Source organism: Hirundo rustica, chromosome 14 (assembly GCF_015227805.2).
Source record: "Hirundo rustica isolate bHirRus1 chromosome 14, bHirRus1.pri.v3, whole genome shotgun sequence".
Classification (NCBI taxonomy): domain Eukaryota; kingdom Metazoa; phylum Chordata; class Aves; order Passeriformes; family Hirundinidae; genus Hirundo; species Hirundo rustica.
In genome coordinates this window covers 17,064,927-17,317,094 of record NC_053463.1, presented here as the reverse complement: position 1 = coordinate 17,317,094, position 252,168 = coordinate 17,064,927, and the positions used below count along the sequence as shown (strand labels likewise).

The window sequence follows — 252,168 nt, the reverse complement described above, 5'->3', positions numbered from 1 at the left end:
CAGCCCCGCAGGCATCTCTCTACCGGTGAGGGTTGCAAGTGATACTTGCTCAGCCCAGAGGACAAACAGACTTCAAGCAAATCGAGTCATTCAGAATCGCCCAGCATCCCCAGCCGGAAGGCAAGCCCAGCACCGAGCCAGTTCCTGGGAAGAAAGGAGCCCTCTCCCAGCAGGAACACTCTGACAGCTCCTTGGGGGAATCCTAATTTATTTAACACCTATGGTGGAAGGCCCCTCCTACGCCTGTGACCACCTGCCTGGCCTGCGGGGCCGTCTCGGGGCAGCCTCCTGGAGACCACGCAACTGCCATGGTCTCCTGGGCACCGTCTGTGCCACCGAGCTGGGGCTCTTCCTGCCTGAGTCAGGCACAGCATCCTGGGAGCCCTGCGCTGGACCCTGGTGGCTGCAGGATATTTGTGGCTCTGCCACCTGCTCCTGGGAATGCTTCTCTGTCTCCAGCTGGGCTCCTTTTCTGCTTCCGGCTTTCCCTGGCCGTCTCAGTGGCCTGGGACAGCCGGGACTCTCGATGGGCATGGGATGCTGTTGATCTTGAAGGGAGCAGGAGGAGCTGTCAAGCGCTTCCTCAGGGTGCGCAGGCTCAGAGGCTTTCGTGAGAGGCCGGGAGGGCTGCAGGCCTCCAGGAGGGAATGTGTGGCAGGGAGGCAGGAACTGGGAGCGAAGCACGGGTCTTGGCAGGCGCAGGATCTTGAAGGGCTGGGGGGCTCTCAGCAGGGATGGAGGCTGTGGCAAGCTGCTGGGAGGGAGGCGGCGTCTCAGCGCCGGGGAGGTTCTGCGAGGGAGGGAGGCGCTGGAGAGCAAGGAGGGACTTGCAGGGTTGGAGGCTGTCAGAGGCGGTGGAGGCTCCCGGAAGGCTGGATCTGGGCCGGCCTGAGCTTCTCAGAGGGACGGTTGGTGTCCAAGGCAATCTCCTGGATGGGCTGGAGGCTGTGCCAGGAAATGGCCCCCTCTGCGTTGGAGGACCTGCCAAAGGGTCGGAAGCACCCGGAAGCAGCGGGACGAGGCACAGGCAGGGCAGGTGGCCTCTGCTTGCCCAGCTGCTGCAGCTGCGCCCACAGCACCGCCACATTGGCAGGATGAAGCGGAGCCCATGTCCCACGGTGAGCCCGGAGCAGCAGCATCAGCCCCTGCAGCTCCTTGGCCACGCTGAGGCAGGGGCCGCAGCTGCAGGGCCCCTTGGAGGAAGTGGCGGGAGCATTGGGCTGCTTCCGAGGGGTTGCAGCAGGCCTGGAGGCTCTGGCAGCCACAGGGGCTCCTGAGCTCTGCGTGGGCCCCTGGCCCGCCCCCGGGGTGCTGCGCGGCCTCCGAGTCCTGGCCTGCTGGCCTGCGCTGCCTGGTGGCCAATGACCCACCAGACAGCCAGGGTGGCCAGCAGAGGGCAAGTGAGCCAGCAGGACACTGACGTCGCTCACGGCTCCGACACGTGCCATCGCAACTGCACTGGCAAATGTAGGGCCGGCCAGGATTATATAGGGATGGCCCGGTGACCTCACAGTGCTGGGGCCACCACACGGCGTGACATCACAGCCCAGCCTCACGCCGCTGTCACGCCATTTGTGAACCTCACAGCACCGCCTGCCTCAGGGCCTGCAAGACCCACTCAGGCACCAGGGCGCTGATGGCCAGGAAAGGCCTGGCATTGAAAATGGGAGCCCAGGCCATGGCAGCCAAGCGCTCCCAGGAGCAAGGGGCACATCAGGAAGAGGCCAGGTGCCACCAGTGCCCAGCCCATGGCTCCCCCCAAGGCTGTGGACGTGCCAGCTGGGAACAGCCTCTGCCTATGCCTGAGAAGATCCTGCAGACACCAAGGCGGCTGGAGTTCCCCATGCCCAGGCAGCTCTCGCCACCTGCCTGCCAGCTCCAACCCCTTCTCCTATCACTAGAATTGCTGTCGCACAATGCCTCTGCAGCTCCCTTGCACCTCCTGGCAGACACTGCAAGGCACTGGGAGGTCTCCCCACAACCTTCTCTTCTCCAGGCTGAGCAGCTCCAACTCTCTCTCAACCTGTCTCCACAGGAGTGCTGCTCACCTTAGCAACCTGGTGGCCTCCTCTGCACTTGCTCCAACACTTGCATGGCCTGATGTGCTGGCCATACCAGAAGTGGAATCCCTGCTCCAGCTCTGGCCCTGCCTGAGCAGCTTCATTGCACAGGGTCGCGATCCATGTCTGGCCGCTCAGTCCCCGCTGCTGTAATTGGGCAGGATTAGTGCTGCAGCAGGATCACCAGAGAGATCGCCACGGCTCGCATCGGCCCAGCCCCATCCCTTGGGCATCTGTGCCGACGTAAACCCGAGTCCTGCGTGGGCCACCTGCAGTCTGGCAAGAGGCTGCCCGTGCCAGCCTCTGCCGTCGCCAGGCAGGGGCAGCAGCCAGCCGTGCTAGCGCTGCTTCCAGCCTGCTGCGAATCACACACCGGGAGAGGGACAGCTTGGCTCTGGGCACTGGTAGCTCCCAACCATGGCTGCAAGGCAGCCATCAATGCGCACGCACCCTGGGAAGCGGCTCCGGGAGCTGTGCTGTCCTTCCCCTCGAGGGAGTAGGGATGGCGTGCCCTCAGAGCCCTGGCTGTAATGGGAACAGCTCACACAGCTGCCCACGGAGCAACAGGCACATGTTCTTCGCATGCATGAGGAGGTCTGCGTGTCTTTGTTCCCCCGTTGCTTCACGTGCCCAGGTTGCCGGTCCCTCTGAGCCACCGGGCAAAAGGCCAGCACACACCTTGAGCCCCCACTCCTGACGCGCAACAAGTTCTTCTGTTCTCTTTGGGGCTTTAGGCTGTCCTCAGCTGTTGCTTTCAAACTGCCCCACTTGCAACGTCCTGTGCCCCTGCACTCTGCGCCGTCTTCCCACACATGCTAGCCCTTCAGTGGAGGCCTGCCTTGTGTCCCCTCTGCTCCCCAAAGTGTGCTCCACAGCCCACCGGTGCCGGCAAAGCAGCCGCCGTAGCTCTTGGTGAGAGGTGGGGGGGGTCACACTCCCAGCGCCCCTGCACGAGCCCCAGAGCTGCCACTCGCTGCCTTCAGGTGAGCCAGAGGACACTCTGCAGTGGGCAGCATCAGCTCCTGAGCCTGCACTTCCCTGCCCTTCAGCCTCCCTGGGCAAAGGGGAAATCTGGCAGGGACAGGAGTGCAGGGAGAGGCGATGGGATACCTCTTGGGCAATCCACAGCCAGCACCAGGCAGCCCCTGCCTGCAGCATGGCGCAGGCACGGCCACACGGGCATGGCCACACAGGCTCGGCCCTGTGGCGACCCAAGAAATTTCCTCCCCAGGAACTGCTGCCAGGCACGAAGCTGCTGGGAAGCGCTGGAGAGGCTGCTCTTGCAGCGGGGCTGCCCTGGGCAGGTGCAAAGTCACCGTTTCAGGTGCTTGCCCCATCCCTGCTTGTGGTGGTTCTTTTGAGAGACCCAGATGACCGTCGATGGCAAAAGGCACAGAGCTTGCCCTCTGTCCTGGGGCATATCACGGCTTTATTCTGGGGTCCTGCCCCCGCCGGCTGCAGCTCTTACTTAGCTCCTTCCCCGTCCCTGCCGGTACCAGAGAGACAGAGCTCCCGGCAGTGGCAGGGCTTTTGCCCAGGGGGGAAGGGCCTAGAGGCAGGAACAAGCCACTCCCCAATCAGGGAGAAGGTGGGAGTGGAACAGAGTTGGGTTCCATCCCAGCCTGGGGGATGGGTGCAGCCAAGCAGGGACAAACAATGTGATCCACTTGCCAAGGGGAACAGGGAAGAAAACATTCCAAACACCCAGATCAAAATGAAACACAATAGACACCAAATGAACACACTCTAACACCTGCTCCCACAAGGATCGGCAGCAGAGCGTTTGTAGAAGCAGAGTGGGGCCATAAGTGTGTCCCTCCAAAGCCTCCAAGCACTGGTCAGCCCCGCAGGCATCTCTCTCAGAAGGATGTCAGTGGAAATGACAAAAACACCGGAGAGGGTTGCAAGTGATTCTTGCTCAGCCCCAGAGGACAAACAGGACTTTCAAGCAAATCGAGTCATTCGGAATCGCCCAGCATCCCCAGCCGGAAGGCAAGCCCAGCACCGAGCCAGTTCCTGGGAAGAAAGGAGCCCTCTCCCAGCAGGAACACTCTGACAGCTCTTTGGGGGAATCCTAATTTATTTAACACCTATGGTGGAAGGCCCCTCCTACGCCTGTGACCACCTGCCTGGCCTGCGGGGGCCGTCTCGGGGCAGCCACCTGGAGACCACGCAACTGCCATGGTCTCCTGGGCACCGTCTGTGCCACCGAGCTGGGGCTCTTCCTGACTGAGTCAGGCACAGCATCCTGGGAGCCCTGCGCTGGACCCTGGTGGCTGCAGGATATTTGTGGCTCTGCCACCTGCTCCTGGGAATGCTTCTCTGTCTCCAGCTAGGCTCCTGTTTCTGCTTCCCGGCTTTCCCTGGCCGTCTCAGTGGCCTGGGACACGCCGGGGCTCTCGATGGGCATGGGATGCTGTTGATCTTGAAGGGAGCAGGAGGAGCTGTCAAGCGCTTCCTCAGGGTGTGCAGGCTCGGAGGCTTTCGTGAGAGGCCGGGAGGGCTGCAGGCCTCCAGGAGGGAATGTGTGGGAGGGAGGCAGGAACTGGGAGCGAAGGACGGGTCTTGGCAGGCGCAGGATCTTGAAGGGCTGGGGGCTCTCAGCAGGGATGGAGGCTGTGGCAAGCTGCTGGGAGGGAGGCGGCGTCTCAGCGCTGGGGAGGTTCTGCGAGGGAGGGAGGCGGTTGAGAGCAAGGAGGGACTTGCAGGTTTGGAGGACGTCAGAGGTGGTGGAGGCTCCCGGAAGGCTGGATCTGGGCCGGCCTGAGCTTCTCAGAGGGACGGTTGGTGGCCAAGGCAATCTCCTGGATGGGCTGGAGGCTGTGCCAGGAATGGCCCCTCTGGGTGGGACGAGCCTGCCGAAGGGTCGGAAGCGCCCGGAGCAGCGGGACGAGGCACAGCAGGGCAGGTGGCCTCGCTTGCCCAGCTGCTGCAGCTGCGCCCACAGCACCCGCCACATGGCAGGATGAAGCAGAGCCCATGTACCACGGTGAGCCCAGAGCAGCAGCATCAGCCCCTGCAGCTCCTTGGCCACGCTGAGGCAGGGGCCGCAGCTGCAGGGCCCCTTGGAGGAAGTGGCGGGAGCATTGGGATGCTTCCGAGGGGTTGCAGCAGGCCTGGAGGCTCTGGCAGCCACAGGGGCTCCTGAGCTCCTGCGTGGGCCCCTGGCCCGGCCCCCGGGGTGCTTGCGCAGCCTCCGAGTCCTGGCCTGCTGGCCCTGCGCTGCCTGGTGGCCAATGACCCACCAGACAGCCAGGGTGGCCAGCAGCAGGGCAAGTGCAGCCAGCAGGACACTGACGTCGCTCACGGCTCCGACACGTGCCATCGCAACTGCACTGGCAAATGTAGGGCCGGCCAGGATTATATAGGGATGGCCCGGTGACCTCACAGTGCTGGGGCCACCACACGGCGTGACATCACAGCCCAGCCTCACGCCGCTGTCACGCCATTTGTGACCTCACAGCACCGCCTGCCTCAGGGCCTGCAAGACCCACTCAGGCACCAGGGCGCTGATGGCCAGGAAAGGCCTGGCATTGAAAATGGGAGCCCAGGCCATGGCAGCCAAGCGCTCCCAGGAGCAAGGGGCACATCAGGAAGAGGCCAGGTGCCACCAGTGCCCAGCCCATGGCTCCCCCAAGGCTGTGGCCGTGCCAGCTGGGAACAGCCTCTGCCCTATGCCTGAGAAGATCCTGCAGACACCAAGGCGGCTGGAGTTCCCCATGCCCAGGCAGCTCTCGCCACCTGCCTGCCAGCTCCAACCCCTTCTCCTATCACTAGAATTGCTGTCGCACAATGCCTCTGCAGCTCCCTTGCACCTCCTGGCAGACACTGCAAGGCACTGGGAGGTCTCCCCACAACCTTCTCTTCTCCAGGCTGAGCAGCTCCAACTCTCTCTCAACCTGTCTCCACAGGAGTGCTGCTCACCTTAGCAACCTGGTGGCCTCCTCTGCACTTGCTCCAACACTTGCATGGCCTGATGTGCTGGCCATACCAGAAGTGGAATCCCTGCTCCAGCTCTGGCCCTGCCTGAGCAGCTTCATTGCACAGGGTCGGGATCCATGTCCGGCCGCTCAGTCCCCGCTGCTGTAATTGGGCAGGATTAGTGCTGCAGCAGGATCACCAGAGAGATCGCCACGGCTTGCATCGGCCCAGCCCCATCCCTTGGGCATCTGTGCCGACGTAAACCCGAGTCCTGCGTGGGCCACCTGCAGTCTGGCAAGAGGCTGCCCGTGCCAGCCTCTGCCGTTGCCAGGCAGGGGCAGCAGCCAGCCGTGCTAGCGCTGCTTCCAGCCTGCTGCGAATCACACACCGGGAGAGGGACAGCTTGGCTCTGGGCACTGGTAGCTCCCAACCCATGGCTGCAAGGCAGCCATCAATGCGCACGCACCCTGGGAAGCGGCTCCGGGAGCTGTGCTGTCCTTCCCCTCGAGGGAGTAGGGATGGCGTGCCCTCAGAGCCCCTGGCTGTAATGGGAACAGCTCACACAGCTGCCCACGGAGCAACAGGCACATGTTCTTCGCATGCATGAGGAGGTCTGCGTGTCTTTGTTCCCCGTTGCTTCACGTGCCCAGGTTGCCGGTCCCTCTGAGCCACCGGCAAAAGGCCAGCACACACCTTGAGCCCCCACTCCTGATGCGCAACAAGTTCTTCTGCTCTCTTTGGGCTTTAGGCTGTCCTCAGCTGTTGCTTTCAACTGCCCCACTTGCAACGTCCTGTGCCCCTGCACTCTGCGCCGTCTTCCCACACATGCTAGCCCTTCAGTGGAGGCCTGCCTTGTGTCCCCTCTGCTCCCCAAAGTGTGCTCCACAGCCCACCGTGCCTGCAAAGCAGCCGCCGTAGCTCTTGGTGAGAGTGGGGGGGGTCACACTCCCAGCGCCCCTGCACGAGCCCCAGAGCTGCCACTCGCTGCCTTCAGGTGAGCCAGAGGACACTCTGCAGTGGGCAGCATCAGCTCCTGAGCCTGCACTTCCCTGCCCTTGAGCCTCCCTGGGCAAAGGGGAAATCTGGCAGGGACAGGAGTGCAGGGAGAGGCGATGGGATACCTCTTGGGCAATCCACAGCCAGGACCAGGCAGCCCCTGCCTGCAGCATGGCGCAGGCACGGCCACACGGGCATGGCCACACAGGCTCGGCCCTGTGGCGACCCAAGAAATTTCCTCCCCAGGAACTGCTGCCAGGCACGAAGCTGCTGGGAAGCGCTGGAGAGGCTGCTCTTGCAGCGGGGCTGCCCTGGGCAGGTGCAAAGTCACCGTTTCAGGTGCTTGCCCCATCCCTGCTTGTGGTGGTTCTTTTGAGAGACCCAGATGACCGTCGATGGCAAAAGGCACAGAGCTTGCCCTCTGTCCTGGGGCATATTACGGCTTTATTCTGGGGTCCTGCCCCCGCCGGCTGCAGCTCTTACTTAGCTCCTTCCCCGTCCCTGCCGGTACCAGAGAGACAGAGCTCCCGGCAGTGGCAGGGCTTTTGCCCAGGGGGGAAGGGCCTAGAGGCACGAACAAGCCACTCCCCAATCAGGGAGAAGGTGGGAGTGGAACAGAGTTGGGTTCCATCCCAGCCTGGGGGATGGGTGCAGCAAAGCAGGGACAAACAATGTGATCCACTTGCCAAGGGGAACAGGGAAGAAAACATTCCAAACACCCAGATCAAAATGAAACACAATAGACACCAAATGAACACACTCTAACACCTGCTCCCACAAGGATCGGCAGCAGAGCGTTTGTAGAAGCAGAGTGGGGCCATAAGTGTGTCCCTCCAAAGCCTCCAAGCACTGGTCAGCCCCGCAGGCATCTCTCTCAGAAGGATGTCAGTGGAAATGACAAAAACACCGGAGAGGGTTGCAAGTGATTCTTGCTCAGCCCCAGAGGACAAACCGGACTTTCAAGCAAATCGAGTCATTCGGAATCGCCCAGCATCCCCAGCCAGAAGGCAAGCCCAGCACCGAGCCAGTTCCTGGGAAGAAAGGAGCCCTCTCCCAGCAGGAACACTCTGACAGCTCTTTGGGGGAATCCTAATTTATTTAACACCTATGGTGGAAGGCCCCTCCTATGCCTGTGACCACCTGCCTGGCCTGCGGGGGCCGTCTCGGGGCAGCCTCCTGGAGACCACGCAACTGCCATGGTCTCCTGGGCACCGTCTGTGTCACCGAGCTGGGGCTCTTCCTGCCTGAGTCAGGCACAGCATCCTGGGAGCCCTGCGCTGGACCCTGGTGGCTGCAGGATGTTTGTGGCTCTGCCACCTGCTCCTGGGAATGCTTCTCTGTCTCCAGCTGGGCTCCTGTTTCTGCTTCCCGGCTTTCCCTGGCCATCTCAGTGGCCTGGGACACGCCGGGGCTCTCGATGGGCATGGGATGCTGTTGATCTTGAAGGGAGCAGGAGGAGCTGTCAAGCGCTTCCTCAGGGTGCGCAGGCTCGGAGGCTTTCGTGAGAGGCCGGGAGGGCTGCAGGCCTCCAGGAGGGAATGTGTGGGAGGGAGGCAGGAACTGGGAGCGAAGGACGGGTCTTGGCAGGCGCAGGATCTTGAAGGGCTGGGGGCTCTCAGCAGGGATGGAGGCTGTGGCAAGCTGCTGGGAGGGAGGCGGCGTCTCAGCGCCGGGGAGGTTCTGCGAGGGAGGGAGGCGCTGGAGAGCAAGGAGGGACTTGCAGGGTTGGAGGCTGTCAGAGGTGGTGGAGGCTCCCGGAAGGCTGGATCTGGGCCGGCCTGAGCTTCTCAGAGGGACGGTTGGTGGCCAAGGCAATCTCCTGGATGGGCTGGAGGCTGTGCCAGGAATGGCCCCTCTGGGTTGGAGGAGCCTGCCAAAGGGTCGGAAGCGCCCGGAGCAGCGGGACGAGGCACAGCAGGGCAGGTGGCCTCGCTTGCCCAGCTGCTGCAGCTGCGCCCACAGCACCCGCCACATGACAGGATGAAGCGGAGCCCATGTCCCACGGTGAGCCTGGAGCAGCAGCCTCAGCCCCTGCAGCTCCTTGGCCACGCTGAGGCAGGGGCCGCAGCTGCAGGGCCCCTTGGAGGAAGTGGCGGGAGCATTGGGATGCTTCCGAGGGGTTGCAGCAGGCCTGGAGGCTCTGGCAGCCACAGGGGCTCCTGAGCTCCTGCGTGGGCCCCTGGCCCGGCCCCCGGGGTGCTTGCGCAGCCTCCGAGTCCTGGCCTGCCGGCCCTGCGCTGCCCGGTGGCCAATGACCCACCGGACAGCCACGGTGGCCAGCAGTAGGACAAGTGCAGCCAGCAGGACACTGACGTCGCTCATGGCTCCGACACGTGCCATCGCAACTGCACTGGCAACTGTAGGGCCGGCCAGGCTTATATAGGGATGGCCCGGTGACCTCACAGTGCTGGGGCCACCACACGGCGTGACATCACAGCCCAGCCTCACGCCACTGTCACGCCATTTGTGACCTCACAGCACCGCCTGCCTCAGGGCCTGCAAGACCCACTCAGGCACCAGGGCGCTGATGGCCAGGAAAGGCCTGGCACTGAAAATGGGAGTCCAGGCCATGGCAGCCAAGCGCTCCCAGGAGCAAGGGGCACATCATGAAGAGGCCAGGTGCCACCAGTGCCCAGCCCATGGCTCCCCCAAGCCTGTGGCCATGCCAGCTGGGAACAGCCTCTGCCCTGTGCCTGAGAAGATCCTGCAGACACCAAGGCGGCTGGAGTTCCCCAGGCCCAGGCAGCTCTCGCCGCCTGCCTGCCAGCTCCAACCCCTTCTCCTATCACTAGAATTGCTGTCGCCAATGCCTCTGCAGCTCCCTTGCAGCTCCTGGCAGACACTGCAAGGCACTGGGAGGTCTCCCCACAACCTTCTCTTCTTCAGGCTGAGCAGCTCCAACTCTCTCTCAACCTGTCTCCACAGGAGAGCTGCTCACCTTAGCAACCTGGTGGCCTCCTCTGCACTTGCTCCAACACTTGCATGGCCTGATGTGCTGGCCATACCAGAAGTGGAATCCCTGCTCCAGCTCTGGCCCTGCCTGAGCAGCTTCATTGCACAGGGTCGGGATCCATGTCCGGCCGCTCAGTCCCCGCTGCTGTAATTGGGCAGGATTAGTGCTGCAGCAGGATCACCAGAGAGATCGCCACGGCTTGCATCGGCCCAGCCCCATCCCTTGGGCATCTGTGCCGACGTAAACCCGAGTCCTGCGTGGGCCACCTGCAGTCTGGCAAGAGGCTGCCCGTGCCAGCCTCTGCCGTCGCCAGGCAGGGGCAGCAGCCGGCCGTGCTAGCGCTGCTTCCAGCCTGCTGCGAATCACACACCGGGAGAGGGACAGCTTGGCTCTGGGCACTGGCAGCTCCCAACCCATGGCTGCAAGGCAGCGATGAAATCGCACGCACCCTGGGAAGCGGCTCCGGGAGCTGTGCTGTCCTTTCCCTCGAGGGAGTAGGGATGGCGTGCCCTCAGAGCCCCTGGCTGTAATGGGAGCAGCTCACACAGCTGCCCACGGAGCAACAGGCACATGTTCTTCGCATGCATGAGGAGGTCTGCGTGTCTTTGTTCCCCGTTGCTTCACGTGCCCAGGTTGCCGGTCCCTCTGAGCCACCGGCAAAAGGCCAGCACACACCTTCAGCCCCCACTCCTGATGCGCAACAAGTTCTTCTGCTCTCTTTGGGCTTTAGGCTGTCCTCAGCTGTTGCTTTCAACTGCCCCACTTGCAACGTCCTGTGCCCCTGCACTCTGCGCCGTCTTCCCACACATGCTAGCCCTTCAGTGGAGGCCTGCCTTGTGTCCCCTCTGCTCCCCAAAGTGTGCTCCACAGCCCACCGTGCCGGCAAAGCAGCCGCAGTAGCCCTTGGTGAGAGTGGGGGGGGTCACACTCCCAGCGCCCCTGCACGAGCCCCAGAGCTGCCACTCGCTGCCTTCAGGCGAGCCAGAGGACACTCTGCAGTGGGCAGCATCAGCTCCTGAGCCTGCACTTCCCTGCCCTTGAGCCTCCCTGGGCAAAGGGGAAATCTGGCAGGGACCGGAGTGCAGGGAGAAGTGATGGGATACCTCTTGGGCAATCTGCAGCCAGGACCAGGCAGCCCCTGCCTGCAGCATGGTGCAGGCAACGGCCACACGGGCATGGCCACACAGGCTCGGCCCTGTGGCGACCCAAGAAATTTCCTCCCCAGGAACTGCTGCCAGGCACGAGGCTGCTATGAAGCGCTGGAGAGACTGCTCTTGCAGCGGGGCTGCCCTGGGCAGGTGCAAAGTCACTGTTCCACGTGCTTGCCCATTCCCTGCTCCCACAAGGATCGGCAGCAGAGCTTTTGTAGAAGCAGAGTGGGGCCATAAGTGTGTCCCTCCACAGCCTCCAATCACTGGTATATTGGTCAGCCCTGCAGGCATCTCTCTCAGAAGCATGTCACTGGAAATGACAAAAATAGAAGGGGTTTGCCCCCCTTTTCCATGTAAGCAGCTCATCAGAGGCATCTGGCAGCACCAATACAGTCCTGGGCTGCTAGCAATGCTGCAAGGTCTGTGGGGAGCTTCACATTAACTTCTCCACCTTCCTTGTTCACCATGGTCATGGATTTGAGAGCAGCTCCTACTCTGTGTCCCCAGTTGCACTGAAGTTAATCTCGGTGTTGCCGGCTTGGCTTCAGGTTACCAGGTGTGAAAAGGCTTGTCAACGCAACTTCCGAAACATCTCCACTTCATTTGCTTTCTTACTCACTGGGTGGAAAGAAATGCGAAAAGCAGTGATGGATCAAGCACAGAATGACATCAGGCTTCACATTGAGTCAGGCTGAATCACACCACCCCACATGCTCTGTGTGCAAGAGGGAAAGCATCTTTGGGATCCAGGGTTATCGTCCAGTCTTAGTGAGCACTGGCTGAGGGAGAGGGGCTGCAAAGGACAGGAGTGGTGGGAAAGGGCAGGGGGCAGAAATAAACCCATTACAGGGGTGGGAGGGATGCAGGTGTTTGATTCAGGTATTTAATTACTCCAGTGGTGCAGTGAAGGATCAGTCAGATCCTCGGCTAAGTAATCATCTCAGGGGAATCTCAGCACAAGTATGAGGACTTGTGGTGGGCATTCAGCACCGATCTGGTCACCCTCCAGCATCTTTCCAGGCTTCCCTGGTTTCACCCTCATGACCCCAGTGGGGCTGGAAACAAACATCAGCCTGGAGAGCGTCACAACATAAATCAGAAAGCAACCCTGAGGCAGCAAGGCAGCTAGAAGGCAGCTGGGAACTGCCTGTGCCTGCCAGCAGCTCACCAGACCTTCCGACAGGACAAGTGGCAGAGCCCTGTCACTCAGCAAGGATGCAGGAGACCAAGAGGGAGCACAAACCACATCTCACCCCTCCATGACTGCAGCTGCCTTAACAAGGACCCGAGGTGCCTTCAGGAACCATAATAATGAGGGCAATTCATACAGTACAAACAAAAATTTCAAAGTACTGCACTCTGCAGATATTATACCCTGATCTGAAGCAGCTGAAGTATAAAACCTGTGGTTTTGGGAAGGCTCTGAAGGCTAGTCCCAGCCCTGTTGAGGGGACAGGCTGGTTTAAATGTCACCAAGCTGCACCACAGTGGGAAGGCTGACAGGTCCCAGCCTCTCAGGCAGGGGAAGGGAAGGCCCTTGGGACCCCTGTGTCAAGGGGTTGTGTACTGACACAAGTCCCTCTCTGCTCCCTGCTGGCCTGGACCCATTTTCCCTGGCCCATGGAGGGGTTTTCCAGCATAGCCCAGCACTCTGCTCTGGAGTCTCAGACTCATCCACTCTCCCACATACCCTGCAGCACCCCAGCATGAGCCCCACACATGTCCCATTTCCTGCTTCCCCAACTTTTCCCTTGTCAAGTGGCTTTGGAAGGCTCCCGTGCCACTGTCGCACAAATCTCTCCCTCCCTGCTGGCCCTCCTGTCCTCCCCATTCTGGTATTTGCAGAATATCATGGGTTGGCACAGTTTTGTTTTCTGGTTATAGAGAAATGTGAAATGTTTTTTCCCTGCCAGGACCATAGAGTGGTTTTGGGGGGGGAGGACAGGGACCTAGCCAAGATATTGGCATCTAGTTTGACCAATAAGGATGCCAATGCGACTTTGGGAAGGACATTTAAAACTCTCATCTTCAGCAGATCACGCTCTTGCTTCAGAATCAGCCATGCGGTAACATCGTGTGCGGCGGGCGGGCCCGGGTCAGGCCCTGCTGCGCTCTGGGAGGCCGGGCCGGGCCCAGCCGGGCCTCCAGAAGCCGCTGCCCACACAGGGAGGGCCTGGGCCGGCTCAGCCCCCTTTTCCCCGGCTGCCAGCGGGGGAGAGGGGCGGCTGCAGCTCGGCAGTGCTGGCCACATGCTCGAGCCATGGCAGAGGGGCCAAAACATGGCCCAGCTTAATCGACGCTGGCAGCAGAGAAAGAAAGCCTGCGGCTCCATAAAAACTCCGAGCCTCGCTGCCCTGGATGAGACCGAGGGGTGGAAAAAAGGACATCTACCAGCTTCCTCCATCAGCACAGCTTTGCATTTTCTTCAGCCCCTGCAGCCTGGGGCCTGCACATGGCCCTTGCAGGCCCGGGCAGATTTAACCCTTTCCTGGCAATATGGAGCTTCTAAAGCACAATTCTTCCTTGAGAGAAAGAAGAAAGAGAACAGAGGGTACGTAGAACAGACACCACATGAAGTCAGTGGATTAGAAATGAAAGAACAAACAATACTGGAATAGGATTGAAGAAGTGGACATTTTAAAATGGACTTCTCTAGGGTAAACTATGGAGAAATAAACTGTTCTTTGTAGCATCTTAGTGTTGTTGGGGAGAATGCTAATTCTGATCAAAATTGAGGTCTGATGTAATTGAGATTTAACTGAGAACTTTAAAGCCCCCCGCTCCTGAGTTAAAAGGAGGTCTCAGCCTTTGAGACAAAGATGATTTTAGACTAAAAGAGTTATTCACAAACAGTATCCCAGATACACTGAGAGGCCTTGATAATAGAACACCACAGTCTGTAAAAACTCCAGGCAGTTGCAGATGTGTACCCTTTGGGGGCCACTGGAATATTTTGTCTTGTAGCAAGCGTCTTCATGAAAACCCTAGAGAGATTCTTTTCCTAAAGTAATGAATGATTATGTCTAAATAGTAGAACTGATGGAAAATCACAAGTTGTGTCTTTCTATGTTGCTTAATAAGAAAGTTAATAGTTTGTAGGGAGAGAGAAGAGTGTTTTAAAGTTTCATTCTGTTTTAGTTTTTCTCTTTTTTTTCTCAATTTTTTTTTTCATTCTTTTAGTGTGTGTTAATAAAACTATTTTTGTTCATTTTTAAGCTTAAGCCTGCTTTACTTTTTTCTCCTAATCTCTCCCTCCCACAGAAAAAGAACACAGAGTCACCAAATTATCAGCTGTGGGAACTCTGAGCACTCCTTGCTCCCTCCTCCAGGCCACCACAAAGGTGTGTCATTGTGTCCCCACACCCTCCTCTCTGAGCTGGCTCCTCATTCCCGCTGTCCTCTCACCTGTACTGGTATCAGCTGCTCTCTGAGGTTCTGCCACCAGCAAGAGCCAGCACTTTCCATTCCAAACACAGCTCAGAGGATGCAAAACTCCCCAGCCAGCGTCTTTGTCTTTGGAGGAAGAGCACAGCTTTTTGTCCTGGAAACAATGAGAACCACTCCTCTGATCCATACCTGCTCTTCCTTTTGTTATTCTTCAGTACCTGTCCTTCCCTGTGGAAACCTCAGAGCCCAGGAGCCTCATCAGCTACTCCGTGCAAAAATACTTTGCTTTGTGCTGGCTGCCTGAACACAGAGCCAGGAGAGAGAGGCCAGGAGCTCCTGTTGGATCAGCTGTTGCCAACACATGTGGCCTAGGTAGAGCCTGTGATTCATTTAATATGTACAGTTACAATAAATTCATTTTGGAATCAGCCTCATGAGACAGGTTTGAACAAAAGAGTAACATTTGGAGGAGAAGAATTCCTTATTTGTGCTCAGACAGAAGAAATTCTCCTTCTCTGCTACCTTGGCAATGACACAATGAGGGAGGAAAACAAAATCATTCACGTTCCCAACTCCCTCCTCTCCAGTAGCACCAACATATATTTTGAAGAGCTTCAGTGCAGGTTTTTACTGCAGAAAATAAACAATGAATTGTGTCCCCCCCAAACAGCAGCACGAGAAACATCCTGACTGCCTCCAGCCTCGGCTGCTCACCTCCTGCTGAGCTTTCTGGCTTGACCAAGGCACAGCACAAACACATTTGGCACCAGCCAACCCCTTCATTGCTGAATGAGGATGCATCCAAGACCTCCACATCTTAAATTCCAGGAGCTCCTGTAGTCCCTGCTTAGCTGGGGCCAGAGGGTGCTTTGCTGGGCTGGGATCGCTGGAATCTCCCTACCCCAAGGCAGTTCCCTGCACTGCCAAAGGCAGCCCAGGGTGGGCATGAGCAGCCAGAGCAGGCATGGAGGCAGCTTTTAATTTAGATAGAGCTGCAGCCAATTACAGACCCAAAGGCCTCACACATGTTTTTCTTCTGCAGGAGAAGCCAAAGCCCCTGGGTGTCATTAGCAAATGGCTGCAGGGCTGAGGGACAGCTCAGGGGCTGTGTCTGAAATGCTGCTCCTGGGCCTCTCCATTCCCTCAGCAGGAGCTGGCCCTGGTTTGGCTGTGGGAAAGGAGCTGCCTGGCAGGGTCACACCCCCACATGAGGCTGCTCTGCTGGGTGACAGCCTGATGACCCTGCTGCACCCATTGTCCTGCCTGTGACACCCAGCCAGGTCCAGGAGCAACCTGGGGTTGGTGGGGCACCTTGGCCCCAAGCAGTGATGTCTCCATGGAGAACCAGCCCCTCCATGAGCTTGGGGACAGCACGTACACCCCTGTCCAGCCTGTGGGAGCCTCGCTCAAGCCAGCCAAAGAGGAGGTGTCCGTGTGTTCTTGTGCCCTGGGCATGAAGGGGAAGCCCTGGGCTGGAATTTTCCTGCTCTCACCACTCTCCAGAGAGCTTCAGGGCCCCTGGAGAGCCCCCCCCAGCACTGCCCATCCAACTGCACCAGCAGCTGCTGTCTGGGTGTATTGTTAAGCAAATGAAGGACACACAAACCACAATTCACTCAAACTCATGCAGTAGATTGGGGTGAATACTGCCCTGCGGTGTTTTCTCCTTGGATCATGTCACTCATTTTTCAGTCCATTAGCCCTGTGTGTTTTGCAGCATTTCAAACCCTCCCCTGACCCACAGCAAGGGAATCCAGCTGTACCCAGGGATGCTTCACTCCTTACTGGGGGCCATGAGCTCCATCTCTAACCTGAACCACCGTCTGGCCTCTTCCAGACCAAAACTCTCCCCTCCTTCAAGTCAGAAACCTGTGTCCTTGGGTAAGGAGGATCGGGAAAGGACAAAATGGAGAAAAATATGAGCGGTGAGCTCAGCGCCAAGTGTGTGATTTCCATGGAGGCCCCTCAGATGCTTCCAATCCTGGTGTTTTTTGGAGGGAGGGCATATTTTCAAGTATTGATTCAAATGACCTCCACCATTAATCTTTGCAAGGGATTTTTTTATTCCTCCTAGAGAACAGGCAATTTTAGCCGCAGCATCATCCTGGGGGGAGGGAGAGGGACATGGACAGCTTTGAAGGCACCCAGCTCAAAGCCCGAGTTATTCTCCCTGGGTTTTTTTTCACCACCTCAGCAGCAAGAACACATAAATTGTGTGTCATAGCTGCCTTTTCATCTGTCCCAGGAGTTATAGACTGCACACATAAGACAATTCGTGTTCCTCTGCATAATGAGGTGAGTTTTATAAACCATAAATCTTCACTTAATATGCAGGTGGTGTTTGCTGCCAGGTTTAGGAAAACTGATGTAGTTGCCAAGTTCATGAATGTCATAAATCATTCATGCTAAGGTAGTCTGCAATTGCTCAGTCCTTTGAGACAGACCAATTTCAAGGTGGTTGTTTAACACACAAACATGATCTTCATTGATTGTTTATACAAATATATATTTTCATTACGTTTTTCCCTCTCCATTTTTTTTGCCTTCTTTAGGTGCTGAGAGCAACGCCCCAAAGAGTCCCCACTAGTGGCTTCTCTCCAGTTTCAAAATTCCATCAGAAATCCATTACCAAATGCATAAAAATCCATGGATTTGTAATAAAATGAGCCTCCTAAAGCTCAGAAAACAACCTGGATGTCTCCATAAATCCTGATGCATGTGATTAAAGAAAACAGAGTGCGAGAGCACACCTCAGTTCATCACAGGGTCATTTTGGACATCCACTATTTTCTGCAAAATTGACATTAATTAAAGTTTTGCTGATCCCAGCAGGGTTTTCATCACTGCTCCAACTGTAGCTACTGTGTGCACAGGAGCAGGTAATGCACTTCCCATGGGGAATACTCTGTGTGCTCCTGGATTTAGCTGAGTCTACACACCCTGGAGCTTGATCGGTGTTCTGCAGCCCCCTGGGATATGCAGGATTCCATGGGAAGTCTCATGAGAAAGCAGTTTTCCCGGGAGTTCTGCCATTTTTAGTGGGGTAGAAAATTAGAGCTGTGTAAATCCGGCAGGTACCTGGCAAGAGCCTTCCCCCAGTGCCAGTCCTGAGGAGCTGAGCATGGACAGACCTGCCCAGGGCTTGGGGAGGGTCACCAAGCTGAGCTCTGGTGGGAGATGTTCCTCTTGGCCTCACATCTCCCAGTCCCAAATGTCACCAGGAGCTCTCAGCTCATGGCCTTTGTGCCTTATCTTCTCCTCCCAACACCTCCTGGGCTTTGCCCTTTGCTTTCTAGTTTTCTATGACCATGTTATTTCTCAGCTGGTCTAACAAAGTGAAAGCTCTGTCCTGTCTTGCAGCGTTCAGGGTCATCCAGGGAGGGCTGTCACCTTCTACACAGAAGCAGAGGTTGGGTTATCAGAGCCTTTCACTTCCCACCTTATTTACATCTTGGAGACATACAAAAAACCAAGGCGCAGTACTACTGGACAGAGTAGTAAATCAAAAAATGATCAGGCTCAGACACCCAGAACTTGAGAGGGTCTGATATTGAAATCCACATTAATTTTGAGTGGATCTGAGAAAACTGCGTAGGTGGGAAAAGGCAGAGAATTTTGACTGCTGTTCTGTCTTCCATCATCCTTTTCCAGCGTAATTAACTCATCACAAATAATTCAAGCACTGAGTTCTTCCTCTTAATTTTCCCTGTGATCAGCCAACAAGTGCTGAAGCTCCTCGAGTTTATTCCTTGTTTCAATCTACTCACTGAATCATTGTTGCTGATAAGTCCCCAAAGGGAGGAGGAGCATCTCACTGCGTGTGCCAGCCAGAGCTGGAGATATGGGACAGACTGATTTGTTCTGGGTCAAATCTGGAGTTTCCTCCTTTGATTTGATGAGCATGAAACCTAGAAATGACTTTTAGGGGAAAAGATGACTTCAAATTTGACTTGCCACTAATGTGGCATTGTATTTAGTCCCAGCCTGCCCTGAGATTTCTGTGATTTCAGTGTTAATCTCCCTAATTCTCCTCTGATCTCGTGGTTCTCAGGCTGGTGTAACATCCTGGTTTCCTTGCACTCTTGCCTGCAGACCACTTCTCCAGGATATGATTGAGAACTCAGCCCTGGACATCAGCACGGCCAAAGGGAACAACCCCCTCCATTCCAGCAGCTCCAAGGTTTCCACCTCCTTGTTGCGAGGTGCCCTTCAGAGAAGCATCATTCTCGCTGGAGTGGCAGCTGATGCTTCCCACTAACTCAGAGCTGAGATAAAACCTCAGAGAATTTCCAGAGCTGCAGGATCCTCACGGCCATAACTCTTCCCTCTGGGAGTATTTATATTCTCGAGACTGATTAAGCTGGGCTTGAGCCATAGCTCACACTCCTTAAGGTGCTCTCCTCTCCACCCTGCAGAGGGTGACATCTCCTGGGAGCAGCAGTCAGGGATCCGGGATGTCAGGGAGTGAAAGCTGAGAGCCCACCAGGAGTGATTTGAGGTGAAATTTTGCAAGCAAAAATCTGAACTCGCCAAAATCCAGCAAAGTTATTCCCACCCCATCTGCAAAAGGAAGGAGCTTTTGGGGTGGTTTCCCTAAGGATATGGAGTGGGGACTCAAATCTTCCTTTGATTGTTCCTTCTGGTCATAAACTAAGGACAGGGAAGATATATCTGTGGAAAACACCACCATTGCATGTGTCACCTCTCGCTTGGGACGTCCCCTTGGGACAGGACAGGGCAACAACAAAATGCAACAAGAATTGGGGAAAAGGAGAGGAAAGAGAGGAAGTTAAGAAAGTCAATGGAAAACAGGGATAAGAAGAGCTGCAGGGTCCTGCTCCCTTGGGTCCCTGCTGCCAAGGCAGCGTCCAGGGAGGCACAACAAACTGGCTGGGGTTGCCACATGGGATGTGATTAACAGGAAACCGCATTTCCCCTTAGTATTTTGAGTTAAAGGGGAAGCCTTCCCATTGCCTGGAGAGCTGCTCACACTTGGAGGGGTATGTGGGGCTTCCCTGGGTGGTGGCTGGGGTGGGAGGCTCTGAGGAGCGCTGCTGTGCCCAGAGGAATGGTGGTGCCAGGGATGGGCCAGCCCTGGGAGCCAGGCTGTGTCAGCCACAGGCAGCAGCGCTTCTCCCTTCCCTCTCATCCCTCTGTACATGTCCTATTTCTTCAACGCTCCTGACCACCCCAGCTCCCAATTTCTATCTCCTTTCTCCAAAGTGTGACATTCCCACCATCTGTAAGGCTGCCAAACAAGTGACTTTGCATTTCCCTGCAGGGCTGTGCTTCAATTAAAAGCTTTTCTTGATGTTTTAACTTTCACCTCACTTAATTGAGGTTCCCTTTCCCAGCCTCCTCTTTCTTTTTAATGAGAGGCTAAAATTCTGGTTAATGGTGTTTTTGCAATGGGCAGCACTGACCATGCTTCAGAGGGCGAAGGCTGCTCCTGGCCTGGCCGAGAGCCATGGAGTCTGGAGCAAAAGCCACTGGAAAAATATAGGATCCAGGCCACATAGCCAGTGAACCTGCCCTTTTACCAGCTCCTGGGCTTCCTCACTCAGCACTTCAGCAGCACCAGTGCTCCTTTCCCTTGGAAAAGCAAGGATTCAAGTGATGGAGCCCAGATGGGCACAGCCAGGTGTTGCTCAGTCCAGATTTCCCTTTCTGGAGTACCACTGTAGCACTACCACCCCCCAATATTTCAGAAGTGTGAGCTGGGTTAAATGTAGTGAAATTAAAAAAAAATAATAATAATTCTTTTTTAAGTAATAAAAACCCCTGTACAACCTCTTTAATTTGCCTGTTAATTTATGAGCAAGTTAAGCTGCTCCCCTGACAAGCTTTTCTTAAAAAAAAAAAAAAAAAAAGGTTAGCAAAACTTCATTAAAAATATTGAGTACTTCAGAAATTCTACAAGCTCTTGTGCAGGGGTGGGGATGATTTTTTACTGAATTACTAATTTCTTAAAAAAGATAATATGTGAAACAAAGCACACCATTATTCTATGGGCAGTCTAGGCAGGGTTCAGGCAGCTCCCATTAGATAGCCCCAGAGCTGCTCACTGGTGAAACCCACTCTTCTGAGGAAAGAAGGGATTGAAAGCTTCCGGGGAATTTCCCTCATGCTGTGGGGAGCTGGGGAGGATGACAGAGCTCTCTAGGCTGGTCCCTCCCCATCCCTCTCCTGGCCCAGCCCTGCTGGTTCCTGCCAGTGGCCCCAGGTTGCTGGGAATGGAGCAGCTCTGGACTGGGAGGCACGGGAGCTTTTGGGGTGCATTGTAAAGGGTTTCCTTGCTCCAAGGCTGATCCCAGCTGTAGGCACAGCCCCATCTTCCTACAGAAGGTCCCCCAACTCCTCACCGGAGTGGCTGCGCTTGCTGAGCCACTCCCATCCAGGTGTTGCCACGTCCTTGAAATGCTGCCAAGGGAAGGGACAAATGTCTGTGAAATCACTCATCTCTCACTGTCCTGACCATTTTATTTCTTCCCTTATGCTTGTAAAATCTGGGACCCCTCTCGCCAGCCCTGCAGCAGTTTGAAACCCAAGCTGCTGTGCTGGAACACTTCCAGAACTTCAGGTGCAGCTTTTATTTCTGGCCTTGGAACAATGTAAGAATTTCCAATCGTGGGTGCTTGGTCATCTGTAAAAATCATTCATTTGCAGCATTGCATTGCCTCACGGCGCCGTGTGTGGGATTTGGGAGGGAAGAGCAGGAGCTGGAGCAGAAGGGCGGCTCGGAGCCCATGCCAGAGCCTTGCAGATGGACGAGCAGATGCTGCCATGGGGGAGCCATGGGCTGGCGGTGAGGGAAGTGGGGCCAGCAGGGCCAGGGGAGCGCAGAGCTGCAGCCAGGAGCAGGATTTCCCAGCCCCGAGGGCTGGGCACTGCCCACAGGGAGCCAGCACAGGCAGCTCTTCCGTGCAAACGCAAAGCCAGGGACGAGCTGGCTGGAGGAACCCAGCCCTGCCTCATCCGGGGCATGGGGATGTAAATGCACAGCTTCAGTTTTGGGTAAATTCTGGAGGAGGTGCACGCATATTTTTGTAGACAATAATTCAGGTTAACACAGACAAAGTCGGTTTTATTTGGGCTTTTAGGAGGATGTCTGCCAGCATGAATAAATGAGTGCACTCACCCATCTCTGGGGGCAGGCTGGCGATGAGTCTGAGGGCAAAACCTCAGTGGGCTCAATGGACCACATACCCACCACCCTCTGCTCCGTGGGGACTCGAAGTCTGGCCATCACCACAGCCACTGAGAAAAATGCTGTTTTACCTTTTACAGATCATTTAACTCTCTAATGAGATGCCTTAAAAATACAAACGAGCCACCTGATACAGCGGGATGCAAAACTGTCTCCATGGCAGTGATTTTCCTGAAGATGCTTTTCATCTCTGGCTGCTGGAAGCTTCGACGTAAAAATTTATCGTGCGCCCTCCCCTAATAAAATCTGATGGTTTTACTGTATTTTTTATATAAATGTACATTTACTTGTGAATTATACCAAGAGGCGGGTGCTGGCTGTGGTCGAGCCTGTGACATGTGGCATAAATCACAGCTCCCTCGCAGCTTCCCAGGACCGGGGACTTGTGTCTAAGGGTGTGAGTAACTTCTATTGACTTCAGTGAAAGTTTCTGGTGTGCTGCCGTGAGCGAATAGGCCCCTGGAGGCTCATTTGGTGTTGATGAAAAGCAGGAGACTGATAGCACCGGGCACACGGTGCAGCCCAGCTCTGCCACTGCCCCCGTGCCGCTGTCTCGCCTTGGAGCCCAGCCCTGCTGCTCCTGGGAGCCCCAGAGCTCTCTGAAATGCATCTTGCTTCCGACCCAGAAAGTCAGAAAGTGCTTGTTTCAGCTGGAACAGCTTCACAAATGCCCCGTGTCACCTCAGTGTCACCCCGGCTGCCCTGTGCTGGGCCGGTCCCCGCGTGCTCACCAAAGGCTGCCCATTCTCGCTGCCTTCCCGGGACTATCCCACCCTCCGCATGACTTCCAAAAGCCTCTGGGACTGCCTCGGCAGCTGTGCAAGGCACGGAGAGAGGGGACAGTGGCTTAGGGGGTCGCAGCTCCCACTGCCCACACGGCAGCCCCAGCCTGGCTATTCGTTTCTAGGCCAGCGGGTCCTGGGGAGGTGGGGTCTCAGCAGAGCCCCCGAGCCCGTGGCTGGCCGTCAAGTGATGGAGCAGCTGCCTTTGCTGTGATGGAGCTTAACGAGCAGCGCGGGAGCTCGAGAGCTGCACCATCGGCACCATCGGAGCTCTCCGGGGAAAGGGCTGGCCCGGGAGATGGGGAGGCGACTGGTGATGGAGGAGTAGCAGATGGTGTCTCTCAAGGAGAACGCTGGGACAGTAATTACAAGAGAGAAGAGGAGAGCTGCTGGCTCATGCGCAAGGATTTGTCCAACCAATCATGGGAAGCACAAGTCTCTCCAGAGAGCGCCATGGGGAGGGAAGAGTTTTGCCAGCAGCTCTCAGTGCTGCTGCCAGGGCCCCCACAGCTCTCCAAGGGGGCACGGATGTGTCTGTGCCTCCCTCTCCCTACAACAGCCGTGGGTTTCTGTGCTTCAAACTTGCTTTTGCTTCCTCGTCCACAGGGCATCCCAAACACCATCCTGCCCGTCCCAGCTTCCCAACAGGTCTGAGGCAAAGACGTTCCTTTGGTTCTTGTGTGGGATGAGCTGTGCCAGGAGGGATGCGCTGGGAGCAGCTTTTCTCAGCCCCACTCAGGGAAGAAAAAGCAGAGCAGAGCTCACAGCATGCAAGTGCTTTCTCTCCTTCTTTTACCCAGCGGTGATTTTACGCCTTATTGCCCCTCTACCCCGTGCCCTCATTTTTTCTACTCTGCCATGACTCCCGATTCCCCTTGGAGAAGTTCCCTGCCAGCCAGAGGGCTTCGGGAGGAGTTTAATTAGCGCTTCTGTCCCTCGCTGTCCCTCCCCGCGCCCGCCCGTGTCCCTGTCCCGGGAAGAGGAGGGTGAGGAGGGCTGTGCCAGCCCGGTCCGCTGTCACCTGGAGGGATCCCCCGCCCGAACGTTCTCATTGATGCTTTATCTCTGCAATGCAGCCCGAGCAGGAGCTGAGACCTGCAGGTGACAAGGAAATCGAGGCTAATTAGAACCGCTAATTAGATCTCTGCTGAAAGCCCGCCTCTGCCGTGTGCCCGTGGGCTGTGCTCTGGGACGGGCGCCTCTGCCGGTGCCACCCCGTCGGCAGCGCACACGCTGCACACGCAGGAGCCAAAAAAGAATAATAATTTGTAAAAAAGACACTTGGCAAGACTGTAGGGTTTCACGTCATGCTGCCACTGACTTGGGAGAGCCGCAGCCCCGGCACCGAGGGCATGGAGCCAGGAATATACACGGGAGATCTATTGCACCTCCCATTGATTCAGCTCAGGACGTAGCTCCCGGTGCTTGGAATGACTCCGAGCCGGGTGGGGAGAGCCCAGCGATCCCCTCCTCCAGCACCTGCCGAAGGGGGGCCAACAGTGCTCGGGAGGGAGCCCCTGCTAGGGCACCCTCACCCGTGGGTTTTGCAGGGAGCAGAGGCGTGGTTTCTTTTCCAAAGGACTCTGCAGCAGCCTGCCCGGCTCGGGTATCAAAACCTTTCCCATCTCCTCCGTGGCAGAGGAACAGCAGTGCCTGTGTCCCGGGAACAGCTCCTGGCCCGGGGCAGCCGGCAGTGCTGGTTCCAGCGTTGTGCTCAGCTTCCCTGTCCTGTCCCCGCAGCAGCAAACCTTCAGACCATCCCCTGCCATGGAAGGGCACTCATCACCCACATCCATCCCCTCCTGGCAGGGGGGGACTCCCTCCCTCCCTCCTCTTATAGCGGGGTTTAAATGAAATCCCCAGGACTCCAAAGCGCAGCCCCATGCCCAGCAGCGCTCTGGGGTGTGTGGATGTGGATCTGCTGAGGACAGGGTGGGAGCCACACACACTTTTGGTTTGTTGCTGTCCCCACCAGGGCTGACCTCAGTCCCCAAACCAGACACTCCCCAAGACAATTTCTGCGGTGATGAGGAGCCGTGCGTGCAGTTGGAGCTGTCAGGCGCAGTCACAGGATGGAGGGAAGGGGTGTCAGAGATGGGACCATGCAAACTTCAAAGCAACACAGCAAAGGGAAAGGTCCTGGGTGAGAGCAATCCCAAACGCCTACAGGGGACATCTCCTGTGACACTGGGTGTCTGATCAGTTTTTCCCACTTGGCTCCCTCCATGCATCACCATCTCCTTTGTTTTTCTGATTGAGGGTAAACTCTGCACGTGTACTCCACCTGCAGAGCTGCCCCAGCCCCGGGGCCCAGCACAGGAAGGAGCTGGAGCTGCTGGAGCCAGGCCAGAGGAGGCACCAGGATGAGCAGAGGATTAGAACACCTTTTCTTCCAAAGACAGGCTGAGAAAGGTGGGGAAGAAAAGATTGTGTGGAAACCTCACAGCATTTCCTAGAGTCTGAAGGGGCTGCAGGGAAACCAGAGGGGCACTCTGCATCAGGAACTGGAGTGACAGAACAAGGTAGAATGGGTTAAAACTTAAGGAAATTTAGATTAGATGTTTGGAAGAAATCCCTCTCTGGGAGGGTGGGGAGGCCCTGGCACAGGGTGCCCAGAGAAGCTGTGGCTGCCCCTGGATCCCTGGCAGTGTCCAAGGCCAGGTTGGACATTGGGGCTTGGAGCAGCCTGGGATAGTGGAAATGTGCCTGCCCATGGCAGGAGGTGGAATGAGACGGTCTTCAAGGTGCTTTTCAAGGCAAACCATTCCATAATTCTAACACCATTTGCTATTTCCATCAGCAGCCCCCACCAGCAGGACCAGGGCAGGCAGCACAGCCCTGATTTACTGCCACACTTAAACCTGTGCCTAACTTTAAGTGCACAAGTAGATCCATTGACTTCAGTGGTTTAAGGTTCGACATTTGTAAGTAAGTTGCAGAACAAGGACCTACATTATTCATCTGAAACCCCAGGTAATGCATTCTTAGGAAATAACTACCAAACTCCACAAATCCCTGCTGAAAGGACGTCCTAAAGCTCTGCCTGGATGGAGAGATTAGGTGGGATTTCTTTGTAAGCACACGCATACATACACACAGATATATGTATTTCTCTATCAGGCAGTGAAATTCAGCCTTGTCCCAATCCCAGCTCTGCCAGGAGGAGACAGGACAGGGGCCAAAGCAGCCAGCAAAGCAGCAGAGCCCAGACCAACCCTCTCCACAACGCAGCCAGAGAGGGGATGATGCAATTAAGCAAACTAATTGAAGTACAAATGTAGGTGCTTATAGTACAGACTGCCAGACAGCATGGCCATAACCACAGCCACAGCTCAGCTCTCTATTGCAGTATCAAGATGATATAAAGCCATGTCGAGTTAAGACACAGGTATAAAATGCTGCAAGCAGAGCTTTTGATGTCCTTTATTCTGCTCCAGGAACCCCCAGAGCCAGCCCTCGAGTGCAGAGCTAGGTACCTGGTGAAGCGAGCAGAGTCATCCCTGCTACAGCCCAGCAAAGGCTGAATCTGGGCACCCTGGCCACAGAGGCACAAAGCCAGGAGCCCAGCTTAAATCCCTGAAATCTCTTATCCTCTTAGGATGAGTGGGAGATCCTCAATGAGGCTGCTCTCACCTCCTGAGCACCCCCTGCCCCAGCAGCAGCAGCCCTGGGCATGGCTGTGCCACCTCAGGACATGCATTAAACCCCCCTCTTGCCCCAGGATGGGGAATTTATTCCCTCCAGGATGGATTTCATGTAGCTGGGAGGGAAAGCAGCCATGCCATAGCTGGATGCACCCCATTTGTGAAGAACAGAGCAGGGCACCCCTGTTTGCAAGGACAGGCTGGAAGCACCCGAGGTTTTCCAGGTTGACAGGAGCCACCCAAGGTTTTCCAGCTGTGGGGAGCAGCCTGGCATGGGCAGGGCCAGCACCACGCATGCCTCGCTGCCAGCGGCCAGGAGCTGCCTGGCAAAATGAGCTGAAACAACCCGGGTTTGAGCCATTTCATAAAATGTAATCGAGAATTATATCCCTGTTGTGCAATTCCAGCTGAGAGTGGGAAAAATAAAAAACCAGAGCTCTGTCGAAAGGATCTCATTCTGCATTCAGCCTGATGAGCAGCAGGAGAAATCCCTGCCGCAGCCACACGTGTTCATGGCATCCCATGGGATGTGCCATGCACCGTGCACCTCTCCCATGCACTGTGACCTCTCCCATGCACTGTGACCTCTCCCATGCACCATGCACCTCTCCCATGCACCGTGTCCCTCTCCCATGCACCATGCACCTCTCCCATGCACCTTGTACCTCTCCCATGCACTGTGACCTCTCCCATGCACCGTGACCTCTCCCATGCACCGTGCACCTCTCCCATGCACCGTGTACCTCTCCCATGCACCATGCACCTCTCCCATGCACCGTGACCTCTCCCATGCACCATGCACCTCTCCCATGCACTGTGACCTCTCCCATGCACCGTGCACCTCTCCCATGCACCGTGTACCACTCCCATGCACCGCGCACCTCTCCCATGCACCGTGCACCTCTCCCATGCACTGTGACCTCTCCCATGCACCGCGCACCTCTCCCATGCACCGTGCACCTCTCCCAAGCACTGTGCACCTCTCCCATGCACCGTGCACCTCTCCCATGCACTGTGTACCTTTCCCAAGCACTGTGCACCTCTCCCATGCACCGTGCCATGTCTCTGCATGTGCGTGGCCCAGAGGTGCACAGATGGGTGCCTGTCCCTGTCCCTGTGCCTGTCCCCGCCAAAAACTGGGAGCAGGTGGAAGAAGGACGCAAGTGGGATGGATCCATCTTCCTTGCCATGCTTCTGCTGGTGAGATTCCAACAGTGGGAAGCAGGGAAGCCAAATGTTATGGATCCCTCAACCACTGTTATTTGTCCCCTTGTGAATGGCTGGTATTTTGCATTAAAATAGATGTTGTTAAATTTATGCCTTAATATATATATATATATATATATATATATATATATATATATATATGTGTGTGTGTGTGTAATATGGCTGAGTTACAGTTGCTGTGGGAACTATAACTTTCTTTTCCAAGGGTCTGTTATATGTCTTATTATGCTGTATCATCTGGAGGGTGGCTGGGAACAAGATTGCTGCTGTTAATCCTTCAGCACGGAGGGTGATTAGAGGCAGCAGAGCCGAGCTGTGAGCAGGGCTGTGCCTGCAGGTGGGCAGCACCACACACCGGGTGACTCCACTCCTCTGGGCCGGGGGATCTGGGCAACAGCACGGTGTGAAGTGGGTGTAAATCAGCTCTGTGAGCTGCTTTCCTGTTCCCTGGGAACTCTGCTGGGCTCTGGGCTGGGGACAAGTGCAGCTGGGCTTGGACTGAGAGCAGCCACATTTGCTGCCACCTCTCCCAGGTGACAAACAGCATCAAGCTCCTGCTTTCTGCACAGCAGGAGCTTGGCAGGGTTTGGATGGGGCCCGTCCCTGCCAGACTGAGCCATCACTCTCCAATGGGAACTGGGAACAAGGAGAAAGACAGATCCCACACCCCTCCTGCTCCTGCCCGATCTCCATCCCGACCAGTTGGCATCGGTGGGACATATCCAAGCCCTGCTCCCAGGAGGCACAGGGAGGGAAATGTCCACGGACAGCAGGGAAGGCACCCAAAGGCCAAAGACCCAAATCAGGAGAGTGCTGTCTGCCCTGGTCCTGCTGGTAGGGGGTGCTGATGGAAATGGCAAATGGTGTTAGAGTTATGGAATGGTTTGCTTTGAAAAGCACCTTGAAGAATCATCTAATTCCACCCCCTGCCATGGGCAGGCACTTCCACTATCCCAGGTTGCTCCAAGCCCCTGCTGCCTGCCCTCCCCGTGCCTCAGTTTCCCCATCTGCAGGGGCAGTGGCTGAGCTCCCTTGGGTACCTGCAGTGAGGTGGGGGCTGTGTTTGGCACCCCTTGCTAAAGCACATCCCAAGCCTTGTCCTGGGACTCACAGTACCCAGGGCATGCAGCGAGCCAGGTCACTCTCCCCAGCACTCAGCCCATCCTTGGCATGCATCCTTTCTCCTCCAGAGCTGCGTTTGCAGGAGCCCTGGCTGTACCAGCAGGGCTTGGCTCTGCACTTCACCTGCTGCTCCTCAGGTGAGTTTCTCCTGCCCTTGAGTCCTGTTTGGTGTGAGGGTCTCCCAGCCTGTCGTCCATCCTCACAGCTCCATGTCTGCCTGGTCCTGCCCCACATCACCTACCATCTCCCGTGGCATATTTTTCCATGGACACTGGCTGGGTTTGGGGTTTGGACCAACTGGTTTGATGCCACTTGCCTCTGACCCTTTCCTGCATTTCTTCTGCCTGTTCCATCAGTTCTTCTCTCCTCTCGCCCTTCCCCCATGTTATTTGTTGGAATTTGGTTTTCTGGCATTCTGCTGGGTTTTATTTTTCTTGGCATCGCATCTTCGGGGATTTCACTCACATCATTTCAGCCCAAATTCGTGTTGACATCATTATGATTCTCCTCTTCACGCTGCTCACTCTCCCTGCGGAGCCAGTGCTGTCCCGATGCTCCCTGACAGGGGCTGGGGCAGCGCTCCCTACCCTCATTCCAGGGTTTGCCTCCCTGGCGTGTCGCTCCTCACGAGCACAGCTTGGCCTTGGGCTGTCTCAGCAGAGCCTGGTTCAGTGTTCCAGGACTGAGATGAGGAAACATTCCTGAGCCTTCAACAGGAGTGGCTGCGGGGACTGGGGCTGGCTGGAACAGGGAACTGTCCCTGACCTTGCCCCAACATATTCAGCACCTCCTTTCTGCCCCGTTTTCCTGGCCACAGGAATTCTGCTCCAGCACCAGAGGAGGGGAAGGAGCAGGATCCCACCTGCAGAGCTGCCCACGGGAAGGCACAGGAAGGAGCTGGAGCTGCTGGAGCCAGGCCAGAGGAGGCACCAGGATGAGCAGAGGGATGGAGCAGCTCTGCTGGGAGGAAAGGCTGGGAGAGCTGGGATTGTTCAGCTGCACAGGAGAAGCTTGGGGGTGACTTAATTGCAGCTTTCCAGTGCCTGAAAGGGCCAACAAGAAAGATGGAGAGAGACTGTTTACAAAAGCATTATTTACTGCTGGTATCTCCTTCCCATTCTGGTTTGTCACATCCCTGCATGTCCCTGCCCAGACCATTTGTGCTGTGTTTATCTGGGGTGTTTTCCCAGGGCTGGATGTTAGTGTTGGCAAGGAAGGTGCCAAGGAGCTCCTCAGGCTGCTGAAGCACATGCAGAAGATGAGGAGCAGGACAAACACTCTGTCTGTGGGAACACTACAGCCAGCTTCTCTCTAAAGAAGTGTCACACGGGAATCTGGATCTGTCCTTGTGATGGCAGCAACTGTTCATGTCCATGGCAGTGAACTTCAGAGTTACCAGTCAAAGATTCATAGAATCACAGCATGGCCTGGGTTGAAAGAGACCTTAAAACCATCCAGTGCCACCCCCTGCCATGGACAGGGACACCTTCCACCAGTCCAGGCTGCTCCAAATCTGTCCAGTCTGGCCTTGGACACTTCCAGGGATGGGGCAGCCACAGCTTCTCTGGGTGCCAGTTCCTGGATTCTCTCCAGCAGCTCCAGCTCCTTCCTGTGCTGGGCCCGGGGCTGGGGCAGCTCTGCAGGTGGGCTCTCACCTCAGCACAGGGACAGAATCCTCCTCTCCTGGTGCCCACTCTGGGGCTCAGCCCGGGGCTGGGGGTTCTGGGTCAGGGCAGGTCCAGCTCTCACCCCCAGCAACCCCAGGTCCCTCTCCCAGGGCTGCTCCAGCTGCTCATCGCAGCCTGGACTGGCCTCGGGGTTTTCCCTAATCCCTCTTGCCGAGCACATCCTGCCAGCCTGAGCCCCCTGCAAGTCCCCACATCCCAGCACTTGTGAGCTTGGCTGGAGACACCAGATTTTACCCTCAGTCAGAAAAAAATAGAGATGAAGGATACATGGAGGGAGCCAAGAGGGAAAACATGGTGAGACACCCAGTGCCACAGGAGGAGCTCCAGCATGGCATGTCTGAGCAGAACAGCACATCCCTGTCACACCCCATGTGCTGCAGCCAGCACTGAGGAGCACAGGGATCTGGGCATGGCACCTAACGGGGAACTGCGAGTCCCCACTTCCTCCAGCACAGCCCAGATCCACATTTAGACTCTCTGCAAAATGCTGGCTGAAAGGAGGCTGGCACGAAATTTCCATTTGCAGTCACAGGGGTTTGGGGAAATCAATCTCTTTAGAGTCCTTTGGAAACCTCAGTCTGGTGGCTTTAAATATTTACTGTACTCCTGCACACCAGATGCCAAAATTGCAGGGTCTATTCTCTCAGGCAGCCCATTGGTGCAGGCACTGGGAGGCTCCAAACCAGCCTGTGCAGGTGCTGATGAAAAACACTCCTTAATATGATTGTGATTTGCAGCTGAAAATCTCTGAAGTGCTTTTAAATTTTGGGGGGAAAAGAAATCAGAAATAGTTTTTGTGCCTGCAGAGCATTAGAGTCCTTCATGGTGGGATGAGGGCAGCCCACGCCTCGCCAGCTGTCCCCACCACCTCCTGCTGCACAGAGCAGCAACAGGAGTGCCCATCTGGGATCATCCCCTGGTGCTCCTCTGGCTCTGGAAGACTCAGCTGAGGAAGCTGGGAGGTGATGCTTGTCCTGCTGTGTGGGTAATGGCAGTGCCACTCAGAGGCTCTAACGTGGCCAGAGGGAGCAGGAGGAGCGTCTGGGATCCATCATTTTTTCTCATAACATAGCAGCAGGTGACATCTATTTTTCCCCTTTTGAAGATGCCTCTGGTGTCCCTGTCTGCTTCAGGGAGTGCCTTTATTCAAACCCTAAAAATTCAACATGAGAGCCCCTGAAAACCCAGGCAGGACTCAGGGCAGAAAACCCTGCTGAGTATTGCTAGGGATGGACAAATCTCATCTGGGGCTAGGGATGGGGCTGGGTTTTGGCTCTGCAGGGAGCAGGGTCTTGCTTCAGGTGTCCCTCAGGTGTGGTCAGAGCCAGGTGTGCTGTAGGGACACTGCTGGGGACACAGGGACACTGCTGGGGGACACAGGGACACTGCTGGGGACACAGGGACACTGCTGTGGGACACAGGGACACTGCTGGGGACATGGGGACACTGTTGCAGGGTATGGAGACACTGCTGTGGACACAAGGACACTGCTATGGGACACAGGGACACTGCTATGGACATGGGGACACTGTTGCAGGGTACAGGGACACTGCTGTGAGACACAGGGACACTGCTGGGGACACAGGGACACTCTAGAGGGTTCCAACAGGGTGGGTGGGTTTGTGCTGAGCCTGCAGCCAGGGCTTGGCTTGGCTGGGCCAGCGCAGCCTCAGCTGCTGCCTGAGCAAACAGCCTGGGAATATCCATCGAGGAACAGGTCTGGGAATATCCCCTGAAGGGACAGGGCTGGGAATATCCCCTGAGGGGACAGGGCTGGGAATATCCCCTGAGGGGACAGGGCTGGGAATACCCACTGAGGGGATAAGGCTGGGAATATCCCCTGAGGAACAGGGCTGGGAATATCTCCTGAGGGACAGGGCTGGGAATATCTCCTGAGGGACAGGGCTGGGAATATCCCCTGAGGGGATAGGGCTGGGAATATCCCCCTGAGGGGACAGGGCTGGGAATATCCCCTGAGGAACAGGGCTGGGAATATCCACCCAGGGACAGGGCTGGGAATATCCCCTGAGGAACAGGGCTGGGAATATCCCCTGAGGGGACAGGGCTGGGAATATCCCCTGAGGAACAGGGCTGGGAATATCTCCTGAGGGGACAGGGCTGGGAATATCCCCTGAGGAACAGGGCTGGGAATATCCCCCTGAGGGGACAGGGCTGGGAATATCTCCTGAGGGGACAGGGCTGGGAATATCCCCTGAGGAACAGGGCTGGGAATATCTCCTGAGGGACAGGGCTGGGAATATCCCCTGAGGGGACAGGGCTGGGAATATCCCCTGAGGAACAGGGCTGGGAATATCCCCTGAGGGGATAGGGCTGGGAATATCCCCTGAGGAACAGGGCTGGGAATATCCCCTGAGGGGACAGGGCTGGGAATATCCCCTGAGGGGATCGGGCTGGGAATATCCCCTGAGGAACAGGGCTGGGAATATCTCCTGAGGGGACAGGGCTGGGAATATCCCCTGAGGGGACAGGGCTGGGAATATCCCCTGAGGAACAGGGCTGGGAATATCTCCTGAGGGGACAGGGCTGGGAATATCCCCTGAGGGGACAGGGCTGGGAATATCCCCTGAGGGGACAGGGCTGGGAATATCCCCTGAGGGGATAGGGCTGGGAATATCCCCTGAGGAACAGGGCTGGGAATATCCCCTGAGGAACAGGGCTGGGAATATCCCCTGAGGGGATAGGGCTGGGAATATCTCCTGAGGGACAGGGCTGGGAATATCCCCCTGAGGGGACAGGGCTGGGAATATCCCCTGAGGAACAGGGCTGGGAATATCCCCTGAGGGGATAGGGCTGGGAATATCTCCTGAGGGACAGGGCTGGGAATATCCCCTGAGGAACAGGGCTGGGAATATCCCCTGAGGGGATAGGGCTGGGAATATCCCCTGAGGAACAGGGCTGGGAATATCCACCCAGGGACAGGGCTGGGAATATCCCCTGAGGGGACAGGGCTGGGAATATCCCCTGAGGAACAGGGCTGGGAATATCTCCTGAGGGACAGGGCTGGGAATATCCCCTGAGGGACAGGGCTGGGAATATCCCCTGAGGGGATAGGGCTGGGAATATCCCCTGAGGAACAGGGCTGGGAATATCCCCTGAGGGGATAGGGCTGGGAATATCTCCCAAGGGACAGGGCTGGGAATACCCCCTGAGGGGACAGGACTGTCACGTCCTGTGGCTCACGCTGGCTTTTCTGTGGAATGTTTATTGCTGGCCATTGGAAATCTGCTGTGGTGCTGCTCAGCAGCTCCTCAGCACGGCTGGGAACAGCCAGCAGCTCCACCCCAGAGGCAGCTCTCCAAAGCCACACCCTGTGTCCCTGTGCCCCAAACCACAGGTTCCCAGCCCCGTTCTGCAGCCCCCCAGAGGCACCAGCATGGGCACTCGCAGTGGGGCCGTAGGCCAGTGGCTGCTGTGCCACCCTGCAGTCACTCACACCAGCACAGCTCAGGGGTAACTCGCCCCCCTTTGCCCACGGGAGAGCACAAGAACAGCATCCCTGGCCAGCCCAGCCCTGCCAGCCGTCCCGGGGCTTTTGGTCGCAGTGCCTGAGTCCAGATGTTCAGTGCTGACCAGCCAGCTGCCCCCAGAAATGTGGCTCCCAGATATCAGCAGATTGAAGCTTAAAGAAATGCCAGGTCTCATTCAGCAACCCTGGACTCCAGCAGGGTCACCCAGCCAAGATTTCCCACTTCAACTCATGGATAAATAGTGTTCTGCACATTTTTTTCTCCAGTGCCAACTGAGACCCACAAAGGTTCATTGTTGCTCTCCATGGTATAATTTACAGGAGATGCATATGGAAAATACCAGAGCCATGAAATCACAGAATCACAGAGTGGTTTGTGTTGCAAGGGTCATAAAGTTCATCTCATTCCACCCCCTGCCATGGGCAGGGACACCTTCCATGAGCCCAGGTTGCTCCAAGCCCCATCCAGCCTTGGAGACTCCCAGGGACGGGGCAGCCACAGCTTCTCTGAGCAATAAATCCACAGCAAACCCACCGTGGATGCTGCTGTTCTTATCTCCAACAGGTTTGCTAGCTGGAAAAGAAGGAAGGACCAGAACATAAACAGCTGGAGTGTGACACCGTGCCGGGTGAATCCAGAGAGATGAGGGCTCAGTGACACAAACACAGGACTGTGCAAGGCTGTGACAGCTCCCACAGTCACCAAGATGCCCAAAAGCACCATCTGGGCAACTCACTGACTGTTTCAAAGCCATTTTGCTGATAAAGAGGGAAAAGGAAGATTAAAAATCCCCCAGCAGTAAAACCCCAGACTTGCTCAGCCTGGGTCTTCCAGCAGCACTGAAGGAAGGGAGATGCTGTAGACCCAGAGCTCTGCTGGAGCCCTGCCCATCCGCAAACCAGCTCCTCACCACTTTCCCAGCTCTGCTCCCAGCACCAGCAATCCCGGCCTGAAAGCCAGAGCTCCAAGCAAGGGGCAGAGTAAGAACCAGATTGGCACAGAAAGTGGAAACACCGGGGATGTGTTTGAGCAGTTTTTGCCTCCAGAGATCTCCTGTGCCTTAGCTGTGCCCTGGTGCAGGGAAGGGCACACAGTGCTCCTGGCACAGCCATGGGGATCCTGCAGGCTCATGCAGGGATTTGGGAGGGCAGCACGGACCCAGGAACCTGCACCATGAGCTTCTGCAGTGTGGGGACAGGACCTGAGGCTGTGCCCCTGCAGCCCCAGCAAAGGCAGAGCTTTTGTAGGGAGGATAGGAGTGAGCCCTGCTCTTCAGTCAGGGCCCTTGGGTCCAGGAAAAAAAACAGGAAAAAAAAAGAACAGCCTTATAAAAGACTAATTAGGGACAATCCTAGCTCCTCTATAGCAAATAAGTTTTGCTATTAGCTATTATCAAGGCTAGATTTTACCCGAGGAGATTTCCTGTTAGAAAACAGCTTAATTAAAGATGGTAGAAAGCCATTGTAGGTCCCCCTACTCTCACACCAGCACCCCAGGCAGGCAAGCTCCAAACACTCTGCCTTACAGACCTGAAACAGGGATCAAGGGGAGATAAAAGGGACAGGGAGACCCCAGGGGCTCAGCTTACACATGAGGAGGGAGATGGCCCCTTCCCACAGAGCTCAGCATCCTCCCCAGCCCAACATCCCAACCCATTCCTTTACAAACATCCCCTGCTCTTCCACATCCTGTCCTTGCTCTCCTCCAGCCCATCACCAGCTGCCCTCCCTCAGCAGCCCTGCATTTCTTTCTCTGATGTCTCCTTCTGCAGATATTTTAAGCCTCTGTGGTACCCAGCTCCTTGCAGCCGGATGGAGGCAGGAGGCTCCTCTCTCATCTGTCAGGATAGATGCAAACCAGAGCCAGCAGGGTACAGGCCAGGCAAACTGGGAGAGAGCTTTATATAAACTGGGAGAGAGCTTTATATAACTGGAATGAAAGAGCCAAATTCATCCTGGCCCTGCCACAGACTGGAGGGTTGGGATGTGCCAGGAACTCTGCCTGTGCTGTGGTGGCCTGGCTAGCAGCAGCCTGGGGGTTTGGGCTGGGGGTGCAGAGTTTCCTGCAGACCAGAGGAAACTGTGTTTCACCTCCATCCAGGAAAAGCAGGAGCTCCTTTGGTGTCACCACACACCTGCAAAGCTCCAGTTAGTTCGTTTGAATTCAGATTCGGAGGAGAGATTTTGTGTTAATCAAACATAGAAGGTATTTTCTGTTAAAATGTCTGCAAGGGATGCTGACCAAGGGCTCAGTGTGACATGGGCAACATGGTCTGGTCCCAGAGGGCTCGGGAAGCAGTGGAGCTGTCCCCAGATGTGAGCTCCATGCCCCCACTGGGGCAGAGCCTGGATCAAGTGCTGAATTATCCACGGGTCTGGAAACAACAATTCTTCCAACTTTGTTCTGAAGGAGAGAAGGAAGGGAGCACTGCTTTGCAGGAGCGTGAAATCCATTGTACGACATGGAGCTATCTCATACAAAGATACAGGAATAACGAATCCAATTTCACATAAACTCGGCATTTTTCTTGTCGCTTGCACAGAGGAGTTTTCCCTGCCAAATTTCCCAGTGCCATGCAGTTGGGCTGCTCGGACTCACACTGCAGAATGCAATAAATAAGGGAGGGCTTGAATCGGGGGCTGAGCTGCTTAGTGCAGAAAGGGCAACCAGGTGTTTTAGAGAGGTGTGAGAGGCAGGCTTGGGGGAATCCAGCAGTTTGTTTGGGATGAGCATCACACAGGACAGGAGTTTGGCTGCTCCTGTGAGGAAAAGCAGGGACATGGCGAGAGCAAGGGCTTCTTGTAGCAGTGATGGCTCTTTCCAGGAAATAGCCAGAAAACACCATTTCGTACGCTGGGCTGGGAGCTCAGACAGACTTGAAAATACAAATTAATTGCTGGAAAGGAATGTGAAAATGACAGCTCTTTTTCTGCCTGGTGTTACACTTCACCGCTCTTCTCCCTCCTTTTGTTAATTCCTGTGATTTCATATATTTGAGGAAAGCTCCCATTAGTCACAGTTGCTTTCTCACTCATCCTTGGTGCCTTTCAGCAATAAGCCCAGGCTAACTAGTGCCCATGTAAAATAGATTTCATGATGGCAAGAACTTCCCTGAGTCTAACTATGATCTGAGCCTCGTTATATCTGAGTAGTGTTACCTCTCTCTGAGAGTCACTGTCAGAATGCAGAACCTAATGATTTGGGACAGATACTTAATATCAAATAAATCCTTGCTCCAACTCCAGCATCTTCAGCTGCCAGTGAAGAGCACCAGGCCAGGAACGAGCACTGTCAGCAGAATGATCCCTTCCAATTAGCTGGAGCTGATCTGGCAGGGGATATTGGTGCACTGGGGACCTGAAGTCACCCCCAAAGGAGCATCAGCTGTCTCTGCCGCCCCTTCTGAGCTCCAGACTGCCCCAGCTGTGGGCAAGAGGCTGGCAGCCTCTTGTGGGCACAACGAGCCTGGCAGCTTCCCCGCCTTTTGAAAGGTCAAGAGTTCCCTACTTGCATCCTGTGCAGGCCACACTTAATTCCAGAGCCCACAGGAGAGTTTGATGTCTCCTTTCCCCTTTCCCAGGCATGAAAAACTCCTGGTGAAAGTGAACACTAAAGCACAGGCAGCTCAGCATTGGGAAATGAGGAGGGAAAAAGCACCAAGAACATCTGAGGAGCCAGCTCTTGTCAAAGCCTGCCTGAGAAACGGCTCCAGTGAGTCAGTGCCTGTCCTTGATCTGGGCACTGCCATTTCCCCTGCCCAGCTCCACAGGGCAGCTGGACAGAGGAGTGGCCCATGGTGGTACCAGGGGACAGAGCCATGAGGCAGAGCCATGGGGCATTGACATGGGACAGTGACATGGGGCAGTGCAATGGGACAGTGACATGGGACAGTGCCAACATGGGGCAGTGACATGGGGCAGTGACATGGGACAGAGCCATGGGACAGTGACATGGGACAGTGACATGGGACAGTGACACGGGACAGTGCCATGGGACAGTGACATGGGACAGTGCCATGGGACAGTGACATGGGACAGTGCCGACATGGGGCAGTGACATGGGACAGTGCCGACATGGGGCAGTGCCATGGGACAGTGACATGGGACAGAGCCATGGGACAGTGACATGGGGCAGTGACATGGGACAGTGCCGACATGGGGCAGTGACATGGGACAGAGCCATGGGACAGTGCCATGGGACAGAGCCATGGTACAGTGACATGGGGCAGTGACACGGGACAGTGCCATGGGGCAGTGCCATGGGACAGTGCCATGGGACAGAGCCATGGGACAGTGATATGGGGCAGTGACATAGGACAGTGACACGGGACAGTGACATGGGGCAGTGCCATGGGGCAGTGACATGGGACAGTGCCATGGGACAGTGATATGGGGCAGTGACATGGGACAGTGACACAGGACAGTGACACGGGACAGTGCCATGGGACAGAGCCATGGGGCAGTGCCATGGGACAGTGCAATGGTACAGTGACATGGGGCAGTGACACAGGACAGTGCCATGGGGCAGTGCCATGGGACAGTGACATGGGACAGAGCCATGGGACAGTGACATGGGGCAGTGACATGGGACAGTGCCGACATGGGGCAGTGCCATGGGACAGAGCCATGGGGCATTGACACAGGACAGTGACATGGGACAGTGCCATGGGGCAGTGACATGGGACAGAGCCATGGGACAGTGATATGGGGCAGTGATATGGGACAGTGACATGGGACAGTGCCATGGGACAGTGACACAGGACAGTGCCATGGGACAGTGCCGACATGGGGCAGTGCCATGGGACAGTGCCATGGAACAGTGATATGGGGCAGTGACATGGGACAGTGACACAGGACAGTGACACGGGACAGTGACACAGGACAGTGCCATGGGACAGTGCCGACATGGGGCAGTGCCATGGGACAGTGACATGGGACAGTGCCATGGGACAGTGATATGGGGCAGTGCCATGGGACAGTGACATGGGACAGTGCCATGGGACAGAGCCATGGGACAGTGCCATGGGACAGTGCAATGGTACAGTGACATGGGGCAGTGACACAGGACAGTGCCATGGGGCAGTGCCATGGGACAGTGACCTGGGGCAGTGCCATGGGACAGTGACATGGGACAGAGCCATGGGACAGAGCCATGGGACAGTGCCACAGGGCAGTGCCATGGGACAGTGCCATGGGACAGTGACATGGGGCAGAGCCACGGGACAGTGCCATGGGGCAGGGACATGGGGCAGTGACATGGGGCAGAGCCGTGGGGGCAGTGCTCGGAGCCTCCCCAGCTGCCAGCCCTGCAGCAGAGGCAGCTGCCCGAGGCTGGCACTGCGGGCACACAGGAGGATGTGCTGGTCCCCAGTGTGGCGCTGGCTGTCCTGCCGCTCGTCCTGCTGGCACCCAGCGCTGCGCTGGTGTCACCACCCGGCACATGGGCAGCGTGGGGCGTTAGGGCAGGAATTATGTTCAGGAATGTTAAAGCAGCAGCTCCCGCAGCGTCCCGACCCCCCGGAGGAGCCGAGCTGCTGGGTGCGGGGCAGGGCGAGCACTGGCAGCGCCCCTTTTGCCACCATCTCCGCAGTCCCGGCCCTCTGCTACAGGAATCACTGCCCCAAGTCTTGTAGCTCCTGCCAAAGAGCTCAGCCCTCCTCTGGAATCAGCCAGAGGCGCTCCCAAGGCTTCCACGAGCAGGGAACGTGAGCATCCTTCCCTGCTCCAGATGAGTTTGCTGCAGGCGGCTGCAGCTCCCTCTGACGCTGTGCAGAACATGCCTCAGCTGCTGCCAGTGCTGCAGCTGCTGCATCGGAGGGCTGACCCCAAAATAACAACAGGGACGCGCTGTGAAATTCCGAGATAAAACAACAATAAAAACCATCTTTATTGCTATCACTAAAAGCACTAACAGCAGCACTTCGTTCAAGCTGAGCTCTAAAGCGGGGTTTTAAAGCCTGCCCAGGGGGATACGTGCCAGCAGCACATAGCACCACCGCTTCCTCAGGCTCCTTCCTAAATATTGCACCCAGCATCCCCAACACTTTGTGTCCTTCTGCGTGCTCTGTGTCAGCCCTGATTTATGCAGAAAAAAAACGATGGGTTTCGAGTCCCTTCGTGCCAATGTAGGGTTATTGGATTCCTGCAAAACGGGGTAAACAAACACCGGGATGTCACAAACAAATGAAACCGGCACCAAAGCTCTGAGGTGGTGCTTGCCCCCACTCCCTGCCCGTTTTCTGTGCCCATTTGACCACGTTGTTTGGTGAGTGGCAAGTGAAAATCTGCTGACAAGTCACACCAGAATCTCACTGGCAGGGAAGAGTGGCACAGAGGCTTCACTGAGCGTCGGCACTTCAGCTGGAATCTGTCCCGTGTCTCCCAGAGCTGTGCTGTCCTTGCCAGAGCTCTGCCAGTCCATGTACCCACATCCTGGCTGCTTTCTTGCCAGCTGACTTTGGCCAGTGCAGAGCTGTCCCCTGCCTTTCTGTGCCATTGCTCCTCCTAACTCCTGAAAACACCAGTGCTAATCTCATCCTGAGAGTTGTACCGGAAAAAGGCATTTTCCCTTCCCCGGGGAGCCACGGCCAAGTGGCACAATACCCTAAATTATTTGTACCTGGTTTTTGTTTCCTGGACCACACGCCCCACCATGTCTGTGTCACATCCCTTCTTCAGGTGCTTTCCACGTTTCTGAAGGAAAAGCCATGAACACCTCACACAGCATGTCCACGACTCTCTCCAAATATACGCAAATAAAATGAAGTTTTAATCCAAATTTCCCTGGTTCACTCTGTGCCTGCATGGATGGTTTTCAGTTTCCCAGGCTGAGTTTGAGGTCTTGTGGTGCACCAGGGACTGGTTGGCAGATCTGCAGCAGCTCAGAGGGGAGCTCTGTAGGGGAAGGAAAGGGGCAGGGGCCGAGGTGGGTGGATCCTCTCCAGTTTCTCTTTTGTTACCAATAGGGAAGGCTTTATAAAGCCTTACCTATCACTAACACTCCTTGGAACTGTGCATTCCATCCCACTTCCCTGGGCCTCTTCTGGGAGAACAGAACAAGCTCCCAGTGCTGGGGTGAGTTAAGAGAAGAGCTGGGAGAACAGGTGAGGAGAAGAAGCCCAGCACAGCAATGCTCTGGACAATCCCAGATCTTTTCTCATGAGAAGAACGAGAGGCATTTGCCACCTCTGCCAAAGATCTGTGCAGTGCAGTGAACGAGGCAGGGGAATGAAATGTGTCCTGGTTTTCACTTTTGCTGTGAGGACAAGCAAGAGGAGTGGCAGCGCCATGCAGAGGGAGAAAAGCTGTCCCTGATGACTCTGCACAATTCAGGTCTCAGCTTTGCTCCTGTGCTTCAGCTTTGCTGATGCCTTCAGCCCCTAAATTTCATGCACTGTTACCCCAGGAGATGGAGGGGCAGAGGCAGCCCAAAGGGCAGGTCAGCTCTCAAAGATTACACATGACTGATTAAAGGAAAAATCTTATTTCTTCCTGTCACAGTAGCTTGGAATTCAAATTGTGCCACAGAGCCTGCACTGGGATCATCCTTCAGCCAGGAATTCCTGCAGAGGCAGCAAAGCTCCCAAGAATGAGGAACTGGAATGAGCATTAGCTTTGAGGTGGATGGAAACAAGAAGCTTCTGGAATCACCGTGCTCCCTGCCAGCTGGGTCCAAACGTCTCTGGACTGGTCCTTTCATGCCTGCAGGACATAAACACGCTGCACACCCTCAGCACTGAAGACCCAATAGGCCACAACCCTCAAAGAGTATAACCAGGGGACCTCCTCACCTTCTAGGAAGCCACCAGCAGCAGCACTCGCTGTCATTCCCAGTGGAGATGGCTGGGGGGGGGGTCTGACTGTTCCATGGAACATTTCCCAGGATGGCCCAGCCCTCTCTCCCTATCTGGCCACCATGATGCAAAATTCCAGGTGCTTTTCCCAGGTCTGTGAGCAGTCCCTGTCACAGCTCCCACTCTCTGTGGATTTTACAGCTGCAGGTTCTGCTTTGGGGCCTCACACGGTGCTGGACTTGTGTCTGCTCTGGAGGCACCGCTTGGGGAAGGCTGCTGAGCTCAGGTCTCTTGGGTTTATTACATGGCCAGGCTCATAAAACAGGCTCTAAACTCAGGTGCCTTAATTCAGCCCTTCCATTTGTCAGGGGCTTAAATCCATGCTGAGCTCAGGGTCTGACACCCTGGAACAGTGCAGTCAGCCCTGCTGGGGAGCCTGGAGTGGAGGGAGACTCTCATACCTGCAGTGCTTAATGGCCTTCCTCAATCAAAATCCTCCTCCTCAACATACCTGGAAAGCCCTTGTGGCAGGCAGTGAGTACTTACACAGGAAAAATCCTCCAGGATAGGGAGTCCCCAAGCAGTGAGAACAGCTGGGTACACTGAGACCTCAGGTGCAAGCACAGGGAAGATTCAGCCCTGGGAGATATAATTTTGCCATTAGATATCCTCATTTCAAGCTGGTGGCTCTGCAGTTTGTGTCATTGTGGTCTGACCCCGTGTCTCTGCCATGCCCCAGGCAGAGCTGGCACACATCGTGCTGTGCCCCTGACACCCAGAGCCTGCAGGCGTCCTCAGAAATCAGGCTTGGGACCTCTCAGGTCTTGTCTACAATATATTCTAGCTTAAACAATAATTGATTTAGCTTTAATAATTTTGCTGAAAGTTATTTAAGGAACTTTTCTGTGCCTGCAGCTTTCTCCGGGGCCAGATGCCTCACACAGCTTGTCTGAGTTGTGATGGCACCGAGATAACTCTTGTTTATCCTTCTTGGTTTGGGGTTATTTTATTTCTATTATTCCCTACTCTTCTTAGCTCCAGTTTTGCTTAGCTTTGTGCAATCGCATGACTTTCCCCTCCATTAAGAAACCTCACAGTACAGAGAGAAGTTCAAACAAACCTAAATAATCACAGCACAACAAACACACAGCCCAGCAGAAGAGGGGAGAGTGTCATCCAACAGCAGGTATTGACTAAGAATTTATTAAAATCACCCTGAATGAACCCAAAATTGGAGGGGGTTTGCTCCCACTGTGCTTCTCCAGGAAGCTCCTGTGGGAACCTCGCTGTGATGCCACGAGGAAGGGTGAGAATTAACACAGGGAAAGGGATGGGGATGTGGCACTGCTGTTTCATTACCATTTTTCCACTCTGTGCCCCCAAAGCAGCAGAGTTGTCACTGCCAGGAGAGCAGCTTGGTGGGGGACAGTTTGCAGTAGTCTTCATCCATGCCAGAGTTTAATCATTTTCATTTCTTTGTGCCTAAAATTAGGAGCAAAAGTGGCCAAACCCCATCAGTTTGGGGAAAAACCACCCACACCCACCCAAGCAGATGGGTCTGTTTTTAGTTTATAATTAAACTCGCCCTCGTGGCAGGGAGGGAGAGCGGCTTTTGAAGAGGGGAGGGAGCAGGAAATCCTCTCCAGGCTGTTTTCCTGCAAGGGGGAGTCTCGTTCTGCTGAAGGGGAGCGGGATGACGAAGCCGTGAGCAACCAGGGAGGGATTTGCTGCCGTCCCTGCACGCTCCATTATCCCGACAGCTGGAATGGCCTCATTTTAAACGCGTTCAGCTTTCTGTCCCGAGGAGCACAAATCTCTGATGATGGTGCCACCTGTCCCTCCGAGCAGGGCCGTGGTGATGTCCCTGCCACCAACCCGAGTGGGGACAGCCCTGAACAGCAAGGAATATTCCCAGATCCCAGATTTTCTCAGGACAGAGCGAGACGACCATCACTGGTGCACAAGGCCGGCTGGATGAGCTGTGCTGGCCTCTCCCAGGAAAGGGAATATCCTCGGGAATGGGGCACAGCCAGAGGGGCTGCAGAGCCTGGCTCTGCGTGCATGGAAAGTGCTGCCAGCGGGGATGGGCAGGCAGCAGAACGGCAAGGAAAGGGGAAAACGGGAGCAGGGAGAAGGAAAAAGGGAGAAGGGAAAAAGAAAAGGGGGAAGGGAAAAGAGAAGATGAAAAAGGGAGAAGGGAAAAAGAAAAGGGGGAAGGGAAAAGAAAAGGGAGAAGGCAAAATGGAAAAGGAAAAAAGGGGAAAAGGGAAATTTAAAAAAAAAAATCCAAACCCCAAATAAATTCTATTAAATTAAAGGTCCAGCAAGGCCAGCTGAGCTGATCAGTATCTATCTCCCCCAGTCTCTAACAAAGCCAGGGCTAAGGGGTTGTTGCCTGTGGGATGTGGCCCCCTGAGAGACCCTGCCCAGGCCTCGGTGCTCAGCCGCCTCCAGCCTGGTTTGGCATGAGCACTGCTGCCCAGGGCACACCAGGCAGGGATGGCCTTTGGGAGGTGAGCCCGGGGCACACAGGACATGCCAGCCTGGTCCCTGCTGGGTGACACTGCCGTGTCCTAGGGAGCAACACTCCCTAGAGTGCTGTAGAGTGAAAATTGTACTCTAGGAACCAAAAATTCCCGAAGGAGAGCAAGAAAATCAGATTTCCGTCCTGGCTACAAAGTCTCAGCCATTGATTCTCCTTCCCAAGACTTGCTTGGAAACCCAGGGGGACAAGAGTGCCTTTGGCAAGAAATGTGTGAAGGGCTTTTCTCTAAATTATCGCCATGTTGGTTTGCTTTTTAGTTTTTTTCTTTTGTTGTTGTTGTTGTTTTGTTTTGTTTTTTAACTTCTAAGCAAAACATCCTAAGTCTCCTTCCACCTCATGAACCTTGCTCTGCTGGCATGACTTTTAAGTCAAATATTTCTCCTGGAAAATGCACTTGGGTTAAAACAACTGAATTATTGAGATGCACAAGTGTCCTTCTGCTTCTGGATGAGCAGCACCCACAGTGCCCCAAATCCCTGGCACCCGTTGCAGTGGTGAGACATGAAAATTCATCCCACCTCGTCATTCCCACACCTTCCCCGTCCCGGTGCCTTCTCCCGCGGGGGAAGGGCTGAGGCGGAGCGTCCCTCCGGCAATTACAGCCAGGAGATAACACCTCGTTTGCAACGTTGCCTTAAATTGACAACTACGTGTGAAACAAGATAACAGCTCGTACTAATGAAGGTGTAATTTGTAAACTGACGGGGCTGACAGGGCTTTAAACGCGGCAGAAAAGGCCGAGAAAGGCCGATTAGGGCTCCGTGTACCTGATCCCCGTCAGAGCCGCCCCCAGCGCCAGAACCCGCCTGGCTCCCGTCACCGCCGCTGCTCCTGCTCTGAAATGACTGTAACTGATCAGTTTAAGACAATCTCTGAATTTCTAACGAGGTGATTAGCTGCAGAAAGGATTTCCTTGCAGAACACTTCATTGCTGTTTTGCTCACTGTCAGAATAAAGACCCACACTTGCATATTAATAGCAGCATTAGGTGCTAGTGAAGCTGCTTTATCAGGGATGTTATCACACTCCTGAAATAATTGACGTGGAAAAGCCCCACAGTTTAATATTGCATGAAATAAAACGTTTCAATTCCCCAAGTTTTGTTTTCAAAACTTGAAGAGGTTTATCATTTCTGGAATGCAGAATAACAACAGAACAATTTCCCTTAAATCAAAACCTGTATCTCTTCCAAGTAATTTAACTTCCAATATTTTGAATTCCTCTAAAAAAAAAAAAATAAAAATTAAAGCGATTCAGTCTGAGCACTTCTAAGGAGAATATCACAATTATACTTAGATTGCCACACGGGATTTCTCCTTACAGCAGCTTGATTCGTGGGGGAAATTAACTTGTATAAAAGTAACAGTTTTTAATAGAAATGGCCTGCTGACTCTTCTCCTTGCATTCGAGCTGGAATCTGCTTTGGCACGGCAGGTCCTGAGGCTGGGATGAGCTCCCTGCTCCACACCTGCATCATTCCAGCAAGTGGATCCTGCCCACAGCCTGTTGCAGCAACACAACTCATACCAAGAAGGCCCCTCTAATTGTTAAAAGGAAAAAAAAAAAAAAAAAAAAAAAGCTACTTAAAGTCTTGAAAACTTCCAAAGTCAGCACTTGAAGAAATATGAAATGCAATGAATAAACGAGAAAGAGAGAATGAATCATTAAAACTGCATCGCCACGGTGTGTTCCTGATCGCATCTCCCCTAATGCTCTCACAGTCTGAACAATTGATTAAGAAAAACACCACTACACGCTAAAAATTGGAAACGGTTAAAAAGAAACAGGATTAGCAAAGTCTTACAGGAAAGGTCAATTATTTCTCCCAATTTCTTGCTAACCTGACATCTGTAAACAAATCACTGGGGGAACTCCCCGAAGACTGCGCTGTGTCCAACAAGACATCCTAATTAATGAGGATGCGCCATGAAAACACAAACACGGGAACAGAGATAATACCTAAACCCAGCCCTTAAAAGATGCTGTGGAAAGGTTTTCCTGGGAGGTTGAGGGAGATCAGTGAAGGGGAAGAAGGTTCAGGAGAGCTGGAATTTGCCATGGGGTAAAGGCGAATAATCTTTGCGGTTATCAGAGCTAAGATGGCGAAACGAATTAAATGAGTTTAGAGAGGGCTTAGTGAGACTGGCTTAAAAGTGAGAGAGAATTGGCTTAAAAATGACAGAGGGCTGCGATCATCCCTCGTGCTCCATGGTGGCAGAGGCTGAGCCAGGATTTTCTGTGCCCAGCCTGGCTTTAGATGCTCTTGGAATCAAGCAGAGCCTCGCTGACCTTCAGTGTCTCTGGAGGCCAAGCCGTCGAGCTTGGAGAGCTCTCCAAGAAGGTCCCGGATCCCACCATTGTTCCAGCCAAGCTCCCAGACCCAAAGGTCAGGTTTTTGTCCTCTCTGGCTGCCAGTTTACAGCCATGCACTTTGGTGGTATCCCTTGCACTGGCCAAAACTGCTGGCAGCCGGGCACAGTGCCTCCCCCAGAGCCCTCGGCAAGCAAAGCTGGATGGAGGCAGCTCATATTAAAGATTCCTCTTCATCAGCATCCCAATGATTAAATATGTATAGAGGCATCTGAGATCCAATTTATTTCTTTTGTGTTGTAAATTCCTTTTCTTGTTGGCTTTTTTTTTTTTTTTTTTTTTTTTTTTTTCCTCTTCTCCCCTGCTTATAATTAAGACCTTCAGACAGAGCTCAGCAGGGCTGGAAAGCAGCCATGCTCCTGTTTTATCCCACCCTTTGCAAGTACATTCCCCTCTCTTAGTCAACCAAAAGATTCTTCTTTATTCAGCCTGGTAATGACTTGATTTCCTTCTTTCTTAATGAACGCAGTGACACTGCATTGAGTCACTCAAGTACAACTTCGTGTTTTATCCCTCCCTTTGGAAGGCTTTCAAAATATTTATAAATTTTAAAAGGCGCGGAGAAAGAAAGAAAGAAAATAAAGTTGCATTGTGTTTATCTGGCTGGTGCTGCCCCTTCTCTCTCTCATCTGCAAAAGCTGCAATTGATGCCACAGGCTGCCATGGGGCTGCCAGAGGAGTGGCAGTGTCCCCTGTCCCCTCTGTTCATCCCTCCTGCCAACCAGCACTGCCAGGGGCCAGGCAGGGCTGCAGGAAGTGCAGGTAAGGATTGTCAGACAGAGGTAAAGTTGCTAGAAACAGGTGAGGACTGACAGACACAGGTGAGGATGGTCAGACACAGGTGAGGATGGTCAGACACAGGTGAGGACTGACAGACACAGGTGAGGACTGACAGACACAGGTGAGGACTGACAGACACAGGTGAGGATGGTCAGACACAGGTGAGGATGGTCAGACACAGGTGAGGACTGACAGACACAGGTGAGGATGGTCAGACACAGGTGAGGACTGACAGACACAGGTGAGGATGGTCAGACACAGGTGAGGACTGACAGACACAGGTGAGGACTGACAGACACAGGTGAGGACTGACAGACACAGGTGAGGACTGACAGACACAGGTGAGGATGGTCAGACACAGGTGAGGACTGATAGACACAGGTGAGGACTGACAGACACAGGTGAGGACTGACAGACACAGGTGAGGATGGTCAGACACAGGTGAGTACTGACAGACACAGGTGAGGACTGACAGACACAGGTGAGGATGGTCAGACACAGGTGAGGATGGTCAGACACAGGTGAGTACTGACAGACACAGGTGAGGACTGACAGACACAGGTGAGGATGGTCAGACACAGGTGAGGACTGACAGACACAGGTGAGGATGGTCAGACACAGGTGAGGACTGACAGACACAGGTGAGGATTGTCAGACATAGGTGAGGACTGACAGACACAGGTGAGGACTGACAGACACAGGTGAGGACTGACAGACACAGGTGAGGACTGACAGACACAGGTGAGGATTGTCAGACATAGGTGAGGACTGACAGACACAGGTGAGGATTGTCAGACATAGGTGAGGACTGACAGACACAGGTGAGGACTGACAGACACAGGTGAGGACTGACAGACACAGGTGAGGACTGACAGACACAGGTGAGGATGGTCTGACACAGGTGAGGATGGTCAGACACAGGTGAGGACTGATAGACACAGGTGAGGACTGACAGACACAGGTGAGGACTGACAGACTCAGGTGAGGATGGTCAGACTCAGGTGAGGATGGTCAGACACAGGTGAGGACTGACAGACACAGGTGAGGACTGACAGACACAGGTGAGGATGGTCAGACACAGGTGAGGATGGTCAGACACAGGTGAGGACTGACAGACACAGGTGAGGATGGTCAGACACAGGTGAGGACTGACAGACACAGGTGAGGACTGACAGACACAGGTGAGGATGGTCAGACACAGGTGAGGATGGTCAGACACAGGTGAGGACTGATAGACACAGGTGAGGACTGACAGACACAGGTGAGGACTGACAGACACAGGTGAGGATGGTCAGACACAGGTGAGGACTGACAGACACAGGTGAGGACTGACAGACACAGGTGACGACTGACAGACACAGGTGAGGACTGACAGACACAGGTGAGGACTGACAGACACAGGTGAGGACTGACAGACACAGGTGAGGATGGTGCCTGTAAGGAGGAGACTCCACAGGAAGCATTTAAAGGAGAAGGAATTTCCTGCAAGTTCAGAGCCGATTTACTAGGGACTGCTGCAAAGTTCTGGGAGGGAGAAGTCTTTGGCTGAATCATGCTCCGTGGGTGAGGATGGACTGGATGGACCTCCAGGTCTGATCCAGCCCTTCCCTCATGCCATGGGACACTCAGCACCCAGAGCAGACCTGAACCCTCAACCCCCAGCTGCAAAGCCCAGGTCTCCAGCATGGCTGTGGCACTGGGGCAGCGTGACCCTCACATGAATGGGGTCCCTGGCATGGTGTCAGCCTATGGACACCCCTCCCTCGGCAAGGCGGTTCCCCTCTCTGCTCACACCCAGGTCTAGCACTGAGGGGCTGTTCCCATTCCCTGTGCCCCACTCTGGGGGGGAAGGGGCAGCCTGACACACCCCATGGCTCCCAGAAAACCAGGTCACTCCAAAGCCCAGCATCTTCCACCTCCTGGGACCAGGGGGTATTCCAGGGCTCTTGGCTCCTATCCAGCAAGGGCTTCCAGCTCCCTCCGTGCCAACCCCTGCAAAATCTGCCAGCAGAGGCATCGCTCCCGCTCCCTCCCACAGCCCTGCAGCGAGGAGTGACTCCCTCCAGATGGCTGTAAAGGTTAACAAGGAATTTATTCAGAGTTACATACAAATCAGATTGTCTTTTTTTTTTTCTTTTTTTTTTTTTTTTTCCAGAAGGGAACAAAACCAACCACAATTTCAAGCCCACACAGGCAGTGCAGCCTTCCAAGCTGGTTCAGTTGCCATAGACGACCGCGGGCAGCCGCGCTGTGATGAGCCCGTGGGGACCCGCTGTGAGTCAGGGGCTGAGGGTGAGCCACGCTTCCTTCCTCCACTGGCACCCGCTCCAGCCTCATCCTCTTCCTCCTCTGGGATGAGCTGAGGGCCCAGGTGCCCTCCCACAGCATTTTGGAACAGCAGTGTCTGGCCCCATGTGGCCGTGGCTGGTGGAGATGGGTGGCCCAGGTGGCATCTGATGGGGGAGCTCCTCCCCAGGGTGCTGAAGAATGATGGAGCTGGAGATTTAGGGCAGAATCTGAAATCTGATGGTGGTTTCACTGTCCATCATTGACACTCAGCTTGCAGCTGCTCTGTCCCTGTTGCTCTGCTCCATATTCCTCCGGTCCACACAGGAAATCATCATCCCACCTTACAAAACCTTGCCATGGCCAATCAAAGGGTTTCTTGGAGTGGCCTCACCACCCCACTGGCCAATGGCTTGTCCATCACTTCTAGGGGACCAGAACCACCAAACTCACTGGGTTTAGTCTGTAAATCAGCCATCACATCTCTGGGCTCTAAGTGGAAAGGGATTTTTTTTGTTGCCCTTCAAGGCAGGGTCTCTGGTGCTGCAGAGAACCCTGGTGGACACTGCTATGGATCTGGGAAAAAGGGAAATATTTGTGCGTGAAAGCTCCAGGAGAAACACTGCATGTCCTATGAGAACCAGCTGTATAATAACGCCAGGACACGACCCCAGCAAGGACGCTGGGAAGCCGAAAGGATCTGTTTGCAGGAGACCTGGGTGTGGATGAACAGCTCACCGGCAAGGACCAGCAGCTGCAGCAGCACCAGGTCTCTGAGGAATGGTGCTACAGCAGCTCTTGGGGGCTTTCCTGACAGTGACAGATCATCTGCATTCCAGGCAGAGACATCTCAGCTCCCCCAGGGCTGGGACATCAATTGGAGATGTGGATGGAGTTGTTTTACTAGCCTGGTAAACTTCCCCAACATCTTTAATCAACCAAGTTTTTGGAAGTTTCAGGTAGAATTGATGTCAGATATGGAAAGGTCACTGTGAATATTACCAGCCACAAAGAAAATGTTACGCTTAAATGAGACCAGCACTGTCATAAATCACAGCAAACCCCCTCTGCTCGGCTCAGGTAAGACCCCCACCACAGAGCTGCCTCCAGCTCTGGGATGTCCAGCAGCAGAAGGAGCTGGAGCTGCTGGATGAGTCCAGAGGAGGACACAGACATGCTCCAAGGACTGGAGGCTCTCTGCTCTGCAGCCAGGCTGGGAGAGCTGGGGGTGCTCACCTGGAGAGGAGAAGGCTCCAGGGAGAGCTCAGAGCCCCTGCCAGGGCCTAAAGAGGCTCCAGGAGAGCTGGAGAGGGACTGGGGACAAGGGCTGGAGGGACAGGACACAGGGAATGGCTCCCACTGCCAGAGGGCAGGGATGGATGGGAGATTGGGCAGGAATTGTTCCCTGGCAGGGTGGGCAGGGCCTGGCACAGGGTGCCCAGAGCAGCTGTGGCTGCCCCTGGATCCCTGGCAGTGCCCAAGGCCAGGTTGGACACTGGGGCTTGGAGCAGCCTGGAACAGTGGGAGGTGTCCCTGCCATGGCTGGGGTGGATGGTCCTTAAGGTTCCCGTTTTGTGATAAAAGGTGTTGGGATGCTGGCAAGTGTCAGTCACTGTGTTCTGCTGCTGTCCCAGCAGATGCAGCACTAGAGGGGGCTCAGAGGTGCAGAAGTTCCCCATTTTTTGCCCAGGTTGTTCTGCAGGTCTGGCTGAGGTGGCTGTTGGAGCAGTGACGCTCCCTTGTCACTTTTACACAGACAGAAATGTGGAGAGCACAGAAGCTAGACTGTGGCTTAGGGAGAGGAAGATGAAGAACAGTTCTTCCTCTCCTCCCAGAGAAAAGTTGATTTATTACCAGATTCCCAGGGATTCCCCTGGGCTTAGAAGTGAGATAAAGAGGAATTGAGAGGTTTGATTGTGGTTTGCAGTAGGAAAACACGATCCCAGCTCTACGGGGGCTTGAGGCATCATCTGACCTTTTTAAGAGAAGTAATTCTGGTTGGATTGAATCCTGCCATTCTTGCTACACGGCCTCACTGGTCAAATAAAGCCGATGCCAGAGCTACTTGGATGGAATGTGCCTCTCCAGCCCTCCCTTTTAGGTGCCAATATAGGAAATAAATGGATGCATCCCACCCTGGACACAACTGCTCTGCACTGTAAACCTTGTGAGTTGGAGGCAGACCCTCAAAACAGCCAATAGATGATCACCTGGAAATTTCTAAAGCTGTTTAACAGCATCCGGATCCCATGTTTTCCGTGGCTAAGCAGGGAAAAGCAGGAGGAGGAGCTGCAGTTAGCTATTATCAATAATAGGAACGAGCACACCACGTGCCACATTAGGCATGTGCCTACAAAATGTGTTCCTGGGCTGTGCATTCACAACATGTGTGGCTTCCTTTTTAGCATCGATGTGCAACAGAATCCAAAATCTGTGTGGTTTTTTCCCCCCCAAGCCTGTCCTGTTACCCAAATTGCTTTGGCTTCAAACATTGGTTCCCTTGGGCGTCTGTTATTCGCAGCCTTCCCAGTGCCAACTGAACAGCTTCCAGGAGCTCTGATGTCTCTCTTTTTATTTTATTTTTTTAATACTGTGAATCACTTTATTCCATCCACCTTCTGGAACAATTCCCTGGAGAGTACCAATTCTGACGAGCATCTGCTCAAGCAGGAAAGCTACGGCCATCCCTCCACTGGAATTTTTCACTCTTTATGGTCATTAAAGGCTCTTCAATCCCATTTACCGATGAATCTTGGGGGTAATGTATCAAAACAAGTTGTCCCTGCAGATATCTGCTACTTGGGTTGCCTGGAGCCTGTCCCCACTTCTCCCAGATGCTGATGCCCATCAGGACCATAGACAGCCACAGGGGTTCCTCTCTCCCATCCCTTTCCATGGGTCACAGTTTTTCTGTGGGTCCATGAGTTTCCCCAAAATTTCTCCTAGACCCTGTGTGGAAGCTCCTTGGGAGAGGGAGGGAGTGGAGAGTGAAATGAGAGCTTTTTGTTAATGCTTCCAAATTATTTAGGATATTAAGGACAAGGAGTGACCATGAGGAACTGCAGAAGGACCTTGAAGTGAGTGACCGGCCAAGGAAGTGGCAGGAGAAATTCAGTGTGGATAAATAGAGGTGCACGTGGGAGAAGCCATTCCCAACTTTGGAAATAAATGATGGGCTCCGAGCTGACTATAAGCTCTCAGGAACAAGATCTCAGGGTTATAATAGTTCTCTGAAAACATCAGCTCATTGCTCAGCAGAGATAAAAGAAAAAACGCATCTCGAATGTTAGGGATTACTCAGAGAAGAACAGAGCAAAACAGCCCCAGTCACGCTGCCACTGGATAAATACCCCATGCACCCACACACCAAGCACTGCACAGGTGGAAAGGGATGTAGTAAAGCTGGGAAGGCTTCATAGAAAGGTGGGAAGGATGATTAAACACGCTGCCTGCATTTAGGAGAGGCAATGAGGATGCAGGTGGCGAGCTCCAAGGCTTCCACCCATGGTGATGAGCCTTTCCCACCCACTGGGAGACAGCAGTGACCTCAGCTCCTCTCCTGGTGCAGCAGCTCCTCGTCAGAGGGTGATCCAAACCCACACAGGTGCTTCCCCTGGGGTTTGGGTTGGTGTTTCTGCCACCCCCTCCTCTTGCAGGGAATCGATGGCCACCACTCCTGTCACTGCTGGCACTGCGTGTCCCCCATGCTGGGCAGGCAGCGTGGGCACAAAGAGGAATTGGAGCAGTTTGGCAAAAAGCAGGCAATGGATGCCAAAATAAAATTTTAAAAAAGGGGGAGAAAGATCTAGCTTTACCTTCTGTTCTTGTGATTCTTCTATGCAAGCAAATCTGGTGGGAGGAGGAAAAGGAAAAAAGGCAGAAATCCATCCCAGTGATGGAGGCAGGAATGTTGCACTGGAAGGAAATAAAACCCCAAGACAGTTTGGAGCTAAAGCCAGCCACTCTCATTTGAAATGCCTAAGTCCAAATCCCCCTTCCAGCCCTGACTCTTGGGTCTACCAGACACTGGGGAATTTTCATCTTTCTAGAGGGGGAGGATGTGCCCCAACACCAAACAGCTCCTGGCATTTGGGATGGGGCAGCAGGGGCTGAGAAGAGAGGGGGGAAAAAGAGAAGGAGGAGAGTGAGGGAACACTTGTGCAAAGGGAACACTTGTGCAAAGCAGCACTAAGGAGCCCTGTACACCCGGGGTCCTGTCCCCAGGCAGGTGTCTGGGCCCTGAAGCACTGCCTGCAAACCCACTGCAGGTGCCAGCACACAGTATCAGTGAACACAGGTTCCCTTTGCCAAGGGAGAAATGGGGACTGAGCACAAACATGTGTATGAGGGGACAGCTGAAAGCAGAATTTTTGCAGGACTGGGTTTCTCTGCTACCAGCAGGTTGGTGCTGCCCTCAGGAAGGAGTGGGATTGCCAAGAAGTAGGAACTGGAGGCCTCCAAAGAGTCCACCCTTCTGCTGAGTGTGACACGAGGGACGAGACACCCCTCATCAACTGCTGTGCACAGCTAGAGAAAGCAGGTGGTGGAGAGAGAAAAAGAGATGCAGGAGTGAGAGCCATGCCCTAGAACACCCCTCTGATCAGTGGCAAGGACAGTCCCAGTTTGGCACTCTGCTGTTCCCTGGCCTTTGAACAAAGCATCCCCAGGGTCCCCCTTTCTGAGCTCAGGCACCAGCGGGGTCCCTCTGCTGAGGACAGAAGAGTTCTGTGGATCACTGGTGACATTCCCAGCTCTGGAGGGCTGGGTAGAACACACATCTTCATTTGGTATGCACGGGGCAGCCAAGGATATTTATTGCTGGGGCACTGTCTGGTCCCAGCAGAGAGCCCATGTGCTCACGGGGCAGCGGGACAAGGGCTGCTCGCTCTGCCCTTCACAGGGGCATCTTCATCCATTCCCATGATTCCTTCCTCAGATCTCTTCCGGAATCCCTGTGGCTGCCGAGCAGGAATCACAGCTAACAAGAAATTACGGCGAAGTCACTTTGTCCCCGTATAAATTATTAATTTTCATCACATGAAGGAATAATAGACTCCTCTGCACAGAGCCTTGGCCCATCAGACAGAGTGTCCTTGTGGATGCAGCAATTTGATTCACTTCCTTGGAGATATTTCCAGCATTTCACCATATTCTGGAGCAGGGCAGAAACTCCCACCCACTGCTGGCTCTGTCTAACTTCCTACCAAAAAACATTTCTTGTGTGTGGAGTGAAGTACCCCCCCTTGGCCTCCTCCTGCCAGAGTCCTGCCCTGAAATGGAGGAAGGGCCTTTGGGAGAATATGCTCCTAGCTGTGCAGAGCCCTGTGAGGACACAGGGACATTTGCAGTCTCCCCCTGCCCCATGCCCCCTCCGTGGGAGCAGTGCCCTGCTGGACACTCCAGTGGCAGCAGGGAGGAGCTGGGCTAATGGAACTGGGCTGCAGGACTGCTGTGTGGATGGAGGCAGGCAGGGCCTGTGGGGCTACAGCTCGTTCGAGGCACTTCAGCTGGAACCCCCAAACTGAAATTAAGCGGCTAAACCCACCCTGTAAAAAGCCCTCACTGCCCTCATCCCCAGAGCAAGCCGGGCTATCAGTTCACGATTTCCGGCTCACTTGCAGGATTTATGGCTTTAATCAGATCTGTGGTGTGAGCACGGGGTGAGCAGCAGCTCTCCCTGGTTCATGTCTGGAGTGTGGCAGGAGGGAGGAATCGCAGCCCTGCTCAGCATGACGAGGACGAGGGAAAATCCAGACATCCTCTTCCAAGGTGTGCTGCCACAGGGCCAGAGGCAGAGAAGGACCCAGGATCGTCCTCACTCCCCCTCCTTCGACAATATTCCTTTAATTACCAGGGTCCATTCACAGAATCGTCTCACTTCACCCCTGTGTCTCTCCACCTCCCCATTTTTTCTGTTTCTTGGGGGTTTCACAGGCATGAATATGGGATTAGGAGTGAAACATTGTGAGCTGAACTGAATGTGTTACTTAATGAACTGTATGAAATTTTAAGCCATGCCTGATATGAAGCCCAGTGAATTCTGTAAGAAAGAATATATTACACTTGGGAAGGACTGAAGATAATCAAATCTAATGAATGGATTTAGAATCAGGACACAGCGAGCTTAGAGGAGTTAAGTTTGGTTCATTGTGAGGCTGAATCGCGTGTGACGGCCGTTCAGGGCAGGTTCTGCTGCTGCGTGTTTTCTCCTGTTGTGAATGACATTATTGTATTTTTCCATTTAACATAAATCTATTTTTTGGAAGGCTGCTTCCACCCGAATGGCATCAGCAGATCCCATTAATCACGGTGCTCTCAATCACTCAGAATTATTTAAAACCTCTTTTGTATGTTTCTGGCACTTTCCCCATTTATGATTAATCTTAAACTAAACCAACTAAATAAATAAAACTGCAAGGATCCAAAGAGCATCCCTGTGAAAATCTTATTTAAGCAAGACATGTTGACAGCTTAGGAGGTTGGGAAGTTTCTGCTCCTGGAAGTTTCAGGAGGAGGAAAGAAGGTTTTTAGTCCAAAGTAGGAAGATGAGCTTGGAAAGGAGCTGAAGTCCTGAACTCAGTGGGACCTTTTATATTTTGGGATTGATTCCCTCGACCCCAGCCCATTCCATTTGGTCCTGAACCTCTTCTGCACCTGCAGAAGACACCTGATGGGCCATGGTGGCCCTCTGCTGTGGGTGGCTTGTGCCAAAGATGGGGCATGGAGCAAGGGCTACTTCTGGGCTCTGCTCTGGGTTTCCTCACCAGGGCTGGATGCCAAACTCAGCCAACCCACTCAGGTAAAAAGAGACACCACCACTGCTCTGGCATGTCTGTGCCTCTCTGTTTCTCAGGTGACAATTGCTATGGCAATGCCACCCCCTGCCACCTGCGAGGAGCCAGCTACGCCCCAGCAGACCCACCCCTCCAGGTGCTTCTCCAAAAAAATCCAGGAAAGCTCCAGCTGGATTCCTGGATGTGCAACAGCACTGCTGATTCTGCAGGCAGAGCAGTGACAGTGAAAGGAGAGGGAATTTAAAGCTGGAATGGGCTGTGCACCAGGCTGAGCCAAAATCCTACCAGGAGCCTCCTGGCAGAGGCACACCTGGAGCTGGAGAGAATTGGAAAGAGTCACTGAATTCCCAGTGTCACGGCCAGGGCATGCTGCAGTGAGCAAGATGAACATGTGCACGTTAGAGAGCCATTTCCTGGTGGAAATCCCAGGGTGTTTGATGAAGCATGCCAGCAGCACATATCCATACTTTAACCCCAATCCTACATCTTTGTATTAGCTGGTGATAAATTTTTATTGCTGTTATCCACATTTGTATTTGGGGCTTAGAAATATCACTTATGTGAGTCACAGCCACCAAGGCTCTGAGTTTCCTGTTCCCCCCAGCACATTTCCCATCCCCTGCAGAACGTAGGGATGCCGTGTGCTCCTGCAGAGCTGCCCAAGGAGCCAGCTCAGCCTTGGCAAACTGCAGATTAAATCATGTACTCGGCAGGTCTGGGGAACCAGGGCTAAAACAATGATGTGGTGTAGGCCAAACCCACAAGGATTGCTTTAAACGTGCAGCGTGGAGCGAGCTCTGAGGAAGGGCAGCTGCTCTGCCTCCTTTCCCAGGGTGCAGTGTCCCTCTGCTGCTCAGCTGGCTTTGGCTCTCACTAATAAACTAATTGATTCAGCTTGGCTGTCCAGAGGTCTGAGTAATTTCAATATTGAAGCTCAGCTGTAATTAATTCAGTCAATACAGTCAATACAATCATGGCAGAGCAGGGACAGCGATGCTTGAGTCCCTCATCTGGGCAGAGCACAGAGAGTGAGACACTGCACAGCTCCAAGGTGGAGAGAATACCCCAGAGAAGCTTGGCCATGACACCAGGGACCCCTATCTACCAAAAAAACATCCAGAGGACCCCAAAGAGCAGAGACACCCCTGAAGCCCAGCTTGAACAATGAGCACATGCTCTGTTTGTAGTGGTAATTCTAGAGTTTGGAGGCAAAATAATTTAAAATTCAACAACTTAATAGCCCGGAAATGGGGGCAAAAGGCAAGTGCTCTTGTGAAGGCCCTGCCCAGGTAGACCCTGATTGCCACATTTTCTCCTGCCAGGTGCAGGGAATTGTCCCAGGAGAATGAGGCCACCCTGGGCATCCAGAAAGACAGGGCAGGAGCTGAACGAGTGCCTGTCATCTCTGGAGTACAGGTCCTGAGCCAGGAGATGGATTTCCTGGAGGCTGGTGAAGCCCTGGATGCTGGGCCTGTGGAACACCAGCATCACATCTCGGAGCAGCTCAGCCTGGGGAGGAGGAAGGACTTTTGCCAGGAGACATAAAGGCAGCTAATAAATAATGGAGGGTAGTGTTATTACTTTTTTATCTTAGGAAGTCAGACCAGCTTATGAAAGCCAGGCTGGTGCAGAATGCTAATGGGGCAGCCTTGGCAGGGTGGAGTTATGGTTCCAGCCCCACAGGAGAGCGATCTCTCTCCCACGGTGTGCAGAGCCTGTCTCTGCAGAGACTGCTCCTGCCCCACAGCAAGCCTGGCCACTGGGTAGAACCTCTTCCCAGCTCCTTCCCTGGTTATCACTCCTCTGATAAATACCAAGGACAAGCAGGAGCCTCGAGAGTCCAGGACAGGTAGCTGGGACTGAGGGTGACTTGTGCTGAGTAAGAAGTGGCCTGTCCTGCCACGTGAAATCACCATGGGAATGGCCAACACGGACTGGGAACCCCTCTGTCTGTCACCTCACCCTGCTCATTTCTCTGGGTCTCATTAGACAGGGCAGGGGGTTTCTGGAGGCCAAGGGCGGTGCCCACAATGGCAGGAGGTGGTGGTGCCTGGCCCCAGCCTGGCTGGGCTAACTTGTGCTGGGCCCAGCCCGGTGCTGGGGTGCCAGCTCTGAGAGATCCCCAAAATCCCTGCCAAGGGCAATGTACTTCAGTGATTAAAGCTTCTTTCTGGCTTAGATGAAGAGGAGCAACTGCAACAACAGAGGAAGTGCAATGGAGGAGCTGAGAGGAGGTATTGGGGAGGCTGGGAAGCAGAAGAAAGCAAACATTCAGGTGTTTGGCATGAGAATGTTCCAAAGTTCCATGAACCAAAGGTAAAACATCAAAACATCAAAGGCTGACTTGTAAAAGCCTCCCCATCAGTTTGTCAGTCCCCTGCAAAGCTGTGGGTGACAACCCTCGCTGTGCCTGGCACTGGAACATCAGCACTTCGGGGGTGTTTTGCTCTGTCTGGGCAGCAGAACAACAGGAAAGGACAGCAAATGTGTTCTGACGTCAGTGCTGCTGTTATTCCCCAGCTCCCTGCCTCCCGTGCAGGATGGGGCCCTCAACTCGGAGCCTTTCATCACACAGGCTGACTTCAGATAATTCCCCAGACCTGCTTTTGACAAACTACTCTTCCAGTGTGCCATTTACTGGGGTAAAAGGAACTACACTAGGAACCTGCAGAGAGAAAAACACTGTTTATCCACACAGGAGGCACAGCTGATCCTCAGCACATCACCATGGCCCTGTGCTGGCGCTGGCTGAGGTGACACTCCTGTCACTGCAGGACCAGCCTGGCCCTGCTCAGAGCCACAGCATCAGCTTTTCCATGGCAGCATCTCCCCACGGGTGCAAACTGGAGCTGTGGGTGGTGCTGGCAGGGACGAGGTCACACGGGGGTTTGCAGTGTCACCCTGGCACTAAGGTACCCCACACCCACAGCAGGGTGCTGGCTCCTGTCTGTGACAGTCCCCATCCCACAGGAGCCCTTCCCTGGCCCCAGGGATGTCCCAGGCTCCTGGCACTGATGCTCTCTGCTCTCTCCCTCGGGACAAGGGCTAATGCCAGCTGCAGGGACACTTGTCTGTCAGCCCAGAGGGATTGAAGGGCTGCTGTGGAAGCAACGTCCCCCCTCCCAGGGATTTTTCCTCCTTCCTTTGTATGCACAGCGCACACAAATCAGCAGGGCTGTTTTTCTAATTATTAGATTTCATTGGAAATCAATAAGCAAATAAGATGACTTTTTGGTCCTAATGCCTCCATAGCTCTTCTTGCAAGGCCCAGGTATTGCCAAGCCCACTCTGAGACTCTTCCAGGATGGTGATGGATAGTCCCTGCCTAATTCTGCTTGGGATGTTTGCTGGCATGTAGGGGTGGATTAAAGAGTGAGGGGTTAACCCTGATGTGCAGATGAAGCCCAAGATAACTATCCCCTGAGTTCTGCAGGGATTGGGGTGCTGGGTTCTCTACCAGCCCCACTGCCTGCTCAGAAGGACTCACGGACATCTCTCACTCTGAGCGCCACCTCAATTGCCTCTTAATTTGAGCCCTGTCAACACAAGAGCTAAATGAAGGGTCATTTCTGTGAGAAGGAATACTGAGAGAGACGTGGATCCTCAGGTGGCTCACTGGTGGGGCCAGTGAGCTCTGCCACGGATGCTGCATCCGTGGGCTCCAGCTCAGCACATCCCAGCACCTCTCAGCGCACCTGGGGCAGGAAACAGAGGCCAAAACTCTCTCCTCCAACAGAGATGCTTTTCTATGTCTTGGACCTACTGGAGATCAATAAGTGCACTGGGTAATTCCTCATCTTATTGTATTGGAGAACAATAACGGTACTTCAAATCTTCACAATTTATCAGTGGAAATAATAAATAAATAAATAAATACTATATTAATGCTGCAAGTTTAAAAAGTCTAGCTATCTCTTTGCTGAAGCAGTAGAAGAAAACACTGAAATAGAAGTAATTAGGGCAGGAGGGATTCATGGGCAGCCTCAGCACAGCAAAACCCACAAGAAGGTGCTTGCCCCACTGTTCCAGTCCCCTGGAGCTTGCTCTTGCTCACCCGGGCTACCTAGGGAATGCCAAGTCCTTGGATTAGGAACACGATTTACAAAGACACCCCATGGAAAGGAAAAAAAAGAAAAGAAGGAAAAAAAGGCTGGGCTGATTTAAAGAAACCTGGAGTGAATAAATTAGTGGGGGAGCGGAAACGAGAAGATGGAATTACATGGGAGCGTTACATAAAAGCAGCTGACGTCTGACTCTTGCAATTAATTCAAATTGGGCTGAGCCTGGGCTTTGGGGAGGAATAACAGGTGGGTGGTGGTGAAAGGCAGAATGAGCAGTCGTGCACCAAGCTGAGGGTGCTGCACGGCTCTGCTCCCTGCTAGGCCTGGGTTTAATGAACAGTCGTGCTTGGGATCTGTAAGGACATACCAGGGAATCTCCTCAGTGCTAGGGGGGCTGGAGGGATAAAGAGAGGGGCATGGGCAGAGCAGAAACATGGAGAGGGACAGGTGCTGGCTCTCTGTCGGCTGCTTGGCTCACAGGCAGCCTTTGTGCTGTTCCCCCAAAACCTGGAACAGGCAGTGCCTGAGGGTGAGCTCAAGGTGTGACCTGGGGCTGGAATGACCTCCTGGGTCACCCAGCCCCTGCCCTGCTCCTGCAGCCCTGGCACCCCACAGGCATCGCCAGGGTCAGAGGCTCCTCCTGGGAAAGGAGCCCAGTGGTCATGGCTCTGCCGGCCAGGGCCATGCTCCCAGCCAGCAGCACGGGGACACGAGAACAGGGAGCGACCCTCAGCTGCAACTCCTCTAACCTGGAAAGAGCCGTGGGAAAGGGGGCTGGGGCAGTGACGTCATTGCACGGTGCAGCTCACAGACAGGGGCACTGATAATTCCCAAGGAGCCTTGTCACCTCTGAGCAACAACAGCTCTGATGGCCTCATTCCTCCTTAGCTCCGGGGATCTGGGGAGGGGCACAGGGGCACAGCAGGCTCCTCTGACATGCAGAAGCATCCCCTGGATCTCAGGGACTCAGGGATTCCCCTACTCCAGCAGGTTTCCTTTGGTGACTGATCCACACCCATGGGATGACTCCCACTGAACCTAACACTGCCAATCCTGCTCATTCCTGTTCCCAAAGTGTCCAGTTTCATCCCAATCTCCAGTCCTCCAAGTGCTCTAACCTTTGGGTGTCCTGTACTCCCCTGGGGCAGAGCTATACCCCAAATCTGCCTATTCCCATGAGCTGCAGATAGAAACAGGCACCAGATGATTCTGATACCGAGAACATTTGTGCGGGGACAGCTGAATTTGGGGTGAACCCAAAGCTTGTGAGTGAAGCCCCGGGGACTCCAGCAGCCCCTGGGCTGGTGCTCCAGCCCAGCTCTGAATTCAGAACGGCACTCCTGCGATTGGAGCAATCTTCTGCAGTCTTTGTGTTTGATAATCTGAGGTCTGTGGGAGTCTCTACTTCATAATCCATATATCTTGTGACCCTCTGGAAGCCTGACAACTATTTCATGCTCAGATGGCTCCTTGCTCATCTTCGTCTGTGCAAGAAGAGCGTGTCCTGACTGGCACAGGAGTAGCTCATATTTCCATCACGTCCAGACAGTGATTAAATGTCTTCAGCCAAGCACAGGGCAACTTTAACTGGATTTATTCTCTGGGGACTGGGAGGGCTGGGAATGAGACCAGAGGAAGGTGCAGGAGACCCCAGGCCAGGCAGGAGCTGGAAAACAATGCTTAGAGATAGATCTGGCACCTCCAGCAAATCTCACCAAAGCCTGCTGGGAAACTGAGCTTGTGTGAAAATCGGGATTGTCCCAGGTGGCCCAGGTCCCCTGGGCTGGCAGGGTCCCTTCTGGATGGCCAAGCCAGAGCAAGAGGTGTCTGAGCCTCTCGCACCCCTCCTCAACCTGCGATACCTCTTGGGGAGGGTTAATCAGGATGGGGAGGGAAACTGAGGCACGGCTGAATCCATTTGCTTTCCTTGAGCTATTCCTGGCCTGACTGTGCAATGCAAAGCCCCCATGGCTCCACCCTGCTCCTGACACTGTACCCTGGCAGAATTCCCATTCCCACCACCCAGCACCACCTCACCAGGTCCAGCAGCTCTCCAGGCTCAGCAGGACTTGGAGCAGCGCCCAGGCAGGAGCCAAGACAGGTTTGGCTCTGCAGGTACAAAGCTCTGGACGCAGATAAAACCCACTAACAGAAAAATGGTACAAAGGAAGCCAGGCTCTTGGGGCCAGGCTGGGAGTGAGAGCAGTAAATTGGAGGATAAAGCAGTGGCTGCTGGTCAGCCTCGATTTCACCCTTTCAAGCTGCAGTAAAGAGGAAATGCGTTTTTTCCCAGATTCGTGCTATCATCACTAAACCCTGTGTATGTAGAGAGTGTATTTCATGTTCTCAGGGGCTTTGCAGTCAATTGAATTCTTCTAATGCTCTCCCTCCCTGCTTTCCTTGCTCTGGATGCTAAAGCACACTCTTCCCTGGGATCAGGAGCCAGGCACACTGCCTGGGCATCCGAGCAGGCACCAAAGGCTGTGGGAATCAAGCATTTAAAGTGAAATTATGGGTCTGGGCCCCCTTTTACTCCTGATTTCCCAATGTTTTCCAGGGTATTTGTACTTCAGGGACTGTCAGCACCCTGAGGCACAGCCTCAGGTATCAGGCACAGCCCAAGAGGGGAGACCCCAGCGTTCCCCCAGGACGATGGCACAGGGTGCAGAGAAACCTCAGCACGTCACATGGAAGCATCCAGGAACATTTTTGCTAGCAGGATGTTCTGTAAACACAGCCTGGGAATGGCAGTGCAGCACCAGCAGATGAAAACAGATCATACTTCAATGTTTTCGCATTTCAAGGCAGCCCCAGCTTGGCTGGTGGGGGATCGAACAAGGGTCGCAGAAAATCACAGCAACAGCCCAGCAGGAAAAATTCATTTTCCCATCAAGTGATAATAGCCCAAGCCTGGATTTGTGGGAGTAGGCATGAACACACCCCAAACTCTGCTGCCACAGCCCCAGCCCTGTGGCCTGGCTCTGGATGGATTTGCAAAGACAGAGGGAATCAGGGGAGAGGAATGCCAGGAATACATTCATTCAGGAATTAAAGAGAGACCTGTCTCTTTTTCCCACCTGCCAGCCCAGCTCTGAAATTCTCTTTGGTAGCTCAATGTTTTCCTTGTTTTTATGAGAACAACATGGTGAAGTTCAATCTGAGGTGCCCCCTGAGGGCTCCCACGCCCTTGGGTGTCCACAAGCACCTGGAATCTCTTTTTGTAGGGAGGTCTGATGCTGTGGGAAATGGAGATGAGACTCCAAAGAACTCACTGATCCACATTTCTCCATCCACCTCTTCCATCCAGACCTTCCCAACCTCCATCCAGACCCTCCCAGCCTTCTTTCCAGTCTCCATCCAGACCTTCCCTGCCTCTTTCTGAACCTTCATCCAAATTTTCCATCCTCCACCCAGACCTTTCCGCTGTCCTCCCCAGAGGTCAGAGTTTGTCCAAGGACTTTGGTGTTGGTCGCTGACCTTGGAGGAGCTGTTTTCCTGGGAAAATGAAGCATCACGTTGGCTTCATACGTACATCTGGTAGAACCATGAAATATTGCAGAAGATTGAGATTTATCAGTTTGGACAGATTGGCCTCTTTTGCTGGGCGTATAAAAGCTCTGAATGATGCCATCCATCATGGGCTGGACAGCAGCAGCTCTGACTGAGGACCAGGCAATTTTGCATTGCTGGGGCCAAGTGCCAATTCCTTAAGTAATCCCAGGTTTCATTACAGAGGCAGCCGGAGGAGGGCAAAGCTTTGAATTTTTTTTTTTTAAAGTCAGCTGCAGGACACTTGCAAGTTACAACGGAATTGATGGTGGATGACTTGTTATAATTAATTATAGCCATAATTAGGAATATTCAGGAAGAAAACTGCAGGAAAATGATCCGTGGAAGAATATATTTGATAGTAATATTTTAAAATGCAGCAAAAATTTGCAGCTGCTTTATTGATTTTGATAATAAGCCTTGTATTTTTCTTACATGGCTTCAGATGGTTTCTAATGGAGGGGGCTGCTAGATGAGGCATTTCAGAGAAAATCAAATAACCTCATAAATAAATGAGTTTTTTTTTTTTTTTTTTTTTTTTTTTTTTTTTTTTTTTTTTTTTTTTTTTTTTTTCCGGGGCATAGTTGTATTTATTACAATATTCATAGAACATCACATTATGGGGGAAAAGAGGCAGGAGGAGCCTCCAGGCTGCTCCTGCATCCTAAGGACAAACTTGTCCTTCTAAGGAGCTGCCAGGTCCTCACCATGACCTCATCCTGCCTGTCCCTGCATCAGGGCAGCTCCTGCAGAACCCTGCCCTTGGACACGGGACATGGGAACACCCCCAGAGCCTCCACACCAAGAGGTTCAGGAATTGTAGCTGTAGTTGGATTTTTCACTGGTGGATTTTCTACAGAAAGAACCCTGCTTTTCTATTCTGCACATTCCTCTAACTCAACAGCCCAATTTCCTCCTAACAAAGAAATTCATTAGGAAACTTTCAAGTCGATCCCAACCATGGCAGTAAGTTGAAATTGCTCAAATCATCTCCAGAAAACCTTCTTACAATACATCCATCTCCGTCTGCCTTTGCATCCCCTGGTAACTGAGTCAAACTCGTAATGACCCACGAGCCTTCTGCCTGTTCAGTCCAGCTCAGGCACTCCCCATACCTGTCACAGCAGAAATATATTTCCCCAAATTTATTTCCAGGCAATATTTCTGTCCTCAGGTTGTTTCTCTCAGCCACTCTCTTTCATGTGATAATTGTACGAGAATTTGCAAAGATGAAGAAACCTTTCCCCGAGATTCCTGTTCCTGTGCAAAGCAGGCAGGTGGAGGGAAGGAGGAATTGGAGCAGAGCATCCACTGCTTTGGAGGATCAGGTGGTGTCCTGCAGGATGTGGAGAAGCAGATCCAGCACAGCCGTGAGGATGAGGAGCTGGAGCTGGCCTTGCTCAAACTGTGCTCCCCAAGGGGCTGCGCTGTGGCTCATTAGCCAAAGAGGAAAGAGCTAATTTTAGACGGGATGGCAATTAAAAAGCATTGTATTATCCTCCTGTGCTAAACCAGCAGTCACAATCTTTGGGTAAACCAGCAGTTAAATGAGGGGCTGACGGGGAGTTATAATAAGGAAAGACAATGGCATCATTATATTGGGATTTATCTTCCTGAGACAGGATTGTCCTCATTATTCAGGAGCGGTGTACCCAAAAGCCACTAATAAGGCTCCCTCCCAGCACAGAGATAAATCCCAAACCTTTCAGAGACTTTTGAATGTAAATGCTCCATGGCATCCAAAGTGCCCTTTGATTCCAGCAGGCTCATCCCTCTTGCCAGCACCGCCGGTCCTGCTGGGGGCTAAATGGGCTTTGGGCTCTTCGTGGGCCGGGACAGGGATGGAGGTTTTGCCGGGACAAGGGGCCCTGGCTCCTACAGCACAGAGACATTTGGGTCAGCTCGAGAGGGAGCTACAAAGTCCCGCCCGGATGGGACCCAGGCACTCACGATGCCGTGGCTGCGGTGCCACAGCTGGGATCAAACACCCGCGGGAAACCGGATCATCTCGGTTTGATGCAGATCAAGGGTAATTGGCAAACTGTTTTCTCAAATGCGGCAAGGAAGGAGTTGGAGACCTTCGAGCAGGGCAGAGAAGTTTGTAGGATGATAAAGGGGCCAGTGTGCCCCATTCTCTGCAGCGAGCCGAGGGCGGCGGGAGGCCGGGGATGGCAGCTCCGCTCTTTGGTGTTTTGTGGCACAATTAAATTGCATCGACCAAAAGAACTCCTTCCCTTCCACCGTGCAGGAAACTCTGTGCTTCAAAAATACGCCAGACGCTTTCTTTTTTAATGCTACAAAATAACAGGGTAAGCGTAATATCCATCCGTGGATGGGAAGGCCACCTTGTTTCAATTGCTGTGCTCTCACCTTTAGCCGGCTCGAATAAAGAAAAATTCTTCAGAAAAGCCATAAGTGTTGGGATAGATTTGGAAAGACAAATCAGCTCAGCAGCAAGGTGGGAAACACAAATTTCTGATCTGCATTTAAAAGGGCTCAGGATGCACAAGCAGCCTGGGGCTGGTTCCTGGTGTTCCTACCCCAACACCAGGCAGTTTTCTGTGGGTCAGTAAGACCGGGGTGTAACTCAGCAGAAAGGATGGGGTGCCCACTTCCCAACCTCCTGCTGCAAACCCAATTCCCTTAACAGCACCAAAGTTGTCAAACCCCAGTGCTGTGGCACAGCCCATTTCAGCCACCCAGAGCTGCTGGTACGGGACAGCTGGAGGAGAGCAGCCCAGAAGGGTCTTTCTTAAAGTGAAACCATGAAAGACCTTTTAATGCAGGGGCTGGAGAGCTCACAAATGGGGGAGTCCTGCCCTGCCATCTGGAAGGCAAACCAGAGCATGCACAGGGTGAGAAATGCTGGCAAATCTCTCATCGAGCTGAGATCAGGGTGGTTTTTAATAAGAAAAAGACATTTACTGAGGGCTTTAGGATGACCATTGTGATAGACCCGCAGGAGGCACAGGGGCGAGGTGGGAGATGAGCTGCCTAATATTGATGAGATTGTTTTTACTGCTGGAGTCTTTGTGGAGAGCAGCACTGCTCAAGCAGCCCCATACTGATGAAGGGATTTGTATTTGGTAGCTGGGGCATTTTTCTGGGCTTTGAGAGTCCAGAGTGCCACAAATTTGATGACAAAACCTCCCTAACCAGTATCCCTGCTGCTTTCTCCCATGGCAAACAGCCCTGGCAAATCGTGGCTGTCAGACTGCCAGTGCTGAGTGCTAGGTGCCCATGTCACAGCTCCTTTGGGCTCTGCATCACCCACATTCATGTACTAATTAAAGCCCATGGTTAATTTATCCAATGCTGCCTTGGGATCTCCCCTGGAGCAGCAGTGAAGCAAACAGCAACCAGCCCCAGCCTTTACACCCCAGCCCCCTGGGCTAGGCAGCACTGCGCTCTCTCCTCTAAACTGTCTATCTTAACAAACCTATTTAATGATTGCTGGCTTCTATTTCACCATTCAGGAATGAAAACCTCTTCAATAAATACTTAATGACTCCTATTGGGTGCAGGGATGGAAATGGGGCTGGTAGGCACAGGGAGCCACGCACCCGCAGATAAAACCTCTGGCAAAACAAGGGCTCTTGTTTTATTGTGCCTGATGTTATAAAGATTGACTCTGCTATTAGAGCTTCCTGGAGGATTTCTCTGGGATAAAATCTCCACCTAGCAGAATTTAATCAGTCAGGGATGAGAAATAGATTTCAGGTGGCACCAGCTTTTAAATAGGTGTAATGTTGTTTCTGCAAACAGGGTGCCTGCTCTGCTAATAAAGCACCCTGCAGGCACCACCTGCTAGTCCTGACCGTGCACGGTGGGCACAGAGCGCTTTGGTGCCCACCTGAGGGGCCGTGAGTGTGCTGGTCCATCCTCCATTCCCTATGGGCCTCAGGGAAGTGCTCCATCCCAGGGACAGCAGAGCAAATTAACCAGGAACTAATTAACAGGAGGCCGGCACTGTGTGGGCTTCAGGTACAGCATGTTTGGACAGGAGAAAAGCTTTATTTAAGGGTAAAACCATGGGGGCTGGGCTTTTGTGGTTTGCTCTATCCTCAGCTCTGGGATTTGAAAGGGCACAACCTTCACCTGCCCACACTGCCAGAGAGAGAGGTTTTGGATATTGTGTGATCCCAAAAGCACAACCCAAAAAAGGGAAGGGAAGACAGAGGCTGGCAGGGCATATAGCCCCAGCCACAGCAGATGTTCCTGTGGGTTGGGAACTTGTTTTAGCTGCTGGCCTCTGATGAGAGCAGCTTTGAGTTAATGGCCCTGGCGGTCTCCTGTGAGGAAGAGAGGCTCCATCTGCCCCAGGCCAGGCTGGGGACCCTCGTGGGGGCAGGACTGGGTGGCTCTGCACAGCTGGGTGCTGGGGTGTTCTCCTCCTACTCTCCTCTCATCCCTGCCTTGACCAAGTGAAGTTCAGCTGTTACACAGTGTCAGGAGATGAATTACATGAAATTATAATTACATCCCCTTTGCCTGCTCTGGGCAAAATGCAAAAGGTCATCCTTTCCCTTGCTGTTGAGCTTTAATATGTTGGACCACTTACAGACAGTGGTTACACAGGGCCAGGCAGAGAGGATGCACAGGCACTCACCAGTTTCTCCTCTTCTGAAGGACAGGCTTTGCTGGAGAGCTCAGCACCCCTGGTACAGAGAGGCCAGACAAGTGATCCATTCCCAAAACTGAGGGCCTGCAGGTGTTTTTGGGGGGTGCCACACCAGCACAGCAGCTTTCTCATCTCCCAGCCTTGAAACTGTAATGACTTCAGAAGCAGCAGTGCCTGGGGTGTTGGTAGTACAGGAGAGCCCAGAACCACACAGAACATGGGGCTGTGCATCTCACAGGCCTCTGGGGAGGCTTTCCCCACTCTTCCAGCCTCCCAAAGTGAATCCCTGATGATAACTGCACTGCCAAAAGCCTTTAGGTACCTTTCAAAGACACGTGTGAGCACATACTGTGGTTACTAACATGTGTTCTGGGAGGAGATGCAGCACTGACCACCTGAAGAAATTTGCTGCCACGTTGCCTTGAGCCAGCACTGGAGGTTGCTTTAGGCACACCTCTGAGACCTGAAACCTGGTGGCAGGGACCAGGAAGAGCCACAGGGCTGGGGACAGGGGCAGACTGCAGGGCTGGGTCCCTCAGGGCAGATTCAGCCCCCTCATAAGGTGAGAAGCCAATTTCCTGCTTTTCACAGCAATTTTCTTCAACACCAGTGGCTACTAGCTGCTCTACTGATTGTAAATAAATACAAAGGGAGCTTGGCCTAAAATAGGAAGCAGAGGAACCTCCCTAGCTCAACAAACAATAATGAGACCTTGCAGGCAGAGAAGCTGTAATTTGCAGGGCCAACTCTCTCCATGGGATGCAGGCTTGGCCAGGCTCTGGCTGGCATCCATCCACTGAGGTCCAGGAAGGGGGAGCCTGGCCCAAGGACCCTCTCTAGGTCTGTCCTGCTCCTCTCCCTGCTGCTGCTCACAGGCTGGTCCCTCAGGATGTGGCTGAGCCCTACCACACCCTGGGGGCTCCCCCCTTGGTGCCCTGCCCTAAGCCAAGGTACATCAATTTACAGTTCCCCACAGCAGATGTGCTCACACAGCCCTTGCAGAGGGCACAGTCACAGCTGGTTTCATCCTAAAACACCATAAAACCCCTCAATCCAGGTGGGATGGCTGCCTGCCAGCACATCCCTTCTCCCTCACCCCATTCTGCCAGGTCCTCTGAGGCCACGGCTCCTCCTATGCCTCCTACCAGACCCATGGGGCTGCCACCAGCAGGGAGACACCAGCACTGTCCCATCGCAGGCTCTGGAGTGACAAACATGAGCTGGGGAGCAGCTCCTCCCTCACAGGTGACCCACAGACCAGTGTCCCGCCTGGGGCTCCAGGCACAGCTCCACAAGAGCCCCCCAGCACCACACAATGCCACACAGGAACATCTGCCTGGCCTCTCCCTGCTCTCAGTCCTCATCACATCCAGGGGGTGCCACAGCCTTTCATCTTCTGTGGCTCTCTGTGATCCTGACGTGCTTCCAGGAGATCCTGTGGCCCCACCAGCCTGGGACCAGCGAGGCCACCGTGCCCTGTGGCCACTGGCAGCTCTGTGCTGGCCTGGCAGGGAATTTTCAGCTGTTTGACTGTAGTGAATTCCTTTGAGTTTGTGGCTTGCTGTTGTTGCTCTCCTTTAATAACCTCTAATAGGTTTTTCTCCTTAAGATAAGACCTCAGTAGCAGCGGTTTGGCATCGTATCAACAGTATCAGGCATTCTCCTCTGCTGTAGGTACACTGAGATAAAGATTTCGGAGTCCTTTGAGCTATGGCGTAGACCTTTCCACAACAGTAAATGGTGATATTTCCATTCAGTAATGTATTTATATCTTCCCAGTGAGGTCAATAACAGAGTATCCCTTGAGCTGGGAAAAAATGATGAGTGATGTCTAGTAATTACAAAGACCATAAGGCATCCGTGAATCTAATTTTGACATTAAAAACCACGACAAGCACCTCCAATTGCCTATTTAATTTGCTGGCTTTGGACAGTGAGGTCCAGTGCTGTGGAGGAAGGGGTGTCTGCACACAGGGCACGTTTTGGGGTTGTTGGAATCTAAAGCAATTAACTGCTCTTGCCTCTCCCGCTTTCCTGGCGTCGCGCCTGACCTTGCATACGATTCATCTTCCTCATTCCTGTTGGATGTTTGCAAGTCATCTTGCTTTGAGCAATGTGGGCTGCAGTGGGGATTGGAATATGTGGCACTGCCATCCTCGCCCCGGTGCTCAGCCCGAGCCAGGCGGTGCTGGGCTGGGGCTGCGTGTCGCAAACAGGCACTAAGAGCTCACGCTGAAGATGAATTGCATGGAACAACTCTCCAACGAGGTGCAGTTTGCATTTCAAACACCATCGCTCCAAATGCCCAGCTGTCTTTGCCAGAGGAACTGATGGAAAAAAAAAATAAATTCATTCCCACTTCATATAAATGCCCTTGTTCATATTTCTATTTCAGAAATCCAATGCTTTTTCACAGCAGTGAGACCTCCCCAAGCCAGGCTTTCCTAAGGCAGGGTGGAGGAAACCAGCAAGAGCTCCAGTTGCTCCTGGAAGCCAGGCCACTCAATTTACAATACTTGTTTGCAAATCCGGGTTAATATACCGAGATTTTGGTAAACAAAATGCAGTGCTTTTTTATCAAAGTCATCACGTATTTCCAGATTTTTGTGGTACTTTTCATACTTTCCCCTAAAAGAGATGTGATGCTGCTTTTGGAATGACGCAGAACCAGAGAAAATAGGGCTGGGAGGGACCTCAGTGTTGGCCCTGCCCCAGGGTAGGGTCAGCTGCCCATTAATCCCAGGAGATGTTTCTCCAAACTCTTCTTAAACACTTCTAATGACAGAAACTCCAGAGCCCTCCCCAGGCAAAACAACCCAGTGCTTAATTGTCCTTTCTGCTCCACGGCTGGAAATCGTCTTCTCTGCAATTGCAGCACTAATTCCCATCCTGAAGCTCTGCAGCCTGAGCAGCGAATATTCCATCATTTGGATTGTTAGGGAGAACACTGACTCGTATTAGACTGAGGATGGATTCCTGCAGAAAGTCACTCAATCCATCCTTTTATTTGACAGCCAGTTATTGATTTCTCTTGTCTGGTTTCCAGCCATGTTTTGCACCTCTCCCACAGCAGTTGCGTGGAGACCTGCTCACCAACCTTGCTAAAAGGAATGTCATGGGAAACGCAGCAAATTCCTAGCAAAGCCAAGGCATCCAGCATCCCTGGCTTCTTCTCAGTCCAGAATACTTAATCTCATCACACAGGGAAATCAGATCCTTTCCCTTTGGGGAAGGATATTTTTTAAATTTTTGTTAAGAAATATAATTTAGAAATTATATTTTTCTGGGACCCGAGTTTAAAGAAGTCAGATTAGAATGTTAATTCTCCAAGCCGCCTTCTTTCTCCCCTATGTAAATACAGATTTTACCTTTGCCTCTGCCAATCTCCTGGAGTGCTGTAACAGCCCAGATGGCTTCTGCCCATTCCTTGACTAACCAAGGATAAAATTTTGGTTTTGGCCACTTCCAAAATGCTTTACTTATCTGCAACTGATCTTTATTGCCCTTCGTAGTCCCTGCTGATTGCACAGCATCTCATACCCTGAACTGCCTGGTTCCATCCCTTCCTGCTCACACCTTGGGAATGTGACCTGGATTTCAGTCCTTGCAGAATTTCCTCCTCCCCCAAAGGTCAGTGACGAGCTGAGGGTGAACAGACACAGCCCCTGCTCCAGCTCTTGTCCTGTCACCTCAGGGTTGGATGGTTCTATTTGCACACCTTTGGATTTTAGGAAAAAAATTCTTCACCAAAAAGGCTGTCCCAGCTGCCCAGGGCAGTGGTGGAGTCCCCATGCCTGGAGGGATTCAAAAGCCGTGTGGATGTGCACTTGGGGACACAGTTTAGAGATGGCCTTGGCAGTGCTGGGAGCATGGTTGGACTCGATGATCCCAGAGGTTTTTCCATCCTAAGCATAATTAAACACAGGTAAGCAGCCTCACAGTGTGAAATACTCACCCATCACCCCCAGTTTTCCAGTAGGTCCCACATCCCCTTGTTCTCTAGAGCTCATGGCAAGCATGGCTATTCCTAACACGGAGCAAAACCATCTCCCTCTTCATCTGTTTCTTTTTCTCTCTCTTCTGACACCATCCCAGGCACATGAATCTCTTGGCCTCAGCCAAAGCTTCCCAACTGTGCTATCCAAGAGCTCTCCTGGAGATCACTTTGTCAGTGCTTGTCTGGCTGCTCCTTCAAAATCTCTACCAAGGTGGACTGGCTGCACTTCCCCAGTCCTACAGGGGAAAGGTTAAACCTGAAAAAAGAGCTGGCCAAATCCAAGAGCACAACCCCACAGTCCTCATTTCCTCAGGCTCCTCTGCCTCAGGAGCGCTGGTCACAGTCTCAACACAAGGATTTAGATTGTAACCTCCTTTTTCACTTCTTGCCAGGCAAAAAATGATGGAAGCAGCTCAGTTGCTGTGGTTTGTCCTCTGCCATGTCAGTCAAACCTACAAATCACCGTCAAACATTTCTTCCTCACCGGCTGGTCACATTGACACGTGCAGAAGATATTAATTCCAAGCAGCTCATCATCCATTTCTGTCAGGAGAGATCCTGACAGGGTTTGCTGTGGGAGGTCCATGGCTGTGACAGGATTTTACTGGGTGAGCTCAGGATAGGAGCCCCTGGGATGGGGAGAGAAGGGAGAGAGCTGAAATCCAAGGGCTCGGTGCAGCTGCACAGGGAATCCAGCACGTCCAGGGGACAGGGACAGCTGGGACGTGGCACCAGGAGTGTATATCACAGCTGGTAACATGACAAACAACTAAAGGACAATTGCCCTGACACTTTTTATGGCATATATCATTCTTTTTAATAAGCATTTCTTTTATAATTGCATCTGTTCCCCAAAGGATTTACTGTGGATTAGGGATCCCATGCGAACATGGGGAAGCAAACTGTGATTAATTATGCTCAGCTTGCTCAAGGTGTGCCGTGGGTAGACACACAGAGGATGAATATGAAAAAAGAAAAGCAAAACAGTAACTGGGCTGGTTTTTTTCAGCAATGAAAATCTGAGAAGAGGGAAAGCCTTGAAAATTGCAGAGTTTCCAGGCAGTTTGGATAACCGTGTGGGCTTCCCAGCCTGCAGCAGTCAAAAACACCTGGCTGGAACAGAGCAGCCAGGCTCAAGAGCACTGCTCCCTGCTTAAACCCAGCTTTTGAATGCTCTGCTGGAGCTGGGCTTAGATGGGGGACACAGGAACGAGAAGCATGGGAAAGCTGAGACCTGACTGCCAGAAAACCACCCAGGAAGATGGGAAGATGGTCTTGCTGCACAGTGGGGATTGTCACCGGGAGCCCCTGGAAGCCAGGGGACAGTGAAACCCTGCTTAGCTCCAGAAGGGAGCAGAGAAAGGAGCAGGATGAGCTCCCCAAGCCCCTGTCTCTGTTCTGCAGGACCCAGGGCACGGGAAGGAGAGGCCAGGCTGGGCCAGGTGCTGCCTGCCCGGCAGAGAGCAGCTGCAGGACAGGCTCCGGTCGCTAGCAGCGCGGTCCCCACGGGCACCTCTGCCAGCTAATCAATAAACCATTTTTCTACTCAGCCCAGAGCTGTTTGTCACCGACACACCGACAAATACCCTGCTCCTTGGGAGATGGTGCCCCTGTCACCAGGAACTGCCAGAGAGCACCAGGATTTCTGAGGTCTCCTGTCCTGCCCATGGCCCCACCCTCCTCCTTTGGGCAGCACTCGCTTCTCTCCCTCTCCTTCCCACAGAAGACAGGAAGCAGATTCTGGTTCCCAGAACAGATGGTACACTTTACCAGGAAACAGGGGGGACCCCTCCTTCGGGGTCCTGGGAGCTCTGAACCATTGTGCAATTACCAGCACATGGAGAAGGAGCTGTGAACAGTTCTGCAACCACCTCGACGCTGAGGTCCATGAAAGCCCAGAAGTACTTCCCAGCCGCCCTGCAGAGTCCCCTTAGTTGGGCTGGGATGCCCATCTGCGTCCCCAGCTGAGCCCAGAGTGTCTGTGGGCACATGACAATGCCCACAACTTGATGGTCATCACTGGGCCAGGGGCAGATCTCTGCTCTTTGGGGAGAAAGATGCTTGTCCCCGTGGCTTCCTAATCTTGAAAAGAAGGCACAGCTTTTTCTAAAACTGCTCCAGCTTTGTTTTCTGAGCACTGCTGAGGCTGCTTGCTGCATTCCAGGTGTCCTCTCCTCTGAAAGGAGCACTCTGCCCTGCATGGTATGGGATAAAAGAGCACATGGAAAGCGACAAAAGGGTTAAACACAAAGCTGGAGTTCAAAAGCTATTTGATCCAAGCAAGAACATAATTTCGGGATGGGGAATTTCTCTCTCTGATAAATATATATGGCAAGGAAAAGCTGCTGCCAGTAGAATTACTCATAATGTTATAAATGAAAATGGATTTGGGGATGCTGGGCTTTTGCAGAGCAAGAAAGACTTTTAGACCATTTAACAAGAAACATTCATATTTTATTTCTGTGCACACAGCACAAAACAAGGATCTCAGACCCCTTGGATCTGAATGCCCATGAAGTGGGCACAGTGCTTGGTTTGAGCAAATCAGGAGGGACACAGTTTTACATTAAATAAAATTCAATAGAATGAAGAAATAGAGAGAGACCCTCACTCCCTGGTGGTTGCATTTCACGTGGGATCATTTGTCAGGGCTCAGCTGGGACACACCTGCGGGAGAGGCTGAAGTGCCTGGGAGATGATGCCCACCCTGTGTCCAAGGCACAAAAGATTGCAATTATTGCTGATAAATAACAACAGTGGATGCTGGTTGCCCCACTGGTTTTCAGTCATGGAGAACCAGTGCTCGCTAGGGCTAAGAACTCAGAGACGCCATCAGGCAGGTAGAAAATGCAAAAATAGAAATGAAAACCCATGAGGAGCACATTTACCCCTGGCAGGGCGGCCGGGGGCAGCAGGACAGGCACTGCTGGAAGGATGGAGGCCTGGATGCTGTTTGCAAGATCTGTCAGCCTGGCACCGAATTCCAGCAGGGAAAGAAAAAACAATGGAAGAGCAAGGCAAACAGTTTAAATGAGCCCAGGAGGCACATCTGAGCTTCAGAGCAGGCAAGGGACAGGCATTCCAGAGACTGCGTTGCAAACACTGAGCAATAAAAACCACGTCGAAATTCCCCGGGTGCCGTGTAAGCACAGAGTGTGAGCGAGCAGGGAGGAGGTGGCTGCCGGCCAAAATGTTCTGCACCGAGCTCCCACACAGCAACACCTGCAGGGGAAAGCCGGGGCTGGCTGCTGGCAGTGCCACTGGAGGGGAAGAGGGATCAGACCGGGAGAGGGACCGGGGCAGAGTTGTCATCCATGATTTGGAGCTGGAGAGGTGCCTGGGGGCGGGCACAGGTGAGACTCTGCTGGTGAGCACGGTGGGGTCCAAAATTCTCCCCTTGCCCAGCAGAGCTGCCTTTGCCAGAAGCTTTGGAACAATGGGCACCTGAGAGGCAGGAGGGAGCTGGGAAGTGTCAGGAGGAGCTGGGAGAGGCAGGAGGAGCTGGGAGAGGCTGTAGCAGAGGTGGCTCCGTGGTTGTCTCACTGTGGTGACAGCAGCCTGGGGCCGAGGCAGTGGGAGACAGGGTGGCGGTGAAGTGGTCTAGGACCCTCCCAGCCACCACAGGAGATATGGAAAAGCCCAGGAGAGATTCAGTGGTAGAACCAGTCCGAGTTCCTCTGAAGCCTTTCCCCAAATTTCATTCTGAAGCTGCTTTCTGAATGTGACCACATCATTTAGAAAAGCACCCGATCTTAATTTTAAAATCGCAGGTGAAGGGGAATCCATCAGGAGTCCTGGCAAATGGCTCCAACCGCTGATCACCCATCCCTGTTCCTCTGGATTTGTCTAACTTCACATTTCAACCATCAGATCTTCGCATGCTAAATTGAAAAGCCCTCTGTCAACAATTTGCATCCTTTAACCTTCCCCTGGAGAGCTGCAGTCACTGCAGCGTGAGGAGTTTGCTTTAACCTTGGAAGTGCCTCTGAAATGACAACACAAAGAAACTCAGCAGAAGTTAAGGAGGACAAGCAGGAGATTTGGGTCTTAATGGAAAAACAAACACTAAAAACTGATGTGGAAAAAGGCTTTCTGAAAGAAACCTTTCCTTGGACATGAAGCCTGGGGACACAGCGCAGACACTAGCAGCTCCTGGTTGTGGTACAGAACAGGGCTCCTGACAGGGAAGATGTCCTTCCTTTCCACCCCAAAACGCTGTGGGAGGCATCAGGAAACCAGGTTTCTAAAATGTTGAAAACAGACAGGGTGTGAACCCCTGATGGAGGTGGGGGTCACACCATCCCCATGGCCCTTCTGCCCTGGCAGAGCTGTGCACAGTTTTCCTTTACTCCATCTCCACTTGCTAAATCGAGGCAAAACAGCTCAAAGCCAAACTCAGTTTCTGCCAGGCATTGCCTTCCCCATGAGCCCAGCTGGGGACAGGCAGCGCTCCCCACCCATCCCTGCCTCTGTCACCCTCACAGGGACAGGGGCTGCTGGCCCCTCCACTGGCTGACAGTGGGCTCCTCTACCCTTGAAGGAGGTTTTGTGGGGTTTCACCTCCCAGGGGCTGCAGATGACCCAAAGAGGTTGGGTTTGCCCCTCTGCTGAGGCTCTGAGGTTGGCTGGTGGCACAGCAGGCTCCTGGGTCTGGCAATGGCTGCAGGGACCCAGCCACATCCCTCTGGGAACGCAGCTCTGGCAGTGACAGTGCAGCCCAGGCTGCAGCCCAGGCAGGGCTTCCTTTGCTGCTTTCTCTGCTCCTCAGCGTGGCCAAAGCTGGCTCTGGGTCCCCTCTGTGGTCAGCACTCCGGGCTGGACCTAGAGGGGAGAGATGACGTGGTGTTGGGGGTCACTGGCAGCTCCCAGCCCATGCTCAGGTGAGCTGTCCACAGCAAGGTGACACGCTGAGGTCCCCATCCTTCCTTGCTTGTCCCTTGGCACTTCCAGGAAACCACTGAGCTCCTTTCCAGGTTAGTCTGACCTGACCCTGAGTCATCCCTCTGCAGGCAGCCTGTGCTGGTGCTTTTTGGGGATGGTTTGTGTTGTTCACCACCAGCTCCTCGTTTCCATGACGATGACTAACACAGGCTGACATCAGGACCGGCCCAGCGGGGTGGCAGCATCTGCCAGCACCTCGCAGGCGTTCCCTTCCCTCGAGTGGGGTGAGCACCACCCACGGGAGGGATGCAGCAGGTGCCACCCAGCTTCCACACCGGAACTGAGCTCAAAAAGATCCTGAACTACAGGTGAGGTCCCAGCCCTCTGCCATCCCATAACACGAGTGCTGTGCAAGTTTCATGACTGTACCGCAGATGTTTGTACGACACCTTCCAGGCCACAGGACAGAGGCAGAGAGCACAGCAGGATGGAGCCAGACAAACCAACGTGCAGCTGTTGGATCAGGAGGAATTAAATGGGGCAGGAAAAGCAAAATGATCCTGGTCCAGCTCAAGGCACAGCCCTTGCAGCACCCACCCCTGCATGCCCAGGCAGCCCCGAGACCCCAGGTACCTGCCACAGAGCTCAGGTGGGGCTGAGAGAGAGCTCAGGTGCCAGGTAGATGAACCAGGAAGGCAGGTATTCCCTTTTAGTACCTTTATTAGGTAGGAAATGAGATTTACAATCTCCCACCCCACGCAGAGGTCCCCATGCCTGGTACCTCACTCCCTGCCAACTCCACCATCTCCTCTTTGCCAGAGATCCTGGGATATGAGCTCCATGTAGGCACCAGGGTGGATGTTTGAAGGACAGGAAAAGAGTCTCTGCCTTGGTGAGGCTGCCACTGGGGCTCCAGGACACCCCAAAAGCCCCGTGAGCCTGTGCAGAGCTTTCTGCCAAGGCTGACATCTCAGCAGAGCTTAAAGGCATCCCCAGGGGAGGTGGCTCTGAGGGCCAGCAGCAGTCACTGTGCTTGGGGACGTGATTGAGCTGCTGCTGGCCCTGCTGGTGGCTGTGGACAGGATGCTCAGGGACCCTAGGAGATGTGCCAGGGAGGCACTGACATGTTGGAGCAAGGGCAGGAGAACAGCGCGTGGTGGGCTGTCACCCAGCCGCAGTGAGGGTGACAGCCAGGCTTGCCTGGAAGGAGGTCTGACAGTGCAAACCCCTCCTGGCTGCTGTTGGATGCAGAGGCTGGAGAAGGCCTGCCACAGGCTGAAGCCCCCAGTGCTGCCAGCTCAGCCACTGTGATGGGAAGGACCAGCATTCCAGTGGAAATTGCTTAAACAGAGATGCCAGGTGATGATGAGTGGCACTGGGATCATCTGTCAGTGCTCAGCTGGGACGCACCAGGGACAAGGCCATGTGAGAAACCCAGTGGCGGGTCCTGTCATGACCCCAAGGCTCTGCCCTCATCCCTCATCCCTCATCCCTCATCCCTCATCCCTCATCCCTCATCCCTCATCCCTCATCCCTCATCCCTCACCCCCTCCCACGGGGCAGGCAGGAGGGGATGCTCTGCCCTGGGCATTTCCAGCTGCTCCACTCAAGCCTTGCCCAGGCTGCCCATGGGCAGGGGATGGCTGTGTGGGGTGACCCCAAGCAAACCATGGTTTGGGTTCTCTGGGCTCCATCCCCGACTGCCACACTGGGATTGCCCTCTGGGGGACCTCTGTGGTGCCCTGGCTGTGCTTTCTGCTGCACTGACTCACTGCCAGCTCGGTTGTTAATTCACGTTAGGGCCGATGTGAACGCTGGCGTGATATTTTCCGGGATGATTTCAGACTGTTTACTGCTCCGTGTTCCCATGGTGATTAATGCAGTGCCACTCCATGCACCAGTGCTATTAAACACCCACACACAGGGCTGTTTGCACCAGGGATGAGCTCCCCAAGCCCTCAGGAGCCTGTGCCCAGCTCCTTTGGCTACAGCTTTCCCCTGTGCCCCGTGCTCATCCACATCCCCTCCAACTGATCTCCTGCCCCTGGAGAGCCCCACAGCCACTACTGGAGGGACTTGTTTTACTTTACCATGATTTGACATCCACAGGGAGATTCCCCAAAGTTCCTGGAGCACACAGGGCTGGCAGGAGGGTGAACACAGGTCAGAGCCAGCCCTGTGTGCTGATCCTCACTGGTGAGAGGAGTTGGGCTGCTCACAGTCTTCAGGCCAGCAGCCAGCTGTTCCAAACTCACCTTGGCGCTGTGAAACACCTCGGTGCAGCTCCAGGGTGGCCATGGCAGGGCCTGGTGCAGCCCTGGCTGTGGGGCTGCCCCCTGGGATGCCGCACTGCCTCACTGTACACCAGCCTGGTACGCTGTACCCCTGCCACGGCACACACACAGCATTTTGGGATCGGCTCCCCCCCAGCAGCCCTGATTTAGTATTTCTGAGGCTGCTGCTGCTCCCTGCTCCCAGCGCTGGGTGGTTCCTGAGGGATGAGGAGGCAGGAGGGGCCTGCACACAGCAGGCAGGATTGCTCCTGGAGCGAGCCTGTGGGCATCTGTCAGCAGGGAATGGCTGGGGCTGTGTGCAGCCCACAGGAGGAAGGGCTGTGTAGGCCAGGGCAGCTCCTCACCTCCCATTCCCAGCCTGAATACACTGAGTTTCCAGCCCCCGGGGCAAATGGCTCTCGAGGGCTCATAGGAGCAGCCCAGGGAGTTGTTACTGTGAGGATGACCCACCCACAGCAGGGTTTTCCTATGAGAGGAACAGAGCCAGGAGAACAAAACCAGCTTTTTCCCCAGGAAAGCAGCCTCTCTGTGAGCATTCCCCGAGCGAGCAGGGAGGGGACTCTGCCCTGCTGCTCTTTACCCCACTCCTCACAACCACTCCCAGTTTCAAGCAGGGCACCCACAGCCCTGGCCAGGCTCTGCAGAGATGCCTGGGGCAGTGCAGGAGCTGCAGCAGATCTGTTTTCCAACCTCTGGGAGATCTCCTGCAAGAGCTGTCTGTGCAGGAGGCCTGACCACGAAGGTGGGTGCTGCTCCCTACTCTGTGTTTTTGGAACACACCAAGGGAACTGCTGCTCTTCCTTCTGCAGCCTGGACTTGCTCCCAACTTGGCAAACCCTGAACATCCCAATCTACACACCCCAAAGAGAGGATTTTACAGCAGACGTGAAACCCAACTGCACAGCACCCCAGAGATGAGGCACAGCTGAGCCCTGCTGTCCTGGAGGGATGGCAAAGGCCATGGAATCATGGAATCATTCAGGTTAGAAATGGACTTTAGGGTAATCAAGTCCAACCATTAACCCAGCACTGCCAAGCCCACCACTCACCTGTGTCCCTCAGGCCGTGTCCATCTCCTCTGCCTGCCCTGGCCAAGCAAAGGTGGAGCCTTGCTCAGGGGATCAGCCCCTTCCTGCAGGCTGAGCCCTGGCACCCTGCCTGGCACAGCTGGCCAAGGCACAGCCCTCCTGGGGACACCCCAGCCTCGTGAATACTGATGTGCATCCCAAGGAGACATCTATTTCATCTCCAGCTATTGTGTTTTTCTGACATATTTATGAGTGCCCTGTCTCATTAATCTGGTGAGCATTCCTGAGACTCCCCTTTCATGCTAGAACAGCTAAGGGCAAAAGCTTCTATTTATCTACTCAGTGTCAAGGAACTTCCTCAGGAGTCAATTGGATGAAAGGTTTACACCTTTTAAAATCCTTAATAGAGGTCTTCCAGCAATATGCCTGGCGTGGTTTAGGTAAAAGTCAGCTTTCTCTTTACGGCACACCTGGGGTTCAGTTCTTTTATCACCCTGACAGAATAACATTCCCTTCCTCTCCCAATGCCTGCTTTTCTTCCCCAGCCCACATCACCCTCACAACATTCCAGCTGAATAGGGATCTGTCATGAAAACAGCCTTCTGGGAGAGCCTTTCAGCTGAGAACCCAAAACAGAGCACGCCACAAAAGAAGCCTGGAGTGGCTTCATGCTCAAATCCCCTGGGCAGGACTAACCTGGGTGCTCTGCCCTCAGAGGCCCCATCCTGAGCTCCACGGGCTGGCACCCTGTGTGCTCAGCCTAAGCCAAGGCTTCACCAAGCCTTCCTTGGGCTGATTTGGGGTGGGAGTGCTGCTCTAGGTGTGCAGAGGAGGAGGAGGGACACCTTTGTCCTCATCGTGGGCCAGGGCAGAGCTGGGTGAGCAGGGCAGGCGCTGTCTGCAGTGCTGGGCACAGGCCTGGCTGCGTTATTGATGGAACCAGCCTTGCCCATCCATAACTCTCCATGCCAGCCTGGCCAAGTGCTCCTTCCCAGGGCCCTATAAATTATAATAACTGCTGAGGTCTGGGCTGATTCCCCATGTGAGGCTCCTTTCCATTAAAGCACTCTCCAGTAATTGCTTTTCATTTACCTTTTTTTCAGGGGTCTTCTTAGCATTGTATCTAAATCAATATTGTAGTTAAAACAAAAATATTTCACAAAAGCCACAGAGCAGTAAAAACAGGGAAGCAATTACAGGAAACCTTCGAGCATTAGCGCTGAAAAGGAAATAAAAGAATAAAAGCTTTCAAACACCCATTTGAAACATTTACAAAAACGTTCCAGTGCAGTAAATGAGTTTTTGGAGTGATCCCCTCTGGGTGGGCCACAGAGTTTGTGTTTCACAGTTTCAGTGGATTCTGGGCTGAGGCACATCAGGCACCGAGCTCTGCTCCTGGGACAGGGACAGCACCCAGGGATCAGCTGGGCTGGGCCAGGGCAGACTCAGGCTGGATTTTAGGAGAAGTTTCTTCCCCCAGAGCATGCTGGCACTGCCCAGGCTCCCCAGGGAATGGGCACGGCCCTGAGGCTGCCAGAGCTCCAGGAACCTTTGGACAGCGCTCCAGGGATGCACAGGGTGGGATTGTTGGGATGTCTGGGCACGGCAGGGAGCTGGATTTCAATGGTCCTTGTGGATCCCTTCCAGTTCAGGATATTCCATGATTCTGCAATTATTTCTTCCTTCTTTCTGCCCTCACTGTGTCCCTCCACACACAACCATGCTCAGGTGTGCCCATACACAGAGTTTTGGGCTCACACCTTCTTTCAGCAGGATTCAGACTGAGCCCAACCACATCCTTGGCATCATTTGCCTGTTTATGTCTCACCTCAGCTCAAACCCAGGAGCCCACACCAGCCATCCCTGGTATTGGCCACCTTCAGTGTGACTCCACAGCCAGCCTCAGTCAGAGTTTCAGAACCACATTTCCCCTCCTGGCACACCACAAAGGCCCAAACCAAGGCGAGCACCTCTCGGTGAAGCCCTACCCAATTATCTGATCAAGCAAAGAGAGGGAGCAAACACACAGGGAACAGATGGGGCTGGCGATGGCTTGAGAAGTCAGTCTGTTTGTCTACTAATTATTTAATGTATGAGACAATTTCAATACTTAACCCCCTTGATCCTGGGAGTTGCTTTGCTGTTAAGTATGGCAGTCAGGCAACGCACTGCTCATTAGCATTGAGCACCCGGAGCCTGGGATTAGCTGGCGTTGAAGTTGGGAATTAAAAATGAACAGGAGTCAGACAGCGTATTCATCATCCTCGAGGAAGATGTCAGCTTTGGATACCCCAGCCATTATCATAATTGCCAGCGATCTCCAGCCACAAGTGCTCCTCCTGCCCCAGAGGTTGGCTCTGCTGCCTGCCCCTTCCCTGGACAAGGTCATGGCTCTTTCAGGGAAGGCCTGATGGAGATGTCATCCCTTTCCTGGACAAGGTCACGGCTCTTTCAGGGAAGGCCTGATGGAGATGTCATCCCTTTCCTGGACAAGGTCATGGCTCTTTCAGGGAAGGCCTGGTGCAGGTGTCACCCCTTCCCTGGACAAGGACATGGCTCTTTCAGGGAAGGCCTGATGGAGATGTCATCCCTTTCCTGGACAAGGTCATGGCTCTTTCAGGGAAGGCCTGGTGCAGATGTCACCCCTTCCCTGGACAAGGTCATGGCTCTTTCAGGGAAGGCCTGATGGAGACGTCATCCCTTTCCTGGACAAGGACATGGCTCTTTCAGGGAAGGCCTGGTGCAGATGTCACCCCTTCCCTGGACAAGGTCATGGCTCTTTCAGGGAAGGCCTGGTGCAGATGTCACCCCTTCCCTGGACAAGGTCATGGCTCTTTCAGGGAAGGCCTGGTGCAGATGTCACCCTGATGCACAGCACTGATGGCCATGGGCAGGACCCTGACGTTCCCTGCACGGATGATCACAGCCAATGTGTGCCCAGACAGGCACAGAGAGAAAGGGGTTGTTGGCTCCACAGGTGATCACAGGATCATGGGAGGTTCAAAAAGCCCTCTAGGCTCATCATATCCAGCTATTCCTCCAGCACTGCCATGGTCACCACTAAACCACGTCCCCAAGTGCCATACCCACTCAGGGGTGGTGACAGCCCTGGGCAGCCTGTTCAGTGCCTGATCACCGTCTTGGTGAAGAAATTGCTCTAATATTTAATCTAGATCTCGCCCAGTGCAACCCAGCATCAGCCGGCGTGTGTGACGAGCCCACTCACAGGGGACAGAGGTCCCGGGTTCAGTGAGAGAGCACGGTGTGGGATCGGGGAATAAGCAGGACACGCTGTAAGTTAGAGCTGCTCCCTCCGAAGGATGCAAGCGAGATGCGACAGAAGCAGCCGCGGTGGGAATTGTGCCGTCCCACACCCGGCCCCTTTCTCTGCTCCTTCTCCAGAGCTGTCTCCCCACCCCTCTAACAGGCACCAGTTTGGCCACAAATCCTCCTCCAGCACCTCGCAGCCGGGAGGAGGCTCATCCCCTCTCGGCAGCATCCTTCCCTGCCCGGAGCTTGGCAGCACTGTGGTGGGGAGGGGGCTGCTTTTATGATTCCCCATGATTTCTGAATGGCCTAGAGCTAATTCCTCCCCTTCACTTTACAGCCAGGGGGTCATGTAGATCTCCAGTTCATTGCTCATCAGCCGCTGGCCCCGGCAGCCCTGCAGCCTGCCATGGCAGCAGGATGTGCTGGGCACCACAGGGAGAGATCCAACACTCCGGCTGCACCCAGGGCTGGGAGCCACAACACTAACGGGCCTTACTGGGAGTCAGGGCAGGCACACAGACATCCCAGGGATTCTTTCCCATTTCCTTGCCTCTCTGAGCAGACATGCTGACAGTGTCATTAAAGCATCTCGGGCTCTTGTATCCCAGCTGAATTCCCTGCTCCTGGAGTCCAGGGATGGTCAAAGCACACCGCGAATTGAAACAAAAAAATGTTTCTGCTGTGTGTAGACGCTGCTGGAAACACCAACCCAGCTCCCATCTCCTCACACCCAGAAGAGCAGTAGGAAGGCAGCATCACCACACCCTGTGCAGCAGGGCTGGGGCAGCATTGCATCCTCCCAGTGCCCAGAGGGTCCCAGCTCTCCCTGGGTTTGGAGGCACAGATTAGGCTCCTGGATGGCAGCATATATGAAACCATCAGTTCCTTTCTCTGTTTTATTAAAGTCAGCATGTGGTTTTTATGAGAAGAGATAATTGCAGAAGAAAAGGTCACTGTTATCTGTGCCGTGCTGTCAGGGATCACCAGAGCTCTTTATTGCATCGTGCCTCGGCTAATCCAAAGCCAGCAGCCCAGGGAGCAGCTCAGGGCTGCTGCGGGCACAGACACTGCCCGAGGCTCTGCTCACACTCCTCACAAGTGTTTTATCCCTGCAGTTCCCAAAGACATCCTGCCAGAGCAGCATTGCAATGTCCTGGGCACCGAGTTGCCTTTGCCAAGGAGAGGAGTGAGACCCTCCAATGGTTCTTGGCTAGTGCCCACAGGGGCTTTTTGATCTTCTTGTTCTAACTTTAGAAGCTAAATGAAAAACAAAAATCTCATTTCTTGCATTTATGACCCCCAAACTCGGTGGGGTCCCCAGCAAATCCCCTTGGGCCAAGCTTGCTAGAGGGGAAGGAAATGTCCCAGAGCATCTTATTATGCCTTGGAATTTGTCAGTGATGGCACCTCAGCCTGATGGGTCTGAGGAAGCGAAGGGTCAGAATGGACCCACCCAGAGCAGCCTGGTGTCCGCCCTGGGCCTCCACCACAGCCTGGGACAGGGCAGGTTTGTGGGGGCTGTCTCCCCACACAGCACGAGGATCTTCTGTCACCACTGCCCTGCAGCAGCTCCTGTCTGCCGAGAGCTGGGGACTCCATCCCCACGGCTGTGACTCCACATGGTCACAGCTCTCCATCTCCCAGGGCAGCAGCAGGGGAAACCATTCCCAGCACAACTTGGGGGAGCTTTTGGGAGAGAACTGCTCCTGCAGCCAGAGCAGGTGTGGTACCACACTCGTGGGGAGAAGGCAGAAATGCCAAGAGCCCGTCCTCATCCCAAGAGCACCTGAATCCCAAAGTCAGGCTGATTGCTTTCTCATCCCGTGTTCCTGGGCTACAGCTGGCCTTGCCCTATAATGTCCCACGTGTCCCATGGACTGTGCCACTCCACAGCAGCCTTTGCTTTCCCAGAAAGGAGTGGCTCAGTGTACAGGAGCAAGGCTCAGGATTTGGGTATCACTGCAGGGGGAAGGGAGTGAAGGGCTGCAGGTGTCCCCTGCTCCTGGCAGCACCTCTCACCCCCTGCACATTCCCAGTGTGCCACAGATGCTGTCCCCAGCCCCACAGATGTCCACGCCAAGGGGTGAGAAGGTGCTTCCACGGAGGTGCTGTGCAGTAGGTGTGTGTCCAACAGCCCCTCTCTGGGGCAGTACCCTCACTCAGTGATATTTTTGAGGCCAGCCGTGGGCTCCTAGGGAACATCAAGCAATCTCAGCTGCCACCCACCAGCCAAGTGCTCCAGAGAGGTCATATTTTGGCCACCTTTCCTGCCTTTCCCATGGGATCATGCTCTGATGTGATGCAGTAAGGGGCACTTGTTCTTTCCTGGCCGCACTTTTCTCCTGTAGCTCAGTGGCTGGGGTTTCATGCCAGCACTTCTCTTCCCTCTCTCCCTCCCCATCTCTGGCTGTTCCCCTTTCCTGCCTCCCCATGCAGGGCTGCAGCCCAGTCCCGAGGGCTGGCTGGTGTAGGGAGGCTCTTCCCTCCTCCCTGTCTCCCCTGCACGCTCCCTTTTCTCCTCCAAGCCGGCAGCACAGGCTGCAGACAGGTGAAAATTGATTTGCAGTGAACCGGTGCCCTGCCAACGCCTGACTCATCCATTCATTGCACACACATCCCCTCTGCGCTCATAAACTACCCTGCTCCGAGGCTGGAATTCCGGCAGGGCTGAGGAAACGCTGCCGCCATCCCCGGCCCCGCGGCAGGGCTGGCAGGAGTCACAGCAGCGGGAGCAGCCGGGAGCCACACAGCACGAGGGGAAAACAGGGAACACAAACCCAGCAAGCAAGAGAAGTGTTGGGAGTGAGGAAAAGGCGCTCTACAGATCCACACCACGGAAAGGTGGAAAACTCCAGCCATGGGAGTTCATGCTCCAGCTCCCAGTTTGTGGGATTTAACAGCTCTGTTACTGGCACTGATGGATGTGGCGTTGCTGGAAGTCACCAAGGGGCATCCCAGAATTTATCACAGAACGGTTTGGGTGGGAAGGGGCCTTAAAGCCCATCCCACCCCTGCCATGGCAGGGACACCTCCCACTGTCCCAGGCTGCTCCCAGCCCCAGTGTCCAACCTGGCCTTGGGCACTGCCAGGGATCCAGGGGCAGTCACAGCTGCTCTGGGGCACCCTGTGCCAGGCCCTGCCCACCCTGCCAGGGAACAATTCCTGCCCAATCTCCCATCCAGCCCTGCCCTCTGGCAGAGGGAGCCATTCCCTGTGTCCTGTCCCTCCATCCTTTGTCCCAAGTCTCTCTTCAGCTCCCCTATAGTCCCTGGAGGCACTGGAAAAATCTCTGAGTTCTCCCTGGAGCTTTATCCCAATATTCCCGCCCATCCATTCCTACCCACTGACCACTCCTCCTCCAGAGCCACACTCACCCACCCTCCCTCGAGCTCAGTGGGGACACCCCAAATCTAATGGGTATTAAAGCACTCTCAGAGCCAGCACAAGGGTGCAAGATCCACTGGGCTTTCACCTAGAGCATCCCTTGGCTGTGAGGGTGGGAGCTGGAGCCCAGAAACTGGAGAGGATGAGACTCAAGGACAAGACGGAGAATAATGCTCTGGAGGGAGGCAAGAGATGGGAACCCAATAATACATCACAGAACAGCTCCTCCAGCCCACTTGGAGGATGCAGCAGCCCCATCTCTACTGCCTGGCTCTCCATCAGGGCAGACCAGCTCTATTTCATGTGAATCTTAGATAATTAATGTAAAGCAAAAAAATGTGCCTCTGATTAGTTAATATACCCACACTGCTCTGCAAAAGGGAAAAAAAAAATGCAGTCCCTCAACAGGCCTGTTCCAAATAATAATTCAAGTTCTTTCAAAAGCAGGTCAGCAGCGCTGAGTAATAAGTTCATTATAATCTAATAAAGTTCATTAGTCCTTGAGAAGTCTAAAATGCAAGAGCAATACTACCAACAAAATCATCCTCTGGCAGGATCATTTCTGGGTGGGGAACAAAAGGATTTGAGATAAAAAGAAGTAAAAATAGGCAGGAAGAATTTGAACGAGGAGAAGACATTGCTGGGAGAATTGGAAACACCTGAAGTACATCCAAAGAGCTGCAATAAAAGCGCTGGGCCTCACACATGAAAGGTAAAAGCAGCTATTAATAGTGGGGCAGTCGGGATGGCAGCGCTCGGCCGTGGTCGCACAGGCACAGGCAAAGAAAAATCCCTGCACAAGTGATAATAAAAGCCCTTAATTCAATGTCAGCGGGGGCCGGGTTTGAAGAAAAAAATAGGAGAGGCGTGATTCAGCTGCCAGCCACACGGGGACATCTGTATGCGGGTCCCTTCGTGCGCGTATTGCTCCTGCAAAGTCAACAGGAGGAACGAAGGAAAGCAAACAAATACCTGGGAGCCCGAGGCGCTGCCGGCGCGGCCAGCCCGGCTCTCGGCCGGGGATAACCTTGGGCATGTGGCACCTGCGGGAAACCATCCCATGGATGTGCCCGCCGGACCGGGCCTGCAGGTGCCTGAGCTTTGGGGAAGCTCCTCTGCAGGGAAATAATGCCCCAGGAAAGCTGGAAATGACAATGACAGCGCCGGGGGCAGGAGAGGCCGTGGGCACTGCGGGGTCACACCCAGCGCAGCTAAGTGCGGCTTGTTGTCCTGCTTTTCCTGCGTCCAAACCAAGCAGGGAACGGGGATTGGGCCGCAGAGGTGATTTCTTGCCCGGCTGGGAAGCAGCTGTGAGGCAGGGAGAGCAGGGATGCTGGGACGGGCAGAGGCAATAGAGCCACTGCGAAGGACAGGGGCAGCACGGGCTGCTCACAGCCCAGGCAGGCATCCCGCAGGATCTGCAGGAATAAATCCCCACTAATGAGAGCCAGGGACAGTGCAGACGCAAATAAGAGGGCCGGGAGGATGTGTCCTTTACTGCAGGTTTTGTGGTTGGTCCACTGGGACTTTGCACTCTGCAGAAAAATGACTGGTTTGTCCAAATTCTGACATTTCAGCAGAGGCAGACTGGGGAGTGAAGCTGTCCCCATGGATGGAGAGAGGGCGCTGGGGGCAGGGGCCTGTCCTGGGGGGCAGTGCCCCAGTGCCCAAATGTTTCCTAAATCCTTCCTGGGTGTATGGAGCCCCAGGGTAGAAGCTGGTGCTGCTGCCTCCCCATGAGGAGTGGGAACAGGGGCTCTCAAAGCTGCAAAGACACGGTTCTTTCTCCTGTTCTGCCTTGTTCTGGTCTTTGTCCTCAGGGAAACGGGATCAGACATTGAGAAGAAGAACAGCACCAATTTCTCCAGCACATATTGGCTAATTTTTTCTCTGTCCGCCACCAAAACAGCAGCTATTGCTGCCCTCAAGGCCACCCAGACTGTGGCCAAACGAGGTTATGAAAGCTCACTTTGCTTGAAGGGAGAAGGGATAAGGGGGTGGTGTTAAAACTGATATTTCACTTGGGACTTCATGTTTCAAGCCCTTAAAATGTTTTTCCTTCTTTTTCTAGCGGAAGGCAAACACACATTAAAGAAATAATTGTTTGTGGTTATGGACAGCTTTTCATTGGTGTTTAACTTGACCTGTGGTTTCATCGCTCACCTGCTGCCACAACCGTCGGGCATGAGGCGCTCCTGGTCCCCAGGACAAACCAAAGGACTGATGAAAAGCCACGATTCCAGCAATGAGCCTGGCTCTATCAGCAGGAAAATCCAACCAACACCCACGGGGCAGCAGCACCAGGCTCCGCTGCCACCTCTCGGGCAGGACGGAGCTGCTGTGAGTGAGGAGCAAGGAGATTCCTGGGGGTGGGACAGGTACAGTCAAATGTCATGCCCAAACAGTTGGTCTGAGCCCTAATAAATGCAAACCCTCTGAATAGCTGACACCTGGAGTTATTGAGGAGCGTGTGTGAGTGCAGGCAGAGCCCCGTGCAGCGCTAGTGCCCGCGGGGGATGTTGAGGATGCTGAGGCACTAAGAAAAGCCTCAGCTTTGACAGCGGGTGTCAGGAGGTGATTTATGGGCAGCGCCAGGCGGGAGGACCGGCCAGAGACAGCCCCTCTCGCCGTGCAGCCACGATTCTGTACTGTACCAGGCTGCCCTTGCTGTGCACTGAAGGGCAAGAGAGGACGAGGAGCTGTGTCCTGTTTTCCTGGCATTGCTCGTCTCTCCCCCCGCCCGAGGCCGCAGCAGCCCCACGAACACCTGGAACCGGGAGGAGAGTTCTGCACCCACCCTGGGCACACCCCGGCTCACAGCTGCACAAACACCAACTCCTTCACAGAACTGCAATGAAAAACCCCATGAGACTAGGGAGAGAAGGCTTCATGGGGACCCCAGAGCTCTCGCAGTGCCTCCAGGGGCTCCAGCAGAGTTGGAGAGGGGCTTGGGACAAGGGCTGGAGGGACAGGACACAGGGAATGGCTCCCACTGCCAGAGGGCAGGGCTGGATGGGAGATTGGGCAGGAATTGTTCCCTGGCAGGGTGGGCAGCCCTGGCACAGGGTGCCCAGAGCAGCTGTGGCTGCCCCTGGATCCCTGGCAGTGCCCAAGGCCAGGTTGGACACTGGGACTTGGAGCAGCCTGGGACAGTGGGAGGTGTCCCTGACATGGCAGGGCTTGGAACAAGGTGAGTTTCAGGTCCCTTCCAACCCAAAGCATTCTGAGATCTGATGAATGTCACCACCAGAGACTTCAGGGACCAAGGTTTCTCTGATGGGGCCACTCTGCACCTGCTGGAGCCAGTGCTGGGATGTTCTGTGCCAAGGATGCAGCATCAGCCTCATGTTCCTCACCCATGGTAATTTGTCTCAATCAGCCACAGCAGAGAAAAATAAAGATCTGAAGGAAGAACACCACAATCTATCCAAACTACAGGAGAACATATCGGGAAAGAGCTTGAGGTAATAAACTTGGAGATTGATTCTCTTAACCAGCTCTCTGATGGGCTGCAAATTAAAGCCAGAGAGAAGGGGAAAGGCTGGAATTATCAGAATTTTGTGAAGCTGAGTGAAAGCATGAAGCAGCAGAGAAAAACTTAATGATAATTAAGGATAATGTTTGTGATTCTGATTTCAGGACACTATGTAAATTCAAAATTACTCCAGAGGAACAAGCTGTATTTCCTCAGAGGCAGCCCAGCATCCCTGGCTCATGCACAGTTGTCTTTGGGTCCCAAGGGAGAAGGAAGAATGCATTTCTTGTTTCCTCTAGTCTAGATACATTACCAGGAGTCAGGAAAATTCAGAGCTAAACAGTTTTCTGGTAGAAATAAGTGATTTGTCAAAACTGGGAAGGTCCACAGGGATTTTGATCAGTTAAGCTGGAAATCAGGCAGGGTAAGGACTGCCCTTGGAAGAGATCCCCCAGATTCCAACAGCCCACAGAGCCAGGGCAGAACTTTATGCCCCTCAAGGGAGTGAAATGGGGTTTTTTTCCAAGTTGGAACAAACATAAACTCTAGAAATAAAAAGCCTGGAGGGCACAGATTCCTTCAGAGACTCCTGCCCTAGAGCAGCTCCAGAGACAGCGCACCTGACCCGGCACAGCCATGGGACACAGCCGCTTGACAAGTGATGCAAAACCCAGCTCCAAATTGCTCAGCAAATGATGTTAGGGGGCAAACACAGCTTATTCCAACCCAAATATAGCTCCAGACTGCACAAATCAAGTCGAGTTAAAAGAGAAGGACATCTAAAGGTCCAGGAGGAGGAGGGGATGGGAGATACAGGCTCAGTGGGAAACCATCCCGCCTTTGAAGGCAACAGGAGTTTAGTCTTTGACTGCAGCAGGGTGAGGACTTCACAGGTGTCTATAAACAGATCTGAGGCAGCTCCTCAGGGAGTGTGGACAGCACAGGCTCAATCCTGATCTGGCCCCAGGGAGCTGGGGCAGTGTTTGAGGGGCAGCAGAAGCAGCCCCTGTACCCCATCCTGCTGCAGGGCAGTGCAGTTGCTGCCCACTGCCCACTTGGGCTGTTTCTGGTGCTTTGCCATGACCAAGTTTTGCCATGTTTAAGGTGCCAATTTTCTGTTCCCATTTGCCAGCAGGGATCACAGAATGGTTTGGACTGGAGGGACAAGGATGGCACCACCAGATCAGCACACGGCTCCACCCCACCTTGGAGGGATCCCATAACCACGTTACACCTCTCAGCCCAGGGACGCCCCACAGGCAACACCTGCCCCAGGATGGGGAACCCTCCCTGATTTGCTCAGCACTGGGCTGGCAGAGCTGAAATTGCTCAGCCAGGAGATACAGATGGACCAAGACCAGAGCAGAACTGGGGACCAAACAGCCCAGGGCTCTGAGGTATTGCTGTGGGGAGGAGATGCCTTGTCTGGGCTGCCCAGCCACATTTGAGAATGGATTCAAGGGGTTTTCAAGGCTGGAATGTGTTCCTGCCCCAGCAACTGCAGGTGAAATAGGTGTCTTTGTAGGCTTTGAGGAAGAGCACATTCAAATTTTGCATCGATCCTTCAAGCTGGAGAGGTTTGGCCAAGTCCCCATAAGGATCATTTGCTACTCCAGTAATAAGAGGTATGTATGCAGAAGCAGATTTCCATGTGACATTACAATACTGGCAGAAATCCTTATGCATTTAGAGCAGAAAAAAGTGTTTCCAGTTGATATCTTGGAGAGAACTGGCACGAGCCCTGCAACAAAAGCACCTCCAGCTGGTGTGAGGCGGCTGTGCCAGGAGGACTTGCAGGTCCTGTTCTACCTTGTCTAGCAGGGGCCATGCCTGCCCTGTGAGCAGGGCAGATGTGACAGTCACATCAGATCAGCACGGAGCTCAGAGCACTCACACCAGCCCTGACTCAAACAAAACTGAACACGAGGCTCTCAGCAGTGGGAGCCATCCCAGCAATGGACAGGGACAGCAACCGTAACACCCAAGTGCTTCTCCTCCAAGAGCCACCACGGGGATACCGCTCTTCCCAGGGGCTCCAGGTCTGCCTCCTTCATTTATTTGCTGTTCAAAGCCAGTATGAGGGTTGAGAGCAGCAGCTTTTCCAGCACATTTGTCACTGGGATTTTCCTCTCCTGTCAGGGGGCAGGAGTGGCTCTGCTGTGCACCAGGCAGAAAGAGCAGGACTATCCTGGGCCATCGGGAAATCCAAGCAGATGCCACTTGCCAAATCTGAACGCGAAGGACAGAGAGAGGAGGAAAAGAAGCTGGTCCCACCATGGGGACCCCGTCTTGCTCGAAGGACACAAGGCAAGTAAGGTCCTGGATCCCTGCAAGGTCAGGGATGTTGTTCAGGCAGCGAGTTCCTCCTCACACAGCACTGTATGGAAAAATCCCTTGCTTTATAACTCCTGGCACAGAGGTAACACTTGGCCTCAGATTCCCTTTTGAATCCCTCATACTCTTTGATTTTCTGCTTTCTGTGTCCAGGGCCAAAATTGACCTCATGCATCACAGCCCTCTGGTTTGTGCTGCTGAGCAGCACCTTCCCTGCTCCCTGCTGCACCTGGCTGGAGCTACTTAGCATATTTCTTTTGATGTGGGTTTTTCAAAGAGCAGTGCAGGTTCTTCAAATCCTAGCACCGATTCAAGACCAACAGAGCACTATTTGAAGCAGACAGGCTGTTGTATGAATCACAGAAACACAGAATGGTTTGGGATGGAAGGGACCTTGCAGATCACCTCATTCCAGCCCCTGCCATGCGCAGGACACCACAATGGGCTCCTGCAATGGACAGCAGGGCTTTGCTGGCACTGGGTAACACCACAGCCAGTTGCTGGCACTCCAGTTGTCCACTGTCTGTGCTGGTCTCACAGGGGGGTGAGGTTTGTGCTGCCTGGGCAGAGCCTGGGGCTAGGGACAGGAGTCCTGCCTTGCCATACGTTGTGCTGACCACTTGTCCTGGAGCCTGTGGCAGAAGGTGCCTGGGGAGACTCGAGGCCGACCACTGGGATTCTGGAGCCGAAGCTACAGAGGGTCCGAAGCCAACTACACTCCCACAGAGAAGGAAATCTTGGCCGCCTATGAAGGAGTTCAAGCTGCCTCAGAGGTGATTGGCACAGAAGCACAACTCCTCCTGGCACCCCGACTACCGGTGCTGGGGTGGATGTTTAAAGGAAAGGTTCCCTCCACCCATCATGCCACCGATGCCACATGGAGCAAATGGATTGCCCTCATCACTCAGCGCGCCCGCATTGGAAACCCAAATCGCCCTGGGATTTTGGAGATAATTACAAACTGGCCGGAAGGTGAAAGCTTTGGTCTCATGGATGAAGAGGAGCAGGAACAAGTGACACGTGCTGAAGAAGCTCCACCATACAACCAACTGCCAGCAGAAGAAACACGCTATGCTCTTTTCACTGACGGTTCCTGCCGCGTCGTAGGGATGAACCGGAAGTGGAAAGCAGCTGTATGGAGCCCCACACGACAGGTTGCACAAGCCACTGAAGGAGAAGGTGGGTCAAGCCAACTTGCTGAACTCAAAGCTGTTCAACTGGCCCTGGACATTGCTGAAAGAGAGAAGTGGCCAAAGCTCTACCTCTACACTGATTCGTGGATGGTGGCCAATGCTCTGTGGGGTTGGCTGGACAGGTGGAAAAAGGCCAATTGGCAGCGTAGGGGAAAACCAATCTGGGCTGCAGATGAGTGGAAGGACATTGCCACTCGGGTAGAGAAGCTACCTGTCAAAGTCCGTCATGTAGATGCCCATGTCCCCAAGAGTCGGGCTAATGAGGAGCACCGAAACAACGAGCAGGTAGATCAAGCTGCCAAGATAGAGGTGTCAAAGATAGACTTAGACTGGCAACACAAGGGAGAGTTGTTCCTAGCTCGATGGGCCCATGATGCCTCAGGTCACCAGGGTAGAGATGCCACCTATAAGTGGGCACAAGACCGAGGGGTGGATCTAACCATGGATAGTATTTCTCAGGTTATCCATGACTGTGAGACGTGTGCTGCCATCAAGCAGGCCAAGCGGGTGAAGCCCCTGTGGTATGGCGGGCGATGGTCCAAGTATAAGTACGGGGAAGCCTGGCAGATTGACTACATCACCCTTCCCCAAACCCGCCAAGGCAAGCGCTATGTGCTGACCATGGTGGAAGCCACCACTGGATGGCTGGAGACCTACCCTGTGCCCCACGCTACTGCCCGGAACACCATCCTGGGCCTTGAAAAGCAAATCCTGTGGAGACATGGTACCCCTGAGAGGATTGAGTCTGACAACGGGACTCATTTCAAGAACAGCCTTATAAACACCTGGGCTGGAGAACATGGCATTGAGTGGGTGTACCATATCCCCTATCATGCGCCAGCAGCCGGGAAGGTTGAACGATGCAATGGCCTGCTTAAAACCACTTTGAAGGCACTGGGTGCGGGGACTTTTAAGAACTGGGAGAATAACTTAGCAAAGGCCACCTGGTTAGTGAACACTCGAGGTTCCACCAACCGAGCAGGCCCCGCCCAATCTGAGCCCCTGGGAACAAGAGATGGAGATAAAGTTCCTGTAGTACATATGAGAGGAATGCTGGGAAAAACTGTTTGGATTAATTCTGCCTCCAGCAAAGACAATCCCGCTCCTGGGGTTGTTTTTGCTCAGGGACCTGGCTGCACATGGTGGGTGATGCAAAAGGATGGAGAGACCCGCTGCATACCTCAAGGGGACCTTGTTTTTCGGTGAACACTGTGACTGTGTCTGTATTTATATTCACATGTATATATATGTATATTATTTAAAGATTTAAATTCAATATAATATGTTGGTGTGGGAAAAAAATTCGGGGTGGATAATGTTGGGGTTTAAGTCTCTGTGGAATTTTTTCCCCCCTCCCAAGTTGCTAGGAGACTAAGTGCTGAGTGCTTAACCTGGACAAAAGAACTGATAACTTAGTTTTGGGGGAGGGAAAAAAGCTCCCGGAGAGAGCGGAGGGTGGGGGGATCTCGCGGTTTTTTTTCTCTTCTTCTTCCGGGGGGGAGAACCGAGCGGGCCACGGTTGTTGGAATCCACAGTTAACGAAGGAGTCTGGTCCTGGGAATTCTATCATCTGTTGGAGTATCCAGGAATTCGGAGTTTCTTCGCTATCCTGCTGGATTTTGGGTGAGACCGGGTCCCGCCGCCGCGGCTTCTCCGGCACTGCCACCTCTGCCTGCCGAGGACACCCCGTGCCTGCGGAGGACAGTCCACCGCGCCCGGCTTCCAGCCATCAGCGCCGGAGCTTCCACCGTGTGCCCTCGGGGTTCTTGGTTCTGTTCTACTATTGTTATAATTACTGTTGTTTTTTTGTCTGTCCTGTTATATTTACTAGTAAAGGACTGTTATTCCTTTTACCCATAGCTCTGACTGAAAAGTTTTATTTTTGATTTTCCAAATTATAATAACACGGAGGGAAGGATTCAAATTCCTCATTTCCTAGAGAGGCCTGCCTCTCCTTAGCAGACACCTGTCTTTTCAAAACCAAGACACCACTAAACCCTGTGGTCTGCATCACATCTGTCCCTGCCCTCAGTTTATCACCCTCTACATCCTGAATTACACTCAGCATTTTCCAGAGTTGAAAACAGTGAAAAAAACCACAGCTCTGAAAGCAGGAGTGAGTGTGGGAGTTGGATTTGAAGTTGGGGATGGTGTCAGCGCTTGCAGCTCTGCAGTGACTGAAGCAGAACAAGGTCCCCTCTGAAGGGCAGATGTCCCTCAGCCCTGTGTGTCCCTGTCTGTCTGTCCCTGTGTGTAGGGAGGGCAGAGCAGGCCCAGGCTCTGCTCCAGGCCCAGCAATGGCACCAGAGCCCCGGGCAGGGACTGAGCCCAGGAACTGCCCTGCACAGGAGGCACAGCTTCTGCCCTGGCAGTGCCCAGCCCTGAGCAGATCGTGCACAGAGGCTGTGGAGTGTCCCTCCCTGGGGATATCCCAGATATTCCTGTGCCCTGAGCTCTGGGATGGCCCTGCTGGAGCAGGGAGGTGGCACCAGGTGAGCTCCTGTGGGCCCTTCAGCCTCACCCAGTCTGGGATTCGATGATTCAGAGGGATGGCACTGGCTTGGCCATGGCTGTGCTCTGGAGGCACAGAGACTTCCCCAGGACTTCCCCTGCAGGAGAGGACACAGCGCAGGTGTCCACACCACCCACAGCATGAGCTCTCCAATGCGATTGATCAGCCTCAGCTCCAGAGTTTGTTTCCCCAATGGAAAATGCCATGTGGAAGTAGATTGACTTTCCTTAATCCCTACTAAAAACAGTGAAACTGGGCACTGAGTCACCTGGAAGGTGCACACCAGGGACACTCCCCAGCTCCTCTGGGACACTGTGTGTGGCCAGGACACCGAGCCTCGGCCTTGGGTTGCAGGGAAAAGGACACTCGTGCCCACAGGCTCCTGCCCCAGTCCTGACAGCCCCAGTCCAAGGGAACCTGCTTGCCCTTCCCTGACGCACAGCACTGTTGTTTTGTTATGAAAAAAGCGTTAAAAATAACTTGGCTACCAGGATGGAGTATTGGGATGGATGCAGAGCAATCCCATTGGTTTTGTGCTCTCCCCAGCACCGTGTCCTGTGTGGGATGCCAGCTCCACCACCTCATGGATGAGCTCCCTATGCCGTGTCCAGCCCTTGTTCCCGAATTCACCTCCCTGCCCAGCAGTCCCATAAACTCCTGAAGCGTGGCTTGGCAGAAGTGCTTTTGCAGACACAAGGCAGAGTGGGAGCAGGAGGCAGATCGGTGCTGCAGGGCTGTGCCAGCGCTGTCACCAGCTCTCTGCAGTGTGGTGACAGGGCTGCACCTCCCACACCACCTCCCCAGCTCCGCGCTGGGGCTGCACGTGCTGTGTGTGGAGAGAGATTCGTGGGAAGCCACGAGCTCCATTACCCCCCTGCAAACACAGGGCTTTGCAGAGGCTCCTTTGCAGTAAACCAAACACGGCTGAGGCTGAAGGGATACGGGGCAGCAGTGCTGGCCCTACTCGTGGCCACAGCAGCATGCTCAGCTCCTCTGAGCAGACAGAGACAGGAGGGACCAGATCAGCAGCTGTGAACACGCACTGAGAACCCAGTGAACCTGCTCATGTCAAGCCTGGCAACTCGAGATCATATTAGGAGATAATAATTCCAGTTGGCATTGTCTGGAGGCAAACAGAGCCAAGATTCTGCAGAGGCTGTGACAATGTGAGCACCAGAGGCAGGATTTTCCAAAGCACCCAGGAGACGTAGGGATAAACTTGCCGTGACTTTTCAGGGTACCCCTGATCCCCAGCCAGATGCACAAACAATCATCTGGCACACCAAGCCACAGACTCCCAGCTCCTGCTGCAGAAGCCCTTTCCCCAGCCCTGCTCCATCCCCGGGCTCAGCCAGACCCCCAAACTCCTCATTTTCTCCCTAACATTCACCTGCCCCACATTCCTGAGACACATGCCTGGGAACTCAGGACATGGCAGAGGACACAGTGCTGGTGACAGGCCGAGGGGAGGCTGCCAGGCATGCACACAGAACCCAGCCTGTATTCACCTCTGCTCCCTCTGGAGCCTCCTCCACACCTGAATCCTAATCCGGGACCCAACACTCCTCAGAGAGGCTTCACCCTCCTCAGAGGGGCTTCTCTGAGCCACAAAGACACTGCCTCAGATGACAGGGGAGCAGGTTTGTTGCTAAATGTGAGCGTTTTGACTGCAACACACCAAGAGAAGGAGCCAGAAGCTGTCACAAGTATCAAGGGGCAGAAATGAGGCCAGGGCACAGGAACCAGCACTGCTCCATCCCTTTGCCTGCTGAGTGTGCTGCCGTGGCAGGGACAGAGAAGCAGCTGCTGGTGTCCCTTGGGATATCCCACGGGCTCACACTGTCCTGGCCACCCTTCATTCTCCCTTTCTGATCAAAAAGTGATTGGAAGCTTTCAGCAGATGCCTGAAGCAAGCCAAGTGCTGTTCTCAAAGCAAAAAGAACCTCCACAGCCTTCTCCCCTGGCAAAAGGACAGGTTTGCTTTGAATAGAATGGAATTGCACTTTGGAGTTTCTTCTTTGTCATGTTTTATGTTTTCCCAGCACTGCATAGGATTAGCTGGTTAATTAATACTTAGTATTATCCTCACAGATGGAGAGAGCTTCTAAGAACTCAAGGTAAAATATTTTAGCAATACAGATTTGTGCCAACCTAAATTTATAGTCTTAAACATAATGAGATTAGTAACAAGGGGGAAAAGAAACCAAGATGAGAGTAATAAAATACAGATCCTTTCTATGCACACACTGGTCTCTCTGCCTTTGGAAATCCCATCCTCACCATACACAGCAAGAAGGCTTAAACACATTCATTTATTTTTAATGAAGCCCATGTCTTCTACAAATCTGCAGGATTTGTGGCCACTTGTGCCATGGTCCCCAACCAGTCACGGCCACAGCTCCCCAAAAGGCTCAGCACAGTCCAGGCATCCCATGTGGGAGGGAGAACGAAGCTGGCTCAGCCACAACCCATTCCCACCTCCACATCTGAAGATCTTACAAAATTTTCCTGCTCAAAACCAGATAGAAAAATGAAAATCACTGAAAGGATCCAGGGGGGTTCAGTAAACATTTCATTTGGAAACGTTTCTTTCCGTGCCAACCTTTTCAGCTACTTTCAGCAGAAGTTTGAGTCGAACCATTTTGACAGAGATTTTGAAGGTTGCATAAAGATGAAATTTTTCATCAGATTTGCACTAAAAATGTGAAAATAAGGTATAGAATCAAAGCTGGATTCAGCTCAGGTTGAGTTTGCTTTTGGCAGGAGGGCAGAACAGATGATCCCCACAACTCCTTCTGGCCTGAGCTTTTCTATGTTTCCACACAAACTATTTTAAAACACTTTCAAATATTTTGTCAGGAAGAGCCTTCTCAAAAAATATCCTTTTCATCAACAGTTAATCTTAGCAGTAAAAGAGCACTTCACCTGAGAAATGCCACTGAGCTCAGGGGGCTCAGTAACTGAGTAATCTGCTCACGGCTGCCTGAGTCAAGCTCAGCTTCCCTTGGAATTGCACAGCCCTCTGCTCAGGCCGCTTAGAGAGGGAAAATCCCAAGTAATCAGACAGGGATGGATTTTATCCCATGTCCCAAGTGCAGCTTGCCCAGCACGGGCTAGAAGAGCCAATATAATGGGGATGGCAGCACACTGAGCAGCTTTAGTGTCTGGCTGAGCCCCTGGCGGTGCTGCCCACAGCCTGCTGCGCTCTCTGGAGAATCAGCCCTGTTATTTTCCCTTCCCTAGAGCACCATCCTGTCCCTCTGCAGGCGAGGCTATGCCCACAGTGCCAGTGCCACTCACCAGGCCCACTCATGGCCACCAGGGCCATTTGCACCCCAGGAATGTCACTCACAGGGCTGGTGGGGTCTGGGGGCAGAGCTAAGAGCGGGTGTGGGGAGGCAGAGCTGCACAGCAGAGAGCACACCTGGAGCCAGGGCTGGCATTGCTCCTGCCTCCCTGGTGTCCTGATGGCAAACAGCAATTGTGGCAGACTGGTGAGAGAAACACCCCCACAACCCCACCGCTCCCTGTGGACTTGCCTGAGGAATTAGGAATAACTGAAGGCAGTAGAAGGTCTCCTTATTGAGGCACCACTCTCCATCCTCAGGGAAGAGCAGTCCTGGAGCAGCCCATGGGAGGGCTCCTTTTCCTATCACAGAATGGTTTGGATTAGATGGGACCTCTAAAGATCATCCTGTCCAGCTGCCCTGCCATGGGCAGGGACAACTTTCACCTGACCAGGCTGAGCAGAGCTCCACCCAACCTGGTTTTTAATGTCACCAGGGATGGGGCATCTGCTCCTCTATCATGGGAGGACAAGGAGCATTCCCAGACCACTTCAGGGATGACAAAAATTCCAGTTTCTCTATAGGGGAGGGAAATTCCCTGCCTAGGCCAGGGGACAGCAATGCTGCTCCCTGCTGAGGACAGCCCAGCCAGGGTGACGGGGCCCTTCCTGAGGTGCTCCCAAAGACTGGCTGCTCCTTTGATTCTGGTCAAGGAAAGGTGATCATCGAGCAGGAGCTTCCTACAGCCTTCCCTGCTGGGCAGGACTATCATCTCAGTTACACCTAAAATAGAGCAGAGCATTCGCCTCTTTCACTTTGTGTGGAGACAGCGATAGTTAGAACAAAGAGGAGCCTGAACTTTGCAGTGATGGGAACTTCAGTGGGGAGGAATTACACTGACAGGAAAATCAATCCTCTGCAAAAAGGGAAAAGAAAAAAAACCCAACCCATGAGGCCAGAGTTTTTCAATGAGACTAACAGCGTGTTCAGCCGAATTTGGGGCCCCCAATTAGACAGCTCAGATTAAACAAAGACTGGCAGAAGATCTGCCTGGAAAAAAAGAAGTCTGACCTAAATAAGATATTTTCAAAGATGAGATCAGCATGGAGAGCAGCTGTGTCCCACACATCCCCTCTCAGCTGGGTCTAGGTCTGCACCAAGCGGCTCCATCCTGCTCTGACTGGCCACAGCAGCTCTGGGACCGGTGGCAGGAGGGCCAGGCCTGCAAGGGAGGCACAGCCATCAGGTGAGACATCCCAGAGGGAATTACTGCAGCAAACACTGCAGGAATATTAATTCAGCCCACTTGTTTGTAATCCCAAGGATTTAATTTTAGAAATCACAGCTCATTGGGAGTTACTCACTGAACCTGGAAACAACAGGCTGGAAGGAAGAAATACAAGTGCTCCTGCCAGCCACTGCTCAAAACCAGCAGGAGACAGGAGCCAGCATGGAGAGGGAGCAGAGCCACCACCTTCAGGGCCACTGGACCCGGGCCAGCACTGCAGGACAGCCTGGAAAACTCTGGCAGCACCAGGAGAGCCGATGCAAAGTGCTGAGGAGGTGACAGAGAACGTCCCAGCAGAGGGGGGTCACCGCTGCCAGCCCTGCTCACCTGCCCCATGGCTGGGGTCTCTGCTGCAGGTGAGGCATCCCAGGGGCTGCTCTGCTCTCCTGCTTCAGCAGAATGAAGCCTCCACCTGCCCACATGGCACGAGAGCCTGAGCCAGGCACAGCACCCCCAAACCCCTGCAGTAAACCCAGCCCCTCAGTGACGGACACCTTTGGGAATCAGCACAGGATACTGCGTGGCTTGGGGTCTGTGGTGGGTCTTTTTCTGTTCCCCAGCACCACAGAGGGCTTGGACAGCACAGCCCATCACCCTCTGACCCTCAAATCCTTCTGCCAGAGTCGGGAGCTCTGAGAATTCACCTGCAGCTCGCTGGGAATGAGAGCATGACGAGAGGCTGTGTAAGCACCGCTCAGGCTCCTGCTGCACCGGTGCCCCAGGATCTGAGGCCCAACCCCCTTCTGGGCCAGATCCAGATCTCGGTGCAGGCCAGCAGCGTCCTCACAGCTTGCAGGAGAGCTCTGCCCGGGCAGGGAGCCCGCAAAACCCTGCCAGGGGCAATGCAGCTCGCCCGGTGCTTGCAAGTTGGGAGAGAGCTTCTGTGGGAGAGAAGTCACTGCCCGTGGAGCTGGGGGGCTGCAGAGGCTCAGGGATGTGTTTAGGGTGCCCTACTTATCTCATGGGGTGCACTGCTGTGCATCCCCTACATCTGGGATGTAGGATCCCCCGGATCCTGCTGGGCTCCGCCAGGGATGAAGACCCAGCAGTGTTGTCACCTCCGGACCCCTGGGATCACCTGTGGGAAGGGGGCCTGGGTGGGCTCGTGGAGGGGACCAGGGCGGGGACAGGGACCCTGCCAGGACTGCGAACTCGCTGCCGCAGCTGCCACACACAGGTTTGTACCGCGCCTGCAGGGCCCGGCAGTGGAGAGCCTCTTGTTTGTGGAAATGCATCATTGGGTTTCATAATGGATTTTGTAGACTATTAAATCCATCTGAGGTGCTTGGGGAGGACAGAAGTTCTCCCAGCTCCGCAGCCCACCTGGAGCTGGCCAGCATCACCCCGGGCACGCTCCATCCTCCTTCCTGCCGCCGGCATCCTCAGGAAATTACACAGCCTTACTGAACAACCTTGCTCTGACCCAGCCGTCCGACCCGGAGGCAAGGATAGCCAGACACACACCAGTCACCCGAACAAATCATTCCTCTGTCCCACAGCATCGCCTCCAGCCCCGCGGGGAGCCCGGAGCCCCCCACCCCAAAGGAGCAGCACAGCCCCCCCCCAGCCCCACGGGCTGCAGCCCACGCTCCCGATCTGAAATTCAATTAAGACAAACATTATTTTGCTGTTGCCCAGTCAGGAAGCGTTACAGCACCCCGCGCATCACGTGCGGGTGGAGGTAAAACAATTCCCCTCCAGCGGGGGGAACGCTCGCTCCCGGTGACACCAGATCGCGGCAGCTTTCGAGGCAGCGCTCAGGTTAAACCTGGGGCGTTGGGGAAATCATCAGCGGAATGGCACTGCTCAGCCTCCAGGCCTCCGAGGTGAACACAACTGGAGAGGGGAGGAGAGGAAGGGACCCTGCTGGTGCTGGGGACCAGCCCAGGACCACTGGGATGCTCAGCTCCTGCTGCTGGGAGTGGGCACAGCACAGGGCAACTCCACAGAAGCTGAACCAACTCCCCCTCCCTCACCTCCAACCTGCAGCAGAAATTACACTCTAATTTCCTCAAAAACGATAAGTTTAATTTGAAAGGGCATAATTCTTAATTTATGTGTTGTCATGAACAAAGACAGCAAAAGTAGGTCATTTCATTATCTGCCGCCTGAGTATTTTGCCAAGGAGCCAAGGCATAAAGCTAAACAAAATCATCACCCAAGGTTTGGGATTTGTTTGTGGAAAAAAAAAAATATTACGGTTATTTTTCTACTTGCTTGATTTGCACATCTTGGATTGCAGAGCATATTTAGCTTGGCTTTAAAGCATGCATTTATTGTGACTGTCATATTTGATAGTGCTGCCTATAGTCAAAGAGCAATCTTTCATGGATACACTGTCTCAATTTATAATTCAATATCACAGCTTTGAGAACTCGTACAATAAGTCAGCCAATGACAAAAAGCCTAAAATGTCTGTATGCAAATAAACATGTCAGTGCATGAATGAGCACCTTCCAGGAAGGGCCTGCCAGCTCTCTCCTTGCTGCAACCCTCCCAGCCAGCTGAAGGACGGGAGACATGAGCAGCCCAGCAGCCATGCCCAGGTCCTGCTGGCCTCCCTGAACATTTGGGGTGATGCTTCCAGGGCAGGGAGAACAGCTCCCTGGCCAGGGACTGCACCACCTGTGCTGTGGCTGCCCCAGGGAACCCTCACTCATCACAGCAGACACCTCAGTCCCTCTGAGCAGCACCCAGGGTCACCTCGGTCACCCTGAGACCCACCAAGGTTTGGCTTTTCCTCAGAGCACAGAGGAAGGACCAGCATCACCCTCGGGACAGGTGGGGATGCCTGGGTGAGCAGCAGTGGCTCAGGGAGAGCATTTAGGAACTAAATCCTACTGCTCTCTGTGTGCACCACCTCCTCCCAGCCCTCTGCCCACGGGTGGGAGCTCCCTGAAGCCCAAAGCCCCAGAGCTGTGGGATTGTCCCAGGTTACTGCCTGACCACCTGGGCACTGCAGCCCCGTGCTGTGCTGGCTTGAAGGCAAAACCAGCAAGAGACTCCAAGTCAGAAAAAACAGCTTAATAGGAGAGAGAGGAAAAAAAAAAAAAAAAAAGTAAAATAAAATAAAACACATGCAATAGTACAAAAGATCACTGACAGAGTCAGAATACAACCTGGCACCGTGGTGGTAGCAGTCCAGATGAAGTGGTCTTGTTGAAGCAGTGTTCTTGCAGAAAGGTCTGGTAGCTCTTGTCCTCTGGGAATCCAGTGGGTAAAACTGCCTGTGCTGTCCCAAATCCCAGATTATAGCCAGGTGGGAATGCTTGGCTCCTCCCCCTGGGCGGAGCATCTCACAGTGGGCTGATATCATTTTATCAGTCTTGCAATGGGTCCTTGATTGCCCATTAAGCAGAGATAGCCCCCAGAGGGAGTTATCTATGAGTCATGTAGCAGGGCATTGATGGGCCATTAACAGAAGATAGTCTGGAGGGAGGGGGCAAGGGAAACAGTGCCCAACCTAGCTTCAACAGCTCATGCAGATGGTGATAGAATACATCCTTTGGGCACATCTTACATTGTAACCTAGGACACTCACCTCCTGCGTGCTTCCACACCGCTGCTGCAGCCTGGCCTCCCGCTCTTCCCAGTGGTACTGCACAGTGCTGCTGATAAATAAACCTGCGGATGGCACCGCTCTGCTCAGCCCCATGGAACAGCTCCTGTGATGGGGAGGAGCTGATCCCCACGGAGCATCCCAACCCCTACCACTGCCTGGGAAGTGGCTCGGATGAGAGGGAACAGCCAGAGCTTACCTATCCTGTGCCCAGATGCAGCCGAATTTGGGCTGGTTGGGGGCTGTGTTCAGATATGCTGAGCTGACAACTCTGCTGTCACAAAACCTATGCTTTTCCAGGGCAGCACATTCTGGGAGTGATCATCCAGAGTGAATGAAGGAGAGGACCCCAAAACTGCAAGGGGTGAATCTCAGCTGCCCCAAGAGCACAGAGCTGGCTCAGCTGCTTGCAGGTGAGACAGACCCTCCTCATCCCTATGCCAGGGTTGGGCAGTGGATCTGCTACTCAGCCTCTCACCGAGGGCTGCCCTTGGGAAATTCCCTGCGGACGCAGGTGGCTGCAAGATCCTCACCTGGCTCAGGAACCACCAGCAGGGCCTTGAGAGTAAAGCTGTGCCATTGGCATGAGCATCCACTGCTCATTCTGCCTCCAGAGCATGGCTGCTCCAGCAGATTGTGGCAGATTGTTTGCAATCAGTCAACAAAGAGGGGAGAAAATCCAAAGTCTTGAGAATTCCAGCTCCTGATCACAGCCGAGGAAATTGCGCCATTGTCAGACAAGAAGAGGCTCAGTGACTTGAAGATTCTGTGAACTACTGCCTTAGTCTGTGCAGGGAAACTGCCTGGCCACCTCCTGCCGTCCCAGGGGATGATTCCTGCTGGACCCTGTGGTTTTTCCTCCTTCAGCACTTGGTGGTGGAAAAGTCCTCATCAGCTTTGAAGCTCTGCTTCACCTGCCTTTTATTGCCCAGATTTAGGAGCTCCCTGAGCAGGCACAACATGACCCAGCTCACCCCAAGGAGCTCCAGAGATAATCAGTGCCTTCCACCTGGGTCTTCATTAGACCTGTATTCCCTAATTCCCCTGAGAGGAGGTTTGGAGGAGGTTTCACAGACCTTGACCCAAGTCCACTCTTTTCAATCCAGGGTGATGATCTGGCAGAGCAGAGACTCAATTGCACAGAGCCCAAAGGATGTCCTGTGGTAATTCTGCCTCCTCTAAGGCATGGATTTCATTTTCTGAGGGCTGCATCCTGATGGCTGCTGAGCGCCTGCATTTTTTCACAGCAGACAGCCCGACCTATAAGCATTAAATAAGAGTGAACAGTTTTCCTTTTGCCCACTGACGTATAAAATGGGTTTGTGTGAGGATTAGGGAGCAGAGGTGGGAAATGTCTTTATCTGCTAATGATCCTGTGAATTATACATGTTTAGTATTCAAGCATCTGAAGGAGAGGCAAACATAGCCATTTTCTATGGAATGACCTTTACCAGCAGCCAATACATTTACATTTAATTTAGAATTACAATTACTGGGTCAACTTGGGAGCAAGTGGAACTTAGATTAATGGAGAAGAGACAAAAATTGGTCTTTCTGCCTTCACGGGCAAAACACAGATTTTTCTCTAAAACAACCCCCTCAAACCTGATGTCCAGCAGGAACCTGGAGCATCCCCAGTGCATTTGAGCAGCAGCACTTGCGTATTTTGGCTGGGTGAAATCTGTGAGTTTGGTCCATTGCCCATCAGAGCGTGGCTCAGGCTTTGGCCAGCCAGGACCAAGGAGGTTCCATCGCCCACTGCTCCATGTGGGAAGAAGCCAAGGCAGGACCCGAGGGGCAGCATCTCTGTTTGGACACTGGGAAATAGCCTTGGCTCTGGCCTGGCCTTCTGGAGTGGAGCAGCTGCCCCTCAGCCTGTAAAGGCAGTGATTACTCCAGGGCCAGCTCCTGTGTGTGCACTGAGGGCTTGGTTTGGGGTTGTCACCAACGGGAGGGGGTGGCCCTGGCTGGAGGGGACCCAGCAGGACCTTTCCTCTATGACCTTTCCTCTACGTCCAGACAGGCTTGTCCCGCTCACAGCTTGTTCAGGTAACCACCTAAAAGGGTTCTGAGGTGCCTGTAATAATAATAATAATAATAATAATAATAATAATAATAATAATAATAATAGTAATAGTAATAGTAATAGTAATAGTAATACACTGTATCTTGGCTGGGTCTGGGATCTGGTGGCACCTGGGCACCCCTAGGTGTTTGGGAATGGTGTTCTCATCACCGTTTCACAGCCTTCTGCAAAATTAGGAGAAGCGGGGAGGTGCAGCTCTAGCAAGGGGCTTCCCGGAGGGCAGGGGGAAAAGAGCAACACCCTGTGCCAGGCAATAACTCAGCACCCCCGGCCCCAAACCAGCAAATTCAGCTGATGTTTCATTCACACACAAAGAGCACAAAGCCCAGCACAGCGTGGGAGCCCATGGGACAAACCCCCTGCACATGAATAGCCCCTCCTGTGCCACAAGAGCCGTCTCCTGTATTTATCCCCGGGCCCTGCGAGGTGCCAGGAGAGAGTACCATGCTGCAGCTCGGTAAGCACCGAGCCGTGCACGCGTAAGGAGCGATTTCCCGTCCCAGTGCCCAGCTGTGCCGTGGATGGGAGCGCAGGAGCAGCTCCGGGCGGGTGGCTCAGCCGCGTCCTGGCCCTGGCACCACCAGCTCTGCCAGTGCTTGTGGTGCTCAGCAGGCGGCACAGCCTCGGGGATCCATCCCGCAGAGATCCATCCTTCAGGGATCCATCCTGCAGGGATCCATCCTTCAGGGATCCTTCCTGCAGGGATCCATCCTGCAGGGATCCATCCTGCAGGGATCCTTCCTGCAGGGATCTGTCCTTCAGGGATCCATCCCACAGGGATCCTTCCTTCAGGGATCCTTCCTTCAGGAATCCATCCTGCAGGGATCCATCCTTCAGGGATCCATCCTTCAGAGATCCTTCCTGCAGGGATCCATCCCACAGGGATGCGATGCAGGGGGAAAGGAAGGGCCACTGTGCCCGATTGCTGTCCCGGGGCAGGCTTGTGAGAGCAGCATCACCCCTCTGCCGGTGCCCAAAGCCCCACGGTGCCCATGGGACACCCGGCACCCTGGCCAGGCTGGAAAAAGGCCCTCTGGCATTGCTGCTGTCCTGGAACCATGCAGCTGGCACAGGGCCAGACAGCCCCTCAGCTGGGCCGTGCACTGGCCATGGCCAACATCTGCCTTGTGGCCACCAAGGGAAAGTGGGACAGCCCACAATGGCCCTGCTTCCACAATGGCCCTGCTCCCACAATGTCCCTGCTCCCACAATGTCCCTGCACCCAAAATGTCCCTGTCCCCACAGTGTCCCTGCTCCTACAGTGTCCCTGCTCCCACAATGTCCCTGCTCTCACAGTGTCCCTGCTCCCACAATGTCCCTGCTCTCACAGTGTCCCTGCTCCCACAGTGTCCCTGCTCCCACAATGTCCCTGCTCTCACAGTGTCCCTGCTCCCACAATGTCCCTGCACCCACAATGTCCCTGCTCCCACAGTGTCCCTGCTCCCACAATGTCCCTGCTCCCACAGTGTCCCTGCTCCCACAGTGTCCCTGCTCCCACAATGTCCCTGCTCTCACAGTGTCCCTGTTCCCACAATGTCCCTGCTCCCACAATGTCCCTGCTCTCACAGTGTCCCTGCTCCCACAATGTCCCTGCTCCCACAGTGTCCCTGCTCCCACAATGTCCCTGCTCTCACAGTGTCCCTGCTCCCACAATGTCCCTGCACCCACAATGTCCCTGCTCCCACAATGTCCCTGCTCTCACAGTGTCCCTGCTCCCACAATGACCCTGCTCCTACAATGTCCCTGCTCCCACAATGTCCCTGCTCTCACAGTGTCCCTGTTCCCAGAAGATGCCCACTGGGGTAGGGAGGGATGAAGGACAGGGATGGTGAGGATGGGCTGGATGTCAGCCCCCCAAAAGCCCTGACCCCAAGAACCCTAGTAATGGCTCTGGGCCTGTGGGAAGCCCAGAGTGGGCAGCAGGAGCAGGCACAGCATGTGTGTGTTCCTGGAGCTGCAGCTGCTGCTGGAAGGGTGGCAAAGGTTGAAGGCACATCGTGGTGAGTTACAGGGTTTCCCTCTATATCTGGATTATATAGAAATATAATCTTTTTTTTTAATATAGAAATAGACGTGCCTATTGTTACATATTTATATAGAAATATATAGATTATATAGGAATAGATATCCATCTCTAGTTCTTCCCTGTGAGGATGGGCAGGCCCTGGCATAGGGTGCCCAGAGAAGCTGTGGCTGCCTCTGGATCTCTGGAAATACCCAAGACCAGGCTGGATGGGGCTTAGAGCACTCTGTGACAGTGGGAGGTGTCACTGCCACAGCAGGGGTGGAATGAGCTGAGCTTTAGGATCCCTTCCAACCCAAACCAGTCTGTGATTCTATGACATAATGCCTCTATAATCTAGAAATACATAAAAAATACTCTATTTTTCGATGAGTTTCTGTGCTGGTATGTGGACTAGCAGTGAACATGCACAGCTCACATCAAGGGGAACGGGGAACCCGGGCACTGGCCAGGGCTCCATGAGAGTCCCGGGGAGCTCCCCCTGTGTCCCCAGCGCACCTGGCACACAGTCAGGGCCTTTCATCCTGGCTCTCTCATTCCCAGCACGGCAGGAGAAGCCGATCCTGAGCCAGAGGTAATTGGAAGCCACACCAGAGCATGAGTCAGGGGGCTGACACAGCACGGCACTGCTTCACCATGCTGCTGGACAAAGGCACACTCCTCTACATCCATTACTGGAGTTTTATTTTCAAGCCTGTCATGCAGCTGAAAAGGCTGTGAAGCTGTTTGGACACTGCCCTGCAGGGGAATTTATCTGAAGAGCTGCTTTCTCTACAGCAGCACCTTCATCTCCCATCTCTGATCAGATCAGCGCTGAGGCTCAAAATTCACGGTCATGTCACCAAAAGACACCTCAGAGGACACAGGAGCACTGCTGACATCTGCCTCCATGAGGGGGATGGTGGCTGTTCCCACCACGTGCAGCCAGCTCCATGCAGGAACCCCCTGGGCACTGCTGAAGGAGGCTCTCCCCATCAAACTCAACCTTGCTCTTGTTCACACGGGTCTAAGTTCAGAGCCTGCACAGATTTTGGCCCCATGTTAACGTGTAAGTACAGCTCCAAAATTCACCTTTTCCATATGATGTTTGGAGAGGTGATTTCTCCAAGCAAATGCCCACTCTCTCCTGAAAAGCTCAGGCATGTTGCTGGCAGTGCTCTGTGCCTCAGTCCCCCCAAGGCCATCGTGGGGGCAGAGCTCAGAGCTGCCGGCTCCATTCAAGTGATCAATAAAGGAGCTGCCCTGAGCTGCTCGGGGAACAAGGAGTCATTGCAGGAGGAAAGAGGTCTGGGCAAGATCAGAGGAGTGGGAATGGCAGCCTGCAGCCTGGGATCAGGCATCTGGGCTGCTGAGAGGCTTTTCTCCGGCTGAGAGTGAAGGAACCTCTCCAGCTCCAAGAGGAGCTGCTGGCATTTGAATAACCTCCCGATGTGTGTCGGACCCGGCGGAATGTCCCACAACTCGTGGACTGGCCTGGCTGAGGCAGTACTCAAATGAAAAGGCTGATAACCACTCTGGGTCACTGGCAGTGCTGCTCCCTCCCTCGGGCGGAGGCACAGAGCTGCTGGGAAGCCACAGCAGAGTCTCAAAGCCTCTTACGGGGCCCTGAGTCCCACTCCAAGCGTGCACAGAGGGTGACAAGCTGGTCGGTCTCTGCCCGGCAGGGGCAGTCATTCCCTGGGGACAAACACAGCCAGGAGCTGGTGGCTTTTCCAGCGTTGTGCATCACACACTGCTCAGAGTGAGCCCTCTGCCAGATCCATTTCAGCATCTTCTGGACTTCTCCCACCCAAGCATGAACCCATCTCCTTCACCGTGGCAGGGACAGGGACAACAGGAAAACAGCACAGATCTATTTAAAAGCATTTAAAGCCTGAGCTAAGCCCCAAACTATCCATTTCCTTAAACAGACTGCTTGGAAGAGCTCCAGCTGGGCCATTAGCTCAGGTAAGGTAAGTTCTCCACCATCCAGCCATGTCACTTTTCTGCTTCACTAAAAAAAAAAAAAAAAAAAATTTCTGTATTTGCTCCTGAAATTGGCTTCAGCAGCACTGAGCATCCCTGGAGTGATGAGTTTCGCTCCACACACCCAGCTGCTTTCTGTGAAAAAGCTTATTTTGAGTCAAGATAATAAACTGAGCAGGGTTAACCCTTGCATCCCACAGCACGGCTGGCACCAGCAGCACAGGGAACATCCTGAGTGCATCCAGCCCTGGCTTGGCTGTGAGGATGTCCCCATTGAAGCCACGTGCTCTATTACCTAAAAGGATTTCTTCAGTCACATAGACAACATAGCCAAGCTACAAAACACCCAGGTGAGGTGAGATCCAGCCTTTCCTGCACGCTGCTCTGCCTGAATGCCACAGGGACCGGCCCTAAGTGAAGGGTGCAGGGTAGTGAGCATCACTTCATGCCCGGGTTTGCACTGCTCAGCAGAGCCCAGGGTATTGATTTCCACCTGGACTGCCCCATGGCACTCAGCATTGCTCTCTGAGGTGCCTCTCAAACAGCCCATCTATTTTCCCAGCTCCTTGGCCACATTCCAAGGTCCTTTCGTCACTGTTTCACATGTGGGACATCGAGGCAGGGCGAGCACAGCCGCTCGCTCCCAATGGCCCATTGGAGTCTCTCGAGGACGTGGGACCTGCGGAGGCTCCAGGGTGCAAAGCAAAGCTCCAGCTCTTGCTGGACCTGCTTGCTGGGCTCCAGGGCCATTTTCACCCCACTGAGGGGAGATGCAGTGCTGGAAGCCACTGGTATCTTTTTGAGCCAGCAACATAAATGGCAGCTCCCAAGGGGCACTGGCAGGGTTGCCATGGACAGGGCTCTCCCAGGGTGATGTGGGGCTGGTGGCTTCACTGTCACCCTGGGCTGGAAGAGGTTTGCAGCCAGGGCTGAGGTACAGATCCTCCTCGATGACTCCTGCTCTGGTCATCCATGAAACAGGGCCTCTCCTCACCCTGAGGAGGACCCAGGGCCAGGGAGCATCACCCAGGGCTTCACCTGCTCACTGAGAGCACCGAGAGCATGGCTTGAGGCACAGCTAGGGGAATGATAGCTCTGGGTCTGACACACAGTGTGTGCACATGGGGACCGTGCACAGAGCAGCCTGGGCTGCAGGAGCGGCTTTCTCCTCTCCCACCTCCCCTTGTAGCAGCTGTATCAGTCCCTGAACCTCTGTGAGGACCCTGCATCCCCCAGGAGCAGGTTTTGCTGGGATGGATCCCCCTGGGGCTGTAGCATGGTGGGCACGAGGCTTCTCAGTGCTGCTCCCTCCAGTCTGAGCACTGAGCTGGCAGCACCTCACAGAGTTCCAGGGATTTCCAGGAGAGGCAGTTTCATGGAGCCTGGCATCATTTCAGCACTTTTCAAACAAGTGGCAGAAATCTTCCAGGGAGCCTGGGAACATGAGAGATGCTCATCGGCCCAGCAAGGCTGAGATCTGATAAAGGCGAGAGTTCAGACTGATAAACCCCAAGTTAATTGGTGAAAAAGATGTGATTAGTGACTGATTGTGTGGAGGCAAAGAGCCCAGTGCCCAAGAGAAATAACCTGCTTACGAGGGGAGTGTCACCACCATTTTCAGCTTCCTGAGAGCAGCTGGACAGTCCGAGGAGATTTGCTCTGGCAAGGCTGATTTTGGCTCAGTGCCTTAGCTGGGAGGAGAGGTTTCTGCTCTAGGGGGATGGCTGCAGTGTCCCCTCACTCTGCTCTGGCTCCCACCCTGCCCTGTCTGCTGCAGAGGAACCAGCAAGAGCCCATTCCCAACAAAATGAGAGCCCAGGGAGCAGCAGTGACTCATGCTGGGGATGACTCATGAAATCACACTGAGCCACAGATTTTTTTGGCTTGAGGACAGAGGCCAAGGCCATCTCTGCCCTTGGAGGGGCTCATGGCCCTTCCCAGTGTAGTACCCTGGGACAGCCTTTCCCAGTCTGGGCACTACTGCCCTCTCTAGCAGGGACACCCAAAACTGAGCTTTCCCTTATTGTCATGGTTATGAGATGAACATTTTCCCCAGAAAATTAGTTTTTAAAGGGTGTAAATAACATGGTCAGCATGACAGGGATAGTGTAAGGGGTTAACTTTGGTTTTGGTTTTTTTCCTTTCCCTATAGAATTTTTTCCCCCCCATAAGTTGCTAAGAGACTAAATACTTAATACTTGACCCACACAAAAGTGGGCGTTAAATCACTTAGCTGGGGGGGGAGGGAAAGGCTGGGTGGGGGGCGTGCTCTGAGAGCTGAGGGTGGTTTCTTTCTGCTCTCAGTTTCAGAGAAGACGGTCGGGTGATGGCTAGCTGCGTGAGGAGTCCACTGTTAATGGAGGGTCCTGTCCTGGGAATTCTACCACCATCCATCATCTGGATGCTGGAGTGCCCAGGAATTCAGAGTTCCTCACCTGCCCTGCTGGAGCTGGGCCAGCCCTGCCCAGCCATCGTGGCTTCTTCAGCACTGCTCACTTTGCCAGGACACCCCCCTGCCTGCCGGGACATTCTCCCTTTTCCTGCCGGGACATTCCCCCTTTTCCTGCCGGGACATTGTCCCTTTTCCTGCCGGGACATTCCCCCTTTTCCTGCTGGGACATTCCCCCCTTTTCCTGCCGGGACATTCCCCCTTTTCCTGCCGGGACATTGTCCCTTTTCCTGCCGGGACATTCTCCCTTTTCCTGCCGGGACATTCCCCCTTTTCCTGCCGGGACATTCCCCCTTTTCCTGCCGGGACATTTCCCCTTTTCCTGCCGGGACATTCCTCCTTTCCTGCCGGGACATTCCCCCCTTTTCCTGCTGGGACATTCCTCCTTTCCTGCCGGGACATTTCCCCCCTTTTCCTGCTGGGACATTCTCCCTTTTCCTGCTGGGACATTCTCCCTTTTCCTGCCGGGACATTCCCCCTTTTCCTGCCGGGACATTTCCCCTTTTCCTGCCGGGACACCCCCCTGCCTGCTGGGGACCCTCGCCATTCCAGCCACCAGCCTGGGAGTTTCCACCATTCCAGCTCGGTGCTCTCGGGATCCCAAGGGATCAGACTGCCCCGGGCTTTGTGAAACAAAGCCCCTCGAGGTTCCTGGTTCTGTTTATTATTAATGCTGTGGTTGTTGTTGGTTGTTTGCCTTGTTATACTTACTAGTAAAGAACAGTTATTCCTTTCCCCATAGCTCCACCTGAAAAAGCCTTTTTAATCTTCTAAATTATAATAACTTGGAGGGAAGGGATTGGAATTCCCCATTCCTAGAGAGGCCTGCGTCTCTCTAGAAGATACCTGTCTTTCAAACCAAGACACGTGGTTGCAAGTGTTCATGACAACTCCTGGGCCATTGAGGCAGGCAGTTGGCTCACAGCATCCCCTTTTCTCTTGCACAGATGCTGGAAGGAGAGACCATTTCAGTGGAGGAAACATGGGCAGTTAAATATCCCTGTCCTCCAAATCAAGGAGGAGTTGGAGCAGATTTCTGCTGCTGGTGGAAAAGAACAGGAAACAAAGCAAGATCAAACATTCAGGCCCCATGCAGCTGTGGGGATCCTGAGGGCTGCAGAGATCAGCTCTGTCCCCGTGGAGGCTGTCCCCAACCTTTGTGTGGTGACACAGCCAGAGACACTGACCTGGAGGGACACCAGGTGGAAGGGACACCGAGCAGCAGCAGCACCCTCTGGTACCATCACACAGCTGTGCCATCACAGCCGTCACTGGTGGCTCTCTGCAGCCAAGCCCCAGCCTGGATAAACAGTGATGGAACTATGAAGGGTTTCTCACTTTGTGGCAGATTTTCCCCACCCTTTCCCAGGAGAGACTTCATTGCCAGTTTGAAAATATTATTTATAACCAAGAAACTCTTCATTTTGCCTTTGGGCATGAATTTTTCCTCCTGCCTCACTCAGCCCACTGAGCACCCAGGGTTATTTCATGGCCTCTCCTGGTGGCACTGTGAATAATTTGCTTCCAAGGGCTCGACAGGACAGGCTTCATGTGAGCTTTTCCTCCACTTCCCTTTGCACAATGGATCATCTTCTAGAAATGTGGAGAGCGATGATGAATTCCTGGCAGGACAGAGGGATTAGTCTGGGGGAGACCGTGATGAAGCAGTTGAGGAGCTTCCTGAACAGAGAAACTGCAGCTGCACTGGAGAATAATGAGAGCATCCACTTGTTCAGAAGAGGTGTTAAGATCTTTTGCCCTGTGTTTAGTCAGAGAGCTGCACTGTGGATTAAGCAAAGACATTTGCACCTTTCATTTAATAAGGGCATATCTGAGCATCTGGCTCTCCATTATTAAATACCAGGGTCTTATTAGAAGCAAAAAAAGGAAAAGTGGTTTATTTTCTTTTATTTTAGCATTTATTTCCTTCTCTCCTGGGTACTCCTGCTCTGATATCAGGATTTGCTGGAGGACACATGATGTGGGAACATCTTCATCCAGTGCCACCGAAGGACCATAACGCAAGAAACTCCTCTTTCACAAACGGCAAATTTATAATTTTGCCACAAAATTCATCACAAAATCACCCATATCCCCTAAAAGACTGTGAAACCTTGTGAAAGAAAAGACAAGCTTGTTCAGAAGCAGCTGCTCTTGCCAGCACTGTCCCCAGGGTATGTCCCTGGGGTCCGGGAGGGGTTTGCAGACCCCAGCCAGCAGGGACGGTTCTCCCCCTCATCCTCATCCCAAAACTGCACCACTCTTTTCCTGGCTGCTCTCTTGGTTGCATTTTGCTTTGAGCTGGAAGCAGCTCCAGTTGTGCCATCTGAAGCCAGGGCCCGACTCGGTGGGACACGGCCAGGCTGCTGAGCCCATGTCCCCAGCCACCCACGGGGCTCATGCCACTGTCCCCTCCCGTGCAGCCGTGTGAAAAGCGCTGGGCCAGCGTTGCTATTCAGCGCTGCCTATTTATATCCCGAGAGGGAGATGAGGACCAGCCGTGCAGCTGAGCCAGCCCCTGCGAGCGGGGGATATTTTTAAGCTCTGCTTTTGAAAAGGTTAGTAATGAACCCACAGCTTTGCTCAGCAGCAGCTGCACCCACTCCCCAGCCTCTGCCCCGGCCTCTGCACCTTCTCCGGGGTCAGGACCCCCTTCCTGGCCTGGGGGATGCTCCAGGAGAGCTGCCTTCATGCTGGGCTCTGAGCAGGGGGGTCAGGGCACAGCTCGGCGCTGGCACAGCCCTGGTGGCTGCAAACCCAGAGGCTGGCCCAGTGCCGGGCTCTCTGAGCTGGGTTTATCCTCCCGACAGCCCGAGAGGTTACAGACAGCAATTAAAGCCCACGGCTAATTGTACACACATTACCGGCTGCCATTTGGGCACAGCAAGCAGGTCCAGCAGCTCTGCTGTGACAGCTCTCCAATTGCAGATCCTGCTGGTCCCTGCTTCCCGCCCAGCCTCTGGGCCAGGGTGGCCTTGGAGATCACTGTCCCCTTTGGGGGACCCCCATTGCCCTTGGGAACATCCCAGCTGTGCCAGCTGCTTCTCAAGGAGCCCTGTGCTGTCCCGGATGAGGGTCCTCACCGGCAAAGGAGGGAAGGGGATGCTGAGTGTCTGCAAGTCTGAACCCATCCCTCGCACTTGGGGAACCTCCTGGAGAGGAATGGGACAGGGAGCAGCACCCCAAACGTGCCAGACCTCCGCTGCTTCGTGTCCCCATGCTTTTGTACATCCACAGTCCGGGGCTAATCCAGCTGGAACTGAGACCAACAGAAAAACTCCTGTTGGTCCCAGCCAAGCAGGTTGGGAGCTCAGGCAGGGTTCTGGTGGAGAGCAAGCTGGAGCCCTGTTTGGCTGGCAGAGCGAGAAGGAGACCCACCAAAGCCGAGCCTTCTCCCCAGCCAGACACTTTGCCACCCGTATGATTTGTTTCAATTTTCCTGACTTTTTTCTTTGAAGCCAGGTGGGTGTGAGCCTCTGGGCCGGGGAATAGCTGGGGGCCGCCGCAGCTCTTCTCTCTCCATTACCTTTCTTATTGAGTTGTCTCTCACGCTGCTCACGGCAGCAAAACACGCTACAGGCGTATTAAGGATTCTCCATGCAAAACTGATAAGCTGAAGCCTCATTATTATCACGCCAAGTGATTATCTTTCCTTGACGAAGCCTCATATTTGCCCAATTTCAGATGGAAACCTTCCCCTTTTCAATTTGAGACTAATTCATTTCTTGACTCGTGGTTACAGTGCAAGATATCACAAACACTCCCTGGCTCTGATTTATATCGTTAAGAATCATTTACTTGCAATTAAAATGAGCCTTCAGGGCTTTTGCAAACAAGGCAGATTAGCCAACGGTAAAACATTTGCTTTTTGTAAACAGCAGCTCCAGGCTATGGAACAGTCTGGGAGGGGAGGGAACCAGCCAGAACTGCCCCAGGCTGCGGGTGGAGGAGAACCCAAGGGGACCTTTCCAATTTCCCCCAGTCCATCAGGAATCCCCTGGGGTGCTGGGATCAGCTCCAGGGAGTCCTGGCACAATGGTGTCCCCAGCACACTCAGCATCCCCATCTCCCACCTCTTTCCCTCCTGCTTTGGGAAGTTTTTTGGGTGATGGAGCTCTCCGTGCACCTCTCAGGGCTTGTTCCCTGCTGCTTGTGAGCCCCAGAGAGGGTCTGGATGAGTCTCCGTGTTCAGATCCCAGGGATTCAGGACCTGAACGCTGCAGCATGAGCCTCCAGTGGAGATGCCACCTAGCAGCGTACTCATAATTAAGATAATTAACAATAGGATCATGTAATTGTCAAACTCTCCTGCTCTTACAGGCTCTGAACAACAAGAGAAACAACCCTCTTAAAACATTGACTTTGCCAAATCCTAGGCATTGAGGATGGAAATAGCCAAACCCCAGCATGGAGAGCAGCACCCTGGGCATTTCAGGAGCTAATGAGGCGCTGAGGCAGGCTCAGGGAGGTGCTGGGCAGTCTCTCCATCCCCGTCAGCTGGGTACCCAAGGGCCTGGCATCAGCTGGTGGAGGATGTCAGAGCTCAACCACTAGGAGAGCACCCAGAAAGAGGGTCTTAAACCACCTAGTGTAAATATAGCACAAACCAAATGATGAGCTCCTCAAAAAGCTTCATCCCTGCTACCATCCCTGGAGGTAACCCATGGCAAGACACCACTCTGGTGATGGGTGGTGGCTGTTGCCCCGATTACTGGGGAGGTGGGGACTGAGGGGCTCTCACCCATCCTGAATCCATTCACTTCCCTAGAAGGAGGCAGCCTGGAATAGACACTGTAGCCTCAGGGAAAGGTCTCCTGGGGAGCAGGGTCAGCACATAACCTGGGTGAGCTGAGGTCACTGTTCCAAAGGCAGCTCTTGTCTCCTGAAGACCTCTGAGTAAGACACAAATTCCCTCAAGTTATCAGCTGCGGCTCCCTCTGATTATAAGGAGAATTTATTGGGTGACTGGATAATTTGAACCTTTAGAGTTATTAATTATGACCTTAATCTGATCATCGCTTTGTTCCATTTTTAATTAGCTTAGTAAAACTGTAGTCATTTAACTTGGTAATATACTTGCTTAAGTGCACGTCTGATTGCATATCCTTTTTATATCCATCAGAAGCACTTGGGACCGCTTCACTCCATCTAACTGCAACCTGGGGCATGAACTCTGAGCAAACCTCAAGTGATATTAAGTTTACAAGCGGGCTGCTCTGCTCCTGAGTGGGCTGAGTGCTCCCCTGTACCCGCATTAGAGCTGGGGGAGGGCATGGATAAAGTGCCCCAGCCCCAGGCAAAAAATGGGAATTTGAGCTCCAGGGGCTGTGCAATCAAGACTCGGCCGTTTTGTGGTCAGTACACGGGGCAGCTTCATGCAGCAGGAGGCTTTGGAGAGCACAAAGGCAGGTGTTTCAGAGCCCCTGCGGGGAGAGGCCTCTGCCTGTGCCCTGTGCCCTGGGCCTGCCTGCAGACAGATGGATGGCTTGGTGTTATCTGCTCTCAGCGATCTTAGCGGTGCTCACGGGAAACTTCTATCCTTGCATGGGAAAAGAGTGAAGCAGAGGACACGGGGCTGGGCAGTGTGAACTGCTTGTCAGACACGTGGGGCTGGGCAGTGTGAACAGCTTGTCAGACCTGCCAGCACCGAGACATCCCCAGCTGCCCCAGCAGGGCTCAGGTTTTACTGCCTTTGGTGCTGACATCTCAGGACTCACGGTCCAGGGACTGAGATTTCTCTGATCTGGGATCTTGCTGCATTCCCAGCACTTCTGGGTTACACAAGACAAACCATTTCCTTGGTTTTCTCGTCTGTAAGGAGGGGATAATGGGGCTGGCTGCCACTGCACTTTAAGAGCCATGGATATGAAGTGCTCTCACAGGAAGGTCTTTACTACCGGTCCTTCCAACTTCCCTACTTGCAGACTTCCACAGGATTTTTGGGTAGCTTCTGCAAACGTATGGAGGTACTGTGGGAATCTCCCTGTCCTAAAAGTATATGCTGCTGCCCTGCACCACAAGGTACCTGTTGCACCATTCCCCAGGGATCAGCCACAGTGGTCAGAGGAGGTGCTGGGGGCCAAAGTGTGGCACAGATGGGATTTTTATACAGAATATCAGCACAAGGAAGTGGCAGTAGTTCAGTGGAGAGCTCTGTTTTCCCCTGTTTCTCCCTCCTGATGGTATTGCTAGTCCTTGCACTAGCACCTCTCCCTGGCTCTGGCCGAGGGCCAGGTGTGCCCAGGGTCCCAAAATCACATTGCAATCACACCTGCACCCGGCAGAGGTGCCAGCACTGTCAGGCACAAGGATGTAAATGAAATAGAACCACTGCCCTGCTATGTTTTCTACTTTTTCCCACTTTATTACTTAATTCACAGCAGGGCAGTTCCACACCCATCCTCCCGGGACTGGATGTAATCAGAACTGTATTTAATCACCTCTCTCATTAATCCCTAACATTCTGTGTGCCAGCCTCGCTAACGGGGCTGTGCAGGAAGGTAGCGCTGAGGTGGGAAGGAATTAAACAGCTTTATCCTAATTGAAGGCCAAGCCACCAGTTCCCCAGCAGCCAAATGCTGTAACTTTTACTGGTTTCACTGCATGATGTGGCCCAAAATCTCCTGTGTGCCTGAAAGAAGGAACAGAGGCCTTAGAGACAGGCGATGCTCCCAGGACCAGGCCAAAGCTTGTCTCAGAGCTTGAGCAAAAGGGCCTTTCATACAGGTCCTCTTATGGCACCCTTGTCCTTAACCCCTGGGAGAAGTTGGCACCTGGCTGGTGAGCCAGGTGGTGGTGACCAGCTGCAAGTTATCAGGAGTTGTTTCCTCCAGACTGAAAGTATCCTTTACCCCTGAACAATACAGGTGGCAGGACCAGCTCCTGCTTGCTACAGGGCAAGGTCCTCCAGGTGCTCTAGCCAGGGCTGCAGGGGGAAGGATGCAGCAGCAGAGCATTGCCATGGTTACAGGCACTTTCCTCATCCTTCCACAGGTTTTTAACCACTGCTCAGTGCAGCACACCATGAAGCAGCTGAGTGCAAGGCACTGGGATTTCAGACCCCTCCTGATGCCCATGTTCTCCAGGACAGGGAGAATGGAGTCTGCTCCCCAGGAAGGAGCAGGGAGAAGGGGTGGTGGTTCTCTCCTTCTGGACAAAATCACACAAATGAGGGTACTTAACTGGGCTCCAAATCATCCCTTTTCACCTCACTGTCCCCATGCTCCTGCCTGTCCATGAACACTGGGCTCCAGTGAGGAACTCAGTAAGGGAGAAAGGCTCTACACATCTGTAATGATTCAATTCTGTTCTAAATGGAAAATTCTTCCAATCCCCATCCAGAAGCCATGTGACACTTGACGTCTTTACATCCTCCGGTCTCTCATCTTTGCTTTCCTTTTCCTGTCCTCTTGCTGCTCTTCCTGTCATGCGTGGCTGCAGGTTCTGGTGTTCCGCTTCACCAGGCAGAGACCCACGGTGCCCACTCCCCATGCCAGGTCCTTGGCAAGCAGCAGCTCTTCCAAAACACTGGAAGAGAAAAACAAAAGCATGTTTAGGCAGACAGTCCTCCTCTGGAGGAAATCCCACAGGTTCCCACCTGAAAGCTGTTAATTCTCCAAAGCATGCCTTTGACACAGCATCTGTGGGTCTACAAAAACCTGTCCTTTCCCCCTGGTCTGCCAGGAGGAGCCTGTACTTGAGGAACCACCCACCCCACCTGGTGGGTGATAATAACCCAGGCATGAAAGCACACTTGGGACACCTCAGGCTTGTCATCATTTGGGTATGACCATGTCCCTGAGGGAACTGGCTTTGCTTTGGGGTGCTGGCACTCTTTCAGGCACTACTTGCTCCTTGATCCTCACCCCCCTATCCAGATCTCATGACTCTCTGGCACTGTGCAAGCAGTGGGTGATGGGCACCACGCTCTGCTCCAGCACGACAAATGAGGTTATTTTTTTTTCCCGGCATTTCAACTATAAATAATTGAGCATTTTAAAACTCCTTTTCTGCCACAAGACTCTGGAGGGAAGGTTGAGATTTGGTATACAGATATATTTTTAAGCAGTGAGAGATTGATTTGTGCTGCTCCTGCCTGGCTGACACCTGCATTCGGTCACCTAGGAAAGGCTCAGCCTGCTCCTGCAAAGAGGAAAAATTGCTGGTTCCTGAGCAGCCCTGCTGCAATACCTGTGTATGGGGAGACAGAGGTGTTCCAGCCCTGCCAGTGGCACTTGGGGGATGCTGCTCTGGGGCAGCTGCAGGATTGTCTGCCCAGGGCATTCCAGAGCAGAGGAAATGCCCAGGGCAGCCACGGGTGGGGTGGGGAAGGAGCCCTCTGTGGAGTCTGCCCATGGGAATGGGCTCACGTGCCCCAGGAACAGGCCCACACCCCCGTGGTGGGCACGGAGCAGCCCCCACACACAGTTCAGGATTTTTCTGTGTATTACGTGGCAGGTTTCCAGGGAGGAATAACAGCTCTGAGCCTCAAGGCCTTTTAACTGGCTCTTCCTGTTATTGCTTTCTGAAAATAACAATAGTGGGAGGTTTATATTCCTTCTCCTTTTTTCTTAATTCCATCCTTTCAGTGATGTTACAATTGCTTAAGTGGAGCTTTCCCTGATGTGATTTCAGAGTAACTGTGTGGCAGAATTACAGCCAGCTGAATTAGCGCTGTGTTTTGGGCTGCTCTTGAGCATGTGCAACAATTATTAGATTTCCAGTACCTACGTGGGTAGAGTGAAATCCTTCCACCAGCTCCCAACTCTCCAGTTGTCTCCTGCTCTGGATAGCACCAAGACCTGTCCAAGGTGCAGCACGAGCTCTTGGGGTGACCTGAAGATCCTGACATGGTGTCTGCAGTGCCCTACCCACAGCAATGTCACCTTTGGGTACTGCCAACAAGCTGGAGAGCAGGAGTATGCTAAAATTGCCCATACACTCCTAGAAAGATCCAGAAATACCTTCCTTCTTTTTATCTAATGTGGCCATATACACAAGATGAGTGGGAGCCTTTATTTCTGGGAAGCCAAGTCTCTCTGTTCTGCCCATGCCTTGAAACCATGTAAATAAGCTGAGGCAGTTCCTCATCCCCAAACCAGAACTTCCTTGAATTTGCTTAAACCATTGGACGGAATGGGTTAAGCAGAGAAGGGACAGGAGAAGACACATTTATAATCTTGAAAGAGAAAGCCAGGCTACTGCTCTCCTCATTGTCATCCACACAGGGGCTGGATGGATCCTGACAGAGAGGTGAGGTGCATTTTCACATTTCTGCCTCTGTGTCAAGTGTGCAGAAATAAATCCTCCGGAGAGCTGAGGGCAATTGCTCAGAGGCCGGGGAAAGCCCCGGACACACCATGTAGGAGACTTCTGAACCCAGCAGGATGCTTCATAAGTCAGAGTTCTCTCTTCCTCCCTCACATAAGAAAGAGCAGAGATCAGCATAAAAAAATGGCTGGGTGTGATGTTCCTGCTGTTGGTACAATACCACAGGAGGCGGGATTTTATCCTGGTTAAAAGGGATCCTGGTGAAAGGATTTATTCGGGTCTTGTTAGAAAACGCCGCCCCATCCTTCCCCTGCCCCAGGGTACAGACACGAAGAGTGGCCACTTGTCCATGTGGATAAGCTCAAAGATGGAGAGGAAAAGTGGTTTTTCCTTGATGACTTTCCTCCCAGTAATCTCAGTAATCTGTAAGGGCAGCAGATACCACAGCCTCAGACAAAAGTCTGCTTTTCAGGCAATGATGTCCCTTTTTATAATAAATGCTGCCTACTCCCAGAAGTGATAGCTCACAAACAATCAGGGAGAGGACAACGGGAATGCTCTTTGAGGTGCTGTGCAGAATAGATCATCCACTGTACAGCAACAAATCAAATTTAGGGAGAAAGAATTTGGAAACAAATTACCAGCAACGTATTTCAAGCTGACAGCAATTTGGAGCAACTTAGGTCTGTCTGTAAGAAGTGTATTCCTTTTATTTCCCTATCAATAGCAGCTACCTTATAAGATTGGTTTCTTGTTGATAATTCTGTCTGGAACAGAAACTCCTGAGTACACTTAAGTTGATAACTCTCTCTTTGATCACATTTCAGTAGCAATGCTTTTCACCTTGACGACAGAATTTCTCCCTTTGGATGAGGTTTCCATGCCTAAAAAGCCACGTGGGTGTAGGATTTCCAGGCTCAGGGAACTCTGGTGCACTGCAGACAGTGCTTGGACTCAGGGCTGGAAATGGCAGGGAGAAGAGCTTGGGGCCGGAGCTGCAGGGATTGGAGCGCTCATCTGATCTGCCTCAGTTTCCCTGATCCTACAACAGTATAGAAACTGCTTGTAGGTGTTTGTCTTTATGGGAGAGGGATAATTAGTATCTGCTATGATACCTCTTTGTAAACGCTGAAATGTGAAGGATTAAGGGTGTTTCTCCACACAGCTTTGTGTGCCTGGAGGAGCAGCGTGGAGCTCTGTGTGGCATGTGCGAGTTCAGGGGCACACAGGGAAGGGAACACCGGGAACCGAGCAGCCACAGGTTCCGTGTGCCCCCACTGCCCTGCCCTCACCCTGGCATAGGGGCAGGGGCAGCTCAGGTGCCAAGGGGCACACTGGGGTGAAGGGGGAGTCGGGTTTGATCCCACCCTGCACACAGAGTTTTTCCAGCACTGGCACAGCACTGCGGACTCGTCTTGTGCTGACAGCGGTGCTCAATGTGTTAATTACGGAGGGAGGTCATTAATGTCCATCAGCCGGCGGGGAGGGGACAGGACTCGGAGGGAGGAATGCGTTGGGGGTAGACTGGAATGCAGCAGCGCTGACATGCCCGGAGCAGGAGAAACATAAAAAGACTGCGCTAGCCTGTAATTTGCCTGCAATTTCTCCTCGGGAAGTAATGAAAGTTTACGACTAGTCGTGGCAATGCCCGTGTCTCTCTTCCAGAAAGAGGTAGATTAAAATAGTTCAGAATCACACTGAGAAAAAGAGAAATTTGACATTCCTTTGAAAACTCTTTGTGGTCAAGTGCTCCCAGCCCACTTTGGCCAAGTACTTAGTAGGAGGGATGCCAGCTGTGGCTGACAGTCCTTTCCGTTGCCCTCATGCAAGCCAGGCCCTGCTCATCTGCTGAGCGGAATGATTGGACTTGTTTAATCTTTCGAAATAAAAATGAAGGGATTTGTGCTGGTTCAGCAAAGCCCTGGCTCCCCTCGGGGGCTGTCAGCCTTAGCACAGGAGGGCTCTTTCCTCCTGGTTTTCTCCATTGCCCCACTTGCTGCTTGGGGCTAGTTTTGACCCTGCTGGAGCCTCACATGATCCTGCTGAGCTTTCAGGGAATGTGCGAGGGTTCGGTGTTCTGGATGCAGGGTAAGGGTGCTGTCAGTGTGGGACTTGTTTCCTCCACTGCCTTCTGCTTTGCGTCTAACATTTGGAAATGAATTATCGAGAGGCAAGAAAGCCTTGATCCAATGATGGTTTAAATTTGTAGCTTAAGTTGTGACCCTTTAACATCCCAAATTAAAATCACCCAGTACTTGTTTTGCACTGCATCCTCCCTGGTTAACAAAAGCAATCTACAATGTTATTTACTCAAGCGGTGCCTTAGAAACGAAAATCTTTTTGTCTGTTCTCCACAGATACGAAATACTCAGTGACGTAACGGGATGCATTTAAAATTAAGAACCTTTTTCCCCTGTGCCCTTGGCTAAACTCTCACAGTCACACCTCTACAGGAACCACATTTCAATGGTGCTGTACACCCCTTAGTCTTTGCAGCATTTTTGGATCTTTCCAGATGGAAAGGGCCATAGAAATGTAAAACCTTATTAATTAAAGGCTGAAATAGATGCAGTGTGTGGAGGTCAGTGACTCATGCAGGAGGATTCTCAGGCTTCTGCTATGCATCGCCTCGGGGCGCTTTTTTGAATGTTCCCTTCTCCGAGGCTATGACAGTTTATTACACAAAGGCGGTGCGAACCTGGAGGTGAATGCAAACTACTCGAGCTAGGAACAGCAACCAGTGAACCCAGTTCATGCTGAGCCTTTTGGGATGGCATAATTTCCCCTCATTACAGTTTCTGCCTGGTTTTTTTGGGCAGCACAGGCACGCTGTAGTGTGCGTGCAGGGGGATGCTGTTCCGTGCGCAGCCCCTCTTCTCCTGGCCACGCTGGCGCTATAGATTGCTTCTCTTCCTGGAGGGCCCAGGAGCATTTGATAGTGCGGGAAGAGAATGTTTCACTTACGATTCAGTGGCTTCTTGATTATGAACCGGTGCATGTTTCTAGAAGACAGTTTTCCTTGGGGAGGGTGGCAGTGACGGGGAGCACAGCCCTGGCACTGGGAGCACCGTGGCTGCAGCTCTCAGAGAACCAGTGCTGACCCCAGAGGCATTGCAGCATAAACCAGTCTGATCCCCGTGCTGCCAACGGTGCCAGGGAGCCCCAGTGTAGCTGCAGGTGTGCTGGGAAATCCCTTCTCCTCCTGACAGAGGCTTACTTCACCAAGGTGGATGTTGTAGTCACAGCTAAGGCTCTGTACCTGCAGTCCCCCCAGAAGCACCACCTACCAGCATTTCCAGAGTCCTGAGCCATGCATCACCCCAGGACACTGGAGATTGATTTCTGGCTGTGCACATGTTCATTCCTAGCTGGATACTGGGAGAAAATCTTAGTTCTTTATGTATCCAAGCCCTTAGTTCTTTATGTATCTGAAAAGGAATACATAAAGAAGGAAGCTGCATGGAACGCTGAGATTAACACTGAAGAGCCCCCAGGAGTTGGTGCCATAGCACACATGAGATATTAGTGCCAGATCCTCATTTTGTCCCTTTGCTACATTGCTGACTTCATCAGAGCCCCCAGTCCTCGAGGGAGGCTTCATTTTGGGGTGACCCCTACAGCAAAGCTCACTGGCTGCGAGTCCCTGCCCTGCTGCTGGCAGCCCAGGGACAGGATGTGGCAGGGCTGTGCCCGGTGACCGCTGCTCGCTCGCAGTCACACAGCTGGTGGCACAGCACGGCTGCCCTGGGGCTGTCCCCAACACCCAGCATGACATCACCCTGCTGAGAGCCTCAACCGGCTGCTATTTGAACCTGCAGATTCCTTTGGAGTATTTGGAGTTTTTCCTCTCTCTTGGTTCCTGCTGCCCATTCGGCCCCTCTGGCAGGATGTTCAGCTTGCCATTACAACATCCTATATCTTTTCCTCATTCTTTTTTATTTCCCTCCTTCTCTCATCCCTCTCAATCCCCTCACCATCTCCTGCCCCAGCGGTCCTGTCTTTGAAACTGACGTGAGAGGTGCAATGTTTACTTCTGGCAAATAGCAAAATAAAACCACTTAAAAAGCCCCTCAAAACAAAACACAAACTACGGAGACCAAACAAATATTTTGAAATGGAGCACAAATGGATTCATGGAGCAACCATTTCCCTTCAGCAACGTTGTTACAGAAATAGAAAATCCAGTTCCAGGTGAGGTACATCATTTAGACCCTGTGTACACCGGGACTGGCAGAGAGTGGAGCTCCAGCAGGTGCTATATAAACAAGTCCCTTCCAACATGGACCCAGCCCAGAATTTACAGGAAAATGCAGCTCCTCTGAGGTGGCTACACCCATATGGTGTCTCCAGGTGGCTCTGGCCAGGGATTGCCCTTGTGCACACACCTGCCAGGAGTGCGCAGCCGCCAGCCCCGCTCTTCTCTGCTCCACCTTGGATTGTCCTCACCAGGTGAGACCAGGAGCTTTTGTTGATTTTATGCAAACAACCTCCCCACAGTATCAGTGTAGCCACCTCGCCTCCCTCTCCCTGCCCTCTCCCCTGGCTTACCCTGCATTTTCACCCAGTGAAAAAGGGCAAGAAAAACATTTTAAAAACCACCAGGAAAATGGGATTACAAAACCACAAACCCTGTTACAGGAAGATTTGAGGTCAAGCAGCAGACTTGTAACTCATTTCAGAAAATGCATTCGATTTCAAGCTGCCAATGACATGGACTGGATGGGAGGTGTGAGCTACTGTTGCTGGGTGCTTGTCTGAACACCCCCTGCATTTTAGTCTTGTTGACAGCGCCCAGTGCTGTGATTCAGAGAGAGCTGTTAATTAAGAGACAAAGTCCAATCTCAAGCTAGCTGGCGCTATTTTTATATAATTTTATATTTTGTTTGCTGAGCCTTTCAACTCACTCCATGAACCAACAGAGCTGCCAGCTGATCTCCTACTTCTCCCTTGACTTTTCAGTGGTGCAATGCAGAACATGTGATTCCCTACAACTCCAGGCCTTCTACTTCTGAATCTGTAGGTTTTAAAAGGATTTTTTTTTTTTTTAATCTGACATTTTGTCCTGAAAGGATGTGAGGCACACAGAACTGTCAAATGTGGAAGCCACCACAGGAGGCCAAGACATGATATTAAAAGGAGTAATGAAAGAAAGCAAGCTACTGAAGTGTAAACTCCATTATTACTGATAGTATGCTACACTCAGAAATGAGTAGTTTGGATCTCTGGTGCAATTGACACCAAATATTAATGGTTTGGTATAAGCAGGAAATACAATTAAGTTAAAAAAAATCTGTTTTCCAAGTGTTTCCATAGGAGAGTCTGTTTGTTGAGGCACTTAGAACCTGTATTTTTTTTGGATAACCTGTATCTCAGTCAGTTTCATAATTACAGATCTCACGTTCTTTAGACTAATTTCACTCATGAACAAGGCTGGGCTCTTGATCTCTACTTTCTTTCTGGATTATAAAACAACGGTACTCTGCTTACTTCCTTGTCTTGGATCCCTTTCTTGGATTAAACCTGCAGGAAGGAACAATGCATTCTAATTCACTGCAGGACACAGTGTTCCTGCACGAAAGGCTTGAAGGAATATGGCAAAGATGGGAAACACAGCCCTGCAAATCCCATTGAACCAGTATCTGGAGGAAAATCCTAGTCCTGACCATGGTGTGGTCATCTGTGCTGTGACACTGACCTCGGGCCAGTCCCCTCACTCAGTTACATACCTTGAATTAATCTTCCTTTTAGGTTACTCAATCTCTCTATTTTTTCACTTAAAAACAAAGGACAGAGTGTATAGATTCAGGTATCTCAGAAGTGCTGGCAAATGAGTCATGAAATGTATTACATTTATTCAGTTGTCTTTACAATCCAGTACACATGTAAGTTCTGAGAGATTTGTATTAAAAACTATCTCAAAACACCACAGAAGGTCCCAGAGTAATTTGTTGCAGGGTGAAAACAATCGCTCTTCCTCACAACAAGCTCACTGAGACTTTTCAAAGAAAACTTTGAAACAAATAACCACACAAAGACAAGTTTCTCCACCTGAAGACCTGCCTCTGCAGGTCAAGGTTGGGTTCCCAAAACCTTCCTCTCTTCTTAGAGGGGTTCCTGTGGCCCTGTTTGTACCCCAGGATTTCTTCTCACCTGTAGTCTTGTTATTAGAGTAATTTGGACAAAAACAAGGCTTTTCATAAAAACAGCAGGTCTCACGAGGGTGAAAATATCTGGGTTTTCAAAACAAAACACCAATTCACAAACGCAGTGGGGACCCAGCTACAACTTTGCTTCTGTTTGCTTCAAATCCCTGCATCCATCACCTGCCCTCTCTCCAAAGACCCTCGGTATGCTGCACTTAGGAGGGCAAGGCCAGAATTTGACCTGGAATTTGTTGATTCTATCTCAAAAGTGGCGTCCTAAGAGCCTGGGCTGGGGGTGGCCAGTGGAGGGCTGGAAAGGGTGGCTGCTAGTTGGCCAACAGAGTGAGGGGGACAGGGAGCTGTGCCAGGCTCCGCTGCGGGGCCTGGGTGGTTTTAGGGTGTGCTGTCCGGGGTGAGGGGGTCCCGTGGGTCCCTGTCCGGGGTGAGGGGATTGGGTTCTGCCCGGGGTGAGAGGGTCCCGTCTTGTCCTGTTCGGGGTGAGGGGGTCCGGCCCTTTCCTGCCCAGGTTGAGGGGGTCTGGCCCTGTCCTGCCCGGGGTGAGGGGGTCCGGCCCTGTCCTGCCCGGGGTGAAGGGGTCCGGCCCTGTCCTGTCCTGCCCGGGGTGAGGGGGTCTGGCCCTGTCCTGTCCTGCCCAGGTTGAGGGGGTCTGGCCCTGTCCTGCCCGGGGTGAAGGGGTCCGGCCCTTTCCTGTCCTGCCCGGGGTGAGGGGTCCGGCCCTGTCCTGCCCGGCCCGGGGTGAGGGGTCCGGCCCTGTCCTGCCCTGCCCGGGGTGAAGGGGTCCAGCCCTGTCCTGTCCTGCCCGGGGTGAGGGGTCCGGCCCTGTCCTGTCCTGCCCAGGTTGAGGGGGTCTGGCCCTGTCCTGCCCGGGGTGAAGGGGTCTGGCCCTGTCCTGCCCGGGGTGAAGGGGTCCGGCCCTGTCCTGCCCGGCCCGGGGTGAGGGGTCCGGCCCTGTCCTGCCCTGCCCGGGGTGAAGGGGTCCGGCCCTGTCCTGCCCGGCCCGGGGTGAGGGGTCCGGCCCTGTCCTGCCCTGCCCGGGGTGAGGGGTCCGGCCCTGTCCTGCCCTGCCCGGGGTGAGGGGTCCGGCCCTGTCCTGCCCTGCCCGGGGTGAAGGGGTCCGGCCCTGTCCTGTCCTGCCCGGGGTGAGGGGTCCAGCCTTTTCCTGTCCTGCCCGGGGTGAGGGGTCCGGCCCTTTCCTGCCCTGCCCGGGGTGAGGGGGTCCGGCCCTGCCCTGTCCCCTCCCTGCCCCGCCGTCCCTCACCTGCGGGCGGGCGGCGCCGGCAGGGCGCGGGGGCGGCGCGGCGGGCGGTGCCGGGAAGAGCGGCCGGGCCGGGCGGGGAGGCGCCGGAAGAGCCCATTTCCTCCGCGGGACGGGACAAAGCGGCGGGGCCGAGCGCAGCCGGAGCGGCCGCCACCAGCCCAGCCCAGCCCCGGTAAAGTTTGCGGCTCTCGCGCTTGGAAACTTTTGGGGGCCGGGCCCTGCTGCCGCGGGGTTGGAGCGGGGGGCGGAGGGTGGGAGCGGAGCGGGCCGCGCGTGGGAAGGGAGCCGGGCCCGGCTGGGGAGGCTGCGCCGCGCCGGAGCGGTGGGGCCCGCGTGGGAGCGGGGCGGGCTCGCGGTGGTCGGGGCTGCCGAGCGCGTTCTGCCGGGGGAGAAGCGCGGCCGGGCCGCTCCCGGCGAAGTTTCGGTGCGGCGGGGCGGTGTCCGGGCCCCTCCCCTCGCGGCCGAGGCCGCCCCGGCGCCGCTCCCCGGCTGCGGGCAGGGCCGGGCAGGGCCGGGAGCCCTCCGGGAGCGCTCCGTGCATTTCGGACCCGCAGTCTGCCCGGCAGGCGCAGCCGGAACCGGAGCGAGCCCTCCTCCAGCCCTGGCTGTGCCGCTGATCCCATACACGAAGAGCCGGGAACACCCCGTGGCCCCGCCTGGCTCCGCCACGTTTTCTGACACCCACCGCTAATCCCCTCCTGTGCTGGAAGGCGAGAGCCTCTCCTTCGCTGACAGAAAGTTTCGTGCTACTTTTCCCAAACAAAAAGCGGGGAGAGCGCATCCGCTCCTGGGTTATGTGTGGCCCCTGTGTCTGCTGCCTGTGGCTGTGGGGTTCCTGGGCAGCGTGGGCCACCCACCTGTTATTCATTGCTCATACCTGTTCAAAACGTCTAAAATCTTTCAGGCCGAAAGTTTTCAGGAAAGTGCGTGTTCCAGTTATGTTTAGTGAAGAATCGGATGCGATCAAGGCACGGTTCCCTGCCTGTCTGTCCTTGGCTCGCCAGCCCTGCCCAGGAGGTGCCTTCTGGCGAGGGCCATCGATCATGGGCCACCCTTGCCCAGCCGTGCTGCGAGCCCCGTGACCGTGTCCTCAGCCCAGCTTTCGGAGTTATGACTTCAGGCGTGTCTGGACTGTCTGTATTGAACTAGTCTGGGAGCTCTCTGCTGCCCTTCCCCCTTTGTTTGGCTTTGTCTGTTGGGTTTTTTGGGGATGGGAGTTGTACAGAAGGTGTTTTCTGCATGCTTCAGTCACTTGTGCTCTAGTTACTGGTTTCCTGTGTTTTTCCTGCACTGGGACTGGGGAGGTGGAAGAGGCTGCACTCCTCAGTCCTGCTGGGAACACCAGGCTCTGGGGTTGTTTATATCAGTTCCTGGGTTGCTTTGTAGGCAGGATTGTGTTGATGTGAAGGTGAAAGCCTGGCTCATTTTACGCTAGGTGCAGTCTTTGCTCTATCTTGGGGCACCAAGGCCACATTAAGTGTTTTGTTGTACTTACTTCCTCCTTCTGAATCGAAACACGTTGTTTAAAAGGACATACTTCGATGTTGAGTCACTGTTCATCATTTTCAAAGAAACAGTTTCTAAAACATCACAGCAATGTTTTGACTTTTCTCAGCGGAAACAGACGCAGGTTTAGTCGGTTTTGTTTTTAGAAAGGCTTTACCCTAACCTTTTCCATAACAAACAATGTGCCTTCAGTCTTTAGCATTTTTTTCAGCCAGCTCTAATAATAGGCCTCTGCATCGGAGATTTAAAGTTTACACAAGGTAGCCAGGGGGAGCGCAGTGGGCAGAGATTAGAAATCCTGTGCTCAAATTGATGCTTTATAATACAAGTGTAATACTTTCCTCACAATGAATTTTCAGGCTTTGAAACATCAGCATTTCTGTGCTGACGTGTGTAAGGACAGACATTAATGTGCAGCTTCTTCACAGGGCTTCTGTTGGTCTGATAAAGTTAACTGGGAGATGTAATAGAAAAGTATGTAATAGAAAAGTAATTTGTGTTTTTTCAGCAGCATGAATACATTCCTTCTGCAGCTATAAGATGGAGAAACTGATCTTGCAAGGGAATCCACATTAAGTAGAAATGTTGATGAGCTGGAAATACACTTTAGTGGGACTTCAGACCTGCCGTGAATTTACATCTGCTGTTACTGTTTGGTTTCTGAATGACCTTTCTTATGCGGAGAATTAGTTAAGATCACAGGAATACTCAGTGGCTAAACCAGCCTGCTCCTCGTAGGTGGGCAGTGGGGCTAGTCTGGAGCGAGGGCCCACGTGGCCATGGTGCTTCTGTTCAGGACTTGCTGGGTTCTGTTTTTCTGTTCTGTCTCTTAGCTTTGCTGGACACTAAAGGAAACATGATGAATAAAAGAGGACTGAATGTAATTTTGTTAGGCACAGTCACTCTGCATAATGATGAATCAGAGACTGGTTTGGGTTGAAAGGGACCTTAAAGCTCATCTGGTTCCAGTCCGCTGCCATGGGCAGGGACACCTTCCTGCCCAAGCCCTGCACCTGCTCCCAGCTCTGCTCACCCTGGCCTTGAATGCTTCCTGGGATGGGTCTTCCTGCTCTTGTGCCTTAACTGACTCAAAATCTTGTGCTGTCGAACTTCAGTGTTGAAAATATGACCTTGAGGAATGGGATCCGTTACTGCTTTGGGAATTCACCCGAACTGTTCTATAGCTAATCTGGAATAGCTCCATTCAGTGAGTTTATAGCTCATGCGTTGGTTAAACAGCATTGCAGCTTTAGAGAAAGTGCAGATGTTTGATAATTACTACTTTTAACTCCATACTATTTTAATCCCGCAAATGAGATTTAAAATAGAGCTACCACAAAATTGTGTGCTAGCACCCTGACTGGATGAGCTCCTCTGGAAAGACAAGCACATAGAGCGGCCTGCTGTGTCACGAAGCAGAGCTGGGTGCAGATGGATTTATTGAGGTGAAGGAGTTGCGGGAGGAATGTGGTCGCTGCAACTGGAAGTGGGATCGTTCTCCTCAAGTGACTGGGACTCCTTATCTGCTAGTCAGGGTGAGAATGGGTGTAACTGTGATTTCTGGTTTGCAGAAGGTTAGTCCAGACTCTTCTACTGATAAACCTGATACTTAAATATGATTCATAATTCCTTGTGACTGATGGATTTAAAGAGCCAGCTACCTTTTCTCTCAATATGATTACATATTTTTGCTTGTTAATCCCAGATGTACTACAGAAAACATCTGTTAGTACTTTGATATGTGTTTATAAATATCTCTGGTGGAATTAGAGGAGTAACCTTTTTTTCCACATGCTTTGTGAAGTGATAGAAATTATTCAATACACAGATCTAAACTAACACAGTTTGCAAATCAAAATTCTCCCCGAGTCTGACATTCCCTTCTGTTATAATTTCTCTAATTTACAAGACAGCTACTTGTTAATCAGTTAGACTCCTAAGAGCCTCTTCTGAAAGGCTTTAAATGCAGGGATCAATGCCTGTATCCTGGGCTTATCCAAAGCACTGAGGGCAGGGATTCTCCACCTCCTCTCAGGTCAGACCCCACCTGCAGAGCTGCCCCAGCCCTGGGCCCAGCACAGCAAGGAGCTGGAGCTGCTGGAGCCAGGCCAGAGGAGGCACTAGGGTGAGCAGAGGGATGGAGCAGCTCTGCTGGGAGAGCTGGGATTGTTCACCTGGAGAGGAGAGGGCTCTCTGGAGACCTTAGAGCCCCTTCTAGTGCCCAAAGAGGCACCAGGAGAGCTGGAGAGGGACTTGGGACAAAGAATGGAGGGACAGGACACAAGGAGGGGCTTCCCACTGCCAGAGGGCAGGTATAGATGGGATATTGGGAAACATTCTTGTCTATGAGGGTGGACAGGCCCTGGCACAGGGTGCCCAGGGGAGCTGTGGCTGCCCCTGATCCCTGGAATTGTCCAAGGCCAGGAGGGACAGGGCTTGGAGCTGGTGGAAACTGTTCCTGCCCATGGCAGGGTATGGAATGAGATGGGCTTTAAGGTCCCTCCCAGCCCAAACCATTCTGTGATAAACTCAGGGATAGAAAAAGCAAACATGAGTCCAGCTAAAGGAATAACCATTACCAAGGCAGAGAGTGGAAAGTGTCCATGAGGCAAGCTGGAGACCACCTGGTTCTCTGGCAGCTCTGTTTTAGTGCCATGAGTGGCACAAGGAAGAGGAGTGTTTATGTTACAGCCTAAGAGTGAGTGAAACTCCTGGCAGTGAGGGGCTTGAGAGCAAAACAGACAGGAGCTGGCACCAGTGCGGCAGGTAGGATTGCGCTGGGCGTAATGTGAGATGTTCAGCTTGTGGTGTGCTGTTTTTCCCAAAGAACACCCAGTTTCTCAGCAATCAGTACCCTATTATGGAGTAGATCTGCATATGACTGTATATGCTTTAAGGAGAATTTCTGTGTGGAGCTGATGTTGAGCAGAGGAGTTGATGTGGAGCAAATGAGATTGTGGTGCAAATTAGGGTAGAAGAGAACATTGGTGCACCCTGTTCTAAAGTAGCCTTCAATAGCGGGTTTAAGGAAGAGGCTGAAAGTAATGAGCTTGGTAGATGGGTAGGTGCTGAAGGGTCGGGAGAAGAAAAAATTCTTTTACTTAGAGGTTAACTGAGGCGAGATTGTAGGCCCCAGAGTTCTGTCATTGCCATTGTTCAGCAGAAGGTCAAGAGGACATTTAGGTAAATACTAAACTTGTGGCTTTTCATTTAAGTCAGTAAGGGTCAGTGCTATCAGGAACATGTGGCCTTGATGGCTTGTGTGGTTTTCCGTGCTCCGCTTTCCACTTCTGTTCCCACTTCCCCAAGGCCTCAGGGTTTTCATTCAGTTTATCCTGGTCACATTTGGAGGTGATATCTATGCAGATATAGGGTTCTGGGGGGGGAGATTTCTTTTTCTATATCTTTCTCTGGTTGATACAACCTGAGCACAGAAGATCCCTTCAAATAAATGGTCTGCGCAAGGGCTACACTAGCAATGTAGCTTTACAGAGCCACAAAGGTCAGTTGAATTTTTCATGTAAACAAGGCTGAGCTGTGTGCCTATAAAACACTGTTTAACCTGTGTAACACTGAGCAGGTCAGTATTCATCTTAGCAAAATGCTCTTGAGATCTCCAGCTGAAGCTGTAGGTGGGTAAATGTTTTTTTTTAATTGACTGGAATATTGGATTCAGAGCCAGCCTTGTTGAACAGCAGAGGACAGAGCTGTGGTATACTCAGAAGCAAGAAGGTGAAAGTGGGTGTGAGTGCAGCTAATCAAGATGTACAAGCTGCCGGTTTTTGCCCTCTTTCTTGCAAGTATGTCCTTGTAATGTATACTTGTAAAAGTAATCTCTTTTAGCATGACTTAAAGACCTAGAGAGTCTTGCTGCTCAATGCTGAAGGGTTGCTCCTGGTCGTGGATAAGTCATGATGGGCTGTGGATGTGTGTGCAAGTGGCACATCTCATAACTTCACTTGCAAACCATGCAGTTCATTCCAGCCAGTATCTGATGTCCAGGTGTTTTGGAGTCTAAGCATTCTGAAGCTTCAATTATTTATTAATTTCAAAGGTGAGAAGTTGAACAATGAACTGTAAGTGGTGTGCAGAGGGCTTGATGTGTTCTGATTACTGTAGCTGAGAGGTCTGTCCTGGTGTGACCCTCAGGAGGTTTTGGTTGTACTGGTCCCATCAACTTACTAGTCTAGCCCTCGTCTGAGGCCCTAAGTTACAAGCCCTTCACCTGGTCTTGGCTGAGCTGACTGTTACCAACAACTGAGGGAATAAAGCAGGAGCTCTGCTTGTTGTACTGTTGAGCAGTATCCTCTGGCTCTTTGATGCCTTTGTGGAGTGATGAATGCTCTAGGATGGGGTTTGGTGTCTCCTTCTGGTTCTCCAGTCATAATTACCAACCCCTGCCACTTTTCTTTATACTGATCCCTACAATCATGTATCATCATTTATCTTCCCTCCCTCATATCCCCCCCCTCTTTTTTCCTGGGTGGTGGCAGTGTGTCAAGCCGTCCCTAAAAGGGAAAGCAACAGGCAGGCAGTAAAACAAGCAATAAAACCATGAGAGAAGAGCAAACAAGTAGCATTGCTCCCCTGAGGTTCTCTGCCAAGGTCCAGCAGCTTAGGGGCTTCCTGAGGCAGGAGCTGGAGCCTGGATTGTCTGTTTTGCAGATGTGCCTGTTGGCCACAGTGGCCAATGCTGGCAGGAGCCCAAATGGCCTCTGGCTCTGACAATCCTGGCTGCAGGTGCAGACCAGCTCTCGCGTCATCATGTTCGGCTGATGACTTCATGGCTTTTAAATTTAGAAACCTTGTGAGTCAAATGACTTCATACAAGCTACAAGTAAAATGAAAGATATGGAATATTTTTTGAGTGAAAAGCAGGAATCTGGTTTGGCTCTATGAGAGGTTCTGGGGTGCTTTAAATTTTGGTACAAAGTATGGCTTTGTAGTTCCTGCCACTTCCACTCTTGGGGAGATGTGTTTAATTAGAAGCCACTGCCCTTGCAGCTGGAAACACATTTCCTAGGTAACATTAAACAGTGCATCCTGAAAGTGGAGATGTGGGGAAGGCTTTCTGGGCACTGAGCACAGCCTGTGTTTGTTCTTGGTGACACTTCACTGCTGGTGGAATCCTTAGTCACACCCCTCTGACTTTGTAGGGATACAGAGAAGAGTGCAGTATGATTGTGAGAGTGGGGTTTTCCCCCTCTCTTCTAGCTGGGGGTTAGGGATTAAAAATTACATAAAATTCAATAAGAGTAGCACAAAGAATAAAAAAGCTAGAGGGTTTATTTGTAGCAAAACAAAATAAAGCAGATTAGTTGTGCAAGGCTCAAAGCTTATAACCTCAAGGAGAAAAAGTTAATTTCTGGTCTTTATGCATCGGTACTTTAGTGTCAGGTGTTCTAAGCTAGTTTACTTAGTTTACAGAATTGGTTAAGACAATTTGAATATGATTATTTGATTAACAGAGTATTATTGTGGGCTTAGGGAAAAGTCGATGGCTGTCAGTGAAAGATGCAGTGTTAGCAGAACTAGAGGTAAAGCACTGGTGCAAAACCAATGGAACAGGATTTTTTAGCTTGTCTGGTTTTTGTTCTCTAGGTTTGTCATGTTTCCTGTTCCTGGGGGTGAAAAGAAGGGGTGGAGAGAGAAAAATGTGTCTTTAATCAGATGTGAGTTAGTTTCTACTTAGTAAATGGCTGTGTTACTATATTAAAATCTTTATTTTCTTTTTCCCAGCAAGACCATCCAAGCAGGGACTTCTTTTTCTCAAACCTGGTTCCTTCATGTTGCTTTTATGGAATGTGGGTGGGACAGTGACTTTTATTTTTTTTTTTAACAGAAGTTGCTTTAATTGGTCATCTATGTGCGAAGGCAGTGACTCGAATGGATTCCTGCCCAGGCAGGTCGTTGTTAGCTCTGACTCCCATGCACTGTGGGGCACCCTTAGCGAGTTTGTACTTGACAAAAGGTGGTTATGGCTCTGCAGGAACTCTGGGAAGCATCCAAAAATCCATCACACCACTGTGTTTTTACCATTACTCGCTTTGCGCTTCTGGAGAAGCTCTGCAGTTCTCATCAGTCAGTGCCCCAGTGTTCCAATGTCTGCAGCCTTGAGGAGATGGGGTGTCAGAACATCCTGCTTTAGTGCAGGCCCTGAGTGGTGCTTCACTCCTCCAAACCATGCTTGTGCAGCCCATTCATATTCACTCTTTCTTCTGGGGTTTGTTTTTGTGAATTGCCCCCTTCCCCCTCCCAAACTCACGGCAATGTGTTGGTGGAGCTGCAAGTTGAGAGTTGTCTGAGGGCGTGTGGTGATGGTGCAGTTCTTCCTGTAAGAGGAACTCATTGTTTATAGCTGAGAGATGATGCTGAAGGTTGCCCTGAGCATAAAGTGAAAATCTCAGCCTCATCACCTGTGGGATTGGTTAATTTTTTCTTTAAAAAAACTGCTTTGTAATTTTTAGCTAAGACTGAGAGATTGTTCCTGAATCAAAGTGGAGGATTGCAAAAGGACTTCTGAAGGAGTTCTCGTAGGAAAATTAGAAAACATTTTACTTTGAAGAGTCTTCACACTCATCCTCCTTTTGCTTCAGTGGGTGCTCCTAGTAGGTTTTGCAAAAGGAGAAAACTGGAAAGCTTTTTCTGTTCTTAAAACACAGAAGTTTTTGTTACATAGTTGCTGCTATGCTGGGCATACAACTGAGAAAGAATATGATATTTAGTCTCTGGTAATATAAGACTGTCCCATTTGTTCCATGTTTAAGTAAATTTTCATCAACCCCATAATTTTAGGGAGTCTTTTTTTTTTTTTTTTTTCCCAAAACATGTGTCAGCTCCAACAGCTCCGGTATTTGTGGATTCCTGACAGTTTTAAATTGCTAATGAAGGGCTGGATTTCAAAGATGTGGTCAGCTAAAAGCACTGAAGGGTATTGCATAACAACATATCAATTTAGGAATGAAAATGCAGTTTGAGTGGGGTCAGATTCTGGTTATTTCTGACTCTTTAGCATAAACAGCACTTTTTATTGCAGGTTGAGTGCTGAAGAAGATCAGAACAAAAATCCCCAGGTTTTCTTTGCCCTTTATTACCAGCCATCAGTGAGGTTTTGCAGGCTAAGCAAGAATCAATTTTGCAGCCGTGGCGAATTCTTCTGCCAACTGATAAAGTGGACTAATTTATAACAACCTTTTTCTTATTTAACATATAGTTGTGGCAAAAATTATCTTGTTAAAAGGTTGCCCCTTCTTGTATTCATTGTTAACTTAAGGTTAGTAAATGGAACCTGTGCTGGCATAGTTTGGGGTTTGAGGGGCCATGCCCTGAAGCCACAGCCTAGTGGCATTATATCTGCACTGACTGTGTGTCCCTAGGGTCTGAAATGTGTGCTGTGGTTCAGCGAGTGCCAGAATGCTGTTCTTTAATTCTTTCTCAATGATTTTAGGGAAGTTTCACAGAGTTTTCTGCCTAGAGAGTGGAAAGAGGCACTGAGGGGCTCTTTGGAAGGGCTCGTGGTAGCTGAATTCAAGTGGTCCAGCAGATGCCCTAGACCCTCCTGGGTTTCTGAAATCCTGTCTTCTGGCTGAGCCCCCTTGTTGTGTTTGAGTGTGAACCTAATGTTTGAGCCTACACCTTCAGTGTGAGAGATGGGCTTGGGTTAGTGAGGTTGAAGTTGCTTGCCATCACTGCGTGGATAAGCTCATGAGAGATGTTGCTGTTTGCTTAAAATTCAGGTGTGGTGTCTTTCTGCATGGCCAGAGCCTCACAGTTCTGACCCACAGAGCAGCCAAATACAGCAGTTACAGATCTGGTAGTTACTTGTTCTTATTTGGGAAGTTATCTTTCATGGTATTAGTGCAAGTTTTCAGCATAAAATGTACAAACATCCACATGAAGGCAAAGTGAGTGGTTATTATTCATAACAGTAATAGCTTGCTGGTCATGACACATCCTTTTTTTCCAAATACAAAGTTTTGCAGCCAGAATATAAAAATTAATCATAGTTATAGAGGAGATTCTCTTTTTAAGAAAGAGCATGTGTGTCTTCTAAAGCACTCTTGATACCCTGTCAATCTTCTTTATGGAGTTGGCATCATGCATGAGTTTTGGAAACTGAAAACTGCAGAAATTAAGTGGAAGTTTGAGATGCACCAGGCTATCCATCTGAACAGTTAGTTGGGTATAAGCTTGAGTTTGACTCCTCTATTCTTTCAGGGTGTTATCCATGAACTGGAGCCTTAGTGTGACATGAATAAGTCACTAATTGCCCATGCTGCCTGTGATTTGTCTTCCATACAACTCTTTCCTAGGTCCTTTGCAGTAAAACAATTCTGTCAGAAGGGAAATGATCAGAGCTGAACACTTGCATAACTGCAGGCAAGAAGCTGCTGTTGGCACCAGCATCTCCCAAGCAAACATCAAATTTGCCATTGTGAAATCTCTGCTGAGATCACAGGACTAGCGCAGTGAAGCTACTTGTGCAGAGCGTGCCTTCATCCCCTAAGCAGCAGCTGGACCTGAGTGAAGGAGTGAAAACCTGTAGTGACAGCAGGTTCTTGATTCTGACTGAGGATGAATTGCCAGAATCCCCAGCACTGTGACAGTTTGGAAGCTGCTGGGAGATAGCACAGGCTGCTTGGGGGAGAGTGAGGCATCTTCATGGGGGGCTGTGCCCTGTGCCCACTCCCGTGTGATGCTGCGTGGGCTGGGCTCTGCTGCCATGGGGAAAAGGTGAGGGGTTCCCTGTGGCTGCTGGCTCTTCTGGGAGAGAAAACAGTGTCAGGCATTTCATGGGCTTTTGTAGTGACACTGGATTAGGTTTCATCTCACAATTCATTAGCAAGGTCTAAATGAGTGAAGAATAGAGACGGATTTGTTTGTTACTGGCTGTGTCAGGCTGTCTGATGAGCGTTTCAGGTGCCTCTTGTGGGTGTTCTCCACAAGAGCAGCAGAGAAAAATTTATGAAAGCAGATTAAGAGACCTGGAACTGGGATGGCACTGGTGAGAAACAAGCTTATCTGAACCTGAATATTGTCTTTTTTTCTTGGGTGGTTACTGCAGTTTGTAAAAAAACCAACCAAACAACAACAACAAAAAAGTGTAGCAAAGTTGAATATACTTGAGTGGCAGGAAATTCTGTCCAGGAAAACATGGTCATTGGTTTCTATAGAAGGTTGTTTTATTCAGTGAAGTTATTTCCCACATTTTTTTTCCATGATTTGCATAGATACCACACTTGAAAGTTTAGTAAAATTGTATTCAACGAAAACCAAGAGTTTGGGATGAGGTGGAGATGGTTTTACCTTGACACCGAGCTGGACACGGCCAGTGTATGTACTCACACCTCAGAACTTGGAGGCACTCCAAAGTTTAATAGCACAGACATGGGCAGTACATCCCACCCTTGCCACCAAGATCTGAGTCTCATAAGACAGGTTCGACTCAACCTGTACATACAAATAGGAGCTTTACCACAACGTGACACCTGAGTTTGTATTGATGTTTCAGACTTTGGAATTCTAGTGGTAAGGATTTCTAATGAGGGAGTACCTGTGTGGCATTTATGGTGGGAGACAGGATTTGGTAGCTTAGCAGATGGAATGTAAGGTTGAAGGCTATGTTAGAAGAGGATGACTCTCTTTTTAGTTGTGTATACTTGATGTTAAATAAAACCAGCTTAAATAAAGTCTGCTTAAATTCTCCTTGAAAAGCATCACATACACCAAATATCCTTGACTTGCAGGAATTTGGCTGCCAAGTGTTGTTTTATTTGTGGAACAGGGCAGACAAATTAATTTGGAGACTGAAGGGAAAGAATGAAACTTTTTATTTTATGGATACTCCTAGTTATATGAAACCAGTTTTGAATTGCCAGTGGGCTGCATGAAGCCCCAGCATGTGAGCTGAGTTTTATGGAAGTGTGCCTTAATCTCTTTGAAACCAAAACTGTTCAGAAGGTTTGCATTAGTGGTGTGTGTTAGATACCCAGCTCCTGAAGATCTTTGATCTCTTGTCTGCCACCTTCAGCAGGGGTCAAGGATCCCTGCTGGTTGTCAGGTGGGTTGGGTAACAAGCCAAGCAAAAGGATTCCAGCGGGAGCAAGGGGTCTGGTTCATGTTCTGTCTGGAGGATAAAGCTGGGTCGTTGTGTTGTGAATCCCACCATCTTCCACCCCCAGGACCTCGGTAGTAGAGTCATTATGCAGTATCTAGAGACAGTCTGGAAGCATGGTAGGAGGCCAGATTATCATTCAAAATGAGTGAGACTACTTAAAGACATAAGAGAGGAAGAAGCTGCAAAAAGTTGCAGTGAAATACTTCTTACTGCTCCTGGGCACATCTGCCCCACAGAATGGGGAACAGCTGAGGAATAGCAGGAAGAGTGTTCAGATGGAGAGTGTCCTCCCAGGTATAAAATGTTTTTGTCCCATATCCTGGATTTGGTATTTTGGCTAGCACAGTGCTGGAATTCAGCATGTGGTTTGTTGTGCCTGGCCAGGTCAGCTTCTCTCTTGTGCCAGTCAGACTCTCCCTGAGAAAAACCAAGAAATCAGTGAGTGGAGCTAAAAGCTTTTAGAAAGCAGCCTGGCAGGAGAGTTAAAACATGAAGACTGACAGCAGATGTCATATTAAAGACTTTTCAGGGAGCACAAGGTGGTGAGGCTGAAGCTGAGAAGATGGACAGTTATTTTTTGCTGTGTAACCCAGAGAGATTTACCCTTGGCTGGAGGTGGGGTGGCTGTGGGATGGTTTGGTACAGGGCAGGCGGAATGGACTCAATCAGTAGTGCCTGAGATACAGCCAGCACTGCCTTCAGGTGTGTGTGGGGGAGTGCAACCTGGAAAAACAGGACCCTGAGCACTTAGGCCTTTTTGTGATTCGTTAGGGTGCAGAGCTCGTTGTTCAAATTGTGCTTCTTCACGGGCTTTTGGAAAAGCCTTGGGTGCCTTCAGGGCACTTCTGCAAAGCAGCTGCAGAGCTGCATTCCTCTGCTTGCCAATATCTAAAGACTATTTGCATGCCAGTATTATGGAAGTAGGTATCTGAAATTATTCCTAAAGCCTTGAGTTACCAGTTTTTGAGAACACTCAGACCTTCAGTTGTGGCTTTTGGAAAGAGCATTGTGTGTACATCACTCTTGGTGTGTTCCTGGCAGCCCCAGCAGCTCAGACATCCCTCTGCTCATCTTCCTCTCTAACGAGGCTGAGGCCTGCCCTGCAGGACACTTCAGATGCAGCCCTCAACTCCATGCTGGGTCCTTCCCTGTGCAGTCCCACCTCTTTCATCAGGACAGGACCTGGGAAGGGAAGGTTTAGTTACCATCTTACTCTGAGACTGAACTCCCTGCAGTGGCTCACCCCATCAGACCTGTGCCAGCGTGGGTCTGTTTGGGCAGGGAGAGGAGCAGTAGGATGGCAACAGTGGTTGGTTGAAGCAGAATGGAGACCTGTCCTTAATTTTTAGCTGTAGATGAGATCTTGACTGTTTGTACAAAGCAAGAGAGAGTTGTCCAGGGCTGATTCTGCTTGCAGAGCTCTGAAAGTGGCTTCTTTAAACTCCTGTGCTTCCCCTGCCCTCATGTCCTTGCCAGTGTGCTAAGCCCCAGTAAGACACTGTGTCTCTGTTGAACCCTGTATTGCAATAATGAGCACCATGATGAACGGAAAAATAACCCAAAGGGTTTGCAGTTAATGTGCTGGGCTGGTGAGCATGGTTGGAGCTTCACATGTCTGAGCATCAAATGTGTGGGGAGTACATTTCTGCTCTCTGCAGAAGCTCTGCTTGATGCTCAGTTTTCAGTGGCTCCTGGTTCAGCTTGGTTGTAGCATCCAGCTTTGCCCTGTGTTCCCACTGCTGTGGCTTTGCCAAGGGTGCCAGCTGATGGTGCCATCTCCCCTTGCCATAGCGGTCTGTGGTGGCATGGTGAGCCAGATGGGCATCTCGGCCCACCTTGCAAAAATGGATTTCTTTTCCTCCAGCCAAATCAGTCCTTCCCCATCTGGTTAATCGCTCAGGCGTGGGGAAAGCTGTGCCAGTACGGAGGGGGTGTGATGTGCAAATGGGAATGAGTTCCTGGAGGGGTGTGGGAGGATGAATATTGGTCTTTAAGCAGCTTTTCTGCTGCTTATGAAACCACAGGCTGGGCAACCGCAACTCCCTGTGCAGTGGTGTTGTTCTATATATTCCTGCACTTGAGATTCAGCGCCGCTCACTCTTCTGCCGTGTGGTCTGTGCTGCTTTGTCCTTGAAATCTCTGGGGCTGAGGCATGGGGAACCTGATCCTGAGTCAGTTGGGCTGTCCCAGCTGTCAAACCAGTGCTGCACTGCTCTGCAAGTGGGTTCCTCTTCCAGAGGATGTCCTCTTTCCATGTAGGTGTTGGAGTGACTGCAGTGGGGTTGTGGGGTGCTCTCCAGGGGCCAAGGATTAAGCACTTTGAGCCAATATCCCATAATGTGGTTTGCTCCCTGTTACCATATTTGAATTCACTGAGGGAGTGCTTGAGCAGTCAGTCACAGGGAAAAGGCAAGTTCCAGAGAACTGGGGGGAATCACAGCCATGCCATACCACAGCCCGGCAGTTGTCCTTTAATCCCCTAAACCCATCTCACTCATGTGTTGGTAACCTATAGCCTGTTCCTGTATTCTCCACAAATAATTTAATTGAATAAACATTTATTGCAATGTACGAATGATATCCAAACCATTGCTGCCAAACAGGCTATTTGATATCAAGCTTTGCTTTTTAGATAAATTTCAACAGCGCTGCTACTAAGTGGTTTTATAGACCATTACTTTTGGCCAATTCATGAACTATCATACTAACGTATTTTCAGATGAATTGCCTTTATTATCTTACTAATACAATTAATGTATCTTCTCATGGTTACCTCGTCCTGCACATTATTTCTGCAAGAGGTGTAACAGCATTAACTACATAGGAAAAGCCTTTCTTTAGAAACCTGCTGGGCTTTCCAGAGCCCTGGCTCTGTTTCTCAGAAGCCACAAAGGCTGTCAGTGTATTTTTCTTGGCTTCTTACGTAGGAAGCATTTGTGCTGAGCTGAATGGGAGGGAATAAACCAGTGAAATTCCTTGTGGAGGACAGGAAACTACCTGAGGGTGAAGGGTATTTCACAGTGTGCCCTGTGCCAGCATCTGGGCTGTGGCATGAGCCAGTGGGTGAGTGAAATAAAAAGGAGGGGGATTGAGAGAGAAGGTTAATTAATGAGTTCACAGTGCTTAGTGCTCGCTGTCAGAGCTAGGGGAGGACAGGAGGTGACCACTTTCCACGCTCCTGTGGTTCCTTGGGGGCTCTGGAACTGTGGCCTGGCTTGTGTTCTGGAGCTAGAGCCTTCACCAGCTTTTTCATCCACTGCTTTTTCAGTGCACACCATCAGAAGGGTTATGCATATGCCAGCATCCACTGGGCTCTTTCTAATCTCTCTCTTTTTTTAAGCTTTCAGCTTTTAAAGTGGGTTTTTTGTGTGTGTGTGGTGTGTTTTTTTTTTTTTTTTTTTTTTCCCCCAGCAGTGTGGGCACTTAGAGCATGGTTTTAATGGTGAGCTGAATGCAGCTGGGTGGATATTGGGTGATATTCCTGCCTTGCACCTTGTGAAGTTGTGCTTCAGTGTGTCAGCTTTGGTCAGCACTGCTGGAGTGAGTTCTTCATCTCTGCTATGGTGCCCATGGTGTGAGAGCCCATGGGATGGCTGGGGAGCAGCCCTGAGCCAGGTGATGCTGAGCTCCTCCCGTGCCCCGGAGCTTTTATTCTTCTCTGGGAAACAAGCAGCCCTCCCCTGCACAATTAGCTGTTGGGGTCGGGAGAGAGCAGTTGGTTGTTGGTACGTGTTGTAAACATTGTTGGTTACCAAAATTAGTGCCTTGCCTCCTGGTTTTTAAAAACAACGGGATGTTGTGCTCGTCTGGCAGCTTGGGGACATCTGGTGCTGTCAGAGCAACGTGACTGCTGAGATGCTGTGCAGGCTATACCCTGGCCAGAGAAAGATTAAAAATATCAGCTAATGAGCTTTCAAATGACCTCAGCAGTAGGTGTTTAGGAAGATGGGTGGATGGAGATTTAGGAAATCTACTTCTCTTCCTGACTTTTTTAAAAATAAAAAGTTATAAATGTAGCTTTAGTCTAATCTTGAATTTTGAGGTCAGCCCAAAGCAGGAAGAACTAGAATCTATTATGTCTGAAGTGATATGAATCGGTTTTATGGATCTGTAATACTTTAAATCCATTTCTTACTGAAATTATTGTTCAGTTTATTCTTTTGTTGTAATGTGCAGCATCTTGGTGTTAATCCAGTGATTTGTTGTAGTTCCTTATTTTTAGTTCTATTTTTTTAGACTGCTGGTCTCAACAGCAGAGCTATTTTAGTAGTTTTGCTCAACTTTTCCCATAAGTATGTTTGCTGTTCCGTTGGGATGTTGATATAAAACTGTAACGGGAAGGATCGGCTCAGTGACAGCTTTGAACAGATCTCTTCATGCAAATCTGCTTTTCCCTCCTATGCAAATGTTAAGAAGAAGTGTAATAGATATGTAAGCTGTGAAGTACAAACCAGCTGGATTTTCTGGCTTTGTGAGGCTTGTATTCACTCCTTTACCTCTGTACTCCCCAAAGGTGAGCTGGGTGAAGGGGGAGGGTGCCTGTGTTGGGTTAAAATTGGCTCCTGCTTTGGCAGAGCCTTTGGGCAGTGACTCATGGTGGAGCTGAGGACAGGGGTAGCATTCTGGAACTGCTAAAGTCGAGGGGTTCCCTTCTGCTCCCCCATGCCTTGGGCTGTGTCTGAGGGCTGGTCAGGGGGCACTGGAGAACTGGGCCTGGAAGGGAGGTGGTGCAAATTGGGCAGGGGGCACCCAGCTTCATGGACAAAGTGCCTGCACTGCCTGTGGGCCTTCTTCATTGGTTGGGGCCCACCAGTGAGCCCAGGCACTGCTGATCTTGTCATTGCTCTGATAAAACAGCATGGCTTTGTGGTAGGTTTGTGTGTGGGTTTATTTGCTTTGGTTTTATTTTCTAACCAAAATGTGCAGGTAATATCTATATATTGTCATAACATTTTGTCAAACCTGCGCCATTTGAATCAAACCTGATGTTTCTGGAGATGCTGTAACCTTCACTTATACTAAGTGGATGTTTTGTATTTAACAGGCTGCATTTTACTTTGTTTTTGAGATGCATTAACAATAAAAAATGGTATTAATGTAGCTCTTTTCTTCTGGCAGAAATGACTGCTGTCACTGCAGCCAACGTGAACTTCAAATGGGACCCCAAAAGCCTGGAGATAAGGACACTGGCAGTTGAAAGGCTGCTTGAGCCTCTTGTTACACAGGTAGGAAAAATATGGGGCAAAATAAACAGTCATAAACATTATTGCGTGTTTTATTTTAATTAGGTCACAAAGCTTAAATTCTAGGTGTAAAATACTACAAACTAAAAATAAAAAGAAGTCTACAAGCAGTTTCTTTGCTCAGTTTCATTGGAACAGTCACTGGCCATGGGTCCAGGGAGACTGTGCTCCTTCAGAACCTGATTAGGCAGTGGTTATGAATGTGCATTTCTGCACTTCTAATTGAAATAATGTTCTGTGCCTACACTTTGTGCTGGATATGTGAATAAAAGCTTCTTTCTGTGTGGTGGATAGCACCAAGAGCACAGGAAGGCTGGAGCAAGTCTTGTAAATGGGAGCTGTGTGTATTGGCTGTTTTGAAAATTCTCAGAAGTGACTTTCTAGGAGGTCTGGAAGAGAAGGTACACAGGAGTTCGCTTGTCATCTTCAGCATTGTTTTCCTGGAATGTGAAATGTCTAAAATGACAGAATGAGCTGGACACAATTCCTGCTAAGTACAGATGGGAGTGATCAAGTTTTGTTTCCAGTATTATTCTCTTTAGTCACCAAGCTGCTGTCTGTACCTGCTACTTGGTCCCTCTGGATCCTCAGGTGGGCAGTTGGATGATGAGGCCTTTTAGGTGAAGTTACTGATGGAGTCTTTGCTTAAGAGAAATTGTCCTAATTTGGCAAACTTAACCGAGCAAATTTGTTCACAGGACCTTTTTTCACCAAGTGTCTGCAACTTACTCCTCAAGGAATAAGCACAACAGGCTGTACTGGCAATCCTCAGTTTTCTGAATGAAGTGATTGGCAAAATACAGAGAGGGAACTGGAGCAAATTGCCTTGTTGCAACTTGTTCTTTATTTGTAGAACACGATGACCTGAGACTACCCAGTACAAATGCTCCCCATTAACCAACTGCAATATTCCCAACTGATGGCTTTCCCTCTCTGTATTGGCCAGCTGGGAAGATGGATTCAGCTCGGAGGACCTTTATGTCAGCAGTCCTTGGGCTTTCCAGAGTAGTAATTTTTTTAGTATTGTAATTTAATGTCCCTGTGAAGTAGCTTTGTGTGCGTTTTCTGAGGCTTTGCAAAAAGGAGAGGCAAGAGTAAGGCAAATGGAGAAGTGTGTGTGGATTTTGTGACATGCCTGTGTTGGAAGGAAGGGGATGGATCCTGATCCTGAGCTCAGGGAATACCTGGGGGTCTCCTGGCCTCTGGTGATGACTCTGCTCCCACCAGGGTTTCAAAGACACAGAGCTTGGAAATATTTGTTGATTGCAGGATGACTGTGAGAGTTCAGTTGGGTTGTTTTTTTTTTTTTTTTTGGGGAAATAATGAGCTCTACCAAGTCCTTTGGTCTGCATTCAGCCCCTTGGCTACAACACTGTTTTGGACTGAAAAGATACTGTCTCTACATTTCTACTGGCATAGACTTCAACCTTGTCTGGGGTCTCTTATGACTGGAGAGTTATCCCAAACTAATTATCCCCACCTTGGTTTCTTTTATGTGGTGCCAAAGAGCTCTGGCCTGTTACTGACACTGCAGTTTATCAAAAATACAAATAGATCTCCAGTCTTAAAATCAACTTTTGAGGTGTGCTGCTGATAAGAGAAATCTTTGAGCTGTTTAGCTGCATTTATTTTGCTCATATAAAGAATCAACAAGCATGGTAGTGTTTACATGTGAAAAACACTCATTAGGTTAACTTTTGGAGCTGGGCATAGTGCAGGTATTAGCAATCCACTGTCTAGGAAAAAAGTACCTGTGGTCTTACTATCAAATGGATAAACATTAAATTTGATGTTGAGTCTTTTCCCTTCCATCTGTGCCTTTAGGTAACAACACTGGTTAACACCAGCAACAAGGGCCCCTCCAATAAAAAGCGAGGCCGTTCTAAAAAGGCCCATGTCTTGGCTGCTTCAGTTGAACAAGCAACAGAGAATTTCCTGGAGAAAGGAGACAAAATTGCGAAGGAGAGCCAGTTCCTGAAGGAGGAGCTGGTGGCGGCTGTGGAAGATGTTCGCAAGCAAGGTAAGAGTGTGCATCTGGTGGCTTCTCAAGCTGTGTCTCTTCAGAGCAAGTAGAACCATTCCCATTTCCTTTTTCTGCTCTTTCTAATGATGCTACACCTCTCACCTTGTGGTTTCTCAGCTTGCCTGGCTGGTATATCCCTGAGCAGTAATGTAACTGGATAGGTCTGGAAATTGGATGGTCCAAGTAGAGATTACGAAGAGAAGAGGAAGGGCTGATTCTTTGAAGAGCATTTAAAAACTCAGTTTAGGCTCAAAAGTAAGTGTGCTCTCCACAGCTGTGAATTTTATGGGACTGCATCTCAAATACATCAATAACTTCTTCAATATCTGACTGTATACAGACCAGCACTGTAGGAGTTGACTCGACAGGCATGTTTCTTGAATATGTAAAATGTAAACAGCACCAAACAGAATGTGAAGACCTTGATTAAATATTCCAGGCTTCCTTCCTTACATCTAATGTTGATTTTTATCGTTTTCTTTTTTATTTTCGTGGAGCAGACCTGGAAGAAAAGCCTGTGAAGCTAACTTACTCTGAAATACGCACTAGTAAATATTGTTGCTCATAAATCATTTATCATTCTTCCAGTCATGAGTCTTTTCTATGCTTCAGTGAAACCCAGTCAACTGGTATTAATGGTGACGGCTGCTGCTGCAAAAAAGGGAAAACTCATTAGCATTAATTACTTGTTTGTAGCTGAAGTTGCAGAGTGGTGAAATATTAGTTGAAAACGGTTCTGAGTTCTGGATGAGCCTGGTTGACAGACCAAAGAAAGATCAAGGTAAGAAGGCTGCAGTATAAGAGGCTAATTGAGTTGGCTTAATTTAACAACAACAAAGAGCAAGAGAGCCCCCTTTGACTCCAGGCTTTAATTGTTGGTGCTCGACTGCTACTCAGTCGAGAGTCAGAGCTCGTCTGTAGGTACCTCCAAACAGCTCAGTCCTGCTGGTGAGAGAGGGAGCTCTGCTCAGCCCTTGGGACTGAGAAACTTCCCTGAGCTAGATTTGTAGCTGAATATTGCAGTGAGAAGCTGGTGGGAAGGAGAGACTGATAAAAAACCTTTCAGATGACCCCTTCCCATGTTTCTTGGCTCCTCCCTAGTTCTGAGACTACACATAGGCTTGATGCCAAAACCTCCCTGCTCTGTTGGCTTTGACAGAGGAGGTGAAGCTCATAACTGAGAGGTGCTGGAGTGAAATAACTTCTCACTTTAAAGTTCCTTCACTTCTTCCTCCCTTTTTGCTTGCAGCTTGTGTGGATTCTGGTGTAAAAGAGATGGCTGTACCTGTTCCCTCAGGCTGGTGGGTGGTCAGACTGCAGTGGATCTCCTGGACACAAGAAGTGCCCACCATCTTCTGTGGGGACACAGTTGCAACACAACCAGGATCAAAGCTGTCAGTGTTTGGCCAGGTTTAGCAGAGCAGCTTTTGGTGAGGAAATCAAAAACCAAACCAGCCTTTGAGGAAATGAGAAGCAAGTGGTGAAAAATGAGCTAGAACAGAGGGAAGGGTTATTGCTGCCAGTGCCCAGAAGGATTGCAGTTCTCAGCAGTACTAGTAACAGCAGGGAAATATAACCTCCAAGTGTATGTAGTCATGTACACTCTGTGCACCTCAGAAGCCTTCCAGTATTGTGTCAGACCAGTTGAGCTCATGAACTGGAGAAACAAGGAAAGTGTGATGCAAAACCCTGTGCGTGTGCTCAGCAGTTCTTCCTGGCATTGGTGCCTTCACCTGCCTCTTGCAGCAGGGGCAGGAGTGGAGAGGAGAATCTGGGTGTTGTGGTCAGCAGCAGGGTGATCATGAGCTGGCAGCAGCAGTGGGATTATAGATACAGAGCACAAATAATCTTCAGTGAAGGACGGGAAAATAGCATTAATAATGCCTCTGTTTAGGGTAGGGAGTGGTTTAGTTACCATAATAAAAAAAGATGAATGAATGTAGACAGGGATTATGAAGATGATTAGGACAATAGATAACTTGTCTCATCAGAGAAAATTAATTTTTTTTTTTTTTTTAGCCTAGCAAGAAGAAGATTGAGAGAGTACATGATTTTAGTGAGCATGCTTGTTCGTAAAATCCCATTTGTTGGGGGTAAAAACAAAGAACTGAAAAGAGCTATTTTGAATGAATAATAGTGTGGCTGCCTACTAAATCAATGTAAGTGGATCTTCAAAATCTTCTTGTTTTTTACAATGGAAGAATAAATTACAGTCTGCAAGTTAATAAAATATCCTACAGTAAGATTCCTGGCCCTTTAAAGCTTTAGACTTAAAATTTCTTATAAAGTAATGAAACTTTTAGAGGTTTTGAGCAGAAAAGTGGAGATAAGGAATCAAAGTGTTTTTCAGAATAGATCCTGCTGTGGTTATAGAAAAGACTTGGTATTGGGAAAGCATTTGATGTGAATATCTTGAATTTCAGCATTTTTGTAGTATTTGTTGCAGGCATTTCTGCCATGAGAGGTTTTCTGGGTAACAGAAGGTGCAACACTGTTCCTGCCCAGCCTTGCTCCCCACTGCAAGCTCCCTGTGGAGTCTGACTGTGTGTTGCAGTGCTCAGCTCCTCTGATGCTGTTGGGAGGTGTTTTGGAACCTGAACCACTCCCTTACCCAGGTGCTTGGCACTGAGGCACCTTCCAAACTGGGCTCAAGAAGGAAATTTCTTTGGGGTCCAATTGACAAGGCTGTTCCTGGTTCCCTGGAATGCCTGTTCCCTGGAATGCTGATGGCTGCAGCTGTCTCTGTATCTGTGTGAGAGCGTGGGGATTCGGGGAATTCACTGTGCTCTGCTGTTGTTTGTCTTCTATAGCAACTTTACATAACAGACCAAAACCTAAAGCTTAACATAAAAAGCCTAAGCCTGTGTATAGGGTTTGAGGGAAGGGAAGGGATGAATGCTTTGATGGCTCAGGTTGCAAGTGAAGGGGAGGGAGCCAGCTGATTCAGCTCAGTGTCCTTCTGCTTCGTGCTTCTAAGTGAAGGGTTCTTCAAAACTGAACGGTGAGATGAATTATGAAAGGGGAAAACAGTTTTTTAACTGTTCATCACCGAGGATGTCTGGCTTAAGGATTTCCAAGGAGCAGGAAGAGGCCTGTTGTGGAACATCTTGAAGTTAAATACTGAATTCTTGGAAAATTCAACTTCAAAATTCTGCTGTGACCAGTTAGCCAATTCTCTTAGAAAGGTACAATGAGTGCAGTTTGTTTCTTGCAACAAAGCCTCGGGAGTGTGCCACTTTGAAAAGCCGTAACCTGAGGTGGCTCTTGGCAAACTGTAGGAGTGTTGTAGGCAGTATATGGATTTATTTGAAGACAAGATTAGGGATTATCAGAGGCTTTTATTGCCAGAAGTATTAAAACCTGTGTTGATACGGCAAAGGTTGGTGTGGGGCCTCATCCTTTAGAGCAGAAAGCCAGGCCAGGCTGCTGTGACACTGCTGGTGGGCATTGAAGGTGGCATTACTGGTGAGATAGGACTTCAGTATCCAGAGCAGTAGAGGCTTGAAACTCTGATTTCCTGCTTGCCTTCATATGGTGGGGAATGGCAACCTCTGGGGAAGTCTGGTGGGGTGCTGTGAGCAGGAGGGCACGGCCTGGTGGCACTGGTGTGTCCCTGGCACTGCTGGCAAAGCAGCCTTGGGCCAGCTTTGAACTGAAGTGCTGAAGGGTACGAGGTGATGTGTAGGCACAAATCCCCTGCTTGGCAGAGGAGCTGCAGTGCCCGTGTGTCCTGCCTGCTGCTGTGCCCTCCTGTCAGTGGTGGTGTGGAGCAAGTTCTGTCCGTGGTCACACTGGGAACAGGGTTGATAGTGCTGCCTGAAAGTGCTGTCACACCCTGTGGGAGTCGGGGAAGGAGACTAGGAAATGGGAATTTTCTTTTGGTGGACTGGAATCTGACCATTCCTAAACTGGGCTTTGCCCCAATATGTTTAATTGAATTCTTAGTGCTTTATTGACAATATCATAGGATGGCTACTTTTGCCTCTTCTTTTCTCAACTCTGTTTTATTTTCTTTCCCTTCTAATATCTAATGAAGATCTAAGCTTATATTGGAAAAACAGACTACTCATGCAAGAATTTGTATCAGCTTTATAATCTGAGTCTCATAGTTGGATTCTTCTCCACTGTGTTACTTTAACTCTTAAAATCCTTCTTACAAAGTGGTTGTGTTACCTGTGTTCAGCATTGAAAATGGAAAGATGGTGCTGGGTCCCCTTGGGAGTGCTGATGTGCATGCACAATGCAATACCTGCATGTTGAGGCCAGGACAGAGTGCCCTCTTGCCCTTTGAATCCAGCTAAAGTAACTACTCCAGGGGTGCTTTCCCTTTATAAAAGAAATCTGAAAGTCAGCTTCCCTTAATTGGCAGAAATGTATATATATATGCAACAACTTTAAATATAATCTGCTTTTAATTTTGGGAAGCTAGTTATCTTTTGACACCCTGACAAGCTGTTTGAAACTCACTAAATCTTTTAAAATCTCTTGTTAAAATAAAAGGGAATAGCATTTTATTTTAGGACTGGCTTGAAAGGTTGCAATTTAGGAGACGGGTAGAGGATAACTTTGGGTTTTGACTTTGTTAGCAATTTCTGAGATTCACGTGAGGCAAGTGGCCCAATAAGTTGTTTTAAATAGAAAATAAATGAAAACACCATTTTGGGAGTTGAAAATGTGGGAATTTTATGTATAAGTAAATAAGGAAGGAAATATTTGTAATCAGTTTTGCTTCTGGCATATCCCAAAATGGCCTGGATTGGAAGGATCCTTAAAGCCCATCCAGTTCCACTCCCTGCCATGTCAGGGACACCTCCCACTGTCTCAGGCTGCTCCAAGCCCCAGTGTCCAACCTGGCCTTGGGCACTGCCAGGGATCCAGGGGCAGCCACAGCTGCTCTGGGCACCCTGTGCCAGGGCCTGCCCACCCTGCCAGGGAACAATTCCTGCCCAATATCTCATCTAAACCTGCTCTGTTCCCCTTTATTGTGTTACTTCATGCTCTTGTAAATATATAGCTTTAAATCCTGAAATTGTCAATGGATTTCATACTTGTGGTGATGACTTTTATTATTAGCCTATTCCAGAAGGAATAAAGGAAGGGTCATGTCAGCTGTGTTGAGGTTTTGTAATCTCCTGGCTGTTTGACGCTTTCAGCATTGCTGGTGCATCATCTCTCACCCATTTGGAAACATGGAGTTCTTAACCCTTGTTAAAGTAATGAATTGTGTTCCCCAAAGCTGGGTAGGGGATAGCTTTTGGTTGATATTCAGAGCTGTCCTGTTCTTGGACAGAAGCTTTTTTGCTGTGTCCCGGTACAGAAGTAGCATATTTTTATCTTCAAATGTTATGTGCCACTCTTGGTTGTATTATTTAAGATGATGGAAGGGTGTTACATAGGGGGAAGCATTTGAAGAAAATTGAGTATCTCGATGTGGTTGCTTGGGCAGGCTGGCAGCTGTGCTTGGGCTGAATTTAGCTGTGAAGGTGTAGAGTGCCTGGGTGGGGAAGAAACTTTCTGGGCAAGATTTTATGTATGAGGACAGTTAACCCCAGGCTCCCCAGCTGCTGGCATTTCTGAGCAGTTAAAAATAAGCTGTTAAATATGTAGAAGCCCCCTGGGACCGCATCAGGCAGGGATTTTGGTGCAGCCCTTGCCCTGTTTGGTGTGGGGAGCTCCATGGGACTCTGTCAGCTGTCACTTGTCAAGCGCTGGTGGAGGTTTTTTAGTCTCAGTCTGAGACACACTATTTTTATTTCGACATTTGGCCACATGGACACTTTTCATACAGGTTTTTGGGAAGCCTCTGAAACAGCAGCTAGCTATAGCAATCTGCTTTCTGGTCATCTCTTGCTGCCTGCGGATCCCTGACCCTGAGGACCTACAGTTTTCTAAACTAAGTCCTAGCTGTTTTCTTAGTGTTTCTGAGATGCAGAGAGATCCAAGGATAACAATGTGGATGCCAAAACTTACTGCTGTGTAGGAACTGTGGTACTGGAAGCTGCCCCAAAAAGTGAGGGAGAAATCCAAAATTTACTCCTCTGACTATAGGCAGGCATTACTTTTATGCTTTGTGAATGCCTTCTGGAGGAATTGCTCTAGCTGCGCAAAGTGGCCTTTGCTTTTCATAGTTAACCAATGGCATTGTTACCATCTGAAACCCAAATTCTTTGCTCCTGCACCAGATGCAGCCCCACCGGCTATGAAATGTTGAAGCATTTTACGAAGCGCTGCCTGGCTTTGAATTCCAACCAGGGCATATCCAGCCAGGTCATCGCTCCGAGTTGTTTACAGTCCCAGGAGCTGTGGCAGCTCGCTGCGTGTTTACAGGGCTTTCTGCTGCTTTCTGCTTAACTCCTACACGTACACAAATCAAAGCTTTTTCTCAGGCTTTGAAATCATCAGCACTTGGGAAATAACTGCAGCCCTGCAAAGGCGTGCTGTTTTCACCTCTCTGGAGAATTCTGGCATGCTGAAACACCTGTACAAATGGAAATAAGGACCAAAGTGTGATTTCCCAGTCCTTCTTCCCTGTACAAGCCCCTCTGCCCCAATGCCATGTGGTAGCTGTACTTATAGGTAGCCACACGCAGCATTAACTGTCAGCCATATTTCACAAACATTTTATTTTAGAGACTTGGGTTGGCTTAGGAATCTTTCCAGTGGCTGAGGTGATGCTGAAGCCAGCCCTTGCTGTCTCCCCATGCAGGTGACCTGATGAAGAGTGCATCAGGGGAGTTTGCAGACGACCCCTGCTCGTCAGTGAAGCGTGGGAACATGGTGCGGGCCGCGCGCGCCCTGCTCTCTGCCGTCACCCGCCTGCTCATCCTGGCTGACATGGCAGATGTCTACAAGCTGCTTGTTCAGCTCAAAGTTGTAAGTGTGGGGCTCTGCTGTGCCTGGCACACCGGGGTGCTCTGCCATGTGCCTGCTGTGTGTGTGACGCCATGGGGCATGCGCTGGCAGTGGCTCCCTTCTGCAGTGGGGTGGGGAGGGTCTGGGGGTTTTTCCTCTCAGCAGAATGTGGGGAGGGTCTGGGGGTTTTTCCTCTCAGCAGAATGTGGGGAGGGTCTGGGGGTTTTTCCTCTCAGCAGAATGTGGGGAGGGTCTGGGGGTTTTTCCTCTCAGCAGAATGTGCGCAAGTGGGCGTGTGTCACTCATTTTTATACTCACTGTCAGTAGCTTTTGACATTGAGCTGCACTCTGTTCTGAACTTTTAGTACAGAAACTGAGTGCTGGCCTCCAGCTGCAGGTGAGAGCCAGCCCTTTCATCTTACAGAATTTGGCTTTCTTATAACCAGTACTTCTTTGCAGCTACTAGGGATGAGTAGCTTTGGCAGGCTAAATAAAAGTGAAAGTGGACTGTTTGAGGAAGCCTTTCCTTCCCAAGAGTTGAGTGGTTTGTGCAGAATTTGAAGTGAAATTATGTTGGATAATGAGTCTTCTTTGCAAACAAGCTTTGAGGACTCTCCTTGTGCCCTTTGGCCACTGCTGTGGCTCTGCCAGGGGGCCTGGACTCCTCCATGCTCTTTCAGATATACTTGACTGTCTCTGGTACCTGGTGACTATGAAAGAGTAGCTAAGCACTGTATCCTATTAGCCTTAAAGTGTCTCTCTCTGAAAAATAACAGGGAGGTGGAAGAAGATTGCTTTCTCTGTCTGCCATGAAATACATTCTGAATTACCTCATGACCTGTGGATTGTATTGCTTGGAAAAATATGTGAATATATATTCTTTTAGGTGGAAGATGGTATCTTGAAACTAAGAAATGCTGGCACAGAGCAGGACCTGGGTATCCAGTATAAAGCCCTCAAACCAGAAGTGAACAAACTTAACATAATGGCAGCCAAAAGACAACAGGTATAGTGTGATTGCTTTCTTCTGTATGTTATTTCTTACTTTTCTTTTCCCGAATAAGGCAGCCTTGCTGCTCTTGGACAGTGCCTATTCTGTTAATACTTTTTAATTTTTTTACATTATTGTTATGTACTTTATATTGTGCTCTGCCATGTTTGGGAACTGTGAGCTTGCCTGGTAAGCAAGAAAAGTCTGCTTGGCCGAAGGGCACTGCTTCTGATGGCATTTGTTCATAGTAGCATTTGTTTAGGTCAGTGTTTTAGTGCATTAATGACATGCTGCTGCCCAAGAGCTGCACTTCCCATTTTGGAGCAGTGCAGGTGTGGGTGAGGACAGGGAGCTGAGATGTGTCCCAGTCCTGGGGCACTCTCCACTAGACCCTGTTGCTGTTGTGGTTCATGCAGAGGGACTGAACACGTCCACGTGCACAGGGAGTAAGGGCCATGGCTGGGCACAGCCACAACTTCCCCAGGTCTTGCACTAAAATGTCCATTGGAGGAGGGGTTTAAATTCCTGTTTGCTGTGGGTATGTTCTGTGTTTGGATAGCTTATGCTTAGTCTTAAATTGCGTGTGAAATTTGTTTTGTTCAATGGCACTGGTGTGACTCATTCTCGTGTAGTTAAGTTTCAGAAGAAAGCAGAGGTGTGGGCAGTTTAAGTTATCAGAAATAGCATAATTCTTTTAGAGCATTTTTTTCCCCTTTTTGCTCTGTAGATATGTACAAATCAAAACTGCTTATGCACCTCTGACACTGCTTAGGTTTTCTTGCACAAATTTGTCTTTGAAAATAAGCTGGGTACAGTCAAAAAGGGATTGCCAGTTGGTTATGTATCTCAAATCTGATTGCAGTAAATGGGAGTAGGGTTGTGATGGCAATGCAATAAATGCTCTAAAACTGCTTTGTGATGGATTGTTCCACACTATGGGAAGTGGTTGTACAAAATCTGTAAATCTCTGTGCCTGCTTGGAGTGCCCTCCCTGCTCAGTGTGTACCTTACAGAGGTCACCTATTGCCCATCCATTTTAGAGAGTCTGACAGAATTTTTTTCCCTTTCCTCAGTAAGGCAGTCCTTGTCTACATTTTCACTGCCTCTTTGTTAGATTTAAGAGGTAACTTTGAAATGCTGCTGCTGCTAATAACTGTGGTTGTTCCTCCTTTTATAAACCTACCACTTGTGCTGGACTCAGAGGCTTTATCTGATCATGGTGCTCTGTTCCAAAACAGAGGTGATGTTGCTTTAGAGAATTACAACGCAGAGTGTGTGGGAAAAGACTTATGGACTTGTTCACTAATCTTGAATTAGTGGTAATTACAGTCATTGGATTAATTTTGTCTCACTGGAGGTGAACAAGAAGTTGAATGAGATGATATATTTGTTCTTCTGAAGTTAAGTACCTGAGTCTCTTGAGGAGAGTAAACGCCATCTTCTAGGTGTGATTAAAAAAAACATTCTGGTTGTGAGCCTGGGAGCTTTAATTAAAGATGATCTCGCTTCTCATCTGCAAGTGCAAGACAGGACAGCTTTTAAAACACTGGTCCTCTGCTGCAGAGGAGCAAAAATCCAATTTTTGCGATCGTGGTGTTGTGGATTGCCCTCCAGTGTTGTTGTTTTTTGGCTTTATGAAGCTGTCGTGTTTTGCAATTAGTTGACCCCTTAAGGATAGGAATACTCGGCAGACAGATTTGAGCAGATTTGAGGCAATGAAGCTGCCTGTCCTTTGAAGATGCAGGGAGACAGTGCATGGATGTTGAATGTGGGCACCGCTCTCAAACGATTTTTTTTTCCCCTTTAACTTTCCTAACAGGAGTTGAAAGATGTGGGTCACCGCGATCAGATGGCGGCAGCCCGAGGAATCCTGCAGAAGAACGTGCCCATCCTGTACACAGCGTCCCAGGCCTGCCTGCAGCACCCTGACGTGGCCGCCTACAAAGCCAACAGGGACCTGATCTACAAACAGCTGCAGCAGGCGGTCAGCGGCATCTCCAACGCCGCCCAGGCCACCGGCTCGGACGATGCTGCCCAGCAGCAGGGCGGGGGCGGAGAGCTGGCCTACGCCCTCAACAACTTCGATGTGAGTTGGAACCTTGCTGTGAAAAACCCCTCTGGTTCTCCTGTTTGTTCACCTGGTTCGTTAGCCTCAGCTTGCTTTTATTGATATTGCCTGGAAGATCATTTTCTACTCAAGTGCAGCAAGTTGTAGGCAAAGTAGGCTTTTTTTAAAAAAGTCATTTTCCAAGCTAGGGTTGATGGAATATAGAAAGTTATATATGTGGTTCTTGGTGATGGAAGGCTGTCAAGTTAAACTAGCTCTGAAATAGCAGTTAGCCTACTGCTACATTAGATGGTTTGTTTAAAATTGATTATTTCATAATATATTTATGTAATGTATTCTTGGAGGTGACAGAAGTGATTTATTAAAAGTGAATCATGTATTTGGAATTGCTGAAACTACCTATTGAGAGGAACATGAAGTGGGAAGTTTTAATATGATCTTTGGCTGGAAATGAAGTCATTTCACACTGATATGTTGTACTGATCTGTCATGTTCTTTATCTTGCATTCAGCACGTTGCTGAGGACAGCCATGCATTTTTACTGAGATCGCTTTCCTTCTGAAGCCAAGATTTGGTGTCTACCTGATTCAGCCTCTGAATTTTAAACAGTGTAGCACTAACTTACTCTAGAACTTTATTTAATATTGCCAACCCATTACTCAAAAGGCATTTAATAGTGGTGGTTTTGCCAGATTTTTCTCAACTTCTCCTTTTTGCTCTTACCGCTCTTGTTCCTCCCTTTCTGCCATGTGTCTGCCCCAATCCTTTTTTGCCAGGATCTGTTCAGGTTCTCTCTGTGCCTGATGGGAATCCTTTCCCTATTATCTCTTGGGTGACAAGAGGGATGTCATGGCTGTCTTGATCTTAGTGACTGGTTTCAGTTTTGAGTTTGCCTTTCTGAAATTCCTTCAGAGTGTGCCTCAGGTTAGCCCTGAGGGGCTGCAGGTTCTCACAGGTGCCCATGGGAGGGGAAGGCAGCTCTGCAGCAGCAGCACCATGTCAGGGCCTGGGAATGAAGAAGCAGTTTAGTTCTGGTTTGTGGATTGGCTTGTACAGCTCAAACCAGCTAATGGGATTTCTGATAAATCACCCTTTTTTTACTATACAAACTCTCCAATATACCAGCTGCAGACTACTTTTTGAGTGTTGGAGTTCACATGAAGCTTTTTTAGCTTTTAATTCCACTTTGTGAGGCTCTCTAATAGCAGCAGTGCCTGATCAGCAGGCCAGCTTCACGATAGCTTCGTCTCATCCCTGCCAAAGGAGGCTGACAAAACAAATGTGTTAAGGTTCTTGGCAGATGTTATCCCTGCACTTCATTTCCTGCTACTGCCTGAGTGTTATTACACTCCTGTAATAGAGGCTTTGAGCACACGGGCCCCCAGATACTCCAGTGATAGTAAAATATGAAATGGCTACCAGAATGTAACAAGCTGATTGTTATCTCTTTTTTCTGGTGGTGCAGTTCTGGAGTGGTAGCACACTACCATTGTATTAGCCAACGGCTAAAAGTTTCAGGAAGAATGAGGAGGGAGCGTGTTGGAGAGCACATGCCATGTCCTCATCCTGCTGTGATGGCTGCATGGTTACTCCACAGGGATGTGAAATGTGCTGGCTGGCAGGAGCAGGTGGTTGTGATGTGGCTGAGGTTAGGTTGACTATAAACTGAGAAAATTCCCATTTCAAAAAGCTTTGGGACTTCTTTCAGAATTAACAAATTCTATCCCTGACATAATCCAACCAAACCCTAAACAAACCACCAAACTGGAATGGCCAAATTATTTTTCTTCATTACAGATCTGTTTAAACGAATCACCTGAAAGTACTCAAAGGTGATAAATACTGTGCAGCTTCTTTGTGAGGAACTTTCATGGGTGGTGGTCTTGGCCCCTCAATAACAGATACAACAGCGCTGTTGTTTCAGACCTGAGCCTCATGGTATGAGCTGTGCTTGCTAACGCTCTGGCAAGAGAAACCTGTGGTAATTCTAATGATGAAATTGATTTCTGTGTGGTTTGAAACCTTTATGTTGATGTTTCACTTGGAGAATTTTCGAGAATACGGTTGTATTTACCTGCATAACACTAAAGGGAAGAAGGACTGTGCAAAGTAGGGCAACAGAGCACAATACATAGAGCTAATTTTGGATGTTTGTTTTCTTGTTCATGATGGGATAATTATATCTGACAAGTTAACTAGTGAAGGCCTGTCCAAATTGACATGTCATTAGGAAGAATTCTGTACTTTGAACCTTATTTTTGCTGGCACATTTGATTTTTGCCATTCATGTAACAAGGCTTCCTATGGCCAAGTTTTGTTTAGCTGTCAAAGCAGCACAAGAAATGAGTAGCAATATAATCTGCTGGGAAACCTCTTAGTAATTTTACAAAACTACTCATGAAAATCCTCCTCAGTGCCAAAATGGTGTCATTTGCCTCTTAATGCCTGATCAGGGGGCTGCTCTAAGTGTTGGTTGTGTGCATGACTTAACAGTAACACACTGCTTTCATGCCTTGGAGTCGCTGCCTTGAACAGAGGCTAGACAAGATTGAGAGAATAAAAGTGGTTTTTTATTGAAGGTCTTCCATAGATACTTGTTGGGCAGCCAAAAGCCTTCAAGAGGGGCTACACCTGAGATGGATGGTGGTCATGAGTTTTTCAGACAATTATAGGTTTTGTCCATTTACATTGTCAGGGGTTAATCCTCCAATAACAGTTTCGGGTAATGAAGTCATTTACTCCAAGTTTGCCCCCCCCCAATTCACTGTTGTTTACATCTCTGAGGGTCTGAGACAGTGAGAGGTGTCCTTGAGTTTCAGGCCCGTAGAGGAATTGTTTTGTCTAACCAAAGTGTGAAGACAGTAGCTAACGCTCTATAAGGAGTTTTAGAATTATATGCTAAAGCACTGTAGGATTTGAAAAATAAGAAAGCTAAATCCTAAGGCATCGTTTGGGCTGGTGACTGATTTGCAGAACTTTTTCTCTTACTAGAAACAAATCATTGTGGACCCCTCAACGTTCAGTGAGGAGCGTTTCCGGCCATCCCTGGAGGAGAGGCTGGAGAGCATCATCAGTGGGGCAGCCCTGATGGCCGACTCGTCCTGCACGCGCGATGACCGCCGCGAGCGCATCGTGGCCGAGTGCAACGCCGTGCGCCAGGCCCTGCAGGACCTGCTCTCCGAGTACATGGGCAACGTGAGTACCCTGCTCCGCTGGCTCACTTTGGGGTGTAACTCCATGGGATCAGCTAAAGCATGGAACTGAAGACACACCCCTCAGATCTGATTTGTTCTGTCCCAAGCAGAATTTGAACAGTAACAAGTGGTCCTGAAAGGTTTGTCATGAGGTGGGATGAAACCTACTTAAATCACTGATACTTACCTTAAAATTGATCTCCAGTCTTCTGAACAAGTGTTACCATCATAAAGTGTTAACCCTTTGGCGCTGCTTCTATTTCGATTTTATGACTGTTGACACTGTTTTGTAGAGAAATTCAAACCTTGTTTTACATAAGGTAACTGGGCTTATGCAGAAAGTTCTACTTCACTTCTGTTGACTCTTGGAAACTTTAACTGTGTCATCTTTGTAGCTGAAAGGGTGAATTGTCAGAATCATGTTGATTATTGTTGCCACTCAGTTTCAGTAGAAGTGATGTATGAAGTTAAATATGTAGTAAAAAATCTGAGAACAGTTTGGTGTAAATATTGGGCTCTGGGCAGTTCTTTTCCAGTGTTTAGGCACTGAATGTGCACACAGTGTTTGAAGCCTGAGAGTGTTTCTACATTTGGAGTAAGTATCATGTCATGCGGATGAGCTTCTGCGTTTGAAGGCATCATGGTGCAATACTGGACTTCCTTCCCCTCCATTGCCCCTTTGCTCTTGTTCCAGTGGGTTTTAAACTGAAGAACTTGCTGTGTTGAGAGGTGAGATCAGGATATCATAACATTATAGATGAGACTATATGTAATTGCTAAACTTCAATACTGTTAAAGCTGATTTCAGAAATAAAGTTGTAGATATGGCAACAACTTAGGCAAAGTGTGTGGCTTGTAGCACTGTGGCAAGTGAAATTGTCTGAAGAAATCTTAATGGGAGGTGGTGAAGTCCTACTGATGCTTTTGAACTTGCTTGAGGTGTTCAGAGAGATCTCTTTTAGACAGTAACACTTTCTTAGGAACCTTGCTGCATTAGGTTCTTTACCTTCAAATCTTTTGGCCGAAGTGATTTCAGCATGAGGTAAAACTCGTCCAGGGGCTGCCATGTGTGGTTTGGGGTGGTGGCATTTGGAGAACAGATGCAGTGTGTGGTAGAGAGAAAGGAAAACAAGGATTTCTGTTTACCAAAGAGAAGGGCAAAGTAATTGAACAAAACTGAAAGGCAAGTGTGATGTAGCCTGCAGGCTGAGCTAGGTGTTCATGTAGTCTGTCTTAATTGCTTGTGAAAGTAGCTTGTGCTCAGCATTGACATTTTGTAGAACTTCATACGGCAGCTGGGAAGCAAAGCACGGAGTTGTGCCACTCGAAACTCCTTTGAGCAGGGTGTTTTATGAGTCTATGAAGCATCAGCAGTAATCCCTCAAATGTGCTGCTGGATTGGATGGAGCCCTGTCAGCACAATTCCGAATGGAGCAGCCACCAAAGGATAAATTATCCATGTGCTGGAGATAAATGCTCGGTCTTGCATGGAGGAGTTGGTAGCATTTGTCTCAATGAAAGTTGGTCAGTAGTCATGTGAGGGTGCAGAGCTTTGACTTCTCCCCCAGCAATGCCTGTCCTCCTCTTCAGCCAGGTGCTTTTGTCTCTGATAGGCAAGTTAAAGTAGTCGTGCTGAGATGGAAAGAATGTATTCCCTCTGTTATCTCCTTTAACACATTGTGAAATTAGTGGAGCATACTGCATTTTTTAAAGTCACTGTTATGTTATGATTGTAGACAGTGTAGTTGGGGAAATGAGATTAGAAATTCAGTGAAATGGAGTGGAAAAAGCAATTGATAAATTATGGTGAAAATGTGGGCTGGTGTGTAAAAATCCATAGTGTAAACCCCTCTGCGATTAAGCTGAAGAATGACTAATAGTTGGGAATCTAAACAGTGAAAATGATTTGATACATCTGCAGGAAGAGTAGGGATGTGCTGACTTAGAGTAGTGGCAGAGGAAATGTCATTTCATGTATATGTATGATATACCCACAGCTCCTGGGATGCTTTCCTCCAGTCTCCTTTTGAAGGAGGAAGTGAGTTGGGCATTAAATCTGTTAATTGCACAGCACTTGCAGTGCATCGTAAATCGTATCCAAGTGCTAGAGTAAGAGGTATTTATTGGCCAAGTGTAAAAATTCAGAGAAGATTGGATGAGGAATACACTGGAAAGGCTGAAGCACAGGACTGTCTTGAGGCAGATTTCCTTTTTAACTTTAAGTGCTTTCTCTTCAGTGACTTCCTCTAGCTTTTGGGCTTTCTTTCTGATCTCTGGCAGTAACAAGACCATTTTCTAGACAGTTTATAACTCAAAGTTTAGTGTTTTGGACCCAGAGTTTACTGTTTCTCTGTGCCTGTCCTTGAAGGTCTGTAAGTCTGGAAGCATTGGTTGGGTATGTTACGGAGTGTGGTAGAAGTTTTTAGCTGAATAACACTTTTTGGCAACAAAGTGAATTGTAGGATCTCTTGACCCCCACTGCATCTGCTGGCACAGTGATGAATCCTGTGATTATGCCCTTAAAAGAAGGGCAAGATTTGCTTGTTCAGTACTTTGTTACAGAAGTTTGAGCATCCTTTTTCTTAGATTGGTGTGTGTATGATTTCCTTTTTTATCTAGCATGACTTCTCTTGGCACTTTTGAGAGCAGCTTGGTCAGACTAAATTTTTTACATCAAGGCCAGCATCCTGTCAGACAGTGGCCAGTAGTGGATCCTGCAAGCAGAAGGATAGGAACAAGGGAGCTGTTTAATTTATCTTATCCCAGGTACCCTGCCAGTGCTGGCAGTCTGTAGCTTAGGCACTTCTGACCAAGCTGGACTGCTCTTGAAAATGGCAAGAGAAGTTGTGCTAGTGGCAGGAGTCTGTTTCTGTGGATGTTAAGTGAGATGGGCTTTCATTGCCTGTGTCTGCTGAACTTCATCAGCCACTTCATGACCCAGCTTCTTGGTTTATAAGCTACATTCTTCAAGATCCTGACTGTTCAGCCCTTAATTGTAGCATCTGATTCTCTGGCTTTTCCCCCTCCTCTTCCATTTTGCCTGGGGAGAGCTGTTTTCCATTATGCCTTTTGCTCATTTCTCACAACTCCAACAGAAATAGTTCTCCTTTTTAAACTTGCATTGCAGATCCCTTCTGGATTTGAAATAACATGGATGCCTATTTGCATTTGGGTTTTATTACTTGGAATAAGCTTGATTCTTGCTGCTGGTGCTGAATGGCAGAGCTGGAAAGGGGAGGCCTAAATTCATTATTGATTCTGAGTAGCTTTGTAAAAGCAGAGTAATCCAAGGTCTTGGTTCTGGGATCAACTGCCTGGAATGCAGTAAATTGACTCTACATCAGTTGCAGCTGAATTTGTAATATAACTCACAGATGGCAAGACTCAGATCTCTGTATGATCTGTGGTAATCAGGCATTCTTGGTGTCTATTTTATTAATTAAAGAAAGAAATTTCAAACCATATTTGAGTTTAGTTGCACATTGATTCCAGACTTAAGGAGGGCAAGAGGGCAGAGCAAAGCATTGAACTGAATGATGTCAAGATTAATAGTGCAATCAATAAAGAAGCTGATAAGAAATATCAGCAAATACAATGGAAATGGTCTTTTGGGTCTAACTCCATGATCTTGTGTGGGTACATGTTGACCTGTTGCAGTTTGCTCCAAATAAAAAAGATGATGGTGTACATTTTTTGACACTGCTACCAGCTTATCCTGGCATTGTCTTTGCACTGGCAGCTGCTGAGATTCTTCTCCCACTGTAGGTACAGCCAACATCTCTGCTTTTCTGTACTGTGTTACTCAGCTCTGCCTCAAAGTTAACATAACTCAAATGAAAACTACATGGATAGCTAAACTACTGAAATGCATTAAAAAAATCCCCAGTGGGCTGACAGCTAAAAAATTTCAGTGTTTGAGAATTAAGAAAATGTGTCACTGACACAGGAATCCATGAACTTTGTTGTGACAGGTTCGTGCTCTGTGCTGTAACCCTCTGGGTGTCGTTAGCGCAGGACTTGGGCAGCTTGCCTTACTGTCAGCTCCGTGTTACACATGACAAACCCTGGATTTGGTGCCTTTGAGGCTGGGATTTGAAGGGGTTTGGGGTTTAGCAGGGTAGAAAGCACAGGCTGTGCCCTGGAACTGTAACCAGCAGTTTCCAGTGTGCTCTCAGTGTGCCGTGAACTTGCAGAAGACATCAGTTATCTGACTGACGTGTAAGACTGGAGATGAAAGCTTCCTTAAGCTTTTGACAGTCAACTTTTACTGCGTGGTGCAGGAGCCATGGGGACTGGGGACAGTTGGGCTCCTTTCCATGAGCCAGCCGTGGTTGGAGGTGTCTGGCTCTGTTTGGTATGAGCAGTGAAGTGCAGAGAACTCTCACTTTTAAGTCTATTCTGTACCCCATCAATTTCTAATGCATTCAGCTCCCCTCTCATGCACACACCAGTAACTCAGCCATGTACCAGCAGAAACGTTGTCAGGAATTGTAGTTTGGCGAGTGCGGAATGCGGGCTCAGAGCCCCATTGTGTACCACATGCTCTTGTACAATAAAATCCCTTGTTACTACATTTGGAAACGATAAATCATGTTACATAAAATAGCCTGACAGGTCCCATTTCAATGGGAATTTTAATGCTTTCGTATTAACATTCTGACTATGTCCTTGACTGTCTGGATTGCATTAGAGGTGCTTGGCAGCAAATGGAGAAAAGCCATTGGGAGCTGGTTCAGCGCAGGCATTCCAGCCACACATCACTTCAAGGATGGCTTTTTATTTTCCCTGGTTTCCATCTTCTCTTTGGCCTCAAGTGCTTGAGCACTACAGCAGTGTCTGTTTGGGGGTGGGGGTTGTGTTTCTTTTTGTGTTAGATTTTAACCTAACCTGTGCTGGTTTGGCACAGCTTGAAGGTGAGGGAGGTGGTTGAGCCCAGGCTGTGGCCCTGCCTTTGCCTCAGGGAACTCTTGTGGGGCACTGTGCTTTGGATCTCGAGGTCTCCAGAGAAGGTCCCAACACTGATGGATTTGGACCTGGTGGATCCATAACTTGCTAAATGCTTGGTTTGCACCCTTGTGTCTATGTTCAGTGCAGTTAGGAGAATGTAATACTCCACACAAGTGCTGTTTCCTCAACCTTAATTGCACTGTTTTGCTTTTCTCTCCAAAGCTTCTCTGAGAATCTCTGATGCTTGAAAGTGATTGGGCAGGAAAGTATCTGGCTTATCTATTCAATATCTCCTGGGGGAAATAATTTGTCTTCAAAACTACCAGCAAAGGATATTTCTACTCCTGACACACTTGCAATTTATAGAATGGAGATGTGTTTTCATGATGAATTTGCCTATTAATAATGTTGATCCACGGCTTTGTATTCCCATCAAGGATCCAAGCTTGGAAAGGAACATGTGAATTTTCACATGACTGTAAAACTCATTTATAGCAAGTATCTGTATACTGAAAAGGCTCTTGCATAGCCCTTTTAATGAAAGCATCTGTTTCTGTGGGAATAGATGTGAATTAAAATGACACACTGATCTGTGTTGATGATAAAGATGCTGATAAAAATTCTGCCTTGAGATAATCTACACTTTCTTTTTCAATATTGTTTGTCAGTTTAAGATGCCTGAATGCTGACGTGATGGATGTTTGAAAGCCCGGATGGGTTTTTCTGTCATGGACTTAGCTGCTCAGTAGAGAGCTGTGCTGTTATGCTGGGCCCTAATTTCCATAGACATTATTGCTTTGACAAAGATGCTGCTTTTAAAAACAGAACATTTCTGAAGTGATAAGAGTTCTAAGTTTAATGCTGACAGGCTGCCATTGAGTAAATATTTCAGCATGATTGGAGTGAAGCCAGATGAAGATGGCGAGAACTTGATGCTGTGTCAGTCAGGCATTTTTGGGCTACAGAATCAGGCTTCCAGGTGTTCACCCAATACCATCTTGGTTTGGGACTTAGTATGGGGTTTTCAGGAGATGTTCTGGTGCCTTCTGTTTCTTAGGGAGCAATATGAGGAATTACTTGTATGTGATACTTAGGGAATTTAAGGGAAGTTCTTAAGAGTCCAGCTCACGTGAAGTTCTGTATGCCTTACGATCTTTGGGTTTCAAAGCTCTTCAGAGTCTTCCCTGTCAGTCCCAGTGGTTTCCCTGAGCTTGTCCCAGTGTTGATGTGGAATTGCTGGTTTAGAGACCCCAAAAATCTCAGAGTGCCCAACCCTAGAGGGGAGGGAGGGCAGCTCATCTGGGCTCCACTGTGTACCCTGGGTGCGAGCAGTGATGCCAGTGGCACAATTTGCAAGTTCTGGTTGCTTTTCCAGACCCAACACAGTTTTTGTACTGTGCAGATGCATCTCTTAAAGAAGCATATGGCTTGCTGAGTTCCTTGTGAGAGAATCCCAGCCAAGCCCAGCACTCACACCTCAGGTCTGGTTCCAGTAGGAGCCTAGGAGTCTCTTGAAGTCTTAAATCACTGCTGCCCTCCATCCACTGCCTTCAGCCGTTGCTGCTTGTTTGGTGCAGAGCTGCCAGCGAGAACTCTCTTAAACTGAATAGATTTGACAGCAGCTGGGACTTGTTCTGAACTGCCTTGTACAGCAGAACTCACCCTTGCAGCCTTTCCACACTTTGCAGCATTTTTGTTACAGACTCTTAATGTATGTAAAAGAAGGAGGGTGCCTGCCCTCACTTACAGTGCTCACTGCAGCCAGCTGTGCAGCAGAGCTGAGCTCTAGTGCTGGCTCCGAAGAGGAGTTGAGTCCTGTGGATACTTCGAGTGGCAGTGAAGTATGCCCATCCTACCTGGTCCCTCCTTTCCCCCCTCACCCTTTGGTATTGTGTTGGTGAAATGCCTGGGTTTTCCTTTCTTTTCAGGCATGTGTCCATCTCCAATGTTAACACATTCTAATCTTCTGATAATGCATTATAAATCCTGACCTTTCCTTAATCTCATGTTGATCAAATAACATTTAAGACTGGCGCAGGGAAAACTTGCAACAATAATGTGTGCACCTTTGTTTGTGATATGGAGGTTGGCATTTTTGCAGTGTTTTACTTTCCTTGAGCTGTAAGTGGTTTTACATAAATACGCTCTAAAGCTGTGCATGGATTCTGCTCTAACACTGTGGTTTATGGCTTAATTAATTTGAATTCTACTGTTTTGTAGGAAAATCTTTGAACTTTATCTGCCCACATAAGATCAAATATGTAGTCACCCTTAATGCAGCTCCATTTGGTGATACTTCAGTAGTCTCTCAAAGTCAAATTCGAGGAGTATGGATGGAATGGAGCATGTAAGTTTGCACAGTGACTGCTGATCTGTGGATAAACAGTCTTTTAGCCTCCAGCAGGATCATGCTCTCAGTGTGCAGAAGTATTACACACACAACTGGGCTTTTCAATTCCTCTCGTTGGAGAAAAGGGATGATGGAATTATTGCAAAGCTGGAATACCACAGTTCTTGTATTGCAATGACATACTTGCATCTCAAGTCCTCGACTTCTTTTTCTTTTGCCTTGATCTACTCAAACTCTGGATTAATTTCCATCTGCAGGATGGGATTCAGGAGATAATGAAGGGAGAGTAGGGGAACAGTCATTGCCCTGTATCTGTGGCTGTGTGGTACTACTTGTCTCCTCTCCAGTGCTGCCATGACATGCAAAACCTGTTATGCTCTTCTACTTTTTTCCTTGCATCTTTTTTACAGCTCCTGCTGCAAGCATTAGAGGGCTTGATGGAAACCTGGATACCACCTTCTGGATCTGGTGTTCATTATCCAGACTCTGCTCTTGCTTAACCTGCTTTATCTTGTGTAAGAAAGCTGATGTTCTGTAATGCTCTTAATGTGTCCTGGAGCTTCAGACATCCTTTGTCCCAGAAAGTCAACTGAATCAATACAGAATAATTAGCATTTGTGGCTTATCCAAATAGTGGCAGCCCTCTGGATTTAAATAGAGGCAGAAGAGTGACTTAATCCTTCTCATGTCTGAGAAAAGGATGAGGCTTAAGCTGTATCTTGGAAAGCTGTTGAAATAGAGGAGAGAACTTTGGATTTCTCCTGGCCTACTCAGGGACACATTCCTTTAGCAGGAGGGACAGGAGTTAGAGGGGAAGCAGCAGAGCCAGCTTGTGTATGGCAGGGTTAAAAACCTGCTCAGGCTATCTGAAAACACTTTGTGACTTTGGAGATCGGATACTTACAAAATATTTTTGCTTAACAGGCATTCTAGGAGAGTAGTTCCCATACAATAACAGCAGCAAAGCCAGAGTTTGTCAGGCCAGGAGCTGCCTTGCAAAGGTGGGCTAAAAGGTGCATTTTTCTCAGCACCAATCAAAAAAAGCACTGGCATTGAGCCACAAAGGGAAAACCAGGGCATGTGCAAAATTAGAAGTAGGCAGTGAAGAAACAAACCCAGATGGTTCTGTGCTAGCTTTCACAAATACCGATGCCTTCCACAAATGGAGGGTGTTTTTCTTTATTGTGTGTGTCACAGTGAACGCAAATATTGTGGGATGTGCAGCCACTCGTGGAGTATCGACTGCACTGTGTTCCTGGTAACCTCTGCCTGTCACGAAACAAGGCTTTTGCCATTCATTGGGTGCTCCACTGCTGCCATATGTGGCCAGAAGAAAAAAATTGCTTCTCAGCTCAGAATGTCTTTGATATGCCTGAGGTGCTGTCAGCTGTGGTTTGCTGAATATGATAACGTGAACTGACGTTATCAGTTACTTTCTGAAACCTGCGGAGTGAACTGGGGAAATGAAGCCTGCTACTTCTCTGGGGGGAAAAAGGCTCTGAAAACAGAAGGTTCTTGGTTTAGGACTGGTTCAACTTTGTAGGTGTGGTATCTTGAGAGTGAAGTCTGTGGGGCGCAGGAAATGTGGGTGACATGGGAGTGACTGGAGAGAGGTGAGGAGCATGGTGGGGATGCAGGTGGATCAGTCCTGGGTGCCATGACTGCTCCAGAGCATCCTTCTAGCTTCCCTTTCATCTGCTAGGGTTTAGGGAATTTATTTTGACCTTGTGTTTAAAGGATGGATTCCTTTAAAAAAGAAAAAAAAAAAAAACCAAAACATAAAGTACTTTTTGTCGCCTTTGATTGCATTTTGGAGTAAGGTTCCCACTTGGAAGTGTGGCAGGCAGCTTTTTTAATATGGTGACAGATGAAGATTTGGCCATGAGGCTGCACACAGGGGCAGTTTTGGGGGGTTGGAACATTGACTTTCCTAAACCGTTCAAGACTTCAAATAATTCTGATACCACTGGATTTCTTTTCATGTTGTCTTGATATATGAATGTAGTTGTATAATTTTTCCCCAAATTAAAATAGGTACAGACATATATTAAGGAATGTCGGAGATACTTCAGCAATTTCTTTGAGACACCAATCTCATATGCTTGAGACTTTAGCTATTTTTTGAGTTTATTTTCTGATATTACCTGCAACATTGGTATATGGTGCTTTAAAAAGCCCATTTGCTGAGTAGGAAGATAACCCAGGGACTTGTTTGTAGCACACACATTTTGTCCTGTATCTGGTGTTGGAAGTTGATGGATGTTTTTCCTTTCAGGCTTCCCAGCAGATGAATTGCAGCTGTGAATGTCAGTGGTGCACAAGTCAGATCCCTCCATTTACATGCTGTCCCCATGGCTTTTAACCCAATACTGTGCACTGCTTTTAAGTGTGCATTATTTTCATTCAAATCCTCTTGACTAAACCCCAGAATTAATGCAATTAATTCTGCTTGTGTAGAGGTTGAGCAACTGGCTGTGATGCTGCCCAGGTGGTTTCTGCATCTGTGGCTTCAGTCACATTTCCCTTTTTTCAAAGGGTTTGTGTGTGTATCCTCCCCTTAGCACTCAGCTTCCTGGATTGTATAGGGAGGAATGTGGGATGTGGGGCTGGCTTCCTCTTCCCTACTGTGCCTTTGAGCCTCTCCTTTGAGGACTCTTTATTGAGTCATTTTGGGGCAAGAAGGTGACTGGAGGGCTCTGATGTCAAGTACAAAATAAGACTGCAGCCATATCACTTGATACTGTTCCCCTTAAATGCCAAATTGTGAATTTCCTTAGAGGCAGAATGAGTTTTTTGGGCATCTCTCCAGGAGTCAAAGAATCCAAATTCTAGAGGTCACTGGACTGAAAAAAGCCAAGAAAATTAGAAGTTAATGCAGAAGTAACTGAAGAGAAAGAAGCTGAAAGCCCTTCTGCCTTTTGCCTGGGCAGTTGACCTCTTTGAAGCTAATGGCCTACTAGATGGGCATGTTCCTTCCTGCAGGGCCAGGCAGGGTCTTCACCAGGCTAGAGAGGTTGATGTTCTTGTGAGGGTGAGTTTGCAGGTGAAGCCCTGTAGTAGCTACAGGTGAAATTTCTCTCCTGGTTGGAGTGGATTCCTGCTCCTTCCCACTGCTGTCAGTCACAGCTTTGCTCACCCCAGGGGCTGCTCCTGTGTGTGCAGGTGCTCAGGGATCTGCTGAGTGAGGAGAGCCTGTCAGGAATGTGTGTGGAGAGAAAAAGATGGTAATTATGCAAATCTTCCTGTCCTGTACTCCCCATATGCTCTCATGAAAGCTTTTTCACAGAGAATGTAAAGCTGCCTTTTTGGTAGCAGATGCTGAATTCTCCAAACTTCCTCTAAATTTTTATCCCTGGTCAGTTTTGTAGTGCTATAGGAGCCTATTTCCTCTGTGCCCCATAGTTAATGGTATCCTCAGCTGGACTTGAGGAACTCTTTTTGAAACAGTGGGACTACATCAAGTACACCGGGCTCTTGTATCCCCTGGGAGTGTTCCTGGTGTTATTTCCAGTGGATTGATTACTTTATGCATTTTGTGAACTTGCTCTATGACTTTGATTCTATTACCCACTCCTGGAGCAGTGCCTGTGTGGAGGGAAGGGTGCTCTCGGTGCTTGACTGCAGTGAAGTGTAGATTCAGTTACAACTTATTTCTTGGTGTAAAACTGAATTTACCAGCTGGGTTTTTCAGATTACTGTCAGCTTAAGTGCCTTCAATCTCCTGCTTTTTCTGTTCCAGTTTTTGCAGTTCTGTGTATTAATTCTGTTTGTTTTGAATAGTTTTTACTTTATCATCTATCTAATGCTAATTCAAATTGTGTATCGAATGATCTCTTAAGAATTAGAAACTGATACAAAAAAAACTGTGAAATGCCTCGGCATCCCATAGCACTCAGCTTTGTTTTCCTTTCTTTTCCTGAATGCTGAGGTGATGCCACCTTTCCCCTGCACCTCAGATGTGCTGAGTGTTTCTAAATGGTTTATTTCCTTTGACATTCATTTTCTTTTGAAGAAGGGAACCACTTCATATGTGTCAGGCTTGTACTGGGATTTTAAATACTTTAATGCATTCTTTATTATCTGCGAGGGTGGCTGGCTAATTAGTTAGCTTAGTAAATAATGGTTTGGAGGTGCCTCTGTGAGAAATGAAGGTATGCACACCATGTTTCTGGGCTTTGTAATCCCCCACGGTGCCCCTGTAAGTCACTGGCTGGGGTTGAATGGAGGTGATGTGGAAGAGGCTGACTTGGTCTGAGTGCACTCAGTGGGATCCCTCCTCCTGGGCAGCCAGGGCTGCTTCTGAGCCCTTTTGGCTTCTCAGGGACTTCACCTGATGCCACAGATGCTGAACCTGCTGAGCCAGCCCTGGGGCCCAGCACAGCAGGGACCTGAAGCTGGTTGTGATGCCTTGAGAAGGCAGACCTGGAACAGAGACTGGACAGAACTAAGAGAATAAAGTAGATACTTATTAAAAGGCCTTTAAGGGTACACCTTGGGCAGGACAAGAGCCTGGCCAGGGCTACAACCAAGGTGAACTTAGACTGGTCACAAAATCGACAGCTGGTCACAAAATAGACAGCTGGTCACAAGGTTTCACACTTCTGTAAATTTTGGTTAATTTGCATATTGGGGTTAATTGTTCAATTATAGCTTCAGATATGAAGTTCCATCCACCTTGTTCTCTCCCCTCAGCCCTCTGTTGTTTGCTTTTCGGGGCCTGAAACTTGTAACAGTTGTCCTTGGTCTTCAGCAGGAAGAGGTTTTGTTTTGTTTACCTACCCTGTGAAGAGAGCTGACTAACAGTAAGAGGCTCAGAGCTGCGCACCTAGGCAGCACAGAATCTGAAAAATATGAAAGCTAAAACTTACAGCATCACTGGAGCCAGGCCAGAGGAGGCACCAGGATGAGCAGAGGGATGGAGCAGCTCTGCTGGGAGGAAAGGCTGGCAGAGCTGGGATTGTTCAGCTGCACAGGAGAAGCTTGGGGGTGAGCTCAGTGTGGCCTTGCAGGGCCTGAAGGAGCTGCAGGAAACATGGAGAGAGACAATTCCCAAGGCATGGAGGGACAGGACACAGGGAATGGCTCCCAGTGCCAGAGGGCAGGGCTGGATGGGAGATTGGGCAGGAATTGTTCCCTGGCAGGGTGGGCAGGGCCTGGCACAGGGTGCCCAGAGCAGCTGTGGCTGCCCCTGGATCCCTGGCAGTGCCCAAGGCCAGGTTGGACACTGTGGCTTGGAGCAGCCTGGGACAGTGGGAGGTGTCCCTGCCATGGCAGGGGTGGGGTGGGCTGGGCTTTGAGGCCCCTTCCCACCCAAACCATTCTGGGATTCTGTGATGGAGAGGAGGTTTTGCTGCTGCTGAGGCTTAACAATTAGTCAGCTTTTCCTGCTGTTCCTGGTGTTTAATGCCTATTGCTTCCTGTCAAAGGCAACTTCATACCTACCTTTTCTGTTGCTGTATTGCAAGATAAGACTGCTGAATCCCCCCATAGGAAATGCTTTAAAATCTGTTGCGAATTAAACCTATTTATATTTCTAATAATGAATAAAGGATACATTAATTCTAACTTTGAATGTCTTGTGACCATATTTGTAAGATTGCTTTATTATCTGTTTCTCCAAGCTGTCTTGCCAGGAGTTAGGTGGCTTTATTCCCAGATTTATAATGTATTCTCTTCCTCTTGGAAAGGGCATATGCTGCCTTGGCTCACTCTTTTTAATTTGAGTTTTGCTGGGGTCTGTGTTGTTCCAATTTTAGTTGTATTTCTAAAGCCTTTTGCACATGTGTAAAATTTGATAAAAACTACAATATCTCAAGGCTTTTACAGTTACTGCAGGTGTAAACTTTAGCCTGCTTTTTGTGCTTCTGAATGTATCTATTAATTCATACAATCTGCGAAGGAAAAACTTGAGATATTCCTTAGATAAGGTTGCTAATTAACATAAAAAAGAAAAACCAGGCCTGTAAAAAAGCAGCTTCAGTGGTAGATTACTCTCCAACCCTAGCAGCTCTCTGGTGGTTCCTGCAGAAGTGGTTTGTCCCCCTGATTTGGTATTCTGAGACATTTCCCCGTCCATTCTGCTTCTCCCATCTAACCAGGCATACAGGAAGTGAGATGAATTGACCCATAGCCAAGCTTAACAGTCGTCACTCAGCAAAATCTCCTCGGGAGGAAACAGCTAGAAGTGTCGACAAAATATTGGGCAGTCCTCCTTGAGCTGCTGGTTGTCACTCACAGCAGCCTGGGTCACATCTCACCTGGCTGCACTTGGCTGCAAGGATCCAGCATCATTTTCATCTGGGTGCTGCAGGAAGTCTAAAATAGAGCTGTTATCAACAGTTCTGATCCATTCCAGGGCCTGTGGGGGCTGTTGTGATGTGGTGCTGTCCTGCTGCTTTTCCAGCACAGGTTTTCTGTTCCTGTTTGGGCTGGGCAGCAGCTGGGGGCTGTGGTCCAGGAGAAGGAGCAGCCTAGCTGGGAGTGCTGGAGTCCTAAACCTTGGCGCCTCACAGCAGAGAGGAGTAGGAGCGTGGGATTGCAAACTGCAGGAGTAGGATGCCTGACCCGCTGCCAAATAACCCCTTTCCATCTGGAATTATGTGAGTCAGACAGACCACTCCTCTCCCTTGTGTGTCATGGAGGCAGGAACTGCCCTGGCATGGAGGGGGTGACCTCGAGATGTGCTCAGGGGGTGAGCGTGCTGCTAAGAACCCCAGGATTTGGGGCTCCATCCCTGTTTGGGCCAGAGTTGGACTCTGATCCTTGTGGCCTCTTCCAACTCAGAATATTCTGTGGTCTGAGCGTGCTGTTGGAAGAGGGGCCTGGCGCACTGAGCCAGGGCAGTCAGAGCACTGCAGCTGGCTCTGAGCTCAGCTAAGAAACATCTTCAGCGTAACAAGAAATAGAAATCTAAATCAAATGTGCCATTTTGCAAAAGGTTTCAGGTACATTTGTTTGGTTAATGCTGAGTCTGGTCTGGCTTGTAGAGTCCCAGCACCATGATGTAATGGAAACTGGGGAAACTCGGTTCCATGAAAAGTCAGGTTTAGCATGTGATGTATTATTGCCAATTTGGGTTTTCTTTTGCGCTTTTAGGGAAAAGATGTATGTTGATGACTTTCTTGGCACCCTGGCACTTTCCTACCATTACTGATCTGTATAAATAGGTATTTTTACTTCAGTGGTAGAAATGTGCAGCAGAGGTATAGAGCCTTTGTGCTATACATCATAAAACATATGCTATTAACTTTTTAGGTATAAGAGTAACCCTTAAGTGAACACTGGTAGATAGATCTGTTACCTGGAAGTGGCGTAAAAGTAGTACAAAATGTTTGAGAATCTGTTGTTTTTCAGACCTGATAAACAGCTTTCTTCATCCCTTGCCTTCCTCCCCCACACCACAGGTGCAAATAATAGTATGAAAAAAATTACTTCTTGCTGTTGCAATAAAGCTTTTTCCCCCTCAAGAAATAATACATTGATAGCACTAGACAGTAATTTTAAAGGTTTGGTTTCACCATCACTTAAAAAAGGACTTACAGAATCATAGAATATCCTGACTTGGAAGAACCCACAGAAATTCCAGTGCCCAGCCCAGATCCCCCAGCAATGCCCCCCGTGCATCCCTGGAGCACTGTCCAAATGCTCCTGGAGCTCTGGCAGCCTTGGGGCCGTGCTCATTCCCTGGGGAGCCTGGGCAGTGCCAGCACCCTCTGGGGGAAGAAACTTCTCCTAAAATCCAGCCTGAGCCTGAAGTCCAAAAATATCATATCAACTGGCTTTCCTCAATTAACCAGGTGAGATACCTGTTGTAGAAGGAAAACAGGTTTGACAAGCAGGACTTTCTCCTCCTGTGGCCATGTGGGTTGTGACTGATGCCTGCATTGTCCTCCAGGTGCTTTTCAACACCTCCCAGAATAATCTCCATAACTTTATCCAGCACTGAAGTGGGACTGACAGGCCTGTGGTTTCCGGGGTCCTCCTCCTTGCCCTTCTTGAAAATCAGGACAATGTTCCCCAGCTTCCAGTCAGCTGGGACCTCTCCAGATTCCCAACGCCACTCAAAAATCATCGAGAAGGGCTTTGTGATGATATCAGCAGCTCTTTGAGGATTCTTGGATGAATCCCATCAGGCCCCCATAGGTTTGTAGGGATCCAGCTGGAGCAGCAGATCCTGCATGATTTCAGGGTCAGCTGGGAGCTGATCATTGTCACAGTCCTGGTCCTCCAGCTCAGGGCACCGGGACCCCCTTGGTCCATGTTGAAGACAGAGGCAAAGAATGCATTAAACACCTCTGCCTTTCCCTGTCCCTGTCTGTGAGGTGATTGTCCTCATCCTGGATCACAGGATGTGAAGTAATTTCTATACTGCCTTTTGCCATTAATATCTTTGAAAATTGTTATTATCCCCCACAGTTCTGGCAGCTCCAGCTGAGCTTTGTCCACAAGGATTTTCTGCCCACAGTGGGGAACAGAATCTCTCTGTTCTTCCCATGTCACCTGACCCTGCTTTCTCTGGGCACACACCTTCCTTTTTTGCCTCGTTTCCAACCTGGCCTTGGACACTTCCAGGATGGGATCAGCTACATTTGGTTGTTGTTAAGACGTGAATTCTCTCAAACCAGTCCCAGTAATTTTTGGCAGCTCCCAGTTTTGCCCTTGAGTGGGAATTCCAGACTGAGTTACAGGGATTAGGAATCGTTTTTAGCCCAGAGCAGTCCTGAAGCTTTTGGTCAGTTGCCATTAAAGTTAAAAGATGCTGTGAAATGTGGAGGAAGACATGTGTGTTCTCCTGATTTTGCTTTTTCATTAGGGAACAGACTGCAAGTCTGAAGTTGCGAATTATAGCTCTCCTGTGAGAAAATAAGAATTTTGGAAGTTTTTTATATTAGTGAAGCAACTAGAGGTATGTTACTAACTTGAAATATTTTGGTTTGAAGGCAGTGGAATGGTTTTGATAGCAGAGGTAAAACAAGCTTCTCTTGATTATAACTGTACTATATAAAAAGAAGTGACCAAACCACTTGTCAGAATAGAAACCAGTCTGTGTACATGCCTTGATAGAAATTGGTTTAATAATCACAAAAAAAAATCCTATTTTCTGCTCAGAAGGGGTGTGGGTTTGATTTTTTTTTTTTTTCCTGGCTCAGCTCACTAAAACCTGTTCATGTTCTTTACCATATTTTTCACCTTGTGCCTGTGAACAATCTGGATCAACTATGTGGACTTGTCATTTAATCCTAGTCCTGTCAGTAGTTAAAAACACTTCCCTTGCATAAGCAAATGCAGCAAACAGGATGGAGAAATTATAAAAAACCCCTTCTACATCTCCTTCCATGAGTGAACTTCCCCTTAGTAGGTTTCTTTTGAGATTTACTTTTAATTTTAAAATATTTTGAATTTATTTTGGTTAGTTCCCTAGGATCACTGATTGCAAGTATGTCATAATGTGACACAGGAAATCCATGTGAAATGTCTATTATTTTTATATATATATATATATATAAAACTGCATACATGTGCATAATGAATCCTTTAGAGGGATAGGGTGATTGGGTTATTTTGTTTTTTTGCATGAGCTCATATTTTTTGAAGTGGTTTCCTGGTATTTTCCTGCTTCCCCTGGATGTTTGATGGCCAGGCAGGATGGACTGGGTTTTGCTGTTGACTGTGCCAGCACAGGCTGAGGTTGGGGCAGTGGCAGTGAGCTGTTTTCCACGGCGCAGCTATGTTTGCATGAACAATTGAAATGGCTTTCTAAAGCTGATGATCACTTACTAATTTGCCTGATGAAGACTACTGGTTTTGAATAAATGGACAGTAAAAGTAGGTGTCAGAAAGTTCCTCTCTTGATGATGCAGCTTTATTGGGGCATATTCAAGTGATGGAGTGCCCACTAAGAAGAAAGAAGCAGTCTGCAGCCGGGTGGCATCAGCTCATTTGCATGTGGCATAAACCTTTTTCATATGTCTCTGGACACTCTCCTGGCGCCCTTTGTCAAGTTAATTGTTGTCCGTAGACAGCTGTAGGTATGAAGGGACAATATCCTGGGATTTATCTGCTGGGTGCACTGGAATCTGCCTCCTCTTTGTCCATGTTTCCATTTCTCTCTGTGTTTTAGGGTGTGCTGTCAGACAGGAGGGGCTGGGGAAGGTGTGGAGGACTCATCCCATAGCTCTGGCTCCAGCAGCGATCCCGCTGCTGTGCCAGTGCTGTTCTGCTCAGGAACCTCCTGCTGCTGGCCTGGGCCCTGCTGGGGAGGGACAGCTCTGCAGCAGAGGGGCAAGGGCTTTGAATTCATTCCAGAAACACCTCTTGGATGTGAAACAAAGCAGTGGTTTTATCCAAGTTTCAAATTTGTCAACAAATATTTACACTGTTGACAAATCCAAAACTTGTCCGGAAGAGACACTGTGGTTCAGCAGTTCCCAGCACTGGGGGTATTCTGAGTGGTCTGTAAATAACTGGAATTCCTTAGTCCTGATGCCATTGTGTTGTTACAAAGTGAGCTCTGTGGGTGTTTGCTGAGTTTAACTATGGGTGGTATTTAGCTGGTGTAGAGATTGGCTCTGCACTCATTGGCAGGGAGGAATACCTGGCAAGAGCTCATTGCACAAGAGACATTGAGGCTGCTGCTTTGTAGTTTCAGTTGAGAGTTGTCCTGGTTTGGCAAACCCAGGACAAGGGTGAACAGACAACTCCTAAAAATTCAATAGAGGGTGAACATACATCTCCTGGAAGTTCCTTGTTACCATGGGCTCTGGGACCTTGTCAGAAGTATCTCATTTTTGTTCTCTTCAGGATTGTAGTGTCACGTTAAAGATGCGTTACCTGCCAAAGCTCATTGGGCTGCTTTGTTTTGGTTTTGGTTGGTTGGGTTTGGTGGTTTTTTTTCTGGTTCATCCCAATCAGATGTCTAACCTTAACCTTTTTGGAAGTTTCTGGATGCTAACTGCAGGCGGGAGGCATCTGTCACGTAGTTACAGCTCTCTCACTTCCAAGCTCCACAGCTGTCGTCGTGCCCATGGACGTCTCAGAGCTAACCCACAAGAATATAAACTAGAGATGGCTTTGTCTGCCTGCCTGCCCTGTGGCTGTGGAATTCTTGAAGGCCTGGACGCTGCATGTACACACTTGATACCCAGAGAGCTTCCAGCTGTCATTAGGAGCTCCCCAGCTTGGCTGCCTGTGCTCTGGTCAGCCTTGCAGTGGCCTGCTGCTCCCCTGGCTGCTGAGCTCAGTGTTTGTCCTGCCTGGAAGCAATTCCAGCTATTTCCATCTTCAGGACGCTATCTAGAAAGCTTGAGGAGGAGTTCTTTAAATTATTCAGCTAGAATTTCAAGCAGCTGTTGTTGTTTGTGTGGGAGTGTTGTGCTTCAGGGGTGGATGGGATCAATAAGTAGTTCCAGGTCTTTACTGGAACATGTTATCTTCTCCCGAGGACAGCAGGGATGGTGCTTTAATACCTCCTGCTCTTTATTTCACAGGTGTGTGCTTAGACCTGGGGGCTTGCAGCATGTCCCTGCTGTGTGGTTTTCCCAACTTGGGGTTTGTTCCTGGCTCACATCCTTTGATAGGTGTGAGTTGAGGGTGTTCAGTGCACGACCCCTCTTTGGAGCTGCTTGGGCAGCTGAAATTTGCCTTCCTCAAAGCAGAGGTTGTTAGCAAAGCTACTGAGAGTGGCTGCAGTGCAGGGGAATGTTTTTCCCCAGTAAAGTGCTGTGTGGTGCCTTCAGAGGTAGAAGTTCCCTTGTGGTGTTGTGTCCCTGTCCCCTTTCCCATGTTCTCCCTCCTTAGCAGACTGTGTCATTACTAGCTTTACTAAGAGCTCTATTAATTTTACAGGTTTTTTCTCTAAAAGAATTTAAACTTAAAGTGGTGTTAAGGTTGAAGCAATCCATTTGAGGGCAGAAATTGATAGTCCTAGCTAACAGCACATGGCATTTAGGCAGAGGTTCTGCATATGTGATGGATTATTTAGTGGGAAAGAGAGCAAATGCTTCCTAATAGGAACAATTGCTGTAGAGTTGAGCTGGTTCCACATTTACACGCTTCTCAATATTTTTAGCTTTTTGCAAGCACACAAGTAAAACTACTTCTTGCAGCAAGGTTTTCTGAATATTTTGTACATAAAGGATATTTCAAGTATTTTAGTGGCTATACAGTTAAGAGGTATCTTGGAAGGACCATTCTGGTTGAAATGCATTTCCTGTATTTAATGCTGTTTTTAATCTCATGTGGTCTCACAAAACCCATTCTACCTATTAAATATGCAATAAAGCTGTTCTGTTTGGTAGAAGATTGTATGTTTAAACAGCAGAAGTCCTCACTACTGTATTTTAAGATTAAAAATTCAGCTGCTACACTACCTTCAGATTCAGGGTCATTAGAATGGATTTTTCAGATTTATTCTCCTGATTACAATACAGAAAATTAATTGCTTTTGACTGTAAAGAATTATGACTCATTTATTATTTAGGAACCTTCTTGATGGATGAACCTTTTCCACTTACTCCAAGACTTCTCATGAAATATGCCTTGTTTTTTTAACTGGTATAAAGCATGATGCACTTCTATCAAACAGCGGCTGCACTGCCCGCCCTGTGGGATAGGGAGGGGTGGAAGGGAAAACCAGCGCCTCCTCTGTGTCCAGTTTGTTTGCATAATCAGTGTGCAAGGAGTAGAGTCTGCTGGGGATAACAGGGAAGTTACTTCCCTGGCATTTAAAAGAAATACTTTGGTTTTATAAAAGATTGATTACTTCATTTAAACATCCAGATAGCAGAGAATACCCTTTCATTTTGCTTGTGTGTGCATACCAGAAGTGTTTGTGTTACATACTAGGGAGAAGAAATTGGGTTTAATTCAAGGGGTGTTCCCCTCTGGTCGTGGTTCAGCTTCTTGCTCCTGGTTTTTATCCTCAAATGATTTTTGTGTGTGTTTAACTCTTGTCCTTTTAGAAAACTTAGAAGAAAAAGTCAAATTATAGACCTTGTGGATTAAAACCAGCTGAAGAGCTGAAGTCAGGATTTGGTTACCTGTCAGCCCAGAAAGGTTTGCTCAGTGCCCTTGGCAGCCAAACGTCTGGAGTTGTGCATCACAGAAACAAGCTCGGAATTGTGCTAATGAGACACTTGTCATTTTTTTGTTTCATAGAATCGCAGAATGGTTTGGGTGGGAAGGGACTTTTAAAAGCCACCCGAGTCCAGCCCCTTGCAATGAATATGAGCAGCAGATCAGGTCAAAGCCCTGTCCAACTTGGCCTGGAATGTTTCCAGGGAAGGGGCATCCACCACTGGATAACCTGTCACAGGGCTTCACCACCCTCGCTGTTAAAAAAAAAATTCTTCCAAAATAAGTCCCAGAGCACAATTAATCCTATGTCAAATATGGGAAATAGAGCTTTAACTCATTACAATAAATTTTCCTAAAATCTTCATGGTAATGGAATTGTTTATTAGGTAACAATGATTTTTTTAAAGCTTTTCCTTAAGAGATTACAGAAAATACTGACATCATCGGGGTTTTGTGGTGGGTGATCACTCTCACTGAATCCTGTCCCCTTAGCCTTGGCATTCACTGGAGGAGGGAGCCTGGGTTTCCCACTGCTGCATTTTTCAGTTCATTTGTGCAGTCCTCTCCAGTCAAATTCTTGAATCTCAATTCTTTTGCAGTTGTCTTAGCAGAGCCTGCATTTAAAAGTAAGTTGCTAGTGATGTTGACATTTCCTTGCTCCTAATTGGATTTAAAGGTTTTGCATAATGTATTCAGAATACTGTTTTTTCTCTGAGGTGTGTTACCTTTGCTTGTGAGAACAACTGGGTTTGTAGTTGAGAGAGGCTTTTCCTTGTACAGTTAGTCTCTGAGAGTTTAGGAAAATAGATATATTATGTGCTGCTTTGAGGTATTAGAAGGATTTGAGAGGCAGTTTGCCAACTAACATTTAAAACCCTTGAGAACTTGTTCCAGCCAAACCTTTTGATAAAAAAGTAAATGCAGCTACAGCTTAGTTACTGAAATGATTTTAGCTGGTGGTTCAGTGCATGTAATCATCTTGGAGCATCCTAAACGTGTTCTTTTGTTCAGTTCTCTTTCGCAGCTTTTGGGCTGTGTCTGCAAACTCGTCACTTCTCAAACCCAGAAATCCTTCCCATGATACTGAGGCACAGTGGCTCTGAGCGCTGTGTTGGCTGAGGCAGCTCATGTAAAGAGCACTTCTTGTGCCAGGGATGTTTTGGGGACCCTTCCTGGAGGGCTGTGACTCAGAACTGATGGGATGTCTCCCTGTGTGACACCTCCGAACTTTGCAGGCTGTTTGTCCTTTCCACGCTGTTGGCAGGGTGTTCCCGCTGGAAATGCCAGCTCCTGGCTGGCACAGTGACCCACAGATGCCTGTGGAAGTGTACCTGGGGACCCAGGGGCAGAGCCAGGCTGGGCCAGGCCCGTGCTGATCCTGATCCAGCTGCTCAAGGGCTGAGAGTTTGGCTTAGGTTTGGCTTTCTCTCCAGTCCTGCTCACTCAGATTTTGGTAGTCAGGAGACACCTGGTTTGGGCAGAGCCCGTGCAGCCCTGCTCACTGTGGTACGACAGAGGGTTGTATTTTGCTCGCTGTGATGCAACAGAAGGGGCTGGATTTGCTGTGACCCTGGCAAATGGCCCAAACCTGACTCCTGCTTGGGGCAATGGGTACAGACTGCTTTTACCATACCATGGAAGAGTGAGCTTTTGACACCTCTGCTTGAAAAGGGAGGAAGAAAGAGGCAAATTCAGTTTTACAGTATACACAATTTTAATAACAAAATGCTTCTGTACACTGCACTTGTTTTACTCCATTACTCACACCCCCTCCCACCAGAAACTGGCTCTTGAAACATAATTTAAACACAACACATCTAGGACTCTCTGTAATCTTGGGTTGCTAAGCTGGTAGAATAGTTCACTTAGTAGTATTTTCATTAGTAAAAAGAAAAATAGGTTTTGTTTGGCTTTTTACAAAGGAGTGGCTGGGAGGTGGCAGGGATAGCTTCTCAGTGCTTACACAGTGGTGTACAACCTGCTTACACAGTGGTGTACCACGGTGTTTGACCCCGTCTGAGGCCTGATTATACCCGTCAAAGCCTCGGGTACCTTTCCCTAGATGCCTCTCAGAAGATTTTTACAGTAGATGTGAAAAGCTGAATTTCCAGCTGATTCTGAAATTATCTCTAAGCATCCTGCTAACTGGTGCCTTAAAAAGCAGAGCCCAGCACCAATTTTAGCATCTGGGACATTTGCAGTGGAGGAGGGTGTGGGGAGGGAGGAGTTGCTGCCTTTGGTTTCTGTTGTTTCCTTGCTTGTTCCTTTTTGGGGGGGAGGAGAAATTCTGTATCCCCCTCTGAACTTGTTTAATTTTTATGGAAAACTTCATAAGAAAAATGAAATTCAGAAGCTCCTGGGTAAGTTTCATAGGTCTGAACAGATGGATTTTGATAGCTACACAGATCACAAAATTAAATCAACTTTATTTCCATTAAAGTAGTACAGAAATTATCTTAGACACATTAGAAATAAGTGTGTAGTGCAGATTTCTGGTTTAAAGCCGCAGGATGTTTCTGATTTTACAAGGCAGCGATAGGCCCCTGTCTTGTAAGGGAGTAATGGGACAGAAGCTCAGATTTGCATGTGGCTGATCACTGAAAAATCAGATTGTTTCTGCTTGGGGAAGAAGCAAACAAAACCAAACACCGATGGAGCAGCATTCATTATGTTTCCATCTGATAGGGAGTGGGAGCTCAGTGCAGAGGAGCACTTCAGCTGGAGACTGAGCACTCACCCATTTCACCCTTCATCAAGTAATTTTTACTTGTGTGCATTTAAACACTGATCTAATGCAGAGAGACTAACTGGGAGCATTAATTCAGCCTGTTCCCGGAGCATGACTCAAAACCTGAACTTGTGCTGCTGGGTTTGCTTTCCACTGGCATGAGGATGGGGGAGCAGGGGAAGCTGCCTGGAGATCAGCGAGGATGGACATCTTTGGATGGGACAAAAACCTTAAGAGCAGTATAAGAGCAGTACTGTTTCTAAAAGATCCAGAGACCTCTGAGGTTGTGCCTGGAGGTGTTGAAGCGCCTGTAAGCAATGCAGGATCTGTACAGTTCGAGGCTGTGCAGCAGAGATGTTATTTGGGGAGGGCAGGTTAACAAGCTCCTGTCATCAGTGCTTGTACTGAAATACGATTAATTTAAACCAAATCATCGTGGTTCTTGTTCCATCAACAAAATAAATCAGGGACTGCTGAGTAGCACAACTATTCCAATCCCCTCCTTGCCTGGAAGAGTCACAAGCAATTGCGAATGGAAGACAGTAATTAAAAAAAAAAAAAAAAAAAAAAATTAACAGCCTCTGGCCATGTCCTTGTGCAGAGCGATGGCTCTGCCTGGTGCTCGCTGTCCCTCCGCAGGGAATTCAAGTTGACTTCACTGCTACTGTTTGACGTTCTGCGAGTTTTATGATACCTGTTACCCTAAATGTAATGTTTGCTGAATTGCTTTGCTAATGCCTGGAATCTGACAACAAATGGATTTGGAAATAGTAGACGTAAACCACGGATTTTGGGAGATTGGCTGTGGATTAGTGTGGGGTACAGAGAGGGAATGGGAACTGTGCTGGACTGTGCCTGCTGGCCTCCTGCTCTGCTGTCTGCAAGCCAGGCACTGCAGGACCAGTGGAAACTGGGAGTGCTGGTGGGAGGGAGAACTTGGGTGCCTGGGTGGGTTTGCTTGGAGAGGCACTGGAACAGTGCTTTAATGCTCGGAAAATCGCCATGAGTGGCAGGGATGGAGAACAGGGTTAAATTCAGCATTGCTGGAGCACTTGTCTTTGCTCTTCTTGAGTGGAATTAAAAGCTCATAAAGATGGTGTGGGACAGAGCGGGGCTGTTGGGAGAGCACCTCCTCTGGAGGAACCTCAGCTCCTCCTCAAGCCACTTCTTGTTCCCATGTGGAAGACTGAGGTGGTACCCCTTGAACTGTCTGACAGCCTGGGTTTCTGCAGGCCCTGCAGGGCAAGGTGGATTGCTTCCTGCTAATGCAGCTGAGGCCATCAGAGTTCAGTGGTGACATCTGATGGGGGATGGCAGCACAGCCAGATTATTTGGCTGCCAGGATAATTAAGGAGCTCAGTGGTAACTTTGTCTGTGCCAGTACCCTGCAGCTGCAGGTGGAAGTCATCCCCAAGTGCCTCCTCGCAGGCTCCCAGGGCTGACCTGTGCCAGCCAGTGTGGGGTGAGGAAGGTGCACAGACAGGGACAGTGATGCCCACTCACCTGCTCCTAGGGCAGCGTCCTGGGCCTCGGGAGATCTGTGAGCACCTAGTTATGGGAAGGAGTGAAGCAAATCTTTCTACAGTCAGCTAAATGCCCCTGGGGACCAATATGGGTTTGTATTTCTCAGCTTAGCTCTGGTCTTCTGTCTCATATGGGACTTAATCATCCAGAATATCTGCTCTTTGTCCACCTACCCTGCAGGATTTTTTGTAGTCAGTTAAAAGCAGTAATTAATTTCCCAGAACAGGTGTAAATGGACTCATCTTAGTATTAACAGTAACAAGAGTTCAAAGATATCTCTATGGCAATCCCATTAGGCTTCACTGGATCTCTTCCATTAAAGTACAGAGTCAAGGGAAGTAAACAAAATATCGGTTTTATAATAAGGGCACTGTATATAAAAATAAAATTATGTAAATTAATATCTTCAAAACCAGCAATTGAAAAACCTTTATGTAAAATTTTAACGGAAGTTACTTATCCTGCTATAATTGCCTTGGACAAATTCATCTCACAAGAAAACATCAAACTGTTGTATAATTGTACCCTAAATACCTCACTAAGTGGTAATACAGAGAGAAGAGCAGAGTGAAATAGCAAACAGATTTTTATGCAGTGGTTTTTCTGTTTAAAAAGTTTGCAGGATTGTTTGGTACATCACAATTAGCATACTGTAATTATGGATTTCGGTCAAGGTATGGCAACACTCTGAGGAATTTTGTTTCTTCATCGGGGTGTGCTGGTAATTGTTTAACACTGCAGCATTGGATGCAACACATTTTTTAGTTATACATACATGTGTATATATATAAAATAATTTTCCATCCCTCTGAATCTTTTTAGCTTTGGTTAGAATGTTTACAATATTTGAGCAGTTGACTTAAAAATAATGTAATCCTTTGGAGACCCACCCCCCACCCTTGTGGCATCTGAGTACCACCATCACTGCATAGATCTGCAAATATTTACATATAATTCCATAATACAGTATAAATAGCAATATGGTACTTCTGGCTAAAGAAACCAAATTTCCCCTTAGAATGAGGTGTGTGTGTGTATATTTATATATGGTTTTTTAAAAAGTCATACTAGTTTAGATTCTGTCCCATATCGACTAAGAAACAAAACATTTTTCAGTGAACTATTCTATAAACTAATCATATTCTCCTAACTTATCAGAAGGGGTCTTTTTTTATCATGAATTCTGGAAGAGGAGGACAAGTGAGAGCTTATATTACAGGGGCTAATTCTGTCTCCAGAGAAACCAGTGGAGTTAGTGCATGAAAATAGCTTCCCAGTGAGAGGAAGCCTCAGCTGGGGGGGCAGCAGGGGGACAAAGAGAGGCTTCTTCCTTCCTTCCTTTCTTCCTTCTCTCTTCTCCTTAACCTCGCTGTTGATATTTGCTTTTAATTAAGAGAACCTTGCATTAAGGGTATTTACACATGAAAAGGTGTTGAAATGCTGTTTGTTCATCGTCATTAAGTAATTAGCTTGAATTCATGTAAAGCATCATCAAGTGAAACCAGGGAGCCAAGGACTGAATGTACTTAATATTTCCAATCGATCCTGCTGTGCTAAGCGTCCCTAAAAAAGCTGCACTGCCAATCTGGGGACACATGGAGAGCTGTCCTGCTCCTGGGGGTGTGTGTGTGTGCCCATCCTGCTCCAGGGTATGTGTGTGTGCCCGTCCTGCTCCTGGGTGTGTGTGTGTGCCCGTCCTGCCTAGGGCTGTGTGCCCATCCTGCTCCTGTGTGTGTGTGTGTGTGTGTGCCCATCCTACCCAGGGGTGTGTGTGTGTGCCCATCCTGCTCCTGTGTGTGTGCGTGTGCCCGTCCTGCCTGGGGCTGTGTGCCCATCCTGCTCCTGTGTGTGTGTGTGCCCGTCCTGCCTGGGGCTGTGTGCCCATCCTGCTCCTGTGTGTGTGTGTGTGTGTCCATCCTGCTCCGGGGTATGTGTGTGTGCCCGTCCTGTCTGGGGCTGTGTGCCCATCCTGCTCCTGTGTGTGTGTGTGTGCGCCCGTCCTGTCTGGGGCTGTGTGCCCATCCTGCTCCTGTGTGTGTGTGTGTGTGTGTGCCCATCCTGCTCCTATGTGTGTGTGTGTGCCCATCCTGCCCGGGGGTGTGTGTGTGCCCGTCCTGTCTGGGGCTGTGTGCCCATCCTGCTCCTGGGTGTGTGTGTGTGTGCCCATCCTGCTCCTATGTGTGTGTGTGTGCCCATCCTACCTAGGGCTGTGTGCCCATCTTGCTCCTGTGTGTGTGTGTGTGTGTACCCATCCTGCCCGGGGGTGTGTGTGTGCCCGTCCTGCCTGGGGCTCTGTGCCCATGTGAACTGCTCCTTCCTGTGCTTGCTGTCCCTTTCAGCAGGCTGAGCCATGAGCACACACAGAGCAAAACTGTATTCCCCAATGCACTGAAATTCCCACCTGAACCCTTGTTGCTATTTTTCATTTTTCCCTGTTGTTTTCCCTCCCTTCCCTTACTGGAGTGAAATGCTCAGAGGAGGAAAATCTTCCTCCCTGACTGCCCTTAAAGTGCCCCGAGCCAGCTGCAGTGTTTGGGATCCTCCAGCTGCAGTGGAACGAACAGATTCCTGCACAGATATCCAGTGTCCTTCCCCTTGGACTGTTTGCAGTAGAAAAATTAGAATATGGAGACTTGGATATAAATGTTTACACACAGTCATATAATTACGTAACATGAAACATTTTACATAGTTTGAGGTGAGCATCTCTTTAGGCTTTTAAACATTAGGAGTGCAAGTTTAATGTAATCATTGCTTCTTTAACACTGAAAATATTATGGATTTATTTTTTAAAAAACTTAAAAATACTGCACCACTCCATAAACAATGTTTCCATTAAGTAGCTTGGAAAATTAGGCTTTATGTCAACATTTGTAAAAATTAGAATCTGATGTAGGTCCCTACAATTTTAAAGTAGGTTACTTATCTGATTTACTTTGTGATGGGCTGTAGGTATTATACTTCACATTCTTTATAGGGCAGCTGCTGGCACTTGCACTGTCCGTAGCCATTGATGATGATGAAGGGTCCTTCGTGGGTGGGTTCGTACTCATTATAGGGTCCTTGGTCTGACATATTGGCCATATGCAGCCGCGTTTGGGATCGGAGCTGCCTGTGGTTTTGAATCATTGAGCACTGCCTAATTCTTCTTAGTGTGGGAGGGCAGCACTTCCTGGAGATGAACACTATAAAAATGATAAAAAAGAAAGAAAACAATAAAGCCATTGTTCCTGTAATTACCCTCTGAGTGAAGATGGCATTGTTTGGCTCGGGGAACTGTTCTTCGGTGGTAACGACCATGCCTGCCGTAGTTGGAATCTCTTTGTCTCCCACATGGAAATGAGAAGAGCTTATTCTTTTCGTGAACTCAGTAGTTGGAGCTGTGTACGACGTTGTAGCCACGGGGGTAACCACAGTCGATAAATTCCAGCAAAGCTGAAAACCATACACCGCATCCAGAATATCCTCTCCCTGGGTGTGGTCGGGGCTGTGGCAGAGGATGGAGTGCTCCCACCGACCTTGGAAGCCACTCAGCCATGTGGCCAAGGCGCAGATCTTTGGGCTGCATTCCCACAGATTGCCGGAGAGGCCCACGGTGGTGAGGGAAGTCAGCGAGCTCAGGATCTTGGAATCCAGAGTGGTGAGCTTGTTGTTATCCATGAGGAGGGTTTTAAGGTTAGGCATAGTTTCGAAGACGGTGAGGTCGATGGCTTTGATTTCGTTTCCAGTCAAATCAAGCTTTGCTAAGGTGCCCCAGGTCCACTCCATCCCACATGTCAAGTTGCTAATTTTGTTCCACTGCAAGAAGAGCGTGTGCAGGCTGCTCAGCCGGAGGAAATGAGCAAAATTAATCTTTGTCAGCTGGTTGTGCTCTAGGTGAAGCTCCCTCAGCTTAATTAATCCCGCAAATCCATTGCGAGCCAAACTTCGCAAGCGGTTTGTGCTCAAATCCAGGAATTCCAGGCTACGACAGTCCCAGAACAGGCGGACCGGGATGGTCCGCAGGGAGTTGGATCGCAAGTGCAAGGTCTGTAGCTTGCGAAGGCCGTAGAAGAGCTCGGGGTGCAGAGAGGACAACTGATTAAAAGAGAGGTCCAAATTCTGCAGGTTAAGCAGCTGGCTAAAAGTTGTGTTTGGCAAATGAAAGATTTTGTTGGAACTTAAGACTAATTCCTTAAGTTTATACAGTCCTTGAAAAGAATCTTCTCTGACTGTTGCAATTTGATTATGATCTAAGTGAAGCCAAGTAAGTTGACTGAAGCTTGCAAATTGATCCCTTTCAAGTTCAGAAATATAATTGTGCCTCAGTGACAAACCTAGCGAGCCCTTTTCAGTGGTGTTTGGCACTGAGTGAAACCCCTGAGAGTCACAGTAAAAGAGCAGCTTCTCACAGCGACATTTTGGTGGACAAGCCATGCCCAAGGCAGGCAGCATTTTTAAAACCATACTCATTGCATATAGTGCTGCCAGCATACGAGCCCCTAATGGCCACTTGAAATGTAAGCCTGCAGAATATAATTTAGGAAAACAACAAGATAGGATAGCCTTATCAGTACACTTGGAACATCACGGTGGAAGATTTCACTGCAGATAACATTGCCATGCATTTCCAACAAGCTAATTCTAAATGCAAGAAACAACTTACTACGACAAACCGAATACTTGGACATTACACTTAGGAGGAGGCTTTATCTCGATTACGGAGGGTTACAGTGGCACTATCGGTAAACATTTTTTTCCTTAAGGTTCAGTGCAGAGCAATCAGCTTTAGCATCTTAACTGCTCCTTTAAAGCAGAGCTGTCATTCATTATACAAGGAACAGAGAAACGCAGGAACTTACCCATTCTTTTGAGTACATTGGAGGGTGCATTCAGTCGTAGTTTGAGACTCAACGCCGTGAGTCTGTGAAAGGCTCTAATGTAAGACAGCCTTGAATAATTGACTGGGTTTAGTGTCCTTTGATATTAGTGCAAAATCCACAATGCTCTCGGACTATTCCTTTTGAAACTGCTGCCTTGATCTCCTCTGACAGGTCTGCAATTTTTAAATCTTAATACAAGTTTTCATCCTCCGTGGCTGCTCAGCTGGTTAATTGAAGCTCACGTTTTCCTTTTCCGCAGCTGTGGCTTCCTTTAGTCCTAACTTGTTGATGGCAGATGGGTGGCTTATTGCTGAGAGAAGCTCCTGTAGTAGCATGAGTGCATTTACTGAAAAGCTTTTCAGGGAAGCGGTACAAGAATGGATTTGCTTATGCGCTGCGACCACACAGGGCTCTATATAGGCTGACGTCACCTGGTGACGTTCCTTTTGTTTGGGTTTTCCAGAAGCTTTGCTGTTTTAAAGCATTGTGCTGCATGCTGTGATCATGTTAAAGACCACTGATAGAGGGGGGAAAATCCAGCGGCAGGAGTCCTTCGTCCCCGCGACAGGAGCAGGAGGGACTTGCAGAGCCCTGCTCCCCCCGCATCTGCACCGGCTCTGCTCAGCTGGGGTTAAAAGCAGCGCAGAGCCACGGGTGGAAGTGCCTGAGTGCTGCCTGCTCCCACTTTTCTGCCAAATCTCCCTGCCTGAAAGGGACTTAGAGATGCAAAATGCGCAGAGTTTGAATAGAGGATGCTGGTCAGTGCCGGCTTTCACGGAGGTGAGAGGGGTTGGGCAGCTCAGAGCTCCGTGTGACAGCTGTGTGCGACTGTGCTCCCTGCAGAAGTGCAGAGAGCAGACTTGGAGCTGGAGTGTCAGGAAGTACAGCCCAGGAGCAGGGCACAGAAGTGAGTGCTTCAAGCCAGGAGAGATTTCTGGAAAAAGCAAAGCTTGCATTAGGGCACAGGAAAAATCTAATTGGAATCCAGCTTGACAGTGTGCGGTTATGAAACTAGAAAATCTATTTTCTCCTCCCAGACGGTGGCTTTTGTACTTGCCTTTTTCTGGGCACTGGAGTGCAGGGAGGAAATGGTAAGATTGGCATTTCCAGCCGGGGCTCGGAGCGGTGCGAGGGCTCCCGTGTGGTTACCCACAATGTCCTGCTGCTGTGTGTCCCCTCAGAGAGGGGAGGACACCACCACCAGGAGCCCCTGGCTGCAGGGCAGCTGTGTAACAGTTATCCTGTGGGTTTAGGGCTGCAGAGCTGTGTCCCTGCAGAGCTGTACGTGCTCTCCAGCCCCACCAGGCTCTGGCCGGAGCGTGCACACGCAGCCAGGAGGAGGACAGTGGGCTCTTGGGGCTGTTTGCTTGCTTTAAAGGTTCACTGCCCCATTATTCAGAGCAGCCTCTCATCTGGGACAGCTGGTGCTGAAAGGTAAATGACCAGGTTTGATTGACATTTTTATATGTTTTTAGGATGCGTGTGCAGGTAAAGCCTTTGGAGCCATTGCTCTGGTTGTAGCTCAATGTGAGTGCAGCAGGGGGATGCTGATTCCCTGTTCCAGATGACTTGGATAAGCTCTTTTTTTTTTTTTCCATCTTGAGATACAAAGCAATAATGTAGAGAAGGCGCTTGAAAATGTTTGCTGTGTAGCAGCAAGGTATCACCTCCGACCTCCCAAAATCTGGAATGAGCAGAGAATGACAAATTTCCCATGATGACAGAGCAAGATGAATTGTGTCAAAAGAAGGGTTTAAAATAAAATGGCTGTTTAGCTTTGTTATTAAGTGTTGGTTCCTTGCTTAAACCAAGCCCTGCTGTTCTCTGTCCTGTCCTATGGTGGAATGGTGACACTGCCTCTGGTGTTTCCTTTCTGGGATAGGCAGACTCAAGGGGAGCACTGAGTGGAAAGTGAAGGAGTGGAGGTGAACACACAAGAATAAGATCTCAAAAACCTTTGAAGAGCTAAAGCAAAATAAACCCTACCCTGAACCCATCAGGAGAATAACCGTCATTAATGATTAAGCAAATTAGAAAATGTTAGATAAATTTCTTAAATTGCTCTGCCATAGTAAATGTTTTCACATTTGCTCCAGTGTGAAAGAAACACATGCAAAGAAATGACATAAACCTATTTAAAATGATTCTTCTTGTTTAATGTTCGGTGTATGAAGAGCTCAGGCTCAGCTCCAGCTGTCCGATGGAACCGTGGCCCTGCAGCACCTGCGGAGGGTTCTTGGAGCAGCTCTGTGCAACACCCTGATCCAAGGTGTTGCTTTGAGTTCTAATAACATTTCAATATGTTACCATAACATTTAACAACAGCATTCCAAAGGGTATAATTTGAGGTCAACTCTTAGCCCTCCCCAGTGCTGCCTCTTTCCCTCTCACCAGGAGACTGAAATTAGGTATCATTGGAAATGTTTTGCTTTTTTGCATCGATATCTGCTGGTAGGTTCCTCCCACGTTAAGATTGTGTAATTTGGCACAGAGTTAAGAGTTAACATTCAAACATGGTGAGTTGCTCCTTTTCTGAAGCTCTCCATTCTTTGGCCCTTAACCAAACAAGGGCTATTTAGCACTTTGCCAGCGAGTTTCCTGTTTAGGAAACTGTTAACGCGAACTTTATGAGCGCTTTTCTTAGCAAAACATGTTTTTATGTGCACTTGCTGTGAAATAACAATTATTACCACAAGTGTGCATCTCAGTCTCCAAAGTCTGGAACGCTGCAGTAAAATTCACATTGTTCCTTGGGAGCTGCCTGGGGTGTCAAGGTGCAGCAGGCTGGGAATAAACACCCTGAAAACTCATGTAAACACATTTCTTCTGAGCCTGAAAACTCATTGCCCAGCATGAAAAGCCATGTCTGATGCTACATGGGCACTTCTGCATCAGACATAAAGCGGGAGCTTTATGGCAGCCTGAACCCTCACATGCAGCGTGGACAGGCAAATTGGTAGGAATAAGCTTGCCAGGACCAGATAACCCTTTTGGGGGCTTCTCACCTACCCCACTCCTGGAGCAGCACCACAGCTGGTTTTCCTGCTAAACCCATGTGCTGGGAAAGTAGAATTGCACCCTGAGGCAAGCGTTGTCATTTAGTTAGGCTGACATCTTGTGGAAGCCTTCCTAGTGTATTAAGAACAACATACAAGCTAATTTTACTGGATGGAGATGTGGGGGCTGCGTGACTTTGCTTGGCTGGGGGCTTGGAGGCTGCAAGCCCTGGAGCTGCAGGTGAGGCTGCAGCAGCCGGGACGTGCAGCCACGTGTGTGGCACTGCACAGCAGCCAGCTCACCCCTCTGCCTGCAGGAAAGGCGGTGGGAGTTGTTGCACCTTGGGGACTGCGGGAGGATCTGCTGCCTTTTGGCCCAGAAGGTTGTGTTTGTGCTGTGTCACAGGACTGTGAGGCAGGAGTCGAGCAGGGACGTGTGGCTGGAGCGTCACCGTGCGCGCTCTGTCACTCGGATTCGCTCCTGTGGAAGCACTGAGCCCTAGGAGAGTGCACGTGGGACAGAGACATGTCAGAGGTGACCCAGCAGCAGAAATGTGCCCAGGGGGTCAGGCCAGCTGCAGGGTCCTTTGGGGGAGGGCAGTGGGAGGGATAGGCACTGAGGGCTGGGTGTCCTTGTGGGAGCAAAGGGCACATGTGGTGGCATAGCGTGGTGGCTGTCACCTCCCTGTCCAGCAGCCTGGCACTGGCTGCACGTTGTAATTTGTGCTTGTACCAGGTGAGTGCGGGAGCCACCCATCCTCTCTCCATGGTGCAGCCCGGACGTGGGGAAAGATGTCAGGGTGGCACTGCTGTGGCATGGCCAGCTGTGCAGGGGGACAGTGCAGGCAGCTTTGTTGTCACTCAGGTTCTTGCTGAACCCTGGACAATGCCATGCAGCCCATTTGCTCTGCTGAGCTGTAGGCTGGCTGTGGGAGACTCCTTCCTACAGCAAACCAGGGCACAGTCCTGCTTCCTCCTCTGGCAGACTTGGATGTGAAAACACTGCTGGAATTCGTGTGGGTCACACGTCAGCGCTCACACTCCCTGGCCTTGAATCAGCCCTTCTCTATCTGGAATTTGTTGGCAGCCCTGCTGTCACAGTGATGGAGGGCTGTGCATGGTTATCCTTTGCAGACACGGAATTAGGCTAGGTGGCAAGGCAAAACCAAGCGTGGGACAAAATGCACCTGAGCACTGGTGTCCTGTGTCCCCTGGAAGCAGAGCTCAGAGGTGGCACAGGGACACAGCACTGCCTGCCCCACAGGAAGCTGTGCCAAGCATCAGTAACCAGCATGCTGCCTGTTGTACTGGCAGCCCAGAAGTTAGTTCACAGATAGCTGAAGCTGGAACCTCTCTGCCAGCCATCCTTTTTGGTCATTGTGTGGTGGGTGGCAGGTGGGACGGTGGTGGCTCTTAGCAGTGGCACATCTGGCTCACGTCTGGGTGCTGATTTGGGGAGGGGGCCTGCTGGGCTCTGCAGGGTTGGTGTGAGGTGGTGCTGAGCAGGAGGCACTGTCTCCCTCGATACCACTGTGGGCTCATCTTAACCCAAATTGATGATGAACCTTTAAGATTACCAGCAGATGTTTGTGGTATTCAGCTACAAAAACATATCTTTGAGTAGCTGGTTGCAGCACATGCTCTAGTGATGCTGGTGGAATGCACCACCATCACCATGCTCCTGTACCCCTGTAAATCAGTTGGGATTAGATTTTAACCTCCACAGCTGTAGGAAAAGCTTGGGTCTGTCTTTTGCTGTTTGAATTCAGATGGCACACCTACAGCAGGAAGGCTTTGTGACAGAAATGGTGATTCTGCTCCCCTCCCTGCGTACAAATCCCCTTTCTTTGCTTTGAGCATTAAAACAAGCCCTGCTGGGGATGGTGGTGTGAGCTGGGACTGCAGGGTTGTGCCAGGCAATGTTTGTGGTGCTCTGCAAGTGGTGCAGCAATGGTGGGGGAAGAGCAGAGATGAAGAGGGTGGGAGACACAAGCAATTTTTAACATTAATTCTATCCTCTTTGATAAGGATCTGATTTAATTTAAAGTAAATTTGCACCGTGGCTAAATTTATTATCCATGATACTGGTCAGAGTTGGGATATCATACTGCAGAATGATTGACATGGTCATCATGACGCTGTTAAATCTACTGAATCTATTAGCTGCTCGCTGGCTGCGGAGTTTGTGATTCCCTCAGCAGAGTTTTGTGCTGAATATCTAAAAATCCTATTAGAAATCTGAATATCTGGGCTTCACTCTTGTGAGTCCTCCTAATCCCGTGGATAGCAGGAGCTGCTGGCTGGGCTGTCCTGTGCTGCCGGGTCATTAGCTGGCTCCTCAGTGAAGGTTCACACCAGGCATGAGGACCAGTTCTTAATGGTCAGGCTAATTGGTTAGTGGAACAAATTACCCAGAAGAGCTAAACTGGCACTTGGAGCCTTTAAAACATGATTTATTACTTGAGAGAGGGAGCCCAGCTGAAACAGGACTTTTGAACTGTAGGGTGGAACCAATGGGTAAAATTCCTGAAGTGTGCAGGAGCCTGGACAAAGCGACAGTGCTGTGGTCAGGAGTGATCCTCAGCGTGTTTCTGTGCCCAGGAGGGTTTGTGCTGCCACGGGCTGTGCAGGTCTTCATGTGTTCCACCAGGTCCTAATGGGGCTTGGTTGGGCCCACTGTGTTTATGGGGCAGGGAAATACGGTGTTTATTGTGCAGGGAATAAAAAGGTCGGGAAACTTCAGCTGGGAAAAACCCAACTTTGTTGTCTCCAGGACCTTGTTTGGAATTGGCTGTGATGGCTTAAGATGTCGTTGGCAGCAGAGTGTCTGTAACCACTGAGTTGTCCTGGGTCTGTTCTACTCTGCCCCCGCTCAGCCCTAACGAAGGATCCCAGTTAGTGACTCCCATGTGCTAAATCACCACAGCTAAATTAGCCGGGTGCTTTATCCTTCAGCCTTCTGAAGTAAATTCTGGTCATGCTTCTGACAAGCTTCTGTACTAAAACTTCTGCATGTCAACAAAGTGGAAATAAAGTGGAGCTGCCTTCCTAAAATCTAGTGGGGCTGGATTCTACAGCTCTTTCTGTGCTAGGATGTGGTGTAGTGTCATAGGAGCAGGTCAGCAGTGAGAAATCAGTGCTGCTCAGGCTTTAATGTGCTTTTTGGGGTGTTTTGCATAGTGGTCCATTAGTGGAAGCCATCTCTTGGTTTTCCTCTCATCCAAAAGGCATCTGGTGCTGTGCACCAAGACTGTTGTGGGCTGTGAAGCCAGGGACAGCAAAGTGGAACTGATGGGTGGCCTCGCCTCAAATCCCTGCTCCTGCTTCTTGTTAAAGTGGTAATGTGGGAGCACCCGGGGAGAAGTAAAATGGCACTTCTTGGAACAGCTGAATGTTTGGCTTCCTGCATAATAGATGAGTATATGTCTTAGATCCAAACGTATTCCTGGGAAAAACCCCAGTGTGTGGGGAGGCTGCTGTGGGTTCAGTAAAATGGTCACGTTGTCATGGGTAAACAGGGGTGCAACCTCAGCAGGAGAAGCAGCTGCCACTGCAGGTTGGTGACTGGGGCAGCGCCTGGTGGCAGCTCCTGGGGCCACAGTCCCCCTGCCCCCACAGGTGCCAGCCCTGCCCACTGCCACCAGCATGCCAGGGACAGAGCCATTGCTCAGGGAGTCTTGTCTGACATATCCCATGAGCAGGGCAACAGCAAAGTGTTGGGTAAATCAGGGCATTAATCTTCACTTTATTTAGAGCCTTCAGCTTTGATTTTTGAATGTAGAGCAAAGAAGGGGCTGGTGCTGGGGCCGCTGGAGGCTTGGCAGCGTTACAACGAGCTCCTGGGTTTAACTTCAGTCACTTTTCAGTTACCTTTTGTGATGAGAATCAAATAACTTCATCATGGCCATGACAAATCTTCAATAATTCATTACACTATAATGACGTTACAACATCCTAACTCCCTCCCCCCCATTTTTTATTTCTGCTGTAGAGTGGACTTGATGTTTTAGATTCAGGGCTGTTCATCCAGATATTTCACACCAGCCTGTCACCTGGAGAATTGATACCTGGCATACCCTCACTGCAGCACTGCTAAATGGTTTATCTTCTCAACTGGATAATTATATTGATTGTGGCTTAGGACTTTAGAAATAGGATTGTGGTTGAATAAAGTGTGTTTTGAAACCCTAATAAAAGCTATGTTAAAGAGGAAAAAACTCCCAGCAAAACCAGATCACCACCACTGTCTTATCTGACTCTTATTTTAGTATAAATGAGGATATCTGTGACCCAGTGTCTGATGGAAAAGGGAAGCTGCCTCTGCTGCCTGGCCCTTTGGCCTCTCTAACAACGGGGCTCAGGCAAAACGTGCTGGATCAAACCTTGGCAGCTCCCCATGGATGGGCCTGGAGACTCACTTGAAATGTAGAATTTCTTACCCGACAAATGGTTTATCAGGATTTGACTTTTGATTCTGGGCTTTGGACTGCCTGCTGCAGAGCAGTGCTGTGTGATCCCTGGGGCTGGGTGTGGAGGGAGCAGTGACTGCCTCAACGGGGAGGTGGAGACTCTACTGCCAGTGTGCAGAGTCACTTCACAAACCACAAAAATAGAAAAAGAGGCTTACCATGTACTTGAAATGAATAACTGCTGGTTTAACTTGGAGAGCCTGAATACCTGTTTACCTCTTTGTCTGCTGTTTTTCAGGCTGGCCGCAAGGAGAGAAGTGATGCTCTGAACTCTGCCATTGATAAAATGACCAAGAAGACCAGAGACCTGCGCAGACAGGTCAGGAATGGTCCGAGGTGCTGCTGGCTGAGACAAACGAGTGCAGTGCTGCATGCTGGGGATTTGTTTCCAGTGGGCAGTGGGTTTCCTAGCCTGTCTTCAGTGAATTAAAAGCCAGAAGCTTCCAGTGGGGAGCATGGGGTGGGAATGTAATTCCCTGTTAATTCCCTGGTAACTGTGTGATACAGATGTTGGAGTCTCATGGCAAGAGAGATTAAAAAACCCAACCAAACCCCCCCCAAAAACAACTTTTGCTTGATGGATTTTGAAGATAATCAGTGATATTTTATAATTCTGGTGGTGTTCATCTCAACCTGTTTTATTAGAGAACTATATTTATGTAGCATCGGCATTTTGTCTATTTGGTTTTAAAGCAACATATTCCCATTTTCAAGTACGTGAGAATATGGATCAGGTTTGTTGAAAAATGTTTTTATTCTAGCAGAAAAACAAAAAGTTAAATCAGTGTGTTGTTTAATCAGCTGAGAGAAAGCAGCAAATTTACTCAGACAAAACCAATATGAGCTGCTAAATCAATATTTGTGGCCAAACTGGTGACTTGCACTTCTATAACTAATCCATTTTTTAAGGAGATTTAATTTAAATTGAAGCAAAAAATGCGTAGACAAGACTTAGTGCAGGGAAAGCCTTGGTCACACAAAGGAAAAAGGATCAATGACAAAAGTAGTTTAAGCTTTACATATTAATACAGTAAGAGGGAAACGGCAGTGGAACACTACTGAAGAATAACTCATTCTTTTATTTTTATTTTAGCTCCGCAAAGCTGTTATGGACCATGTTTCAGACTCTTTTCTGGAAACAAATGTTCCTCTTTTAGTATTGATTGAAGCTGCCAAGAATGGGAATGAAAAAGAAGTTAAAGAATATGCCCAGGTTTTCCGTGAACATGCCAACAAATTGATTGAGGTAAGATGGTACAAATTAAAATTTAATTGTTGCTAGTTAAATTAAGGCAAGACTAGGAAAAACAGGTTTTTCAATTCTGTTGAAGCACAAAGCAAATTCCATAACAAATTTCCTTTTAAAATTTGATTTGAATGAATTTAAACATGATTTAATATTTAAATAATTGAAAATGTTAGCTTATCAGAAGGAGTTGTTAAATAACCCGCATAGTTGTGGCTATTATAATGTGAGTATATGATAAAGGTTTTGTTATTTGGAGGTGGTCATTTGGAGTGAGGGAGACCGGGGCACGATTGTCCTTCTGGATGGTTTGGCCCATTGCTTTGAAGCCTGGAGGGTTTTTCTTTCCAGTAAAATCCCACTGAATATAAACAGGCCTTTTGTGTGAAGGCTTTCAGAATGAAGAGCTGCTCGTGTGTGTGTGTGTGTGTACAGAACACCTGCAGTGACAACACAGCTGATCCCTGCCACCCCTCTGGGAGGAAACCCCAAATAGCTGGTGGAACTGCCGAGCAGAGCTCTGGCTGGAGGAAAACCCGGTTAACTGGGACCAACCTGTTTTAACTGGAATCCCAGGATCACTGAGGTTGGAAAATCCCTCCCAGCACACTGAGTCCCAGCTGTGCTCCATCCCCACCTTGTCCGCAGCCCAGAGCACTGAGTGCCACCTCCAGGGATGGGCACTGCAAACCTCCCTGGGCAGTTCCAATCCCTGAGCTCCCTTTCCATGGGGAAATTCCTGCTGTTTTCCACCCTGAGCCTCCCCTGGCCCAGCCTGAGGCCGCTCCCTCTTGTCCTCTTGCTCATTACCTGGGAGCAGAGACTGACCCTCACCTGGCTGTCCCTCCTGCCAGGGAGTTGTGCCCTGCTGAGGGAAGCAGATTTCCAAGGGTGATGTGTCTGCAGAGAGCAGCAGCAGAGCCTGCCTCTGTCCATGGATCCACCTCGGGATTCTTGGCCCCTTGCCCACCGCCTTTGCGTGAGAGTTCTGTGCCAGCTGACGCTGAATGGCAAGGAACAAACAGCTATAGGTACTGTTGAGGAAACATGCCACTAGGAATAAGCTTCAAAAATTCCTCCTGCGCTCTTCCATGCTTTGAGGCTCTGGCTGGTTGTGCTTAACCTCAGCAGCTGCCTGGGAACAGTCCCAGGCCACTTGGTGTGGTTCTGCTGTCTCGGTGTCTCTGTTTGACAATGGAGTCCACATGTCTCCAAGGCTTGTGGGGAATACTCACACAGCTGGGCAGATCTAAATTGCTCAAGAATAAGACTGACCAAAGATCAGTAAAAGTAACTTCTGACTTGCACAATGTATTTTTCGTAGGGTTCTGAGTGCACTTTGCGACTGCCCTATAGTGCAGGGTGCATGAAGTTTGTCCAGCTCTTCAGAGCTGCTGTCTGAGTAATGAAAAGTTTTAATTCCTTGAAGGCATCCATTTTTCTCTTTTGGTTTGTCATGTTTCAGCATCAATGCTGTCCTCCTAGAGCTGCAAAGTTATTCTAATCTAAATTTTAAGTAACTGACGTTGTTCTGCAAAGCAGCATGTGGAAGGAACGCAGGGCTGCTGTGCCCTGCCTTGGCAGCAGGATACAGCCTTGGGAACACTTTGAAGTGGGTTTGGTCTAAAGCCTTCCTTCTTCATATTGCAAGCCTGATTTATCTAGAAAATTATTTTTAGGGCTTGTTTACAGGAGAAGTTGAATCGTGTAACAATAGCAGTGCCTGTTCTGCCAGAGTTCTGCTACCTCCTCAGTGGATGTGTGGAATTCATTGGCATAATTAGAAAGGAATAATTGTGCTGCTCTGTCCCTGAACGTCTGCCCAGCCCTTGCCAGGTGAGCCCTTTTCCCCTGTCCTCTCAGGAGCCGTGTCCTGCTGAAGCAGGCACAGTTCCATCCTCACTGGCCCTGGCCCTACCTGGTGTGCAGATGCCAGGCTGCAGAGGCGTTGTCCAGAGCCTCTGTACAGCCAGACTCTCTTGCCTTCCAAGGACTATTCCCCTGAAAGCAGACATTCAGCAATTTTCTTGACTGACATCAAAAGGTTCTGCTAAAATGATATGCTGCTGCAACAGCTTTTTGAAGGCTTGGTTATTGCTTTTGCTGTCTGAAATGTAACTGTAGTTGTAGAGTAGCATGATGTAGATGGTTTGTAAACCTCTTCCCTGAATGGAGATGGATTAATATATACATTTAGCTTGGACAGAAGGGAATAGTGCTCCTGCAGAGCTCTTGTCCCAAGGGGCAGGAGAGCCACCGGAATCGTATGAGATCTCAGATTCACTGTGCAGCAAGATGGGTCGGGGTGGGTTGCACTTGAAATGTCTTGTGCCTCTGCCAGAATGGAGAAGGATGTTTGCCAGTTCTCTCATCATTCTGCTCTTTGCCAGGAAACTCAGGAGAAACAACAAAAGGTTGTGTAAGAGCAGGGCTGAAGATGTTTTACCCAGTGAGATGGGCAGTGATTGCTTCCACCTGCTTTCAGGGGAGATCACTGTGCAGGGAGTTTATCAGAACTGCCCTCACAAGCGTTGCTGGGTGACTCAGGATATCAGCCCAAACAGCTGCAGCACCAAGTGGAGCTGAGCTGTATCAGCCTGGCTGACAGGCTGCTGTGGTTTGGATGTAGAGGGGAGCACGTCCTTCCTTCCCTTCCTTCCCTTTGGTGCTGAGTGAGGGCAGGAAATGCGCAGGAGATCCTGCCCTGCCCTGCCCTGGGGAGCTCAGCACATCCCCACGGGATTGCTGGGAGGGTTTGCACCTTGGGTTAATGCCCCTGGTCTGTGAGCTGGAGGAGTCAGTGAACCAGCCCCTGAGAGATATGTATAATGAGATAAATTTACTTTATTTCATTTTTCATACTAAACTGTCGCAGGTGTTGGCCAGACAGGAATGGCTGGTTCTGCCCTGGCCTAGCACAGGGAGTTCTTGCTCCTGCAGTGCAGAGCTGTTTATGGGCCCTCCAAGTACCCATAAAGAGATGCAAGCACATGATTTGGGTAATTTCCTTTTGAAATGTTCCCTTCTTGGCAGCACAAACCACTGCTTTTGTGGTTCCTGACATCCAGGCAGCCAAATTTGACCAAAAGGTGCAATAACCACAAAAAGCTGATTTGTCTGCTGTGTCTGTGTCTTCTAGAGAACCCATACCACGAGCATCCCAAAGGGCTCCCATCTAATTTCTTTCCCACGTAGTAAAATCCTGACCCTTTTATCCTGCCTTTTGAAAACTGAGTAACAGTAAAAGAGTAGAATGAGCCTTGTCTCAGTTGAATAATACGTTTCAAAGATAGCTTTCAAAATTGCCCTGTGCTAACAGACCATTAACTCTGGCTGGATTTGGTAAAAGGAGTTTAACTCAGGATTTGAGAAGCCAATTTCAACGTAACACACAAGAATAACAGAAAGGACAGCATTTGGGGAACCAGCCTAACAAAAAGTTAAATCCACTTGTAAGCTGTGGAAGTCTTCCCAATTTGCAGACTGTGAACTGCTAACTCCATTCCAATGTTTTTTTTCCCGCTGGGTGAGGTAGCCTTGGCTCTCCAACCTGCCTTTGCTCTGGAGGAAGGAGAGCTTGGCGCTGGCATCCTTGGAGTGACTGTTCCTCCCCAGGAGGGATGGGGCTGTCCTGCGGCGTGGTGCCCGTCCCCAGTGATGTCACTGAGCACCACGCTGGCTCTTTGTCCCTCCCAGGCTTTGAGGAAATGTTTGTGCTGAGCTGCCTTTGTGCCGCTCCCCGGGGATGCTTGGGCTGCTCCTGCAGAGGGAAAGAGCCAGACGTGTGAAGCAGAAACCTTTGCTATGCTGTTGAATGCTTTAGAAAAGGAAAAATTAGCTTGTCAATTTGTCACTGGTTACACTGTGACACAGTGTAACTCTGTAGTTTTAATGGAAAAGTTTTTCAGCTGTTAAGAAATTACGAAGTAAAAGGTAAATGAGGACAGAGTCCAGGTTAAAATCCTCCAGTTTGCTTGCTGAAGAATATTTTGGAGAATATATTTGGAGTTTGTAATTCCTTAAAAAGAACAAACGATCTCTTTTTCCTCTGGAACCCGCTACCCATGTGTCGAATGTTTTTCTCAACTTAAGTTTCGTTTATATGTCTTCTTACCAAGAGAAATATTGATAAGACCAAGGAAAAGCTCTCAATGGTGTTTCATAAGCATTGATTTTTTTTTTTTCTAATTGCTTTCATTTATCTGAAAAGACTGCTCTGTGCCTTTTTTTAATGCACTGGGTTGCATCTTGCATATGGAGTGATGATTTTCTCATTTTCAGTGAAACCCATGAACAGATGCAGACAGAAAATTTATTTGCTTGGAAAGAATCACATTTGGGCACTTGCAGCTCCATAAGCTTTCTGTAGCCTCTTGCTCTGACATTTCCCCCTTCTGTGGCCCTCCCTGTCTAGCCTGATATCCTGGAGTCATTCTTCAATCTAAAATCTAAAAATACCCCTCTCCCAAAGCCTTGCACGCTTGCTACATTTTTCTTGCAGTTATCCTGATTTGCTCAGACTTGCAGCCTGTATGTTCTTTGGAGAGTCTTAACAGCTGCAGGTTTTTTACATGTGAAAGGCTTTTTGAAAATGTGAAGTGGATAAAACAGCTTGGATTTCAAATAAAAACTAGTTTTTGGACTGGGGGCACAGTGAAGGTCTTGAAAAGCTGAGGTTTGGCTGTTCCCTGTTTATTGTCACTTACCTGGGCATGGTCAGGTACCATTTATTGCAAACAAAGCATGGAATGGAAGAATCCAGCAGCTCCAGAAGTTAATCTGCTCTGATAAGATTATCCTTTGTGTCACTCAGCCACTTGATTTCCAGAGTTTACACAGTTTTCCAAACCTCTTTGGAGGTGGCTTTGCTCATTCTTGCGATGCTCTCCCCTCCTGCCTGCCAGCGCAGGGGTGCTGGGGATCCCTCAGTGCTGTCAGGCAGGGATGAGGTTCCTGGGGAACAAGGCAAGCACCTGGCACTCAACTCAGATACTGACTTGGAGTGTTTTTCTGAATTTTATTAAATCTCAAAACCCAGCAGTTTCCAGATTAGGGTCATTACCAGGGTACCTCAGCACCTATTTTTCCAGTACTCTCATTTACAGAGAGAAAAATATCTGCCAACTCAGGTTTGTCTTCTATTGCTTTTATTTTTAAGATAATTTTGTATTACTAGGGAAATGTCCTTGCACTGTGGTCTGGAGAAGAGAGACAAAGTTATTTCCCATTTAAAGCGGAGACCAGAATGAGCAAAATATCTCTTCCAAAGCACAAGCACGTTTTCTGTAATTTGTCTATAGATAGCCTTGGCAGCAATTTCAAACTAATGTCTCCAATAAATGACCAGTGTAACTCTAATGTGCCCTCTAAAGTCTGACGCTCTTCAACGGCCGATGCACTTTCCTTGTAAGTTCATTTTATTAGTCAACTAATTCATAAATAAATTAAATTCTTCTCGTAGGACACGCTTTCCTTACATTCATAATCAGGAAAGCAGGAAAGCCTCGGCAGAAAAATGTTCCTACATTTTTCAACAAAACTGGATATACAAATTTAATACATCATACATAAGTAAAGGCAAGTGACCTTTTAATAGGATAACATCTGTTCTTGTAAGGTTATTTTTTGAGGCCAATCTTCTAATGGTACACCGAATAATGTATGAAAGGGTCTGTAGGATGCTGGTAGAGTTTAAAAATGATGTTGGAAGAGGAATAAGCAACTTGAGGATAATCTTTCTGTCCAGATTTCATTGTAAGTGCACATGAGTGAGCAGGACCATGACATGAAACCGATGGGAGGGATGAAGGGATTGAATCCTCACAAATCTGGGCAGTGATTGGGCTGTCCAGAGATAATTTTTCTCTTTGGAAATCCTCGTGGTTTGCTGCTACTTGTGGGGGGGAGACATTTCTGCCACACCTCAGCCACAGGGACAGTCACCTTGCTGTGTGACTGGGAAGGGTCTCTGTGCACACCTGGGCCAAGGCACATGTGGAGGGGGTGGAATTTAGAGGTGAATGAGTTTGGGGTTTGGAAAATATTAATGTACTTTTTATTCCACTAGAAACTGTCCCGTGTTTACTCTGTTCCTTTTTCCTTTAGAAACAGAAGCTTTTGTGGAAAGGGAAATGTGTAAAAGAGGTCGGGAAGTGTGAGAACAGTTGGGTTAGGTGGTGTTGACATGTCTTCAGAGTAGCTGAAAAGCAATAGAGTCCTTTTATTTTCCAGATATTTAAGTCTTAATTCCAACAGCATTTTTAAGTGGCTTTTTGCGTGAAGTTTTTAAATAGATGTGGCATAAACGTTTTAATTCTTGATATTTAACTAAAAGCCTTGATGCATGTCTGGATTTTCATCATCTTAGTCATTAGGAATATTGGATTATTAGTCATGTCATGTCATCAAGGAGGTGCCTGAAATCTGTGTGGAGCTCATTACTGACACTGTTTTGTCGTATTTGTGAAGAGCACAGTGTACTGACAATTACAGTTACACTGCCATAAACAGTTGTCTGAATCACCAAAAACTGGTTTAAGCAGCTAATAATAGGCACCAAGTTGGAAGCCTTTAGTCAGATCAGAAGGCAGCATGTTCTGAGTGATGAGCAAACTGAGATGGGAGAGAAGAACAATTTCACAGAACTGCAGAATGGTCTGGGCTGGGAGGGACCTTAAAGCTCATCCAATTCCAACCCCTTGCCATGGCAGGGACACCTCCCACCGTCCCAGGCTGCTCCCTGCCCCAATGTCCAGCCTGGCCTTGAGCACTGCCAGGGATCCAGGGGCAGCCACAGCTGCTCTGGGCACCCTGTGCCAGGCCCTGCCCACCCTGCCAGGGAACAATTCCTGCCCAATCTCCCATCCAGCCCTGCCCTCTGGCAGTGGGAGCCATTCCCTGTGTCCTGTCCCCCTATCCCTTGTCCCAAATCTCTCTCCAGCTCTCCTGGAGCCCCTTTAGGCACTGGGAGGGGCTCAGAGAAGGCTCTCTGGGGCCTTCTCCTCTTGAGGCTGAACAAACCCAGCTCTCCCAGCCTATCTTCCTTTCCACTTTGATAAACGCAGAGACATTTTTGGATAAGGATAATTATTCGGGTCCTGTCCAAATATCACTACTAGAAACACTCATTTTAAGGAAAGGTATTTGCGTTGCTAAGGAGCATCTCAGCTGAGGGTTTGCTCTGAATGTTTCAGCTGAAGCTGAGCTCTCCATCACACACCAGTGGTGGCATTGCTGTCGTGGTGGCTCAGATAGACTTGTGTAACTAATGTGGTTTGTGATGATAACAACATTCTAACACTTTAGCTTGTTTGTCTGAGGGAGGAATAGTTCCTGTGCCAGCAGTTACATCTGCTGCCACAGCTGCATCGCGAGGGGCATGGTGCCCACGTCGCACACTGGTGTTCCTGTAGCAGCCCTGCTTTCCCTCAGGTCTGTAGAGAGCATAATCCACCAGGCTGGAACTAAAGATATTGCTGCACTTTCCTGCTGTGGGTATGGTTTATGCTATATATGTATTGATTGCCTTCAAACACCTCTTCTTTCTGCCTAATTGAAAACCTTCCCCACAGGCAAGAGAGAAGTTGTCTCCGTGCTGCCCTTGTGGCGCAGTAAATGATGCCTGCTCTGCTTTGTCCTGATGCACAAACTCTGGGATTGCCCAGCTGTGTGAAAAATTTCCCTTCTCTATGAAACTTTGGCAACACATGGGTGGCTCTGTTGGGGAAGAACGTTTCCTCAGGGCATGGAAGGAGCTCGCCAGTGTGCAGCAGAGCTTTTGCAGGTTGGCTGTACCTGGAATGCCACCAGAGAGCTGGAGAAGTATTTGGAGGCAGCTCTGGACAGGGTGAGAGGCAAGTGCAAAGCTGTATTCCTTAATTAGAATTTTAAACACACAGATAGAGCTAGAAGTGTGGAAGTATTAAGCTGTAATCCCAAGCAAAAGGTGGTTACCCATGGAAATACTGATTGCCTCAATATAACAGGGAGCAGAAGATGCACAATATTTCTTTTTTATACTATTATATTACTTACAAGAGCATGGAGAGACAGAGCAAGGGGGAATGGATTCCCGTTGCCAGAGGGCAGGGCTAGATGGGATATGGGGCAGGAATTGTTCCCTGTGAGGGTGGGCAGGCCCTGGCACAGGGTGCCCAGAGAAGCTGTGGCTGCCCCTGGATCCCTGGAAATGTTCAAGGCTGGACAGGGCTGGAGCAGCCTGGGACAGTGGAAGGTGTGCCTGCCCATGGCAGGGCTGGGACTGAATGTGCTTTAAGGATCCCTCCCAGCCCAGAGAAGTCCAGGATTCTGTGATACTGTCTCTGATCCCTTTCTCTTGCCATCACTTGCCAGCCTGTTGAAATAACAGACACTGGCAACCCTTGGCTTGCCAGTTTTGTTCCAGCCAGCTGAAACTTCACCTCCTTGTGTTTATAACCAGGCTTGGAATGAAAACTGTTCTCACCTTGGTGTGAGGCTGCACAGCTCTGGAAATAGCAGTTCCTTCAGCTTAGTCCATCATTCTCCCCGGTGCTCTACATCTGCAGTTTGTCTGCGTGTGCCTTGTTTTATTTAAAGACTTTTACTATTTTCAGTTAATACACTGGGACTCTGTTGCCCACAACAAGCTCCTTCAGGGTACCTTCTGTGGAGTTGCAGCCACATGCAGCTACACAGGTGATACAAAATCACAAAGCAGTTGACAGCATGACTCTGGTAACTCTGCACAGTCCCAGTGGATTTGGTCCCTAGTCCTGCTGCGTTAAAGAACTGGAGCTGTTTTGTGTAATTCCCAGTTAGCTCTGCCTCTGCAAGATGGAGGAGTTTGTGGGGTTAGAGTTAACGCATCTGTAGCTGTAACACTTCTCCCTCGTGCAGCACTTTTTAGGGCTGGATGTTAAAATGCTCAGATTCATCTTGAATATTGAGTGTAGTGTACAGGTGAATAAATAAATGTATGGACTTAGTCAATAATGAAAGCTTTTCTGGAGAGGGATGGGGATTACATAATCAACACATCTCTTCTGAGAGTCCTCAGTTGCCATTAGTTTTGCCAGAACAGTTGTTTCTGCAGATAAATTAATTTCCTGAGTTTGACCAGCGTGAAGGAAATTGGGGCAGGTTTTTTTAACATGGAGGAGGAAGAAATTAGCTGTGCTCTGTTTGAATTTTGTGAGAATATCAGATACACTTTTCCTTAGCATATCCCTAGGAAGAAAATATTCAATGGCTGCCTGTCCATTCCTTCTTTTTTTGCTTTTAAAATGGGTGTTTTTTTTAAGCTGCTTGAAAGTTGGAATTTGCATTCCCTGAGAAATTGTAGAGTGTAAAGCAAGAAAAATAGAACAAGCAGCTGAAGTTTTGAAATTTAATCAGGAATTGAAATGCCAGGAACACCTTTGAAAAGCTTGGTTTCTGTGGCATTGAAATTCCCAAAGTTTCTGTGTACACATAGATGTGGGTTTGTTGTTTTTGTGTAAGAGGTTTTGGTTACGAGAGGATTCTGCTTAACGTTCAGCTGAAAAGTTTTTCAGTGTAAGACAGTCGGAAAACTTTCTGCAATGCTGTTTTTCCAACTGCAGGTTCAAACGAGAGTGCCCAGACTCTGAGAATTCAATTAGTGAGTGTTTGGCTCCTGCACGAGTGATGTGTAATCCTGGGCTGTAGCAATGCTGGGTGGCAGGGCCAGCTCTGACAGCATTCAGTTGTGCAACAATAAACACCTTGCACAGCCTTGCTGGGCTGCACCAGCTCGGGATGGTTGCAGCAGCACCACTTTGGAGACTTTGCCTTCCTGACCGCTTGAAGAAGCTGTCCTAAAAACTTCGCCTGTAAACAAGGAGAAAAACCTGGGTGGTGTTTCTGTGAAGTCAATCCAGGTGCATAACTTGGAGGCTTTAACACATTTATTGGCAGCCTTCGAAATCCTGGAAAAGGAAGGTTTAAATTGTTAGAGATTATAATTCCTTTTTTTTTTTTTTTTCCTATTGCATCTTTTGTCTCTTCTTGAAAAAGCAATTGGTCAGTCCTTCAATAGAGAGTTCCCTGTCAAGTAACCCCTCTGCCTAAGCCAGGGAGTCTGTGCAAAGAGAAGGTGGAACAAGTACAAAGCTGGAGCATTGTTACACAGAATCACAGAAAATATTCTGAGTTGGAAGGGACCCACAAAGATCATCAAGTCCAGCTTTTACATGACGGGGAGTCAGACCCACAACCTCCGTGCTTTTATTAGTATCGCTGGGTTATGTTCAATAGTGTGGTTTTAGAAGCTTAACACTGACCCCAAACTTGTGTAGTTGAGGCTGCTGCAGTTTTTTAATTGCTGGAAGACTTAACTTCTTAGTCACGATCTGAACAAATTTCAAGTTTAACAAAACCAAACAAACCCAAAAAATGTATTTCATGTGGAAAAGGTACAACCTGTGTCTTGTCAGGGGAGGCGGTTCTCTGCCACAAATTGTTACTAATGGTAGAAAGAACAGCTTTAGAAATTCTGAAGAGTCAAAGTTAACTAGAATTTGAGATGGAATCACTCTGTGACAGATGGTACAATATATTCTTTTTTTTAATACTGGAGTTACACCTTCTTAGTAACAACATATTCCCAGCTGACCCTTTGCCCTGAGATAGCATCTGCCTCTCGAAAGGAACCACTTAAGTTATGCCTCCTCCAAAGGCACAGAACCATGGAATCATTTAAGTTGGAAAAGCCCTCTGAGACCCTCACATCCAGCTGTTTCCCCAGCACTGCCAAGGCCACCACGAAACCCGGTCACCAAGTGCCACATCCATACAGCTTTTAAATTCCTCCAGGAATGGTGACTCCAGCACTGCCCTGGGCAGCTCTGCCAGGGTTTGACAAAGCTTTCAGTGAAGAAACTTTCTCTGATATCCACCCTGAGCCTCCCCTGGCCCAGCCTGAGGCCGTTCCCTCTGCTCCTGTCCCTGTTCCCTGGGAGCAGAGCCCGACCCCCCCGGCTGTCCCCTCCTGTCAGGGACTTGTGCAGAGACACAAGGTTCCCCTGAGCTCCTTTTCTCCAGGCTCAGCCCTTTCCCAGCTCCCTCAGCCTCTCCTGGGGCTCCATTCCCTTTCCCAGCTCCCTCAGCCTCTCCTGGGGCTCCATTCCCTTCCCAGCTCCCTCAGCCTCTCCTGGGGCTCCATTCCCTTTCCCAGCTCCCTCAGCCTCTCCCGGGGCTCCATTCCCTTTCCCAGCTCCCTCAGCCTCTCCTGGGGCTCCATTCCCTTTCCCAGCTCCCTCAGCCTCTCCTGGGGCTCCATTCCCTTTCCCAGCTCCCTCAGCCTCTCCTGGGGCTCCATTCCCTTTCCCAGCTCCCTCAGCCTCTCCTGGGGCTCCATTCCCTTTCCCAGCTCCCTCAGCCTCTCCCGGGGCTCCATTTCCTTTCCCAGCTCCCTCAGCCTCTCCTGGGGCTCCATTCTCTTCCCAGCTCCATTCCCTGCCCTGGACATGCTCCAGCCCCTCCAGGGCTCTCTGGCCAGGAGGCCATGAGAAGCCAGAGCAGGTCACAGCCCTCAGGTCCCTCAGCAGTGCCAGCACAGGGGACCCTGCTCCTGCTGCCACCCCAAGGCTGGCACGGCCCAGGGGCCATTGGCCTCTTGCCCCCCTGGGCACCCCTGGGCTCGTGTCCAGCCACTGTCACCAGCACCCCCAGGCCTTTCCTGCTGGACACTTCCCAGCCACTCCTCTCCAGCCTGGAGCATCCATGGGGTTGTTGTGATCCCAGGGCAGGACCCAGCACCTGGCCTGGTTGAACCCCACACAATTAGTCTCAGCCCATGGATCCAGCCTGTCCAGATCCCTCTGCAGAGCTTCCTGCCCTCCAGCACACCCATCCTCCTGCCCAGCGTGGTGCTGGCAGTGCCTTTGCTGAGGGTGCCCTCGATCCCCTCATTTAGGTCACCAATAGAGACATCAACAGGACTGAGCCCAGGGAACCCCACTGGTGACTGGCCTGGATTTAGGGCCATTCACCTCAAATCATCTTGCAATGTGCTGATGTCATCCTTAAAAACAGCGAGATTTGAGTTTCAGAAACTGATCGGTGCATGAAAGGCCCTTTCCAGATGTGCCTGTCCAGCTGTTCGCTTGGCACCGTTAGCTCCATGCTGGGGATGGCTGGGGTTGTGCACTGCATTTGTCACTGGGGGGAAATTTAAGCTCATTCCTCTAAATACCAGCAGCTGCTTGGGGTCTGCCCTGCCTTTTGGGGTCTGAGAAGCTGTCTCTGGGCCATGGCTATGGAGTCTGAACTGAGAGAGCCTTGAAATCTACTTTAAAATCAGTCTGTCAGCAGCGAGAGGTGTCTGAACCGCGCCGGGCCGCGCTCTCAGGGCTGTCTTCATTCCCAGTGTATTTTTAACTTCTTTCAAGAGATTGCTCGTTGTGCTGATTACATTATTTGCAGTGGTTTTGTCTCCTTTGATGCCTGTGCCAGTAGTGCTTATGTAAAGGGACTTGATGATATTGAATGGTAAGAATGAACAAATGCAGCGGGAATTCAATTGCTATTTTGCTCTCAAGCACAAGTGTTCTTTCTAAATCAAGTCTGACCACTTACTATGTCAGTCAGCTGCTTTGTCGGAGACTTGGAGAAACTATTTAATTCACATTTGATTTAAAGGAAATTTTTGTTCCCTTGAGGTGCATTATTTAATTTAGAAGTTTTGGAAATGTATTATTTCCAAGCACTCTGTGGGCTTTGAAAGGGTTGATCTTCATCTCAGCTACAAAATCCAATGTATTATGGGTATGTGCTAAATAAGTAGCCAGCAGTACCCTATCCTCTGAAGAGAGCGGGAATTTGAAGTTATTTGTTGGATCACCCAGGAATTACTGGAGATGAGTCCTTTCAGGTACTTTTAAAATTAAATTTCTTGACCCTACAGCCATCCACCTGAGCTGGTACATGCAATTTCAGAATTCATGTTATAGAGCACCTGATAATTACTGACAGTTTAGAATACCTTATTGTTATGTCATTTACAACTTGATTAATTAGTAGACACACTTCTTAAATTCGAAATTTTAAGAGGTTTGTGCGTGTTTTCCAGTAGTTTGACAGAGCCTTCCCATGGGTGCAGTAAATGCTGCGCTGCTGTGAATTTACAGCCCTGTCTGCAGCACTCTGAAGTCATCTCAGCTGCTGCCGTGTCTCTGCCTCGCTCTGCTGTTCAGCAGAGAGTTTGCTGGGAAGTTTGTGTGCTGATCTGGCAGGGCAAACACCCCGGCAGAGCGAATAGCTGGCTGTCGGATGAGCGTGCTGAAATGAAGTGTTGAGCTCTGGAATCGCAGCGCTGGGATGGGATGTGGCAGCCAACAGTTGGATTGTCTTAAACTGCCAAAGACCCTCAGTCAGGGAAGCACACATGCTCCTTTCATGAGGGTTGGCAGTGCCAGTCAGGCGCTTTCTAAAGAAGAATTGCCATCAGTTGGGTATTCAGAAGAAAAATGACTGCTCGAAAATGACTATGCAAAAAAGCAAATTTTCATTATACCGCGGTGGGGACACTCCATTATTAAGTTCTTTGCCTCTCTGTGTTCAGATAGAGCAGGGTTTCTGTGCGCTTGATTCATCACACTTGGCTTGAGAGACAGCACAACATCTCCAGATATCAGAGAGGCTGATCTTGTGGTGCTTCAATGTAGCTTTTATTCTGCCCCTGCTCAATAGAGCTCTGTGTTCTCCTCGCTCCTAGAGGTTGTAACGCTCCTGTGGAGGGAGGAATGACAGGGAAATACGGACCATAAAAAATATTGGCAATTGCTGTTTCTCAAAAATACGACCTGTGCTTAAACCAACTGCAAAATCTTTATTTGACTTTTAAATCATGGCATCTGATTGTCTTTTGATTCTTGTGAGCCTCTAAACAAAAGCATGATGTACTTCTGCATCATCCCAGCAGCTCGCTGGGAGCTAGGGATTCAAGGCATGGCAATTGTACAGGAAAACTCGCCGATGTTCAGGCACACCCCCTGTGTGAGAGGGTGTTCCAGGGCCAGCTGTTTGCTGGGGTGCCATGCAGAGGGGCTGGAGCTGTTCACAGAGAGGGAGCACAGAGCCCTGGCTCAGCTGGGCCCTGCCTGCAGCACTGTGCAGAGAACGGGGGGCGTCCTTCAGTTCACCCCTGCATGTCAATCCAAACAGGAGGGAAAGAAAAACTAGGAGCAGGAAACAAATGTTCCTGGGAGCTGGCAGGGTTTTCTTTGTGTTGTTGATGCTGCACAGGCTTTCTCTCAACTTCAGTTTGTTTTCCTCCAAATATGTGCTGTCACATCTGTTTGCTTGCTTGTTCTGTGCTGGAAACACCTCTCCTCTTGACACTCTTGCTTTCCATCCTTTGTAACTTGGCTTGGAGCTGGAGGGAGGAAGAGGCCGTGTGCTTTGCAATGGGAACTTGATTTTTCTCCCCAGATTGATCATGGGATTGATGAAAAATACTGTTCAAGTGTAATGGCACATTCCTGATGATTTGCAGGACAGTAATGTATTCTGTGTGGGAACATCTGCCATGAGGGAAGGGCTTGGGGAGGGGGAAAAGCATGTGGTAGAGCTGCAGATACTACTTCAGAATAACTTACATGAATGCAAAGAATAGTTTAATTAAAGGCAGAATGGAAATTCCCCAGCTTATAGAGAAAATTATCTGGAGAAATCTAGTTCAGTGGTGTTACTGAGCATCTGCTGGCTCCTGGTGATGCTTTTATGGCGCATTTGCAGGGGGCTTTGCAGGTTGCTCAGCCTCTGGAAGGACAGTACTCGGTGTTCGTCTCAGTTCACTTGCTGCTATTTTTATGGCTTTCTGTGTTCAAATGGCTCAGAATAACATGCTTGTCATTCACCTGTCAGCTGAGAAATGTAACTTATTTCAGACTTCCTTCCCCTGAGAGTAGCTCTGGGATGAGGAATATTTTCAATTACTAAAAAATTCTGTGCTGTCCCCATCCTCCATGCTCTTAAAAGGCAGGTGTTTACAGAGGTCCCTGCTTCAGGCTGACCTAGTTAAAGGGGATGCTGTGCAGCAGGTCAAGGTTGTGGAGTAAAGTTTTTAGCATCACAAGAGATCCTATTCAAATTTTGGAGGCCTGTGGATGCATCTTGAGGATCTCCTGGACCAGTTTTATTTGATGAATTGCAGCATAGAGAGAGGGCTGGAGGAACACCTGCCAGGCTTTGCCTGACACGTCGTGCCACAGCTCGAGCTCTGTGGGGTTGCTGCTGTCCCACCCTGGTGGGGTTGGGCTGTTAAACTGTGACTGCAGCTGCTGCCAGTGCTGCTCTTGTGCATTTTACTGGAGAGAACTCACCATGGTCAGGGCTAGCAGTGATGTCTGCCCTGTTTGACTGGCTGGGGGTGAGAGCTGGACCTGCCCCAGCACCCCCCAGCCCTGGGCTGATTCTGCCCCTGTGCTGAGGTGAGAGCCCACCTGCAGAGCTGCCCCAGCCCCGGGCCCAGCGCAGCAAGGAGCTGGAGCTGCTGGAGCCAGGCCAGAGGAGGCACCAGGATGAGCAGAGGGATGGAGCAGCTCTGCTGGGAGGAAAGGCTGGCAGAGCTGGGGTTGTTCAGCTGCACAGGAGAAGCTTGGGGGTGAGCTCAGTGTGGCCTTGCAGGGCCTGAAGGAGCTGCAGGAAACATGGAGAGAGACAATTCCCAAGGGATGGAGGGACAGGACACAGGGAATGGCTCCCAGTGCCAGAGGGCAGGGCTGGATGGGAGATTGGGCAGGAATTGTTCCCTGGCAGGGTGGGCAGGCCCTGGCACAGGGTGCCCAGAGCAGCTGTGGCTGCCCCTGGATCCCTGGCAGTGCCCAAGGCCAGGTTGGACACTGGGGCTGGAGCAGCCTGGGACGGTGGGAGGTGTCCCTGCCATGGCAGGGGGTGGCACTGGATGGGCTTTGAGGTCCTTTCCAAGCCAAACCATTCTGGAATTCCATGATCCAAAGTGTAACAGTTTTATGTCTGCAGAAGGAACAGGTGCCATTAGTGATTCCAAAACTGGTTAGAACAGAACAAATGTAGAATCTTTTTGTTCCATGATGGAACAAAAAGATGGGTTACTGGTTACTGGTCACTGTTGGAATTAGACAAAAGTTTTCTACAGAAGGAAATAACCCCCAATTCTAACAGTTGTGTTTTGTTTTCTTCCCCCTCTGACACAGGTTGCCAACCTGGCCTGCTCCATCTCCAACAATGAGGAAGGTGTGAAATTGGTTCGCATGTCAGCCAGCCAGCTGGAGGCCCTGTGTCCCCAGGTAAGGAAGGACATCACAACAGGAGACAAACCCAAGCAGCTGGGCTGCTTAGGGTGTGCTCTGGTCTCATACTGGCTGTCTGTGACTTGCTGCAGAACTTGATTTTTTTCCCTTAGTACACACAGAGGATGAAATGCAGCATAGGCATCAAGACTTAGGAGCTTTAAAATCCATGGCAAAGAAATCACTGATGTGAAGGGGTCGTTTTTATGTCAGAGCTCTAATTCCATTTGGCCAGGACATTCTAGTAACCTGCAGTTAGTAAATGTGGGAAGCTTCAGTGGTTTCCTGTGCACATCTGTGCTGCAGGAAGGTGCCTTGTGAAGGTGCTAGCACTGCTCCTGGGCATGCTGTAAGATGAATTATAAAATACTATTTTTGCCTGAGTAGAATATAAATATGCCAAATAATCTTCCCGATGGAGTAGGATGAGAGGAAGTTGGCTGTGTGTGAACAGTGTGAGCCTGGCTGAGACTACCTTTTAATTAATAACTTTTTAATGGAAACAAGGAAATTAAGTTTATATAAGCACTAGACTATCCTCTTCCTTTTCGACAGCCTGGTGTTTTAAATGTCAACAACTAGATACTTGGATGAACCCCTGAAGACTGCAGGGTGCTGTTGATTCGTGTAATTTACATTTTTTTAAAGCAACGGGAAATTCAGATCTAAAACATCCAAATAAGCTGTTGTTGGTAAGGAGGAACTAACAGAAAATATGTACTCAGAAAAATTGGCAAAATGGCATTTTATGAAAACGAATTGTATTGTCTCAGGATTACTTGGAATTTCTCCATGTTTCCCCATCTGTATTGATCTTTTTAAAACCAGTTGAAAAGAAGAGAGATGTTCACCTGTCCCCCCTCCAGTGGGAGGGGGTTTGGAGGGAATAGGTGAAGGCAGTGTGAGGAGCAGGACTGTTTTCCCTTTTGTACGACCTGCAGGTAACTGCGCTGTTAAACGGGTGAAGACAGGCCCCTGAATATAAAGCACGGAATCCTAAAGGAGGCCTTTGGGCATCCCAGGGTGGCTCTCTGTGCTCCCACTCCTGTTCTGGCTGAGCAGCTCTCTGCCCCCACCCTGGGTTGAGGGCTGTGCGTGGCTGCTGAAACCAAAGGTCACGTTTCACGGTTGGAGCAAAGCATGTGGAAGAAAAAGCTTTTAGAAATCCATCTTCCCTGATACGAGGGCTCGCTCTTTCCTGAAGGAGCCAACTAGGCTGATGGAAGTTTTTTTTAGTTATCTCCCAGAATATGGGTGTCTAACACAGGGTGTTCCAAACAAATGCTGCTGCTTTTGAAAATAATCATCTGAAGAAAGTTAGGTTCTCTTTGAATTTAAATGTTTCTGGTGGCTGTCCAAGTCTGTGGGGGTGTTTTCCTCTCCCCATTGCTGAAATTGTGTGTATCTCAGATTCTTCTGTCTTTGCTTTTCCAACAACTAACTGCCTATTTAAATAAATCTTCTCCTGGATAAAATAAGCACCATGGTAGTCAGCATGAAATAATGACCCAGCTGTAGTCAGCAGTGTAGCCACATCTCCTCAAGTGCAGCTGTTAACCTTTGACTTCAGGGATTATGGACAATATATGTAACACACATTGGAAGCTCTGAGTATCTATAAATGCACAAAGGCTTTAACTGATGGATTTTGGCTTTACAAAGGTCACATCTCTGGACTTCAAGCCTACAGTTTAGATGCTCCAGTGCACAGTCTTGCCTTAATTTCAGGGTCGTCACCAAGAGATTAGTAAATGACACTATAGATGTTCATAGCAGTTGAAAGAGTGCTTTTATATTACATTACATGCTCTCGGGTTGATTCTTTAATGTTCTAAGCGTATTTAAACATGTTGTGAATCCTGAGAGATAATTAGGGGCACTTGTCTAAGCAGTTTTACAAATGGCATCTGTGTTTTCTGGTAACAATAGCTCATCTTGTGCCAGTGCAAGCAGCACAGCTCTCCATCCTCCTTCTCCTCAGCTGCCTTCCTCAGCTTGTCCCCAAACCTCGGGTATTCTCCACGGTCTCTAAAAGATTCTCAATATCAAGAACAGCAGAGTGAGATTCTATTTCCTTTTTTAGACCATTACCTATTTATTTTGTAGTTTATTCCTGATGAGATTCACAGCTGCTTCTTGAGTCCTCTTGGGTGGCTGTGCTGAACAAATGTGTAAATTAGGCATAAGATACAGGTTAAACCCAACATTATATGCCCTATATGTTTTTGGAGGGTTGTTTTTTTTGGCTCAGGTGGTATTTTTCCAGGAAGATGCTGGATTCAGAATGAGTCAAGTCAATCAGTAATTACAATAGTATCAGAAACTTCAAGGCATCAGTAGCACACAGAAATACAGTGTATGAAATGTAATTCAAAGTATTGCTGTGCTTGAAAGATGAAACTGAAATTTAATGCACTTGAGTGCCAGGTAACCTCTTAAATAGTTTATCTGAGTAGAGGCCATTCTGGGAGTAGGGAATTCCTGGTTAAAGAATGATTTCTGCAGAAATCAATCTGTAGAGTTAATTGTAAAAGCTGTAGCTCAAATAGAGCCATAATTCCCTCCCTTGTCACCAGGGCCATTGAAGTGGCAGCAGGAGGAAGGAACGTGCAACTCTTTAAGCTGGCTGGGGAAAACCTGGAAGTTTTGTTGGTATTGACAAGCAGTCAGTCCTTGTCAGTGTCACCCTTGGGTTCAGACCTCCTCAGGTTTGAAATTTGCTTTGAGGAAAAAGAAAATGCGGAGAAATTTTCATCAAAATTTCTCTACAGAAACAAGCAGTCAATTTATTTAGCGTGGTTTAGTTACTGGAAATCAGCTTTCCCTCAGGAGTAACATCATCCTTCCTTTTTGTGGGTCCCCAGCCAATTAGCACCGATATTAATGTGAAGTTGAAGACTTAATGGGATATTTAGATCTCCCTTTCGAGGGTTTCCAGGAGGAGTTGTTGGGATGAGCTGTGCCAGAGTAGCCAGCTGGGTGATTTTAGTCTGGGTTTACAGGGCAGAAATAAGGCAGCTTCAGTGAGTCACTGCGTTTTCTTCCTCAAGCCCTGACTTACAAGCCTGCCTGAATTCTTTCTTTTGAGAATTGCTAGAACTCTGTTGTGGAAGACACCAGCTTTGTCCAGCACCACGCAGGAGTTCCCTCAGCCCTGCCTCGCTGGGTGCTGGGGAACAGGCCAGGCTGGAGGGGGTTAAGAGGAAGGAGCAAAGTTCTCCATCACTACAGTTAAATTAAAAAAAAAAAAAAAAAAAAAAAAGCTTTAACTGTCTTTCTTAATGGAAATGGAAAATTACTGCTGTGAAATGCTTGGAATAGCTGCCTGTGCCTGCCTTTGCCTCGCAGAGTGCGGGGGGAAGTTTTCTTTGCCTTCTCGCTAAACACAGAGCTTGCCAATGGTGAATTAGGGAAAGATTTTGTTTATCTCGACTCAGAAACCTGGATCCTCGCTCCCAGCTCTGGCGTCTGTGCTGTTTCCAAGAAGGACTTGCTTTGGGAGCCTGCAAAGGCTGTTTTGTAACAGCATTTTGCATTAAAGACGCCTGGGAAGAGAGCTGAACCCATCAGTGTTTCTGATCATGCAAGCTGTAGGTGTTAGAAACCAACAGAGGGAATGCCCCAGCCCAGCTCTGGGGAGGAAGAATTGCTCCAGCCTTTTGATGGGACAGTCTGCTGTCACTCGAGCTCCTTTTACCAGCTATACATTGACTTTCTTGGTTTTTGCAGCCTCCATGAAGTTAGTTTATAGACTCGTGCCCAAACTGCAGTTGGGCTGAGAGCTGTAAGAAATAACTGTGGGATAGAGTTCCCTTCAGGCTGGGTGTTTGCTTCTGCCAGCCAGAGCAGGAGCCCATCGCCCTGGGGACTGAGCATCCACCCCCAGGGAGGTGGCTGCAGGACAGACCTGCCCCAGGGCACGCAGGACCTGTTCCTCCGTGAAAGGCAGGGCTGGGTGCCTTTCTCCAGCACAGCCCAAAGAGCTCATCCTCCAAAGAAACTTTGGGAGGGCAGCAGGCAGCGCCTGGAAGCACAGGTCCTTCCCAACCCCCTCCATACCTGCTGGAGTGTGCTCGGAATTGCTCACCAGGCACATGCGTCGCCCATCAAACTGACTCCAGAGAATTCTTGGATTAAATTACGTTTTTAATAAAAATAATTTGGCTCTTTTCATATTAACATCTTGTTTTAATAACTGTTTGTTCACATCCTTCTATTCCAATTTTGAGCTGCTTGAAAAGCCATTTGCTGCTTATAGATTTCTGATGAGGCAGATGGCTTATATGTGATCACACCTACTGACACACAGACAAAATACCAAAGCAGAAGGAATTCCATGGAAATTTCCAGAAACTTTTGTTTAAAAGTTGGAGTATCTTAGAGAAGTAAAAACCCTGCACACCACCCTTCAAATCAAGCAAGCCCAAATGTGACCAGCAGACTTTGTTCTCCTTGAGTCCCCAGTGACCACCGATTTCCTAGTGGCTGTTGGAGAAGGAGAGAACTTAATTTTTCTTGCAGTAAAGACTTAACATCAGACAATTGTCCCTTTTTTCATCGCTTTGAAAGACTGTCAGATTTTTTGAATGTTCTAACGAGCAGATCTGTCTCCAGACTGTTTAATTACAGGTGCTTGAAACATTTTATTGGCATTGAATAGAAATGCTTCTGTTAAAAACTTAACACTTGGGTTGAAGATTTGCATCACCCAGGCTCACTGGGAAGAACTGCCAGCACAGGCCAAGGCTGACCGGAAAAGCAGCAATTTTAGAAATTCAAACAGTTACTGCTGCATAGAAATAAGCAAAGAGCGGGAAAAGAATTTAATTCTGTAGAAAGAAATGCATTGGTGAGTAAGGGCCCTTTGTTCCACCACTGTGCTCCACAGGATCTGAGGAGTACAGTGGTGGAACAGCTTCTAGGGAAAACACAAAGTCCCTGAGACTCCCAAAGTTTCAGCATTTGAAGCCAGTAAAATGCAAAATGGAGCAAGATAAATGGCACCAAAATTCTTACAGCTTCTACATGGACTGGCAGTACAAAATCAGCCCTCAGCTCCAAATGAAAATGCTTTCTTCATGGATGGGGAAGTTGATAGGATAATTATCTATACACACTGTGCAAATAGTCTTTATAGCAAATACTGCTGTGGCAGTACATGCTGGGCTGGAGAAGGGCTTTGTGCTGAGGGGACTGGAGCACCTCCCCTATGGAGCCAGGCTGGGAGAGCTGGGAATGTGCAGCTTGGAGAAGTGATGGTGGTGTGGAGACTTCATAGCCTCTGCCATTGTCTGAAGGGGCTGCAAGGAACCTGGAGAGGGACTCTGCATCAGGAGCTGGACCCCCAATGCCAGAGGGCAGGGATGGATGGGATAATGGGCAGGAATTGTTCCCTGTGAGGGTGTTGAGGCCCTGGCACAGGGTGCCCAGAGCAGCTGTGCTGCCCCTGGATCCCTGGCAGTGTCCAAGGGCAGGATGGGCAGGGCTTGGATCAGCCTGACCTAATTAAAGGTGTCCCTGCCATTGGAAAGAGATGAGCTTTGAGGTCCTTTCCAGCCCAGACCATTCTGTGGTTCTGAGTTACTCAGTAAAAGTGTGGATCTGGGGGTCGTTCCAGCACTGCCACAAGACGAGTAAAGATCTCTGCAGAGATCCCTGCAGTCACTCTATGCGAAACTCACAGGAGAGGAAAGTGCTCAAAGTGCCTTTTGTACATGGGAACAAAGTATTGGAAATCAAAAGAAACTTTTCCTTCCTCTTTTGGTTCATCAGCCTCTGTTCATTGCTGGTCACTGCCATTAGAGCTCCTGAGAATGTAAAACAATCGGCTGTGTGTTTTGCTCGCAGGCATTTCAGCTCATCAGAGCCTGCAGAGTGCTTTTTGCTGTTCTCCAGTACGTGGAGGGCTGGCACACACAGATGTGGGCATGCAAACCTGGCCTGGGATGTAACTGGAAGTGACTTCAGTGTCCTCCTCATAAACTATTTTTAACACTCAGAGTAAAATGCAGTGAGGAGCAGGGAAGGGGCGTGAGCAGGGTGAGCACTGGAGGCAACTCTGGCATCTTGTGTATGTAAAGTTAAATTATGAGGAGCTTATGAACTGCCAGGAACAAGCCATGACTTCTTTCTTACAGGAAAATACGGGTTTAAAATCCACCTGGGCAAGGGCAGAGAGTCTTGGTGGGCTTCTTTTCACATACTCCTGAGTAAAACTGATTTCACATCCCCACTGGGGCACTGTCTGTGTGTGCCACATGTTCCTCTGCCCCTGAGAAGAGAGCTGATAGGTTTGGGCTTGTTTTATTAGCTTTTCCTTTTTTACAAATGCAAAGTACTCTGGGTCTGTAGGCCACAGAGCTACTTTCCAATTCATTATCCAAAAGCCAAAAGAAATCTGGTGAGTCGAGATCTTTGTATGAACCCCAAGCCCAAGTGAGCTATTTAGAACCTGCAGATGTTTTGATAGTAAAGCAGGGGTGTGTCGTGAGGGGAGAGAATTGGGGTTCACCACAGAGCTTCTGAAACTGAAAAACTCCTCCTTGTTGGGGCACAGTAACATCCTAAAGTCAATCCTGCGGGAATCAAGGAAAAGCTAAAGCAGCTGCAGGAAGAACATTCTCCTGGAAGGAGCAAAAGCTTCTTATCAGAAGGACTGAGGCAAAAATCAGGAAGTGCTTAAAGCCACTGCAATGGGTGTGGGTCAGACATGGTGTGCACTAAGGTACAGCGGGTTGGGATTGCCATGCAAATATCTGGGTGATCGTTTTCCTCTCCCAAGTGATGTTTCTTCCTTTGGCCATGCCAGCCAAGTGCACAGAATTGTTCTTTGTAAGAACACCACCACATGGAAGAGCTTTCTTTGCCTCTCTGACATTCAGCTTGGGCGCTATAAAGCTGCGGCTGGAAGCTCTCCTAAATTTAGCCTAAAGGAATTAATTCTGGCTGACCCAGTGGCTGTAATTTACCCACAGGTTTATCTGAGGTTCAGGTGTTTTCTGGCCAGAATAGCTGAGCTTTTCCAGAGAGCTTCTGGGCCAAGCAGCTGCAGTGTTGTAACCCAGGCAGGGAGCCTTGGAGAGCCCTGCCCTGCAAAGGGGGAGGACACAACCGCACTCTGACATCTCTGGTTTCAGCAGGGAACATAAAACCAGGGAAAAGCAGCAGCTTCTTCCCATGGAAGGGACGAGAAGAGGAGTCAAGGTGCAGATTGAGACATCCATTCCAATCTTTGGAATGCTGAGCCTCCCCAGGTGTTGCCAAGCCCTGGCTGCTGCCATGGGAAGCTGTGAGGTGCAGGGGAGAGGCTCCAAGGAACTCTCTGGAAGCGTGATCCGGGTCGTGGAGCTGTCTGACTCGAACATTGCAATTGCTACATGAAACAAAGCACCGATAAAAATAGTGTGTTTTCTTGCCATGCTTCATTTCCTTCTGGATAGGCTCAAAATGTCCCTGTTTGATTCTTTTCTTTGTACAACTTCAGTGAGTCATTGTGATCACAGCGCTCTGGCAGCATCTTGAAAAGCTCTGAAATACAAAATATTTCCCTGAGATTGCCAAATGTTTTACATGGAAGTGGCTACATTTCAGATAGTCCAGTCACGATCTTCCTGGGGTTTTAACTCTGTCTACCTCCATCCTGTGAGAGGTACTGATATTTTAAAGTAATTGCCCAATGCTTTATGTGTTTTGGAGAAAGAAAAGTGTATTGTGGTCCATCCCTTTCCCCAAAAAAGTGTTTCCTCCTCCCCCTGAAAGTGTTTATTTTTAGATAATAAAGGGATCATAGTCCTGCTATGTAACACAGACTATTTAAGATCCAGCGTCCCTGTCATTTTCCCACGTCTCTCTAAAGCATCTGTTGGAAAATAAATCAATCATTCTGTGCTGGATACCAGAGTATATTCCCTGGAATAGATCACATGCGGGGTGTTGTCAGCGATCCCTGGGACATTCTTCAAGCACAGGTGTGAGACACGTCCAGGATGATTTATCCACTTGAATTCTAAACTCTCCAGAGAGTGAGGGCTTTTATCACCCCTGCTAAAGCTGCCTGTTGTGGCCACTTTGCACATGGAGTTATGGAGTGTGTGCTATAAAAAAGGGATTGCTGAGCTGTGTCTGCTGCCCTGAATTTCTCCCTGAGCACGCTCACACCTGTGTGGCTCTCCTGAGCTGTAGGTTTGTCTTTAGCTCCATGGTGACCATGGATAACCTTTGATATCCCCGCCAGGTCTCTTCATCTCTAGCACTGCTGGCTGCTTCCCTGTTGCAGGAATGTCTGTCGGTAACAGAGATCAACACTGGTTTTGCTTGATCATTTTTGTAAAATACATTTACCTTGGCCATACATTTTTGCTGTAATGTATAAAAAAAGTACATTTTTCTGATTGAACAAGCTGCCTGTTGAGAGGAGGGTGATGCAGCCCGTGCCTCCTGTGCTTGGATTTGGTGAGGAGACACAGTTTGAGGTTGTGGAGCAGTTGCAGAGCCCTGGGTGTGTGACAGCTCTGCCACTACCCGTGACGAGGTGCTGAACGTGGGCATCTGGGCTCGACATGCGCTGTTGGCGAAGATTAATTGTCCAGACAGCTGCTGTGTCCAGACAAGCATCTCACAGGAACCCGGGCCATATGTTCCTGCAGCATTAATGCTGCCCTGTCTCAGTGCTTACAGGATATTTTATATCTGATACGGGCCAAGGCAGGTTGGGAAGAGCAGAGAAAATGTCCTGATCCTTGGTATCGCCTCGCCACCATCTCTGTCTCTGTAGTGACAGTTTCTAGCAGGATAAAAGTGAGAGCAGATTTCTAGAGCATTGTCTGGCTTATCTCTCCTGTTTCCAGGACATTTGTTCAGATTCGTCTTCATGAAACCTTGGATATCTAGATTTTGATTGATAGGCGGTTAATTCATTGCATCCATCAGACTGGGGTGAGAGGTGGCACTGGCTGCACTGCAAATCAGGGCTCTCGAGCAGAGGGCAGGTTTGCCTCTCTAAAACCTCTATTTCTGTTTGATTTGAAAATTCTGCGCATCATTTTCTTGGGTGTTGCAAGGCTTTTGGGGGGCTTTCAGGACTTTCAGTTCCATGCATGAGGGTGGCAGAGGCAGGGTGTGACCCTGGGCTGGCTGGAGGAAGGGGAGCAGCAGAGGAGCCCATGGTGGTGGTGGGGACAGGGACAGTGCTGTTCCTCCAGGGGTCAGAGGCATGTTCATCCCCACAGACCCCTGGGCAGCTGCTGCTCGGGCTCAGGTGCTGCTTCTTGTGTTCGTTACTGTCACCAAACCCACCGAGCTGGGCTGAATTTGTGACCCAGACCTGCAGCCCCAGATGGGGAGCAGCCCAGCCCTTCTGTGGATTTTCCTGTCATTGCTAACTCCTGGCATCGCTCTGGTGAAGCAGCTCCCTCCTCCTGCCTGATTCATTCAGTGCCATCCCAGTACATTTGACATCACCGTCATTTCCGTGTTTAGTGAGTTATATATTTTTTTAAATGCTTTGTGACACTTGTAAATGAAGAAGGTAGAGGAAGTAGATTTTAGAAAAGTGGGAACATCTGGTGCTTGCATGTTTTGGTCGACAAGTTTGTGAAATTAATACGGTCCTAAAGTAGAGAAGAAAAATTACACCTTGAAGTTGTGAGGTAATTAGCTCTGACTCTCAGGTGCTCGGGAACAGGGCTGGGATTGTCACGCTCTGACTGTGGATGGTTCCTCACAGCTGGCACGTTTCCAGGTCATCCTGCTGCAGCAAGAGCAGGACCAGGCTGTTGGGATTGGTTTCTCCCCACATTCAGAGAGGCTTTTGTGGTCATTTAAATGACCAATTAGTGGCCACAGCGTAAGCTCTGTGACCCAACAACATTTGTAGCATTTGTTCTGCTAAGAAAAACTAGGATCTGGTGTAAATTCTGGTCTTGGAGTTTGAAGAAAATTAGTAGAGGTATTCAGAAGGAGCATCTCTTGTTCCCTGGCTAGTCTGGCTTGTTCACAGCCATAGCAGAAACCTGAAGTCATTGCAACAATTGCTGGCAAGATCCAAAGTAAAGCTTCAAGGAAAAGTGATAAATAAAAAAATTATCTTTAATTTTGTATTTGCATATCACTTCTACTTCAATCTGTGTAAGATTAATCCTTTTGTGACCTTTTTAACTGAGGTTTTAGCAAGTAGCAAATGCAGCCTTGAGTGTACTAAATGTCATCCTGTCTAAAATACTTAACAACACAGCCTGCACTGGGAAAGCAACACCTTGTTACCACGAGCTGCTAAAGACAGGTGGAACCAGGTCTTGTGAAAACTTGCCAAGTGATTTTGCTTCTAATAACTATCCATAATAAACATGGAATCAGGTATGAGTTGGATGTGAGAGCAACAGAATGAAACACTTCTGTGTTTAAACATCAAGTTCCTCCAAACTTACTAAACTTGCTTTGTGTGCTGCTGAGTTCATTGGATAAACACACGGGAGGTAATCGTTTCACTGGGATATGTTTTAAAAATCCAGAGGTGTTTTGCAGGTCATCAATGCTGCGCTGGCTCTGGCTGCTAAACCCCAAAGCAAACTGGCTCAAGAGAACATGGATCTGTTCAAGGAGCAGTGGGAGAGGCAGGTCCGTGTGCTGACGGATGCCGTGGATGACATCACTTCCATCGATGACTTCCTGGCTGTGTCAGGTAATCAGGGCTCCAGGCTGAGAAATAATCATCCTCCTAAGAGCTTAGTCCTGCAAAGGGGAGGGTTGGACACGTGTTCTGGGGGCTGTGAGGCTTTTGGGAGGGATGGTGTTGTCACACCTCACCTGGGATCACCTTGTGCCCAGCGAGGCGTCAAAGTGTAGCAGGGGATCTGGTCTCAAGGAGAAGACACTTTATGTCCCAAGATTTGGAATTGCTGGCTGAACTAAGGTTGAGTTACCATTTAGCTGCTGTAGAAAAACCTCAGCAGTAACTCTGAGGGAAATAGAATGTGTTTATGCCTGAGGTAGGAACTAGCAGAAAAAATGATCCCTCAGGTCACTTTAGACTCTGCCATGTAAACAAAACTGAATATCAAACCGTGGTTGTGCAAGTTAATTGAAATAAAACTGTTCATACCGTGTCAGCTTTAGTAAAGTTCTAAGAGTTTTTAAAAGAGATTGAATCATTATAATAGATTAATAATTACATTTGGCAAAGTGCTTGCCAAGATAACCCATTTTATCAGCATCTTGATAAAGACCCACTATCAGCTGCTGTGACCTAAAAATAATGGGGGCATTTTTATTTCCACATCCTTTAATTGTGCTCTAGTCAGGGGAAATGGAGATGGAACCACGTGAATTGTGTCTGCAGTAGTGTTCGCAAATCACCACTGCAAGCTGGGATTCTGATTTCCGTGGTGCAGGCAGGTTTGGGCATCTCAGGTGACCTAAAACCTCCAGCTGTAAAGAGAGATTTCACAGGAGGATGTGTGGAGTCAGAAGTACCAGGTGATCACAGTTAGAAAATGTAGATGAAAACCTAAGGTCCTGAATTAAGAGACCGTATTTTTTTATGATTAAGGAAAGAAAAACCAAACCAAAGTCCAAGTAGTGTTCCTGTGATGAGTCACCTCCATTGTCACACGTGTTGTATTGTGGTTCCCTGGGTTCTCAATAAAATTCCCCTTTGCAGCAAGTGACCATAAACTTCTTGGGCAGTTCAGTATCTGAGCCCGTTGTATCCGTGGGTACTCACTGGGGCAGCAGCAGCTGGAATTGCACAGCTGGGAGGAGCCTTTGGTGGGGAAATCTGTTCAGAGGGAGTCGTGGGCTGAAGTTAGAGACTCTGCTTGAAGCTTGCCCACAAGTGTGCAAAGACTGGAGAAGGAAAAGCTGTGAGTCTGTACAAACACAGCCAAAGGGCATCTCCCTGGCAGCTGTGCCCCTCCAGGGGTTAGCCATGAGGGCTCTGTCTTCCTGCAGGGTGCTGGGGGAACAGGAGCTCTGCTGAGGAAGCTCTGCTCCTCACCTCGTGCTGTGGGCCCAGTACTGGGCTGCTCTCAAGGGCTCCAAGCTGCTTTTTAAGACTGAAGTCACCACAAGCAGGAAGTTGCATCACTCAGTAAAATCACTTTCCTTCCCTTGTAGTCCAGGTTTAGCACCACAAGGCTCAAGTGAGTTGTGGGCAGGACAACCCCATTTTCTGCAGGGATGCAGGTTAGAACAGAACTGTGTTTTTTGGTTAAATAACCAAATCTGTTGCATGGCTGTACTCTCAGGAGCTTGGCAGTAAGCAGAGAAGGTTTCTTCCCTGGGGTGGTGGTAGGTTGACTCAGGAGAGTTCACCTCGAGTGAGTGCTCACCGCCCAAAATGGAACCAAGGAAATGTAGTTTGAGTCAGCTCCAGACATTCAAGTGCATTCAGTAATTATTTATATGTGTGTGTTATCAAAGAGATGGTAGAAAAATATTAAAGCAATAAATACTCTTTAAAATATCATTTGTTTGAACTTTGATAAATGTTTTCCATATAAACACCGCAACTCCAATTCATCTGCTAGAGGTCTGAACTTCTCTTTGGATGGAGTCGTGGCGGGTATGATTTATATCAAGTGCTGTTTGGGGTTATTAGGATGTTTGTATCAGTTACTAACTGGGATGTAAGCAGAATTTAAAGGAGCTCTTGTGAGTTCATGAGTGCGTGCATATATAAATATGTATGTAAGCCGTCCCACATCCCTACTGCGTGGTGTGCTGAAGTAAAGGCTTCACCATTCAGCTCATGCTACGGAATTGTATCAATTATCCAAAAGTAAAGGCTTGATGAAAGAGATGCTGGGTTTAGGTAACAGCAGAACATCAGATGAAGAATCCTTCAGTGCACAGAGCTGCAGGTGAGCTTGCAGGTGACAGCATTTTGCTAGGTACAGCAGCAGAAGGGCCCTGTTGAGTTAGGGCAGGGTCTGGGGGAGGCTCGCTGTCAGGATGGGAGATGGATGGCACAGGAGCCCTGTAGCCTAGAAATGTCTGTGTGCTTCCAGCCATGAGTGATGTGCAGCTCAGGGAGCTCCAGCATCAGAGGTGCTATCTCCTGAACAGTCCTTGACAGATTTTTCTCATTTAAGCTGGTGTTAGTTGTTCTTTCTACCATTATAAACTGCTGGCACCTCCATCATCCTGTGCAAAATTCACAGCTGAAGCATGCTCTGTGTGAAGAACCTCCTCATTTTGCACTGTTGCCTGTTTGCTTGATTTGATGCCCCTACTTGTACTAAAGATGGTGAGGAGGTTTTTTGCCCCTTCTCTCTCTTCATGCTGTTTGCAAACGTACAGATTTCTGCCACGCACTTTGTCAGTCATCGTTTCCCTGACTGCACAGTCATTGCCAGTTCCATTATTCCTCATTTCAAAGCTCTCCTGTACCTTCTGTAATTCTTATCCCTCCTATCAGTGCCTTCCCGAAGCACTCTGGGTGTGTTGGTGTGCCCACTATCTCTGTTCTTTAGAGCAGTTGCTGATAGCACCATGCAATTGTCAAATTCCATGTGCTGAAATTACCTGAATCTCCTTTGGAACCCTCTTAAAAAACCATTCCATTTGCTGCCTTCTGTTCCTCTGCTGCTGACAGAGGTTTATGCCACAGATTGCCCATCTCAGTGGAACTGTTTTTTCTGAGGTGCCTCCCAGTGAATATTGCCAGGATGAACACCGTATTTACAAGAGTGTGAACCTCCAGTGTTTGGTCCCTGTGCTGCCTGACCTGGCTCCTCCACTGCCCCTTGGCAGCAGAGGTTCTGCATGGAAATGGGTCTGAGGCTTCCACAGGAGGTGCAGCAGAGAAGCACAGATGTATTTATGAATCTGTGACTTCATCTCCCAATTGTTGCTCTTTGATTTTGATCTCCTGTAGCCCTCAGACTCCCTCACAGGCTGCTGGGGTTGCTTGGAAAAGCACTGCTTAATCCCTTTAACGTGGAGGTGGGTGGAGGTGGAAGGTGTTTGGTGGGCGTGGATTGAGGATTGACAGTCGTGGGTGACTTTTTATTCTGTAGCTTTTCACAGTTTAATGTATTTCCTTGTTTGGTCTAAAAATCATTTCTGTGGAAAAAATACCTTTGCTTTTAACCTTGTTGCCCAGCCACACCATTTTCCCTGTAGCTATTTTGGAGGGACGAGATCCCTGTGCTGTTGCCTGTGCTGTGTTCTGTTGCTGTGAGATGTTTCTCCTGCTCAGCACAAGGACAGGGGGGATTTGGTGTGGGACAGCCTTCTCCCATCCCCAGAGGTGCTGGTGGGGAGCCCATGGTCTGTGTGCCAGTAAGATGGGAGCACTGGGTGTATTTACAAGAACTCAGCACAATCAGAGTTCTTGTAAGTACAAGTCAGATCTTACCTGTTATCATCCAGCTGGAGAATATCACCAGAGCAGGTAGATCTGACTGTTCTGAACTTCCCTGGATCCTTTGCAAGCTGCCCTGTGGTTTATCTCCCTCTAGAAGGGACTTTCTGGCCACTTCACATCTGCAAAAGGCATAAATGATCAGCAGACATTTAAATATTCACCTTCATTTTGTCCATGCCTTTTATTAAAGTTCAGATAATCCAAAGAGGCTTTTAAATGGTCCGTGGCTTAATTTATTCATTTAGGAATTGAAGCAATAAACAGGCTGTGTTTTGGCCTGGTGCCAAAGCTTTTTCTTTGGACTCTTGCAGCTCCCAGGGCTGTCTCTTCTTTAAATCCCCTCTGTGCTTGCTGAGGCTCCTGTGCCTGCTCACTGACTTGTCAAATCACTAATGAACCTGCTCTTCCCTCTCTCAGGGCCACAGTCTGCCCTCAGCTGAACCTGCTCAGGCTGAGTTGCTTCAGAGGGATTTCACAAGTGTAATTTTTGCCCAGGTTACTTACAGAAGTCTCGCAGTATTGCACCTGGCTGTGTTAATTTTATGGAAATCAGGCATAACTTCACGCAGCAATCCTTTCAGGCAGTTCCTCCAAATCCTCTCCCAGCCAACACTATGAGCTTCTTGTCTCTACAAACTTGCAAAATGGCTCTTTTACTACCTGCAGAGGGAATAAAAGCCACCTGCATGGGTTAGCAGTGTAGAATGATTAAGTCAATGATAATTAACACTGGAAACTATTTTAAGTGACAGAGCAGAAATGTTTCCAAGTTGGTTTCTTACCAAGCAGCTTAAATGCTGGTGTTGGATGATGATACCAAAACATTGGTCCTGGTACAATAAAGAGTTCTCTAACAGAGTTTGGAAGTCTCTAGTAGCAGTTTGGGAGATCTTTAGGGTAGGTTTCCCCAGATAAGGATCCGAATTTCTTTAGGCATCTTCAGAAATCTCTTAGAAGGTTTTACCCATTTTGCGCTTCTTGGACTCGATGAGTGGGGAAAATATCTCTTTACAAGACCAGAAAATGTATATTTAAAAAGCTAATTGCAAACAGAGGTCTTGCCTTTATTTTTTTGTTTGTTTGTTTTCTGAACAGTCAGTGAGTGCTGTGTGGCTGGAATGCTTTCCACATTATTCACTGCATACATTATGTGTCTCAGATGGGAATGGGCGACTGACAGTGTAATGTGCTCTGATGGAATGTGTGTGGCTGTAGGAAAACACTCCGGAGGAAGCTGGAAACACGCACCAAGTGTCTGGTGAAGTGTTGAGGGGAGTAGGTGTGGTGCTGGGGAGGTGCCCATCGCCCCACGTGCTCTGCCACGGGAGTGGTTTGCAGGTATTTGAAATAAGGGCTGGGGCAGTCCAGGGCAGAAATATGGAAAGAAACCAGGGGAGAGCTCAGCAGAACTCAGCTTTCCTGTTGGTAAAATCGAGTACAAACAGGGGCAGAACGTGTGGAGGCCAGTTGGTGGATGGACTGATGGCTTTTTGACTCCTTTTGTGGAAGGGCAGCTCTTTGCTGGCTGTAGTGACCTTCACATGAATGCTTGACGGCATCTCCATGGAGCTTCTATAGAGCAGGTCCCACCCTGAGCAATTGCCATGCTGATGACTGCGACAGAGAAGGCATTACCAACTAAATCCTCCTTCTTCTACCTCCAGAGAATCACATTTTAGAAGACGTAAACAAATGTGTCATTGCTCTCCAAGAGAAGGACGTGGATGGCTTAGACCGCACGGCCGGTGCGATCCGGGGCCGTGCCGCTCGCGTCATTCACGTGGTCACCTCGGAGATGGACAACTACGAGCCTGGAGTGTACACTGAGAAGGTGCTGGAAGCAACCAAGTTACTGTCCAACACAGGTAAGGCTCGCTTATTCCCAGGAGCCCTGAATTGCTGTTGCTTGAGAGCTTGTGGGCAGCTGGGTACCGGTGTACCTGTGAAATCTGTTAAAGACTCAATTTGCTGTAATGCAAATTAGTGGGAGTTGTTTGCAAAGCTGTTGCAAAGTGAGAAGTGTGATTTTGCTGTGTTGGCTGGCTCAAAGCTCAGCGGTGCACAGAGGTGTCCCTGAGTGTGCTTGCTGTGGTGGTCTGGGCTGTGGGAAGCAAAAACACCAGGAATGAATCCCAGACGTGAGTGAAGGCTTGAAAGTTGTGCTGTGCTCATCTTGGAGTGTTGTACCAGGCTCTGCAGCTGTTCAGGGTCCAGAAGGAAGATAACATTCCCCCAGCAGAATAAGTGTTGGGCAATAATTAGGATAAATTTTGGGCAATAATTAGGATAAATTTTGTAAAGTATCTTTACAACTGTTGAAAGAGCATTTGTAGGTTGTAGTGCCCCACACACAAACACCAAATCAGGGTGTTCCCTATGAACTGCTGGTGATTCTGGCTGCTTCAGTGCCAGCCATTTGTTGTTGGTTTTGCTTTAATTACTTTGATGAAGAACCAGGGGTGACAATGAAGAAAGAGCAGACTCTTAACTGGTTCTGGCATGTTCTTCCTGGGGCACTGTGACTCACTGAAATGCAGCAGTGCAATCTGCCCCCTTCCACTGCTTCTTAAACTTGAGCTTCCTGATGGTAGCATGACTTTTTTTTTCCCCTCAAAAATGATGTACATCTGCAGGGAACATCAAACAGACAATTAATATTTTATCCCATAGTTTCTAGAGGCTTCCCCAGGTGTTTCCTCCTTGTCCATTAGAAGGGTGTTACAAACTGTGCACTGTCCAAGGGGAAAACACCGAACGGCAGCAGCGTAGAGCAGAAACGGAGCTGGATTACCACTTCACCTCCTGTACCAAATGTGATTTCAGTGAAAGGACTGCACAGCTTCCAGGGTGGTTAAGGGCAAGGCAGGAGTGGGAAGAAGAGACTGGCTGGGGGTGGTGGGACTGACCAGCTTTGTGCTCCGGGTTCAGTCATGCCGCGCTTCACGGAGCAAGTGGAAGCTGCAGTGGAAGCGCTGAGCTCCGACCCTGCGCAGCCCATGGATGAGAACGAGTTCATCGACGCCTCCCGGCTGGTGTACGACGGCATCCGGGACATCAGGAAAGCCGTGCTGATGATCCGGGTGAGCGCAACTTCCCCCAGCAGCTTCCCCTGCCTTTGGTGAACTAACAGCCATCAGGATAATGGAGCCAGACAGGAGAAGATTTTCATTTAGCTCCTATTAACATTCAGGGTCTTTAAATGTGCCAGTCGCTGTGGAGCGCTTGAGCGGTAGGTTTGGATTCAGATTCATTAACCGGATCTGAGCGTCGATGATGGCCCGAGTTGTGATGCTAAATACCCTTCGCATCTTTTGTAATCTCATGGTAATGCCTGGCTCGTTAATGTGCTAAAACCAGTGACCTTTCAGTTAACAACAGCAAATTAATTCAGAACTGTAGATGCTTGTTGATGGTTTGAGAGCTTAGAAATAAAACCTAATGGCTCTTCATTAAGTAAATTTTGAGAATTAATGTTAGTTAGTCAAAAGGAAGCTGAGATGAGTTTGGTCTGTAGTTCCTAGAGCATGTAATTAGTTAATTGGCTAACCTGGGTAAACAAGGGCAGCTCACAGAGGCCTCGACTCCCGTGTACTTGCAGTGGGTGTGACTTGGAAGCCCTAATTTCTGGTAGGTCAGGCACAGAAGGGCGCAGTTGGTTGAAAGGATGCAGAAAAGGAGCTTCTGGATAAAGCTTATCCATGGACCTATTTCTTGGATCTTACTGGGGCAAAAATGGGCAGGAGCCAGATACAGCAAAGACAAATACAGTGGTTTTTTCCTTTTTTCTCCTTTTCCTTACATTCCTTTGACTCTGAGAAACTGTCCTGGTCTTTCAGAGTGGTGACCATGGCAGATGCAGCTTGGTGGTCAGTAAATTGAGAATGTACAGCCCCAGAAGAGATGTGATTACAGTAACCATTGCAATGGCATCTTCCATGTTTGCTGCTTAAAGTAAAGGATCCGATGAGAAACCAGGAGAAAAGCTGACAACATCTGTGCTCCCCAAGGAATTTCTTTTCAGACAGGCTCAGGATTTATAGACAGCCAGTGGTAGATGAAGATATCAATGCCTTCCTGCCATGCAGACAAAGGGCTGTGATTCCCCCCTGCCGAAGCCCTTGTGATTCAGGACAGGGAGCTCAGCTGCCAGCCCCAGTGGGCAGCAATTACCCGGGCTGGCAGTGCCAGGAATGCTGACGTTTGTCCCTGGCCACACAGCAGCCACCAGAAAGAAGTTAAAATATTAGCACTTGTCCAGAGAGTTTATTTTGCGATAAAAAAGACCTTCAAATGGAAATTCTGGGGTTCTCCAGGGCTTGGTGTAACCCTGCTCACAGGGACTCATTTACTTCAGCTTTGTCCAGGGGCTCTTGCTCTTTACAGGAACTGGCAGGAAAAGCCACTGCAGCATCTCCTTTTTGTGTTTATGCAGGGTATTTTCATAAGTACCATCTCACTACATCTGTGTTTATTCCCCCCTCCCTGCTGCCCAGGCTCATCACCCCAGAGGGGTTTCTGCCCTCGGTGGCACTTGAAAGGCAGAGTTACACTCTGTGTGTCCCTGGGCTTTGGGAGGGATGGGCAGAGGAGAGTCACAGACAGGATCATGTACAGCAGAACTGTTCTCTTTCTGTTTTTTCATTATTTTTAAGTATTGATACACCGAGCTACTTCTTAATGTGTGTCCCTCTACTGATTTTGTGGATATACCCTGTTCTCCAGGGCCTGGAGAGGAGGCTGGAATACCTAAAATCTTGATTGTCACTTACTCACTTTTCCTTTTTGGCAATTATTTTGCATGTCCGTCTCTATTTTCACTGTATCACAAAGTGTCTGTAGTGGAAGACAAGTCTGTGAAATTCAAATCATAGAAAAAAAAAATCTAAAAAGCAGGGACTTCATTTGTATCTTAACTGTTAATCACAATTTATTGCATTTATCAGTGAAGTTCTTTGTTGACCCAGCTCTGGAGAATTGTCGTGAAGTGCCACTTTAGCAAAGATGTAGTATTTTGACAAACATGCTGTTTAAACTTGATAGGCTTTATAAAAAGTTTTCCAGCTACAGACTGGCAGTAGCAAAAATAAATCCTAGGCAAGCAGGAACTAGGTCAGATGTGTTTAGCCTACAGCATAAAAGCCGGCCCTTACTAGCTGGAATTTTTCAGCTTTTCCTGAGGGATAAGGATAAACTTTGAGATATTTTATCTGTTGTTAATTTAGTCAGTGCTTTGATTCATAATTGTACTGAAGACACTGTCTGTGCTTCTAAACCAGCCCTTAGAGCCGTGTGTAATTTCAGCTTCAGGATCTCGAGTGAAGCTTTTACATTTAATCAAGTTGCAAAAGAGCTGTTCGTTTTGCAAGAACTTTTTTCTGTCTTTCAGATGCTGAGTGCATTAATGTCCTGACAAATCTCAGCTGTTTAGTTACTGCTGTGTGATTCTGGGGATCCCTACGGTGTTTAACAGGAGCAGTCAAGCACATCAAATCACACGTGTTCAGAGCTGGATACAGTCCCTGTATTTACCTTTTTTGTTGAAAACATGGAATAGTTTTTACTTCCACTGATTTCCACTCTCTCTGCTTGAAAAAACAATATTCTTGTTGCTTTTCAGAGCCATGAAATCTGTAGTTTGACTCTGCCTGAATGCTTTTTTCCTCAGACTCCGGAAGAGCTGGATGATTCTGACTTTGAGACCGAGGATTTCGACGTCCGAAGCAGAACCAGTATCCAGACTGAGGATGATCAGCTCATTGCTGGACAGAGTGCAAGGGTAAGGCACAAAGCTGAGCATTGTAAAAGTGTGACCTGCCTTCAAGAAACACCTCAGCTTGCTTTGAAAACCCCGGTTAAATCTGGGGGGGTAGTGATAAAAATGCTGAATTGGAAAACTGGCATTCTTTGTTTCTAGCATTCTTCTGCAAAGGAGGTTGAGTGAAATGCAGTTGGTTTGATGGATGTGAGAAACAGCTGTTTTATTTTGGGTATTTTGGGTACTCTGAAAGATCAAAATCTTTTTAGCACCAAGGAACTAGGTCACATTTTGATATCACAGATGTCAGGTGAGCTTCTGCTTCTGCAGGGAGGTACAGGGCAGATCACTCCATTGGGTTAATGTTATTTTCCCAGACAAACAGTAACTTTATGAGCAAAATCTTCATAAAATGTCTCCTCACACACGTGCTGTTGTGTGTTTGGTCACTGAGCATTTATCAGGACAGCGTTGAGAGGAACTCAGAAACGAAATGAATTCAACTGCATTTCCTGTGGCCCAAAAATGAAAGCATTGATAGGCAATATATAATCATTAAGAGGTGAAACCCTAAAATCAGTGCATTGAGGGAAAACCTGGCCTTACCTATTGCTTTTATTTGACATGGCCCCTCTGGATCGATAACAATTTACACTCTTGGGAAAGTGCCATGGCAGATTTTTTTGTGGAGGCTCTTCCTGCCAGGCAAGAAGTAGCCAGACCTTATTTATCAAACTTCTGCCACTTTGGCTTGGGAATTACACTAACTGGGAGTATTTTTATGCTCCCCTCCCTTGCACAAGCACTTTCTATGCCTGGACCCTCGCCCCCTTCTATTTAAATGCAGACATTGCTCATTTAGCTCTTAGCACAGCTGCTGCCAGAGGATTTTTAGTACCAAAGGCTCCTTTTTGCCTGCTCCTGGAGGCATCTGTGCTCCCAGTATTTATGAAGGCAAGGCCATGGAGTCTTACACAGGCTGTAAACCCAGTCTGAGAGATTTTATTTGGGAGTAAGCACATACTCTTTATTTTCACTTACTCTTTCCTCAGCAGACATGTTTCAAAAGAGTACAGCTAGCTTTTTGCAGGGGAGAGACTGGTGATATTTCTTATTATCCTCAATACCCAAGTGGAACTTAATTTTAAAACATTGAAATCTTCTATAAAAGGCAAGTCCTCCTTCATGCAGTTTTATTTTGAGGGATGGTAATATGTGGCAAATTTGTTTGGAGTCTTAACAGCTTTATCATGCAAAGGCCCATATTTTAAGTGTCAAGTTGTCTTTCTGGGCACTTTTTCTTAAAAAAGAGTATAAACTTTGATTCAAAATGGAAGCAAATGGCTCTGAAAAGCCTCTAGGTAAAGGATTGCTATTAAAGTTTTATCCCCCATCTACATGACTGAAATTGGTTATTAGTGAAATGTTCCAAAAAGCCTCTACAAGGCGGCAGGAGGCCACGTGAGAAAACTCTTCTCTTCCAGGCTATCATGGCTCAGCTCCCTCAAGAGCAGAAAGCCAAGATTGCTGAGCAGGTCGCCAGCTTCCAGGAGGAAAAGAGTAAATTGGATGCTGAAGTGTCAAAATGGGACGACAGTGGCAATGACATCATTGTCCTGGCCAAACAGATGTGTATGATTATGATGGAAATGACAGACTTCACCAGGTGAGGCTTTTTAATGTGTGCTCGCTCTGAGCTCTCTGGGCTGCTGGGCTTTCAATGAGACATGGTGCAAATTCTCCTAAGAGTCTCACTTCTTATAATTTCCTTTAAATGGTGCCCTGTTCCAGCTGCATATTAACTGGGGAGATGCATTATTGTGCAGTGGCTGGGTGGTAATAACTGTTTAAATTGATCTACAGATAGACAGCAGTTATTGCCTGACTTTCTTTCTTTCTTTCTTTCTTAAGGGTGATTCTTGTCCCCAGGAATATATATATATATATATATATGTATGTATTTGCTCAGTTTTTTACAGCTTTCGATTCGTTGGGCTTCTCAATATTGCCATACTGCAGAAATAGTTCCTAGTACAGTTATTTGCAGAGGAAAGAGAGGGGTTTTTCATGCCTTTTGAAATTAATTTACCACATTTTATATAACGCTATTTTTTAAACTTCATGTTCCATTCCATAAAAATTGCAAATCCATCTTCTAAAATGTTACCTCTTATGATCATTAAGTTACTCAAAGCAGTAAAATTTAAGATGTTTTTATTCCTAGATTTAAGCTAAATGTGGGGAAGAGCTGAAAGGGGGTAACTCTTGAAAATGAAGGTGCTGTAATGGCTGCTCCTGCCTTTTCCTGCCCTTTGGCTGAGGAGTCACTGCCAGCACTGTGTGGAACAGAATGAGGAAAGGGACCCAGAATTCACTGCTGTGGTTTTCCGGTGCTAGGAGGGAGCCTCTGCTCTGTTTTTCAGGGGCAAAGGTCCACTGAAGAACACGTCAGATGTGATTAGCGCAGCCAAGAAGATCGCAGAGGCTGGGTCAAGGATGGACAAGCTGGGCCGGACCATTGCTGACCATGTAAGTCACATTCCCGAGAGCCTCCAGTGCCAAAGGAGCAAGAGCAGATCTTTTAGTACTGCATGCATGACGAACAGATGAAAATATGTTTGGTTTTGGGGTGTTTAAACTGAATTTCCCAATCTGCTGCTAGAAAATTCTATTCTTTCCAGCTGCTCTCCTGCCTCCGTGAGCAGTGACACAGCAGCTCCTTGGCTGGAATCAGGCACCTGGCATTTTGTGCCAGCCCTGCTTCAGGTCACGTAGAGGCAGGGCAGTGCCAGTGCTGGGCAGGGTCCAGGCTGGGCTCACGTCAGGCTCCTGGTGCTTCCCAAAGCACAGACTGCAGGGACAGCACCTGCACCGTGGCACCGGCCTCTTGCACAACCTTTGCTACTGCTTTGGGGGCAGCTTGGTGAGATTGACAATTTTCAGATGCCCCACAGGCTGAGTGGGGAGTGTCAGAGCTCTCTGGTGGTTTTTTCACTGTCCAGTCAGAGCTGATGAAGACTTGGAGCAAGGCCTGCAGTGACCCAAGCGTGGCTGTGCTGTGCCAGTGTTTGGAGCGAATTCTTACAGGATTGAACGAGCATGGCCAGCTCAGGGATTTATTTATGCAATGCCTGTCCTGAGCCACTTAGAAACTGGGCCAAGCAAGAGCACTTTTGGCCTCAGCCCACACCCAAATAGCAGGGAAACATCGACATTAGTAATAATATTTCACCTTCAAGAGAGGCTCTGAAATGCAGGGAGGTTAAGCATGAGATCATGGACTGAACTTTGTTTTCTCCAGTTGTCACTTGCTTTCCAAGCTTTTTAAGGATGAAAATTTGTACTGCAAAGTTTTAACTGAACCGGTGTCACTTTGAAAGTAAATCCTTGCAGTGCAGGACTCTCTCTTAATGTTGCATTCAGAGGTGCTTGTCTACACCCTCCTTTATTAATGATGCAGTGAGGAATGTTCAGTGGGGAGATAAATATGAGAAGTGTTTTTTCAAATGGCTCTCCTTGCTCTGCAGCATTTTGACAGCCTTGTTTCTGCAAGAACCAGGTGTGCTGCTGATGTAGGTAAATGAAGCAAGGAGCAGTTTGTGTTCGAGGTCTCAGGGGAGCTTGGGCTGAAGGTTTACAATGCTTTTCTTTTTTTTCTAATTCACATGTTTTGTGCAAAGTTGGTATATGGTTTTCAATACCAAGCCATTTCAAAATATAAAAGAAAACCTCTTTTAGTAGCAGTAAGGTCCTTAAAAATGTAACAGATTAAGCACATGTTTGAAGATAAATATGAGCAGAACTATACAGTTAGTCATTTTGACAAGAATATAGCTTTTTCCTGACTCCATACACTGCTAGTACTTTGAGCCTGCATATTTCATTAGATGTGCTTCCATACTCTTTAGAAACGTGTTGCTGTGGAACAGTGTGACAGCTACAGAGCAGGAGCAGCTCCGAGCCCTGATTCTGCTGTCCCTGCTCCTGGCTGGGAGCACACGGAGGGCTTGTGTCCTGTGTGCTGGGTGGCACCAGAGCTGTGACCCCTCATGTCAGCGTGCCAGCAGCTCCCAGCTCTGCCATCAGGCCCTTCTGCAGCACATTGCTCTGAAACTCCAAGAGCTGCTGTCCCAGGAATTCTGTGTCTGTTGGGAAGAGTTCCGCCATCAGCCGCGGGTTCTCCCCAAGGTTTCCATCCCTACTCCAAGCAGCTGCTGCTTGCTGGGAACAGGGGAATAGGAAGCAGTTATGAGCACAACACAGATGACAATGATTTGCAGCAAGACAAGGGTTCTCTCTATTATTTATTTTTTCCATGTCGAAACACCTACAGAGCCGAAGGAGATTTCTGTTCCTTGTTTCCTTCCGTAGCAGTGGGAGGCTGAAGTTCCATCGGTTCTGATCATCCAGTGAGGAGCAGCTGGGGGTGAGGGTAGGGGTTGCCCCACTTCCCAGTAAAAGGCAGCAGCCTCTTGCTGGGGAGACTGGGCCCTGCCTGGGATGGGGGCCCTGGGCACAGGCTGGTGCCTGAGAGGCATTTATTGGGAATTGCTGGTGCAGCAGGGCCCATTCCCAAAGGGAGAGGCTCTGGGAGGAAGAAGCTCTGGAGTCTGGCTCTCACCTGCAGCCACTGGGATGGGCTGAGTCCATCAGCACACTCCACCAGGGCTCTGCTGTCTTCTCTTGCCCCTTTTCTCTACAGAAAAAGATAAAAGGGTGATTCTGCTTCTCTGCAGGCTCAGCTGGGGCAGCAGGAACTGAAAATGGGGGGTGTTTGCTGTGTCTAGGATGGATCCTGGATTTGACCTGGAGCAGCCAGCTTAGCTTTTGCCAGTAACCTTCCCTGAGTGTGTGGCAGCAGCTCGGTTTGGGGGCTTTGGGAAGGTGGAGTTGTCCCCACATGTTCATTTCCATCTACACTGCACTCCCTGCTGGGCTGGGCTGTGGGAGTCCTCCCGCGGCAGCTCTGCAGATGGGAGTTGTGGCTGTGGGTTAATCCAATAATATCATTCTTGATCAGTGTTCAAATCGTTGCCTTTTGGGTTTTTTGGTTTTTATCTGAGCACTCCTGCCTAGGAGAGGATAGGGCTCCTGCAGGCACCTGCAGTGCCTTTTGTTGATGCTCTTTTTTATCTTGTGTTACATCTCCATTTAAACCTCATCTGTCTTTGAGCTGAGTCCTCAGTCCTGCCTGCAGAAATAGCACACACAGGAGAGGGGGTGGGTTTCCATCTCACACCATACTGATGTACACAACCCAGTGATGATTCCTATTCCACAAAGGTTTTGCTGCCTTCCTCAGCTGTTGGTGATCATGCAGCAGCCTCCTGCCTTGAGAAGCTTTCCTTGAACGGTTCCACAGCCCCACAGAGTAGCTGGAATTGTTGAGCCATCCCCTGACGTGCTGCACTGGGCATTTGTCAGCCCTCGAGCCCCTGTGCTGCTGTGCTGCTACCAGCTGTGTTAGATGAGCTCTTTGGGAGATGGAGAGCGGTTTCCAAAATGGTAATTTGAGCTTTTCATTAGCTCTTTGGCCAGGGCTATTTGTGGACTTGCTCTAAAACATCTTGTACTGCTGACTAATATTGATTAGCTTAAAAAATTAACCTGCAAGCTTTGCTGCTTCGTTAGGCAGGCCTTCACTGCACCGATGGAAGCCGTGTGCCCAGGTTGAGAGCTGCAATTACTTTGGGTGTTCCATCATTTTCCTTGGGACTAAGAAGGTGGTTTTATGTCTCTTGCTGGGGTCAGATGCCCACAAAGCCACGCAGGTCTCCCACTGCAGTGCCCCTGTGTGTGTGTGAGCTCTGTGTGCACAGCAGTGCAGCACCTGCGTTACCTCTGCTCAGCACAGAGACCACGTGGTCTTTAAAAAGCCACTTCTTCTGGCCCTGGAAAAAACTAAATGTATGTGTTAGCTGCACTCACCTTCACTGCAGAGGGAAATTCCTGTTCTGGCAGATCAGGTGCTGTTGGGAAGGAAATGCTCCATGTGGGTGGGACCCTGTTTGCACATCCCTGTGTGTGCACCACGATCTGCTCCTCTTTTATCCAAAGAAAAGAGTTTCTGCTTCCATCCCATAGCTAAGGAGAGAAGGTCTGCAGGAAGAATCCGGGCTCAAAGCCTGCTGCTCACAGCCAGGAGAAGATTTTTACCTTGCCCTCCCTCAAAGGGGAGGAGAGGCTGCATGGCCAATGCAACAACCCTCAGCTGGAGTGAAGCATTAAGTAATGAAGTGGTGCCACATTGAAGATTAATCTTCCAGTCATGCCATGTCCATTATGAATCTTCATCAGATGGTCCATTGCACAGGATCAGGGTCTTAGGTGAAATGGGATTTTGTTGTGAGCAGGGGTGTGGAAAAGAGCTCCTAAATCACTCTGGATGGGGTGCAGCTGTCTGGAAGGCTGGAGTTCCCGGCAGGGTGTGCCTGTAGTCCTGTCCCTGAGTAATGCCAGGTGAATTCCACTGCTACAGCTGAAGTTATGCTGGACACAGCGCAGCCTGCCTTAGAGCAGAAAATAAGGATCAGTGGGAGTCTGATGGTGCTTTTGTCCAGGAGACCTGTGGATGCTGGGTGGGAAGATGAGATGATGAGTGGCCATTTCTGTGGAACAAAGAGCAGGAGCGCTCTGTGGGGTACAACAAGTGATCTTCTCTGGGGTTCAGAGAAGGGCTTAAGCAAACTCTGAGGTGTGACACATGGGATGTGAAGCTGTAGGTGTTGTGTGTGTGTGTGTGTGTGTATGAACATTTGGGGTGCCTCTGGGGCTGAGGTGGCCCATGGGGGACCTGCTGCTGGCACCCCATTGCTGCTGCTCCTGAAAGGGCTGCAGGGCTGGCATGGGCACCAAAACCCTTCCCACAGCCTTTTCATCTTACAGAGCCTGCTCTGGACTCTGGCTGTTCCTCAGCTGGGCTCCCCTCTGCTCTGGAAATCCAGCCTGAGCCTGGTTCATCCATGGCTCATTCTTCAGTTCAGAGAATGCCACCTGCCCAAACTTCACAGCAGGACTCCTGCAGAGCCTTTTGTGCAAAGCTGAAAAAGTTCCCTTTCTCTTACGGATGAGTGCTGCAGCAAGCACCTCAGAAATGTCATTTTGTGCCTGGCGAGGAACCTGCTTTCCCCACTGCTGTGACATGGGAGCAGAAGTCAGGAAAATCTCTGTCTGCTGCATGTAATTGAGTCAGTGTCAGGTTTATAGTTTTCAAGCTTGAAATACTTAAGATTGAGGATTGAGGGAGGAATTGGTAACACCTGCTAGTTGCAGCTTGGGATCTTGGATGTCAGACCACTGCTACTGTGTCCTGTGCAGTACAGGAAGGACCTTTAACAGCTGACAGACCTGCTCTGGGTTGGGTAAATAGTCCTCTTCCTCTCCCTGGGAGGGCTGCTAAGGGCAGCTGGAAGGAGCCTGTCCAGTGCTGCCCCTGCTCATGGCTCCTGGTTTTTAGGTGCCTCTGGTGCTGCTCAGCCGCCTCAGAGGCCGCAGGGTGGGCAGCTCTCTCCCGGCCCATCCCTGCTCCCGGGGGAGGTGCCGGTTTGTCCCCGTGCTGCTGCAGGACTGACGTGCCCCGTGTTGCCCCGCAGTGCCCGGACTCGGCGTGCAAGCAGGACCTGCTGGCCTACCTGCAGCGCATCGCGCTCTACTGCCACCAGCTCAACATCTGCAGCAAGGTGAAGGCCGAGGTGCAGAACCTGGGCGGGGAGCTCGTCGTCTCCGGGGTACGTATGGCACGCGCCTGCCTCGGGCAGCTCTGCTCCCCCGGGGAACGCTGATTCCGAGCTGAGCTTCCGTGTGGAACACCGCAGAGCGTGCAGAGTTTCAGTGGATGCGGAGTTCGTGTCGCTGCCTCGTTGTTCTGGGGAGGAACGCTGGCTGTGAAAATACAGACTCCGCATTTCCTTGCTCAACGGTGTTTGTAGACAGACTCGCTTCACCTCTGGTGTAATCTGGTTTGCGAACTGCTTTTCACTCCGAGTGAGGTTAAATCACTTCATCAGCGCAGCTAAACCTGCCCCACGTCTCTGCACAGCCTCGGAGCGTGCTGGGGTCCTGCAGTGCTCCAGAGATGTTAATACTTCAGGATGGCTGTGCCCTGAAGAGGGCAGGGATTTTTAGTGGCTGCTCTGGTTTCTGACAGCTGGAAGCTGCCCCAGGCCAGCTTCCTTCTTTATTCCAGCCATTAGCTTGCAAATAATTTTTTTCACTGTAGTTCATGAAATGCTTCCTCCTAAGAGGATTCTGTATGACAGATATTTGGGGGGAGGGAGGTGGAGCTAAATTCTTCATTTCTTCTGGAATACACTTCCTTGCCCTGCACAGGCACATTTGGTCACTGGTGCTTTTGCCCAGCTGTGTCAGGACTGAGGAAGGAGGCTGATAGTCCAGAATTGCTCCCTGAATCCTGATCAGCAAATGGAAGAAACTTCCCACATCCTGCCATTTTAATGCCACAGAATCATGGAACAGTTTGGGTTGGAAGGGACCTTAAAACTCATCCAGTGCCACCCCTGCCATGACAGGGACACCTCCCACTGTCCCAGGCTGCTCCAAGCCCCAGTGTCCAACCTGGCCTTGGGCACTGCCAGGGATCCAGGGGCAGCCACAGCTGCTCTGGGACCCTGTGCCACTCATACTTTCCAGTGACACCCTGTTTGATATTTCAGTTCCTTAAACTTAGGAGCACAGATTTCCCCCCAAAAACAGGGAGAGCTGTGGAAGGAGAGCTTTGGGTCAGCAGCAGCAATAGACATCCCTGCACAAGCTGAGCCCACCTGGGGATGGTGGGGCTGTGCTGCCCCTCCTGCTGCTGCCAGCCCCCGTGCTGCTGCCTTTCCAGCCCTCCCTGCTCCCTTTCCAGCCCCGAGGGCAGCTCCAGGGGCTGTGGTGAATGTGCTGCTGTTCGTGTCCTGGGAGCTGGGAGGCTGAAGGCATGGTGCTGTCAAAGCAGGAGATGTGTGACTGTGCAGCAATACCTACTCCAGGGCTTCACTGCAGTTACTCAGTGTCTGCAGGAGTTACATCCCCTCTGCCATAAATCAGTGATAGAACAGCCTGGCATCTGTAGTCTGATCTCCTGGTTTTATCCCTTCTCCTTGAGCCTGTCCACTGGGGCTGAGGGTTGCCAGCAGCAGTGTTCAGCTCCGTGGGATAATCAGATGAAGACCTCAGCCAGTCCAGAGGCATCACTGCTCTGAAAGGAAAATTCCACCCAGTGTTAGCGCCCTGCCCGTGCACCAGAGTGCTGGGAGAGCAGAGCCACGGCCCAGGGGGGCAGAGCTGGCACCTTCAGAGTCTGACTGTTCATTCAGAAAAGCACCTCCCTGCTCTCCTGGTGTTTAATGATTCCTCCTGCTGTGAGGATTCCGGGGAACATTCCAGGGCAGTGGGTTCCTGGCTCATGAGGAGGAGGGCAGAGCACAGGGGTTTCCAGGGGATCTGAGATGCCACGGTGGCACTTGGGGCACACTGGGGTGGAAGGGAGGGGACAGTGCCCCAGAACCAAGCCCTGCCCTAGGCCAAGCCCTGCAGCAGGCAGCAGGCTAAACCCTGCCCTGGGTCAAACCCCATCCCGGCCCATTTAGTCTCGACAAGCCAGGGATCCCACCCAGAGCAGAACACTGGCCCCTGGAGAAAGGGCTCCCAGCTGAGGTCACCATGGTGCTCCTCCCCTCTGTCTTCCACCCAGCCCTAGTCTCAACTCTTTGTCCCTTCTGTGCCCTACAGCTTTGACAAATTCATATTTTTCCTTATTTTGATGCTCTTGTAAATCAGGAACCAGCTGGGAAAGGGCTCCAGGCCTGGCTGGTGATGCAGTTTGTTCCCTCCTTCCCAATCCAAGTTAGTATTCTGGGGCAATTTGAATATTTGCTGTTGGTGATTAAGATATTAGTACAGCTTTATTAATTTCATTAGAGAATAAGCAACTGTTAAAGCTCAGTCACAAAAGCAAAGGGCAGAATACAAATCGTTCCCATTGCCATTAATGTGGAAAATGCAGACAGGGGGGCAAACCTTGCTTTTGTGTCGGTGGCACGGGTCAGGTTTGTAACCACTGAGCTTCCAAAGAAAAATCCTACCTCAAACTGGGAGCCTCAGGTTTCAAAGGTCCCATAAATCAGTTTTCAAGTGTTTTTTACCCCCCAGGCCTGCGGTGTTCTCAGCACAACGCTGTGTTTGGGGGTTCCATGGTGTGTGACTCTGTGTCCCTTGGCAGGTGGACAGTGCCATGTCCCTGATCCAGGCAGCCAAGAACCTGATGAACGCCGTGGTGCAGACGGTCAAGGCCTCCTACGTGGCGTCCACCAAGTACCAGAAGTCCCAGGGCATGGCCTCCCTCAACCTCCCGGCCGTCTCCTGGAAGATGAAGGCTCCGGAGAAGAAACCCCTGGTCAAGAGGGAGAAACAGGACGAGACCCAGACGAAAATCAAGAGAGCATCCCAGAAGAAGCACGTGAACCCCGTGCAGGCCCTCAGCGAGTTCAAGGCCATGGAGAGTATCTAGAGGAGAGCTCTGGCTCAGGGGTGTTTTTCTCTAGCCCACTACTGCTACTTCCAGAACTCTGCTTTTAATACCCTAAGGATTTTTCAAAAATTTACTATTCCTCCAAATGTATTTACTTAATATAATTTTGATAACTTTGTTTAGATTACCTGGGGAGATACTCAGATTCCTAAGTCCTATCAGTATATCTTCAGCCTGCAGAAGTGTGGTAATTTAGATGGCTTTTAGATGACAGGGGTGGATTTCTAGCTGGAAACTGTTTTTTATAATCTTGCTTTAAATGAAATATTCTATAACCAAAGAGGATTTTACAGTAACACTAACGGTTAACACTAATACAGGATCATGCTACTCAGAGACTCAGTTTATCATGATGATCAAGAGAGAAAAATTAGATTTTTTTTACTCAAAAAAAAAAAAAATTAATGGAAATATTGTATGTGATAGCTGTGGGGGTGGAGAGGGAGCAAGCTCAGAGGAGTTTGAAATTGCAGCAGGCACCGGCTGTGTGAGCACAACTGGAAAACAGCTGGAGAAGCGCTACACCCGTGCCTGGGCTGGCCTTTGCCGGGGCCGGCGTTCGGAGCGGGGCTCGGCGCTGTCCGGGGGCGCTGATGCTGCTCCCCCTGGGCTGGCCTTTTTCGGGGCCGGCGTTCGGAGCGGGGCTCGGCGCTGTCCCGGGGCGCTGATGCTGCTCCCCCTGGGCTCCCCCGGAGCCTCTGGGCGGTTCCCTTGTGCTCCTGGCACTGCTCCCTCCGGAGGGGCTGCGCTGCCCGGGGAGCTCCCCCGCTCCTGCGGGACACAGGCGGGAATTGTAATGCCTGGTTACAAATTACTAATGTATTTTGCTGCGGGACACTAATAAAGTTGCTTTTCCAGCTGGTGCATTGTGGTGCTGTGAATGGAGCGGGCCCAGCCCACCCCTCGGCCCCCCCCCCTCGCCATTCAGATGCAAATCAGCTTTGTGCTCATTCCTCATAATTGCTCTGCATCCCGCCTTGGGCTTCCAGAGGCACCCAGGAAATCATGTTTGCTCAGGCTGCAATTTAGACTGTACATTATTTGTGATAACTATAGCTACAAGGTATAATTTCGCTGTCTTATTTAAATTTTATGAATTTCAGTGTGTTTCACACGTCCCAGTCGAGTCGGGCGCAGGGAAGCGGTGCCTGTTCCTGTGGAGCTGGAAAAGCCTGGGCTGGAGTCCGTGTCTAAAGTGCAGCTCCATTTGAGAGCTGAGCCTTGGCACTGAAATGTTATAATTTTATTTATCTCGATCAGCTCATAATTTACTGTATTAAGGTTATTTCTGTCATGTTACTGTAATGCTGATCAGAATTAAGCTAAATAGTTTTTGATATATTTTTGCCAAATGTATTCTGTTTTCAAGCATTTTAGTCTCTTGAGTACAGCTATTAAATAGTGGAATTATAGGCTGTTTTCATATAGCCTTAACATGTAAACAGGCTCAGAGGGGGAGCTGTGCTTCACTGCCCTTTGGGGGTTAACAGGCTGTAGGTCTTCTTTTAGAGATAATTATTAACTGAATTTATACAATATGGAGGGGTTTTCTCCGGGTATTTTCTTAAAGGTGACATTCCCCTGGGCTGTTCAGGGAGTACATCCAATGCCTCCCCCCCCCAGTACAATCTATTAGTGAGCTTTAAAAAACCACCTTTATTAAGATGTGCAGCCAAATTTACACGTATTTAGCTTTTAAATACATATTAGTTTAATTTATGCTACAAACACTGAGCATCAAGAAATTAAAATGTGCTTCCCCCGGTGAGAGCTGCAGCCCCAGGGAGTGCAGGAGCAGCAGGAACACGATGGGGACAGGAGGCCAGAAAACCTCAACGTTGCTTTTGTACACGAGCATTGCTCCTCTGGGCGTTTGGAGCAGAGGAAGGCGTCGAGGTGAATCATTATCGGTGTAACATTTACTTGCAGCCGCAGCGGCGGAGGGGAGAAAACCTCCTCTTACGGGGGGATTTCGTGTTGTGGAACCCCGGTTCGGTAGCTGGGGACGCGGTGGTGACAGCGGGGCAGGGCAGTTCCTCGTCCTGGAGCGGACCCAGCCCCGGCTCCTGCTGCCTCCGGGTTGTTCGGCACCAGCCCGAGAGCAGCTGGGTCAGGAGTTCCAGAACCCCAAAGCGCCGATCCGGCCGTGTCGGGGAATTCCAGCCCTGCGTGTGAGAGCGGCTCAGCGAGGGGCTCCGGCCGCCAGCGAAGCTGCGACTTTATTAGGGAGCCAATTGAAGAGAATTACAGTAATTACTGCTCCCTGTAATCAAGCGCTGGGGAAGGGCTCGTGCGGTCGCTCTCGCTGCCGGAGGACGATGCTGGGCTCGGGAGGGAGCGAACGGGCGGGGAGAGCTCCGGGATGCTCCGGCCGCCCCCCGCGGCGGGGAGCGAGGAGCCAAACCCCACCTCCCCAATTCCCAGCGCGCCGTGGGGATGGGGAGGACCCACCGTGGCTTTGGGCAGGGAAGGGCTGTGGGATTTCCCTGCCCGCCAGATCCCCGCGGCTGCTCCCCAGGTACCGCCTGGAACGCTCCACAGCACTGGCTGGAGGGGTTTCGGGGTTTTTTTGCAGCGTTTTGAAAGATTTGGGAAGGTTTTTGCAGTGCAGTGGGACAGCAGCTCTGCTGAGGATGTGCCGGAGCCCGGCAGACCTGGCAGCTCAGGGATCTCAGGAAGATGAACCCACATTATCTTCTGAAGTGTATTAGTGAAACCACATTAAATCCTCAGGAGATAAGTCTTATTCCAGATTTCAAGTGCTCTTAATTCAATTCCGCGGTGAATGGAGCCATGTTGAATTTATGCCGCTTTAATTGTGTGTGAAGTTCCCGTGGCACGATTTAATGCCCGTTAGCGAGCGCCTTTCCCGCTCGGGCTCTCCCTGCTCCCAGCGCCTCTGGGATGTGGCGGGGAGCGGGGCACCCCGAGCTGCGTTTGCTTACACGGGTGCTTGGCTGCCAAAGCTCAAACACGCCATTTGAGGAGAGAGCAGAGAGAGTGGGCAGAGGTGAGTGCGGTCAAAACCCCAACAAATGGCTGAGAAAAGGAAAAATCCATTAAGGCACATCAGCTGCTCCCGTGCTGAGGGCTCAGGCCCTGCCCGAGCTGCGGATGGTGGAGGCTGGGGAGCGTCCCAGGGAGACACAGCCCGAGGGCTCTGCTCCAAGTCCCTCTCTGCCTAAAGGGTGCCAGGGTTTGGGGAGCTCAGGCTGAGCCAGCACGACCCTCCTGATGCTCCTGTGGGGGCAAGGGGAAGGAGCAGGAGCTGCTCCTGGCTGGCCGCCTCTGTGACTCCAGCACTCAATGTCTGACCCCCTCTTGAAGCTGGAGGACCCTGTTAGCTCCAAAACTGAGGATGGAACTATCTGTCCCACCTCCTACATCTGCAGCGAGAGGGGGTCCAGTGAGCCCTACCCAAGGTTTCCATCTGCCCCAGGACCCCCACCCCTGTGGCCCCTCCAGCCCTGCCTCGCTCCTGCCTGGGGGAGGCTGCAGGAATTTGGGGCATTCCCAGCACAGCGGGGCTGGGGCAGGACTGGCTCGGCGCTGGCCCTGGCCCTGTCCCTTGGCCCTCGGGGGGAGGGCCAGGCAGCCGCAGCAGCCCTGTCATTGCCCCGGGCTGTGGACCAGCAGTGCCATTTGGGAAACAAACCTGTCATTACTGGGGACACCGGCCTGGGCTGGCATTTACAGCCAGGGAAAGCAGCCCAGGGCTCACCTGCCCCTCTGTGTCACCCTCTGGGGACACATGGCCATGCACACAGAGCTCCCAGGGTCAGCTGAGCCTTGGCCACGGCTGCCCATGGCGCAGCTCTTGGTGCTCTCCGAGGTTCCATGGCTGTCACCACCTCCCCGTGCTGCTGCCCCGTGCCAGTGCTCGGACATGACCCCTGAGACCTGCAGGAGCTGCAGAGAGGGGGTCGCTACACCCAGGGGTCCCCTCTGGCCACCCTTCCTTGGGCTCTGAGCCCCCTGCAGAGCCCGGAGCCCTTTGGGCAGGGGGACACAGGGGGTGGGTGTGGGGTCCCTGAGCGCCAGCACTGCCCAGGACCTCACACAGCCTCTGCCCAAGTGCCCTGCCACGGCCCAGTGCCTCAGGAGCAGCACTGCCAGGAAATTATTTGTTATCAATTTTTGGCCTCCTTTCAGCGCTCTACATGCTTGGCTGTGTCACTGTCGGTGTGCAGGAAGCAGCCTGGGGGGTCACGGAACCTTCCCAGGGACACAGGCACTTCCTGCTGCCATCCCAGGCCACAGGGGCTGTCCCAGGGCTGGCACCGAGTGGCACTGACCAGGAGCCACCACCTGCTCCCTGCTGAGCTGCCCTGGAGGGCCACGGACACCCCTCCATCACCAGGGCCAGCACAGGCAGCCCCAGTGAGCATCTGCCCAAAAACCTGCCAGGTTTAAAACTTTCAGGAGGAGCGAGTAGGGTTTTGGCTTTGGGGTTGGAAAGGCAGGGCTGCTGGTGGTTTTCTCCCTGGCTCACTCCCTAAGGAGGTGTTAGACAATCCCCACCTTAAATCCAGCTGTGACACAGTGACAAGGCCAGGCAGGGCCTGAGAAATCCGTGTGCTGATCCCCCCCCAGTTCTGCTGGATCCCTGCTTCACCTGGCATCGCTCCCGAGGCTCAGGTTTCCAGCAGAAAAGCCCCTTCCCATGCTTGTCTTGGCTGCTATCATCAGATATATTTCTTTCTAAGCCTACAAAGCAAAGCCTTGGCAAGGCTGGCTGGGAAATGCATTTCAGAGAAAAATAGGAAAAAAAAATGAATGCCAGCAAAACAGCCTGCACAAACCCCAGAAAGAGAAAGATGAAAAAATAATCAATAGTTATAATTAGCGCTGTTACTTAACAGTGACAAGTGACACACTGTACATGGGAGCCACAAATATCTGAGCACAAAGCCCA

At 50.2% G+C, this 252,168-nt stretch overlaps 2 protein-coding genes across 5 annotated transcripts; one reads left to right on the top strand and one right to left on the bottom strand.

The window, feature by feature from the left end:
• Window positions 1–130,199: 130,199 nt before the first annotated feature.
• CTNNA1 (catenin alpha 1) lies at window positions 130,200–248,115 on the top strand. 2 transcript variants are annotated; one of them, XM_040078590.2, is made up of 18 exons: window positions 130,200–130,313; window positions 146,883–146,989; window positions 148,832–149,027; window positions 155,737–155,903; window positions 156,769–156,888; window positions 158,693–158,959; window positions 161,933–162,136; window positions 199,324–199,404; window positions 200,179–200,331; window positions 216,507–216,599; window positions 227,124–227,280; window positions 232,632–232,832; window positions 233,896–234,047; window positions 236,633–236,743; window positions 238,207–238,388; window positions 239,146–239,251; window positions 244,315–244,449; window positions 246,945–248,115. In XM_040078590.2, the coding sequence occupies exons 2-18, from the start codon at window positions 146,885–146,887 to the stop codon at window positions 247,230–247,232; spliced, it is 2,718 nt and encodes a 905-aa protein (XP_039934524.1). In that variant the 5' UTR covers window positions 130,200–130,313; window positions 146,883–146,884; the 3' UTR covers window positions 247,233–248,115. The 2 variants fall into 2 exon arrangements, with proteins under 2 accessions (XP_039934524.1, XP_058278497.1); XM_058422514.1 differs by having other exon boundaries at window positions 130,208–130,318.
• LRRTM2 (leucine rich repeat transmembrane neuronal 2) lies at window positions 184,241–192,286 on the bottom strand. Of its 3 annotated transcripts, none has more exons than XM_040078591.2 (2): window positions 191,600–192,286; window positions 184,241–191,263 (listed from the first exon to the last, which is right to left on the bottom strand). In XM_040078591.2, the coding sequence occupies exons 1-2, from the start codon at window positions 191,601–191,603 to the stop codon at window positions 189,714–189,716; spliced, it is 1,554 nt and encodes a 517-aa protein (XP_039934525.1). In that variant the 5' UTR covers window positions 191,604–192,286; the 3' UTR covers window positions 184,241–189,713. The 3 variants fall into 3 exon arrangements, with proteins under 3 accessions (XP_039934525.1, XP_039934526.1, XP_039934527.1); XM_040078592.2 differs by having other exon boundaries at window positions 184,241–190,835; window positions 191,600–192,284; XM_040078593.2 differs by having other exon boundaries at window positions 184,241–190,814; window positions 191,600–192,284.
• Window positions 248,116–252,168: the final 4,053 nt, after the last annotated feature.

Excerpts from the sequence above, each read along its gene's own strand:
- CTNNA1 (XM_040078590.2), top strand. The coding sequence starts at position 146,885 with ATGACTGCTGTCACTGCAGCCAACGTGAACTTCAAATGGGACCCCAAA. Across the intron at positions 158,960-161,932 it reads ACGCCCTCAACAACTTCGAT|AAACAAATCATTGTGGACCC; the intron begins GTGAGTTGGAAC and ends TTCTCTTACTAG. Across the intron at positions 216,600-227,123 it reads TGGAGGCCCTGTGTCCCCAG|GTCATCAATGCTGCGCTGGC; the intron begins GTAAGGAAGGAC and ends GGTGTTTTGCAG.